Here is a 205,633-nt window from a genome sequence, read left to right on the forward strand (position 1 = left end):
GGGGCAGAGAGAGAGAGAAACATCGATGTGAGAGAAACGTTGATTATTTGCCTCCTATATACACCCCAACCAGGGAACGAACCCGCAAACTGGGTTCCTGACCAGGAATCGAACCCATCACCTTCCAGTGCACTGGCCGATGCTCCAACCAGCTGAGCCACACTGGCCAGGGCTCTGCTCTTATTTTTATTATTTTCTTTCTTCTACTTATTTTTTATATAATTTGTTATTTTTTAAGCTTCTTAAAGTAGGAGCTTAGATCACCAATTTTACACTTTTCCTTTTTTCTAATATAAGCACTTTCTAATAAAGCATTAAAAGCACAGTGTTTTTGCTGTATCCCACAATTTTATGTGGGTTTTTTTTTCATTTTCATTCCCTTTAAAATAGTCTAATCTCTCTGTGATTTATTCTTTGACCAGGGTTTTTTTTTTGGTTTTTTTTTCAAATAGTTTGGAATTTATTAGTCATCAGGGAAATGCAAATTAAAATTATTATGAGATAACATTTCACACTTACTGGAATGGCTAAAATAAAAGATATTGACAACAATAAGTGATAGCAAGGAAGTACAGCAATTGGAACTCTCATACATTGCAGGTGAGAGTGTAAAATACTATACCCTTTTGAAAAACTGTTTGGTAATTTCTTATAAAATTAAACATATATCTACCATATGACCCAGCAATTCTACTCTTAGGTATTGAAAACATGTCCACAAAATGACTTGTACACAAATGTTCATAACAGCCTTACTCATATATAGTCCCAAAGTGGAGACAACCAAATTCCATCCACAGAAGAATGGGATAACAAATGATGATATATTCATACAATGGAATTCTACAACAAAAAAAAGGATGATCTATTGATACACTCAACAACAGGTATGAGTCTCAAATGATTATGTCAAGCAAAAGAAGAAAGACACAAAAAAAATATGAGCTGTATAAGTCCACTTATATGAAGTCCAGAAACAGACAAAACTAATCTTTGGTGTTTGAATTGGTTGCTGTTATTGGAGAGATCATTTGTCCAGAGAGAGATTGAGGAAACACACACACACACAATTGTCAAAACTCATGGAATTAACATTAAATATCTGTACATTTTATTTGTAAGTTGTATGTATGTAATAAAATAATATAAAAATTTTAAGAGTATGCAGAATTTTTAGGTCTTATTTAGTAGATTTCTCCTTGGGGTGATTTTTCCTCACACTCACCCTGCATGGATCTTACAGCCCTCAGTTTACCTCCCATTATCCTACTGAAATTGTGAGTACACTGCATATTCTTGGAGTTTGATCTCCCCTGTTGGTAGTTTACCCAACACTGTAAGCATTATAGTGGTTAAAGGCTTTCTCTTGGCAAAGATGTCCCCAGAGCTGACAGCTGTGATTAAATGCTAGAGGACACTCTTCTCAATGGCATATGATTGCTATGGGTTGAGTAAATAGTAGAGCCCAAGCAATTTGGAAACTCTGATGGTAGATCTCAGCAGTTCTATAGGAGAGTTTATTGTATCTTATTAAAAATGACTGAGTAAAGAGTATTAGGTAAACTAGGAACTGATTTTCTAGCTGTATCAGTATGATCCCTTTTTGTGATATTTTCTAAAGTATAGTGTTAAAACATAAAACTGTCCCCAAACATTCCAGTCTCTTTAAGATAGTACTACCACTAGAGGTTATTATTAGAGACCAATCTATTTCCTTAGAAACCCAGTTTTATGAGTTTGAAGTAGCTCTTTTTTTTTTCATGATAAAAAAAATCAGAACAGTGGTTTAGCAAAGAAATTATAGTATTCAACTTATATTCTTTTTGTTCAGTCACTCTCTCTTGCTATATACAATTTGGGGTGTGTTCTGCCTATCATCATTTATTCTATTGTTGAGATCTGGTCCAATATCCACTCTCTACTTCATAGGAATTGCTAAATAAAGAAATGACACTAACTTTGCCACCTGACTCCTACAACACCTCGTTATGTTTGTTGGCAGCCTGATTTTATCCTAAAAGTCATCTTTGAGGAAGTTTTTCTTACCAGTCACCCCAGACTAGGTTAGGTGCCTTTCGATTAGAGTCCTGCCATCAGAGATTAATCACACATTATCATAATGGTTAGACAACTGTCTCATTCAATAGATGGTCAATTTCTGGAGAGCAGAGATATTGCCTCTTTTGTTCCTCTTTTTAATCACCAATGTCTGGCATATCAAAAATATTTGTTGAATTAATTAATAAATGACTGGCTGAATGAGCAGCTCAAGAAACCTTTATACTCACAAGTTATTGGATAAAATAACCGTTCCCTTAAAAAACAAACAAGCAAAACCACTCGGACGTATGTCCAGATTTTATGTCATAGAACTATAGTTTAACCCAGTGTGAAGGGGTTCAAAATCTAATAGGAAAGAGAAACACTCTTTACTGTGTCCTTGGGGAAGATATATTTGTGCAAAGCGAGACTTCCTCCTGGTGAAATAATTGAAAATGAGGAGATGTTTGTGCACACCTGTGCTTCTTCCCTTACTGAAGTCAGCAGTGCTGAGAGGTAATGTAATTAGTGACATTGTGGTTTAGAACTGGGGCTTTGCAATCAGTGGGTTTGAGCCCTATTCTGCTATTTATAGTGTGAAGTTTGCTTAAGACACTTGGCCTCTTTTTTTTTTTTTTTTTAAATATATTCTTATTGATCTTTTACAGAGAGGAAGGGAGAGAAATAGAGAGTTAGAAACATCGATGAGAGAGAAACATCAACCAGCTGCCTCCTGCACAGCTCCCACTGGGGATGTGCCCGCAACCCAAGTACATGCCCTTGACCGGAATCGAACCCGGGACCCCTCAGTCCGCAGGCCGACGCTCCATCCACTGAGCCAAACCGGCTTTGGCCACTTGGCCTTTTAAAACTCAGTTTTTCTCATCAGTAAAACAGGGATGACATTAGCATCTTCATATGATTGTGAGATTAAATAACAAAAGGTATGTAGAAAGTTCCTGGACTGAAGAAAGTACTCATCAAATATTGGCTATGATGATGATGGTGATATTTTTTCTTTACAAAAGCAGTATTTTAAAAGACTGGTCCCAGCCAACATTTACCTTTGAAAGATGTCTACAACATCAGTCCCTATGAAACTGGGATTGGTGTTCCTTTCCAGATTCTCAGAGCCCTCAACCACTGACTGCTCTTTCCTGTGGATCTTGTGGCTGGGATGAGAATGCCTTAGCAAAGGGGCAGATCACTTCCCGCAGGCTCAGCCCGCACACCATGTGGCAGAAATCTTGGGGGCTTTCCTGGAAAACAAACAGCCTGGCCATTCAATCTAAAGATAGCCCCCCAACCTCCTTCTGTATCCTGGAGAAGAGGTGGGTAGACAAGGAACACTTGAGTGGAAGACTATGCATGTACAAGTTGGTCACCAAATCTGCTATTATTATTTGGTATTACTCAAAGGGAAAGTTTAAACAATTTTAAAATGTGACTCTGTTAACTTTTAAGCCTGCTGCTTAAATAAAGGATTTACCTATCTGTAAAAGTGGCTAACATAGCAAAGGATGTGGACAAGTCATGTATTTATCGTGTGTGGAGCGGTGGTGGAGGGAATTTGTAAAGACAAGAACAGAAAAGGACTTCTGAGTCCCAGAGGAGTAGGGGAGGAGCCTTGGAGAAAAGGACAGGGGTGTTGCCCTGGAGGGGGAGAGGCAGGGTCTAAGGTCAATGAGGCAGATGAGGTGGCAAAGCAATGTAGACAGCAGAGTAAAGTCCCTATTTCTGAGGAGTTGATGGTTCTTACAGTTTATAGCTTAAAATGGCCCAGCCTTTTCACTACTGGGAAAGAGATAAGTACTGAGAATTTAAAATCCAATGGCTTCAGCAGCAAACACGATGTATAGTATAACACTATTTGTGTTTTCAATAGTGTATAGAGACTACACAATATAAATTATATATGTGGTATGTGCATAGAATAACATTGTATTTGGTGTCTGAGAAAGGATTATGAAGGACTTTTGTGTTCTAAACCATACATTCCTGAAATGTTGAATGTTCTATGCTGAGCATGTATTATCTATAATAATAATAGTATAATATGCTAATTAGACCAGACGTCCTTCCGGATAACCCTCCAGATGAAGCCGGGGCTACCAGGGAAGCCTGGGTCCCAGGTGCCTGCAGTTGGAGAGAAGCCCAGGTCCTGGGTGCTGGAGGGAAGCCTGGGTCCTGGGTGCCAGAGGGAAGCCGGTGCCGGCAGCAGGGGGAAGGAAGGCCTACTCTTGCACAAATTTTGTGCATTGGACCTCTAGTCCTATCTAATAATAGAGAAACATGGTAATTAACCATAACTTCGCTACCCTTCCCATTGGCTAATCAGCAAGATATGCAAATTAACTGCCAACCAAGATGGCGGCCGGCAGCCAGGCAGCTGAAGCGAACATGAGGCTTGCTTGCTCCAGTGACGGAGGAAGCCAAGGTTCCCCGCCTGCCACAGCCCAGCTCTGAGCTCCAGATGCAACAATGTTGCAATTATAGAAGCTAAACAAACCCAGAAACCTGCTTTCAGCCAGCCACAGCCTCAGAGCTGGAGCCGGCTCTCAGCTCCAGTGACAGCTATAGAAGGTAAATAAATCCCAGAATTAAAAAAAAAAAAAGAGGCTGGGAGCTTCAGTCGCCCACCAGCCTGAAAACGGCCCTCAGCTCCTCACCCAGGCTGGCCAGGCACCCCAGTGGGGACCCCCACCCTGAAGGGGGTGTGACCAGCTGCAAACAGCCATCAGCCCGTCATCCAGGCTGGCCAGGCACCCAAGCAGGAACCCCACCCTGATCCGAATCACTCTTCAGGGCAAACCAGCCGGCCCCTACCCATGCACCAGGCCTCTATCCTATGTAGTAAAAGGGTAATATGCAAACTGACCCTAACAGCAGAAAGACTGGGAATGACTGGTCACTATGACACACACTGACCACCAGGGGGCAGATGCTCAATGCAGGAGCTGCCCTCTGGTGGTCAGTTGCCCTCACAGCGGGGAGCTCTGCTCAGCCATAAGCCAGGCTGATGGCTGCAAGTACAGCGGTAGTGGTGGGAGCCTCTCCTGCCTCCTCAGCAGCGCTAAGGATGTCCGACTGCAGCTTAGGCCTGCTCCCTGCTGGCAAGTGGGCATCCCCCGAGGGCTGCCGGGCTGCCAGAGGGATGTCTGATTGCCAGCTTAGGCCCAATCCCCCAGGGAGCAGGCCTAAGCCAGCAAGTGGTCATCCCCTGAGGGGTCCCAGACTGCAAGAGGGCACAGGCTGGGCTGAGGGACCCCCTACCCCCGAGTGCACAAATTTTTGTGCATCGGGCCTCTAGTCCTATATAATAAAAGGGTAATATGCAAATTACCAGCTAACAACCTGGAATGACTGGTTGCTATGATGCACACTGACCACCAGGGGGCAGACACTCAACGCAGGAGCTGCCCTCTAGTGGTCAATGTACTACCATAGGGTGAGTTCTGCTCAGCCACAAGCCAGGCTGACAGCTGCGAGTGCAGCAGAGGTGGTAGGAGCCTCTTCCACCTCCTCAGCAGCACTAAGGACGTTTGACTGGGAGTGGGCTGAAGCCGCAGTAGGACATCCCCCAAGTGCTCCTGGGCTGCCAGAGGGATGTCTGACTGCCAGCTTAGGCCTGATCCCCTGGGGAGCGGGCCTAAGTTGGCAAGTGGACATCCCCTGAAGTGTTCCGGACTGTGAGAGGGCACAGGCAGGGCTGAGGGACTCCCCTCCCCTCCAGAGTGCACAAATTTTCATACACCAGACCTCTAGTTTTATATAAAGAAAAATAAGCCTGGCCCGAGTGATTCAGTGGTTAAACATTGACCCATGAACCAGGAGGTCAGGGTTCGATTCCCAGTCAGGGCATATGACAAGGTTTCGGCTCAATTCCTAGTAGGAGGCATGCAGGAGGCAGCCAGTCAATGATTCTCTCTCATCATTGATGTTTCTCTTCCTCTCCCTTTTTTCTCTCTGAAATCAATAAAAATACTTTTTAAATAAATTAAATTTTTAAAATCAGGTAACATGTAATGATAGCAAAAAAATTGAACACAGGCTAACTATTCATCAATTGGGAAAGGATAGAGAGTACTATAATTCATACTACAAAATACTATGCCGTCATGAAAAGATTGGGTTTCATCCATATGTACCACTGTAGAAGAACTATCACAATATTATGAGGTTTTTAAAAAAGCAACTGTAGCACTGACTGGTGTAGCTCAACTGGTTGAGTGTCGCTCTGTGCACCAAAATGTTGCTGATTCGATTCCCTGTCAGGGCACATGCCCAGGTTACAGGTTTGGTCCCAGGTGCCGGCAACCCAATAAATGTTTCTCTCCCCCTCCCTCCTTTCCACTATCTCTAAAAAAATCAATGGAAAAAATATCCTTGGGTGAGGATTAACAACAACAACAACAAAAGGCAACTGTACACCTGAAACTAATATAACATGGTATGTCAACTATAATTAAAAAATAAAAAATATGTCCTGGCCAGGTAGCTCAGTTGGTTAGAGTATTGTCTCCTGTCAGGGCACATACAAGAATCAACCAATGAATGCATAAATAAGTGGAACAACAAATTGATGTTTCTCTCTTTCTCACACACACACAAATCAATTTTTAAAACTAAAAAAATAAAAACAAAAATATTCTTAAGAAAGCAACTGCAGCCCTAGCTGGTTTGGCTCAGTGGATAGAGTGTTGGCCTGCTGACTGAAGGGTCCCGGGTTTGATTTGAGTCAAGGGTACGTGCCCAGGTTGTGGGCTTGATCCCCAGTAGAGGGCATGCAGGAGGCAGCCAATCAATAATTTTCTTTCATCATTGATGTTTCTCTCCCTCTCTGAAATCAATAAAAATATTTTTTTTTAAAAAAGAGAGCAACTGCAGTGAAATGTGGTTGATATTTTATTTTTGTGGATTAAGAAAGTCTCAGTAAATTATTATATATAAATTACATATTATATATTATATATTATATAATCACATATATCCATGAAGCTGTACATTTATGATTTGCACAATTTATTCTAAGTTATACCTCAATAAAAGTTTTTTTTAATCTTCATGAAATTCCAGTTACACGTGTCTGTGTGTATGTATGTTAGAATGTGCATAGAAACATCTAGACCAGTGATGGCGAACCTATGACACACGTGTCAGAAGTGACACGCGAACTCATTTTTTTGGGTGATTTTTCTTTGTTAAATGGCATTTAAATATATAAAATAAATATCAAAAATATAAGCCTTTGTTTTACTTTGGTTGCAAATATCAAAAAATTTCTATATGTGACACGGCACCAGAATTAAGTTAGGGTTTTTCAAAATGCTGACACGCCGAGCTCAAAAGGTTCGCCATCACTGATCTAGACAGAGAAGACCAAATTTTTAACCAGTTACTTCCTTATCCTGGGGAAAGTGAGGGAAGGTTCTTTCACATTTTGCTTTGCATATTCCTACAGTATTTACATCCTATATAATAAAAGCGTAATATGCTAAGTGTCCCACCAGTTGACAGCTTGACCAGTCACTATGACCGCTCACTGACCACCAGAAGGCAGACACTCCGACCAGTAGGTTAGCTTGCTGCTGGGGTCCAGCCGATGGGGACTGGGCGAGAGGGCCAGACGCTCCCTGGAGCCCTCCCAGGTCTCTCCCCGGCAGGCTGGCCCCCATCCGCCAGATCAGGACTAGGCGAGTCAGCCCCGATCGCTGGCCAGTCTGAGCTTCTAGTTTTAAAATATAAACATGATTTGCTTTTGTTGTTAAAAATAACAGCAAAAGGAAATAGAAATTATATTCTTTGTCTTCTGTGGGGTTCCCTAAACCACTCCATTAATTTTAAGGGCATTCCACTGTCTCCCCTCCCTCTCCATGGGTAAAGAGGATGAAGACAACATTCTAAACGCTTCAGGCAAATTGTGTCCAGGCCAGATCAAGATTTTGCTGATTTCTCTCTAATTTATATTAAGGAAATTGAACTTTTGATTGAAGTCGATCTTGTTTAAGGGAGAAAGCAGACGAATCTTAAAGCTATGGTCTTATGACTTTGTAACATTAAAATTAGGATTTGGTGGCGAAGTTCCGCGTGAACGGCATCACTTTTTAAAAATATATATTTTATTGATTTTTTACAGAGAGGAAGGGAGAGGGATAGAGAGTTAGAAACATCGATCAGCTGCCTCCTGCACACCTCCCACTGGGGATGTGCCTGCAACCAAGGTACATGCCCTAGACCGGAATCGAACCTTTCAGTCTTTCTAAACATCTATTTTTCCGGTGCCCTAGAAGCCTTCCTGGGGAAATGTTCTTGTTTCAATAAAAGTGAGCCTATGGAAACAGGCATGGAGACCTGAGAGGCGGGGATGGCTTTGAGAAGCGTCAGTCGCAAGTGATAAAGCAGACTCTACTGCCCGGTCCTTCCCTACAGCTTGGGCTGGGTCCAGTCTGGTGTCGACGCTTGGGCAGCTGCTGCCCTCCTGCAGGCTAAGGCTAGGGACCAATAGGAAGCGCATCCTTCCTCTGCAGCCAGCCCTACGTGCAATCCAGGATCCACACAGATTTAGAGGGATGGCTGGGCCCAAACGCAGCAGAATGACCAAATTGATGAACACAAAATAGGGCCACGAAAGGGGGACATTCTAAGAGCGACTGGGGGCCTACCTGCCAAGCTTTCTTTCAGAATAATGTTGTGACTGATGTAGGATAACCCAGATCCATCATTAGGGCATGGAGGAAGGGGTGCCTCACTACCCTTACCTCCCCATGAAATAAAAATGTTTAAAATACTTTTACTCTGATTATAAGTGTTTGTTGTAAATGAGTCTAACAGTATAGAAACCTATAGAGCTGAAAATTCAAGCTCCCTTCCCTAATTCTAAATTCCCAGGAATAACCACCATTACAAATGATGTGTATCCCTCCAAACTTTTTAATGTAAATATTGTATATATAAGTATATATATGGCATGACATAGTGGTTAAGAATACAGGCTGACTTTGACAACCAACACTTAATCTGAACATCAGTTTTCTCAAATATAAAATGAGGATAATAAGTAATAATTGCTATTTTAATTTTTTACATATGTGGACTCTTACTACGTAGATGGTTCTATGAATGTACTGTTTTAAGCTTATTTTAAAACATTTATAGATTCATAGGAAGGAGCAAGAATTATACAGAAAATGTCAGTGTGCCCTTCATCTAGTTTCCCCTCCCGGTTGCATCACATAATTATAGTACAATATCATAACCAGGAAATACTGCTGGTACAATGTGTGTATATAGTTTCATGTCATTTTATTACATGTGCAGGTTCCTGTAATCACCACCAAAATCAAGACTCAGAACTATTCCATTACCACAGTGATTTCCTTCATAATACTTCTTTATAGTCACAACTACCACCCCAGCATTTCTACCAGTTGGCAATTACTTATCTATTTTTCACCTCTATAATTTTGTCATATAATAGAATCATATATATGTTATATAAGTAGAATCATACAGTATGTGACTTTTAAAAAAATCCTCACCTGAGGATATGTTTATTGATTAAAGAGAGAGAGAGAGAGAGACATCAATGTGAGAGAGAAACATTGATGGGTTGCCCTCCTATAAGTGCCCCAATTGGGGACCAAGTCTGAAACCTAGGTATGTGCCCTGACTGAAATCAAACCCACGACTTTTCGGTGTATGGACGATGCTCCAACCAACTGAGCTATACCAGCCGGGGTCAGTATGTGACATTTTGAGAATGGCTTTTCTCATTCTCTTTAATGCCCTTGAAATTAATCCAAGTTGTGTGCATCAATATTTGTTCCTTGCTGTGTAGTATTCCATTTGGTAATGTACTTTTAAAAATGTTTTAAATTGTGGTAAAATGTACATGACAAAAATTTGTTATTTCAAACATTTTTAAGTGGAAAGTTCAGTGCCTTTAAGTACATTCACATTGTTGTACAACTATTACCACCATCCATCCAAATAAATTTTTAAAATATATTTTTATTGATTTCAGAGAGGAAGGGAGAGAGAGGTAGAAACATCAATGATGAGAGAATCGTTGATCAGCTGCCTCCTGCACGCCCTGCAACCTGAGCATGTACCCTGACTGGGAACCTCCTGGTTCATAGGTTGACGCTCACCAGCCGGGCTTCACCCAGATCTTTATACGTCTCCTGCTTAAACCCTTCACAACTGTTCTGGGAGTAAGATACTATTACAGACTGGAGAAAGAAGGCTGAGGGTCTTTAACTACTCACGTGACAGGGTAACAAAAGGGTGCAGGGGAGGGGGAGCCTGAGACTCTGAAAGCAGTGCTCACTACCTCCAGGCTGGCTTCACTTCCAATCCTGTCCATCTGTCCCAGTGCCGGTACTTCAGCTCCCCTTAACCCAGTGGTTCTCAACCTTCTGGCCCTTTAAATACAGTTCCTCATGTTGTGACCCAACCATAAAATTATTTTTGTTGCTACTTCATAACTGTAATGTTGCTACTGTTATGAATCGTCATGTAAATATCTGATATGCAGGATGGTGTTAGGCGATCCCTGTGAAAGGGTCGTTCGACTGCCAAAGGGGTCGCGACCCACAGGTTGAGAACCGCTGCCCTAACCTCTGTATCAGATTTTTCCAGGATCTTCTCTCATCTCTAGACCACCCACTGGGATTTTCAATACCCCCTCATCAATCATTGTCCCTCCAATTATTCAAGACCCTCCTGGAATCACAAAGTATTAGCTCCCCAATCCCTCCCAGTCCAGCCCTGCTCTCCATCCTTTCTGGGTCTAGCCAATCCCCTTAAAGATCAAATGTCACCAGTGAGGGAAGAAGCTCTGTGGAAATCTCCTCCATCCCTAGGTCAGCTGCTGGCCCTGGCCAAAATGTGGGTCTTGGGGAAGGTTGGGAGGTGGTCAGGCAAAGTTTCAATCCTCTTTTGTCAAATTCCTCCTTCCCAGGGTAGCCAAGTTTGGCTCCAATCCAGGCAGCTCACCAGCAGGGTTGAGGGTGGGGAAAAGCTTAGCTTATTCAGAATTCTTACTCCACCACCTGCTAGCTCTTGTGCTTTGGAGAAATCACTTACCAACTTTGTGTCTCATTGTCCTCATCCAGAAATTGGAAATAAAGATAATATTTACTTTTGTTACTGCCGTAACTAGCTAGTTATTAGTGACTAGAGGCCCGATGATGCATGAAATTCATGCATGAGTAGGCCTTCCTTCCCTCGGCTGCTGGCACTGGCTTCCCTCAGGCACCCGGGACCCAGGCTTCCCTCGCAGAGGGAGGCCCTGCCCACCCACCCCAGCCCACCGGCCAGTGGCCTGGGCCTCCCTCTTTGGGGTGATTATGGAGCCCCCCCATTGATCATCCCACCGGCCGGTGGCCTGGGCCTCCCTCCACGGGGCGATCATGGGAGTATAGCTGGCCCCCAACCAATAACATTGCACCTGCCTTGTCTGGCCTGGCACTAATAGGTGTCATAGCATGATCCCGGATGGTCGTTCCGCTGTTCGGCTGTTCAGTCGATTTGCATATTACGTTTTTATTATATAGGATAGGAAAGGGGCAAAGGGAGGCCAGACATTATAAGCATGGTCATCTGGGGAGCTTCACAGGAAGCTGCAACTTCACATTTCCCAGGGAATCACCAGTCCATACTCTGCAAATCACTGGGGGAAGGGATCAGGCTAAGGGGGAAATGGGTGCATGCACAGTGAAGTCCGGGTGACATAGGGAAGGTGCTTACCTGTCAGTCTAACCTTGGAAAAAGATATTGGCTAGAGGGGGTGAAGCTACTGCAAGAGTGCAAAATCCTGAAGGGTTAATTGATTAAACTCTTAGTTATAACCCCAGACAAAAGAGTTCTCTCTCTCGTGATCTTGCTTGTTTGCTCTTGCACTCCTCTTTCTCACTTGCTCCATGACCTGCACTCACCTCCATAGCCATGTGGCCTTAGCAGCCATGGCCATGCAGACCCACACGCAATGGACTGCAGCTAGGAACACAAGCCAACCTATCCAGATGCTGGACTGAACTGCGGTTTAATATGGAGTGGAGACCCTGGGCAGTGGCTTTAATTCTTGCCCTGCTGCAGACACAGCTGGACTTTTTCCAAGGTGGGACTGGAGGGAAATGGGACCTTGGAAGGGAACCCCTTTAATGTTATATCATCAATAAAGCTTCCCGCCATACCCCATCCTCCCTTGTGGCCTCAGGGAATTATTGTCCCCGTGGTACCCCAAGAACTCCACTTCCATCAGTAAAAGGTGGGGATACAGAGGGCACCCACAGATAAAACTTTGGTGAAAATTAAGTTATGTAGTGCCTGGAAATCATTTAGTGCAATGCTTAAAATTAAATGCTGAGAAAGAGCAAAGTGGTTTAGGGCATCAGGTTAGCACCATTGGCCCCCATGGAGACACTCCAGTTGTCCCCACTCCCAAGAGCGAGGTTTGCCTCCTTTGGAAGGCCCTGGAGGATGGGGAACTGGGGACTCATGCAGGGAAGCTGGAGTGGAGGAGGGGGTAAATGGTTATTTTCATGGAGACCTGTGCATGGCTCTCTTTCCTCCTGGTCTGTACACAGGTTCTCCTTGCTTAGACCTCCTCCACTTCTTTCAGATTGAGTTGAAAGGTCACCTCTCTCCTGCTCTCCCCAAGTCCTGGGCTTACTTCTGAAACAGCCCTTCATGAGTGGAGCTTTACCTGTCTACTTCTTTGTTCCCCCAATCAGAATGTATGCTCCTATAGTAAGGCGACTGGCACAGAGAAGGGGCTCAATAAATCCTTCTTGAATACGGAATGAAAGACTATCTGGGCATACTACAAGCTCAAAGCAACTTTAGGGCCTGGCATGGTGGCATGAGAGAGAAGAACAGCCCAGAATAAGTCAGTCTTGAAGATGGAGGAGAGGGAGTAACTGGGGGCAGGGGAGGCTCTTCCAGTTACCCTCAAGCTACCATCCACAGGGGCCTGGTTTAGGGGCATAGGACTTCCTAAGAATGCTCAGGAGAACCTGTGCTTATATATCAGCTTTCTCCTCTGGCCTCAAAGACCTGCCTATCCCTGCTCCTCTGTTGGGGGTTTTGAGTCTCTCCATGCCATCCAGGGCAACAGGGGAAGCCATCTTTGTACTCTAGCAGCACCTTGTCACTCTGTTTTTGACCCATCAGAGAAATCCCAAACGCAATCCAGACAAACGTCTTATTACAACCTCAAGGAATGAAAGCCAGAAAACCAGGCTCAGACTGCAGTCCTGCCCATAGGGAAGGCACCAAGGGAAACCAGCCAGCAGGTGCGCTCTGGAGCCAATAGGGACCTCTGCCATGTCCTGCGTCTTCTCTGGGTATAGAGTCAAGGAATTCTGCCCTCTGCCCTCAAGAATGTCTCCATCTGGTTGTGGGTTGTGGGAAGGACTTGAATTGGGTCTGAATTACCGTAGCAACAATAATAACAGCTATGATTCTTATTGAATTCTTACCAGGTGCCAAACACTGTTCTAAGCATTTGGCATGCAGCCTCTCTCACACCTCAAACAATCCCTTTGCAGATTGGGAAACTGAGGCCCAGGGAGATTGACCCTGTCCATACAGTTGAAGGGGTGGGTATAAAGCAGAGTGGTTGAGAGGAGGGCTCTAGGAAGTGATGCACATTCAGTTTGGGGCAGACGGTGCTGTAGCTCTTTGGTTGGAAGGAAAGGCATGTGCTAGAGGCATCACCATTGATGGGTAAGTCCTATTTGCCAGGCTAAGGTGCATGTACTTGCTCCTCTAGGCTCCACACCAATTGCTCCTGTCCCCTGTGTCTCTATCTTAGGTGGTCAAATGCTATGATTTGACCTAAGGAACTGAAGGTGGGAATCCTGGTCCCCTACAGTCTGGCTGTGGCACCTTAGGCAGGTTCCTACTCTCTGTGTATCTCAGTCCGATCTCAGAAAGAAGCCTCATTTGGGCTCTTTCGACCGAGCCCATGGTTCTTTATTCATAGCTCCAGAGCACAATTAATCTCAGATGCAGAAACGGTTTTTAATTAACTTGAGTCTTTTCCCTAAATAGTCCCCTTCCTCACCTCACAGGTACCCCTAGGACACAGGATGGGCACCGAGGAAGGAGACAGGAGAGAGAGCAGAGGCTCTTCTGTCTATGTACCTCTAAGTGGATGAAGTGTCTAGCCCCCTCCTGCAGTTCCAATTGGTCCCCCTGGTTAGACCTCAGGCTCAGAGAGACAGCATCTCTTCTTCCTTCTCTTCTTTACAGTCTGTATTCATCCATTAATTTATTCACTCATTCATTCATTCATTCATTCATTCATTGAATGTACCTAGCTTTGTACTAGGCCCAGGGATACAACCATGAACCAAATGGACAGATAGGAGGTGAAGCTGCCTTTGTCTAAGTCCAATTGGCCACCAGGTGTCACCAGTGCCAGTCACAAGGCCTCTCCAAGGTCTGAGGAAAGATGAGCTAGAATGGGGAAGTGTGGATGGGTGAACCAGAAGCAAGTTCCTCAAATGGAAAAAACAAAACACTCACCTCCTTGCCCTTCCCCCACCAAAAATATACCCTCATGACTTCCTGAACAGCCCAGCTTGCCTGGGGCCTTGGCAGCTCACAACCTTTGTCCAGTCTGGAATTCTCTTTGCAGCCTGTCCCTCACAGAGAGCTGCCAGGCTTCTCGGAAACCCCGTTGATGACTACAGCTCATCTCTTCACAAGCAGCCTGTATTATTATAAGATTCTTCTTATCTTAGGAACCAAAATTTGGCACTCACGCTGACTTGCCCTAGTTCTTCTGCCTCCTGTGGTCACAGAGAGGAAGACTCTTCTGCCCCAGACAGCCCTTCAGACACTTGAAGAGATTACTCAAGTCCCCTGAGATTCTTTGTTTATTCATCATTCATGACTATATACAGAGCATTTACTGTATATTAGGCCGTGAGTCCACAGCAGAGAACAAGCAAGGTTGCTTCCTGTCCTCCCATTGCTTTTAGTCTGTCCATGAAATCAACAAGCAAACCAGCAGTAACAATAAAGTGTGCACGAGGCCAAATAGGAGCGATCTGAGCTGACAGGGAGCGGGAGGCAAGGCCCTCAGCCTGGGGCCTGCGAAGACTCCCTGGGGAGATCTCCCTGTGGTCGGCAAAGAGCGAGCAACTTCAATGCTGTTCAAATATCAATGTTTTTAAAGAAAAACGGGAGAGTTTTGCTGGTACCCTGAGCTTAGTTTGCTCACTGGGGAAATGCAGTATCACGGGGACAAGTGGAGTGTTTGGGGGGCAGGAAGAGCCATTCAGATAGTGAGGAAGCGCATGGAGTATCAGGAGACCCAATCGGGCCCAGTCTTGCTGGAATGTACTAGTCCAACTGAGGAAGGAGTAGTGAGGCAAGGAGCCCAAAAAGGAGGAGGAGGTACCTTCAGGTCCTTCAGCAGCTTCTGGACACCAGGGTCCAATGCCCAGATTAGATCTGATATGAGGTCTGGGGAACCACGAGGTCATCTACCTTAATGCAGACACTGCATTCCCATGAACACAACCTAGGAAGGCAGCAGCCTTTTGATGGTGACTTACACATTTGGTTCTCTAGAGCCCTTAAGGATGCTTCTCTCAAACTGCTAAGAGGCCAATGTGTCCCCGTCTAAGGATCACACAGCTGAGTGAATGAAACTCAGACGGAACTGTATTCCCATTGTTCTCTTGCTCCTTCTCTTTTTTCTCAGTTTGAATTACCCAAATAATATGCATTGATTTTAATAAAAATGTACACATACAATAAACAAAGTAAAATTCTAAAATTAGCTTGTATGATTGTATTTGTTGCTGTGCAACAACGACCCCAAAACTTAGTAGCTTCAAACAACAAGCATTTATTCTCTCATAGTTTCTCAGATTCAGGAATTTTGGAGCGGCTGAACTGGGTTTCTCATGAGGTTGCAATCAGGGTGTCAGCCAGAGATGCGATCGCCTGATTGACGGGCACTGGGGTTTCGTTCCCAAAGTGTCTGATTTTCACACCTGGCAAAATGTTCCTGATTGCCTTGTAGCTCACCACTTGGTGAGCTGCTTGAGTGTCTATGACATGGCAGCTGACTGTCCCCAGAGCAAGTGATCCAAGAAAGAGAATAAGAAAGAAGCCACAAAGCCTTCTATGATCTAATTAGTCCTACGCTCTTGAAGGAAGGAGTATCAAAGAATTTGTGGATATCTTTTTAAACCTCCAGAGATCCTAAACCCCTGCCAAAATAATCATTATGACTATTTTGTTGTATTAACAATCAGAATTTTTCTCATGCAAATATACGTCTACTTTAAAAAATAAAAACGGGCCGAAACCGGTTTAGCTCAGTGGATAGAGCGTCGGCCTGTGGACTGAAAGGTCCCAGGTTCGATTCCGGTCAAGGGCATGTACCTGGGTTGCGGGCACATCCCCAGTGGGAGATGTGCAGGAGGCGGCTGATTGATGTTTCTCTCTCATCGATGTTTCTAACTCTCTATCTCTCTCCTTTCCTCTCTGTAAAAAATCAATAAAATATATTAAAAAACAAAAACAAAAAAAAAACGGTATCACATAATACACATACTGTGGTTTATTACTATTTTACTTAATGTTTGAATAGGTGATAATGTGCACAATATAAAACTTGAAAGGTACAGAAGCACCAAAAAAATGCAGTTTAAAAGTGAGTCTTCTGCCTGGTTGGTGTGGCTCAGTGGATTGAGCATCATCTCATGGACCAAGAGGTCCTGGGTCCTATTCCCCATCAGGGCACATAACCGGTTGTAGGCTCGATCCCCAGTAGGGGGCATGCAGGAGGCAGCCAATCAATGATTCTCATCATTGATGTTTCTATTTCTATCTCCCTTCCACTCTATCTAAAAATTAAAAATTAAATAAAAATTTTTTAAGTGAGTCTCCCTCTCTTACTTCCTTCAGTAACTCAGTTCACTGCCTTCACCATATTACAAACATGCATATCCATCCTTTTGTTTCAACACTCACTGTTCTGCAACTTGCTCTTTTCGCTCACTATATCTCTCTCAGATATTTCCATATCAGCATATAAAAAGCTGTCTCATTTATAAAGAGATGCAGCCTGGCCAGTGTGGTTCAGTGGTTGAGTGTTGACCTATGAACCAAGAGGTCCCTGGTGATTCCCTGTCATGGCACTTGCCCAGGTTGCGGGCTCGATCCAGTGGAGGATGTTTGCAGGGAGGGGCAGCTGATCGATGTTTCTCTCTCATTGGTGTTTCTACCTCTCTATCTTTCTCCCTTCCTCTCTCTCTAACATCAATAAAACATATTTTAAAAATCTATATTATAAAAGGCCCGTAGCTGTAACGCCATAACGCTGTAATGACCAACAACCTGATGGGGAACCGGGTGGGTGGCAGCGGTGGCCGGAGTGAAGCAGCCCGGGTCCCGGGTACCTGGTGGCGGCAACCAGAGCAAAGCAGCCCCAGTTCCAGGTGCCAGAGGGAAGCCGGTGCCAGCAGCTGAGGGAAGGAAGGCCTACTCTTGCACGAATCTTCTTGTATCAGGCCTCTACTAAATAAATAAAGAGCTGCAGAGTATTTCCTTGAATAGAAGTACCAGAGTTTATTTAATATGTACTATTTTGTAACTATTATTGTGACTTAAAAATCTAATCTAATAAAATAGAAACATGCAAATTGACCATACCTTCACTACGCCCCAAGCCACGTCCACCTGTCAATCAGAGCGACTATATGCAAATTAACCCAACCAAGATGGCGACCAGCAGCCACGGAGCTGGAGCAAGCAGGAGGCTTGGTTGCCCCAGCGATGGAGGAAGCCAAGCTTCCTGCCTGCCCTGGCCGGCTCTGGCCTCCACTGAAGGCAACAAAGTTTCAATTATAGAAGATAAATAAACCCCAGATACCTGCTTCCAGCCAGCCTCCACTGGGAGCTTGGGTGGCTGGGACCGTGGCCAGCCTGCAAACAGCCATCAGCCCCTCGCCCAGGCTTGCCAGGTACCCCAGTGGGGACCCCCACCCTGAAGGGTCTGTGGCCAGCCTGAAAACGGCCCTCAGCCCCTCACCCAAGCTAACCAGGCACCCCAGTGGGGACCCCCACACTGAAGGGGTTGTGGCCAGCCTGCAAACAGCCATCAGCCCCTCACCCAGACTGGCCAGGCACCCCAGCGGGACTCCCACCCTGATCCAGGACACTCTCAGGGCAAACCAGCCAGCCCCCACCCATGCACCAGGCCTCTATCCTATATAATAAAAGGGTAATATGCAAATTGACCCTAACAGCAGAAAGACTGGGAATGACTGGTCACTATGACACACACTGACCGCCAGGGGACAGGTGCTCCCACAAGGGGAGCTCTGCTCAGTCACAAGCCAGGCTGACGGCTGCCAGTACAGCGGTGGTGGTGGGAGCCTCTCCTGCCTCCTCAGCAGCACTAAGGATGTCCGACTGCAGCTTAGGCCTGCTCCCTGCTGGCAAGTGGGCATCCCCCAAAGGCTCCCAGGCTGCCAGAGGGATGGCTGACTGCCAGCTTAGGCCCAATCCCCCGGGGAGTGGGCCTAAACCAGCACCTGTTTATCCCCCGAGGGGTCCCAGACTGCAAAAGGGCACAGGCTGGGCTGAGGTACGCCCCCCCTCGAGTGCACAAATTTTTGTGCACCGGGCTTCTAGTCCTATATAATAAAAGTGTAGTATGCAAATGTTCTCTCAATCCAGAGTTCATTTGGGAGTTTGAACAGGGGGCGGGCCAGCTGGGGGAAAGGAGGGAGTATCCAGTGGGCAGCTGCTAGGGACCCTACCAGTGCATGAATTTCATGCACTGGGCCTCTAGTATACTATAAATGTCTTTATTTGTCAGTGAATTTAGTTACATTATCATTTTTGAGGTTGCTCACCACGTACTGTCATTTTGTCATAATCCTATCTAATAAAAGACTAATATGCAAATAGACCAAGCAGCAGAACAACCAGGGGCATGAATGGAACATGGCAGGCGTTGGGCGTGGCGAGATGGTGGAGAAGATAAGTGGGGGCGCTGGGTGCTGTCATCGGGGTGAGCCTCTGGTGGTTACCGAAAATTCTTTTTTTTTTTTTTTAATATATCTTATTGATTTTTTACAGAGAGGAACAGAGAGGGATAGAGAGTTAGAAACATCGATGAGAGAGAAACATCGATCAGCTGCCTCCTGCACACCCCCCACTGGGGATATGCCCGAAACCAAGGTACATGCCCTTGACCAGAATCGAACCTGGGACCCTGAGTCTGCAGTCCGACACTCTATACACTGAGCCAAACCGGTTAGGGCTACTGAGAATTCTTTGCTCCCACACACCACAGTCCCACCCAGAGCTCGCACTGCTGCCCCAATCACCCCACACCATCAGCAGGTGCGAGCAGGGCCAGGGCTGTCAGTGCATAGGAGTGGTGGCAGCGGAAGCAGGGCTGCCACCAGAGAGGGGACCGGGGGCTGCAGCGGGAGGGGTCGGGCAGGGGTGTGGAGGATGGGCCAGAACCACCCCTGTGAGGCCCACCACAGCCTCACAGGCCACAGTTCCTTCCAAGGTGCACGAATTCGTGGACTGGGCCCCTAGTAATATGATAAGAAGACAGACACATCACATAGTGTATGATTCCATTTATATGAATGTCCAGAATAGGCATATCTATAGAAAAAGAAAGTAGATTGGTGGTTGCTTGGGGGTGGGGTGAGGAAGGGTGGTTAAGATGTGATGGCTACAGAGTTTCTTTTGAGGGTAATGAAAATGTTCTAAAGTTGATAGTGGTGATAGTGCACAACTGTGTAAATTTACTAAAAACCAATTAATTGTGCATTTTAAATAAGTGAGTTGTATGGTATGTGATTTATATCTCAATAAAGCTATTACCCAAAACAAACAAAAAACAACTGTAGATCTCTCCACCCTGCTGAATATCTCTTTCCAGGAGTAGGTGGGTTTATAATTTACTCCCTGAAGATATAGTAGCTAAGCCAGATGTGCTTCTTCACCCCCAGCCGTGCATCATGAAGACCCTTTTCTCTATCACATCTACTAAGTTATCATCCTGTCCAGGAAAGACCAGGACACACTAGTTGACTCCATGATGGTGCAATGAAATTATCACAAGGAGGTGGCTAGGGTCAGACTCAGAGCCACCGATGGATGAGACATCAAATATCTGAGTCTGCTGCAAAGGTGACTGAAGCCCATGGTAGAGGTCAAAGTGACAGGGGCTAGCAAATCCAGGAGTGATTGTTAAAGGTGATGATGATGATGGGTGTGGTGGTGGTGATTAGCGTTAGCAGTTACTGAGCATTTACAAGAAGTCAGGTCTATAGTGACATAATTTCTTTCCATCCTCATGACAATCTTCTGAGATAAAAGTTATTACCATTCCTATTTGAGGTATGGGGAAACTGAGGCTCAAAGAAGCTAAATAACTGGATCGTAGGTAAACCATGCTAGAAGAGACAGAGGCCATATTGGATCTTAGGTGAACCATGGTCAATGATATTAAAATCCCCCCAATGTCCCTTGTCCTAGCAGATTTCAGGGACCTTTGCACATTAATTTCAGGAACCTTTAAACATGAAAGAGGTTGTGTAGGCAAAAGGGTGGCTCCTTGGAGGCCACAGCCTCCCTACCTCACACACAATCTGTCCCAGGCCCAGCATCTGCCGAACAAGCGCTTAGAGGTTCAGTCCTCTCCCAGGCACACTGAGGATGAGGATGGAAGCTGTGATTGGGCCAGATACAGAAATGAGAGTTGACCCAGACCAGCACTTCCAGGTGTCTGGAGGGAAGAACCAACTACCATGCAGTGCTACTCAGCAGCATGTGAGCAGGGCAGCATGGGACTTGGGCCTAACTTCCCTCTGTGGCCCTTAGCTTCCTCCTCAGCTGTCTGCGTGTTGAGGACAATTCCATGCATGCAACTGTCTTGATGCTCTCCAGGATCTGAGGCACTGGTCACAGAGTGGGGCTCTGACCCACCCTCGGGACCCCTTCTTACACCACGGAACCTGTCATGGCTTGAATTGTGTCCCTTAAAAAGATATGTTCACATCCTAACACCCAGCACCTTTGAATGTGACCTTATTTGGAAATAGTGTTCTTGCAGATGTAATCGGGTTGAGATGAAGTCATTAAGGTAGGCCCTAATCCAGTATGACTGATATGCTGATAAGAAGAAACACCACGTGAAGACAGAGTTGGAGAACATCCTGTGGTGGAGGCAGAGACTGAAGTACTGTGTCTGCAAACCAAGGAACTCCTGGGGCTACCAGAAGCTGGAAGAGGCAAGGAGAGAGCCTCACATAGAGGCTTCCAAGGAAGCATGCCCCTGCCAACACCTGGATTTCAGACTTCTGGCCTCCAGAACTATGAGAGAATAAATTTCTATTGCTTAAAGCCACCACATTTGTGGTACTTTGTTACAGTAGCCCTATGAAAATCATACGGGCCCCCAACATGCAGCCATACCACCCATTTCTCTGTTCCTCCACAGGCCAAGTTCCTTCTCACAACCTCAGGGCCTTTATATGTGCTGCTCTTCCACAGTGTTCTACACCAATGTCTTCCCCACCTCCCCTCACTGCTCCTTCTGAAGCATAGTGACAACCTGGCCTATAAAATAAAGGAACTTCCTCTAGGACAGCGGTTCTCAACCTGTGGGTCACAACCCCTTTGGGGGTCAAACGACCCTTTCACAGGGGTCGCCTAAGACCATCGGAAAACACATATATAATTACATATTGTTTTTGTGATTAATCACTATGCTTTAATTATGTTCAATTTGTAACGATGAAAATACATCCTGCATATCAGATATTTACACTACGATTCACAACAGTAGCAAAATTACAGTTATGAAGTAGCAGCGAAAATAATTTTATGGTTGGGGGTCACCACACCATGAGGAACTGTATTAAAGGGCCGCAGCATTAGGAAGGTTGAGAACCACTGCTCTAGGAGAAAGGAAAGAACAGGTTTTGAAGAAAAAGCAGGTTTCAGAGGAAATGACAACCAGTGTGGAGCAGCAGAGTTGGCAGCAGTGGTGCCACCCAGGGGAGTTGGTGCTAGACAGCAGAGCAGGATCCTGGAGGCCTGAGGCTGCTTGACACAGCTGGACCTCGGGGCGCGCGCCTGCAGGACTCTGCTCAGGCCTGCTCTTGGGCAAGGTCAACTTCCTTTGGTTTTGAAACAGCTGACACCTTGTCCATGTTAGTGGGCCCCTTTGTGAGCCAATTGTAGGGGAGGGACTATGTAGGGAATTACCTCCATTCTTAGGAAATGATGAAACTCTCTTTTCAAAACCAAGAGAGTTTTCGGGAAGTTTCGTTGCTCCTGGGAGGCCACAGGCATCTATGAATGTGTTGTGTCCTCATGAGTCTGGCTGTGATGTGGGGGAGGGTCAAGGCAAGGACCCTCTGACCTGGGCAGAAATGAATTGCTGCTGCTCTGTGGGTGGCACCCCAATCCCACTCTCCGGACCTGCCCATCCTCAAGTCAACTCAGCTCATCAGGTTGCCAGGAAGTGGCCAGAGACATCCCTACTCCATGTAAGCATGAAACAGGATCCTGGCACTTTCCGCTTTTCCCAGGAAATCAAGGCACAGAGCAAGGCGCCTTTTAGAGCAACCCACCTGACTTCCAGTCCCCCCACCCCCTCATTTACTGTCTGTGGGGCCTGGGAAACGTTAATTCACCTCACTAAGCCTCAGATTACCCATCTATAAAATGGGAATGGTATTATACGTATCTGACAGGGTGACTGACTGGATTAAGTGAATTCTAGTAAATATACATAACACTTGCCATAATATATTATTATTATCTATGAGGCTGCCTTTTTTTTTTGGGTGGAACCACCATATTCTTTCTGAGAAGTCTCAGGCATGCTACTTCCTGTGAAGAGCCCAAACCCTACACTCCCCTGCTGGCTTTCTGCTCCTACCAAGCCCTTTACTCTGAAAGGCTGTTATTACAGGAAACAACTGTTCGTTTCCGCCCCCCCTCCCTCCCTCCTCCATATCACCGTCTTCAGAAAAAGAGGATCTCATCCAGAAATCAGAATATAAGCGATCTGGCAGGGAGCATGGTGTAGTCAGTGTGTGCTGTCTCAGCCTGGGTGTGTGGAGTCCTGTGTAAGTATTGGTAGAGTTTGTTTAATTGTGGGGGCTTGAGGAGAATCTGGTGTTCAGGTTGTGGTTCAGGGGAGTGTGAGAGAATTTCTGAACACCCTTGACTTTGGGGTAGCAAACTGCAGGAATGGGAGCCTTCACAAGCTTCCCGAATCACACAATGCCAGGACTGGGTGTGACTCATTAGGGCCTTTCGGGGAGGGCTCTTCCCTCCTCCCCGGGGCGGGAAATACCCTCCTCTCCACTGTAACTTTGAGCTATAGTCTGAGATGTCAGGGTTGGAGTGTTGTAGAGAAAGCTTCAGATTGCTTTTAACTTTCCATTTTCAGGCTGACCGGAGAGGCTGCTCCTAGTCATTGGGAGCTATTGCGCTGAGCCTTCTCTTCCTGTGTCTCCCAGAAACAACCTGTGTCTGGCGGTAGAAGGTAGGATCAGGAGCAGCCCAGCCAAAGCTCCAAGGCTGAGGCCCCTGGGGATCTTTTCTGGCTAATATCCTTCCCGGGGAGAGGAAAGCCCGGATCCTCAAGGGTCCCGAGGTGGGTGGCACCTCATAGGTCTGGGTCTGGGAGAGTTGCTGCCTTCTTTCTTCTCTGCCCCACAGTCTCCCTGGGGTTGGATGGGATGTGTATGTATAAATCCATGCACTTTTCCACCTGTTCTGTTTTCAATAAATCCCTCCTGGACTGGAAATCTGGGATGTTGTATGCCCAGCCTGTCCCCCAGAGGTGTCTCCAAAAGCAGCCCCTGGGTATGGCTGGGCACGGGGGTGGGGAGAGGGGTGGGGAGGAGAGAGCTGGGGGAAGTTGCCCAGCCAGGGCCTCCATCCTGGAACAACAGGAGAGTGAGAGGAGCATGGCCATGGATTTCTTGGTACCTACAGATGCCCCACTCCAGCTTGCACCCATCCATCCCTCGGCCCAGGAGTCACAAGGCCAAGATAGCAGCCGCTGTCCTGCTGATTGCCTGTCTGGTAGCCTTTTGGGTCTTGGAGGAGTCGCCAAAACACATTCTCCAGTGTCTGTTGCTCCACCTGGCCTCCCTGCAGCTGGGACTGTTGTTCAAGCGAGTCTGCAGTCTGGTCGAGGAGCTATGCCACGTCCATTCCAGGTGACTCCATGCAGCACCCATGGTGATCGGGCACACAACATGTCTCACTCCCTTGACCCCCATCCCTGCCCCTCCTTGAATCTCTCTAGCTGAGCTGTCATCTGCAGGTACCAGGGAAGCTACTGGAGGGCTGTGAGGGCCTGTCTGGGAAGCCCCATCTGCTGTGGGGTCCTGGTGCTGCTGTCCTGCTATTTCTATGACCCTCTTTCAAACGAAGCTGGCTTGCCCTTCATTTGGATACTTCCCTTCCTGGGCCTCTCAGAGGCACTGAGCATCATCCTGGACCTCCAGGTATGACACAGTGGGAAGTGGAGGGCATGGTCAAGTGGAGGCTGTGGCTAGTGTGACCTGCTCTGAGCTCAGTACTAGGAGTGGGACTAGTTTAGAGGATGGTTCTTGGAGTTGAACTTATGTCCTGGAACAGCGGGGTCAGCAATGGCAGAAAAGGGAGAAAGCAGCAGCAGGCTGAGAAATCTCCTTGGAAGAGGAGGGTTCTAGTTGTCCTTCATGGAGGTCTCCCCTGCCCCACCCTTCTGTCCACAGGGCCTGGCCCCAGCTGAGATCTCCACAGTCTGTGAACAAAGGAACTTCAACGTGGCCCATGGGCTGGCATGGTCATTTTATATCGGGTACCTGCGGCTGGTCCTACCAGGTGGGCCATCCTCTATGTCCCATTTCTCGATCTACAAGACACACAAACAATAAGACACATCGTTTCCACAACTCGGTATATTTTTCAAAGTACTTTCAGGTCTAACAAATCGTTTGATTCCCAAAAACAATCCTCTAGGCATGAAGACTATTGTTATGCCTGGTTTAGAGGAAGAAATATTAAGTGACGTGTCCAAGTTTCCTCTGAATTCTTTCAGTAACTATTTACTGCTGTGCGCCTTTCATGTGCATTTTCTTTTTTAATTCACAACCTATGAGGAAGGGATAATTGTCTTCCTGCTTAAAAGATAAGAAAATTGTGGTTCTGAGAGATAAAGTGACTTATCCCAAGTCGCACAGTTTAGTGAGAGGAGACGGGATTTGAATCCAGGTCTGTCCAGGGCTTGACCTTTTGACACTACTGTGAATCTATATGTTATGTCTCATTCTTCTGACTGGCCAGCCAAGGCTAGAGTCCTCCCATATCTTGTTGCTGCCTTCCCTTGACACCAGGGCTTCTGCTAGGAAATGGCTCATGCTAGAGGCCCGACTCAGTGCAGCTGCGGGTGCTGACAATGTCACCTTTCAGGCCTCTGCCTGCCTCTCAAAGGCCTGAGAGCTGTGGTGGGAAGGAGTGGGGCTGACAGAAATCTGGATAAGGAACAAGTGAAGGGAGAAAGCAGTGGTGGGAGTAGATGGAGGGGAGGGAAGGGTCCTTGGATATGCTGTCCCTCCTGGCCAGTACTAGGGGACTGGGCCCTCGGTTCTTTTGCATGTACACATTGAGGGTGACCAATGATGCAGTGGGAGACAAGGTCAGTGGGAATGACTTCTTGGGCCTCTCTACCTCAGGGCTTCCGGCCCGGATCCAGAGTTACAATCAGTCCCACAACAATATCCTAAGAGGTGCAGCAAGCCATCGGCTATACATCCTCTTCCCATTGGACTGTGGGGTGCCTGATGACCTGAGTGTGGTTGACCCCAACATTCGCCTCCTGGATGAGCTGCCCCCGCAACTCATTGACTGTGCTGGCATCAAGGCCCGGGTTTACAAAAACAGCATCTATGAGCTTCTGGAGAACGGGAAGCTGGTGAGTGTGCAGGAAGGTGAGTCCTGCTGGAGAGGATCAGACCTAGTGCACCAGAACTCTGGGCTCTGGCCAACCACGGGTAAAAATTTACTGCCCTCCTCTGAGCCTCAGTTTCCCCAGTGAGTCCCAGGGCTGGACAAGATTCGACGCTGAATGAGGATAATAAGTAACATTTACTGAACACTTATGCATGCCAGATGCTATTCTAGATGCTTATCTAACCACCTCAATGAATCCTCACCACCACCCTATGGGGTAGGGACTGTTACAACCCCTATTCTACAGATGACGAAACTGACTCAGAGAACCAGGAAGAAAGTGGACAATTTCAACTTGAGTATACGATGCTTTTTTTAAAAAAAAAAACACCTATTTTTGTTGTTGTTGTTAATCCTCAACCGAGGATATTTTCCATTGATTTTTTAAAGAGAGTGAAAGGAAAGGGGAGAGTCAGACAGGCAACATCGATTGGTTGTCTCCCTAATGCCCCAACCAGGGCCAGGGATCGAGCCTACAACTGAGGTACATGCCCTTGGCTGGAATCGAACCTACGGCCTCTCAGTGCTCGGAGCAATGCTCTATCCACTGAGCCAAACCGACTAGGGCACCATGCTTTTGACCATAAAGCTGCCCTAGATGAAGGTTGTGAGAAGATCTGATGGATTTCACACGGGTGGGTGGGGAGACCCAGACCACGGTTGAACCCCAGAGCCTAGCCTTCAGACTTGATTTCAAACTGGAGCAGTTGACAGCCTAGCTTGGTGGGCCTTGCCCTGGGATCCTAAGAGGAGGATCATAAAGGGTAAATTTAGCTCAGCCCTGGCCCTGATCTTAGGGGTGGGATGCCAGAGGCAAAAGACAACCAGATAGCATAACCCCATTAGGGCGGCACCTGCCAGGACTCCATCTATACAAACTGAGGGAGTGGGGTCCTTGCAGTGGTACTGGGGTCCAGAGTCTGTCTGCCCTGGTTTAGTTTGGTCTTCCTCTCATTTTCTCCAGGTGGGCACCTGCGTTCTGGAGTATGCCACCCCCTTGAAGACCCTGTTTGCCATGTCACAGGATAGCCGAGCTGGCTTCAGTCGGCAAGATCGGCTTGAGCAGGCTAAACTCTTCTGCCGGACACTTGAGGACATCCTGGCAGATGCCCCTGAGTGTCAGAACAACTGTCGCTTCATTGTCTACCAGGGTAAGGGATTGACAGTCTGGAGGACAGGAGGAGTCAGGGGGCCCAGGAGTCTTCCAGGGGGGCAGAAGGAGATATGAAAGCGTCATGTCCTGGGCCTTCCCGAGTGGTCAGGGCATTCAAGTCCTGCCCCTTCCTCCCATGAGAGGGGTCCACCTCCCCAGGTTGGGACACTTGGTTGCTCTGAAGTCTTTGGCTATGGGTCTTGGGTGGAGCACGAAGAGGCGGGCTATAGGGTCTCCTCACTTCATCTGTCAAAGGAAGCAAAATATCCTAGGCCCCAGGCCAGGAATTAAGAGACTGACAGGGGCTGAAACCTCAGCTCTGCCACTCCTTTGCTGTATGATCTTGGGCAGGTCTCTGCCCTTCTCTAAGCACCATCTCTAAAAGCAAGAGGGTGGAATTTCACCATCTCTAAAGCCATTTCTAGCTCTAGGATTCCACGAAGCTTTCCCCACAATGGCTAGGGTGGGCAGGGGGCATAGAGAGGTGGGTTGAAGGATCTGCCCAGCAAATCCCCTGGGGTGTGTTGGAGTGGGAAAGTGTGAGTTTCTCACTCCACTCCCCACCACCTTCTCCACCCCCATTCCAGAACCGGAAGAGGAAAGCAGCTTCTCCCTGTCACAGGAGATTCTCAGGCACCTGCAGCAGGAGGAAAAGGAGGAGGTTACTGTGGGTAGTGTGGGGACTTCGGTGGTGCCTGACTCTTCCACACTGAACCAAGAGCCTCAGCTCCTCATCAGTGAAATGGATAAGCCTCTCCCACTCCGCACGGATATCTTCTGAGGGCCACGGTCACCTTGCCTGATCCCCCAGAGATCATCCCCAAGACGCTGGACTGAGGGCTTTCTTTAGGAATAGATGCCCAGCAAAGCTGTTTCTTCCCACAGGGGGGGGCTCTCAAAGAAGTCACGGGGGCTTGACATCTCAAGATGAGTCCTATGACCTCGGGCAAGTTGTTTTACATGAGCCTCAGTGTCCTCATCTATGAAATGGGATCATAATAATTGCCCTACCTACCTCACAGGGTTGTTGTGAGGACAATGACTGCATAGATGTTTTTTGTAAACTCTAATTGCCAGGTAAACTTAAGGAATGTGCCAGGTGTCTTCCATTGGACCCTCTGGACCTACTTCTTCACCCTTCTCTGCTTCCTTTTGCCCTGGGATAGCATCAACAGGCTCCCTTGCCTCTAGGCTTCTGTTTGTTTGGTCAATGGGAGAATGGAGGAAAGGAGGTGAATGAGGTTAAAGTATTTATTTCCCTAGCACTCCCCTGCGGCGTCAAGGTCACTGTGAACTCACCGTATCTCTTGACCAAACCAGCTCAGGAACCCTGTCCCTGTCCAGGTCCCATGAACTGCTTCCTCTCCTTGTCCCTTCAGGCCTACCAGCGGTAGGTTTGGGGGGTAGGGAGGGGCCAGGGGCTGCCTGAGGGAGCACACAGATACCATGAGCTGTGCGCTGGGCAAGGGGTTGCTCAAAGAAGTAGGGGCCACTGAATAAACATCCCCTGATGAGAGAGCCTGCATGAGGGATAAAGTGGGAAGAGGATATGTGTGAGGCGGGGGGACATTCTATGGGGGACCTTGGACAACACAGCTAGTCACCTGCCACACCTTTTAGAACTGAGCCACTGCAACAACATCGTGGTGGCAAAAGTGCCCCCACCTGGGAGGGGAGATGGCCCATTTCTACCAGTTCCATTCATTCCACCCAGAAATTGTTTCTTCCTCCCTCCTACCTTTGTTTTTGTTGCAACTGTTCAATATGCATATCTGAGGACAGCATGCTGTGGAGAAAGGCTCCACACATAGACACACATTTGCCAGAAGAAACTGACCGTCTCTAAGGATGGCAGAGCCAAAAGAGTGAGGAGAAACAGTCCCTTCCTCTCCCCAGCTGTCCCAGCCACTCTGTCCTCAAGGCCTGAAGATCTTCCAACATCACATCTATACCTAGAAACCAGACCAGAATCAAAGGCCTCCCCAATATGACTTTCCCCACCCTCCAGCCCCCAGCATGGTGCAGACTGCCTCAGGTTCAAATCCGGACCCACCACTCAGTACATGTGTCCACCTGGATGTCTTAATATTCCCAACTGTAAAATGGGAGTAACAATGGCTCTCTTCTCAAGGTTGTTATGAGGAGTGAATGGTATATCTGCAGGCCCATGGAGGAAGCCAGTGCCAAGCACGTAGCTGGCCTTCAAGAAGGAGTAGCTACTCACATTATAACTGCCTCTCATCATCCCAAAGGTGGCAAGCCAGTCCTCTGCACACATAATCTCCACCTCTGGTCCTCTATCTTCTGTTCTTTCCCAGCCTTACTGACTGTGCTGGGGTCTCACTGTGGGCAATCCCAGAGTTGACTTGTTCCCCAGGGTAAAGCACCCAGAGGTTCCTCCATAAATGTCTGTCTGCCCCTTCCTGACTGCACATAAATGAAGCTCAGAGGTGCCAGAGAAAGAGGTACCTTTCCAGGGAGCCCCTGGGAGGCTCAGTTCTGCCTTCTTGGCCTCTTGCATCTTTCCAACCTCCATGTCTCTCTCCCTGTAAGCCTTCTCCTCACTCATTTCTTACTCTATAAAAGCTCCATGAAGCTCCCTTTCCTATCCTGTTTTCCTACCAGCTGCACTTGGGAAATTTCCTGGGGTAAATTCTAGGCTAGTTTCAGTAGGCCCATGCACACAGAAAGTAGGAGGTAATGAGAACTCCCAAATTTTCCCCATTGCATCATGGGAAGGCAAGACAGAGTCTTGCCCCAAGATAGTGGAGGGCATTCAAAAACAATTTGGGGAGCTATAATTGGTGCTTGGGGCTTTATAAGGGCCTTGAAAGTTGTTAACAAGTCCTGGGCCCTGACAGCCAACGGGATGTCCCTCGATCAGTGAAGGGCAACAGCTTTTCCTTCCTTTCCCCAAGTCCCAGAGAAGGCAGAGCCCTGGGTTCCTTGCCTTGTACTCCTGGGCTGGCCCTCACAGGACCTGGGGGCTGGAGCAGCAGAGCCTCTGCAGGAGCCTCTTCCATCCCTGCACAGGGATGGGGTGGGTGGTGGAATCTTCCAAGCCAGACTTACCTTGACACCCAAAGGAGAGGAGATTAGGGGTGGGAGAAGGGGAGGGACTTGGAGAAGGAGGTTCAGGGGTCTGGTGGTCCCTGAAGAAGATGGAGTAGCTTTGTAAGGGCAGCCTTGGGCATTTGGAATGCTCATAGCACCACGTGTCTGGGCAGGGCCCTCAAGCTTCTTTATTTCCCCATCAAGGCTTTCTCTGTATTCTGCCCCGAGGGCAGCTCCAGCTTAGTCCATGCGTGCACTTCCAAAGATCTGACACCCAGGCCCCAGTTTGCCTTTGCCCTAATTCTCTGTCCAGTTTCTCGTTCTGAGCCAGGTCTGGCCTACTTTCCAAAGTCTTCCTCCTACAGATATGTGACTTCGTCGATGCTGAGCCTAGGCCCATCTGGCACAAGGCAGGAGCCAGAGACAGGAGGGCCCTGCTGGGTGTCTCCATGAATGTCCTGGGAGCCCAGCACTCGCCAGTGGATGAGGTAGATGCCACCCTCTGGCTTTGGGGCTGGTGGCTCTGTGGGGAGAGTGGCACGGCCCTGGTGTAGACTTGGCCCACAGTGGACTGCCACCACGATACAGACTGCCAGCAGGACAAAGACAGCGATGATCACAGTGAGCAGAGGCAGCCCATCCTCTCGAGGCGGTTCCCGGGCCCCACTCAGCACCTCTGGAAGCTGCCTCTGCGTCTCCTGCCCCGCTGAGCCGTTCACAGCTGGAGAAAGCCAGGGATAAGGGTCAGCCTAGGAGGGGAGGGCAGAGAGAGAAGGTGACATGGGCATGTACACACAGGAAAAGACCAAAATAATGAGAGACAGGCAACCAAAGGGAACTGAAAGAGAAAGACGGAGAACCTCAGGGGGAGAGAAAGAGGAATAGACACAAAGAAAGAGATAAAGACATGGAGAGACAGAAACATAGAGATAAATACACATAGCAACAGAGAGAATAAACGAAGAAGAGGACAGACAGAGGGGAACATGGGGAGAAAGAAAGATACAAGAAAAAAAGAAAAAGAGCTAAAAAGAAAGCAGTGAAGAGAGATACAGAGAGACAGAGACAGAGACAAAGTTGTTCAGAAAGGGACAAACAGGGGCCTCATTACAGTCTGGCATATAGAGTTTGGTCCTGCAAGTCCCTCTCACTGCCCCCTCTTCCCAGATCTCCTAATTCCTAAATAGGGCCTGCGTCCTGGCCAGGAATCTTAGCACACTATGGGCTGCTGTCCCACATTGTGGGCAATGGGCAGTGGTCAACAGCTTCTTAAAGTCCAGGGAAAAGGGAGTCATCGTGTTCAGCATCTTAGGTGCCCATTATGCACCAAGAGGGCAGAGGTGGGGTGGGGGTAAGGGAAAGAGGAAGAGGAGACAGGAACCCCAGAAACTTGGCAAGGGGGATACCTCATCCATAATATCCCCCCAGGTCTCAGGATAAAATTCCAGGGCCTGGAAGGGAGGCAGTGCCCAGAGTGGATTCCTGGACAGATTGAGGAGATGCCATGCCAGCCTCTACCTCTTTCAGGGTCCCAGAGTTCTTCCACCTAAAGTTGGAGGTCATGACCCCTACCTCTCTCTGTCTCCCCCCTGCTAAGTGTAGGGTTATGGGGGGCGGGGGGTCAGAAAGATAGCAAACCTCCAAACTCTAAACCCCAGAGCTGGTAAGGTCATCACAGGCTCAAAAAACTTTTTCTCCCTCGCCTCATTGTCCCCAGCTGGACCATCAGAAGCAGACCCTTGGGGGTGGAGCCCCTCCCTTAACTCTGAGCCCTCAGCCTGGCTTTTCCTATGGGTAGACATTTGGGATCCAGGACAAACACACTTCCTTTAGTCTCTCAGTCACACTGTCTACCCCAACACGTGTCCCTTTAAGAATGTGGAAAGTCTAGTACCCCACCCCTCCCTGAGAGTCTGAGGTTCTCTGGGGCCCAGGCCACAGAGCTCCCAGGCAGGGGGTGGGGAAGTAGCTCCGGATGTGCAGGGGAAAAGGAAGCACAGGCTGGTGAAAAGCAAGGGGCCCCTGCTGGGAGTCAGGCCAGCCTGGCAGGACGGGGTGAGGGGAGAGTATACCTGGTGCATTGTCCCGCGGTGGGCGGTGGGCTCAAGACTCCCTCAAGACTGGTGGCCAGCTGGGCAAAGGAGAGCCTGCCACCCCAGCTGGGCCCCTACCCGGACCTGCCACGTCCTATGGGACTCACAGGCACACACCCTCTGCACACACACCGTCAGCGCTCTCTTCTGTGCTTTCACTTCCTTGAACATAGAAACAAACCCTGATGCCAGCTTTTAGCTCTGATAGTACCTTGATTTTACTCCTTGGACCTCCTTTCATGCCCCCCGACAGCTTCAGGAGCCTGGGTCTGCCTGCCCACACCTCCTCCACCCGACCCCAGACACTTAGCCATTGTCCCTACCCAGCCGCCTGCCACCCAAAAGGACATACTGATTTCCCCACCCCAACCGATTATCCTTTGATTGATTTTTTAACGCAATATCTCAAAGGTACTGGAAATCGTAGACTATAATATACTGAATCTCTCTGGCCCAACTACCAGCTCTGTCCATCTCAATAGTTTGTCACATTTATTTCAAATCTTTTAAAGAACTAAAATGCTACAAATAAAATAGGAGCCCCACTCCCCGATCTCTCCCCTCCTGCTCCCCCTAGGGGTAACTATCTTGTTGAATTTGATGTTTATCAGTCCCTTGCAAGGCATTCTTTTCTCTTTGGGTTTTTTTTTCTTTTTTAGTTTTTACAAATATGAATCCTGAATGCCTCTGTATTTGTTAGGATGCAACTTCATTTGAGACTGTGTGTGCTTTACTGTGTCTAAGTCACAAAAAGTGCTCACTGGTCTCTCCTCTGTCTGGAGACAGTTTATAAAGGAGAATCTTTTTGTCCCAACTAACTCCATGGGATCAGCTGTCCCTCATTCTGTCCCTTGTTGTGCATGTATCACCCTCCATTCCAATGCGGAGACCAAGAGACCTCCAGCAACTTCCCTCACCCAGTGGCTTGATCCTGATTCCTTGGCGCTCAGCCAAGCTCTCTACGCTCTGACATTCAGGAACTCCACTCAGACCTCCAAACTCACTTGAGCCCAGGTCACTGGGCTGCTGACCTCACCTGCAAAGTGAGTGCGACCAGTAGCAGGCTGGTCTCGAAGTCAACTAGGAGGCTGGTCCCGTCCAATGTGCTCAAAGGCTGTGGGCATTCTCTACCTCCCACCTTGACCACTGAGACATCAGCCAGAGGGAATCTGGCTCCTGTCACAGTCCGGAGCTTCAGCCACTGCCTTTTGCCTCCTGCCTACTTAAGACACATGTCCCATTGATCTCACAGGCACCACCACTGGGGCCTCTAGTCCTCAAATCTAAAAAGCCATTTTTTGGTCCTTCTAATCATTTAAAATGGCTAATTTTTCCTTCCCCACCCTCATCAGTCCTGGATTTATCTCCTAAAGGGCTTGAGAAAGGATTAGAGGGTGGCACTTCAGGGACCAGATTATTATTATTATTACTAGAGGCTCAGTGCACAAAATTCGTACACAGGTAGGGTCCCTAGGCCTGGCCAGTGATCAGGGCCGATCTGCAGGGCAACTGGCAGGGCGATCAGGAGGCCCCCGCTGGCACCCGTCTTGACTGGCCTGGCGCCACCCACGCGCCGACCCTGCCCGCCGCCAATGCGCTGCCGCCACTGCCTATTGGGGCCTGTGGGCTGGGGGCAGCTCCTGCATTGAGCATCTGTCCCCTGGTGGTCAGTGCACGTCATAGCGACTGGTCCTTCCACCGTTCGGTCAATTTGCATATTAGGCTTTTATTATATAGGATTATTTTAAATCCTCACCCAAGGATATGTTTTCATTGGTTTTCGAGAGAGAGGAAGAGAAACAGCAATCAGCTGTCTCTCTTATGCACCCTGAACAGGGATCGAACTGGTAACCTGGATATGTGCCCTGAACTGGAATCCAACCTCCAACTTTTTGGTGTACAGGATGATGCTCCAACCAAGTCATACCAGCCAGGGCAAGGACCAGATTATTGTCCCAGCCTTCTCTCACTTTCCCATTTCCATGCTCACTCTTGTGAGCTGCCCTTCCCCGATTCCTATCATCTAAATATTAACCATCTTTTGTTGTTGTTGTTTATTCTCACTTGAGAATATTTTTTTCCACTGAAAACAGAGTAGAAAGGAGGGAGTCACACACACACACACACACACACATCCCGCATGTACCCTGACCCCAACTGGGGCTGGGGATGGAACCTGCAACCTAGGTGTTTGCCCTTGACCTGGAATCGAATCTGTGACCCTTCGGTATATGTGCTGACGTTCTAACCACTTAGCAATACTGGCCAGGATAATATTAACCATCCCTTATGGATTAAGGGTTTGAACATAGAAACAAACCCTGATGCCAGCTTTTAGCTCTGATAGTACCTTGATTTTACTCCTTGGACCTCCTTTCATGCCCCCCGACAGCTTCAGGAGCCTGGGTCTGCCTGCCCACACCTCCTCCACCCGACCCCAGACACTTAGCCATTGTCCCTACCCAGCCGCCTGCCACCCAAAAGGACATACTGATTTCCCCACCCCAACCAACTATCCTTTGATTGATTTTTTAACGCAGTATCTCAAAGGTACTGGAAATCGTAGACTATAATATACTAAATCTCTCTGGCCCAACTACCAGCTCTGTCCAAAGGTACTGGAAATCGTAGACTATAATATACTAAATCTCTCTGGCCCAACTACCAGCTCTGTCCATCTCAATAGTGTCCAAGATGCTTTTGAGAGATCTTAGTTCAAGTGTCATCTCCTCCAGGAATGTATTCTTCAGCCCACTATACTGAGGTCGATTTCTCTTTTCCTTAAAAGTATGTTTCTTACCTTGCTCCTGACGTTTGTCTCACTTTGTCTTATCCTACAAGTATGTATGTGGGGGGGGGGGGGGTGAGGGGGGGCGCTCATTTTTCTTCCTAGCTTGTGAACCCCCATCAAGGCATTCCTGTCTGTGTCCCAGAATCTATCACATTAACTGGTACTACACACAGGTGCTGGATAAGTTTGCTGAATAGAACCAGAATGTGGATGAACTCCCACCCCTGTCCTGTCCTTAGCACTAGCGGCTTATAAGAAGCACCCTTCACCTGTGGAAAGGTACTTTTGAGCCACAACAAGTTCCCTGTCTCACTCCCTCTTTCTCTTCTTGGAGTTTTGCTGTCATGGAGCCTCTTAAATGGGTTCAAGGGGCTAAAATAATTAAGAATCTGCTGTTGTTGTTTTTGTTTTTGTTTTTTGTTGTTTTTTTTTTACAGAGAGGAAGGGAGAGGTATAGAGAATCAGAAATATTGATGAGAGGGAAACATAGATCAGCTGCCTCCTGCACACCTCCCATTGGGAATGTGCCTGCAACCAAGGTACATGCCCCTGACCAGAATTGAACCCGGGACCCTTCAGTCCACAGGCCGACGGTCTATCCACTGAGCCAAACCAGTCAGGGCTGCTGTTGTTTTACAGAGAAGAAAAGTCCTGGCTTTCAAGGTGTGAGTCCTGGGAACAAAGATGAAAAGACTCTGGGGTCCTCTCACCATCATCCCTCCAGGCTGGTTCCCTGTCTCAGTTCTGCACGCTGGGGCCACATCTCTTTTCCAACTCCCCAGGGGAGGTAGAAGTGGCCCTGTCAACCTAAGTAAGGCAAAGAACAGCCCTTCTTCCCTCACTCTGTCCACACTGAAAGCAACCAGGGTTAGGATTCTGCCAAGGAAGCTGAAGGAGAAGGGCTTGTGGAACATTCTGAGCAGGCCAATGGGAGGTTGCCATGATAGGGAGCCATTGAGAGCTGGCTGACTTCCAGGCCTCATCTTAAGCTCTGGGTCACTGGAGTAAGCCAGGAGCAAAGGCTGCCCATTTCAGCCACACCCTACTTCCAGCCTTCTTATTACAAGCTATATACCTGTAAGCGGTGTGGGATTTGTGGGGTAATAAAATTGTTTGCGGGGAAGGTTACACAAGTCTCTGAATATACTAAAAGCCACTAAAGTGTACACCTTTAATGGATAAAGTATACAGTATGTGTCTCAGTCTGTTCAAGCTGCTTTACTAAAATACGCTGAGCTGGGTGCTCTATACGCAACAGAAGATTTTTCTCACAGTTCTGGCGGCTGGGAAGTCCAAGATCAAGATGCCAACAGATTTGGACTCTGATGAGAGCCTACTTCCTGGTTCACAGATAGTGCCTTCTTGCTGTGTCCTCATAGCACACAGAACAGCAAGATAGGTCTTTGGGGCCTTTTAAAAAAAATCCTCACCGGAGGATATGTTTTTATTGCTTTTGAGAGAGGAAGGGGAGGGGGGGGGGGAGAGAGAGACATCAACGTGAGAGAGAAACTTCAATCAGTTGCCTCCTGTATATGCCCAGATCGGGGATTGAACCCACAACCTAGGTAAGTACCCTAAGAATTGAACCTGCAACCTTTTGGTGTATGGGATAATACTCCAACCAACTGAGCCACCTGGCCAGAGTCCCATTTGTACTTCTTAATCCCTTCACCTTTTCCACTCAGACTCCCAACCACCCCCTCCCATCTGGCAACCATCAGTTTGTTCTCTGTATCTATGATAGATGGCAGTCACAGAGGACTCCTTGGAGAGATAGCTGATTACAGGGGTGGGGCTGGTAAAGCATGAGATGAACCTGGAACATCTCATTGTGTCAGAATGTAAAGAAGTGTTCAGAGAATGATGGAGATATGGTAAAAGGATATAGAAGCCAGCCTGAAGGGGTTCCCAATGACTAAAATGGGGGTAACTTGAGCATCAAAATAATAAATGATTGTAATATGTAATATTCACATAGTTTCAGAGTATCTCCCTACAAAATACTTATTATTTACAAAGGGGAAAAGAGTAACTTTGAAGTGGAAAAAACGGACTATAGTGGCTGAATGGTGGTCTCCAAAAAGATATGTTGATATCTTAATCCTGAGAACCTGTGACTGCTACCTTACTTGGAAAAAGAGCCTTTGCAGATGCAAATAAGTTAAGAATCTTGGAATGAGGAGGTCACCCTGAATTATCTAGATGGCCACTAGATTCAACGACAAGTGTCCTTGGAAGAGACACACAGAGGAGAAGGTGATGTGAAGACAGAGATTAAAGTGATGCAGCTACAAACCAAGGAATGTCAAGGAACGCCCAACAGCCACCCGAAGCTGGAGGAGGCAAGGAACGGCTTCTTCCCGAGAGTCGTCAGGAGTGTAGTTCTGCCAATGCCTTAATTTTGACTTCTGCCTCCAGAATTGTGAAAGAGTACGTTTCTGTTGTTTTAAAGTCACCAGTTTATGGTAATTTGTATGCAGCCACAGGAAACTGAGACACTAGCAGACACCACCTTAAGCAAGTGACCAAGTGGACATCCTCAGTAATGGAACAAATCAAAACCATGCAGCAGTTGATAGAATGCAAAGAGAGGAACACAGCATTGCTTCTGTGACATTCACATCAAAGATGCACGACCATCTAATCATAAGGAAATGTCTGACAAACCCAAATGAGGGAGGCTCTACAAAATTACTGGATTGTAACCTGTAAAAATTTCAAGCTCGCCGAGCTATGGGTATCTCTCGGGACAACTGGCACAAGCGCCGCAAGACGGGGGGCAAGAGGAAGCCCTACCACAAGAAGCGAAAATATGAGCTGGGACGCCCTGCTGCCAACACTAAGGTTGGACCCCGCCGCATACACACAGCCCGAGTGCGCGGAGGCAACAAGAAGAGCCGAGCCTGGAGGCTGGACGTGGGCAACTTCTCCTGGGGCTCAGAGTGTTGTATGCGCAAAACAAGGATTATTGATGTTGTTTACAATGCATCCAACAACGAACTGGTCCGCACCAAGACCCTAGTAAAGAACTGCCTTTTGCTCGTTGACAGCACACCATACCAACAATGGTACGAGTCCCTCTACGCACTGCCCCTGGGCCGCAAGAAGGGGGCCAAGCGGATTCCTGAAAAGGAAGAGATTTTGAACAAAAAACGATCAAAGAAAATTCAGAAGAAATATGATGAGAGGAAAAAAAATGCCCAAATCAGCAGTCTTCTCGAGGAGCAGTTCCAGCAGGGCAAGCTGCTTGCGTGCATTGCTTCAAGACCAGGCCAGTGTGGCCGAGCAGAGGGCTATGTGCTCAAGGGCAAGGAGCTGGAGTTCTATCTGAGGAAAATCAAGGCCTAGAAAGGCAAATAAATCCTCCTCCCTCCTATCTTAGCTCGTGTAATAAAGGTGTTTATTCTAGAAAAAAAAAATTCAAGCTCATGAAAGTCAAGAAAAGACTGAATAAATGTTCCAGATTGAAGGAGACAAAGGAGATATGCAATGAGTAATTCCAGGCAGGACTCTTTTGTTATAAAGGACTTTCTTGGGCCCTGGGCGGTGTGGCTCAGTTGGTTGGAGCAGTGCCCTGTCCACAGAAAGATCTCGACTTTGATCCCTGGTTGGAATGCATATGGGATGCAACCGATCCCAATCGATGTTTCTCTCTCACCTCTATCTTTCTCTTTCTCTCTCACCCTCTTCCTTTCTTACTCTCGAAAATCAATAAAAACATATCCTCAGGTGAGGATTAAAAACTAATAAAAATAAAGGCCATTCTTGAGACAATTGTCAAAATTGAATGGAATCTGAGGACTAGGTGGTATTAATATATTAATATTAATTTCCTAATGTTGATGGCTGTATTGCGAATATATAAGAGACTGTCCTTGTTTGTAGGAAATACACACTACAAACACTTCAGGGGTGATGAGTCATTCTGTTGGCAATTTACTCTCAAATGATTTAAGGAAAAAAGTTCTGTGTAATGTACTTTCTGTACATTTGTGATTGCTTCAACATAAAATATTTATTAAAAAAGAAGGGACAGCCCTAACCGGTTTGGCTCAGTGGATAGAGCGTCAGCCTGCGGATTGAAAGGTCCCAGGTTCGATTCTGGCCAAGAGCATGTACCTTGGTTGCGGGCACATCCCCAGTAGGAGGTGTGCAAGAGGCAGCTGATCGATGTTTCTCTCTCATCGATGTTTCTAACTCTCTATCCCTCTCTCTTCCTCTCTGTAAAAAATCAATAAAATATATATGTTAAAAAAAATAAGGGACAAAAGGACAGATTCATAAAATGATTATGTCCTGGCTGGTGTTGCTTAGTGGTTAGAGCATTGGCCCATGCACCGAAGGGTCTCGGGTCCTATTCGTCAAGGGCATGTACCTAGATTGCAGTTTTGATCCCCAGCCTGATCGGGGTGCACGTGGTAGGCAACCATTAGATGGTGTCTCTCTCACATTGATATTTCTCTCTCTCTTTCTCCCCTCTCTTCCCCTCCCTCCCTTCCACTCTCTCTAAAAAATAAAAAAATAAAAAATAAAAATCAATGAAAAAAACATCCTCAGGTGAGGGTTAACCAAAGTAAATAAGTAAATCAATAAAATGATATATATGCTTATTATCACAGGCTGGAAGGAAATCCACAACAATGATAATTATATTAAAGATATAATTATATTAAATGTGTAACATTTCTCTGCTCTAAATCTTTTGAGTTTAGTTTAATAAATATGTGCTGAGACCTACTATATGTCAGGCATTGTGCCAGGTCCCAGGGATACTGGGGAAAGTGACAATGTGTCCACAGAGGAGAGGACTGTGGGATGTGTGCTGGCTGGATGCTAAGGACAAGGATGCTGCTGGAGCACAGGGAAGGCCTGAGGGAGGGGTGCTTGGAATGTGGTTCTCTTGTTTTTCTATTAAGAATAACAATAATGAAAGATATTGGGAGTCCCATCTGCATTGGTAGCCCTGAGGAGGGAGAAGAATGTACAGCATTCAGAGTCTAGAGAGCATGGGCGGCTGGTGGGCTGAGTTTTAGAGCTCAGTCATGGTCTGAAACAGTATGGGGAGGAACTGGAGTTACATTCCAGGAAAACCACGGGGTGGTGTGTGGAGGGACCTGATGGACCCCTTGGAGGAGAAGAGGGGGGCTGGGGCCAGGGAGGGGCAGGTTGCCATCATTGGTCTCTGAGTACAGGCCCTGGAGGGGGACACAGTGGCCCTGGAGGGGAACACAGTGGCCCTAGCCCAGCCCGTGTAGAGTCCTGGAGCCCAGGGCGCAATCCAGTCGTTGATGTTTCAGCCTCACATCCTTGTCTGGGCTGTCAGGCAGAGCAGGGCCCTGGAGTTAGTCCCAATCTGTTTCCTTCTATTCTTTGACAGGAAGCTCCTGGAGAGCCAGCCCCCAGCCCCTCCCCCTCCCAGCACTCCCTCTCTCTTCTCCACTATGGACAGAGCCTCCACGGAGCAGCTGCCTGCCCACCACAGACCCAGCTGACATGGGGACTGCTGGAGCAACGCAGCTGTGCTGGGTGATCCTGAGCTTCCTCCTACTCCGAGGTAAGAGGCACTTGCCACTCTGGCAGCATTCCCCTCCAGGGACTGGCAGTCCTGGGCGCACCCCTCCCTCCTTCAGGACACACACCACATACGCAGCTCTCCATCCAGGGCTGTGCCCAGGGGAAATTCCAGAGCCTTTTATGAAAGAGATCAGTTGGATTGGGAGGGAGTCATTACCAGGCGAGGGTAAAATGGCACATGGTTAAACCTTTTTGTGGGAAAATTTCCAGGGTGAACCGGGGCTCCCATGAAGGCTGGCCTCCTTAAATGTGGGATGTGCCTGGCTGTCTTGGTGTAAGATTGAGGTCTGAAAGCTCTTTCTGGGATGTTCTAGCACAAAGCTGTCTGCACCTTGGGCTTTACCGTGATCTTTTTTTTTCTCTTCCATATGGGGAGGAACAACCTGGGAATTCCAAATACTGACTCTAAGCTCACACACAGCACGAGGGATTCAAGTTAGATACAACGAACTGTGTGCCAAAGAGGATGTACTCAACACCCTCAGCCAGGGGTCTAGATGAGATGGTCTTCAGAGGAGAAAACCTGAAAACTCCTCTTAGACAGGGCTCTGCCAGCTGACGAGTGGGGAAACAGCTCATAAGGGGTCCCCTAATTAGGGAGCAGTTGCTGGGAACCATGAGAAATCCAGGAGATTCTGACTCACAGGGCAGCAACTTCCCCTCGGTCATTCCTTCCCCACCCCCACCTCATGGTCCATGAGTCCTCTGTGGAAGATTCATGAACCTGGGCTCAAAGCAGCCGAAAGAGAACGCACGCAAGAGTGCTCGGATGGGAGAGGAAGGATGGCTTTCTTGGTGGGGGGTGGAAGGCCTGAGTGCCAGGAGACTGCCTCGTGGAGAGATCAGGCATTTCTTTACAAGTCCATGGGTTGGAAGTAAAACTCTGATTACTCCACCCGCACCCTCCTTCCCAGAGGATAGAGTCACGCATTTGATCTGGGGCTGGGGGACGAGGCTGTTGTCCAAACTGCAGAAATGGCAGAGAAGATTAAAAGGTGCGACTCATAGGGTGGCATTTTCATAGGCCTAGCCTCCTCTCAGCTTCCCTACCCACTGCCCTGTCCTGGACGAGTGCCCGAGCTAGGAATGCCCTGTGTACACTCTACATAAGCCATGCTCACCGCTTGAGTTTCCCAACCTCTTATCTAGTATCTCAGAGCACTTACTGTCTCCTTCATTTTGGTGGGCTGAGGAACCCTTTTGGGGATAAGCAGGCCCACAAAGGGACTTGACTGTGGATACTCAAATCAGGGCAGGGCAGACTTGAGACTTGGAGGATTTGAGAGAATGGGGCAAAATTAAAAACGTCTAGCATTTATTGAGCATGGACTCTCTGTCTGGCGGGCACTATGGTAAGTACTTTATATGCATCTTCTTATCCGCACAACCACTTGTGAAGTACTAAAATCACTTGCAATTTAACGAAGAGAAAACTAAAGCCCAGGCCAGTAAGTGACAGAGTCAGGACTTAGACTCAAGCCTGTCAAACTCCAAAGTCTGTGATTTCAACTACTAAGGTATGCTGCTGAGAAAAACAGGATGGTGGGGGTGGAGGGGGTGGAGGAGGAGGAGAGAGAGGCAGGTAGCAATTAGGGAGAGGAAACCGGAAAATAAGAAATCCCAGTGGCCAGTGGCCTTTGGTTGTCTGCGTGTCCAGTGGTCAGAGGCACCCTGACCCATAAAAACAGATGCTCCCTTAATCCCTCCTCTACTCACAGAGGAATCTCCTGGTGACAAAAAGTTCCAGTAGGGGAAGGGGGCAGGTGACAAAGAGCAGGCTACCGAGAATTGGAGCTTGTGACTTTGGAACTCATTCCAAGACACTAGTTTTGTCTTTAGATAAATGTGGGAAGGCAGGCACTGTGCCTTCCCACTGAAAACCAAAGTTAAAACCATATAGAGCTTAGACGGGACCTTAGATACCCCTCAGCAAGGACATCTAAGGTACCTTCTGATGGGTGTTTGCAGAACATGCCTTGGATCGAAAGGGTCACTCCCCAGCTGGGAAAAGTTCTCTCTAGCCTGGGGCACCTACAAGTTTTAACTCCCCTCTTGATCCCCCCACCCAATGAGGGGATGAAGTGTCAGAGATGGTGACCTGGAAAAACAGCCTCGGCAGGGCCTAGGGTTTGGGAGAGGGTGGGCTTGGAAACAATTAATTCCACACTATCCAAGTGATAGCCCCATGGAGGAAGGCAGTGGCCAAGGAAAACAAACAGACCAACAGGCTGCCACTGGCTGGGCGCGCCCCTGGCCCTCAGCTGCTTCTGTTCACCCAGGCCCCAGCTTGGTACTTCCCTGATTATGGGGGCTGAGGGAGCAGAGGGCCAGGCCAGCAGCTGCAGTCCCAGCCTGAGTGGAGGAACGGGAACCCAGCTGGGCGGCTCCACTTCCCCACGTTTTCCTTTCACATTGTTCACAGGTTTCAAGAATGATTTCATTGTGGAAAATGAGCAAACACAACCTGACCTTTGAGGTCCCACAGACACAGGGGACACATATATGGGCGCACGCACACACACGCACACACACACACCTGCATAGAGGTTGACAGGCATACACATGTACTTACAAAACAATCTAGAGAGAGCTTCTTACTGGGGCATCCTAGTAACCTCCTCCCTGGGTTTGGACAACAACAACCATTATTGAGAAGCCTCTACCTGTGAGAGTTAAGTTGACCACTCATTCTAGAGCTTCCCTGCCTCCTTTGTAGGCCCCTACCTCTGGCTGGAGGAGGGCACAGAGATAGCCCAGATAACAACCCCAATCCCTACTCCATCTTACTCATCACATCTTTCCATCCCCTTCCCTTGGGCAGGACTAGTATGACACTATTTGCAGGGTAGAATGGATGGCACAGTGGTAGTGTGATGTCAGCATTAGTCTGGAGACCTGGAGTCTTTGTCTAGACTTGGCAGGTGTCTGGCCCGCTGTCCTTGGACATATCACTATTTTAAAATAACCTTCCCCTAACGTTGTATCAGGCTGCTATAAAACCCATGTGGGATTGAAGAGACAGGAAAGGACTCTGGGACACTGAATCATGAGGTGGTGGTGATGGTGCTATTCATTCATGATCTCAGAGGAAGCCAGCCCCGCAGTAAGCTGGAGCCACATCCTTTAGTCCTCTGTCAGCATGGGAGGCTTGAAAGCCAAAAGGCCTTGGTTTTTCGGGGGGCTCTGTGCTGGGTGGGAGACTCACAAAGCTAGTCTATGTTTTTTGCTTTCTCTTGCAGGCCACAACTCCCAGCCCACGACAATGCAGCCCTCTAGCCCTCAGGGTAAGAGCAAACACACAGGGACTCCTCTAGCAATTAGGTCTGAGAGCTTAGTAAGGCTGGGGAGAGCTCTAGGCACTGTTTTACACAGATCGTAGGTGATTAGGGGTGGGGCCAGAGCTCTCAGGACATCCAAAGCTGAGCTCATCTAGGGACTTTTTTCAGCGTGGCCCAGTCTAACCTGTTTTGAAAAAGAGAGATAAATGGTTGCAGGTGAGGGATGGGGTAAGAAGAAAGACTAGAAAACACCAGCTATAGGGAAGAAGAGAGGGAGTCAGAGCAGTAAGAGGCAATAGACCCTCAGCCTCAGATGATCTGTTTCAGGAGCCATCAGTCTAAGTCTGACTATACAGCCAACACAGGTCAGTGAGTGTGGTTGCTGAGGGGCCAATCCCTGGCCCCTGCCCAGCCCTTTGCCCATCCCTTCAGACTTGCTTGCAGCCCAAGAGTTCTCATATGGGTTAGAAGTGGTTGTCATCAAACCTGCCCCACCTTCAACTCCCCACATGCCTCAGTCCTTGCTGGGGACAGCCCTTCCTCAGAGCCCAAAAGGCCAAGCCCTCTGTCCAGTACCAGTACCCCAGGTACTCTGCCACTGAGACTACAAATTCCATCAAGGGAGGGCCCAATGAGGAAGCAGACACAGTTTCGGCTCTAAAGGAGAATACAGTGGAGAAACAGACAAGTAAACAAGATCTTACATTGACAATTACAGACAGGATAGAAGGATTGTGATGGGCATAAGATGAAGGTGCTATTGGAATCCAGATAAATGTCAGCCACTTCCGACTTGGAGGCCAGGGAAGACATCCCAGAGTGCTTCTAAAGCTAAGGCCAGAGAAGGAGTTGACCAAATGAAGATTTGGGGTGAAGGAGGGTAGGGTGTATTCCAGGCAGAGGAAACTGTACAGGTGAAGACCCAGAGGTGAAAAGGAGGATGGCTCCTTCTGGAAGTGAAAGCAGTAATGAAAATAACCATTTTGGACTAAAGAGCCTTCCCTGTATACATGCTGGTGGAAGCCATAAAGGCCCACAAATGCTTCCTAATCCACAGCTGCTTCAGAGAAAGCCTCACGGGTCCCCACAGCACCCAGTAAACCTGTGATGCCAAGGTCAAGCACCATGGATGGTCACTCCCCATCCCAGCCACAGGAGCACACATCAGGATTTGGTAAGTATCAAGTTGGGTTCCTTCTTCTCTTCTTGAGGGGGCCCAGGTCCTGCCCCACAGTAAGGGGGTCTCAGGATCCACATCAGTGGCACCCTGGTCTGGAGAGAACGAGAGAGGTTTGATGGAGAGAAGAGACAAGGGCTTGGACCTGGTCACAATGAAGGTAGAAAGAGTCGACTCAGGATTGATAAAGGCATAGACAAGGAAAGGAAGGGTTAGGAGAACCCAAAATAATGGAAAGGAAGGCAGAAAAGGTTGGGAAAGAGTTACATGTTTCTCAAGGCAGGTTGGTCTTCACCCAGCAGCAGGGGAGAAGAGCTGGGCGGGGTGGTTACACTCCACCTTGGCCTGCTGTTCACGGCACAGGCACAAGGGTCCCAAGCAGCAGCAGTAGCAGCGGTGGCAGCAGAAGCAGAGGTATGTCCTGTTTGTGCTCACAACAAAGAACACCCTGACCCTTTCTCTCATCCTACCCCGTGGCTCTGGGATGTTTTTATACTCCCAGTCATTTTTAGGAGGGGGGTGAGGACAAAGAAATGGAACAGCAATCAGACCTGTAGTACAATGAGCTTCAGAGGGGATGAGGTGAATGACCATACCACTTTTTAAGAGGGCCAGAAACACATGCCCTTTAACTGGCAGGCTGGCTTGTTGGATCAGTGCCTGGAGACAAACATCCGGTGCCCTTCTTTCCTCCCTCTTCAACTCTTGGCAAAACACAGATGGCTCAACCTTGCCTAGTCCGTCTCCCTATGTCTGCAGCATACATCCCTTTCCTCTGGGCTCCAAGGGGATGGTGGGAAGAGCATAATGAGGGAAGCATCCTGAACTTTCTGGAGTCCTTTGGAACTAGTAATACAAACAACCAGCAATCTAGTCATGTGATCCAACAGCACCCACTTCTGATTTCCATCCTCATGGGACCTGATCAGAGGGGCAGAGAGGAAGTCTTTTCTGTAGGGCTTGAGCTCTCTCTGCAGTCCTCTACCTGGAGAAAGTGGGCGGGGGGGGGGTGGGGGGGGGTGGGAGGGCGGTGAATCGGGGGATGGGGAGCTAGCTCTCTCTGGTAGGCTGAGTAAGTCCTTTCACTGAAGCACCCATCACCATTCCATTTTAGACACCTCTCAAAATGTCACTTCCAAATTGGCCACCACGAGCCCGAGGACAAGAGAAGACCCCACCATTCTGCCCAGCCCTATGTCAGAGCAAGTGCTCACTGTGGCTGCATTTGGTGAGAGGAAGGAGAAGGTGGGATGTGGCAGGGGACCCCACCTTTGAACTGACTTGGACTCTGGTCAGGAAACACAAGTTCAAATCTCACCCATTTGTGCTAGAGCGGTGGTTCTCAATCTACCTGATGCCACGACCCTTTAATACAGTTCCTCATGTTGTGGTGACCCCCAACCATAAAATTATTTTTGTTGCTATTTCATAACTGTAATTTTGCTACTGTTATGAATCATAATGTAAATATCTGATATGCAGGATGTATTTTCATTGTTACAAATTGAACATAATTAAAGCATAGTGATTAATCACAAAAACAATATGTAATTATATATGTGTTTTCCGATGGTCTTAGGCGACCCCTGTGAAAGGGTCGTTCGACCCCCAAAGGGGTCGCGACCCACAGGTTGAGAACCGCTGTGCTAGAGGGTTTGGCTGACAAGTCTTTGGTGGGAAAGAGCCTCCACTGACTCTAGTCAGCTCTTCTGGGTTCTGCTGGGTTTCATATTCTTCTGGGAAGATGGGGGAAGGAAGGGCTGTGGAACCCACTCTGGCCAGGGCCGCAAGCTGAGAGTTCATTCATTCGCAGAGAAGGGGAATTCAAAATTCACTTTGCTCTGGACCCTGTCTACAGAGCACTTAGCTAGGAAGAGAATTTGAACTCATGTTGTCCCCTCCTCTCCCTCCTCTTCACCCCATCCTTTCCCTGTCCAGGTGTTATCAGCTTCATTGTCATCCTGGTGGTTGTGGTGATCATCCTGGTCAGTGTGGTCAGTCTAAGGTTTAAGTGTCAGAAGAACAAGGAATCTGAAGGTACATGCCTGAACCTTGGGGGCCCTCCTTTGCCCCTCTTTGCTGAGGGACCCAGAGCTAGATTCTGGGACTGACACTCAGCCTAGAGTTGAGGGAAGGAATGGGAACATCAGCACCATTAGATGAAATGGGAGGGTCCACTTAGGTGAACTTTGAGGGGCAGGTTGGGCTTCTGAGTAATAACATGTGACCCCCAATCTGTGCCTTTGGATTTTTACAGATCCCCAGAAACCTGGGAGTTCAGGGCTATCTGAAAGGTAAGACTGTCAGAGGTGTAAGTAGAAATTATCTATCTGACCTCTCAGTCTTCCCTCCAAGAGGGAACCAAAGCTTCCTGCTTTCTATACGCACACACACACACACACACACACAATCCTGACAGCCTCCACTGAGACCAGACTAGGGGCAGGCAGGACAAGAGCAGACTTGAAAGGAAGCAATCAGGTGACAGGAGATGGACTGGAACCCTTCAGCCCAGGGCTACGCACCTTTTACCCCTTCATGAAAAGTGTAGGAATTCAGATTCTAATATACCCCTTAAATAAGGAGATACTTATTTAAGGAACTGTTTATTGAATACCTTGTGTGTGCCACGCCCTTTGGTAGATATTTGTTAATATTATCTCAAATTCTTAGAGCAACTCTTCAAGGCTAATACATTTAAAAATTGAGACTTAAGAGAGGTCGTAACTTGGTCAAGATCACACAAGCAGTAGGTAGTAAAACAAAGATTTAAATACAAGTCTTTGGGGCTTCAAAACACACTCTCATTTCATTATGATCCACCCCCAAAACAAAGGTCTAAGTTGTAACAGCCCCTGTACAGTTTCTTAACCCCCCACATCGCCCTCCCACTCCTATCCATAACCCATGCTCTCCTCCTACTCCTAGCTGCTCCGCAGCCAATGGAGAGAAAGACAGCATCACCCTCATCTCCATGAAGAATATAAACATGAATAACAGCAAAGGATGCCGCTCAGCAGAGAAGGTACGTTTTTCCCGGTTCCCTCCTCCCGTCTCCCTCCTCCTCCTTCCTGAAGGCTCTTGTGCTTTAACCAGAAAGGAGATACTTTCAAAGACTCAGGCTCTTCTCTTCTCTTTCCTATTATATTACTGCTCCCAAGAAGTTCACCCTTTCTTTATTAAGTATTTATTTTGTAGGTTCTTTAAAAGCAACCGTGGGTCCTTATGAGTACGAGGATGATGAAGCTGCCCTGTGCCTGTAAGAAGGAAGGTGACGCCCTAACCGGTTTGGCTCTGTGAACAGAGCGTCAGCCTGCAGACTGAAAGGTCCCAAGTTTGATTCTGGTCAAGGGCATGTACCTTGGTTGCGGGCACATCCCCAGTAGGAGGTGTGCAGGAGGCAGCTGATTGATGTTTTTCTCTCATTGATGTTTCTAACTCTCTATCCTTCCCCCTTCCTCTCTGTAAAAAGTCAATAAAATATATTTTAAAAAAGAAAAAAATGAAGGAAGGTGATATTATCAGTAGAGGCAATAAGCCACATATAAATTATTTTATTGTTTCACATCTACTCGCAGCTCTAAAGGATACTAACATTCCTCCATTTCTGGGAGCAAGCTACCAATATGAGAGACACTTCCCCAGGTGGACCGCCACTCCAGAAACACGGACTGACTAACTAGGAAACTCCAGTGGTGAGAACTAAAAAGTGACTGACTAATCCACCTTCTCAAAGTCATAGGAAGGAGAAGTGTGTAGAGCAAAAGCAAGAAAAATGACAAAGTGGATCGGTCCTTTCTACTTGGCATTAAAATTATTTTCTGGCCTGCAGTCTCATTTCTTTTAAGGTCTATGCCCCCATGCACATTCTTAACAGGACATTCTAGCAGCTCTGGGGTCTCCTTTTCTAGGTAAAGCGTGTATGCCAGTTTCTGCCCCTGTGGGGAGTTCTCTGAGAGATTCGGGAGGGAGAGAACTTTTGTCAGGTGTGCCTCAGCCCATTTAGTTTATTAAGTAGGATGAAGTGACTGACTATTCCTGACTATTCTAACTGCTCTAAAAGAGGGAGAGAAAAGGAGCTATAAACAGTGGCCAGTTGTCACCAGTAAGAAATACTAAATCTGGAGGTGAGAACATGGGAGGCACAATGCATTCTAACTAGGAAACTCCAGTGGTGAGAGCTAAATACTATAAGGGCAAATGTCCTCTGCATGCCCCAGGGTAGACATGCCTCACTGTGGTTCTAGCTGTGGGGATAACACTGGGAAGGTGTGAAGCAAAGACAGGTAGCAGAAAAGGGGGAGTACCACTGCTGAGATCCCACACTTCAGGATCATGACTTTAAATATGTTTTTATTGATTTGAGAGAGAGAGAGAGAAACATTGATGCGTGTGAGAGAGAGAGACGGCGATCGATTGCCTCCTGTACGCACCCCACCTGGGAATCGAACCTGCAACCTGGGCATGTGCCCTGACCAGGAATCGAACCAATGACCTTTCGGTGCATGGAACGATGCTCAATCAACTGACCTACAGCAGCGAGGGCAGGTCTATGACTTTATAAAGCAAAAAGCAAATACCCACCCACTTTTCCCCATACAGCTTTATCTTTGTGTCCTAAAAATAAAAGATCTTAAATAAGGTAAAGTCATTTAAAGAGAAGGAGGAAAAGAAGGCAGTTATCTGTTTTCTTGGTAATCTGTGTTTGAAAATAAATCTTGGGGAGAGTCAATGGAAGAGCCATCTGTGTATGTTTACACGCAGTGTTTAACTTTATAAGCATCTGCTAGTTGGCAGCTTAGAACACAGGGAGAACACAGATTACCCATGCTGAAGCCATGATACGCTATTTTCTGCTGGATTTAGACTCTGAAAGGTGATATGAAAGAGAAAGCCTAGAACAACAAGTGTTACTTTCTCTGTCTCATTGAAACAATTTCTGAGCCTATTTTCTTTTCAAGTGAGGTGGCTGGACTACTTGCCTTTCCTGACTTTTCTGGTTCTTATATTCTAACGTCCTATACACTCTCAATGTAGGAAAAAATTAATCTTTTGAGTGGATATTGCTCCGGGTGGGAGCCAGAGACAAGTCTTAGGTGACTCTGGACAAGTCTTTTACATTCTCTGTGCTTAGATTTCCCTGTGTACTCATGTATATAAAGGGAAGAATGACCCCTACCTGGACCTGTCTACCTCGTGGGCTACTTAGTAGGTAAAATGGAACGGTAAATGGAAGTAAAAGTACGAGTTGACAATTGTAGCAGAAAAGGTGGAGTACCACTGCTGAGATCCCACACTTCAGGATCACGGCACTTGTTCCCTGACTACTGAAGTGTTGGTTGCTAAGGGCTCCTAGCTGGTTGATGACTGGTTCATGGGAGTGGGTGTGGGGATGAAGACCTGGACCTCTTGCCTCCATTTCTCCCTCTGCCCCAACCCTGCCTCCCTTACACCTCATAGATGTTCCCAGAAGCACTCACCAATAAGCCATCAGTATGCAAATCTCAGTGTCTCAGTCTATTTCCTGGAGTACCCAATCTACGACAGCATTACTACAGCATTACTAAAAAATAATTCAGCCCGGCCAGCGCGGTTTAGTGGTTGAGTATCAACCTATGAACCAGGAGGTCACGGTTCAATTCAAGGTCAGAGCACATGCCTTGGTTGCAGGCTCGATCCCCAGTGTGGAGTGTGGAGGCAGCCAATCAATGATTCTTTCTCATCATTGATGTTTCTATCTCTCTCTCCCTCTCCTTTCCTCTCTCTGAAAGCAATAAAAATATATTTTAAAAAATAAAAAATAATTCAGATATATTTTATTTGAGCCACACTGCTAAAAGCACACGACTTCTTAGCCAGTTCCAGTACAAAAATCCATCATTGGGATAGAACTCTCCAGATGACATAACAATGTCTACGAGTACTGGATTCTGTTTCAGTTGTTTTCTGACTGTCATGGGCTGCTTATCGTACTAGAGCGATTATGTCAAGGACATGGGCTTCACTCAGTTGATGTCTCCATTATAAGATCACAATGTCCCCCTGACTCTGGACAATATCCTGCAAATACGAGCTGTTAATCATAAGCTATTTCTATGTCGGGGATAAAGGGTGAACTGGTATTAATGAGATTGAAAGGCTTTTACCCAAAACTGACCCTATAGTACCATTAATCATGCTGATATTCCCATTGCTCAATAACTACTGTTTCCTTTTGGAAGGGGTTGAGGATGAATTCACTTAATGCTGAATTCTGCTTGCTAGCAAACTATATGAGAGGGGTTTCTGCTGGAGGATCCTACTATTTATGCAAAAACAAGACCCCACCTCTGACAGGCAATCCATGAGCAGCCTTCTGCAGCTCCTGAAGCTTCCCTGAGACCGTATCTCTTCCTTAACGTCTAGACAACAGGATGGTGGCCATTTATAAGACCGTTTCCTCCCTATTCTAACACAGGACTACATGGTCTGAAAGCAGGAACAGGTGATGGGGGTAGGGTGGTTGCTGTAAAGTGTCTTTCTTTCCCTTCTCCCCACATCCTCTGGGAGGGCAACCAGCAAACTAGCTCAGATGCGCAGACCCAGTCAGACAGAGGGATCATTTACTCAGGATCTTTCCTCCAGGCCTAGATGGGGCAGCATCTCAATCCTATAGGGCACACGGCAAACCTCACCATCGCCCGCAAAAATTCACTACAGTTCAAAAAGCATTTCTAAAAGTAAGTAGAGAAAACAGATAGAAATCTGAGGCTGGCTCTGGGTAAAATAACTTAGTGTACAAAAAAATCACAGCAGACTGCACCCCCACCCCACCCCCCTTGGCCTAGTTCCTGTGCACCATTTTCCAAAGCCAAGCTAGTACTACTTAATTCTATTTGAATCTGCTGGAAAACATTGTGTGCCTCTGCTCAGCAGTATCTCGCTGGATTTGTGGATGTCCTTTCTCACCACTTTGAACTTCTTTCTATACCTACCTTCTTATCTTTGCGAGCTGCCTTAGAGGCCCCAATTTCCCTTCCCTTATATCCTTCCCAGTTGCTCTCTCACTCTTCCTGCTGTTACTCTCTCCTGACAACACCATCCTGAACCCTTTGAACCCCACAGCTTCCTCTTACCAAACACAGAGATTGAATTTGACAGTGGGAATTATTTTGTTGAGTGGTTGGTGTGCGTAAACAAAACCTGGCACAGAAGTGTTCTAAATGTTGGGGTTTGGAGTTCTAAGTTAGTCTTGGTGATAGAGTCAGAAAAATCCATCCAGAAGTGTTAGCTGAGGTGTAAATGAGCTGAAGGGTACATTTGCATGGCAATATCTGAGAAGGTTGCAAGACTGAAACTTTTTTCTTTTCTTTCTTTTAAAAAAACGGATCTAGAGTAAATGAGTCATCTAGAAAGGAAGGGGGAACTGAGGTTTCAGAGAATGATGGGAAAGGCTGTAGAGATACCAACCATTTCCAAGAGGCTCCAGTTTCCCAAATCTTGCCCAGCATTTTGTTTTTGTTTCTTAATTCTCACCAGATGATATTTTTCCCCATTGATTTTTAGAGAGAAATGGAAGGGGGGGGGGGAGGAGGAAGAAAGAGAGGGAGGGAGAGAGAGAGAGAGAGAGAGAGAGAGAAAAAAACATCAATGTGAGAAAGACACATCAGTTGGTTACCTCCCCCACACGCTCCGATTAGGGCCAGGGATCTAACCTGCAACCCAGGTACATACCCTTGACTGGGAATCAAACCCAAGACCCTTCAGTGTGCAGGCAGATGCTCTAACCACTGAGGACACCAGCCAAGGCTTGTCCAACGTTTTTGAACCTGGACTCTACTCCTAAGTAGCCCCATAATTCATAGCATGGCTTTTCAATCCAATCACCCCCTACAGTGCTCTAGCACTCCCACTCTCAACCAGATAACTCCAACTTCATGCTACTATGACATCTCTGAGTACCCCTAGATCTTAGCCCTGTGCCCCTGGACTCCAAGACACGCCCCATCTTTCCCTGTCCATCTTCTGCAGCAGTTCTCAACCTGTGGGTCGCGACCCCTTTGGTGGTCGAACGACCCTTTCACAGGGGTCGCCTAAGACCATCCTGCATATCAGATATTTACATTACGATTCATAACAGTAGCAACATTACAGTTATGAAGTAGCAACAAAAATAATTTTATGGTTGGGTCACAACATGAGGAACTGTATTTAAAGGGCCAGAAGGTTGAGAAATCTGTCTAGTTTCCCAAAACTACATAATGGATGTCCCTGATCAGGTCCCTCGTCTACAGAGCACAAGTGGCTTCTTCAGAACCCAGCCTTCTGTGAGTGTGCTGATGCTTACGTATCCCAGGGCATGGCTAGAGGGAAGGGATGGAACTATATACTATTGAAGGCTTGTTCCTTTCAGTTTGTGTCTAGGGCTGTCACCTCCCCAACTGTCTAAGTAGATACTGGTTGACACCATAATTGACATAACTGATTTGGTCCTCCTGGTTAAGATCTCAGTGAATTCCAGGTAATTTTTTGTTTGGGGATGACCATGATAATTTTTCACTTTCACACACCTGATCTCTGGCCATTCCAACTCACCTGCAGGCATACGTCAGTAGGGACACTGTACCATCTACCTATGAAGAACTGGTTTTATTCTTTGCTAAAAGACTCCATGCAAACCTGAGTGAGGGAAAGCAGGAATATTTCTTTATTTTCTTTTTGCTAATCTTCTAGAGCCTGGTCTTTCAGATAAAAGGGAATGAGCCAAGGAAACTACTGGGGTGAAGGAGAGAAGAAAAGCCTCAGAAGGGTTTTGGAGTAGGAGGGGATGAAGGATAAGGAACAGCAAAGGCCGACTCCAATAAATACCTGCCCTTTTCTTTCTTTCTCTACTCCTGACCTCTAGTGGTTCCTCTAATGACCTTGTGCCTGAAGAGCTGGGGGATGAGGGACATACCCAGACTGCTCTCTAACCATATAAATCTACCTCGCCCTAACCGGTTTGGCTCAGTGGATAGAGCGTTGACCTGCGGACTGAAGGGTCCCAGGTTCGATTCCAGTCAAGGGCGTGTACCTGTGTTGTGGGCACATCCCCAGTGGAGGTTGTGTAGGAGGCAACTGATTGATGTTTCTCTCTCATCGATGTTTCTAACTCTCTATCCCTCTCCCTTCCTCTCTGTAAAAAATCAATAAAATATATTTTAAAAAAGTAAATAAATCTACCTCACTCTTCTACTTTTTGTGGCTCTTAAGTTCCCAGGGTTGGGTTCAGAATCCCCAAACCTGTCTCTGAATCTCCAACAGGCATTAGTGTATATTTGTTTCTTTAAATTTTTATTTCTTGATCTCAGAGAGAGAGAAAGGGAAAAGGATAGAGAGTTAGAAACATCGATAAGAGAGAAACATCGATCAGCTGCCTCCTGCACACCTCCCACTGGGGATGTGCCCGCAACCAAGGTACATGCCCTTGACTGGAATCGAACCTGGGACCCTTGAGTTCACAGGCTGCTGCTCTATCCACTGAGCCAAACCGGTTAGGGCTGTTTCTTTAAATTTTTATTTATTGATCTCAGAGAGAGAGAAAGGGAGGGAGGGAGGGAAAGAGAGAAGCCAGCCATTCCCATTTATGCATCCATTGTTTTGATTCTTTTATGCGCCCTGACCTGGGATGGAACCCGCAACCTTGGCATATCCCGACGATGCTCTAATCAACTGAGCTATCCGACCAGGGGGCATTAGTGTATATTTTAAAATGACATCCTGAGGAGAAAAATAGTCATACTGTCACGCTCTAGCCCATAGTTTGCAAAGCCTTTCCAGGCAGGATCTCTCACGCCTCCTTGAATGTCCTCAGTTTTAGGCAGAGCCAAAGCCACTACCCCCACTCCGCAGGCGAGGAAAAGCTGGGCCCACAGTGGCCATGGTTTCCTGCTGTGAGCCACTAGCCGCGCAGCAGTCAACTAGCAGCAAGCCACCCCACAGGCCTCGCTTTCACAAAGTAAGAACCCCTTACTCCTTAGCATCGCCGACTGTCCCTCCTCCGGAGCCTGCCGGAAGTTGTAGTCCCATGTCCCGCAGCTTCAATGGGTTGGACTACAACGACCAGCATGCCCTGCGCTTCTTGCCCCGCCCCCATCTTTTTCAGCCTCAGGCGCCGGGGAGGTTCGGTTGACCTGCTGACTGGGAACCAGAAATGGCAGCTACACTGGGCAGCGGGGAGCGCTGGACGGAAGGTACCAGGCCCTGGTTTTAGGGTGGGACAGGGCAGGTTGGGCAGAGATCAGGGATGGGGACCTTGAAGGTGCCCGAGGGCTGAGATTCTGGGCCTCAGGTGAGGAATGGAGGCCTATGAGAACATGTTGAGCCTGAGTAGGGTTCCGGATGAGGTGGTGGACCGCCCAGGGTAGGATCCAGAAACCAGGAGCGCTGGCTCAGGCAGAGGAACCCACCGGCAGCCCAGAGTCATCCGTGACGACTTGTTGCCTCCAGCCCCCAGCCCCGCCCCGCCAGGGCCCCGCCCAGGCTCCGCGGCAGTCAGACCGCCTGCACCTGGGTGTCCGGAGGGCCAGCAGGCTGTGCGGTCTCCCGCAGCTTTCTTTCCCGGCCCTTATCCTCGCTACCAAACTGCGCTGCTGGATCCTTGGTCTCAGTTTGCTCTTGTCTCTGCAGCCCGCATCAAGGCCGACAGGCCGGTCTTTTCTATCCTACAGTCAGGCGAAGAGTATTGATCCAATACCTATTTTGAATCCTGCATTATGCTTGCTGATCCCGCAGCAGGGGCTTGACAGAAGTGGGCCCCTGAGATCACAGAACTCTTTAGTTCACTAAGGGAGTACGACAGGTAAACAGCCAATTACAAAACAGGGCCAGTTAAGTCCTGGGCTGTACACAGCAAGGTCTCGTTTTGGGAAGCACATTGACAAGGAACCCAACATGGCCTGGGTGTCAGAGGAGGCCTTAGGGAGATAGTGTTACATATGATGACATAACGAATGGTTGGAGTTAGTCAGGCTGACCTAGTGGAAGAATGGTGCAGGCAGAAGGAACAGAGAAAAGAGAAAGCACTGCTGATCTGAAAGGAGTTTGGTGTGGCTAGAACATAGACCGGTAACGAGCATGTGGTGAGAGGTGAGGCTAGAGAGGCACCTGAGCCCATGTTAAGAAATTTGGCCAAGGAGCAGTGCACAGTCACTAGGGGATGTTAAGCAGGAGAAGAATGTTTTAAAAACCTTTCCCATATCCTCCAGATGGGACATGAGTACTTGCCTTCTTTGACTGGATTACTATGGTCCTCTTTACATTCTGCAGGTGTTAGGGTTCATTGAACTCTCTCCCTTTATAATGTTTTTATGGTCAGGAATAGATCTTACCTGTACATCTCCGTGATCTATTTAACCAGTGTCTTAAACATCAGTTTAAAAGAATTGAACTCATCTCTATTTAAAATCTTAGTGGTGGGAGGAATTGCAACAAAAACTGTTACTTTATGAGCAACGTCACTTCTGACCATGGACCACAGAGAACAAGGCTTCCCACAGCATTGCACTAAAGGCAAGGTATTGGGCACACAACTCTTGAGCACCTTTTCTGGTTTTGAGTCAAAATTATTTGCTGACTGACCACTGTAGCTATGGTGGACATTATTATGCTTTATGTTTCTGGCATTATAAGTTTTTCATGTTTGCCTCCATATTTCCTGTATTGCTTTCTCAAGGAAGATGTTTGTTCGTTTTTGTATGGATGCTTAAAAGTCAGCATGATGCCTGGCCCTCATCTGCTCATATCTACCAGCAGCCTCCCAGATGGCTAAGGGAGGTAGCAAAGTTGATTTGCAGGTCAGACTGAGACCTAATGGAGGGGCTGTTGCTTTGCAGCTTACATTGATGCAGTTAGAAGAAACAAATACCCAGAAGACAGACCTCCTGAAAGTCATGATCCCTGTGGTTGCTGTAACTGCATGAAGGCGGAAAAGGAAAAGAAGTCTGAGAATGAGTGGAATCAGACCTGGCAGGGTGAGGGGAGTGCCACTTATACTGAGGACCAGCTGCTTGGGGTACAAAGGTGAGCCTGTGATGGGATTAATTGAGTGACTTTATGTAGAATGCCTGGCACAATGTGCTATATACTATTAGTATTGACTGCTATTGTTATTGTTTATTATTATTACTAGAGGCCCAATGCACGAAATTCGTGCAAGAGTAGGCCTTCCTTCCCCCGGCTGCCAGCACCGGCTTCCCTCTGGCACCTGGGACCTGGGCTTCCCTTGCAGCCCTGGCTTCATCCAGAAGGTCATCCAGAAGGACGTCTGGTCTAATTAGCATATTATGCTTTTTTTATTATAGATTATTATTATTATTATTATTATTGAAGCATAATAGCTTCTTCACCTCAGGGGCAGAACTAGGTGGAAATGGAGTAGTGAGGTATAATCTGAGGTATCTTTCCTGCTTCTATAAAAGAGGCAGGAAAAATCAACTAGATATAACAGACATCTATATAACATTCTACCCCAAAACAGCAAAATACACTTTCTTCTCAAATATATTTGGAACATTCTCCAGGATAGATCATATGTTAAGTCATAAAACAAGCCTCAATAAATTTAAAATGATTAAAATCATACAGTGGCCTGCTCGGCCAGTGTGGCTCAGAGATTGAGCTTCAACCTATGAACCAGGAGGTTACAGTTCGACTCACGGTCAGGGCACATGCCTGGGTTGTGGGCTCGATCTCCAGTAGGGGGCCTGCAAAAGGCAGGCGATTGATGATTCTCTCTCATCATTGATGTTTCTTCTCTCTCTTCCTCTCCTTTCTCTGAAATAAATAAATAAATATTTTTTAAAAATAAAAACTTTTTTTAAAAAATCATACAGTGGCCCAGGCTAGGTGGCTCAGTTGGTTGGAGTGTCATCCCATACACCAAAAGGTTGCAGATTCAATCCCAACCAGGGCACATACCTAGGTTCTATCCTTTGGGTGAGGATAAACAAAAAAATCATACAGTGTATGTTCTCTGAAATCAACAACAGAAGGAAATTTGCAAATATTAAAATTAAACAACATATTCCTAAATAACAAAGGTTACAGAAGAAATCACAAGGAAAATCAGAAAATTCTCTGAGACGAATAAAAGTGAAAATACAGTATAGTGAAACATAATGGATGTAGCTAAAGCAATACTTAGAAGGAAATTTATATCTGTAAATATATATTTAAATCTCAAATGACTACCCTAATCTTCTACCTTAACAAACTAACAAACAAAAAAAGAAGAGCAAACTAAATCCAAGAAAGAAGACTGAAGGAAATAATAGAGTGAAAATAAATGAAATAGAAGATGGAAAGGCAATAAAGGCAACAAAACCAAAAGTTGTTTGTTTGTTTTTTAAATATCAACAGAATTAACAAACTTTTATGTACACCAGCGATTTTCATCTTTTTCATTTCATGACACACAAACTAATTACTAAAATTCTGTGGCACACCAAAAAATATATATTTTGATCTAACAAAGAATAGGTATAATTTTGATTCATTAACACCGGATGGCTATTGTTGGTTGTTGTCATTTTTTTATTTGACAATCTAAGGCAGGGGTGGTAAACATCCAGCCCTTGGGCTGTATAAGGCCCACAAAATCATTTGGTCTGGCCCTGCCGAGGCAACCACAGAGGGACTTGAAATTCAGTAAATCTAGGAGCTTTTTTCATAGCAACATAAATTTATGTTAAGTGAATGATTTTATAAATATACAAATGGCCCTTGGCAGAAAAAAAGTTTCCCACCCCTGATCTAAAGAAAAAGAGGTCAGTACCCCTGGCTAGTGGGTATTGCATGTTTTAAAAATTCTTGTGGCACACCAGTCGGAAATCTCTGATCTAGACAAACCAAGAAAAAAAAAAGAGAGAATATTTAAATAACTAAAATCAAGAATGAAAGTGGGTACATCACACTAATCTTACAAAAATAATGATTATAAGAAAGTACTATGAATAATTGTATGCCAACCAATTAGACAACCTAGATGAAATGGACAAATTCCTAGGCAGATACAAACTACTGAAACTGTTTCAGAAGAAACAGAAAATCATATAGACCTATAAGAAAGAGATTGAGTTAATAGTCACACAACTTAACACTAAGAAAATGCCAGCCAGGATGGCTTCACTGGTAAAATCTACTGAACAATAATTAACTAATCCTTCACAAACTATTACAAAAAAATACATGAGAAGGGGACACTTTCCAACCCACTCTATGAGACCAGTATTACCCTGTAACCAAAACCAGACAAAGACATCACAAGAAATTTAAACTATCAACTAATGTCTTCATGGATATAGATTTCAGAAACATATAAAAATATAAAAAGGATTGTAGACTTGGCCAAGTTGTATTTATCCCAGGAATACAAGGTTGTTTAACATATGAAAATCAATTAATGTAATACACCATATTAATAGAATAAAGGACAAAAGCCACACGATCATTTCAATAGGTGCAGAAAAAGCATTTGACAAAATTTAATACTCTTTCATAATAACAACACTCAACATGGTAGGAATAGAAGGACACTTCCTCAACCTACAAATAATCCACAGCTACCATCTACAAGTAATCCACAGCTAACATCATACTTAATGATGAACAATTGGATGCTTTCCAAGATCAGAAACAAGACAAGTATGTTCACTCTAGCCACTTCTATTCAACACTGTGCGAGAGCTCCAAGCCAGGGAAGTTAATCAATAAAAAGAAACAGAAGCCATCTAGATTGGAAAGAAGTAAAACTGAATTCACAGGTGATATGATCTAGTATAGAAAATCCTAAGGAAAACACACACACACACACACGCTATTAGAACAAATAGGGGGGGTTGGGGGGGGGGGTAATGGGATGAGGACACATATGTAATACCTTAATCAATAAAGAAATTTTTTTTAAAAAGAACAGCCCTAACCGGTTTGGCTCAGTGGATAGAGCGTCGGCCTGCAGACTGAAGGGTCCCAGGTTCGGTTCCGGTCAAGGGCATGTATCTTGGTTGCAGGCACATCCCCAGTAGGGAGTGTGCAGGAGGCAGCTGATGGGTGTTTCTCTCTCATCGATGTTTCTAACTCTTTATCCCTCTCCCTTCCTCTCTGTAAAAAAATCAATAAAATATTTTTTTAAATCAATAAAATATATATATATATTTTAAAAAGAACAAATAAATGAGTTCATCAGAGTTGCAAAATGTAAGATCAGCATACAGAAATCTTTGTTTTTCTAAACAATAGCAATGAACAATCCAAAAATGGGGATGGGGCGGGGGGGGGGGGGGGGGGGGCATGACAAACAATGCCCAAAAAGCCAGTTTCATTTATAACACTATCAAAAAAGAATAAAATGCTTAGGCATAAATTTAGCAAGAGAAGAGTAAACTTTTATATTGAAAACTATAAAACTTTATTATAAGAAATTAAAGATCTAAATAATGGGAAGATAACGTGTTCATGGATTAGAAGGCTTATTATTGGTAATTTGTAATATTCCCCAAATTGATCAACAGATTTAATACATCCCTATCAAATTCCTAGTTGCTCTTGTTGCAGAAATTGACAAGCTGTTCCTAAAATTCATATGGAAATGAATAGCCAAAATAGTTTTGAAAAAGAAGAACAATGTTGGAGGACTCATATTTCCTAATTTTAAAACATACTACATGCCGAAACCAGTTTGGCTCAGTGGATACAGCGTCGGCCTGTGGACTGAGGGGTCCCGGGTTCGATTCCGGTCAGGGGCATGTGCCTGGGTTGCGGGCACATCCCCAGTAGGAGATGTGCAGGAGGCAGCTGATCGATGTTTCTCTCTCATCGATGTTTCTAACTCTCTATCTCTCTTTCTTCCTCTCTGTAAAAAATCAATAAAATATATTTAGAAAAAAAACATACTACAAAGCTACAGTAATGAAGACAATGTGGACTAGTATAAGATAGACATGTAGATTAATGAAATATAATTGTGAGTCCAGAAATAAACCTTTATTTATATTATGGGCAATTGATTTTTGACAAGAGTGCCAAGACAATTTAATGGGGTAACAAATTGTCTTTAACAGATGTTGTTTGGACAACTGGATAGCTACATACAAAAGAATGAACTTAGACCCCTCCTCACACAAATACAAAAATTAATTCAAAGACCGAATATAAAACCTAAATGTAAGAGTGAAAACGATGGCCCAGCTGACATGGCTCAGTGGTTGAGTATTGACCTATGAGCCAGGAGGTCAGGGTTCGATTCCTGGTCAGGGCACATGCCTGAGTTGTGGACTCGATCCTCAGTGGAGGGCATGCAGGAGTCAGTCATTCAATGATTCTCTCTCATCATTGATGTTTCTATCTCTTCCTCTCCCTCTCTGAAATCAATAAAAATATATATTTTTAAAAAGAGTGAAAACTATAAAACTCTTAGAAAAAAACATAAATGCAAGTCTTTGTAACATTGGATTAGGCAATGATTTCTTGATAGCCACCCAAAACACAAGCAACAAAAGAAAAAATAGATTAATTGGATAGTATCAAAATTTAAAACTTTTGTACTTTTTTTTTTTTTTTTTTTTTTTTTTTTAAATATATTTTATTGACTTTTTACAGAGAGGAAGGGAGAGAGACAGAGAGCCAGAAACATCGATGAGAGAGAAACATCGATCAGCCGCCCCCTGCACATCTCCCACTGGGGATGTGCCCGCAACCCAGGCACATGCCCTTGACCGGAATCGAACCTGGGACCCTTCAGTCCGCAGGCCGACGCTCCATCCACTGAGCCAAACCGGTCTCGGCAAAACTTTTGTACTTTAAAAGATACTATCAAGAAAGTGAAAAGTCAACCCACAGTACAGGAGAAAATATTTTCAAATTATATATCTGATAAAGGACTTGTATCCATATAAAATACTCTTTTTTTTAGAAAGAGAGAGAAAGAAGGATAGATAGAAACATCTATGAGAAGCACTGATCAGCTGTCTCCTCACGCTCCCTATAGCCAGCATCCTGGGCATAGGACGTGCCCTGACGGGGAATCAAACTGATGAACTCTTGGTTCATGGGTCAATGCTCAACCACTGGGCAACACCAGCCAGGCCCATATAAAGTACTCTGACAATTCAAAAACAAAAAGACAATTCAATTGAAAAATGGGCAAAGGATCTGAATAGGCATTCCTCCAAAGAAGACAAACAAATAGCCAATAAGCACATGAAAAATTGCTCAACATCATTAGTCATTAGGGAGATGCAAATCAAAGTCACAATGAGATATCATACTATCTCATATCCACTAGGCTGGCTATAATAAAAAAGATGTGTTACTTACTATGAGCTCTTCAACAAGGCTTTGGGTCTCTGCCTGCCTAACTGAATTGTGTAGTAGCAAAAGACTGGAGACATTCTAAATGCCCATCAGTAGCCCATCAGTAGGGGATGTACTAGTATATACATCAATAATGTGCAGCTTTTTTAAAAGAATGAGGTAGATATATAATACTAGCCAATATTTATGTAAGGGCAGATGCTATCAAGCACTTTGATGAATATTTCATTTAATCATAACAACTCTGTGAAAATAGTAATCATTATTAGCCCATCTCAGAAGACAACACTAAGGCACAGAGGTTAATTACACAGTAAGATCAGATCCCAGCCAAAGCATTTTGATTCCAGAGTTCATGCTCTAGTCCAGCAGGTCTCAAAGTGTGGTTTAGGAATCCCAAGACCCTTTTGAGGGGTCTGCAAGTGTAAAATTATTTTCATAATACAAACATTATTTGCCTTTTTTCATTCTTATTCTCTCAGGATTGTACAGTGAAGTTTTTGAGAGGCTACCTATATGTAATTATATCATCACTTTATGTTTAAAAAAATTTTTTTTTGTTAATCCTCACCCGAGGATATTTCTTTCACTGATTTTCAGAGAGAGTGGAAGGGAGGGGAAGAGACAGAGAGAGAAACATTGATGTGAGAGACACATCGAGTGGTTACTTCTTGCACATACCCCAACTGCAGCTGGGGATAGAGCCTGTAACTGAGGTACACGCGTGCCCTGGACTGGAATCGAACCCATGACCCTTCAGTCCACAGGTTGGTACTCTAACCACTGAGAAAAACTGGCCAGGGCTGTGTTTTAAATTTGTTTTGTTTTCATTTCTAGTAAGGTAAATATTGATAGATATAACTCACATGAACAAAAGTTCTTTGGGGGTCTTTAATAATTTTAAAGAGTATAAAAAATTTTCTGAGATCAGAATGTGCAGAACTGACACTCTAGTCTAAACTATTATTCTATACTTCCCATCTCTGTTTGTTATGGATCAATCTCTAAGAGAAATTGTTAGTTTATAAAAGCAAGATTAATTTAGAGAGGTGATTATAATTATCTAAAAGCTGCCATTTAAGTAAGAAAAAATAGAAAGGTATCTATACATATAATCACTCTGTATATAGGACTCAAAGGAAACTTATTAACAGTGGTTGTCCTTAGGGTGGGTTACTGGGTGACGGAATGGGGAAGCAGGAAATTTTTTCACTGTATATAATTTAGTACTGCTGGGTATGTTTCTTCTACCATGTGTCTATATTAACTTTTAAAAACAAAGTTTAAAAAGATAGCCATAAGGAGAAAAAGAGAGAGACAGAGAGAGAGATAGAGAGAGAGAGAAAAATGCACACAAATTAGGGTGGTTAGGTGTTTCTTCTAGTGTTACTGTCCTGTGGTTCAACTCTCAGGACCCTAGCCTGCACCTTGATAGTAAGATTTAGCACAGTTGTTCTATTCACTTGCAGGAATATAGAAAGAATAAAATATTACATGTTAAAATACTTTGAAAGGCATTGAGTTCTCAGTGGGAGGACATTGTTAATGATTATGAATGTTTCATTAATGTGTTCAGAAATTTTCTTTTAAGTTTGTTTTGGGGCTCACCAGTTGGAGGGAGGATGAGTGTACTATTTTGCAGTTACTTGTAAAAAAAAGGCCTTTGTAGACATATATGTTTCTGATGTGTGTTTTTAGAATCAAGAAATGCAGAAATTACTATGAAATTCTGGGAGTTTCTCGAGATGCCAGTGATGAAGAGCTTAAGAAAGCTTACCGAAAACTTGCCCTGAAATTTCACCCTGACAAGAACTGTGCTCCGGGAGCAACAGATGCTTTCAAAGGTCTGGTCCTGAACTAGGGCTTACTTCTGCTCTTCTTGTGATGTTCTCTCATAACAAGTTGTTTTCAGACTCCCCTGTAATTCTTTTATAAAGCCACAGCAGAGTTTTTTTCCCCCTGCCACACCTCTTAAATAGTGATTATCAGAATAGCTTCCTCTTGTCTTCATTCACTTCACCTTAATTTCTTTTGAAAAAAATATTTGGTTTATTTGTAATACTTTTTGGAACTGTATATCCATTGATTCCACAAATATTTATTGAATATCTGTGTGCCAGATGTCATGGTGAATAAAACAAACATGATTCCTCTTGTGGAACTTATAAGCTAAGTAGGGCCTAGACCAGCCGTGGGCAAACTACAACCCGCGGGCCGGATCCGGCCCATTTGAAATGAATAAAACTAAAAAAAAAAAAAAGACCGTACCCTTTTATGTAATGATGTTTACTTTGAATTTATATTAGTTCACACAAACACTCCATCCATGCTTTTGTTCTGGCCCTCTGGTCCAGTTTAAGAACCCACTGTGGCCCTTGAGTCAAAAAGTTTGCCCACCCCTGGCCTAGACAGCATTCCTAAACTTCTCTGGCCATGGAGCTCTTTGTTCATGAAACCTGTTATTAACATGTTCATATGAAAAATCTGTGTAAACTTTTTTCCATTGATTTCCATGATACTTTAAGAGACATTCTTAAAAATATTTTTGACCCAGTACATAAATAAAAATTTTACTTAACAGCTTCACCGCCAGTGAAGTCATTGACTCAGGCAAGGATTATCAATGGATGTTAAAACCAATGGGTGATAGGTGGTTGTTGAATAGGATATTCACACAATGTCAAAGTATTACCCCACAGAATACTTACTGATTATAAAAGGGGGAAATTCCTTTATAATGGAGATATCTAGCTGTCACCACTTTAACCAAATAATCCAACTTATCACTAGCACTGGAACAACCTAACATTATGTAGTATAGCACCTATGTGGTATTCTTGTTTGACCTGAATTTAATATTGAGAAAATAATCAAAATATGAGACATTCTACAAAGAACACTGAGCTACTCTTCAAAAAATTCAATATAATGAAAAGCAAGTAATTTGGAGAGAATGTTCTGGATTAAAAGAAACTAAAGAGATGTAAAACCAAATGCAATACATAAACCTTGCATGGACTTATTGGGTAATAATGTTACTTTCTTAGCTGTGATAATGGTATTGTTATCATGTAGGAGAATGTTTTTCTTTTTAGGAGACATATGTTGAAATATTAGGGGTAAAGTGTTATAATGCAGCCTACTTCCCATGGCTCAGCAAAAGAAATGTATATGTAACTAGAGGCCCGGTGCACGAAATTCGTGCACTAGGGGCAGGTCCCTCAACCAGGCCTATGCCCTCTTGCAGTCCAGAAGCCCTTGGGGGATGTCCAAATGATGGCTAAGCCCATGGTCGGACATCCTTAGCGCTGCCATGGAGGCGGGAGAGGTTCCCGCCACCGCCGCTGCACTCGCCAGCAGTGAGCCTGGCTTCTGGCTTCTGGCTGAGCGGTGCCCCCCCGCCACCCCCACCCCCCCGCCATGGGAGCGCACTGACCACCAGGGGGCAGCTCCTGCGTTGAGCATCTGCCCCCTGGTGGTCAGTGCACGTCATAGCAACCAGTCATTCCTCCATCCAGTTGATTTGCATATTAGCCTCTTATTATATAGGATATGTATGTATGTATGTATGTATGTATGTATAGAGAGTTAAGGAAAGCAATGTGGCAAAATTGATGAATTAAGGTAAAGGGTATACATGTGTTTATTGTACTCTTTTTCAACTTATTTATAGATTTGAAATTTTTCAAAAGAAAAATTTAAAAATTAGAGAAATTTTTTTAAAGTCACCATTTGCCGCAGATTATGTGCCATTGTGAATCTAGTTCTCCCCACAGTTTCTACAAGGAAACAAATAGGTAACCCACCTTCTCTTTACACCTTCATGTAAGGTATCTCATAGACTAATGCCATTTCTTTGATAAACCTGCCATATTTCAAGGAATGTGAATGTTTAAGCAACTTTACTTAGGTTTTTTTTCTATGTAGCTGTTTTATTGCTGTAAATATTTAATAATTACTTAGGTAGAAGAATCATAAAGAAATGCTCTTTCTGACTGTGTTTTGATAGAGTTGACTGACTCACGGGTAGGGGTGGGGATGTTTTAAAAGATTTTTCTGCTCTAGCCGGTTTGGCTCAGTGAATAGAGTGTCAGCTTGTAGACCAAAGGGTCCAGGTTTGATTCTGGTCAAGGACACGTACCTTGGTTGCTGACTTCTCCCCAGCCTGGGCCCTGGTGGGGCTCATGCAGGAGGCAACCAACGAATGTGTCTCTCTTACATCGATGTTTCTCTGTCTTTCCCTCTCCTTCCACTCTCCCTAAAAATCAATGGAAAAATATCCTCGGTTGAGGATTAACAAAAACAAACAAACAAAAAGATTTTTCTGGGGGCATTCTTTAATTAGAGGTATGGATTATATGTTTATATTAAATGAAATTGGACAAATAGGGAGGAGAGGTGATGATAAGCATATGTAATCTATTCAGTCTTTGATCTTTCACTAATTTCTAAAGGCCATTTTGTAAAGGAAGCTGAATAAGATTGTGATGAGTAAGGATTTTGCTTTTAGCCAAACAATAATTTTACTGGTTATTTCATTCAGGAGATTGTTTCTATACTTCAAGTAGAACACCACTACTTATGTATGAACTATTTCCAGTAATAAACTATAGCTCTCAATGAAATAAGAACATTTTTGATGAATGAAAACAGTAGTTCTTAGTTCATCTTGAGTGCAGTGTTGTTTTCAAAATGGATCATGGAAAATTTCAAGGGCAAGCACTTTGGTGAACTTTCTAGGCCCAACCACTTCCCTTCCAGTGGTCGGCAAACTCATTAGTCAACAGAGCCAAATATCAACAGTACTTCTTCAAAATAGACTCGCCCAGGCCGAAAACCAACTTCTGCGCATGGGCCACGAAGTTTCAATCGCACTGTACGTGCGCGGCCGAGTGGTATTTTGTAGAAGAGCCACACTCAAGGAGCCAAAGAGCCCCATGTGGCTCGCGAGACGCAATTTGCCGACCACGGTCTTAGGCCCCTGTGAAGTTATCCAGCACCAATCAACTCTGGGCTTTTCATTGCAGCTACTGTGATCACCCTCAGCTACAGCAAAGACTATGTACTCAGGTACTTTTTGTTTTGGTTGCAGCAATAGGAAATGCCTTTGCAGTTCTTAGCAATCCGGACAAGAGACTCCGCTATGATGAATATGGAGATGAACAAGTGACTTTCACTGCCCCTCGAGCCAGATCTTATCATTATTACAGGGACTTTGAAGCTGACATCACTCCAGAAGAGTTATTCAATGTCTTCTTTGGAGGACAATTTCCTACAGGTCAGTATCCCAAAATTATCCTGAAAAAATTTATATATCAGCAAGCTCCTGTTTGAGGATCTGAATGGAGGGACAAGATATGATGAAAACAGCAGGAATTTGGAATCAGGTGAACTGGGATTTGAGTCAAGTCTCTAGCCTCCAACTGTCCATGAGTTTGACCAAATCACTTAGTCTCTCTTATCCTGTTTCATCACCTGAAAAATGGAGTTAGTAATACCTACCTCACAGGGCTGCTGTGAGGATTAGATATTTTTAAGTGCTTTCTAAATAAGTAACAATATACCATTTGTTCTTATTATTATTGCAAAATAGCAGCTATATAAAGATAAAAGTTAGAAAAGCATCCCCAGAGAGTTGGCAATTGGTTTAAGTAAATGCCCAGGAAGTAAGATGAATTTTATGAGTTGCTATTAAAGATTCTGATATTGGGCAAGGAAGCAAGCATAAGCATGTCAGACAAGACCCATGGCCCAGATGCTCTTTCTTTACTCCCCTTTTGGAGTTCTCTCACTCACTGGTTATAAAGGACTATTTAAATAAAGGCAGGAGAGCTAAGCACATTCCATCTCCAGCTGGTTCACTTGGCTTACCTACTGTCTTATTTTTCTACTGGGTAAAATGGGACAATACTCTAACCACAGAGAACCTAATTGGGAAGAAGGACCTTGGAAAAGGCAAGGAAGAAGTGTTTGCCATATCCCATACTAAGGGTTTTTCTTTCTTTTCCAGGAAATATTCATATGTTTTCAAACGTGACAGATGATACCCACTATTACCGCCGGCGGCACCGACATGAGAGGGTGCAGAAACGGAAGGAGGAGGAAGAGGATAAACCTCAGGTACGTGGGGAGGACAGGAGAACTGCTGCTCATAACACTTGTACTAAGCGGCCGTTATAGTATCTAATCGGGTGTTAGAAGTTTAACCTGAGAATATGTTACTGAAATGTGCTTTAGAAAAGCAAAGCCAATGGTAAGAAAAGCTGGGTAATTGACTCAAAGAGGCCAGAATAGTAACTCTCTTACCTACCCGTTCTTTGGTGGCTGGCCCAGGCAACTATTTCCCTTGTGGGGTACTTCAGTCAAGGTTTTCTTGAATGCAGAAGGTACAAATTATCAATTTAAGGTAAGGGATCTAGGGGGGTCTCATGAAGTTCAAGGGCAAGAAGTGCAGCTCTGTCTCATGATAGATGGAAACCAGGCACTGGGGTGCTGTCAGGCACCCACACAACTGTGCTCTCCGTGACTAGTTGGGGCCATATTATCTCCAGTTTTCCCATCTCTTTTCATCTGCTTTGTTCTCTGTGATCAGCCTGGTTTGTCCTACTTCCCTTTGCAAATGGCCAATCCCCAGTGCCTAAGAGTGACTACCTGGCAGTCACTGGTGATAGATCTCAACCCCAAATTCCTATGGGGTGGGGAATGTGATTATCCTTGCTAGGTTAGATGTCCCCCAGTCTGTTCAGCTGTGACCGGCAACAAAGTTATATAATACTAACACGACCCCATGAGAGTAACCGTCAGGGCAGACTCACCCAGAAGTGTCTGCTTCATTTGTCTTAGAAAAGGGGAATACAGGAGAATTACTGGGTGTCAATCAGGTTGTGGGTGGGTCTCCTTCAAACTTCTCAGCAGAAAGAACAGAGGTGTTTGGTACTTCTCTGCAAAGGATAGCCTTCCCAAAAAAGCCTTGGGCTTTGGGCAGTGCATTGGTAATTTGTATTTTCTTTGGGAAAAGAACCTTATTTTCTATAAGTTTTATATAGATGAAGAACACTTACACCAAATATATTTTCTTTTTCAGACTACGTATTCTGCATTTATTCAGTTACTTCCAGTTCTTGTGATTGTGATTATATCTGTTATTACTCAGCTGCTAGCTACTAATCCCCCATACAGTCTATTCTACAAATCGTAAGTCAAATATTTATGAACCTTAACAACAATCTGAAGGGTAAAAGACTTGAAGGTTTTTCCTGTATGTTACTAACATTTCATTTCACCTTTTGTTGTAAAAACACAGATTTTGAATTTAAAGGAACAGTTGGATAGTAATAGTGCAAAGATTCTCAAAAATACTGTAGGCAGTTTCCTGTGTGCTCAGGACATGGATTGTTTTGTTGTACAGCGACATCATCTGGTCAGTTGCAGGACAGCAACAACTGGCTTCTGAAGGACTAATAAAATAACTCCAAGTTCAGATTAAATCGTTATCACACCATGTTAGAAAGGGCCTACTGAGCTTGTGATAGGATTGCTGGACTCCCCCACCCGCTCCCCACCTGGATCTAGGAACATAGTAACTGAGATCCAGTGATTTTAAATTTAAGAAATTGCAAAAATAGAACATTTATTCATAAGGCTACATAGTCAACCATAGTATCACATTCTTTTGCTGAAAATGTAGAAAATCATTGTAATTTTGTATTTCATGCAGATTATGAGCTCTCATAGGAATATTTTAATTTCTTCCATTATTTCAATTAATTCAATTTTCAAAGTTAGTCCCCAGAGCATAATCAGCATCAACTGGCAACATGTTAGAAATGCATACTCTTGCCCTAGCCTGTTTGGCTCAGTGGATAGAGCATCGGCCTGCAAACTGAAAGGTCCCAGGTTCGATTCCAGTCAAGGGCACATGCCCAGGTTGTGGGCTCAATCCCCAGTGGGGGACTTGCAGGAGGCAGCCGATCCATGATTATCTCTCATCATGGATGTTTCTGTCTCTCTCTCCCTCTTCCTTCCTCTCTGAAATCAATAAAAATATATTTTAAAAAAAACATAAATGTATTAGGAATGTATACTCTTAAGTTTCATTCCATATCTATGGAATCAGAAACTCTGAGGATGAGAACCTCAGTGTTGTTTCTTTTAATCCTCACCCAAGGATATTTGGATATTTTTTCTATTGATTTCTAGAGGGTAGAAAGGAGGGAGGAGGAGGGAAGAGAGAGAGAGAGAGAGAGAGATCAATGTGAGAGAGACACATAGATTAGTTGCCTCCTGCACGAGCCCCTACTGGGGCTGGGGAATCTGCAATTGAGGTACATGCCCTTGACCAGAAATCAGACTTGCAACCCTTCAGTCCACATGCTGATATTCTAACCACTAAGCAAAACTGGCCAGAGCAATAACCTGAGTTTCAACAAGCCTTCCAGATTATCCTGGTCCATATGAAGGTTCAAGAATCGTTACTTTTAAAAATTAATCATGATAAATTAGTCATTACTTATTATTATAGTTTAGCAGACAAAAACCTTACAAAATGCAGTCCATGAGGCAATAGACAACAGGAAGAGGTTTTTTTTTTAATATATTTTTTTATTCTCAGCTGATGACATTTTTTTACTGACTTGAGAGAGAGAGAAACATTGATGTGAGGGAGAAACATTGATCAGTTGCCTCCTGTACACACCCTGACCCAGGATCAAACCTGCAACCTAGGTATTTGCCCTGACCAGAAATCTAAGTGGTAACCTTTTGGTGTATGGGATGACACTCCAACCAACTGAGCTGCCCAGCCAGGGCAATGGGAAGAGTCTTTGTTGATGATCACTATAGACTGAAAACTATCATTTTAAGTCAATATCTTCATTTTACAAAGAAGAAATCTGAGACTCAGAGATAAGTCATTACTATTAGATTACACTGGCCTGATTCCCTCCATTTCCTGACTTGCCATGTTTTTCCATACGCTATTGCTACCTCCTTTCTTGTCAGGTAGTGGGGCAGTCAGAAACCTGCTAACAGCTCCCCAAAGGGAAGTGAGAGAAGTCATGACCTGAGCTCTTAGACATTTGGCAAGATCCTTAAGTAGAGAGAACAAAGGAGAAGGCTGGGGAAAAGTCAACTATAACTCATTTGAGATAGAATTTGTCCAGTTTGAATAAAGTCAACTTGCATTTTGCACATTGCTGTCACATAGTTTTCATTGGAATTTGAGTTCCCTTCTATACTTCTTTATGGTTAGAATTTAGTTAACCCAGACCTGTCAATGTTTCTAAGCACCAAATACCATTGGATATCTTAGACCACAGAGAGTTAGCCCAGAAGCATCATTAAAATTTTTTTCTTAGTTTTTTGCAGTTCTCAATTAGCAGCTATGTGTGTACATTTTATTTTGTCCTAAAGATTGATGCTAGGTGGGTGTAATCTATCTGGTTATTTATAAACTAGAGGTCCAGTGCACAAATTCATGCACCAGTGGGGTCCCTCAGCCTAGCCTACAGGATTGGGCCAAAACTGGCTCTCCGACATTCCCCGAGGGGTCCCGGAATGTGAGAAGGCACAGGCCAGGCCGAGGGAACCCCACCGGTGCATGATCAGAGCTGGAGAAGGATGCGGGAGGGCTCCAGGGCATGTCCGGCCTGTCTTGCTCAGACCCCAGCAGCAAGCTAACCTACCGGTAGGAGTGTCTACCCCAGTTGGTCAACCAGTCGACTGTCTGCCCCTTGGTGGTCAGTGCACATCATAGCGAGCGGTTGAGTGGCCTCAGCATATCATTAGCATATTATGCTTTGATTGATTGAATGGATGACTGGACACTTAGCATATTAGGCTTTTATTATATAGGATAGTGTACTGTAACAATCAGTTTATTCAACCAACATTTACCAATAGCCTACTCTGTGCCAGGTACCATGCTAGGTCCTACACAATATCCAAATTGTTTTTTAAGCATTAGCATTCTACTTTTAGCATAGAACGCAATATAAGAGAGGTGGCTTCTTTAAGAGAATAAAGTAACTATGCTGAGGTGAATCCACAGTGTGAACATGCTCATAGAGTAGCAATAATGACAACATTACAGTTACTACTTTGCTAGGGAAGTTACAAATGTTAGGTGCATTAGACAATGACACCTACGTCTGCCCTATGAAGAGGTAATTGTGACCATGATATCTGTGAGGCCAGTGATGAGCAATATTGCCAAATATAACAAGTTTACCTGAGCCTCTCTCTCTCCATATTTCAGGACCATGGGCTATACCATTTCTAGAGAAACCCAGAACCTGCAGGTGCCTTACTTTGTGGATAAAAACTTTGACAAGGTCTACAGGGGAGCATCTCTGCGTGAACTGGAGAAGACAATAGAGAAGGATTACATTGATTACATCCAGACGAGTTGTTGGAAGGAGAAACAACAAAGTAAGATACTCTAAAAGGGGCTCTAGCTGGTGCTTCCAACTTAAGGCCTCCCCAGCTTCCTGGTCCCTCCTCTCCTTGTTTGGGTCACACATTCTTATACCGTATGAATAGAAAGAGGACAGGGGCCCATTCAGGATACTATAAAAAAAGGGACACATGTAGCCAGGACTTGGAAATCTTAGTTGCCTTTTTGTTTTTCTGTCTCTGAGTCTCTATCTCTCTCTGCCCACCTGCCTATTCTCCTCTCTCTGCCAACTGCCCTCTTTTGCTTCCTCAAGCTCTCCTCCTTCATAACCTTATCTTGCCATGGTCAGTCTTTCAACTTCTCTAGCCCCCACCCCACCCCCCCGTCATTGGCCCCTTTCTACATCACAAGCTTCCTCTGGAAGTTCTCTTTGCTACCTAGTTTGGTCCAATTTCCTAATTCCACATTCCCTAGAGGGAAATCTGTCTGATCCAGCCTAACTTTATTTTTCTTTCTAAAGAATAGTTTATTGATTTTTCGAGAGAGAAAAGAAGGGAGAGGGAGAGGGAGGGAGAGAGAGAGAAACATCTATGTGAGAATGCAACATCCATCGGCTGTCTCCTGCACGCCCCCTACCAGAGATAGAGCCCACAACCCAGGCATGTGCCCTTGAACCCGAAACCTCCTGGTGCCTGGGACAATGCCCAACAACTTCGGCCAGGTCCAGCCTACTTTTTGAGCCAAACCAAAGGTTTGCAGGCTGTTGGTATTGAGTCACATGCCCCCTCCCTTCCCCTCCTGTCAGCTTAGGCTACAGAGAACAAAAGGGGCCTCCCTGGGTGTGCCCCTTCACTATGGGTGAGTCTGAGAAGGCCTTCTACTCTGTTTCCCTCTCTGAAGACAGTTTGGGTAACAGTGTCTGCCGCTTGGCTTTCAATTCCAGTGAGTATTAATGGGGAGTGCTGGTAGCAAGAGTAGCTCTGTCTCTCGGCCAGCATGTTCACTTTTCATCCCACTTGAATTCCACATACACACAAACTCACACACACATGCACATGTACACATATACCATTAGTAACTATTTATTATAAAACTTGGCTTTGGTTAATTTTTTAAAAGCAAGCTCTAACTCACTTTTTAAAAACTTATACTGGGTATTATTAAACATCTAAAAGTGTCTGATAAAATTAGCTCTTCAGTCATAGTGCTGCTAAGCCCTTGCTGACCCATCATGCATCCCAGCCCCACCCCCAAGTTAATCTCTCCTTCCTGTGTGTTCTTAAAGCACTCTGCTCATCCTATTAGCAGAGTACTGCTCTCATAGTGTTAGTGTTCCGTAGGTACAGGTCAGTCTCCGTGCTGGACTATGGGCTCTCTGAGGACAAGAACCATGTCTTACTAATTTTGTGTCTCAGGCACCTGGCCCTTGTTTCAGAACAGGTGCTCAACAAGTGTCTTTTGAAGAGAAGATTCTCAGAACTGGAAAACAAAGAAAATGCTGAGGCTTAGGAATCACAGAACAGGGTTAGTGTCCTAACCCTAGCCCTTAGAGACCTTGTCTCTGCCCCCTACAAGCAACTGAACTCTCAGGTACATTAGGAGCATGGTAGGCAGTGGCTCTGGGGTGCAAGGGGGAAGTAAGCAGGAGGAGGAAGTTGTTTTTTTATTGAAAAGTCTGAGGGTTCAGAAAGTACCCGACCTCATGTTAAACTAGGTTTTGAAAAAATAAATAAACTAAGTTTTGCAAGTTTTTAAAAATCAGAAAAGAAATTGGAGCAAGATAAAGGCCTTAGACCAGCGGTTCTCAACCTGTGGGTCGCGACCCCTTTGGGGGTCGAACGACCCTTTCACAGGGGTCACCTAAATACATCCTGCATATCAGATATTTACATTACGATTCATAACAGTAGCAAAATTACAGTTATGAAGTAGCAACGAAAATAATGTTATGGTTGGGGGTCACCACAACATGAGGAACTGTATTAAAGGGTCGCGGCATTAGGAAGGTTGAGAACCACTGCCTTAGACTAAAAGGCCATATATTTGTGGAACCAAATCACGGAAAGGCCATAGTGTGTGTCCTGAAAGTTCCCCATTGTTTTGGGCCCTGGGAGGGTTTGGAATTTGTTGCTTTCTACAAGAACTAGATGCAAATCTGCATTTCACATTGTTCAGACACACACCTACCCACACACATACCCCAACGGAAACTATGCAAAGAGCTTATAATAAGGATTGCACCTATAATAAGGTGGCCTCTAGGTTTTTGTCCTCATCCCCATGAGGCCTAGTTTCGGGGCTTTTGCAGTCTCCAGATATAAATAAAAATCCAGTGAGTAAACATGATGCATGTACCCACAAGTTCTAAATGGGGTTATCAGCACACATCCCTTAAAAATCTATTTCTGGTATTTAAGGATGGTGATGGTTGTCCGTAGCCTCCACACAACCCAAGTGCCATTTGAGAACCAGCAGCATCTGCCCTCCGGTTCCAGCAGCAAGTGCAGCCAACAAGGTTAAATTTAGCACTTGGAGGTTGTAAAAATAAACCCACTTGAGAACCAAGTTCACTCTTGGCAAAATACTGAGTGGAAACTGTTTTTAGCAAAGTTAGCCATTATCTTTTTAAATCTTTTGTTCATGTCTTTTCTCTGCTCTCCCTGAGAATGCTTAATCTGAATGAACTTCTGAGCAATCCTTTAATATGAATACAATTGCTGTTTTCTCCTTCACAGCTGCATCTAGATAATAAACCTGATGCCAGGGGAAGTGGCCATGCCACTGGCCTGGGATGGACAAAAGTGATAGGCAGGAACTGCCTGAACTGATCTGAGATCCTCTCCAGGCCCTGGAGAGGGTAGTAGAGTGGGAAGAAGCTTAGGAATGGGGGTAAATGAACTTCTTCCTAGAGAGTGTCTATGGATAATAGAAGATGACATGGGCATAACACTTACCATGGTGGTGGAGCCCAGGCCTTGCTTGGCCTTGCTAGACTGGATGCAGCACTGTCTCGTGGGGCCTGCTCATAAGTGTGGCTGGGATCTTCCAACTGTCAAGATTCTGATCTGAGCTTTTGGGCAGAGTACTCCTGGGAGAGGTTCTGGGACTTGCTTCTCTTGGCAATTTGTCTGAGTCAGTTTACCTTGAAGACTCAAAGCTCTGTCCATCAATTACACTGGCATTGAGGGCAAGGGAAATATTTTGCAAAGAATAAAAGATGTTCTCTTAATCCTGCCCCTCCCAAAGATTTTTTTTTCTCTTAGAAGTTATTGAATATTAACAGAACTTGTAAAAAGTAACATATTATTTGAGTTGACCTTTTGCTCATTGAAGGGCAAAGGATTCACTGACAGTTTGGAGAGAAGTTTCTCTAAGCATGGTGGTAGAGGTGTGGGACATGGTTCCTTAAAACACTGACTTGTGCAAGGTCATTGCTCTGGAGCAGGGGTCTCAAGCTCTAGAGCAGTGATGGCGAACCTATGACACGCGTGTCAGAGGTGACACGCGAACTCATTTTTTTGGTTGATTTTTCTTTGTTAAATGGCATTTAAGTATATAAAATAAATATCAAAAATATAAGTCTTTGTTTTACTATGGTTGCAAATATCAAAAAATTTCTATATGTGACACGGCACCAGAGTTAAGTTAGGGTTTTTCAAAATGCTGACACGCCGAGCTCAAAAGGTTCGCCATCACTGCTCTAGAAGCATTGAAACCCAGTTTCAATGCACTTTACAAGAAGTAATGTGGCTTTTTGAGAAAGGCATTCATATATGTGCAGTTATCTTTCACCAGCTTGCTACCGTGGTCTTCAATGTAGAAAATAGTAAGAATCACTAGCCTTCATGTTTTCTGGAGTGAGATTTCAGGAATGAGGCATTTAGATAAGCTTGGTAAGCAAAAAATCTAAGGAAATAAAAAAAATGAAAGGATGAGAAGAAGAAAAAAACACCCTACGAAAATCATTTAAAGGAAGAGCACAGCCACAGAATCTGTTCCGTACACTGATGTAACTGTGATTCCAGAGAACCAAAGGGAAAGACTGACTTTATAGAGGCCTCCTAAACAGCTTTCCCACGTGCCAAAGGAGCCAGAGAAATGGAGTTAATGCTGCACTCTGGGCAGGACCTAAGAGCAGAGGGCTTTCACTTGGGTGCAGCACATGATCCTCCATGAAGCCCCATCACCTGCAACGATGACGGTGCCAAGGCAAGCTCTGGCCAGCAGGCACTGCAGGCACTCGCACAAGGGAAGAGAGCACATTGTTCTGAAGCCTAGGAGACCCGCTGTTTGCCAAGCAACTGCTGGGCTAGGGCCCAGACTCTGAGCCCTCATTGTAGAGGAAGGGTTTTCATGCATATCCACCCCTCACCCTGGAGTCCTGCACTTAATCTGCACTCTGGGCCTTACTTGGTGTAAATAGAATCATTGTGAGCAGAAATGCCAGACAGTGTTTTGTGTTGATAGAAGCTTATTCAGAAACCAATGCCCATTGTTCCCCCTGTCTAAGTATTAATTCCTGTGTCCCAGGCAGCTCGCTGATTAATGACAGGTGCCTCTGGTTCCACCAAGAAAAACAAAACCTGTCGGCAAGATGATTAAGAATGGATAGCACATCTCCAAATGATTAAAATAGCATTTTCACAAGTACAGTCATTGAAACATTGAGTAGCTGCCTACTGTTGGAGGCTTTCAGAAGCCACACAGCCCATCCAAGCGTGCCATCCTGTTAATACACGTCTCTGGAGGTGCTTGTCAGGCCTTCCCTCCTAATATTGTCTCTGAAACTTTACAAAAGAATAAAAAGTAGAGGCAGCCAACCATGTTGAGTTGGGGAAGACAGCAGAGATTATATTCTGGTTAAAAATAGAATGACCTTCTCCCACCATTAAGAGAAAATGAAATTCCTTTAGTCAAGGAGACAAAGGTCACCGGATCCAGATGATTTCACTTTTAAAAGGGCCCAGCTGCCTCTGGCCTTTGAATCAGGGGCTCCACATGTGGTGAGGGAATGAAGAAATCCGCCAGCAACCTGGCCTTCTATAGAAGGCTTACCCACCAGAAGTAGGCTGCCTCAGTTAGTGTGTATGAATTATGATCCAGCAATGCAAGGGAAAGAATGAAGCAGCTGTCTTTGTTTCAGATGACAGGAACAGGCGATTGGACTCCATTCTCTCCCAACTGCCATCTGAATACCATTTGTAGGAAGACCGTGAAACAGAGTCTCCTCTTACTGCACACGTACAGGCTTCCCAACTCTGGTGCCAAATGTCCTATTGATAAGAACTAAGTCTGGTGCTTTTATAACGGAGCACAGATACTGTAGCACTCCAGGAGCACAGGTGTCCTTTAACCCTTAGCACCTGGTGTAGTATAGTTGCCTGGTACTCTGTTTCTTGAATAAATGCCTGTTTCTTAAATATACAGTGGGGCCTTGACTTACGAGTTTAATTTGTTCCGTGATGGAGCTCGTAACTCAAATTACTCGTATGTCAAATCAATTGTGAACGAGTGAGTCACGTGATGCTGGGCTGATGTTGTGGCATTCACTGTGACGTTCGCTGTGCCAACTAGCGGTGGGGTATCTGAAGCTGGCTCGTAACCCGAATTTTAGCTCGCAACTCAAAGCAAAAAATCAGCCGAGAGACGGCTCATATCTCGAAAAACTCATTAGTCGGGGCACTCGTAAGTCAAGGCCCCACTGTAATTGAAAGAGAAAGTATTAAATAAAGTAAAAGAGCTTTGATTCCAGAAATACTGAAATGAAGCAAAGGACCTCAAGTCCTTTGATGAATTGGTTTCTCTTTTATCTTTCAGAGTCCGAGCTGACCAATTTGGCAGGATTATACAGAGATGAACGACTGAAAGAGAAAGCAGAGTCGCTGAAACTTGAAAACTGTGAAAAACTTTCCAAACTCATTGGCCTACGCCGAGGTGGCTGAGAGGATGATAGTCCTACGCAGGGTCGGGGTTTTGCTACTTGTTACTATTTATGTTCCTAATTCCATTTTATAATACAAAACTAGGAAATGATGAACATTTTACAATTTGCTAACTTTATTTGGTGGGCTGAGTTGAAGGCGCTTGAGCATGGAGCCAGACTTGTCATCACAGTATCCCTTCCTGGGGATTGCTCCAGGGGCCAGGAACAGCTCATCTAAGTTGAATTAATGACAAAGTGTTGGATTCAGCCCCCCTGCTCCACACCTGCCCTGCCTCTAGGAATGCAGGTCAGGGCATCCCAGAGCAGATTCATGTTTTCTTCTTTTTTCCCTTCTTCGCTAACCACTCATTCCTAGGCAGAGCCAAAGCAGCTTAATATTAGTTGTTTGCAAAGTGCACCAAGAATTAGATCTCTCCCTTCATGAGAGTCTCCCCCAGGATTCAGCCTTTGGAACATACTCCTTCTCCTATTTCCACTTTCTAAGGGAATGTGGAGAAATGTAAACTATTGTAGTCAATAGTTTCCTATTTGCCCAATCTCTATTCAGAGTTACTAGCAAAATGCCTGATCTGAGTTTTTTACTTCCTTAATTGTCTCTCTTGCAGAGGGACCAGAAATTAAAAGCTATTGAGTGAAACAGCTCAATGGAAGCAGGGGCCAGGGATGAAGGTAAAATGTAACCTTAGTCTCAGCTTCTCACTGAAAGTTCCCTAGTCCATCATAGAACCCAGAGAATGTTCTTTTTGCCATTTCCCCTTGTAGCATCACAGGAACTGAGTCCCTACACCCCAGAGGTGTAGTGATCAGACTAAGAGGAAGCACTGCCAGCTAGCTGGGCTATTTGCTCAAGCCTAGAGATAGAGGGGAGAGACCTTTCCATGGCTCTGGGGATCTGGTGTTGGCTCCAGCGGTCACTTTGTCTAATCCTATAGTTTGTGATATGAGAGGCTTTTTCATGTAGTCACCATTGACTGAGTGCCTGGGATGAAGCAAGGGCTCTCAATGCATTTTCCTACTTTAGCCTCCTCACAGCTCTGTGAAGTGGACATGTTATCCCTGTTTTTATGACAGAATATTGACCCGGAGAGGATGAAAGGTTAACCTGAGTCACATAAGTGGTAATGGCAGAGCTAGACGGAGGTCTGATTATCAAGTAGAAAGTGTGAGATCATCCCCATTTCTCAGGTCATTCTAGCTAGCCAGATTGGTAAAGCTGAATCTTTCCCAAAGATGCCCCTGCCCCCTCCCCTCTGACCCCGTATCCTTTCTGTGGCAGCCCATCCTCCATTCAGGACACCTTTCCCCCTGGTCTTTGGGAACCAAGACTCCATACCAACTTTGTATACAAAACAAAAGGTCCCTCAGAGGCAGGCAGCCCTTTCCACAGGTGACAAGGAAGGAGTAAGTTGCTTCCTGGGCTTGTAGTTCCAGACTTCCTGCTGAGCCAAGCTACCTGAGCTGCCTAGATTATTGGGAATCTGAACCTGGAAGAATCAGTAAGTGACTGTGGTCTACACTCATATTTTCTCCAGGATGGAAGAAAAATTCCTGTTGGAAGGAGATTCTGCATGAAAACTGATTTCCAGAGTGGAGTTTCTCCTTTCAGATGCTCGGTCATGATTCAGACAGATGTGTCTGGCACGGTTCAACATGTGGACATTCCACGGGGTCAGGAGATGCCTCCAGAGGTAAAGAGTGGGGCTTTAGTGGCTGGTAGAGGACAACTGCTCAGCTGTGGGGAGGAGGAGCAGCTCCAGATATAGCCAGATTTTGCTGCCCAACTATGTCTATCCTCCTGGATTTGGGAGGCTTTCTTGTCTCCCTCTGAGTGACAGAGGGGATTTACACAGTAAAATGTGCCTGTGAGCCAAACAGGCTTATAGAACATTTTCCTGTGCACACCAAAATCAACGCTCTCCTCTCAGCCCCAACCCCTGCTAGAAAATGGGCCATAAATTAAACTGACTTGACAGGTTAGAAGAACCTACTGTAGATGCCCCTGAAGAGTGTGGCCACACGTTTTATAGATTTCATGGCAGACATTAGTTATCTGTGATGATACTAAATAGGGGCAATACTAACTCCAATAAATGTCAGACCTATTGTCTGTCTTTATAGAACTGATGGTACTATTTAATTTATTACCTAGTAAACCACAACACTCACATCTGGTTTTCCTCAAGAGAATATTTGCATTTGGTTGAAGGATAGTTTATCTATTTGGTACAGTCCAGAATATTGGTAAACTAAAATTTCCTGGGTTATACTTTAGGTGGATTGTCTACATGGTGGTAATCATAAGGATTTTCCTCTAGCCTACATCCTTTGGAAGGTTTCCTAGTCATATATAAGCTCTTTAGGTAAGGTTTATTCTTGCTGTCAGAACTGGTGTGCAGCGCTAGACCGTGTCTATGAGCATTAGAACAGCTTGAAGATGTGTAATGGGAGAAGGGCTAAGAAATAAGGCTTGAGGCTCAAGCAAAAATGGAAACTCTCATCATTAGGATGATAGTGCCCTTTGCACTGCATGATCAGCAGTGAGGAGGGGAGCATGAAAATCCTCACACCAAAGGACACTACAGCTTGAAGGAATCCATGACCCCTGATTAGCAACCCTGGGGTTCATCTGCTCAAACCAGAAAATGTCTGAACGTCCTTATCAGCTCCAGGCCTCACAGATTGGAAGAAGTGACCAGTAACAAATGCAATTGCTATGCTTTCTGTTGGAAACTATTAAAAATTACACTGAACTCCAAACCCCACTGGAACATGAGATCCAGCAGCCTGGCCAAGCTATGTGTTATTCTCATTTCATCCTCACACTCAGGACAGGCTTTGTGAGGAGGCACTATTGGGTTTCTAGAAGCTTTCTGTTACAACTGGCCACACATGCAAGTAGTCTCTGCATGCATGATCCTCACAGGAGCTAGCACTTAATCAGTACTTCTTTTGGATTCATTTAAGGTGTAAGCTTAGTATCCTAATACACTTGTTTTTGGAAAGGGCCAAGTTATTGTACATCTTAATTTTTGAGCCTGCGTTGTTGATACCTCGTGCAATGACCACCAAGTAACTATATACCCATGTGTTAGATATTAATTACATCATTTGCATCCCATTCAGTATTTGGAATTAAAGATGTGAATGTTCTGTGACCAGAGCCAGGTTTGATACAGATGGAATCAGCTCCGGTGGAGTCCTGAGAAATCTGGTCACCTGATCTACTGCATCTGAATTAATTGTATTTTAACACAGAAAGAAATTAAATGATTTTATATATAAAAAGGGCTTTGTTTTTCCTTTGTTGTTTTTTAAATTTTTAAATATATTTTTTATTAATTTCAGAGAGAAAGGGAAAGGAAGAGAGAGATAGAAACATCAATGATGAGAGAGAATCATTGATTGGTTGCCTCCTGAACGTCCCCTACTGGGGATCGAGCCTGCAACCCGGGCATATGCCCTTGACCGGAATCGAACCTGGGACCCTTCAGTCCACAAGCTGATGCTCTATCCACTGAGCCAAACTGGCTAGGGCGAGGGAGATCTTTTCAAAGCATAAATTATGTCACCCTCTTGTTTAAAATATTTCAGTAGTTTTCTTTTGCCCCCAGAATAAAAATTACCAAAGTCCTTAGCATGGCCTAATGCTTAATAAGATTCTACCAAGTTTCTGACCTCTATCCCTGCTTGCCCTATACATCTTTTTCTTTTTCTGCCATATGAGCCTTTTAATTATACCACTCTGCCAACCCCTTTGGCTCTAGGAACTTTGTGTATTCTGTTCCCTCTTTCTGGAACCCTTTCCCACTCCCCTGATTCTCCCCTCTTTGCTAAGTGCCACCTGGTTATCTTACTAGGTTTCAGCTCAAAAATCACTTCCTCACAGAAGCTTTCCCTGTACCCCAGATTGGGCTAAATCTTTAAAAATATTCTCATTCCTCTCTTTCTCAGCACCTGTCATAACTCTGGTGCTATTTATTTGAATAATGACTTACTTTGAGATTTGAGTGTTTATTATTGTCCGTCTCCCCACTAGACTAAGTTTCAGTCTAATTTTATCTCAGCTGAACCCTGACCAGAATGACACACCATCTGTTAGGACTTCCTCTGAAAGTGCAGCCCAAGTTAAAACTCCTCCCATCAAAAGGTGGGATGTGTCCCCTCTCCTTGAAGCTGGACTCTGTGGCTTATTTACCAATAGAATGCAGCAGAAAGGACACAATGCCGCTTTGGGAGGGAGGGGGGGGGCAGGACTTAAGAAACTGGCATCTTCCATTTCCTGCCACTTTGGATACTTTCTCTTGAACCCAGTCAACATGCTAGGAGAAAGCCCAAGCAGCCAATGGAGAGGAACAAGACCCCCTGCCTCAGATGAGCTCCCAACTGACAGCACCAATTTGCCAATTATGTGAGGGAGCCGTGAATCATGGTGGTGGAACTTCTAGCCTCCCTCTTTCTCCCAACAGCTGATACTACATGGAGCAGAGATGAGCTTTCACTATTGAACTCTGCCCAAATTGACAATTCCTGAGCAAAATAAATTTTTTAAGGTATAAATGTGGGGGGGGGGGGGGGGCGGTGTTATACAGCAATAGATAACCAGGAAATCAACCAGGATGACAACACTATGCAGAAAGCCACCTTCCTGGGGCAGGATCACAAAGCTGTTTGTAGTGTCATGTCATCCTGAGCCCCACTGAGCCCTGGTTGGCCAGGAGCTCATAGTGTTTGGTGATATAGAGAGTGGGAGACTGTGGCAGTCCCCAGCCAAGTTGACCATCCTGCAGTCTATGCTGGTGTGCAGGGTGCAGACCTGGATCCAGTGTTGTCTCTTGCTCAGAGAACTGGCTGCTGGAGCCTACTGTGCTCCAGGATTTTGGCCTAAGTGTACAAGGCAATCTGTTCCAGCTGGTTGAGGTAAATGGTGAGTGGCAAGAGATATCAAGCAGCACCTCATGAAAAACCCTACAGAAGGGACACAGTTCAAAGGCAAGATTCAGGGATCCCTGCCCCAGAGGAATGTGCAGCTTTGTTCAGGGTGATTCAGGTGAACATTCACATTTGATAAAGTTACAAGAAGGCTCTGTGCTGAGGCACACAACCTATATACAGCATCCTCTAGGTCAGTGGTTCTCAACCTTCTGGCCCTTTAAATACAGTTCCTCATGTTGTGACCCAACCATAAAATTATTTTCATTGCTACTTCATAACTGTAATGTTGCTACTGTTATGAATCGTAATGTAAATATCTGATATGCAGGATGGTCTTAGGCAACCCCTGTGAAAGGGTCGCGACCCACAGGTTGAAAACCGCTTCTCTAGGCCCACACTGTTCAATACAGTAGCTACCAGCCATATAAGGCTATTTAAATGTAAATTTCACTAATTAATTTTTTTTTATTTAAAAAGTAATTCCTCAGACACATTAGCCATATTTCAAGGGTTGAATAGCCCACATGTGGCCTGCGGCTGCAGTACTGGACAGTGCAGATGAACATTTCCATCATAGAAGTCCTATTGAACTGTACTGCTCTGGGCCCTTTTCAGATTGGCCCACAGAAATAGCCTTGCCCTCAAGGATATGAGAACAGACATGAAAAAGAAGGAAAGGATCCTTTCCCCAGCTGCCAGTAAGGTGCTTGGTTCTTGTGAGGAAGGTAAGGCCGCCTTGCGGTGAGGCCCTCACTTCATCAGGGCGACTAGCACCGCTCTGGCAGCGCTTGCCCAGCACTCATCCTCACCATGGCCTCTGTCTCGGAGCTTGCCTGCATCTACTCGGCCCTGATCCTGCAGGACGATGAAGTGACGGTGACGGAGGATAAGATCAATGCCCTCATTAAAGCAGCTGGTGTAAATGTTGAGCCCTTCTGGCCAGGCTTATTTGCAAAGGCTCTGGCCAATGTCAACATTGGGAGTCTCATCTGCAATGTAGGGGCTGGGGGACCTGCCCCTGCAGCTAGTGTTGCACCAGCAGGAGGTCCTGCCCCCTCCACTGCTGCTGCCCCAGCTGAGGAGAAGAAAGTGGAAGCAAAGAAAGAAGAATCTGAGGAGTCTGATGATGACATGGGCTTTGGTCTTTTTGACTAAACTGGCTCTTTTGTAACAGACAATAAAAGCTGGCCTCTGTTAAAAAGAAAAAGAAAAGAAAAAGAAGGAAAGGTAAAACAGGGTATCACACCCTGGCCGGGTAGCTCAGTTGGTTAGAGCATCCTTCCAATACACAAAGGTTGGGGGTTTGATTCCCAGTCAGGGAACATACAAGAGTCAACCAATGGCCCTGGCCGGTTTGGCTCAGTGGATGGAGTGTCGGCCTGCAGACTAAGGGGTCCCAGGTTCGATTCCAGTCAGGGGCATGTACCTTGGTTGTGGGCGCATCCCCAGTGGGGAGTGTGCAGGAGACAGCTGATCGATGTTTCTCTCTCATCGATGTTTCTGGCTCTCTATCCCTTCTCCCTTCCTCTCTGTGAAAAATCAATAAAATATATTTTTTTTAAAAAGAGTCAACCAATGAATGCATAAACAAGTGGAACAACAAATTGATGTTTCTCTCTCTCTCTTCCTCTCTCCAATCAATCAATAATTTTATTTTTATAAAGGGCTATCACTGGGAGACCCATAGGAATGACAAGTTTATCAGGCCACAATAGCTGAAAAAGAGGCCCCTAGGTAGTTTTGGGGAGCAACCAGAGTGGCTTACCTAACTTTCAGCTTCCCTTCTTGGACACTGATAACATTTCTTGCAAACTCCTTTTTTGTTGTGAACCCTCACCGAAGAATAATTTTTCCATTGAGTTTTAGAAAGAGTGGAAAGTAAAAAGGGGCAGGGAGAGAGAGAGGAACATCAATGTGGCAGAGACAGACCAATCGGTTGCCTCCTGCATGGCCCCCACCAGGCTGGGGATCCCGAAACCCTTCAGTGGGAGGGTCGATGCTCCCACCACTAAGCAACAGCAGCCAGGCCTGCAAACTCCTTGATATAGTCATTCATGCTTCCACAACTTTAGTATCTATTATGTTCAACAAACATGAATTCTGGAATCAAACTGCCCACATGAAAACCTTATACTGAGGCTTAGCAGCTTGGGTGACCTTGGGCAAGTTATTCACTCTCAGGGAACCTGCATTTCCTCATCTGTAAAGTGTGGAAATTAGAACCTACTTCCCAAGGTTATTGTGACGATCATGTGAAATAACACTAATATGGCATAACTGTGCCACGAAATAGTGACTACTCGATGAACATTAGCTCTGATATTCCCCAAGCTTAATCTTACTGGATTTCAAAAAAAAGGGGGCGGGGGTTGGTGAAGATGTGTCATTACCTTGTCCTTCCCCACCCCTGTTTTAAACTTTTTAAAAAAATATATTTTCTTGCTATCCTACAGAGAGGAAGGGAGAGGGATAGAGAGTTAGAAGCATCGATGAGAGAGAAACATCCAATCAGCTGCCTCCTGCACACCCGCTACTGGGGATGTGCCCCCAACCAAAGTACATGCCCTTGACTGGAATCGAACCTGGGACCCTTCGGTCCTCAGGCCGAACCGGTTAGGGCCCTACCCGTTTTAGAAGTCTCCTTCAGGCTCACTTCAGTTCTAACCTCCTCGGCCTCTTCAGTGCCCTCAGCAGCCCTGGATGTGGTCGCACTTGGCTCCAAGCATGACTGCTCAGACTTGCACCCTCTATAGTCTGGACGTGGTACCAGACTATGCGGACTTACCTTGGGTGTGTTTCCACCATGACGCTGGCTCACGTACACAGTTCTTTGCTCTTGTATCTTCTTCCCTCCTCCCTACATTCTGTTTGCCCTGGGGAAATGCAGTAACGGCTCCCATTAAAAGTTGACTCGCTGCAGATGGGTCACAGAGGCCCCCTTCCTACAGGTGAGACCACTCCCCTTTTCTATTCTTGAGCCCCACCTTCATTGCTTAGGTTCAGGCCCCCTAAATAGTGACTATGCTGTAGGAGAAAGAGAGATCAGAGGAGGCTGGAGTCTCACACTCTCCGGTAAATTTCGAGATTAGGGTGGGAGAAGAGGCGCGTGAAGCTAAAGATGCAGGTGTTGCCTTACTGGGCTCTTGCTTCGCGGTCTTGCAGTTTAACAGGCCCTGGGAGAAGGCTGAGGGCGGGTGTTGCCTGTTCACTGGCTAATAAAGGAATAGAAGCCTGCTCCTCAAGATTGCATGAGAAACACAAGATAAAATAGATGTGCAAATCCATAAACTTACATTCCTAAGTGTTGCTAAATTCCCCGGCGGCTCCTTTAAGAGGCGGGTCCCCTCCCTGGTAACAAAGGAAGTCCCCGCCCCCAGTAGCCGGGGTGCTCTGTGGCGTCGCACCCTCATTGGTGGGCGACGTGGTGTGCCACCCAGCGGCAGCCATTTCCAACGAGCTGGCGGGGGCAAAGGATGGCGACGCCCGAAGGGTGGGCGCAGGGGGGGTCGGGGTCGGTGTGTCTCGCCTTCGACCAACTGCGGGACGTGATTGAGTCTCAGGAGGAACTGATCCATCAGCTGAGGAACGTGGTACGCAGCCAGGAGAGCAGGGGGAGCGGCGGACCGGATGTCTAAATGGTGGGGTCGGGGCCAGACCGCGTCCGGAGCCGGGGCGTGCCCAGAGCACATTGCCAATGGCGTCATCAGAAGGAGGCGGGACCCCAAAGTGGCTGCTGGGGGTGGAGCCAAAGGGGGCAGGGTCTCATGGATATTTCACAAGGGAATTCTAATCAAAATCAAAATTGTTCTCTACTCTCTTTGCCTGGTTGCATAGGACCTGGTAGACAGATCCCTCTCTATTCACTGAGCCTCAGTTTCCCCATTTCTAGTTCTTTTGTGTTGAGGCAAAGAAATTGTAATATTCTTTCCACTAGGGACATCCCCTCCCCAGCGTCTAATTTAGTGCCAGTCTGCGTGCAGTAAGCACAGATGTGGCCCTTGCACATGATAACGTAAGGGCTTCCGACTCCTTTATGTCTCTCTGCTTTTGCTTTCTCAATCAAACCACAGTTTATGGGCTCAAAGCATTGGAGCCGCAGGTGATCTGGACAGGCATGGTAAAATCTTGGCTAGGTGGAGTTCATGGCTTTTCTCTTTTCATTTTCTACCTTGATGGGAAGGCCAGGAGATAGGAGATACCTCCCTCTCAGAAATAAGATGACTTCTCATCTTTTTCTCATTCCAATGGCAGTGTGCAGCCCTAGGCATTGAATTCCCTTCAGTTCCCGGAATCCTCCATTCCTGGCCTTTTTCTCAGCACTTTTTCATCCCTACATAGTGGTCAGAGCTCAGGTCTGTTCTGATGTCCTCTTCTCTAGAAGCAGTTCTACCCTTTCCCAGGCCGGGTCAGGGACCTCCTCTGGACGCCACTTGGTGCTTCTCCATCACAGCACACACTGTGTTACACGTGCTGGCCATGGGCTATCTCTCCTATGAGACTGGTTGCTCCTTGAGGACAGGGCCTAGAGATGAGCCTCAGCGACTTGTGGGACTGAATTCTCCTTCCCCAGGGCCCTCGTCTCATCCTAGATGCCCTGGGCATCATCCCATTATCCACCCTTGCTCCTGGTCCCTGAGCCCCAGTCCCTCCCTGAGCCAGGCTCTATTGCAGATGGTTCTCCAGGACGAAAATTTTGTCAGTAAAGAAGAGTTCCAGGCAGTGGAGAAGCAGTTGGTGGTAAGTAATGGCCTCTGCAGGTTCCTAATCTTGCCCTATTTCCCAGAATCCCTGTGGTTGAGCAGTCACTGAGTATTGGACTCTGAGAGCCTTCAGCCCCAATAATGAGGACAGACTCTTCCTGTACTCTGGCTTCTGTGTGGCCCTCTGAGTAAAGGGGCTGGTTAAGGGAGCTTAGGAGACCCAAGGTCGCTTGGGTAATAAGGTCACTGGTGTTGCCCCGGCAGGAAGAGAAAGCTGCTCATGCCAAGACCAAGGTCCTCCTGGCCAAGGAAGAGGAGAAGCTGCAGTTTGCCCTTGGAGAGATAGAGGTGCTGTCGAAACAGCTGGAGAAAGAGAAGCTGGCCTTTGAAAAGGCGTGAGTGGGCCTCGGTAGGGGTGTAAGGTTAGGGGTCCCCTTAGCCTGTCAGCCTTCCCACCCTTTCTTATCTCCGCCACCCAGGCTCTCCACTGTCAAGAGCAGAGCCCTGCAGGAGTCCAGCAAGAAGGACCAGCTCATCACCAAGTGCAATGGTAGGCGGGAGGCCCGTGTTCCTTCCCAAGTTAACATACACGGGCTCTTCCCTAACTGCCCAATGCCAGTATCCAGGGCAGGGTTTCACCCCAACTTCTGTCCCCGACTGAGGATACAGGCAAACCCAAGCGGGCCACACCTTCGCAAATGCCTCCAGGGACCAGGCAGGCCACGGAAATGAGGGAAGCAGTTGGTGTACAATATCCTTCATGGCCATAAAGGAACGGGCTCGCTCCCATTTTTTTGAAGCATACAACTTTCTTAGTCCACCTTTTGTTTTCCACTTTTGATGGATATTAGAAATAATGTACTCTACTCATAACTCTGATACAGGTGCAATGGTATCATGGAACAACAGGGCACGCACAGTCCTATTTGAGAGCTGACCCTTAGTCTCAGGTTTGGGATGAGTGGGGACTGTGGTAATGTGGAGAGCCATGCTCTCTCCCAAGGGCTTAGCTCCTCTGCTGTGGGAATGGGGTCCAGTACTGTCAGAGCTTTAAAAAAAGAAACCAGGTTTTAATGGAAGTTTTTAGCGTTGTCAACTGATTTAGAAGCTTTAAAAATATGGTATGGGCCAAGTAAAGTATGCCTGTAGGCCATTAGTTTTCAGCTCTGCTTCATGCAGATGCATGCAGCTTCTTGGCTCAGTTGGGGCTGTGAGTTGCAGGGCACTTTCAGTCAACTACCCAATGTCCCTAGACCTCAGGAACCACTTTCATTTTCCCAGGATGCTAAACTCCCCTTACTTAGCTTAAGAAGTGGATGTGAATTCCATACATCTGCTTCATTCACTGCAGTAGATTTTGAGTAGGCTAGAGCCCAGACCTCAAGCCTAAAAGAGGTTCGGGGTCTCTCCTGATGGGCCCCACCTGGAGCCCTGGGCACCCTCTATCCTCCAATCCAGCCTTCTCTCTCCCCTGGTGCGTATTCTCACTGGGAAGTTGCCAGCAGACTACCATCTTGATCTGGCTGGGGAGGCTGACAGGCCTCATGGTTGTTTGATCAAGAGCTCCCCTTAGGGCCTCTTGGGGCCCAACAGGCAGTCACTGCCTTCACACCCAAGACACTGGTCCCTAGTCCTTTCCCTCTCTCTGACCCCTCCCCACCCCCACTTCCCTAAAAAGGAACCTAGGGTTCTTTCCCGGTGATGTTAGGAAAAAACATCCTTCCTTTAGGGCATTTCCTAGAGCGCAGCCAAGGCTACAGGGCTCTGCGCCTGGAAGGTGTGTGTGAGTCAGGCTGATGGAGCCTGGCTGCCTCCCCTAGAATGTCCTGCATCTCTCCAGTGGGCACAAGCCTTCACCTGAGCAAAACAGGTGACCTGGCCTTCTCCTCGCCTGTACCTCCCCGCTGCCACCTCCCTTGTGTGGTTTCAATTTGATTGTACTTACATAGTTCTGAATCTTTTCAAAGGGCTTTTCTAACTATTCTCTCATTGGGTGCTACTTATTTTAAAAGATTCACACAAATTTCTGATACTTTTTCTCAAGAGAACTTCACAAGCAATGAGTCTGGATTAGCTGGCTGCCCTGGGGAAGGAGTTATGATAGTCCTGTTCCTATGATTCCGTGAGCTCATGTTTTCCTTCTTTGTTTACCTGTGTCTCCTCTTTTTCTGCCAGACCGTCTCTTCTGAAACCGTAAATGCTTTAGCATGTCTGCATTTTCAGAGTTTGTGCTCTAGTTCATCTTTGTCCAACCTTTAAAGGCAGTGGGATTTTCTTCCTGTGAGGATCAGATTTCCCAGGGCTTCCTGAGGGACAGTTATGTATATGAAGCACCCCCTGAATCCTACAGCCTCATTGGATTCTGACCCAAGTCACAAAAATCATCCTGGCATCTAATGAGCACTTAAGTAGTGGGTAAGCTTTTCCACCACTAATCTCCCTGGGTCCTTCCCACCCCATATAGGCTGTCTCTGTCCCCATATTATATAGATGAGGACATGGTTCTGAAAAGGAGACATCTTGCCCAAAGGGGTAATACTGTCTCACCAATATTAACATCATTGAAACGTCACCTTATTCTGTCCTCTGGTCAGTTCCTGAGTCTTAACACTCCTTTCAGGAGCTGCTGCCTTGAGGGCAGGGACCCTGCACGGGAGTAGGCATCTGGCTGGCCCTCAGTGGGTCTGGTGGGATTGAGATGACTGAACTAGGTGATGTTTCCATGTCCTAAATCCTCAGGGGACATCCTGTTCATTCATTCCACAAATTTATTGTGCACCTACTATGTGCCAGGTATTGTTTTAGGCCTTAGGGTTAAAACAGTGAATAAAACAAAAATCCTTGTCCTTACATCCTAGAAGGGGAGAAAGTAAATGAGTAAAATAAACGGTATGTTAGGTATAAATGCTAAAGAGAAAAATAAAGCTTTTCCCTGCTTTATTTTAATAGGAAGTATTAGGAAGGGTTGTAATTTTAGACTAGGAGAGGTCTCACCAAAGAGGTGCTATCTGCAAAGATCTGCAGGAGTTGAGGCCAGGAGCTGTTCATCCTCCTGCCTGTGGGCAGGGCTACCACCTCTCTCCAAGGGCCTTTGCCTGCCTTCATATGAGTCACCTGGTCCAGAATAGAGTTGTGAAGTCACTGACACATTCATCAGACATTGTGTCCCCACCACCCCATCAAGACTCCATAATAAACTCATTCTTACTAAGGTATTGGCAGCTACTCATGGAGAGCCTGTGGGTGGAGGGAACCAAGTTCTGAAAAGACCTGTGAGGGAATGAATGCCTTATCTCAGGAAGGAGCCCATGGGATGGAACCACCTGCTCCCTGCCTCTCTCCCCCCACAGAAATTGAGTCTCACATTATAAAGCAAGAAGATATACTTAATGGCAAAGAGAATGAGATTAAGGAATTGCAGCAAGTTATCAGCCAACAGAAACAGATCTTCAGGTGAGGGGTCATGGACAGGTTGGGGGTTGTTGATGGAAGTGGAGATCCAGACCTCTGGTCCCTATCTTGGGCTGTCCCCAGCCCACGCCCAGCCTAGCCGGCTCCTTGCAGGAATCACATGTCTGACTTCCGGATCCAGAAGCAGCAGGAGAACTACATGGCCCAGGTGCTATCCCAGAAGCATAAGAAAGTCTCGGGGGCGTGTCAGGCCCGGAGCCACCAGCGTCCCAGGGAAAAATAAAATAATCATTACTTTTCTGTTATCTGGTGGTAATCTGACCTCTGATTTCTCTGTTGTGGGCATTCCCATCCTGACCTTTTCTATCCCTCTCAGGCCTCACCAGTGGCCTGACTCCAGGGAAGGGGCAGGATAAGAGGAAGAAGGCACTTTCCTTCCCTCCTCCCTGCCTGTCATGGACCTTGGTGACCTAAGTGAGAATAAGTTACCAGAGACTGGGTGGGGAACAGGCCTTGGAACACCACCTACCAGGGGGTCCATGGAGTTATGGGGTTGCAGCCTAGGGAAAGACTACTTTGTTATCTAGTGAACACTGTCCTTTCTTACTCTGTGTTTAACTCCTGCCTATATAAACAGCCATGTGTGTGTGAGAAAGAGAGGCAGAGAAAGCCCTGACAGGAGACTTCAAAGACAGTGGGTTCCAGGACCACGATAAACTTAGGAAATCAGTTTCCATGACAAAACAAAAATGTTATGCTGCAAATTACATGTGCACCTTCTTATACACTTCCCCCAAACAGAAGCTCATCGGTCTTCACAAATGGAAGGGAAAAGGATAATGCCATTTTTTAAAAATAAAGCTTGAACTCTTTTATTGTTTTAGCCCTCACCCAAGGATATGTTTTTTTTCATTGATTTTTTTGTAGAGAGAGAGGAAGGGAGACAGAAAGGGAGGTAGAGAGAGAGGAAGGGAGATAGAGAGGAAAGGAGGTAGAGAGAGAGAAACATCAATGTGAGAGAGAAACTGATCAATTGCCTCCCATATCCGGACCAAAGGGATCGAACCCCAACCTAGGTATGTGCCCTGACTGGGAATCAAACCTGTAACCTTTTGGTGTATGGAACAATGCTCCAACTAACTGAGCCACCCAGCCAGGGCTGCCATGTCTATTTTTAAGGTGGGGAAACAGTCTGTGAAGGGGCTGTGACTTGCTGAAGCTGCATATTAGGGCCGGATGTGATGGACAGGCTTCATACTCTCAGAAGCCATCACTAATGGCCAGGTGATCATGGACACACACCCAGGCAGGGGACCCACCCAGGAGAGGCTGAGTCAGATTCATCAAGTCAGGAGGGGCCAGTGCTCTTGCTCCAAGACCAACTGGGGACCTGAACCATAGCAGTACCTTGCAGTCAGAATAGAGCAAATGGTGCCCATTGTCACTGTCCCACAATGACAGGTGGTGGCTGCTTCCCCACCAGTGCCTGTCCTCAGGGCAATACGGAGGTGGTGGGGGCTGAAATGAGTACTTGGAGGAGCATAGGGCTAGTCCTGCCTCAGGGACTTTAGAGAAGGGACCACAGCTACCCAAAAGGTTCCTGAGAGCCCACATCCGCATCCAGAGCTTGGTTGCTAAGGCAGCCTGTACAAGAGCTGTCCACTCCAGGCAATGGATCCAGCCAGGGACAGCACCTTCCTGAGGCTCCAGCACAACTTTGGGAGTGGGGGAGCCCTCCAAGCGATGCTCCTCTATTAAAGGCTGTGGAGTGCCAGGTCAGGGAAAGTGGGTGCACTCTTCGGAGCTCCAGCTGGGATGGGATGTCAAGACCTGGGAGGAGGGTGCCATTCCGTGATGGGAAGGCTCTGAGTGGAAAATGAAATTGCTGGCAACACCTGAGTCGCCTGACCCGAAGGTCTGGTCCCCTGGTGCTCACAGCGGTCCGCATGCCATCGATAGTGCTTCACCTACGGCAGGTCCCCACTCAGCCTCATTGTCCTCACCTGTGACGCACGGAGTTGGGCCTCGCTCCCGGCTCCACTTTGGACACCTGTCAGCCAAAACCTGGAGCGCCCCCCGAGGCGCGGGGCCTGGGAGAGTAAGGCCCAGGGCCCAGGTCTCTCCTGCTGGCGACACCGCTGGCCCGGGAGTGGACGCGGCCGCTTTAAGGCGCGGTGACCCCCGGCCTCCGCGGGCGGGGCGGGGACAGTGTGGGCGTCCGCGGCACCGGCGCAGGCGAATGCGAGGGAGGTAGAGCTCGGCGTCCGGCCCCACCATGCTGATCGCGCTCGCCCCGCCAGCCCTGCCCGGGCTCGCAGGTCAACTACCCTCGGCCCCCGCGCGGCGCCAGGACTCCTCCGGTTCGTCAGGCTCCTACTACACGGCTCCCGGTTCCCCAGAGCCCCCGGACGTTGGGCCGGACGCGGAGGGCCGGGCAAATTGGCCCCGGGTGGCCCCTGCGCTGGGGGCGGGGGCGCAGCTTCGCCTGTCCATCAGCGCCCAGAATAGCCGCCAGCAGCTCCAGCCCGGCTCGGGTTTCCCGCGAGGCCCGGGCGCAGGCCCGCGGCCGCCCCAGCCCCAGCCCCAGCCCCAGCTGCGCATGCTGCCGTCGGGGGAGATGGAAGTCATCTTCGGCGCCGGGGCCCTGTTCAGCCCCTCTGACTCGGCGGACAGAGAGGTGCAGCAGCTCACGGCGCGGGCTTTCCACAGCCTCTCTCCGCCCGCGTCCCCCACCCCCGCCGCACCGCAGCCCCAGCCCCCCGACGGTGGCTCCCGCTGGGCCACCTACCTGGAGCTGCGGCCCCGCGGGCCGAGTCCTGCCACCCCAGCGCAGTTCGAATGCGTGGAGGTGGCGCTGGAGGAGCGTGCCCTGCCCGCCAGGTCCCGGACGGTGCCCAAGCGTCAGATCGAGCTGCGCCCCCGGCCCCGGAGTCCTCCGCGGGAGGGGGAGGCAGGCGCACCGCGCCCGCGCCCGCTCCTGCGCACCGGCTCCCTGGACGAGTCGCTGGGCCGCCTGCAGGCCGCCGCGGGTCTCGTGCAGACGGCTCTGGCCAGGAAACTGAGCCCCGCGGCCCCTGCCCCCAGCGGCGCCACCTTCAGGCCCGCGGAGCGGCCACAGCCTGAGACCCGGACACCGGTTCGCAGTACCCGAGGGGTCCAGGAGGACGGCAGGTCTCGCCCGCCCCGCGTGCACTATAGTTCAGCCCCTGCCCGGGCCCCACGGCCCTGGCCCAGCCTCCGCGAACGCGCGATTCGTCGCGACAAGCCCGCGCCCGGGACTGAGCCACTGGGTCCGGTCAGTTCAAGCATCTTCCTGCAGTCAGGGGAGAAGACCCAAGAAGCGCACAACCAGGAACTCAAAGCTAGGTTCCCAGGAGACGCTCCGGATCGAACCGTTCTGAGGCCTTTCGAGTCCAGGGAGCCTTGCGAAGTCCCGAGTAAGGCTGTGAGGCCAAGGAGCCCATCCCCGCCGAGGCCGGCTCCCAATGGATCCCTGCAGACTTCTCTCGGCCCACCCCCCCGGAACCTGTCCCCGCGGAGTCCGGCTGCTCCGAGGGTGAGTAGTCCCTCCTCCCCGAAGGAATCCTCCGCGTGGGAAAATCAGGATCCCACCGTCGAGGAAACCGTCAGCAGGAGGAGCCCTTCCCCAGCGACCCTTTCTCAGTGGAACCCGGGTGCTGCCAAGGCAAGAAGCCCATCCCCTGAAGCTCCTTCGCCGTGGGAGGTTCAGCACCCCACAATCGGAGCTACCATCGAGGGGAATAGGAGCCCGTCCCCGCCGGCCGTGTCTTCATGGGAGGCTCCAGATCGTCCTACTGGGCCGTGGAGTCCATCGCCCCAAGAGAGGTGGGGTCCCCAAATGCAGGGTTCCTGGATAGTCTATCCGCAGGAAGCTCTGAATGGCGCAGTCCAGGGGGAGCCGGCGCCGCCTACACCACCCGCACCCCGGACTCCAGAGCTAACAGAGGCGCAGAGTCCCTCCGCACCGGACGTGCCGGATCTTGCCTTCCGAGAGAGTCAACTGTGGCCAGAGGTGGCTGCACCCGCACTGCCCCTCAGTCGCCTCATGGGCACCATGGATTCGGATGCGCCCCCGGAAGCCTTGGGCTCTGGAGAAGCTGCCTTGGGCCCTGGACCAGCGGCCTCCGGACGCCCGCGCGTGGCTATTCCGCGGCCCCGTGACATGCGCAAGATGGTGAAGACCACGTACGCGCCGAGCTTCCCAGCGGGAACCCCCGGCTCAGGGCTGCCTGCGCCTCCTGCGGATCATGCGGATCCCCGCCCCGAGAAGGGTGGTGCATCCAAGACGCAAGAGCTCCAGGCGCTGGGGACCCCCGCCCCGGCTCACTACACTTCCGTTTATCTCAAGGACTTTCTGCCTGTCGTGTCGCACCCCTACGAGCCTCCAGAGCCACCCGCCAACACAAACCCCCGGGACGCTTCGCAGCCCAACGGGGTCCTGCGGCGGAGGGCAGAGAACAGCACGGCAAAACCCTTTGCGCGCACTGAGATCCGCTTGCCTGGTGCCTTGGCCTTGGGCCACGGACTGATGGAAACCCGGGGAGTCCTGGTGCGCGGTTCTGGAGGAGAGAACCGAGTTATGGAGGCCCAGCGCCTTGTCTCCGACAGCGAGGGTCCGATCAGCCCGTTAGGTGGAGCTCTCTCCTTACCCCAGCGGTCGTCCGTAGGGCCGGCAGGGGCCCACCCAGCCGGCCCATCTCGCCCCAGCTCCCCTCAGGCGCATCCTAGCTCGAGCCCCGGGAGAGCACCCAAATTGGAGACTCCCCCTTCTGTCCCCGAGCCTGCCACTGCGGTCCAGTCGCCCCACCCGCGGGAGCCCCAGGCATTGGCGGGCAGAATGGCCCCGCCCCAGCCCCGCGCAGCATCGGCGCCTCCGATGGACCGGTCCCTGGAAGGCCCCTCCCAAGGGGCACGCAGGCCACCCGGGGCCGCGAACACGGGGAAGGTCCTGGTGGACCCCGAGAGCGGCCGCTACTACTTTGTGGAGGCGCCGCGGCAGCCTCGGCTACGGCTGCTCTTTGACCCCGAGAGCGGGCAGTACGTGGAGGTGTTTTTGCCGCCCTCGCCCCCGGGGCCACCCCGACGCATCTACACCCCGCTGGCCCTGAGTCCCGGCCTTTACCCGCCCGCTTATGGGCCTATCCCCGGCCTTTCACTGCCGCCGTCCCCAGGCCCGCCCGCCTACAGCGGCGCCCAGCTACCCTGGGCTTCCGAGGCGGGGCCCCTGGAGAGGATGTACTACCTGCCAGTGAGTGGGACCCCCAGCCCCGCACCTCCTCTGCTCCTCTGTGCTCCTCCCACCAGCGTGGGTCCCGCCCAGCCTGGCAAGAGCTCCTTGTTCCCTGTGTGAGGCCCCAGGGCCTGATCCCCATGGTGTTGGGGCCTGCCGATGGCTTTCAAGGTTCAGGCATCCAGTCCCCTATCCTTCTTTTCTTCTGTCACCTTTTTTACCATCTCATCGAGTCCTGAGACCGGAAGTTATCTTCAGAGAATGTATCTGGGACCCCGGGGGCTGATGGAACTGGATCTCAGGAAGTGACTGCCTGCCTTCTACAATATTGTATACCCCTTTCCCAAGCATTCCCATGAGTGTGGTGTGTTTGTGTGTGTATGTGTGTGTAAAAGTGAGGCGTCTCAGGATTTGTCCCCAGGAACTGACCTGAAGGGTTGTTGGGGTTCCCTAGGAGCAGCAGGGGACCGGGCTGCCCCCAGAAGTAGTTGCTGTCTGCCCCTCCCTGAAAGGTGGGCCCAGGTGAGGTGGAGCAGGCTAGTGAGCACCAGCGGGCTGGAGGGAGAAGGACTCTGGCTGTCAAGTCTGCTATTCTTTGGAAGAGATCTAAGCCTTGGCCTGGGAGGCTGTAGCTAGTGCAGCCAGGCCAGGCTGTATCTGAGAAAGGGAGCTGTGGGGACAAGCAGGTAAGGTGGAGCAGGGAAGTAATATAGGAGGGGCTGTGGAGAGTCAGCCTGGGATATGGGGGTTAGTGGAGGCAGGTGGGGAAGTGACTGTAGTCCCTGGCTAGGAGCTCCACCCTTTATTCTCCTCTCAACGCTCGCCTCTGACTTGGCTTCTCTAAGCCCTCAGAGCTAAGCTGGCTCTTCCTGGGGCCAGGAATGGGGGCTTCAGTCATTCCCATCCTGGGTAGGGAGCAGATGGAGCGAGTCATCAGGAAGGACTTACAAGCAAGGAGAATGGTTGAGCTATTGTCCCAGAGGAGCCTCTTGACCCCTCTGGGTGGGTAGAGGGTTGGTCAGGGCTGGCAGTAGAAAGGGTGCCCCTGTATGGGGCAGGCCAGAGAAACTCGGACCCCTCAGCTGGTTTTACTCCCCCAGTAACAGATGTGGCAGCCATGCCCAGAGAGCTGCTGGCTATGCAGGCCGGTCACAGCACCGTAAGGGACAGGGCCAGAGCATGTGTCCCAATTGCCCTAAGATTCAGAGCCTCTGGGGAGGGCAGAGGAAGATGCATGGAGTGAGTGGGAGGTGCTTTGTATGGGTTCTGTGTAAAGTTCTAAGCTTGAAGTGCCTGGGCCTTGCTGGACAAGTATGTGATGTGATGAGTTTGGGGAAGAAGAGTGGCCATTAGAAGCAGTGTTAGGGATGGAAATGGATGCCTTAAGTTCCATGCCCCTGGGGGGCCTGGGTCCTTTGGAGTCCCTACCCCCCTGCCTTGAACTAGAAGTTGACTGGGAGAACTATGAGCCAGAAAAACCTGGACATCTTTTTATAGTTGGAGATGCTGTTTCCAATAACATGGAGGGCCCTGGGCTCGTCACCTCATCCTGGTGAGCAATAAATCACTGACCCAATGAGCTGTGATGGCTAGAACAACTGGTGTAAGGTGTCTGATTTCCTGCTGTGGCCCTTTAACACCCCCACAATGCCCTTTCATGCCCAGGTACAGCCTGGGTCTAGTGAACCATAGGGCTCAGGGAAGAAGACCATGAGTGTCTTTCATACACAGTGGTGTCCCTACCTCAGTGAATTTGCCTCCCAGGAAGGGACCCTTAGGCTGGCATCATTCCTCCTGGTGGCTGAGTGGCCAATGGGCTTTGGGGTCAATCAGGCCTGGGTTCCAATTTCAGCATGGCCCCTCTAGGTATGTGGCCTTGGATTTGTCACTTCTCTCTGAGCCTTTGTGTCCTTGGGGGTAGACTAAAGATGACAGTAACCAACTACTTCCTCCCCCAAGGTATTCAGCACAGTACCTGCCCTGTGGCCAGATTCCAGGCTTGGGAGGTATTAGCCCCTATGTGTCCTTGCCCAGGCCCAGCCACTCTCCTTGCCTCATTGTTCTCTACCTGTGAAATGGAGCTAAGTTGGCGGGAGCTGGGGTCCCACCAGAGGAGATGCACATGTGGTGTCTCCTGGGGGAAGGGAGAAAATGGGAGGGGTGAGGTGTCAGTTCCCCATTGGTCTGGTCAGGCGTTCTGGGGAGGTCCCCACTGCACACATAAGTACATTTACATCCCAACCACAGCTCATGCTCACTGAGCCGGCTCCAGAAACCATGAGGCTGTCACTGCCACTGCTCCTGCTGCTACTGGGGGCTTGGGCTATCCCAGGGGGCCTTGGGAATAGGGCTTCGCTCACAGCCACTGCCCCACAGCTGGACGATGAGGAGAAGTATTCAGCTCATATGCCTGCTCACCTTCGCTGCGATGCCTGCAGGGCGGTGGCCTACCAGGTGAGTCCCTTCCCCCAGCAGTTCCCCTGGCCAGTCCTCCTCAAGTCAGAACCCCCCATCTACCTCAGATTCCACCGCTGGCCTTTGATCCATCTCCAAACCCCTACCCCCAGGCATCCAGCTAGACTCAGCCTTCTATGATATTGCCATCTTCACCTCCAGGCCTCAGTTTACTCATCTGTCTGCCCAACAGAGACCGGATGATCTGGGACACCCCACAGTATCTTGAGACTCCAGGGAGTCACCAGTTTGTCGTCTCAGACTCCTCCCTTTCCAGGCCCATCCTCAGGCCTGGACTCCTTCCTAAAATATGACGGCAGAGCACTGGTGTATGTGTGCATGTGCTGAGTGTATGAATATATGAGTATGTGTGTGTCTGAGTTCACACACAGACTTGTCAAGTGCGCCTGAGTACCTATGAGTACTCATGTCGTTGAGGAGTGGACTATGGTTTTGTTTTGTTTTTTTTTCTTTCCGTGTGTTTGTGGTTTAAAATAGCATTTGTTGATGGGCAGGTGTGCCCTTGGGGAGAGACCCCTGTGCCTAAGCCTAACGTTCCACCTCAGCATTTCCCACCCACCCACTCGGTCCCAGGAAAGTGATCCTGCCTCAGCTGACCAGGTCCCAGCATTTGGGACCTGGGGGAAGAGCCTGAGGCCTGCCTCACAGGTGCTTCCTGCTCAAAAACCTCCCTTGGCCACCTCATTCTCCCCGAAAGGCCCAGGTTTCTATCCTCCCCTCCCCCACACTGAGCAGTCCCTAAGCCCTGACTCTCAACCCCTCCTTGTTCCAGATGTGGCAACATCTGGCAAAGGCAGAGGCCAAGCTTCACACCCCTGGGGGGCGCCAGGAGCTGAGTGAGTCGGTATATACAGACGTCCTGGAACAGAGCTGCTCCCAGACCTGGCAGGAGTGAGTTGAAAATCCGGTCCCTACCTTCCTCCTCCCGGGGCAGGGCTTGATGGGTGGAGGTCCCCACTCTCCCACTCATACCACACACATTCTCCACCAGGGCTCTGGTTCAAGGTAGGGGGCTGGTTGGGACCAAGTGTGAGCTCTAGAGCTAGGAGCAAGTAGAAGGGTAGGTGGCCAAGGGACAAGTTCATGGTCCAGGAGCTTCCCCTCTCTGGTCCTCTGTTTTCCATCGGGGAGGATCAGAATCTGGGCACTGAACTCAGCAAAGGCCCAGTGTGCCCAGTTTCATGTGGAGACTGGCCAGGCTCTCACTAATGCTTGTCCTCACTGCCTCCAGCTACGGGGTCAGAGAAGTGAACCAGGTGAAACATCTCATGGGCCCAGGACTTAGCCATGGGCCAGAGCCAAGCGTCAGCGTGATGATCACGGGGGGCCCCTGGCCTACCAGGTAGGACGGGAGGGTGGGGGTGAGATGGAATCCTTGGAACCTTAGTCTGCCCCCCGTGGGCCGGCAGAGTTTGAAGCTCCAGTTGGACTCCCCTAGGCTCTCCACAACATGTTTGCACTACCTGGGGGAGTTTGGAGAAGACCAGATCTATGAAGCCCATCAACAAGGCCAAGGGGCTCTGAAGGCATTGCTGTGTGGAGGCCCCCGTGGAGTCTGCTCAGAGGAGGCACCAGTCACAAGGGCAGAGCTCTAGTCCAGCTCCTGCTTCCCCTTTGTGGTCAGCCCCTGAAGATAGAGGGAGCTTCTTCTGGATCTGTCCCCCTCCTTTCTGCAAGGCTGCTGAAGACAAGGAGAACTTGCTCACCTAGGCTGCCACTCTCTCTCCTCCTCCAGCTTTGGGGCCCTGGGGCCTGGGCGAGGGGCCAAGGCCTTCCCCTCTGGACTCAAATAAAACTCAGTGACCTCAATTCCTTCTCTCTGCAAAATGTGCTTGTGGGGCTGGGAGGACAGATATTGGTGTTTCTGCTGATGTTGCTCCTAGAGAGGGCCAAATACACATCCCTGCAAATTTCCCAGAAGTAAGTGAGATCTGTCCTGGTTAGAAATGTCAGTGAGCAGTCAAAGACATACAGATCCAGTTATGTGAATGGGAAACCCCAGATCCATCATGAGAAAGAAGAAAAACCATGGGAAACTCCATAAGCAGGCCACTTTGTGGACACGCCTCCTGCAGTCACTGGGTGCTATCAGCTGTTGGTGCCCCTCCCAGAACAGCAGTCTCACTGGGTCTACACCCAGCAGCTGCTCACTTTCTAGTCTCTGTCTCTGACCCCAGCTGGCATGGTTGGGCCCTAGGTGCCTGCCTTGGACAGGGTGGGGCAGGGTTCCTGGAATGGGCTGGTTTTAGCATCTTGGCTCTAAGTCCTGCTCTACCTGGAAGTTCTTCTGTCCTGGGCTTTTCCCTTTAGCAAAAGGAGAAAGGGCCCCACCTGGGGCCTACCTGGGTCAGTTTCCTTTGTGAGTGTCTCTCTGAGCCTTCAAACCCCTGGGAGGTGAACAGAACAGACTCTAATCCCCAGATGACAGATGTAGACACCAAGGCTTAGACAACAAAAGAGGCTCAGGACAAGCCCCAGGCTGAAAAGTGGCAGGACTTCGAGGTGATTCAGATTTGGGGGGTGGGGAAAGGTCATTGCTGGAGGAATAGGGGTACCCCAAGCATGCCCTGACCAGCTTTCCTGAGCTACACTGCAGCCCAGCCCCCTATATTCCTTCACCTGTTCCTGATCTGCCTGAGCCACCCCCCTGTGTGGTGCTCCTGCCAAAAGAAACCTGTAAGGCACCAGGAAAGGACCCAGGGCACAAGGAACTGCCGAGCTGTATCGGGTGTGGAGTTGGGAGCCTGTGACGTCACCCAGGCTTTATGTGGAGTCTGCATCTGAATCTGGGTGTTGTGAGTCCTTTGTGTGATTATATCTGAGACCCTGTGCAACCCAAGGCTTTGTCTCTGTGTGATTGAACTGAGTGTCTAGGGGACTGGAGAAGGCAGGGCCCCCTGGGGAGCACTGGGGAGGAGGGGGTGGGAAGGAAAGTGCTGAGGAGCAGCTCTAAAGCTTCAAACTGGTCAGACGACTTTGGGAACCTGGGAGCAGAAAGCCAAGAAGGGAGAGGAGAGAACAGGCAGACAGAGGAGCAGGCTGGAGGCTGGACAGGCGGACGGATTCAGGGCTGTGGCATGAAGCTACTTCCCAGCTGGAGAGCGGTGCTGCCTGTGGGCGCTCGGGGCCGGGTCTGGCCATGGGCACAACAACCCAGAAGTAGGTGGGCCCTGGGGGGCTGGGCCTGGGGCAGCAGTGTGGGGGGCAGAACCTCAGCCCCTCGGACCCTCCAAGCCCCTCTCAACCAGCTCCAGGCCCCATGGCCAGCCTGGGCTGGACCTTCCAGGAGGCAAAGACAGGCTGGGCCTAGGGCTGGCTTCGGGGGCTGTGTGACATGCAGTCACACAGGGCCTGGCACTTGGAAAGGCTCCAGGCTGTGTTTAATGTTCTGCTGTTACTGTCTTGAAAATTCATAATACTTTTGGGACAGGGGCCCTGCATTTTCGTTTTGGATTGGGTCCTGGCTGGGAGGGGAAGGGACTCCTTTGACACAGGGGACAGCAAGGCCAGGCCAGCCTTGGTAGCTCCTCCAGAGGTTCATCTGTTGTGTGCCGCAGGGACCATGAGGTGAGTGGCAGTGGTGGGGAGGGTGGTGCCTTATTACATTTAATGTATAATTTACAGCATAAATGCGGGAGTTCAGGCCCGCCTGAATTTTAGGAATGGTTTTCTAAAATCTTGCTACCTTGTCAGATCACATCTCCTAATCAGCTGTAAAGGAGGTTAATACTGCCCAGCACCTGGGGTTAAACACAACAATACAGAGATATTGCCTGGCACACAGCCATTCCTCAATGAGAGTGGTTATGATGGTGATAATGATTAACTTGTTATTAATATTCAGATGGTGACATAACAAGTGCCCATTTGTACTCTTTTTCCTGTCACTCAAACAGAGATTGCTAAACTTCCAAGACTGTCTATGCCTCACTGCCCACTCTGGCCCTTTCTTGGAAAACAAAACGAGGTCCCGTGTTCAGGCTCAGGTGCGGGCAGCAGGTGAATGTGGCAGAGCTTGGGCGGCCTTTACCATTCTACTATGGCCAGAGTTAATACATTACCTCCACCCGGGACCTGCTTTCGCAATCTCGATAGGAGTTGGGGATCTGGTTACAGATTTACTTCGAACAATGTCTGATATGTGGAGTAAAGTCCTCCTTGGCCTTTCTATAGCCATCTCCTCTTCTCTTCAGGAACTGCTCACACCTGTGACCCAGAGATGAGGGCCCAGGAGGACCCCGAGGGCCAGACACAGGTGCTGGGGGATGAGTGGGAGCTGGGTAGGGGCAGGATGGGGTGGGGGCTGGAGGAACTGCACACAGGCTTCTCCCTGGGAGGGCAGAGACAAAGGTTCTTATAAACTTGATCAAGAGTGACTGTCCTAGGCTGAGCCTGGCTATTGGGGGATGGGGTGGGGGTGGCAGTGGGGGAGAAGGAGACTTCAGCTTAGGGAGTTGCTGACTCCAGCTTGAGTGCCAGCAGGGACACAGCCTAAACAACCCGCCGCCCCCCCCCCAGCCCCCCGCCACAGTGCAACCCCAAGGACCTCCAAAGGACAGAGGTGGACCAGATTGGGCCCAAATGGGCCTGTCCACAGACTCCAGCCCTCTTGGTCCCCTTTCCTGTGTCCCCCCAGGCCGTCTGACTTAGGGGCCCATTCCCTTGGCTGGAATGCCTGAGTCCTGAGGGCTCCAGGAGCCAGCACAGTGGACTCATCCTGCACAAAGCAATGTGAGGCGGGAGCCAGGTAGAGTCAGGCCAAGGGACAGCTGGGTGTATGAACCGAGAGGGAAGTGAGAAACCCAGGTTCAGACCCCATTCTGAGGAGCTGACAGGCCACTCAGGTACCTGATTGATTCTGGGGCAGAATCGACTTTCCAGTGTCCACCTCTCCATCCTGAGTTACTGTTCTCTGCTGCCCCCAGCATGAGGACCTGGGCATAGCAGGGCCCTCCACGAAGGACCCCCCGGTGTCCCTGCCCACAGAGCCCAAGTTCGACATGCTGTACAAGATCGAAGATGTGCCGCCCTGGTATCTGTGCATCCTGCTGGGCTTCCAGGTGGGCTTCCCCACAACAGCCTCCCTATTGCACACTCCCCAGCCCCTCCCGCAACAGCCTCCCCATTGCACACTCCCCAGCCCCTCCCTGGCCACCAAGGTTATCTTTGGCAACAGGAAGAGAAACCTAAGGTCACCAACAGTGACTGTACCAAGCAGGGGTGGGGAAGAGGATTACGGGGTCCAAGAGAGGATTAATCCCCTGGGAGCAAGTATCAGTGACAGGGAGGAGGGCCCACTCCACAGAAGATGCAGGAATAATTTGGGGACAGATAAGTAATCCCCAGCCAGGTGAGCAGTAGCCCTCCGGGAATTCCCCGTGAGAATGTCAATCCTGGGTGGGTATGTTGCCTAGGGCAGCATGGCTTCAGGCCCACTGAGGCAGCATGAGAACTACTAGGGGGCCCTGTTCCATGTGAGTTCTGTGGGTCTCATGCACTCCCCCACCCCCCAGCATTACCTGACATGCTTCAGTGGCACCATCGCTGTGCCCTTCCTCCTGGCTGAGGCGCTGTGTGTGGGCCGTGACCAGCACATGGTCAGCCAGCTCATTGGCACCATCTTCACCTGCGTGGGCATCACCACCCTCATCCAGACCACGCTGGGCATCCGGTGAGCTGCCCCACCTCCACCCCCACCCCCACACAGACACACACACACAGACACACACACAATGTAGCAGCAGCAGCTGGAGCAGGTGGTCTCTCTCAGAGGACTCATGGGACAAAAAAAGCTGCTCTCTGCCCCAACCTGCTGCTTCTTCTCCCAGGCCAGCCTTAGTGCCAGGCAGCTGGAGTCCTATCCTGGCACCTGGCACCCCTCAAGGACTAAGAGTCTGTGGATATAAGGGAATGTACCTTAGCTGGGCAAGAATTGGGCCTGGAGCCCACTCACCTAGCTGATTAACCCCTACTCATTAAGTCCTACTCGGGGACCACCCGCTTCCCTGCCTCCTGGCCTCTTCAATAGTCTACCTTCCTGGGGGCCCCTACCCCCTTGTGCACAACCCCAGGTGGCCAAAGCGTGGCGGTGTGGTAGGAGTAGGGAGGAAGGTTGTCAGTGCAGCATGCATGCAAGAAATAAGCTGTCCACTTCTCTGCATTGGCCCCTCACGGTGCAGGAAACATGTTGAGAAGGAAAGGGGCAGGTGTGGGCAGGGGCTCCATTTGTTTTCTTTCTTGGGCCCCCCAAATGTTATAGAGTCCTGCCTGGGCCTCAAGGACTTCCCTCTGCTCTGCCCCTGCCCTGTCCCTATGTCCCTGTCCCTTTGTGTGATCCTTTCTGCCTCTCCCTCTCTGTGCCCCTCTTTCCCCATCTCCCCTGTCTGTGTCCCTGTCCCCCCCACACCCCACCCTGCTCTGTGCCTCCCCTTCCAGGCTGCCGCTGTTCCAGGCTAGCGCCTTTGCATTTCTGATCCCAGCTAAAGCCATCCTGGCCCTGGAGAGATGGAAATGTCCCCCAGAAGGTGGGCACACTTCTGGGGTGTGCTGGGGGGGGGGGGGGGGAGAGGGACAGAAGCCTGGAGGTCCAGACACTAGGATGCATTTATTGGCAGCAGCATCTTCTCTCCCTATGTCTCTGTTCCCTGTTCATATGTGTGTGTATCTCTGTCTCTGCCCCCAGAGGAGATCTATGGCAACTGGAGTCTGCCCCTGAACACTTCTCATATCTGGCACCCACGGATGAGAGAGGTGGGTTCCCACGTGGAGTAGAAGGGCAAAAGACAGGATTGAGGAGGGGACTAAGGAGGGGACTAAGGAGGGGGCTAGATGGGAGTAAGGGCCACAGGTGAACTGGGAGATGCAAGGTAGGTTAGTCCAGAGGCTTTTTTTATTTTATTTTTTATTTTTTAATGTAGAGGTCATGGCTTTTACATAGTGACTTATAATTGACCTTCACTCTTCCAGGTCCAGGGTGCAATCATGGTATCCAGCATAGTGGAAGTGGTGATTGGGCTGATGGGACTGCCTGGGGCCCTGCTCAGCTACATTGGGCCTCTCACGGTCACCCCCACTGTCTCCCTTATTGGCCTCTCTGTTTTCCAAGCTGCTGGTGACCGAGCTGGCTCCCACTGGGGAATCTCAGCTTGGTGAGTGGCACCAGGATCGGTCCTTGCCCAGCCCCAGCCCCCTCACCCCTACATTTCCTTCCCCCTCAGTCCCGCCTTTTGCCCCCAGCCTGACCTACCAGCCATCTCTTCTTTGTGCCTCTGCCCTCAGCTCCATTCTCCTGATTGTCCTCTTCTCCCAGTACCTGCGCAACCTCACATTCCTGCTGCCTGTCTACCGCTGGGGCAAGGGCCTCAGTCTCTTCCGCATCCAGATCTTCAAGATGTTTCCTGTGAGGAACTGACAGACAGTTGGGTCTGGGACTAGGGCAGGGGCTGAACTTGTGTCTAGGGCCAAGGTGGGGGACAAGGGCCAGAAAAGCAGGGGAACTTGAGCCAAAGCAGAGACGAGATCCCAGCCAGGGACTGGAGCAGGTGTTGGGGCTGGGATCTAGAGCTGGGGCTGGAGCTGGGGCTAGGGGTAAGGCTGAGGTAAAGGCTGGTTAGCTTGGAACAAGACCTCCAGGGTCCTCAGTGTGCCCCTCTCCGCTCCCCCCTTCAGATTGTGCTGGCCATCATGACCGTGTGGCTGCTCTGCTACATCCTGACCCTGACAGATGTGCTGCCCACAGACCCTACAGCCTATGGCTTCCAGGCACGAACGGACGCCCGAGGGGACATCATGGCTATTGCACCCTGGATCCGAATTCCCTACCCCTGTGAGCAACCCCACCTGGGCCCCTCTGCCTCTAACTCTGATCCCAGTACAGCTGATGATAAAATTAGCATTCGCTGCACATATATAGTGTGCCAGGCAGAGTGCTGTTTAATTCAGACAAAGCCTCACTCCAGAGCTTCGTGATTCTGAGTGGTCCCAAATGAGCTCCCACAACTGTACAACTTCCACCCCAGCTTGAGATCCCTTTAGCCACCGCCCCCCCCAAACTGCCTAGTCTACCTCCTAACCTACACAGGAGCACTGTATCCATCCTCTTGTCTCCCCTCAACCCAGGTCAGTGGGGCCTGCCCACAGTGACTGCAGCTGCTGTCCTAGGAATGTTCAGTGCCACGTTGGCGGGTATCATTGAATCCATCGGAGATTACTATGCTTGTGCCCGCCTGGCTGGTGCTCCACCCCCTCCAGTACATGCTATCAACAGGTATGCCCATCTGCCCTCCCCAATATGATTCCCTCTGAGGCCACTCAGGAAGCAAATGTGGGGACAGAGTTGAGTCGCAAAAGATGTGGACTTGAGCAAGTCACTAATACTCTCCAGACCTCATTTTCCTTACCTATGAAATGGGGATGGATGCTCTCATCTCTCACCCTGAATGTTGTGAGCAGTTGAGGAGGTAATGAAGTCCAAGGGAAGCTAGTCATCGACAACCTTCCAGGTGCCTAGCCCTCAGTGTGTGTTCTTTTGTGCAATCCACCAGTGACTGTGAGGCAGGAGGAAATTGAAACCCAGAATCGCCAAAGGGAGTAAATGCCAAGGCACTGCATTAGTGCTCAGACCTGGGCTCCTGGCTCCCAGACCTCCCTTTGCCCTGGAGTGAAGAATATAATACAGATAGGTGCAGCTTTCGCAGAAGGCAGCACCCAGCCAGGGTAATGGGCAGAGCCTGGACCAAATCCTCCCAGCTCATGTTTCTTACAGGGGCATCTTCACCGAAGGCATCTGCTGCATCATCGCAGGGCTGTTGGGCACCGGCAATGGGTCCACCTCGTCCAGCCCCAACATTGGGGTCCTGGGGATTACCAAGGTGCCTCACCGAACCAGAAGAGCACAGAGCCCCACCCCGCCTCCATTTGCCGCAGACCCCGCCCCAAGCTGGTCCACACTTTGGCCTACCCCCACCCCGTCTTTAAGAGGCCCCCTCCCACGCCTCTTCCCCCGCCCTCCATTGCGCTGCATCAAGTCCCTGCCCATTTGAGCCTCCCTCTTATCACAGGCTCCGCCCCCCTCATCCCACCCCGCCCCAGAACTCACCCCCTCCCACCTATCCTCTTGGATATAGCCCCACCCCCTGGCTCCCTGGCAGGTGGGCAGCAGGCGCGTGGTGCAGTATGGTGCGGGCATCATGCTGGTCCTGGGCACTATTGGCAAATTCACAGCCCTCTTCGCTTCGCTCCCTGACCCCATCCTGGGGGGCATGTTCTGCACCCTCTTCGGTGAGTGCTGCACGCGGATCCTGGTGACAGCGCGGGTCGCTGAATGGTGGAGCCCACCCAGCCCGCGCCAGGCCTCTCCAGCGGTTCTCCTGTGCACTCAGGCATGATAACCGCTGTGGGGCTGTCCAACCTGCAGTTCGTGGACATGAACTCCTCCCGCAACCTCTTCGTGCTCGGATTTTCCATGTTCTTTGGACTCACACTGCCAAATTACCTGGAGTCCAACCCCGGCGCCATCAATACAGGTGCCCCCACCTGTCTGAATGTCACTGCGGGTAGGGTAGGTGTGGTGGGCCTGACTTTCAAAGGCTCCATGCCGCTAGAGTAACAACTGCGCAATTCTGGATGTTAATTAGCAGTCGAGAAGCTAATTAGTAGGTGTCCTTTACTAAGACACTTTCTGTGGACAGGTATTGAGCTTCACATGTGCTCATTTCATTTTCACAGCAGCTCCATGAGATAGATACTATCATTTCCACATCAGATGAGGAAAGTGAGGCTTAAAGGATTTGTCCCATGACAAGTAGGAACTAACTTGCAAAACTGGGATATGAGTCCAGGGGTGGGAGAGGCAGAGGTGCAGACAGGCTTGCAAGTAGGGGTTTGTAGCATCCCACCATCCAGCTCCATACCTGCTCAAGGAAGTCAGCAGGCTGCGCAAGTGGAGGGCAATCCCTGAGGTCTGTTCTCCAGGGCGGTCATGACACCTACGGGCCTATTCCACAGGTATTCCTGAAGTGGACCAGATTCTGACTGTGCTACTGACCACGGAGATGTTCGTGGGTGGGTGCCTTGCTTTCCTACTGGACAACACAGTGCCAGGTAGGCGTCAGCTCTGGGAGGGAAATAGAATGAGGCTGGGCTCATCTGCACTTCAACAGATGGCCCCTGAACCAGAGCTGTGGCTGGGTCCAATGCGATGTAGGTAGGGAGAAGCAGGGAACAGATGGGCTGATGGAGTGCCCACTGGCTGGCGGGAGAAACTGGCCAGCCAGGTACTGGCATGCCTCATAGGTTCTGAAGAGAGTGGGACTAGGAGTCACTCCAGGGCCTTTGTGTTTTCCTCTCCATTTTGTGTTAGCCACTGGGGTGAGGGGCGCCTTCGCTTTATTAGGACAGATACAAATGCAGCTTTCGTTTTTTGGCAAAACCCAATGCAAGTAGCCTGCAACAGTGGCTAATAGGAAGAGTCCTAACTTTCTTTGCTATTATTAGAGCTTTTTGGAGGGATTGTGGAGGATACTTTGTGAGTGTTCCCGAGAATACTCCTAGACCAAATTTATGTGCCCAGTAAATATATAAAAAATAAATGTCACCAGGTGTCCTAATTAGTAACAAACATTGTTAACATTTACCAAACATCTCCTAAGCATCTCATCCTCAACATCTATCCTGTGAGGCAGACTATCAAGTGACTCACTGAAGGTCACTTTTGCGGATTTGTAACTTTGCAAATCTGGGATTTTAACCAAGTCCATCTGATGCAGGCTGTGGCCTGTGTATCAGTCATTGCACCACATGACCTCGGCTGGAAGGTTTCAGGGGAACTGGAAGATCAGGGAAAGCTCCAGGGAGAAAGGGTAAAGACTGCATCAGTCCAGGGAGATGAGGGATGGGAACAGCAGGATGGTCCTCTATCCCCCCGCATTTGCCAATTTAAACATGGCAGCAGACCCCACTTGCTTCCCTCTCTCTGAAGATACAAGTCAGAGGCTGGCTATGCACAGCTGGTGGGTTGGAGTGTGGGCAGGCAAGGGACAGGGCTCCCTGGCACTTTTAGACAGCATCAGATGGTGAGGGAGCTCTTGGTAACAGCTACCCATTGGATGGATGGGTGGTAAGTGATCATGGTACCCACCTCTCCTCATGTAGAGGAAGCTGGGCTGGAGACTGGAGCAGCCCATCCTGTGAACCTGAAACAGGAAATTTGCAGTCTCAAGGCCTAGGGAATCTGGGGAGTTGGAGGGCATCAGGTGGACAGCTATAAACTGAGCTTCTCTGTAACCTGGGTGGCTGGATTAAGCTAACCAGATGTTAAGTCTTACATCCCATCCTTCAATCCAACTGCCCATCAGCAACCATCCTTGCTAGATTATATATTATACCACATAATCTTCAACAGTCTTTAAATATACACTGATGAAGAATCTGAAGCTCAGATTAGTGAAATCACTTGCCTAAGGTAGTACAACCTGGATTCCAGCCCAGGTCTGGCTAGCTCAGAACTCAAGTCCTTACCATGGAATCAGTTTTCTTTTGTGGGATGAGAACACTTTGCTGATATACCACTTTGCATTTGCTCTTTCTCTTTACCTAGCCACAACCCAACCTTAGAGGGGAAGCCAATTTAGTCCAAATGGTAGAGGAACTTACCAGTTTGGCTCTGGGTTAGACACTAAAGGAGATGTGCCCCCCCCCCCCCCCCCCCCGCCCCCAAAAGTGTTTGTCTGTTTTGAGGAGCTCCTAGCACAAGACAGGAAGTAAAACTGAGTTTAAAGCAGTAAGATCAATAAGCCCGGGCTGGAGTCATCTGGAGCAGTGGTCGCCAAGCCGTGGTCCGTGAGGTCCGAAAGGTTGGTTTCCTGCTGTCTAGAATAGAAGGGACTTGGAAAAGCAGAGAGCACTACAGCTAGGGAGGGATATGAAAGGTAGGTGAGGGAACTCTGGGCTACCTGTTGTGTGTCCTAGCAGCGATGGGGAGGAGGTGCCATCAGCCAACAGAGTCCTGTGCCACACCATCTCTTCCCCTTCCACTCTGCCTACCTGTGCTCTTTGTGCAGTCAGGCCCGGCTCAAACAGTACCTCCTCCAAGCAGTCTTCCTTGAGGACCCCAGCCCCCCCTTAGTGCCCTCTCCCCTGAGTCTAGGACACATTTCATTTGCATTACTCATGGGGGCCTCAAGCTGGGTTGCCAGCATATGGAAATCTCACTCTCATCATAGACTTACACTGTGCCAGTCTTCATCAACCAGCCCTCTTGTGAAAACCTGAGATCTCATGCACCACTCCCCACTTTGTAGGGCAAATCCCCCTACTTGTAAAAAATCCCCGCCACCACTACTGAAAATTTTACTTACCTTGACTTTCTGAGGTTGTATTATAAAAACAAGAGTTTATTTTCCAAATATAAAATCATATTAACACTGATTATAGTGTTTCAATATACACCAACCTGCCCCCACAGCAGAGTCTGGGCACTTTATGGTATCCAACAGCCCAGCACACACTAGCCCCATATTCAAGATGTAGGATGACAACTATTTAACCTTTCTGCCAGATTCTTCATCATAAAATTTTGTGCAATAGTGCCTTTACACCTCCTTCAGATATATTTTGAAGAAATAAGATAATGAAATTAAGGCACTTAGCACAGAACCTGGCACATTACAGGTACACAATAAACACTAATTATAACCATATTCTTTAGGGTTCCCTAGAGCTCTGGCCAAGTTAGCAGCTGAAAAAACGAATTCAACCATTTTTAGAACCAGAAGATATTTGAGAGTCAAGACACTCAATTCCAGAAGTCTGCTTCAGAACTAGATGGGAAGGGCAGGAGCTGATGGTGACTGCTTTGATATGTGACCCCACTGTGCTTTTCCAGGAAGCCCAGAGGAAAGAGGCCTGGTGCAGTGGAAGGCTGGGGCCCACGCCAACAGTGAGATGTCTACCAGTCTCAAGAGCTATGACTTCCCCTTTGGGATGAACATGATAAAAAGGATTGCCTTTCTGAAATACATTCCTATCTGCCCAGTCTTCAAAGGATTTTCTTCAAGGTCAAAAGATCAGCGTCCAGTTCCAGAAGATATTTCAGAAAATAGAGAAATTGGGCCTGTGTGCACCAAGGTCTGAAAAATTACTCCCAGGAAAGGTAGGATGTGTTAGTCTATGGCTTTTGTGTGAGGATTGAAAAATCACATTCTTATATACTTTAACCAAAGGAAAATCAAACTACTTGGTTTCTGTTTTTGTGACCTATTTGAGTGTCTTCAAGGGGAAAGTAAACTGGGTTAAAAAGTCAATATATGGATTTTGAATAGAATTCCTTAGCCATTTTATAAGTGAGAGTGGAACTTCCCAACTGGTGGGACACTAAGAGATCACAGTATGCTGAAATACTGATCTCCTCAGCCTTCTGGGTATCTGGGCAGAATCTGGATCAACTGATATAAACTCCAGCCACTGGCAGCCAGCCTCACCTCTGCACTTCCATATACTGAATAAATAACACTTTATGACACGGAAAATGTTGAGAAATACTGACATAGCACAAGAACCAGAAAAATTCTCTCATATGCCTTGTTTCAGTAATGGTCAAAAAATAAAAACAGGATGACTTTCGTTACCCTAAAACTGTACCATATAGGCCCTGGGGTAATAATCTGTCCCAAGGATTTCAAAATGAAGTAGCAATGCTTTGAAACTTTCCATCTCTACCTATCCCAAATGCAGGTGCCTGGCTCTCTAATTAAACATCAGAGTAGTTTTAATGTGCATGTTCCTTAAGAAAAGTTCCAACAAAATGAGTAATAATCCCTTAAATAGAACTTTCTATGTGCCAGAAATTGTCTTAAGTGCTCGGTGTATATTAACTAATCACACAATTCTAAGACAAATATTGTTATTGCTACCATTTTAAAGCAGTGGAAACTAAGTCACAGAAAGGTTAAGTGACTTGCTGGATTCACAGGAAATCTGGCTAGTCTTTGCTCTTAATCATTAGGTTATAATGCCTAAGTTTATAATCTCCAAGTTTATTGCATTCCAGTAATTTGGCAGTATGTGGAAATATGTCTGAGCTGAGAGAGAAAAAAGGATCTGTAAGCCTCATGATTTGGCAGCCTTCAGTGCCACTTGTGGTACTGAGCTTAGAAAACAGAGGAGACTGGTTACATCATGGCCCCAAAAAGAACGAGAACTAAGCAGGATCATCTGCTTCAGTTTCTTAAAAAAACCTATCTGTTTATTAATTTGTTACATTAGCTATTAAAAACCATTGGGGCACAGTTGCTCACACCCAAGGATCCCCAGGGAGAATGTGAACCAGAACTGATTAGATGGCCCTCTTAATCTTGAGCTCAACAAAAAAGCACAGAGGACATTATTAACAACTGAGTAGGGCTATGAGGCAGAATTGTATGTGAAACCAAAAAATGGTTAGTTGGTTGACAACCTATCCCAAATTAAGATTAGCCACAAACATCTACATATATAAAAGCCTAAGCGACCGTTATGACCGGTCGCTATAACCCGCACTGACCACCAGGAGACAGATGCTGCCCCCAGCAGGCCCCAATCGCCTGATTGTGGCCAGGCCTCTGGACTGGGATGGGGAAACTGGGGGTGGGTGGCAGCAGATGTGGCCCCTTTCCCAGGGGGGCTGAAGGCCAGCTCCTTCCTTGGGGCTGGTGGCCAACCTCCCAGACCCCTCCCCCCATCCCTCCCCTGGCTGGTAGGCCCCAATTGGCCCACCGCCAACCCACCCACCCACCCACCCACCCACCGTGGCGGTGGTTTGCCGCCCCCCCCCCCCCGCCAGCGGGCCCCAATCAACTGATCAGGGCTGGGAACTGGGGGTGGGTGGTGGCAGATGCAGGTGCCGAGGGAAGGAGGTGGCGGGAAACCTGATCGGCCCTGATCGCCAGTCAGGCCTAGGGACCCCACCAGTGCACAAATTTCATGCACCGGGCCTCTAGTATTATATAAATAAGCTTGTGAGGGGAAAAGGGGGAAGGTCCCAATGAATTAAAATAGCAAACCAGTCCAATTAGATCAGCAATGATTTGTGAAGGGAAGAAGCCAATGAAGGTTATAGTAGAGTAAGATTACCACTATACTGGTCAGCCTAAGTTTCTTAACATGGATATCCTATAATTGCCCTAACATTATAGCCTGAGGGGATCAACGTGTGTTACAGTAGGGGCTGTGTGATCTATTTTGCCATTGTATTTTAGATAGATACTTATACACTAGATGCCTGGTGCATAAATTTGGGCACAGGTGGGGTCCCTCGGGGTGGCCTGCAGGGATTGGGCCCCAGCTCGCGACCCCAGCCTCATAGCCCTGCAGCCCTGCCTGGCACCCTGCCTTGGCCTGGTGCCACCCCCTCACCTGTTCCACCATCCCGCCTGCGGGTCAATCGATTGGGTCTGGGCCTCCCACCCCCCACTGCTGCCAATGGTCACCGTGTTTGGGGCGATCGGGCCCCTGCTCGCACCTGCCTCGGCCTGGCGCTGCCTACCACCATCCTGCCACAGTTCCACTCTTGTCGGGGCCCATCGGGGCCAGCAGCACCGCCACTGCCACTCGCTGCCAGCACCATGTCACTGACGCCTGCCATGTTCTGCGCCGCCCCCTGGTGGTCAGCGCATGTCATAGGGAGCGGTCAAGCTCCCGGTTGAGGGTACAATTTGCACATTAGGCTTTTATTATATAGGATATTTGGCACAATGGGATCTAACAAGTCTGTTCTCTCAGCAACTCTTGCCAGCAGGGTTGTCCTGAGGGACTGAGCCCACATTAAAGTGCAACTCACCACTGGAGAGTCTGCATTCAGCACCAATAAACACAACCATCAGCTCAGTTCTACTATTATTTATTTTTTTAAATATTTTTGAAAAAATATAATTTTTTTACAATATTTTCAACTTAAACACTATTCACACTGAACACGTATGGCAGCTTAACCTACCCAAATATGAAGTTTAAGAAGCCAAAACTGTTCTAGCTTTGTTAAAAGAAAAGTTGTGCTGCAGACTACTGTAGTGATGGTTAACAAAGCAAGGAAAAGCACCACTCAAATCACGTTACAATTTCTTTGTTCAATTAGATTATGGGTTGGTCAAATGTTAGACTTCATAAAGGCATAGCTACAATAAGAATTGTAGAAGATGCAATTCTCAAATCACATACTCTCTCAGATGTATTTCTTACATGATAACATACCATAAAAGCCAAGACTAGTTCTAATCTGATCACTACCTTGTAACATCAGTGACCAAAGACAGATGTGTCTACAATGGATTATTTCAAATTAACAAGCCTTCCTCAGAAGATGGGCGTAAATTTCAGTCTAACTGAGAAATCTGCTTAACTAGAACTTAATTTAAATTTACTGATTTAAAAAAAGTTTAGAATTATTATCGAGTGCTAGTTAAACCTAAGGGACCAGTTTAGCCTCAAAAAAGACAATTCACTAAGATTTAAAGGTCATTTAATTTGGAGCTTTGTCACAACTTGACTGGTGCTTCCTCCTTGCTGTCTTCACATCCAGCCATGGGGCCAATTCTATTTTTCAGTAAATGTTTGACAGCTTTTTACTTAATAACAGTCTCAGCACTTTTATTAAGCATGCAAGACTAACAAAACTTTGGCAATGCATAAGTGTAACACAGTGACAAGAGAGAGCTTTTACAATTAAGTCTTCTAATACTGCCTTCACAGTGTGGAAATTGTGCTACATCCACCAAAAGAGGGCCCCGTCTACTCAAATATTTTAGTACTTCACCCCAGGAACAAACTCCTTTGCATTTGGATTCAGATTGCTCTTGACCTGGAAAATAAGTACATAAAAAAGCAAGTTCATTAACAGATAGCTTCAGATACTCAGAAGCATTCAACCTAGATCCACATGCAAAAACATCTTTAAAAAAACCCCAAGACAAAAGCAAGAACTCAGATTGATAAACTTAACCCAAAAATATCTTTGGCTAGGAGGGCAGGAATCAGATGTAAGCTATATTTATTATATCAAATTTATCAACTTTCTAAAGAGCAAGCAGGAATTGAAATTAATTTTGCTTAAGTGTAAACAGAAACCTGCATAAACTAAAAAAGTGTAGAACAAGGAATTTTGTTCCTTTACCTGCAATATTTGACTTCCTTTGAGCAGTTTCATAATATGCAAAAATATTAAACAAGTATTAAAATTATGATTAAGCCCTAACCAGTTTGGCTCAGTGGATAGAGCATCAACCTATGGACTCAAAGGTCTCCCAGGTTCGATTCCGGTCAAGAGCATGTACCTTGGTTGCAGGCACATACCCAGTAGGGAGTGTGCAGGAGGCAGCTGATCGATGTTTCTCTCTTATCGATGTTTCTAACTCTCTATCCCTCTCCCTTCCTCTCTGTATATATTTAAAAAAATAATAAAAAAATAAAATAAAATGATTAAAGTGACTGGGAAGTGTTTATAGATTAATTTCATTTTAAGGTCTTCATTAAAAATGTGGAGTTATCTTTCAACAATTGTTGTATTCTAATTCCCACAGGAAGCATGGTATTTAATAGGAAAAGAAAACTACCTGGGGAGTCAGAAGACCTAAGCTGGAACCCCAGCTCTGGCCCTAACTTCCTATGTAAGCCTGGCAAAGTCACTCTCCCTGGGACTTCATTTTTCCATCAGTGAGGGAAAGAACAGGCCAAAGTTTCCAAGAACCTTAGAGACTTGTACCAGCATTATCCTATATTTCTAAATCTTTACTTTCCTAAGCAGATATGTCAGCAGATAGGGAATAGCTGGACATTTTCCTCTACCACATCTTGGAATGCAAGTTGAAAAAGATAAAAAAGAAACCAGGATGGTTTCCAGGGACTGAAATGTAGGCATTCTGGAAGGCTTTTAGACTAATTCTGAGCCCCCTATGTTGTTTACTTCAAGACCAAAGCACATTAAACATGTTGGAGCAATAATTTAATCTTGGTTTCATAATTTATACATATACACAACCATTTCCTTGCACAGGACATATTCTTTCTTCTCTCAAAGGAAATATATATAAAAGTGTGAGGTTAAAAAAATAATAAAATAAATAAAAGCAGTGTTCTTGCTCGGGAGATGTGGCTCAGTGGTTGAGCGTTGATAAATGAACCAGGAGGTCACAGTTCGATTCCTGGTCAGGGCACATGCCTGGGTTGTGGGCTTAATACCCAGTAGGGGATGTACAGGAGACAACCGATCAATGATTCTCTCTCATCACTGATGTTTCTATCTTTTTCTCCCTCCTCTCCCTTCTTCTCTGAAATCAATAAAAATATATATTAAAAAAAAAAAGCAGTGTTCTTAAATGTGTAATCTTTTGGCAGCAACAAAAGAATAAGAAGAAATTACGTAATCTTAAGCATATTGAGATGAACAAACCAGTTTCTACACAATAAATTTCTACTGGTTCTAGTTTAAAGTTATACATTATATCCAACAAAGGGCTAGCTAGACTCATCACAGCAACCAGGATTATTTGTGGACTAAGGTAGCCACAAGTAAGCATAATCCAACAGACTACTCAGATCACACATCTGCTCATTTGGGTCATTTACGGCAACAAAGGCTATACCACAATTTAAATTTCAGTGTTCTCTAGCCCTGGCTGGGTTGCTCAGTTGGTTAGAGTATCATCCCTATACTCCAAAGTTGTGAGTTCAATCCCCCATTAGAGCACATATAAGAATCAACCAATGAATGCATAAGTGGAACAACAAATCGATGTTTCTCCCCCCTCCCCTTCCCCTCTGTCTAAAAAATAAATAAAATTAACTAAAAAACAAATAATTCTAAAAAATTTTTTTTTCAATGTTCTCTATACAGCCCTTCAGAAGGATGGTTTACCAATGCCTGATAAGGTAGGCTGGCAGTATCCTCTGGGAGTGCTTTTTAAAAAATAAACATGCCTAGATGATTGATTCTACTGTTCTGAAAGGTAGCTGAGGAACTTTTTTGTATTTAATGCTTCACAGGTAATTATGCTGCACAGCCAGGTTATAGAAAATCACTACACAGTGAACAGAAGACAATAGCAACAAATATTTCAGAGTTTAGGGGTAAATTTCAGAGACCTTGTAAAAGCAAATATATTATCAATATGAAGAGAAAGGTTAACATTCTGACTTTAAATTATTTTTAAATTATTTTTCATTTTAGTGAAGGACTGACTCATTAGGTTCAATTCTAGAACCAATGCCTAGTTATGACAATTCCCTAAAAATACATTTTAATATAACATCAACAATGAGACACTGAAAATAATTAAAGATGCAAATAGGTTTCTTTTCTACTAAGAGCTTATAGGTGTCCTTATTAAATCACAGTTCCAAAAGGAGTTCGGGTTAACTCAGTGAAAATCCTGGAGTTCCTGAATTCAGGAAGAAGAAAAATCTCCAAAATGTTACCTTTCAGATGAAAATTTGCAAATTTCACCAAATGTTTAAGACAAAAATTAAAGAGCCAGCCAAATCTCTCCATCAAGCTACTTTTGAATAGGTAGGTCACATGGACATACTGTACTTCTTTTGGATTAATGTTTTCTAAGACATTTACATATCCTAGGGCAACAGTTATCAAAGCTAAAAGCAGTGGCAAGAAGTCTGTTAGTAGTCTCAGACTAATTCCAGAGTGCTGCCAGAAGTCACTCCATGTCATAAGTGAGACTGGGAGGCCTCTGCTTCCATAGTAAAAAGCAGTACAATTTCAGAAGGAGAAGAGATGTAGAACTCTTCTTAAACAGATGATTGCTGGCTTTTCCACTTATGGGAAAGGTTTTAAAAAGATGAAAAATAACTTTTTACCACAAGATCTTCCAGAGAAGAGCCATCACCGATAACAAGGTCATTAAATTGGTCTTGTATTTGGTCCATAGTTTGTGGAAGATCTCGAGCTGGAATAAACCACTCATGTTCTTCTTCCTCTTCCAGCATTTCTTGGAAACAGCGTTCAATAAATTCTTCTTCCCATAACTCCTCTTCTATCTGGATTTATAATAAATAAAGGACAGTTTACAGCATACTTGGTAAGACATCACTAGAAACAGCTTGAAATATCTTAAACTATTTAAAAGCACAATGTTGTACTTCCTCTTCTGCACTAAGGGGAAAAAATGTTTACCATTAACACCTAGGAAGATCTGTTTGGGGTTTTGCTATGTCTTTACTTGTCATAGCAGAATATACTTTTTTCCATTGAAGGTAGAGGGGAAGAAGTAACAAATAAAGGAGTGCTGACACTAAGGAATGCATGTCAGAATTACCTATGACAGTTTAAAACTATATAAACCCTAAACCTACCCAAAATAACTGAAAAAAATCTTTAGAGGATAGGCTCAGGGCATGAGTAACTTAAACAACGCCCCCTCCCACAACTGATTCTCACTGAAATAAGACTACATTGTTTAACTCTTGATTATCCACCAATGGATATGGCAAAATCAAGCTCGCTACTTATTACCCAAACCATAATCTGGGAAGAAGTGACAAAAGATGGAAATAGAAGTAAAAAATGTGGAAATAAAAGATAGTATTTATTAATGTAGGAGAGTTTTCTAAAGAAAACAGTAGTGTCAGATTTTCAGGTTGATTAGATTGAGAACCTCATGTGAAAAACACAATAGTTCTGCACCCTAGTACCTGTGCCCGTCTGCTCCTGAATCCCATTCTCTTGACTTTCACTGCAGTAGAGCAATATGATTGGTGTAGCATAGTGGTTTCCAAACCTAATTGCTCACTGGAATCATCTGAGAGCTTTTAAAAAACAAGTTTCCCAGGCTACACCCTAGTCCATCTGAATCAGAATCTCTGGGGTGGAACCCTGAAAAAAGCTAGCTAACCTGGTGGTAATCATCATCCAGATAAAATAGGAGTGGTGGCACATAAGTCCATATATCTCATAAATAAGGGACCAGATTGAAAAACAAACACATTTAAGGAACAAATACAGCTACATTATTTGAAGGTTGTCATGGAGTACAAAAAAGAACATGCTTGTACATAAAACTAACTTGTCTGTTGAATTCTTCTTCATTTTCCATCCACATGTATTCTGCAAATGGATTGTCATCTTCATGAGAATGACCGTTAATAATCACATCTTCATTGATGATGCTTGGGCTAGTACTGCTGCGACTTGGATCTTTCATGGTTGGCGTTAGTTGTCGTTTTTAACCTTAAAAGAACAATACAATTAGTTTAGTCAGTCATTTTTTTCTTGGTGAGCATTTATTATCACCAGCCATCATGGTTAAGTGTTAGATGCACATGATATATATGCATGTTTATTGATTTTAGAGAGAGAAAGGGAGAGAGGAGAGAAACATCGATTGGTTGCCTCCCATACCTGCCCCAACTGGGAATCAAACCAGAAACCTTCTTGGTATACAGGAGCATGCTTCAACTGAGTCATTGGGTCAGGGCAGATGCACACGATATATTAACACACATAATCAAGCAATAAAAAATTTAATTTTTTTCCACAAATGATTTTAATGTTTATGAAATAGTTGAGAACAACCCAGATTCATCTAATGTAACCATCAGTGAAGGTAATCAATTGCTTAAATGCAATCCCCAAAACCATTCAATTTTAAAAAATATTTTAAATATTTTTTACTTCTATTTCCCTTGCTTTATAAAACAAGCATAATCTGCCCTAACCAGTTTGGCTCAGTGGATAGAGCGTCGGCCTGCAGACTGAAGGGTCCCAGGTTCGATTCCGGTCAAGGGCATGTACTTTGGCCGAGACCGGTTTGGCTCAGTGAATAGAGCGTCGGCCTGCGGACTGAAGGGTCCCGGGTTCGATTCCGGTCAAGGGCACGTACCTGGGTTGCGGGCACATCCCCAGTGGGAGATGTGCAGGAGGCAGCTGGTCGATGTTTCTCTCTCATCGATGTTTCTAACTCTCTATCTCTCTCCCTTCCTCTCTGTAAAAAATCAATAAAATATATTTAAAAAAAAAAAAAAAAAAAAAAAAAGGCATGTACTTTGGTTGCTGCCACATTCCCAGCAGGGAGTGTGCAGGAGGCAGCTGAATCGATGTTTCTCTCTCATCGATGTTTCTAACTCTCTATCCCTCTCCCTTCCTCTCTGTAAAAATAAATAAAATATATTTAAAAAAACAAACAACAAAAAAAACACAAGCATAATTTGGAAGACTTAAATCATCAAATGACTTTATAAAAAACAAATACTTTAAAAAATGATATTAAAAAGCCCAAAGATTTGCCCTTAACCACTTTGGCTCAATGGATAGAGCGTCGGCCTGCAGACTGAAGGGTCCCGGGTTCGATTCTGGTCAAGGGCATGTACCTTGGTTGCGGGCACATCCCCAGTGGGAGGTGTGTAAGAGGCAGCTGATCAATGTTTCTCTCTCATTGATGTTTCTAACTCTCTATCCCTCTCTCTTCCTCTCTGTAAAAAATCAATAAAATATATATTTTTAAAAAAGCCCAGAGATTTAAAGTAAAAACTAAGAAATTTTTAATAACCTTAGTTCCTCAGTCCTAAGATATAGTGTTGGATCTCTTGGACTTTGTAACCCACTCTACAGTTGACAGTTAAACCTTGAACAATATGAATTTGAACTGTATGGGTTCAAACTTATACACAAATTTTCCCCCCAATTTACTGCAGTTCAATTGGCCAGCACAGTTCAAAGCCTGTGAACTGTTGTTCAAGACTGTGAAGTTGGGAATCTGCATATGTGGAGGTCCAACTATAATTATACACAGATTTTGACTGTGGAAGGTCGGTGCCTCTAACCCCTGTATAGATCAAAGGTCACTATATTTGCTTTATCTATGGGTTCAGATCTGGATTTCCCCATTATACAATGAGTTTCAGGCATCCAACCTCTTTGTGCAACCACCACCTCTATATCATCTCATCTCTTTTTATGTGAGTAAAAGTATATCTAATGCATATCTAGTTGATTTTTTCTACTCAATACAGGCATACCTCCTTTTATTAAGCTCCACAGATGATGTGATTTTTATAAATTTAAGGCAAACCCCCAACTAGCAAAAGGATTACCAATGGCTCTTAACGCAAGACTCACTTTTATGGTGGTCTAGAATCGAACCTTCAATATCTCCGAGGTATGCCTGTAGGTGATAACTTGATCTAACCTAATTGATACATTGCAGGCTATAAGTTCAACCATGAAACTTTAGATTCTACAATATTCTACCAATTCATTAAGTCTGAAACTGCTAAATATGGGTTTATATTAAACAAGAGTTACTTATACATACATTCAAACAGTGGTGTGATTTGTACCAAAGGAAAGAAACATATCTAACATGAGTATAGAGTTAAAAAAAACAAAAACCAACACCTCGTCAGGCCTATTTACTCCAAAGTTATCAAAATCAGGTAAAACACTAAGTAAATCTATTAGAAAAGTTTTTTCCCTCAGGTTTGTTGCCTGACCCTTTAAACTCATTTGCTGAGGGTAGGGGGTCCTATCCTGATACGCATATATTTTCTCTAATACTGAATACTAATAAAAACAGTACTGATGTTTTTCATTAAGAGGTTCTAAAACTGCCGAAACCGGTTTGGCTCAGTGGATAGAGCGTCGGCCTGCGGACTGAAGGGTCCCGGGTTCAATTCCGGTCAAGGGCATGTACCTGGGTTGCGGGCACATCCCCAGTGGGAGATGTGCGGGAGGCAGCTGATCGATGTTTCTAACTCTCTATCTCTCTCCCTTCCTCTCTGTAAAAAATCAATAAAATATATTTAAAAAAAAAAAAAAAAGAGGTTCTAAAACTAAAAATTAGTGAGTTCTTGTGTGTGTGTGTGTGTGTGTATATATATATACACACACACATACACACATATATGAAAAGAAGCAGAGACAGACTGAGATTTATGTGCTAGGGTGTGGGTAAAAAGAAAACATGATTATGGTTAGGAAATTGAGGCACTGTGAAAGCAGACAAGACAGAACACAAACAATGAGTGTCTTTGATATTTTTATTTATCATTAATCTTGAATTAAATAAACCTTTATTATTAAAACAAGTTTTTTAAAAATCTTTATTGTTCAGATTACATTTGTTCCTCTTTTTCCCGCCCCCCCCCCATAACTCCCCTCCTCCCAGTTCCCGCCCCACCCTCCGCCCTCACTCCTCACCCACTGTCCTCATCCATAGGTGCATGATTTTTGTCCAGTCTCTTCCCGCATCTCCCATTCCCCTTTCCCCCCCAAGAATAGTCAGTCCATTCCCTTTCTATGTCCCTGATTCATTATAATCACCAGTTCATTCTGTACATCAGATTATTTATTCACTTGATTCTTAGATTCACTTGTTGATAGATGCATGTTTGTTGTTCACAATTTGTATCTTTACCTTTTTCTTCTTCCTCTTCTTAAAGGATACCTTTCAGCATTTCATATAATACTGGTTTAGTGGTGATGAACTCCTTTAGCTTTTCCTTATCTGTGACGCTCTTTATCTGACCTTCAATTCTGAATGATAGCTTTGCTGGATAAAGTAATCTTGGTTGTAGGTTCTTGGTATTCATCACTTTGAATATTTCTTGCCATTCCCTTCTGGCCTGCAAAGTTTCTGTTGAGAAATCAGCTGACAGTCGTATGGGTATTCCCTTGTAGGGAATTGAGTCTCTTTCTCTTGCTGCTTTTAAGATTCTCTGTCTTTTGCTCTTGGCATTTTAATTATGATGTGTCTTGGTGTGGTCCTCTTTGGATTCCTTTTGTTTGGGGTTCTCTGCGCTTCTTGGACCTGTAAGTTCATTTCTTTCACCAGGTGGGGGAAGTTTTCTGCCATTATTTCTTCAAATAGGTTTTCAATATCTTGCTGTCTCTCATCTTCTGGCACCCCAATAATTCTGACATTAGTGCGCTTGAAGCTGTCCTAGAGGCTCCTTACACTATCTTCGTATTTTCGGATTCTTTTTTCATTTTGCTTTTCCAGTTGGGTGTTTTTTGCTTCTTCGAATTTCAAATCTTTGGCTTGATTCTTGCACTCCTCTGGTCTGCTATTGGGTATAATATTCTTTATTTCAGTCTGTGTATGCTTAATTTCTAGTTTCTTTATCGTAGCATCGAGGGTCTCATTAGTTTTTGTGAGGCTCTCCACAAGTTTATTGCAAGCCCTCAAAATTGCGTTTTTTAGCTCCATATCCTCCATTTCTGTCATGTTTTTTTGTCTCCGCATTTTTTCTGCTTTCTTGGTGTACCCCCTTGTGGTTTTTGTGCGCAGTCTTGTTCTAGTTAAGCCTTGATTTTTTTAGTTAATACTGAGGGATTTGACCACCAGGCTTACTGGCTGTGAGAATCAGCTGTGTGGAAAACTTCTGTCCTCTGGGGAGGTGCTAATCTAGCCTTTGCCTGAGGTGATCCGGCAAATGGCTCTGCGCAGGGCTTGGGCGGGGCGGGATCAACAGGGCAGGTGGAGGGAGCAGTATGGCTGCTCTCAGTCCCTTCCCAGAGGCTCTGCTTCTCAGAACCCCGGCAGCCACTGCAAACCTTGGAGAGAAAGCTGCCCTCAGATTCCAACTGATGCCGGACAATCCCGCTTCTCCCGTCTGAGTCTGAGTCCCTAGAGACTCGCCCGGATCTGGAGCCCAAAGTCTGAGACTCACTCCCGACCTAAAACGACAACCGCGCCCTCAGCCACCAGCCCGCTTTGCGCGCGCACCTCGGTACCTTTGTATTTTCCACACTGCGCCTCCTCTGAGCCTCGGTTTGCTGTTCTCTTTCCTTCTAGTTGAAGAGTCTCTCCTCAGCCAGCTTTCCTGTGGTTCTGGGTGATGTCTGTTCCGTCTTTTAGTTGTATTTTTGAAGTGGTTGTTTGCGGCAGCAGTCTCCGGTGTTTACCTATGCCGCCATCTTCTTGACATTTATTAAAACAAGTTTTGACTAAAAAGGAATCAGTTCCTCTAAAGAAAATTACTCTTTTTTTTTTTTTTTTTGGTTAATCCTCACCTGAGATTTGTTCCACTAATGAGAAAGAGAGAGAGAGAGAGAGAGAGAGAGAAAGCTATTAATGACATACATTCATCGGCTGCCTCCTGTGTGGGCCCCAACCAGGGCCGGGGATTGAACCTGCAACCCAGGCACATGCCCTTGACCAGGTCTCAAACCCTCAACCTTCTGGTGTGTGGGTTGACACTCTAACCACTGATCCACACAGGCCAGGGCAAATTATTGTCAAGTTACCGAACATTTATGTGCTCATCTTTTTTTTTTTTTAAATATATTTTATTGATTTTTCACAGAGAGGAAGGGAGAGGGATAGAGAGTTGGAAACTTTAATGAGAGAGAAACATTGATCAGCTGCCTCCTGCACACCTCCTACTGGGGATGTGCCCACAACCAACGTACATGCCCTTAGTCGGAATCGAACCTGGGACCCCTCAGTCCACAGGCTCTATCCACTGACCCAAACCAGCCAGGGCTATGTGCTCATCTTTACAGAAATTAAATTTTAGGTTCACCTCAAATATTATGAAAAGCAGAGGCCATCAGCCGGTGTGGCTGTTGTTGGGTATTGACCCATAAACCAGGAGGTCATGGTTCAATTCCTTATCATGGCACATGCCTGGGTTGTTGGCTTGATCCCTAGTAGGGGGTGTGCAAGAGGCAGCCAATCGATGATTCTCTCTCTCCTTCTCCCTTCCTCTCTCTGAAACCTATAAAAACATATACAATATGCTTTCAGGTGACTAAAGTAGGTCTACATACAAATGCAAAAGAAATTTTTAACATTTTAAAATTTTAATTTTTTATTAATCCTCATCTGAGGATATTTTTCCATTGGTTTTTAGGGAGAGAGGGAAAGACAGAGAGAAACATCGATGTGTGAGAAACACATCGATTGGTTGCCTCCTGCCCTGGACCAGGCCCAGGAAGGTGCCTGCAACCAGGTACATGCCCTTGAGCAGAATTGAATCCGGGACCCTTTGGTCTGCAGGCCAACGCTCTATCCACTGAGCCAAATCGGCTAGGGACAAAAAAATTTTTTTAAGAAAAGTGTTTTCCATACATTTTATTTAGCACAAGTTTGCATAACACAATGAAAAATCTGTCTCAGCAAACTTTATAGTCTGGGAATCCCAAAGAACTTGGACGGCTTTCTCCTTGTTTAATGCCAACCAGTAACAAATAAAATATAAAAATCCTTGGCAAAAAGGGCCCAATCTCTGCATTCAACAAGGCCCTACCTCCACTTTTTGCCTGTTAGCATGTCATCAAACAACCTATAGATTTGATATAGATTACAATGAAAGAGTCTATGAAATCTAAATAAATGAAATTACTTTGTCATGCAATATTTGGCAAACAAATCATAATTGAAGCAAAAAGAATGAACTTGGAGCCTGGGCACTAATCTTATACCTTAGACAGCTAAGGGAAGGAACAACTGGTGACCAATTTCTGGCTACAGCCAGTCAAGTGAAAGCCAGAGGGGTAAAGATCATTTACTTTCAGAAAGTCAACAGACTTATAATTATTTAACCCAAGGTATTCTAATATAAGGTGATATATTGGGTTTTTAATTTTCTTCTGTGACCTATTCTTGACACTACTTGAACCACACTTTTTATAGTGCTTCCTTTTTATGTTTACTATTTTAAAAAATTGAATATATAGTTCAAGCACTATAAGGTTTATGATTTTAAAGTGTAAAATTGTAAAGTACTGGCATATGTTCAACAAATAAAGCCGAATGTAGTAGTAGCCAATGCTGTCTAGGTCAAGAAATAACAGTTGGGACAAAAAAAAAAAAAAAATAGACAAAGTGAAAAGCCTGGGAGGAGACACTGGTGAAGATGCTTTAGGAAAAGAACTGAGAAGACCCTACAATCTCACCTCTGGATGACCTTCAGGTTTTGCACATTAAGTGAGTTGCTAAGAGTTGTAAACTGCCCGAGTGTTGAAGGTGGCCTCAACATACACAAAAGCCCATCTGCAAAGACTAGAAGCCCAGCGTGCGAAATCGTGCAGCCCCGCCCACCCATGCAGGTCATTAAGGCATTAGAGCCACAGGCCTTTTATAATATAGACCAGAGGCCTGGTGCATGACATTCGTGCACTGGGGGGGGGGGGGTGTGGGGGTCCCTCAGCCCAACCTGCACCCTCTCCAATCTGGGAGCCCTCAGGGGAGACCTCTCCAATCCAGGAGTTTCTGTCTGTCTTTGCAATCATATGAGCGAATTGTCTGAGACCCCAACTCAGTTTGGTTTGTTGCTCACAGAATAATAGAGGTGTTTTTTTTCTTTCTTTGCTTCATTGGTGGAGATTTCCTGGAAGTTTTAGGATATCCTCCCTTTAACGTTTCCTAGACACTCTGATTTTACTTATGTCTCTCACCTTTGCTTTCCCTCCATCCCCCACCGCAATAGTAACTTGCTCCAGGCTCACTTTGCTCTAGTGTCTAGGAGATCCGTCTGCCACCAGAACTATAATTCCCAGCATTCCTGGTGCTCCCCGCACTCTGGGCTTCCGCTTCGGTCCTGGGGCTGCCACCAGAACTACTATTCCCAGAATTCCTGGTGCTCCCCGTGCTCTTGGTTTTCCCTTCCTGCTCTGTCTCCATCCCATGGCCTCCCACTCTGCCAAGTCCTCCAAGCTACCAGCTCTCCCTCTCTGCTCTCCATCTGGTGGCTTGGGGAGCCAACTTCCCCAAGCCATTCCACTCTCTGCCAGCTCTCCCACTCTACTCTCTGCCTGGCGCCTGCGTATGCAAATTAACCCGCCATCTTTGTTGGTTAATTTGCATATTCCTGATTGGCTCGTGAGCATAGCAGAGGTATGGTCAATTTACATGTTTCTCTTTTATTATATAGGATAGCCAAAAATTAAATACAGCCTAAAGGGACCAAGCTGATAAATGGATAAATACAATGTGGTATGTCCATACAATAGAATATTACTCAACATTAAAAGAAATGGAATACTTCCACGGACAGACAATAGTGCGAGTGAAGACCTGGGGTCGGGGGGAGTGTGGGTGTGGGCTAGAAGGGGTCAATGGAGTAAAAATGGGGACATTTGTAATACTTTCAACAATAAAGGTAAATTTAAAAAAATTAAATACTTGATACTTTATATCAGGAACAATGAAAACAGTATGGTAAGTGAAAGAAGTTAGTCACAAAGGAGTACACATTACATGACAGCTAAGTGATACATGGTTTCTTTTGAAGGTAATGAGAATGTTTTATACTTGATTGTGGTGATGAATGCACAACTGTGAATATACTAAAAAAACCCACTCTTCTAGGCACACTTTATTTATTTTTAAAAGTATATTTTTTATTGACGTTTTAATAGAGAGGAAAGGAGTGTTAGAAACATCGATGAGAGAGAAATATCGGTCAGCTGCCTCCTGCACACCCCCCCACTGGGGATGTGTCTGCAACTGAGGTACATGCCCTTGACCAGAATAGAACCTGGGACCCTTTAGTCCACAGGCCGACACTCTATCCACTGAGCCAAACCGGTTAGGGCTCTACTGCACACTTTAAATGGGTAAATTGCATGGTATGTGAATTATAGTTCAATAACGAGCTTTTAAGCAAATAACTAAAGCCCTGGCCAGTGTTCTCAATGGTTAGAGTGTCGTCCCATGCACCAAAGGGTTGCAGGTTCAATTCCTGGTCAGGGCACATACCCAGGTTGCAGGTTCGATCCCCAATTTGTGCACATGCATGAGGCAACCAATCGATGTTTCTCTCTCACCTCTCTCTCTTTCTCTCTCATCTCTGAAAAACATCCTCTGACCATCAGGGGGTAGATGCTCCGACTGGTAGGTTAGCTTGTTGCTGGGATCCAGCCGATCGGGACTGGGTAAGATGGGCCGGACATGCCCTGAAGCCCTTCTGCGGTCCCTCCCCAGCCCCAATCGTGCATCAGTGGGGTCCCTTGGCCTGGCCTGTGCCCTTTTGCAATCCGGGACCCCTCGGGGGATGTCTGAGGGCCAGTTTTGGCCCAATCCCCACAGGCCTGGCCAAGGGACCCCACCAGTGCATGAATCGATGCACCGGGCCTCTAGTTTAATTTATAATGAGCTCAGATTTGGAAGAATATTTTATTTTTCTTTCTTAATTTCCAAGCAGCTAAAGTTCTTTTGGTTATCTTTTGATGCCCTAATTTCTAGTTTTATTGTTATAAAACATAGCCAGAAAAGCCTTTACTTTTTGGGCCTACAGGGAAAAATGTTTGATTTCAATTTCTAAGGTACAAAAATGATGTATATATATTTGGTTGATCTTTTTTACTTTATCTGCTAAATTCTGAAAGTGACTTAAATCAAGTCCTCTACTATAAGTTAGATTATTTGACCCAAATAATATCTTATAGGGAATTAAGTTTTGATAATTGACGTTTGAAGTTTTTCATCATAATTTCATATCTGATTTTCTTTTTACATTCTATTCCTGTAGTGCTTGTTTTCCTATTTTAAATGGATTTTTTTAAAATACTTTATTTTCTTTGACTTACAAACTACTGAGGAATCAGTGTTGTTTTCTTTTTCCAGTTTGAGATACAATTGACATCAACACTGTGTAAGTTTAAGGTATACAGCATAATATGACTTACATCTATTGTCCAATTAAATACTTAAATACTTTCCCATCAATTAAAAAAATATCCTATACACCCCCCCTATCCAATTCAGACATTCAGAATGCTTTTCTTCTTCAGTTTACCTAACCCAGTCCTTGCTCCCAGTCAAGGCAAGACCTTCAGAATGATTTTATTTATCAACTCCCCCCACCCATACCTCATTCTCCTGAGTTTTATGGAAATAATTTAGCACTGTTAGCTTCACACTACTAGGTTTTCCCTTATAGTATCTTTTCAGAGAATTTTAAAATCGAAACTTATAATTCACATTATCATCTATTTATGTTTACTAGATTTACTGCTCATCATTTACTGTACTTTCAACCTACAAACTTGTACCTTCAGCTGTTTTTACCCTTCCTGAAATGCCTCTTACATATAATGCTTTCCAGCCATGTCCATCTTTTTTTGTTTATTTGTTAATCCTCACCAAAGGATGTTTTGATGTTAGAAAGAGAGGAAAGGAAGGGGTGGGAGGGAGAGAGAAACATCGATGAGTTGCCTCCTATACACACCCCGACCGGGGATTGAACCCACACCTTTTTGGTGTATGGGACAATGCTCCAAACCCACTGAGCCACCAGGCTAGGCCCAGCAATGTCCATTCTTTTATATTCTCTACAAAAATTTAAAATATGGAAGTCTTTTAAGTTTTAGAAACTCCACCCCACCCCCATTTCACCCTGTAAAAATTCAAATAAAGTTTTTTTTCATTAATATGACTCCAAAGACACTACCTTATTCTGTTGGACTACTCTGAACTACTGTGATTTCTTAACCTTACTTGCATATAAATATTTATGTACATTTTAGCATACTAACTTGTCTCTTCATCAGTTAGTGAGAGAGGCTCAATGGTTGAGTGTCGACCCATGAACCAGATGGTCAGGGCACATGCCCAGGTTGCAGGTTCAATCCCCAGCTGGATTGTGTGTGGAAGGTAACTGATCGATGTTTCTCTCTCACATTGATGCTTCTCTCTCCCTCCCTCTCTCTAAAATCATTAAAAAAATGAAATAAGAAGCAGAGGCAATTCAAACTTCTAAACTACACCATCCAATGTGGTAACCACTGGCGACATGTGACTATTTAAATTTAAATGAATTACAATTCAATACAATTAAAATTTAGTTCTTCAGTTGCACGGGCCATATTTCAAGCACTTAATAGACATGGTTGCTTAGTAGCTATCTCACTAGGAAGCACTACTCTAAACAGTGAGAAAATTAAGAGGAAAAAAAGACTGAATTACTGGAATTGAACCTTAGACTATATCAAATGCAAACTATTAAGTCACCTTAATAGTAAAATAGTAAAAAGGGTGGTCCAGATCACAAAGGCAATAACTTGGGACTTTAATCCTGGACTGGGTTCAAATCCTAGATATGCCACTAAGCACCCACAGGATCCTGGATATGTCACTAAAATCACAGGCAGCACAGTATAATGGTTAAGAGCACATAATCTCTGGACTACTTGGATTTTCAATTCCGGCTCTTACTAGCTGTGGAACACTGGGCAAGTTACATCACATGTCTCATTTGTTATCTTTAGTAGGTAGTACTTACCTCTTAGAGACAGCAAAGATTAAATACTTCTAAAAGCCTTAGAATAACACTTGGCATTTCTAAATGCTGTAGAAGTATGTACCTAATAAAATAAAAATAACCTTTCAAGCTTCTATACTCAATTTCAAAATGGGCAAGATAAAGCTTGCTCTGCTTATTTCAAGGTTATGATTATAAATGTGAAAAATTTGTAAATTACAAGAACATGTAAAAGCACAAAAAGAAACAGTGGCCTTGTTTTCCATCTTCTTTCATTTTCCACAATATTCAGACTTTTTATAAATGTTTATATTTTTTATTAAAACTGGAGCATCAGCCCTAACTGGTTTGGCTCAGTGGATAGAGCGTTGGCCTGCAGACTGAAGGGTCCCAGGTTCGATTCCAGTCAAGGGCATGTACCTTGCTTGAGGGCACATCCCCAGTAGGGGGTGTGCAGGAGGCATCTGGTAGATGTTTCTCATCGATGTTTCTAACTCTCTATCCCCCTCCCTTCCTTTCTGTAAAAAAATCAATAAAATATATTTAAACAAAAAAACTGGAGCATCACTGACTCTAGACTAGAGTATAAAGTCATAAAGATGTAAATCTGAAGATGCAGAGTACTTATTAGGGAAAAAAATCTACTCTAAACTTATTCTGTCCCAAATAGAGTAGAGATTACATACCTCAATTCGAACTCTTAAGGAACAATATGCAACATACTATAATAAAAATTGCCAAGCTTCCAGGCCTTTTAACCATTACATTGAGCCTCCATCGTCTAATTCCCATCTGAGAAACATAAATCCGCTATAATTTTTGTAGTTACCTATTTTCATTTGTCATAGACACATATTTGTGGGGAAAGTTCAACTTCACAGTTAACAAGTAGCATAAAAGAGGATATCCCAGTAACTTGTGGGATATACTCTTTTATAAACTGGAAACAGAAGCACAAACAATAAACACTGGAAATATAATTTAAAATCCTTATAAAGGCCCTTTTCTTTTTTTTTTTTTTTTTTTTTAAATAATGATCAGCGTAAATGGGCTGGCGCCAGACAGACCTGGGTTCAAGTCTCGACTTCGCCTTTTACTAGGGGTGTGTCTGAGTCCGTGGCACGTTCCTGCTTTCTCTGATCTTTGATTTCTCTCAGTAGAAACAGGGTCTTCGGATCTGCCTCAGAGGGTGCTTGTAAGAATTAGATGAGAGGGTCCATGTGGGACCCAGCATGGGGCCGGCGCACTGAGTGCTCAGTGAGTCTATGACAAGCTATTCTAGTACTAACCCCTGCCTCTCTGAGCCCGGACTCACGGAGAGCTTTCCTGACCCTGAAGTAACCAGCGAACCTCCAGAGAGCGAGGGGCTGCTACGTGCCTGTGTCCTCAGAGCAGCATCGCTCAGTCCCTGTTGGGGGGCTGTGAGTGGCCCGCCCATCGGTTCCCAAATCCAACACCCCCCCAACTCCACACAGGGATGATGTCCCCTGTGGAAGGGTCAGCACATCTAACATCTGAGAGGAGGTGGCTCGCTCTGGTCACGTGGCCTGACCTGCGGCCCTCACTGAAGGTTATCAGGTGCCCTGTTGGACCTTCTCTTGGACCCTCCTAGGACTATGGTCCCCTTAGGAGAAACCGCAGTTAAACAGGCCTTATGGCAACTAAGTTCAATCAACCGTATTGAAGACGACGCGGGTTCTCCCTGCCGTTAGTACTGGGGGCCAATGTGGACCGTCTCCTCATCACGCCCGGCATTGAGTGTACAAAATGGAGAGCAGAACACCATGCACCTGTGCCCAGGGCCAGGGAGGGCTGCAAACCCATAGGGAATAGCAAAGACCCTCCCGGTGCCAGCCCCGAGGCATAGAGGTCCGATACTTCTGCCCCGATCCTCCTCTGGGACTGAAGTCTCATTCCCACAATGCCCGGAGCGCTGCCTCTGCTGGCTTGCAGTTGACTCCCTACCCAAGAATTGCATTTGGCCAAAGAAGGCTGCCCTGCCCAAGATTATGACCGCCCCCGCCCCTGAGGGGATCTTGCATCCCATCATTAGCTAGTGTATAGGGTACAAAGGCCCAACCCTCTTGAAAAGGCCCTTTTCTTAATTGGAGACCTAACCTTGCAGGGTACGAAAATTCAAAGGCTATTTAATAAGAATGCAAACACACACCTGATCAAATGCTCAAATGCAATTTATGAAAAATCATGCCACAAAAGTACAGAACAAGACTAGCCAGCACAAGCAAAATGGGAACTGTCCTTTGTCAAAATAAGTGCCAAAAGCTGTCAGCTGTCACTTTCTCCCATAGCAAATTAGATGCCAAATTCCTTCCAGAAATTGTGGCTTCTGTGAGATGATGCGGCGGCAAAAGTAGGGAAAACAAGACAACGAAAGGAAGCAGAAAAGGCCTCTTTTAGGCATCACTAGAAAAGACTACTGCTGGCTGCTTCAACAAATGTTTTGAAAAACTTCATCATAAGCCATATATTTTTGTTGATGGTGGGGAGTAGCACAAAGTAGCAGAGAGAAATTAAAAGTAAAGTGACCAGAATCAAAGCATAAATTGGACAGGCCCTTAAAGTTCATGTGGCTGGCTCAAAACCCTCCTGGGGACTAGGGATTCCAGTAACAAAGGCTCTCCTATCTGGAGCATGGGATGCAATGTAACTAGAAATTAGGAGTATCGTTAAGCGAAGAAACGGGAGAAAGGGAATCAGAGGTACAGGCCGGTGGTCCGTTGCAGAAAGCTCCCCTAGGACACTCGCCTGCCCGCCGTCCCTCCCTCCGCCCCTTTCTCTACCCTCTCCCAGCTTCGGGAACGCGCACGCGCGGCGAGTAGGGGCTGCGCGTGGTGACGCGCAGGCGTAAACTAGGGGAGAAACAATGAGCTTTGTTGCCAGGCGGCCGTGGGGGTGCAGGGGAAAAGAGTACCGGAGGGGTGTGTGCGCGAAGGGACTGGAAAGGGGGGAGGAGGGAGCGAGAAAGTGCCATCCCAGCAACCCTCGCGCGCCACCGAGGACCCGGATAAAGTGCTGCGAGATCCAAATCATAAATAATAATGACAATGAGAAAAAAAGCGACCGCCATTTCTTAGAGAAAAAAGAGAGTAAGTCAATTCAAGCTCATCTCTCATACTCGGCTGAACGCAGCAAAAAATTAAGAAGCTACAAGGCTAAGTGGCCAACACCCGAGGGACCCTCTAAGCCCCTCAGCCGTCGTAGAGGGACTGTCCTTCGACCGCCAGGGCCGTTGCACCCTTCTCGCCGCTCCACCCGAGGGAATCCCTCACCCAGTGCACGGCAGCGGGGACGGCAGCCAACGAATCCGGTCGGCCTCCGCGGATCTCCACAGGCAGCGCCGCTCCCCCGCTCGACGCGCGCTTCGCCCGTCGCCTCCTTTCTCCAGTCCAAACAAACACCCAGCCCGGAAGTGACTTAACTTCCGCCGCGGTGGGCCCCGCCCCCTCGTTCTGTCAGCGCTGCCCTCTGTGGCCACTAGAGAGCGCGCGATAGAACGCGCAACCTCAAAGGTCTCATCTCCCAGGCGGCACAAATGTGCATGCGCAACGGCCTTTCCGACGTGCCCTGGCGGCCGCGGGGTATACTGGGATACTCGAGTGGAGCTCCCAGCCCCCTCATTGACCATACACCCTCCCCTATTTCAAGAATGATAGGATGCAGTGACTAGGGAAGTTAGGGATTGAAGAAATCCTTGAAAAGACACAGGAACTTAGATTCACCTTCCTGCAGACCTTTTTATCATATAAAATACAGGGGTGGCAAGTTTACAGTTGTGAGTTCATGTAAGTTTATTATACTAGAGGCCCGGTGCACAAAATGCGTGCACTAGTTGGGGGGGGAGGGTTTCTCAGCCCCCGCCTGTGCCCTCTCACAGTCTGGGAGCCCTTGGGGGATGTCCAGTCCGCTCCTAAGCCATCAGTTGGACATCCTTAGTGCTGCCACTGAGGCGGGAGAGGCTCCTGCCACCGCCCCTGCACTCACCAGCCATAAACCTGGCTTCTGTCTAAGCAGTGCTTCGCCTGTGGGAGTGCACTGACCACCAAGAGGCAGCTCCTGCATTGAGCATCTGCCCCCTGGTGGTCAGTGCATGTCATAGCAACTGGTCATTCCACTGTTTGGTTGATTTGCATATTAGCCTTTTATTTTACATTATTTCTTATTAACCTGCTTTTATACCCTTGTATGTAGATATTCTGACTGAAACACTCCACATACAGGTTTGACGTTAAGTATACATTCATATCTATGTTAATAAAAAAACTAAAAACCTATCAATAGGGAATTAAAATATTTTGAACAGAGTAAGTTATTAGAAAGATGTATACTCATTGATGTGGAATAATAATTTTCCCCCAAAGCAGGCTGCAAAACAGCATTTATAATTTCCTTAAAGTATAGGCATGTGAGTATAAGTGAAAATATATGATAAAATAGCAATATCTATATACTAGAGGCCCAGTCGGTGCATGAAATTCATGAATGGGTAGGGTTCCTAGGCTTGGCCAGTGATCAGGGCTGATCAGGGCCTTCTGGCTGCCAGTTGCCAGCCAGGTCCTTCCTTTGTTCCGCGCTGCCCCTTGGTGGTCAGCGCACATCATAGCGAGAGGTCGAACTCCTGGTCGGTAGAACTCTGGAGGGGACAATTTGCATATTAGCCTTTTATTATATAGGATAGGATAGGTGGTCAGATTTTGAAGGATTTACTGTCTCCTGTATATTTTTTTATTGTCTGAATTTCTATGAAAGCTTGAATTGAACTTATAAACAAGAGAAAAATCACACCTGAAATGAAGTCTAACAAATTTCTATAGTTTGGTAATAGCCTTGTCCCTGTGCTCACTTGTATCATGTATAGAATATGTACACCGCAGCATTACTGAGTCTTGAGTAAGAGCCAAGCACTGTGCAGGGAAGCAATGGTCCACTGTTCTGAATGTTGACAATTCCGGTGAGGAGATAAAAATATAATTACCATATGACCCAGCAATTCCACTACTGGTATATATTCACAACTAGAAGGAGGGTCTTGAAGAGGTATTTGTACATACATGTTCACAGCAGCACTGACAGTACTTCAAACAAGGAAACAAACCAAGTGCCCATCAATGGATGAATAAGCAAAATGTAGTATATACATTCAATGGAGTATTATTTAGCCTTTAAGAAGGAAACTCTGCAGTATAGTACATCACATTAAGTGAAATGACACAAGACACTTTGCACTTATATAAGGTAGTAAAAATCATAGACAACTTGCAATGATGGTTGGGAAGAGCTGGAATTGCTGTCACTATTTAATGGGTATAGTATTAAAAGATGAAGTTATGGGGATAGGTGATTGTACAGTACAATCGTATCACCACTTAAAAATGGTTAAGACAAATTTTGTGTGTATAAAAGAACCCCAAACAAAAAACTTGTCTGACTTAAGGTTTTCGCAGAAGGGTGATGTGTGCCTACATGTGTGGAGTACTGGAGGGCAGAGGCAATTCCTCTTCTCCAGCTTAAGTCAAGCCCTTCCCTGCTCCTGGTTTTGGGAAGCTTGGCTGCTTCTTAAAATGATATGGGTCTGCCCTAGCCAGTTTGGCTCAGTGGATAGCATCGACCTGCAGTCTGAAGAGGCCCGGGTTCGATTCCAGTCAGGGGAACATGCCCGGTGTGTGCTTTTGATCCCGTGTGGGGCATGTGGGAGGTAGCTGATTGGTGACTCACTCTCATCATTGATATTTCTCTCTCCCTTTCTGAAACCAATATATACACACACCAATAATCATCTAAACTGCAATCCCTTTCCCACAGGCTCAGGACACTACAAAATAAATTAGAATGCAGATTTTCCAGACTTCTATTTTTTTGTGAGAAAAGCAGATTCTGGGAAACAGCCCCCAAGATTTTAAAATATTACAGATGTCCTACTATCAGAGTGGGAATGTTGACTTTTGTGTACTACACCCAACAGATTGCCCTTTTACCTTTTCATATTCCCTATTGTACACTTGGCTTTTAGAGCTCTTCAATGCTGTGATAATTATAAAACTTCCTAAAAACTCTTAACTTCAAGAAAAGGTCTAAAACTTTTAGGTCCTTTAAGTCTTTTAAAAATTAATCATACTTCCTGAGTCTTCACATCCAGAATTTTTCCTATATAATCTCAAGTAATTTAGTACCTATATCTTCATTTACCTAATTAGTACTTTTTTAAAAAGAAAGGTAATCTGCATATTTAATTGGGCAGGAGGGGAAAGCCACGCAGATTTTCAGGGAGAATTTGGTGTTGATAATGGTGTGAAGTAGTTTTAGGGAGTAACCATTGGAAAGCAGAAATGTGGAGAATATTACTTCTAAAATTCACACTGCAATGAGAATATTCCTCAAGAGAGCTTTTTAAGTACCCATAATTACCACACTATTCTTTGAGAGTAACTTTCTAGAGACTGGGACACATGGGACCCAGTAACAAGGTTGTATGTACGAAGCATTTTGAGCTGTTTGATAGAGTAAATGCTAGCCTAGCCGATTTGGCTTGGTGTATAGAGTGTCGGCCTGAGGACCAGAGAGTCCCAGGTTCAATTCCAGTCAAGGGCATGTACCTTGGTTGCAGGCTCCTCCCTGGCCTGGGCCCTGGTCGGGTCTCATGCAGGAGGCAACCAATTGATCTCTCTCTCGCATCTATGTTTCTCTATCTTTCCCTCTCCCACTCTAAAAATTAATGAAAAAATACCCTCAGATGAAGATTAACAAAAAAAAAAAGAGAATAAATGCTAATTTCTTTTGCCTGTTACTCAAAAAGGTTTGATCTAAGGTGGGAGATCCTCAAATATCAACCCCAAAGCCCTGGCCCTAGTTTCCTTCCCCACATAAAAACCCAACTCACGCCCTAACTGGTTTGGCTCAGTGGGTAGAGCGTCAGCCTGCGGACTGAAGGGTCCCAGGTTCGATTCTGGTCAAGAGCATGTACCTTGGTTGCGGGCACATCCCCAGTGGGAGGTGTGCAAGAGGCAGCTGATCAATGTTTCTCTCTCATCAATGTTTCTAACTCTCTATCCCTCTCCCTCTCTGTAAAAAATCAATAAAATTAATTAAAAAAACAACTCAGCCGGTGCCTGACACTTCTCCTTGAGCTTTCTTCCATGTACCTGGAGGTGAGAAACCCATTGAAAAAGGTAGTTCCCGGCCAGGCCAGCCTTGAATGTTACCGGCCCATTAGAGCTCAGAGCAGTGAGGAACAGTTCCAGAATGCTGATGGATGAAGCCCAACTCTCATCAAGTGTAACCTCAAGCCATTTGCTTCATCGCAGGAGACAAAAGTAATTAAGCTCTAACCAGTATCAATCACAGCAAGTTAATTGTACCCGATAGAGAGAGGTAGTTACTTCCATCTTACTGTTCACTCAAAACTAACAAAGTAGGTCTTAAGAAGCTTTTCATTAACTTCTACATTGTGATGGAGTGGTAAGGCAGCCCTACTGGTGTGGTTCAGTGACAGCCTCAACCCATGAACCAGGGCACATGCCTATGTTGTTGACTTGATTCCCAGTAGGGGGCATGCAGGAGGCGGCCGATTGATGATTCTCTCAAGTATGTTTCTACTCCATTCCTCCCTTTGAAATTAATTAAAGAAAACCAACAAAAAAAACTCTGGCCCAGCAAAATAGTGAATTCCCAAGACTTCATGTTTCTGCTCCTTCCTTGAAATGTCTGACTGAATGAATTAGGTCCCCAGAAGATGACCATTTTTTAAATATTCTGAGCAAAAAAATAAAGGATAGACTTGTTTCTAAAATGGGGTGGCCTTCACCGAATTTTAAAGAAATGCTTTCCTGCCCAACTGAGGCTCAGTGGTTGAGCATCGACCTATGAACCAGGAAGTCACATCTCGATTCCCGGTTGGGGCACATGCCCAGGTTGCAGATTCCAACACAAGTGTGGGGCATGCAGGAGGCAGGCTATTGACTATGATCCTCTCTCATCATTGATGCTTCTCTCTCTCTCTGAAATCAATAAAAATATTTTAAAGAAGAAAAAGAAATGCTTGCCCAGGCCCCCAAACGAAGATTATTTTTGTTTCCTTTAATTTTCAATTCGGAACAATAGCAAAACCAGTTCTTTTAAGTTATAGTATCTACACCAGACATCTCACTGAAAATGCCTATCAGAAAACACTTCTTGCCCTGACTGGTGTGGCTCAATTGGTTGAGTGTCGTTCCATGCACCAAAAGGTCCCCTTTTCGATTCCCAGTGAGGGCACATACACAGGTTGCAGGTTCGATCCCCAGGAGGGTACATATGGGAGGCAATGATCAATGTTTCTCCCTCTAAAAAATCAATAAAAGCATTTTAAAAAAAACCCAAAACACTTCAGCTATAGGTAAAGCAATTTCCTCAAAAGTGTGACCTCTATACTTGACATCACCATCATCCATAACTTGTTAAAAATGCAAATTGAGACCCAACTGAAACCTAACACATCAGAAATTCTAGGAGCAGGACTCAGCAATGTTTCAGCAGTCCCCAGGTAATTTTGATGCACTACTATAGAGAACCACTAGTACAGTATAAAGAAAAAGAATCTCAGCCTTACCCGACATTCACAGGATAGGAACCAGAGCCAAAGGGGCATGCACATTCCACTCAATCCTTGAGTTTTCAGCTATATTCAATGGAGATTAATAAGGGAATGTACAGAAATGCTCTGCACTCTACTATAAATTTTCTTAAACAGCCTACAGACTACAAACATTTTTATTAACTTAATTTTTAAAAAACCATCCTGCAGCATTCCTGCAGATTTCTACTACACACCAAGAACCTATTTTACTTTTTAAAGACATCAAAAATCAACGATGGACAAAGCCAGAATAAAATTTGTGTATTCTTTCCACTTTTACAACCTTAATAACACCTGCCATAATAATTAATAGGTGTTCCTAAGAGTTTCCCTCAAAAGAACTGACTTAAGGTTAAACTAAACGCTAAAATTGAGGTGGGAAAAACGTTCTTAAACTTTACAGCAAGTTTGAGTAGAAACATTGCTAAATAAAGATTTGCATAATCTGAGAAATAGCTGTTACAGGTTTATTTAAAACCATCAGTTAATGAGATGTTCTGCTTTCTAAATTCTATGAAAACACTAAATATTTTTTTCTACAACTTGGTACACTGACAAAGTAGGACCTCTGGGAAAAAAGCTATTATTGACAGAAAACAATTAGGAATGCTGTTGTACACATAAAGCTTTATGTCGTTGCTGTTAGGTAAAAGTCAGAATTAAACAAAATTGGGTAATTAGTAAAGGCCAAAATTAAACTGCACAAGTAAACTGGCAAGGATTTTTTTGTGCATGTTACATTAAAAAATTATCATCTGACCTTCAAAGAAAGACCATAAAATTGTATCCAACTATTTGATATATCATTTGATACACCTGGACCTAAGTGTTTCAAAAAGAATTCGTAAGTTATTTATTTTTTAAATTAAAAAATAAAATTGAGAACAGATAATCCTGAAAGCCAAGAATCCTAACATATTTTAAGAGGCTGCTACAACTAATTCTTGCTATTACATGTTATTTCCAATTTGACTATTAAATAAGCATGGCTAAACATCAGTGTTTGCTACTTCGTCTTTTAGCATTTTAAACTCCCAAGGTTTTAAAAACCCATGAACAGCCCCGTTTCTTGGTTATGTAACAGGAACAAGAAATCCACCAGCACCAAAACTTTAAAATTCAGATCTTTAGTAGCACTCTTTAGAATACTTTAGATTTAAAATGTAGTAATTTGTTAAAACATGCAAAAAAGTGTAACAGCAAATAAAAACCACAACTGACAAATTATATTGGTTAACATTTCAAACATGTATAACCAATGAACATGACCTAGGTTTTTATTGGTATTTCACCTCAGAAACTTGAATCCACAGATATAAGCAGTATATAACCAGAAAGTTACAAGTAAACACAGATAATACATGCAAATTTCTGTTCACAAAGATCACATGTGCAGGTATATGGATTAGAAGCGTGCGTTTAGATTATGGCCAAACTGTTTTTAAATGCAGAAATGTAAAATTACATTTTGAAAATATGAAAAGATGGTCTACACACTTCAAAAATCAAATGTTGCTTATACCAGATGTATGACAGCTACAGGATTCAAGTGACAAGCAATAAGGTCTATAGAAATTAATACTGGTCAAAGAGAATGAGAATATTTTTACATTTCACTGAAAATACATTGACTACTAGAATACGAAATCTAGCAGAAACTTAGGGGAAAAATTACAAAATCTAATGCCAGTTACTTAATATTTCTTATTACCTAAACAACAGCATAACATTAAAAGAAAACTGCACCTGTATTTTAATTGCTAACTTCAGTTAATGAAGTTACCAAAAAATGAAATGCAATCAAAAAAAGCTTCACACGCCAAATGAAAAGTCTGCAAGGCTCAGATTAAAAGGTGGAATGTTTCAGATGAAAAGTAATAAAAATACAACTGGTTTTGTTCTTTATTGAATGGAATCGAAAGTTTTGACATTTCTTTGAAGCTTAGAACTACTAAATTTCATTTCTTTGAATAGTTCTACGTATCATTTTTTTAGTGGTGCAAGTTGTCTCAAGTAGCTTACGAAGTCAGTCTCTACAAAGTACTTGTCTGTTACCATTCTGATAAAACAAAAATTCTTCATTAATTTAACCGTATGTGTTTTTGCTATAACACTTAACACAAGAACAGACATCTATTATTTTTCCACTAAAACAAAAGAGTACAATAGTTTTCTTCTAACTATCAGTATTGTATTTAAAAAAGGTTAACATTAAAAACGAAGAACTATTATTTTCCTTGAAATCGTTAAGCTTCTTGCACATCTTAAGTTTCTTTCTTCTGCCTGCGTTCTTCTGCCAATTTATTCAGAAATTTCTGAAAAGTAAAAAAATTTAAAGGTGTTGAGTTACTTAAGAGAAACACAAATTAATTAACTCCAAAATAAAACAGTCTAACCAGATTTGGGGATTTGAGTATAATTTAACCTATAATCTTATCACTATTTTAAAAGATTCAGTTATTCCTATTAGTGTACAAAACTAAAATGGTCCAGGGCACTACAATAAGGCATGGGAAAATAATGGTGAAATGTGAAAAACAATCACTTCAATGTGCAATTAACACTAATTTATGAAGATGAGAAAATCTCAAGACCACAGTTACATAGAAATGCTACCACTCCAAGAACACTGATTAGTTAAAATGACATGAATTTATTTAATGCCCCCTTCCAGTAAACCAAGTGGGCAGCCTTTTCTTAAAGGGCCAGCAGTGAATTTTGTAGGTCTGTGAACCATTTGGTCTTTATTTCAACTATTCAATTCTGCCATTACAACTATGTAAGTAGCCATAAACAATACTTAAATGAATCATTGTGGCTGTGTCCCTAGAAAACTTTATTTATAAAAAGAAGGTGGTTGGGCTGCAAGTGTAGCTTGCTGACACCTGTATTAGATGTGTAACCTCTAGAGCTCCTGGACTCCAAAGATCTGTTAAGACGTTAATAAAAGTAATAAAATAAAATAAAGTAAGAATAAATCTACTGTAAAACATCCAAAGTTTCTTTACTTTTGGCTGAAATTTATCAACTGTGTAGTTATTGTAAATTGATGAAGATTAGAAGCCATTATAACCTTAAAAAGAAGAAAAATTACCACCTTGGAAAGTATCAAGTAATTTATCCTTAGCAAGATATTATATTACATAATATTTTTAAAAGTATTCTTTATTCTCACTTTTAAAATTTATTAATTTGAGAGAGAGAGAGGGAGGACAAAGGGAGAGAGAAACATCAATTTGTTGTCTCACTTATTTATACATTCATTGGCTGATTCTTGTATGTACCCTAACTGGGGATCAAACTTGCAATCGTGATGTATGGGGATGATGCTCTAACCAATTGAGCACCTGGCCAGGGCTACATAATAATTCTTAAAGTTGACAAAATTCATTTAAAATAGGAATTAAGAGAACCACCTCCTACAGACTTTCTAGAAAATTAGAATAGCTGGAAAATATTAGAAAGCATGGTATTCTTTATAAAGTGTCAAGCACCCAGAGACCACTTTTATATTTATATATCTCTAGGTAATACATATAGTTTCTGCCATCAAACAGCTTAATTGGATGAAATATATAAAATTATTCCTACTGTTGAAAATAACCACCATTCTTTTTTCATATCCATAAGATACTCACAGCAAAGAACACATTTAAAACATGTGATACTGCAAAGAACTAGATTTCCTAAATTCAATGTTATCCTAGTAAATGCATAGAACATGTTGGATGACTAACTACTCTTGTAGTTTTGTGTTACAGAACAATTACCTACAATTATGAGTGCTTAACTCCTCTACTTTTAGGGTTTTCCCCTGTTATCCATCTCATTATTCCATCCTTAAAGAAGCCACTAACTAAAATACCCACTTTAAGAGATCAACCGAAGGACTTGTATTAAGCATAACCAATGGACGCAAGACACTAGGAGTGGGGGGTGAAGGCATGTGCTGGGAAATAGGGGAGGCTAGGGGGAGGTCAATGGGGAAAAAAAGGAGACATATGTACTACTATTTGTAATACTTTAAACAATAAAATAGAATTTTAAAAAATCTAAATAGAAATTTGGATTATTTTTTGCTCTATTCATTTACCCCTTTAACTTTATATCCTGTTAATCATAAAACTTACTGAAGAGTGTCATTATTAGTAAATAATAAAGTCAATGTAAAAATCATTAAGTATGACAGGACATAGTACTTTATGAAGCGAAAAAGGCTTTATGTCACTTGGTCTTCAGGCTCCCAGTATTTTCCAAATTAGACAAATTACAGTTCAATATCCATTTGAGAATACTTAAAAATAAATTTAATTTTATTACAAAATTTTTAACATGGTTAGAAATTATTAAATTATTATTTAATTAGAAGATACTATAGAAAGTGGCAGAATAGATGTTTCTAGAATTAAACTGCTTATGGCCCATCAATAAAAAAAGAAAAATGTTATACATGCTTTACTTTCCATAAGCTTACACTATTTGTTTTCACAAAAGAACTGTCCTCTTTCAGATTTAGCCTTACCTTTAATTTCTGATAATGAGGAAGGCTGCTGCAATGAGTATTCTTTGCAACTTCTTCATTTGTATAAAAGAGTGAACACAGCTTACAGTAAAACCCTGTTTTAGGTATCACATAGTCTATACCTAGAACACAAACATATATTCTTACAAATTCAGTAAACTGAGTAATTTAGTGTTCTCAAATGTTATTTTTGTGTGAGAAGTCCAAATGGCCTAAGCTAAAACAAAACCCAACAACAAAAAATGACATTAGTTAATAGTTGTATTTAATTGATGTTCAAGGTCCCACCTAATTATACTCTTAAAAAAGGCAGAAACATAACAGGTAAACAAAACAAAAAGCCAGTGAAATTCTTAGAAAGCTTTGAGAAAAGAATACATTTCTGTAATGATAACAAAAGATAATACAAAATCAGGAGACTTGGGTAAGAAAAAAAAGAATGTATAATTAAGATTAACGAATTGTTCTATACAGAAATAAATAAAATGCTATCAGAGCTTATGTAAGACCAATTTTAAAATCTTATATATGAGTTTGGGAAGGGTGAGAGGGGAAGAACAAAACCTTAAATCTCACCAACAGGAACATTGGGTTGATAGGGTCCAATTCTATACTCATCTGGGATTGTATAGTCCTCCTTGTTTTCATCACTTTGGCCATCTGCATTCTCACTTGTATCTTTGTTGGGATCATCAGCATTCTCAGCAGATTCAGCACCTGGTTCCGTATTTTCCTCATTTTTAATTCCATTTTCCAACGCTGCTTCATTTTCTTGATCAAGTTCCTCGATCTTGTCCACCTTAATTTCAACCAAACCATCATCATTTTTGTCACCAGATTTAAATGCCATGCCCGATTTACGAAGTTTCTGAAGTTCCGAATCTTCCTCATCACCAACCTCATCTAGAGTGACAAAACCTTCCATATTCCCTGGGAAACGACGCTGTTAAGAAAGACAAATTTACTCTGCAACAATTATCCTGCAGCATCCCTTCCATTTGCTTTACTTAAAGGGAAAGGGACAGCGTCTTTGTCTTTATTCATTCTCTCAAAATACTGACTTTCCCCCCCTAAAAATCACTGATTTTAAAAAAACTTAGCTTGTTTTAAAACTAAATAATTGAAGGCTTGCCTTGTGCAGAGAGCAAAAAATAAATGATATGAGGCTAGTCATATTCTAAGCGTTTGGAGACTTTTATATTTCTAGAGCATCTATCTTCTATACATATAATCTATATATATGAAAGGCTAATATGCAAAGTGTCCCCTTGGGAGTTCAATTGCTTGCTATGACATGCGCTGACCACCAGGGGGCGGCGCAGAACAGAGGGAGGCCCCAATCAGCCCTGATCGCTGGCCAGGCCTAGGGACCCTACCTGTGCATGAATTTGGTGCACTGGGCCTCTAGTATATCAAGTAACTGATTAGTTATAAATAACTTAATGATGTCCTCTGGAAAAAAGTATCTTGCGACACAACTGTTTTTTAGAGAATACCCAATCCAAAACAGTGTAGCAGTTAAAAAAATTTTTTTTTAAAAAATCAAGCTCTGGAGTATGATGGCCTAGGCTTAAATTTTGGCTTGACCACTTATAAGTAGTATGGCCACTGACAATTAATGAACTTCTCCATGCCTCAATTTCCTCATTCATGAGATAGGGATAATGATAATGAAGACATCTGTTGCATATGGTTACTGTGAGGGTTAAGCTAATTAACACATATAAAGAGCTTACAAAAATGTATAGCATGCAATAAATGTTTAATAATCACAAGCTCTTTAAGAGTCTGGAGGTAAAAATTTCTAATAGTTGGCCCTACCCAGTTTGGCTCAGTGGATAGGGTCCCAGGTTTGATTCTGCTCAAGGGCAAGTGCAGGAGACAACCAATCAATGTGTTTCTCTCACACTGATGTTTCTGTCTTTCCCTCTCCCTAAAAATCAATGGAAAAATATCCTCAGGTGAGGATTAACAACACAAAAATTTCTAATAGTTGAATGTTGTTGAGAAAGAAACCATAGAATAGGATTACAAAAATCTCATTTTAAATAACTATAGGCCCAGTGCACAAAATTCCTGCACTGGGGGTAGGGGTTGGGGTGGGGGCATCCCTCAGCCTGGCCTGCGCCCTCTTGCAGTCAAGGAGCTCTCTGACAGCTTAGGTCCGCTCCCCGCCACCACTGATGTGCTTGCCAGTCATCAGCCCGCTCAGGGCTTCTGGCTGAGCGGTGCTCCTCCTGTGGGAGTGCGCTGACACTACTAGTGCGCGTCACAGCAACCGGCAGTTCTGCCATTCAGTCGATTTGCATATTAGCCTTTTATTAGATAAAAAGGGTTTATGTGTTGATTTTTAGGAAAAAGAAGAGAGGGAGGGAGGGAGGGCAAGGAGAGAAACATTGATTTGTTGTCCCACTCATGTATGCATTCATTGGTTGAGTCTTGTATGTGCCCTGACTGGTGATTGAACCTGCAACCTTGGCCTCAGGACCACACTACAACCTAGGTACCTGGCCAGGGTTCAAGAACCATTTAATATAAGTGGCTTCAAAGACATTTTAATGCTCCAATCCTTAGTATACATGGGTCTTTGCTTTATTTATTGTTCCCTGTATCATGTACCTATTTTTATATTCATCTTATATGCTATCTGTAACATCTATTCTAAGAAAAATATTTTAAAAGTTACTGAAATATCTGATCAAGTGTACATTTCTCATATAGGAAGAATTTTTAAGTTCAACAATTTTTTAATGAGTGGAAATGTTTTAATCATCTTTTGGTCAGTTAATTTATTGCAAAATCATACTCATCTTTTAAAAAACAAGCTGAACTATACAGCTGCCTCAAAGTACTTACAATGTAGAAGTATATATAGTTTTAAGTATTTTCCCTTCATTACTAAGAAGTCCTTTTTTTGCACTGTCATTTTTGGGCAACTTTAAGAGGTCCTATTTAATCCAATTATTGCAGAGTTTAGACTTAAATGCTTGTATTATAGTTCACACCTGATTTTTTTCTAATATAAGTGATTGAGTCTCTTTAATCGGCTAAGGTAAATAATTTGAAACATTTATCTGATCTAGTTTTCTATTAAAACAGATCAATACAATCTTCCTTTACCTTTTTAAGCTTCTTCTTTGCAGCTGAAGCACTCGCATTTCCATCTTTTTTCACAGCTTTGTCTGAAGGTTCCTTTTTCCCATCAGAAGTCACATCACCTAAATTAGCAAGATCTGTCTCATCTCCCACTGAACTGCCACTTTCTAGCAGTGCTGCCGCTTCTTCTTCATCTACCAGTAGCTCATCTTCAGATTCTAGAAGCATGCTGGGTTCTTGTTCTGTCTGGTCATCTTTTGTATCTTTTTCACCATCTTCACCTGACTTTTCTTCTTGTTCTTTACCTTCAGTTGTACCTTCAGTCTTCTGGGAACCCTCAGTTTTGGATTTCTTATCGCTTGGAGATTCTTTGCCATCTGGAGAATAAGATCTTTTTCTGAAATCAAAGAGATATACATCAATTAATTCTGAGGTGGAAAACAATAGTTTAATATACCATTATTTACACATACAAACAAAATGAAATTACCGGGATTTATCTTTTTTCAGCAAGTCAATGCCTCTGTTAGGAATCTAAAAAGACAAAATTTTGCATTAAATTAATATATTAAAATATTCACTTGCAGAATACATAATTATCCAGTTAATTAATAACTGATGACCATCCTTCATATAATCAACTAAGCTTATTCAATCCCTATAAACATACCTAAGAATTTAAGGTAACTTTAGTCAGCAGTTTTTTACAATCAACATTTCAATCAATCAGTGGATAATAAACATTTTGGTAGCAGAACTTTGTTCAAAGAATCCAGGTGCTTTTACAGAACACCAGATAGAAAACTTCTGCTACTAAGGAAGACCAGAAACAAAAAGAGGAGGTTGCTTTCTTTCAATTACTAAACCCAATATAAGTAAGACAAATCAAGTACTACATACCCTTAGTACCAATTTTTTGTATTTTTCAGACAGGTCAACTTTCACACATCTTCCCTGAAACCAAAGGGCCTTTTTCAAACAGTGGTCAACCATTGCCATAGCATCTTCTCTGGTCTCCATCTCAATAAAGGCCTTAAAAAGTTAGAAAGAAGATTATTTCTTAGAGAACTGTATATAATATGGTGCTTACTATTCTTTCTATCCACTTATTAGGTAGGACCAAATATAAAACTACCTATATACAGGCTTCCTGAAAAAAAGTAATTAAAATAATAAGCTTAGTAGATATTAATCAAATTCTGTAAGAAAAGAAAAAATTATAATTAAAAAAATCTGAAAGGACATAAACCAGAACGCTGTTAAAGAAAAGAACGATTAACCCAGCCGTTGTGGCTCAGTTGGTTGAGCTCTCTGTACCCAGGAGGTAGCTGGGTTCAATTCCTGGTCAGGACACATGCCCAGGTTGCAGGCTCAATCCCCAGTAGGAGATATGCAGGAGGTAGCCGATCTCTCTCCCTCTCTCTGAAACAACAGTATCCCAGTTGAAATAACAAGAGAAAAAAAAAAGGGAGAATAAATACCTACACATAGGAAGATTTTTGGAAGCAAACCCTGGAAACAAATAGTGTTACTAGCCTGAGCAAAAGAGAGCTTTACTTTCCACTTTTACTCAACGCTTTACCTTATGCACCTACTTCAATGTGGAAGAAAATATTGTGTGGCTAAAAAAATTAATCTATGAGGAGATAAAGAAAATTACTTCCTCGTGCTTTTTTTTTTTTACCTTAAAATGAGAATACATAGACACACAAATAAATCTTATGTATATTACCTGACTTTTCATCCTCATCAGTATATAATTCTTTATTTTCCCATAAGGCTCAGCAAGCTTAAGGACAGCACTGTCAGAATAGCCAGAATGAGGTAAGTTGCTGAGATGTATCACACGTCCAAGCTCCTGCTTCTGATCAAACTTCTGGTCTGGTTTCCCTTCTGGTTTCTTTAATTTAGTAAATTGGAAAAAAGGGCATGTCAAATGTTGGTAGGTACACTATAATTATTAGTTAATATTATCCTAGTCATTAGCAACAATTTAAAGTAGCTAAAGTTAATTAAAATGATATATTAAATGAATGGCAATATAAATCTGAAAAAAAGACATTTACCTTTATTCTTTTATACTTCTGGGATAAATGGACTCTCACTGGCTTGCCAAATACTAATGCTGGTGTGGTTGTGTAATAATCCACTGCAGCCTGAGCATCTTCTGTGGTTGCCATTTCAATAAATGCCTGCAATTATAAAGATAAAAAACAAAACTATTTCAAACATTGTTCAAAGTCTTTCCAGACATATTTAATCATTAAATAAAAAATACTTTCAAGAATCTAAAAGCAGAAAAACCAACATTGCTAGCATGCTGTTTTTTTAAACAATGTCCCAGATTTTATCTTCATGGCACTGAACTATCACTTATGCCTACTGGACTTGAAATAATGATTTGGCATGATTTTGGTAAAAGTTTTAAATGACTTTCCAAAGATTTATCCATTTACAGCCCTTATAGTAATTTAATAATGACAATTTACTGCTCAAGAACATAAATTTATAAGCTCATTAATTATCTATTAATACTAGAATTTAGTATTAGAACAGGTCCTTGAATAATGTTTCATTACAACATTGATGAGATACCATAAGAACTTGTCTTGCTTATTATAGCCTATGGTAAAAAATGGTTTTGTTATATGTTCTTTTATTTAAAGAACACATTGATATTCATTAAGACTTAAATATTAACATACTTCAACTATTGGCTTTTCATCTACTTCATTCCATATTGATGATTTAAGATTACATTGAGCCCTAGCTGGTTTGGCTCAGTGGATAGAGTATTGGCCTGTGGACTGAAGGGTCCTGGGTTTGATTCTGATCAAGGGCACATGCCCAGGTTGTGGGCTCAATCCCTGGTAGGGGGTGTGCAGGAGGCAGCCGATCAATGATTTTCTCTCATCACTGATGTTTCTACCTCTCTTGCCCTCCTCTCCCTTCTTCTCTGAAATCAATAAAAATATTTTAAAGAAAAAAGAAAGATTATATTGAATTATTTCTCTAATACAAAACCATGCAATAATCTCTTTAGGAAATATATTAGTGATGAATAAATACTATACATATTTTAAACTCATACCTCATTAATTTTATTTAAGATCAGATGATTTGAAATGACTCCAAATGGTTCCACCAGCTGTAATAATTGATATCTCAAGTTTTTTCCTCGCTGGAAATCCATGATGTGAACAACTCGGCTAGTTTCCTATTCATTGGGAAAGAGAATCAAGTCAATAAATCTCTTTAAAAGCAATATGAAACAAGTTATGCACACTAATTTTATAGTCTAATGTTAACCAGAACAGATTAAGTATCCTATATAATAAAAGCCTAATATGCAAATAGACCGGTCGCTATGAAGCGTACTGACTACTGGGGGCAGACACTTAATGCAGAAGCTGCCCCCAGCCCGCAGGCTAGCCAAGGTGGGTGCCAGCAGGACCCCCCCCCCCGCCCCCTGATTGTCCTGCAGCGGGAGGTGACTGGCGGCGGGGCTGGCGAAAGCCCCCCAATGGCCCTGATCGCCGGCCAGGCCTAGGGACCCTACCCATGCACATGTTTCATGCATTGGGCCTCTAGTTTAAAGTATCAACTCATGTAACAGTGATGGCGAACCTATGACACGCGTACTCATATTTTTGGTTGATTTTTCTTTGTTAAATGGCATTTAAATATATAAAATAAATGCCAAAAATATAAGTCTTTGTTTTACTATGGTTGCAAATATCAAAAAATTTCTATATGTGACACGGCACCAGAGTTAAATTAGGGTTTTTCAAAATGCTGACACGCCGAGCTCAAAAGGTTCGCCATCACTGTCATGTAACATTCTAGAGACTTTAAAAACTATACAGGAAATCACATGTCAGTGGGGAAGGGTAGATCTTAGTTTCAGAAAACAGTCTCTGCACTGATTTTTAAATTGAATACTATAAACATTACTGGATAGGAAAGTTCTTAAGACCCTGATTCAAGATGAGACCTCTCAACTATAGGCATATTTAAGATTAACTCTGATCAAAGTAATAGAAAAGCCTGATGGCTTTCAAACTATAACAGTCTTTCAATAGAAAGGACTATGACACAAATTCAATTAGCATATCATTCATAAAACAGTAATTATAGTAAAAGCAAGAGTTGAGTTACTGACCACTCTGCCTTTCTGCATGTGTCTTGGTCCTTGCAGGTTCCCATTTCCAGCACCTTTATGTGAAAAAAAGTACTTTTTTATTCTTGTAATAAATATACTTGCTATAATAGGCTATTTCAATTGAAAAATGAACAACTTTCAAACACTAAAAAGATATTACAAATATGAGCACCGTGTCTTTTCATGCAATGTTATTTTTTAATAACAGTTTAATGAGTCTTCTTTTGCCCATAATCAGTTTATTTTTATGGCAAAACTTCTTAGGGAATAACACAAATTTTATAATCACCCAGATTTCCTCTTGGTCCAACTGCTGGCCCCCCAAGATGAAACGAGGGAGGTGGAGGCCCCAAAATTCCTGGCGCTGGGTTTGTAGATTGTTGCAACATGAAGGGATCACCCCTAGTAATGTGAAGACATAAATATAACAAGCATGATAAAGATGTCCACCAGAAAGAATTAAAATTCATTATTAAAACCACCCCCATATAACAATGATTCTAATCTTTGGGGGCATTTATGTGTGAAGCAATGAAGAAAATTCTTAATAGTAATGCAATAAAAATTACTATATAAAATAGTTTCTGAAAATTCACCCACAGTACTGGAATTGAACCTAGGACCCTTTAGTCCACAGGCCCACGCTCTAGCCACTGAGCCAAACCAGCTAGGGTGGTAAAAACTTTTTATTAACACGAGAGACACAAAAGACACCAGAAAAATTAAAAGAAATGATAAATTGGATTTCATTAAAATGATAAACTTTTTAATCAACGTTAAAATTATAAAAAATAAAATTCACCCACAGTGACTTTGCCCTCACATTCAATAAAAAATATTCACAAAATATTTTGAAAAGTTCAACCTGAATTCCTTACATTGATCTCCTTTACAAACAATAGCTTAAAATTTTTAACTTACATTGTGTGTCCTGTATCATTGTCAGGGTTCCATTCTGGGTAGCTTTAAAAAGACCAGAAAATTAACTTTAAAATAAAACTGTCCTTTTCACAAAATAGCCTTGTTTGGCCTTTAAAATAGAGGTTACTTATTAGTAAAGTTATAGGAAAGTCTAAGTCTTAAAAAATATTTACAGTTTAAAACATGTCATACATTGATATTTCCCAAAGAAAAACTTCAAAACTACAAATTAATCCAAAGGAATGAAAATAAATTTGTTTTGTACTGCATGAAAATGTAGGTAATTAATGTTGATTTTTTTCCCCTGTATTTGCTAAGTCTTAAATAGAATCAATACTGTATGAGGAATTAGAAATATGGCTATATAAGTAAATGAGGACCAACCACACAGGTTTTGCTTTTCCTATATAAGTACCAAGAACACACTAGAAAGGACAGCCCCAACAGAGGTAGGCATATGTGAAAATTGCAACACCAGTGAACAATGGGTATTATGTGTGCTGCTTAGGCAGGAAGATTCTCCATGAAATCAATTTTATTCTAGTTTAAACTCAGAAACAAATGTATGCCAAAACCAAAAAATACATCCTGAAAGTTTTTGCTTAACAACTAATTTGTAACTTCTATGAACTTTTCCTTTCTTTGTATATTCAGTATTTTTAGAGCATGTATTATTGTTACTGAAATACCCTACGTATCAAAAAGCTATGTTAAGTCTATTAAAAATCCTCTCAATTTGTATAAAAAGACCAATGTTTATTTACACTAGAATATTAACAAAAGTATCACTATCACTGCATCTAATATTCCATATAAGACCCCAGATCTAAACATTGCCTATGCAGTAATAACAACGTGGATATTACAAGTAAATGACCAACTCCCCCAAACCAATCAATGGTTGTTTCCAATTCACGAATAAGGATGCTTTAAAGGTATTTCAAACTCCTACATTTCAAGCAGCAGCTGGCATCGACGACTGTGACTTGCTCCATTGATATGTTGACTCCACTCCTGCAGCAAAGTAAATTCGTAGAATTAACAAATATAAAGCTAAAATATTTTCACTTGAACCATTCAAACTCTGGGATGTTAATTTATATGCAGTATCATAGGCTGTAAAAACACCTGCACATTCACTAATCACACTGAATTTAAAATCTTTTCTCTGAATCCCTGTATCTTGATCCTGCCCTCAAATACGACATGCACACTCTTGGAAAAACTGGATAACTTGGTTAACATATTAATAGGCCTGACAGGGAAAAGATATAGAGTTAATAATAAAGATCAAGAAAAGTAACTGACCTTGCTTTAGATTAGCTAGACATAATTTCTGCTGTAGAACAAAACTAAATTATTCATGTCAAATATTAGAATTGCTTTTTTATAGTACTCTAAATATGACAAAATATCCACGCTTATATCTACTTTCCTAGAAAGTATGTTTTAAATGCGAACAATTAGCTAAACATGAAAGCTTTAATTTCATCTAGCCTTTGAGATATGACCCAAGTATACTACAAACATAAAGCTAAGATGATTCAACAGAAATGGCTTTTCTAGAACATATTCCCCAATTTACCCCAAATCTAAGTTCCCATTATATTTCCCAAAAATAAAGAAGCAAATTTCAATGCCAGCTCCCAACTTTTAAAGGAGGGAAACGCTGCATTTGGTCAATATTTGCTCCTTTGTATTTATTTCAAATTTAAAGGGATTAACTTTTCTATTTTATGCAAATAAATGTTCGTTTCTTTAGTTAAAAAAAGTAAGTAAATGATTAATGTTTTAAGTAATATAAGAGAGTTGTTAGGAAAAGTAGGCTCTGCTGCCACACTGCCTGGTTCTATTTCCAAGGTGTCACTTGCTAGATGTGAATCTCTGGTACAAAACAATTCATTGTGATGCAATATTCTCGTATGGTTTTATAAAAAGTAAATTAAATAAAGATAAACTGCTTATTGCCAGGCACATAGAAAGTGCTCAGAAAGTGAAATATTATTACATTTCTAATGAATGCTATCTTGTTTTACAATTCCTGCTGTATGAGTATTATTGTTTCACAAAATGAGGCAACAACTTTTATAACATCCACACTACCTAATGCAATATTTGGAATATAAAACATGGTCAGGCAATGTTTTAAAAAAGGCTCTCACGAGCTGAATTAAAACAAAGAACCAAATTTACAAGAGATAACTTTTTGAAAAGCTTTAGAATTGTTTTTATAGACAGGATCCTAAATTTAAAAAACTGATTTATCTTACAAGTTTACAAACATTCTAATAGAATTAACTAAAATCCCATGAGAGAACCAAGATGAAATACATCCAAACAGAATGGCATTTCTCAGAACTTGAAGAGCTATCTCTCAAATCCAGATCGTCTTTTGAATAATGGCTATCAATAAGGAATTCAAAGAGATCTCTCCAGCTGGCTCTACAACTAGATTATTTGGGATATAAAAGGGTTTTACAGGCAAAGCAACAGACCATTGACTTGTTGGAGGCCACTTTTAAAATGGCTGTAAGCAAGAGACACCATAGGTAAAGTTGATAAAAAACAGAAGAGGGTTCAACAAATAATTTAGAATTTTCGGAACGAAAAATATCCTCAGATTTTATTTATAAAATATCCTTGAAAAGTAGTGTGTTGGGAGAGGAGTTAAGTTACCCTATTAAGGCATGCTTCTAATTCATTGGAGAGGGAAAGGGTATCTAGTTGAACAGAAATTATTTATATCCAACACTCCATGCCCTTTAAAAGGTTCAAACTTACGCTAAAGTGTGGCTGATCTTTCAAGGGACTCAAGTACTAGAAGGAAGGCCAAGAGGAAAGAATCAGTTACAAACCTCCCCAAACCCACACATTACTAATCTGCACTACCACACTTGATCTTTTACTGTTTGGTTTAAAGTGAGGACTAAAAGTCAAAGGGTTTTTTAAAAACTTATAAATCCTTGGATTCTCCATAGAGGTTAACTCTCATATCAGATTAAAAAAGAATAAGGAATCTCTTTTTGAATTCAGAAGTTCTGTAGGAAAACCAAGTTATATAAGAAAGGATAATTTGGAGAAGCACTTTTGGAATGGCAGAATAAAGACTAACATAAGGGCTTCTAGAATAATACTAAAAGGAAAAATATGAACTCAAGTGACAAGACAGTGAAAGGCCAGTTTTCTTTAAGTAAAAGGAATTTGAGGTTGTATAGAAAAGCAACTTGATGCTCTACAATGACCTTGAAAGAAAGAAAAGCAATACCATCACTGAAAGTCACTTAAATATAAATGATGACAAATTGGATGAGGTTTTTTCACCTAAAAGTTTCTTATTTCATACTAAAAAGTTTTGATCATGTATGTTACTTAACGTTACCATTAAGTGAAAAGAACAGATTTTCCAAGTTATGCAGCAATACCAGAGAGCAGGATTAAATATTTTTAAAAATGTCATCTACTTTCACCCCAGGAATTTTCTCTGAAGTAATTGTTTCTACATCAGCTATCAAAAGAGTAAGAACCACTGCTAAATGTAAAAATTTAATTATTTTTTTCAATTATGCAGGTATCCAGAAAACATCAGCTATGTTAAGGAAATTCTACATTGAGAATTCAGGTGGTTACACTTCTTAAAATTGGTCCAAATTACAAATATACATTTTGTAAATCAAGCAATCAAAGGACCTCTAAACTAGTTCTTAATATTCCCAATACTGTCAGAAAACCAAAACTAGGTAGGGCCTAAGCATTTTTACAGGTTAAAAGTACCTCTTATACTAGAGTTAGGGTATCTTACTCTTGAACCTAAAGTTTCACCAAATATTTTTAAACTCTTCTTTTGTTTGTTTAGACCCCATTTACTATTATTTACTAATATCACTGTTTAGGAACTAGAGGTAGCAAAATTTGGAGAAAAAATAATTCTATATATAAAACAAACTTTTCTCTGATTCAGGTCCTCCTGTGGTTTCCTTTTGTGTTCCTTTACTCAATTGATTTTCTATGTGCAAGCAACAAGGTCAAATTACTGCTCAGTCAAAAGGAGACTTCTAACAACAGGTTTTGATTTATTACTCCAGTAACAAAGATGTTAAGTCCCTTAAAATCACTTTCATTTGAGATACGTAACTAGTGATTTTCCTTGAATTTAGAGGTCCTACCTGAAAACATCGGTCAATACTGCCATTACTGCAAAAAGGCAAGGAGTAATGCAAACATTTTGTGTCATCAAAGTTTAATGGACTTTATTATTAAGTAAACTCCCATCAGACCTAGAACTTGAAGTTCAATACTGAACAAAAACTACATCCTATAATATATTCTTGGTATTAGCTAAAAAAATTGAAAAAGGACATTAGTCAAATCACCTATCATATGAATTTCCATGAGTTTGAAATTCTGTATCTTAAATGAAAATTGACCTATAATTTTAAATTTAGCATTTAATGTTAATCTATTTTGGTATAGATAAATATTGAGGTCCAAACACTAGATTATAATCTATGATTTAGTTAATTCAAAATCAATACTCACTAAAAAATGCATTTAAAAGGAATTGTGATGCATAGAAAATGACCTTTCCAAATGTTACTGTAAATAAAATACCCTATGTAACGGTAACCATCAATTTCATGGCAACATATCCCAGTTAAATAGAAATGAACTATACACCACATCAGGAAAAACGGATGGTCATGTTGACTTTAAGTCAACTGCACTGTATATTGAAAAAATAATAATCAGAGAACAAGTAAAATCTAAACATTGAAAGAGAAAAGGACAACATATTTAAAAGAGCATTTTGTAAAAGTTCCCATTTTGCCAGATGTGATAATTAAAGCAAAGGAGAATCGAGATAAATAAATATATTTTTTTGTTCAAATGACTATACCAGAAGTCTAAGCCTAAGTCAGAAAAAGAATATGTTTATGAGGAGCACAGAGCAGGATACTGCAGTAATTGATTTTTCCAAGTCTCTAAAGGGATAGATGCAATATGGGATAATAAAAAGTGAGTTTTGAAGTATGTTTAAGAAAGTTGTGGAAAAGGAGAAAAAAAATGATGAAAAATTTCAGTTATAGTATGAGAGTTTGTGTTAAAGGGAAATTAAAAAAGGAAGAATGAACTAATCTAAAATATAAAACATACTGAAACAAACACCAGGGCTCTACATTAACTCTTTCCCTATAGCCACAGATAAGGAAAAAAAGAGAATCTTTCAAGAATCCATCTTTACTACATACAAATCAGCAATCAAGACAGATGGAGAGCTAAAATCTAGCATCCTGAATGGCAGAGCATATTGACTGCAAAAAAAAAAAAAATACTTAAAACAATTCAACAAAGCAGACAAAAAACTGCTTAAATATGAATAAGAAGATTATACTGATGCCAAAAACCAACAAGATAATCCCAGTGGATGACAGTTTTGTGGCCAGAAGTAATCTCGGCAGATTGTATTAATGTAAAGCCCTGGTTTAAAATGCTCAAAAACCAATTACCTTCCAAATAAAGTGTTCTCAAAAGTACAAAAATTCTTGATCAACTCAGTGTCACCAGACTACAGAATTAGAGTAAAAGATATAGGTAAATACAGAATAGACACTACAATGTACAAGAAATTAGAAGCATCTGTTGTATTAACTCACCTTATTAGAATGAACTGGCAAATCACATATAGAGCACAGATGGGGATAACCCTTCGGTAAGAGTCCATGGAAGTCTTCAATATTGCTACTTGGAGGAGCGCCCCTCTTTTTCTCAAAGAGAGATCTCTCTTGTAAGGGGCCAGGACCACGTCCCATTCTCTCATACTCACTGTCAAATTTATGATAGTTATGCGAGGTCTCACCAAAAAAAGAATCATCCCTACACCTTTCTCCATCTCTTAATCTGTCATCTTCATAATCCATTCTGTCATAATAACCAGATTCTTGAGAACGACTTCCATGGTCATAATCAAGCACTGGGTTGAGACTAGGCCCACGATCATCAAAACTATCTCTTCTAAAGTGCCTTTTTTCTTCCCAATCATCCCTAGGTACTCTGTATGGTGGCTCCCGTGTAGCAGATCTGCCATCTCTACCATAACTCAATGTAGGGCCTTCTTCAGTTCTCCTCCTTTTAAGTTGTAGAAGGATTTGGGGCAAATTCTCAGGAGTTATCTTGTCCTCTGGATAACGACTCAGTTCATCTAAGTCTCTAGCAGACAGACCAAAGCTGGCCAAAATGTTACTGGCCTGGTCTGCATCTCCACGGTGTTGAGAAGACAAAGGGAGTGGACCTCTACTTCCAATGTTAAATATAGACTGCAAATTATGGGAAGAAGTACTAGCAGAAGACAGTGCACTATGAGCTCCTTGTTGATTCAATGAAGAACTCATTCCAAGATTCATTAAACTAGCAAGGCGTGCAGTACCCTGGTTCATCCTTCCAAGAGATGCTGGCATAGTTAAAGACTGGGTAGCAGCAGCAAGAAGGCCTATTCCTGCTGCAGACAGGTCACGCCCATGACCCTGCGTGTCCCTACCGAGAGATGACTGCTGGAATGACTTGGACATTGTAGAACTATCTCTTGGCTAGTTTATAGATTAAAAAAAAAAATTTTTTTTTAAAAAGATGGCCAAAAAGAAAGCTCAAACTAGAAAACTAGATTAACCGTGCTTCAAAAAATGGTAACGCCAAGAAAAAGGATCAATAAGGACTGTAGAATCTTCTTCAAGCTGAGAACCAGCAGACAACTCTGTAGAAAAATAAGCAATTTTAGTCATAAATCCCTTTAAGTAGATGCCGTTTTTTAAAGAAAAAAAACTTATGCATCATGTTGATAAAAAAAAAACATTTAAGATGTCAAACTTACAAGGAATTTATTATATATCTTAAAACAGATTCCAGATGTATGCAGAGCCTGCATATAGATATTTAAAAAGTAATCTTTCATGCTAAAGTTTAACTATTAAAGGGACTTTCATACTAAATTTAAAAACATTTCAATTGAAGGGGTAGATAGATGTCTGAGCACATCAAAATTTCAGTAAAAATATAGATGGGTCTCTTCTTTCAGAAGAATAAAAATACACCCTATAATATGATGCTTAAGTTCCAGGAGAAGACTAAAAACAAACAAAAATCAATGTCAACAAGTCAAAGATGAATCAGTTGTATTCTGCTTTAGAAAATGAGACCTATTATAACTACCAGAAAGAACCAAGTAAAATCACAAGTAAATGAAGTTAGGTGTCAAGTACCTAGTATAAGATATAAGACCAAACACAATAGCTGAGACCTTTATGTAGCAAACTCAATTGGAGGTGAAGACAGATGTGAAGAAAATTAAGTGGCTTCCTACAGTTCAAGGATTTCTGCACAAATATGAGCCGTATGACTAACTGCCTTCTTACTGTCCACCCTATGTCAGGCAGTATTTATTTCATTTCTAATCTTATGAGGTAAGAATTAAGTGTGGTCGGTACAGAAATAAGAGACCTCCCAAGAAAAAACCCCAAATACAGGAAGTGTAGGTGATTCAAAGAAGTGAAACTCTCCAAGTTTAGCATGCACCAACACTCATTTAATGCTCAGGGCTTCAGCACCTCTAGAGTTCAAAACAGGTAAAACTGAAAACAAGATCATGCTTGCATAGGCTTCTGGAAACTTTCCATAAGAATAGTCATAATCACCTGGAAAATTTAAATTCTGAATATGATCACCCAAGATGTATTTCTGGATGAAATTATTTTCATTTTCTTTCTTAAATCGTTTTTACCTCAGAAACAGGTATGTAAGAATTTGCAAAGCATTTATGTATGATTCTCATAAAATATTAAATGATGTACATAACAAATGTCCTTGATGAAACAATATTTTATAATCGCAACTACATACAGATGTTTTAAATTGTTTGCTATAGAATCCTATTTGGAGGCTCTGTTAAGTTTTTATATGTTTGATGATCCATACACCTAAGCACTGATAGTGCAGCAATACATAAAACTTTATTACAGTAAAAACCAGGCAATATTTAATAGTTACAAGTCTATTATGGAACCAATCCCACTAATAATAGAATAATGCAAGGAAACACTGAACAAATACAGTGGTAGATGAAGTATTAAAAAAAAAGGTTACAGGCAGAACTACATTTTACAAAAAGATGTAAAAAAGTTAAAAGGACACAGAAAAATCTATCAGAGGTGACTGGAATTACAAGATGTTTTTGTACACCAAGAAAGATGAATTTGAGAAAAGACACCAAAGAAACTAGTTCTGGATGAGATCTGTTATATAAACTACTAAAGCTTTAAGATGAGATTAATAAAAATAAAGACAAGTGGACTTCTTTTAAGTTTCTTTGATATGTCTTAAAAATGCCGTCCAGAAAGGCAGTTGAAATACTGTGTAAAAACATTGATAGGGACCCTCTAAATTTTCATGTATACTTTATTGAAAAAAAACTTAGAGGGTTTTTCAAAATCAGTATTTTAAAGTACCAAGGTTATTATTAATTGCAGTTTTTGCTCTTTGTGTTATAGGCAAAACTTTGTGTTACCGAAAAGCTAGTTTTTAAAAAGAACTATTCTTTTCCCTCAGAGAAATTATACAATAGTATTATGATCATGTGTAAAATTTTTAAATTCATCATATTTTAAGAAAATGATTGTTGGATTAGAGACCTCAAAAACTTTCCTTTGTAAGGTTCAATGAAAACAATGGCTCTGCAAAAAGAAAGGTTATGAGAAGGTAAAAGATAACCTTAAGACAAAACAGAAAATGGATGTCAGAAAAAGGGTAAGACAAACAATGTAAATCCCATGACAACTTATGATTTCATTAAGAATAACCTTAAAGTTTGTAATTTTATTAGACCAAAGAAATTGTAAGAAATCAGGCATGACTATTTAAAGAGATTTTATGAAAATAATTCTTTTAATATCTGTAGTCAATGGTAAACATAAGACAAGCCATTTAAAGGCTCATTTAAACAAGACTGGCCTAAGCTGATCAATGATTCTCTCATCATTGACGTTTCTATCTCTCTCTCCCGTCCTCTCTGAAATCAATACCCCTCTCCCCCAAAAAACAAGACCTGCCTATTCAAGTTGGCACAGATATTCACTAAATTATTAAAGACTTTAAAAAGATTAGCTTATTTTACTGTAGGTTTCCCCCTCATAATTATAAAGTTATTTTTTCATAGCATATTATGAGATTATTATTGAGTTTGAAAATAGTTCCTTGAAAAGAATTCTAACATGTAATGTCAAAATCTAATTTACCCATTTAAGATCTTTATATAATAAATTCTAAATGCCCATCAGGGCAGAACCTTTCACTTGCCAAAAAGAAAGTACCTCCACCCCCAAATCAGGAAAACATAAGAAAAGGGGGCTAACATCATCCACAATTAGGCTTCACAAATATCGTTTACTACAATCTGATACTCAAATTTTTAACAGGCTTAAAACTCATTTTTATAGACAATTCTATTAAATAATTAACCTAGAACTTAAAGCTAGTTTATGACCTAATTGTAAATACTAAATATGTTAGCTACATATTCAACATCTTAACAAATATAATCTGGATGTATGGTTAAGAATTAAGTTTCCATGAATAATATTCAAACCTCCCCACTCTATAAATAGCTATCTGATATTCTTTACTGGATTTATTTTCATCTCCAATTAAAAGTGGAATACTAAAATATTTCAGAAAACAAAGCTTAACACACTCAGAAAGTTCTTTTTTTTTTTTGATATATTTTTTAAAAATATATTTTATTGATTTTTTACAGAGAGGAAGGGAGAGAGATAGAGAGTTAGAAACATCGATGAGAGAGAAACATCGATCAGCTGCCTTCTGCACATCTCCTACTGGGGATGTGCCCGCAACCCAGGTACATGCCCCTGACCGGAATCGAACCTGGGACCTTTCAGTCCGCAGGCCGACGCTCCATCCACTGAGCCAAACCGGTTTCGGCCTCAGAAAGTTCTTGAAGCAAATGGTTGTTCCATATTTAGATACTCTCCTATGTAACATAAAGATTACATTAGTTCCGTTATTCATTCCTTCAAAGGACTATTTATTCAGCAGGATTACTAAAATAAGCATAAACAAACTTTAGTTCTTTAAAAGATATTATAGCCCGACTGGTATGGCTCAATGGTTGACCCTTGGCTCATGAACCAGAAGGCTAGGATTCAATTCCTACTCAGGGCACATGGGCTTAGTCCCCAGTGGGGGGCATGTAAGAGGCAGCTGATGGATGTTTCTATCAATCTCTCTCCCTTCCTCTCTCTAAAATTAGTAAAAATATTTTTTTAAAAAAAGGAAAAAAAAATATAGAAGAAAATATTCAGCTTCTTAATTCAAAATTTAAAAATGCTATGTTTTAAAGGTATCTACTACTATATGGATCTTTAGCTATGTTCTTAAATGTGTGAATTACTTCATTACAACAAATTTTCAGAACCACAAAACTTGTAGAGATAACTCAGGAAAAGATGCCTTCATACTGACATTATTTTAAGCCTTCACCTCACATAAAAACTTTTAAGTAATAGTCAGAAACTATTTTCTTAGAGTATTTTCCTTTTTGGAATTAAAAACACAAAGGGTGTAAGAAATTTTCAGATTTTCCAAATGTTCTATCAAAGTCAAACATCTTTGTGATTTGTTAACTTATTCTTGTGAAAATATGCCAAATGTTTAAAGTAGCAACTAACAATACCAATACAGTAAAAATGCCCTAACCATGTTACCAAAGATGGCAGGGACAGCTCATTATTAGTAATTTCAAAGCAGCATCACTTGGGCCCTGGCTGGTGGCTCAGTTGGTTGGAGTGTTGTCCTATACACCAAAAGCTTGTGGGTATGAGCCCAGGTTAGAGTGTGTGTAGGAGGCAACCTTCCATGTTTTTTGCTCTCGCTCTCTCTAAAAATCAATAAACATCCTCTGGTGAGGATTAAAAAGAGAAAGAAGCCAGAACCGGTTTGGCTCGGTGGATAGAGCGTCGGTCTGCGGACTGAAGGGTCCCGGGTTCGATTCTGGTCGAGGGCATGTACCTGGGTTGCGGGCACATCCCCAGTGGGAGGTGTGCAGGAGGCAGCTGGTCGATGTTTCTCTCTCATCGATGTTTCTAGCTCTCTATCCCTCTCCCTTCCTCTCTGTAAAAAATGAATAAAAAATATATTTAAAAAAAAAAAGAGAAAGAAAAAAAAAGCATCATTTGAAAAGGTAGCTGCTTAATTTTGCGACACACACACATACACACACACACACACACACACACACACGGCATCCATTCCTGTGGTCAGAACTTTTACTAATTTCCAATTGAAGTACAAGGCTAGGTCCTGGCCGGGTAGCTCAGTTGGTTAGAGCATCATCCCAATACTCCAAGACTGTGGGCTTGATCCCATGTCAGGACACATACAAGAAGCAACCAATGAATGTGTAAATGGGTGGAATAACACATCGATGTTTCTCTTTCTCAAATCAATTTTTAAAAAATGTGTAGATTCCTGGAATCCATGAGAGAACTATTGAATTTACTGGAAATGGTGCCTGGAACTTTGCATAAAGTACAGGGTTAGGTTAATTATTCCATATTTAAAGCTTTCTCACTTAATTTTATAATGGTGTTTTACACCAGAGGTTGCCAACCAGTGGTCTGTGAGGTCCGAAAGGTTGGCGACCGATGTTTTTAAACAGTTTATCAACATAGTTTCCATTTTAAAGGGCTGTGGGCTAAGTCCCCAGTAGAGGACATGCAGGAGGCAGCCGATTGATGATTCTCTTATTCTTCTCTCTCTTCCTCTCTGAAATCAACAAGAATATACTTAATAAACAAATAACTAACTTAAATAGTAAACCCCTTAGGAAATAAAACCTCAGCTCTAATAATTTCAGCTTTGTATAAAGCAATGCATCTAATATGTGCCTCATTACAATAGGAAAGATGAAACATAAAATGCAGTGCCAGAAAGGCTCACAAATATTTTTAAGGGCTTTAAGACTATTGTCCTTAATCCATTTTACAGACCTGGGTTCAACATCTAGCCCACTTCTTGAGTCTTAGGCTAACGATAAAAGTGGTGCAAAGTTCTTTCAGCTGCTAAAATAGAAAATGTGTTAATCAGTAGAAGGGATTCCTATTTAGACTTGAAATATTTTTCTTCTTCCTAGCTTTAAAAATTTCTCCCAGTGACTTTCAATTAGACATTAAATATTTTCAGATTAGAGCAAGAAAGGAAAGTGATTAATAATCCCATATCACAGGATAGAAAGTTATCCTATTTACCGAACAATTTTGACTCTTGATTTGATCTGATACTAACTTGGCTTACTCTTTTCTCTAATAAATAGCAAAATTAGTGGTTTTCATCCAAGCACCATTCTGCAACCTTACAATTTTCCTCTATATTCACTTTATGTTCTACTTTCTTTGCTTCCACAAACACATGCACAACTCTTTGATTTGGTATATAATGCAGTATAGATTTTTGGTGCCCCAAATGCCTTGATCTAAATCCTGATTCTATTACAAAATAGCAGTGTGACTTTGGGCACATTACTTGTTTCCAAATTCTGTAAAATGGGAATAAAAATACCTATTTCATAAGACCTTTAAGATTTCATACATTAACCTACACAAAACACCTAGAATGGTGTCTGACACATACTAAGCACACACAGTAATCTATGTAATCTGATCCTCAAAACCAAGGAGAAAACAAACTTTAGAGATAAAAGGACTGACCAAGATATATGAATAAAGAACTTACAAATCTTTCACTTGTACTGTACCTATTTAAAAAAGATTTTAATAGATTTTTAGGGAAAGGGAGAAACATCGATGTGAGAGTGAAACACTGGCTGCCTGCTGCATGCCCCTGGGGATTCAGTCTGAAAACTGGGACACGTGCCCTGATGGGAATTGACCCCACTACCCTTCCGTACATGGGACCATGCCCAACCGAGCCACACGACCAGAACACACTTGTGTTGTACCTTTATGTCCCATCCATTTCTATCAAAGCCAGAATTCATATTTGAACTTTGTTACTGAACTGAGGTAAGCTTAAAAGACCAGATTTAAAGACTGGTAGTAACCTAGACAAATAAAATTGAAGAACAGAAGTGAATTACAGTGAAAGGAGACAAATTAAACCTCTACCTTCTTTCTCTACTGCCAATCTACCTCTAAATTACCTTTTCCTCCTCCAGAACAAAGTCCTTACCTCTCTATTTCCTCTGCCATAACCTTATTGGAGATCAGTCCTCCTGCCTTTCGGCTGGACTCCTTGCATCCATGCATGTTCAACTTCCAATATAAATTTCCTAAAACATCACTCATTATCTTACACTCCACTGTTTAAAAACATACTACACCTTACTACTTACACATGAAGTCCACATTATGGTTTTCAATGACTTTCATATATTGGTTGCATCCTAAACCCACTTTCTACCATTTGCCAACACCTCATGTGAAAGGTCGTTTTATGAGCAATTATAGAGGCTACTCTTGTGCAAATTACTAGCTGGAATGTGTCTCTCCTCTTATTTAATATACTGGTATGGCCCAGCACCTTCACTTCCTATAAATGCATTTTTATACAAACAAGTGTATACAAATATTCAAGATTAGAAACAGAACATTAACATGATCTCAGATACCTTTTACATACCAATTTGCAATGCTTCCCTCCTTCCCTCTTATAATCCCTTGTCTTACCACTTTATATCTTAGAAAATGTTACTTTTACATTAACTTCTTTTACAAATGGACTTACCTGCTTTTAGAAACTGATTTCAACATGAATTAAATCTACATTTCGCTACAATATACTGTTACAGTACATATATGTACTTATCTATTCTGCAACTGATGAACATTTAAGGTTGTTTCTAATTTCTTGCCTCAGCAAGAATGCTATGAAAATTTCTTGGTGCCTCATAATGTTTGTGTGAAACTGCCTCCTCCATGGTGCCTTTCCAGAATACCAGAGCCTGTACAAGGATACAGTTAAGCATTAAAATTGTTCTCACGTTTCACACCTCACAGCAAGAATATTTTAAGTACAAATGTTTGTATTTATTTGATATTGCTGTTCCTTTCCCAACCACTGCCTGCTCAAACGCTCAACTTTAAAATTTCACATTTGGTATAGGGTCTTCTCCTGTGAGTTAATATACCAAAGGAAGATGTTTAATCCCCACAAAGGGGGAGGCATACAAATCACCTTGAAAAATCACAAAGTTCTTCATTAGCAAACTATGATACTGCAAATCAAAGAGCCTATTTCAAACCCTATTATCAACTGATTTCTTTCCATACCTGCTGCATTTATTGCTTGCCCACTATGACATCTACCATAGATGGTCTTTATTTTCCTCTATGCTCTTCTTTTCCAGCAGTATATCCAATAGCAATGTCTGGGAAGAACGACACCCAGCCCCCATCCTGGGCACCCTTCTTTGTTTTTCTACTAATTAAATTCTGCTATATGATATGTAAAAAAAAAAAAAAAGGAAACAGAGAGAGAGATGTATCAAAAATCACAGGTTAATTGGGACTCTAGATCAAGAGTGTCAGACATAAGCCCTTTAAAAAACGTCCCAGGAAAAAAGCATGTATTTTATATAAATTAGGCTTTAAACTTTAGAGTAGCTTTTAAAAAAATTTTATTGACCCTGTGAAAAGGCCCACTACATAGCTAAAAATTAAAAGAGCAAAGCTACTGTCTACAACCCTTCCACCCCAGGCTGAAAGAACTTAGTATTGTCTACCCAAAGCCAGTCAAGTATACTCAGAACACGTCACAAGTGTAGGACACAAAGCAATTCTGACTAAATGAGGCATATAAAAATGAAGTACTTTTATTTTACTTATTTATTTTTAAAAATTGATTTTAGATAGGGAGGAAGGGAGAAAGTGAGAGAGATGGATCCACTGCCACTCCCGTAGGTGCCCTGATGGCAATGGAACCCACGACCTCCTGACACACAGGATGACACTCCAACCGAGCAAGAAGGGCCAGGGCCAAAACAAAGTACTTTTTAACTAAAAGAACATCTAATAAACCATTATCCAATTCTTTGGTTGCTCATAACATAATTAATGGCTACAGTTCATATTGTAAACTAGTTAGCATTAGTCCCAATAATAGCAAACTTAATATTTTAAAATGAGAATGTCTTTAGATTCCAATGTTTGTCTACACATGATAACCAGAGTATCTTACACAACAAACACTATTACTTTTTGTCACTTGTGAAAACTACACCTCAGACTAAGGAAGGCGTCTCACTTCTGGGAATTACCCTAAAAATTACATGAGGATCCTAAAAAACAAAATACCACAAAATTCTGGTCTTTTAAGCAGTTCTAACTAACATTTACAAAAAATGTTTTCTTTCACCCCTCATTACAAAAGTAAATATAATTTCTTCTGGATATTTCAGAAAAACATAAGGAAATGCAAATCACCCATAACACCTATCCAGAGCTAATATTCTGGAAATACTTCTATTTTTTGTTTCACACATTCCTTTAAACAACAACGAAATATTAAATTTGGCACCAGTAGAATTTTATTACATTTTCTTTCTTTCCAATTAAAACTATATTCCATTATCATTTCCACATCATTACTCTCTTAAACAGTTTTAAATAGCTGTACAGACTTCCATTTGATGGCCACACTATAATTAGCAGATCTCCAAATGTTCAATCTCTGGGATTTTTAATATGCTTAATAACTGCGATTAACATTCATGTACATAAATCTATTACCTCCCTTGGGCTTTAATCTATAAAATTAGCGATCAGAACATTTTATTTCTAAAATTATGTAATACATTTCCTTTGCATTCCTCAGTTGTTCAAATTTGTTTATCATAAACTGATTTGTAGTATTATTTAGCGTTTACACTTCGCTAAAAGCATTAGTAAAATTAGTGTTTTAATACTCCTTTAACATACGAAATTCAAATTAAGGGTGGTTAAATCCTACCGAATTAGTTCAAAATGTTAGGTAAAAGCAAAACCACTTACACATAGCTGATAAGGGAGATATGTAAAGATAATTAAGAGAAAAATTCCTCTCTGGGTAAAGTATACGCTAATGTTATAAATATATGTTAAATGCAAAGGAAATTTAAAAAAATTAATGCACTTCAACACAAACATCTTCTGGCTAAAGATCAATTTTCCAAATGTTACATAACCAGCTAGAAAAATCTTCATGTAGTACTTCAATTATGTTTAATTTCGGGTTTGAAAAAAACCGTTTTTAGTTATGTGGAAAGGCACACCATAGAGCTTTTTTGCATCAAAAATCTGCCTTCCCCGCCTTTTTGATGACTAAAACAATACTTATGTTGAAAAAATTATGTCAATAGACTGCATAGATGACTAACCATTGAGTTTTTAAAAGGAAATTTTATTCTGAACATTTAATCCTCATGTTATTTTTGCCGGAGAGTACAACTGTTTGAATTAACCTGGGAGAAAACCATGTCTATTTAAAAATATTAAACCAAGCTCTGTTCAACAAGCAAAACGCAGCATCAATACAAAATCTCATGACTACGACCTGGGAAATCAACGACTCCCACATTCCTTACTCCAGCGCGCTTGATAAAGACTAGAAATTTCGGAATCGCCGTAACCGTTCTAGAAATATTTAGCTGGAAAACTGTAACTCATCCAATAGGAATATTCCACAGAACAGTATAAACACCTAGAAAACATTCCTCCACGGTAAATGGGGAAAATCCCCGTAGAGCGAGCATCGCACAGCGCTAGCAGCAATGAAAAGAACAGCGATGCGACTACATCACGGTACTCCAAACCCTTTGTCTGGAAACCGGAAGGTCCCACACCACACGATCCTCTCCAGGGAACCTAGACTGATAATATTTTAATAAAAGGAAAAGGAATGTGAGGCGAGCCTCTAAACCAGAACAAATCTCCTGCCTCGCAGTGTACTGCCGATGGCTTTATCCACGACGCAAAGCAAAAAACAAGCGTTAACGTTTCATTTTTCGGCCATTTTTAAGCGCCTGGGGGTGGGGACGAATTGTTTCCGAGGTCCGGCTAAAATAGCGCGCGCATGTGTGTGGGCGGGGGACAGAGGAATCTCAGGGGGCGCTACGAAGTGATGGGCGAGGAGCAGAGCGAAGGCCGTGACACCAAGAAAGCGACGCTGCTCAAACCGCCAAGCCTTTCAATCTGCGAAATCCTCCATTTTAGTGCACACTTCCAGGCACAAGAGAAAAAAAAATAAAGCAAACATGTGGAATTGGCGCCATCCAAGGGCTTCCCTCGCTTAACTGTCCTCCCCAAACGGCAGGCCCCCTATGGACAGTCGGTCCCTCAGGCCTCTAGTGCTCCTCCCTTCTCAGCGCTGCAGCTCGCGTGTAACGGGCTCGTCGTCCCGCCCCCGCCCACAGAGAGCCCAAGGCGCGGGAAGCTCGGACGATTGGCTGTCCTCCGCGCCCCCCGACTCTCTCACCGCACCCCGGACCCATGGCTGGCTGCGTATGTCCTTCCGGGACCGCTCACCTCAGCCGCCCGAGGAGGCTGGCTGCGCCGCCACTGCGCTCCTAACATGGCGGCCGCCGTTGAGGCGGCTCACGTACGCAGCGCGGAGGGAGGTAGAGCGGGCGAGCGGGAGCGAGCAAGTAAGGCGCGCCGCCGGCTCCCCGCAGCCCCTGTCGCAGTCGCTGCCTCCTCCAGGCGGACGCAGAGAACCCCCGGCCACCCCACCCCGATTCTTACCCGCTTCACGCCTACCTTGAGGAAAGGGAGAGGGAAAAGGAGAGGTACCTCTCTCCTAGCGAGCGGGACGCGGAGGCTCCCACAATCCTCCGCAGCAACGGCGCTGGTAAGAGGTGGCAGCAGCAGCAGCCGCCAAAGAGCTCACTCTCGCGAGAGCTTGCCCCCACCCACCTCGGGCCTCCATTCGGCACGCGCCAGGATCCGCCCCCTCCCTGGTGCGCGCACTGCACTCCCGCGCTCAGCGGCAGAGGTGGTTCTCTAATCCAGGAGCCCGCCTGTGGCGGGAGGTAAGGAAGCAGCTACAGTTTACGGGTTCGAGTCCTATTTTCTCCCCCCCCCCCCAAAAAAAACCCCTTTTCCAAACTCCTAAATTGCATGGTGTAAAATTTAAATAGGGTATGTGTTAGAAGCGAGGCTTGGGAGTCCTAGGCTTAGATCCGATTTCTATCCTCTCAGGCAAATCTGATTATTTGCGGAGGAATGGTAGGAAGCACTAGGAAGGAGGAACCTATGTCATTCTGCTTGGTTTTTAATCTCAGGAATTCTGTGGAGGGCCATTGAGAGGTAAGACAGCAAACCCATCCCACCGAAAAGACCGCCACCGCCATTTGGTGAATTTGGCTAAATGTAAAACACTTTGTTCTCTGTTAGTACGTGTTAAAAACAAAACAAAAACACACCAAGGCGCAATAGGGGATAAGGAGGAGCGGGCATGTGTAATGCTTTCAACAATAAAGAATTATTTTTAAAAAAAGAAACATCAATGATTAAAAAAAAAAAGCGCACACAAAAAACCTGAGGCGGATTTTGATAAATTGCATAGATCAGGCTGGAGGAAATGGCCATTTATTTCCCTGGGGTTTTAAATGCAAATGAAGAGGGACAGGCGTCTTCTGAAGTAAATCAGCGAATATAAGTCCTGATTAATAGCACTCAAAATTTTTAAACCTTAAGTATGCCGAGTCAGATTCGCATCTTTGAAAAATTATCCTAGGTCCAATGTGAAGACTGTAGAGGGGCATAAATGGAGAAGACTAGAGACAAGTAGAAAACGAGATAATTTAGTAAAAAAGCAGCCAGTCCTGTTAATTTGATTGGATATGGAAGATGAGGGAGAGACATGTCATGGGTGAATGACAACTCTAGGGTTAGCAGTGCTATTAAGGGGCACTGGAAGATGATTCAGCTGGGGAAACAATAAGCACGTGGAAACTGGCATCAATTTTTAAAGTCAGGATTGGTATTTACAGTTCTTGGGCTGACGGAAATGGGTGTGTGTTTGTGGCAAATTCAACTTGATATAAATGAAGCAATGGGAGTTGGAGGACTTAGGATCAATCCTTGGAAAACTAATCACTGGGAGTTGAATGGCAAAGGAGAAAGAGTTGGGGTTGGGGTAGAGAGGAAGCAAAAAAAAAAAATTGGCAAAAGAGAGGAGGCACAGAAATTGTGCTGCCTTGACAACCAAAATACCTTTTATTTGATTTTAAAGAGAAAAAAACAAACACATCTATCCATTGCTCCACCCATTCATGCACCCATTGGTTGATTCCTGCAGGTGCCCTGACCAGAATCCACCTGCACACCAACAAACTGAACTACCTGTTCAAATTTCAAATGATGGACTAGGAAACAAAAGTATGGAGAAAATGACTTACTAACACTCTCAGGAGTGGGCGCCCATTGTACATGAACACAGCCCATTTATTTAGTCCCTCCTCCAGTTCCTCATTGGCCAAGTACTATTTGGTCACCTATTTCCTAATAAGTCTCCTACGTCTTGCTGTCTCCCATTGGGCTATTTAAAAAAAAAAAAATTGGCGGGGGCCTATTCTAGGGGAATCTTCCTAGGACAGATGCTATCAGTCACGTGCACAGCTCTCACACCCTCTTCCCAAAGCCCACATCTTGTTTGCTCTGGGGAAATTCAGTAACCACTTGGCCACATGCTGTTTCTTTTCTATGATGATGAATCATAGAGGCATGCGTCCTACACCGAGTATATGGGAAGCAGGAAGATTAAAACTACCCAAAGCAGGAAGATTGGCTATGTTTCTTGTTTCACTATGGGAAATTTTGAGCACAATTATGTTGATAGGAAGGGTATCTTAGGTACAGATTGGTTTAAAAAACAGAAGAGGGATAATTCATAATGGATGCTCATGTAAGAATGGGATTGGAAGGAGACATGCCTTTACTATAACAGGAAATATGATGAGGATAGTGCTGAGTTTTCACTAGGGAATTGTTAGGGTTTGGCTGGTGATATGGGCTGTGAAAAAATTTCTTAACTAAAATAAGAGATGCAGCTGTAACCGGTTTGGCGCAGTGGATAGAGCATCGGCCTGCGGACCGAAAGGTCCCAGGTTCGATTCCGGTCAAGGGCATGTACCTTGGTTGTGGACACATCCCCAGTAGGAGGTGTGCAGGAGGCAGCTGATCAATGTTTCTCTCTTAATGTTTCTTTCTCATCAATGTTTCTAACTCTCTATCTCTCTCCCTTCCTCTGTAAAAAAAAAAAAAAAATATATATATATATATATAAAATAAGAGATGCAGAGAGGAAGTTTATTTTACTTTCCAACGGAGGAAAAAGGCCAAGTATTACTAGTCATTACAGGACAGGAAAGATAGGGTGGCTTCTGTTTTTAAAGAGCAAGCAATTGAAGTTGCTAAGTGACAAGGGAGGCAGATTTGTGTTGAAATTGAGCAGATACCAGGTTGTCTTGAAAAGTTACTTTGTTTGCTTTTCATGAGACAGTCCAACAGATGTCCCAGGGAGACATAGTATCAATATTTCTCCCAAGCCTATAAAACATGCTGGAGCAAAAGTTATGAAGAGGTCAAAAGAGGCTTGTTTGAAGAGGAGGTGGGAAAGGGAAATTTATATTAACTAGAGACACCTTGGTGTGAATTATCCTTGAGTTGTGAAAACAGCAGGGAGGAGGGGGATGCAAGAATGTAGCCTTGCCCTAGCCCAGTGGTTGGCAAACTGCGGCTCTCGAGCCACATGCGGCACTTTGGCCCCTTGAGTGTGGCTCTTTCACAAAATACCGACTTCTGCACATGGGCCACGAAGCTTCAATCGCACTGTACGTGCACGCCCGCCCGTGGTATTTTGTGGAAGAGCCACACTCAAGGGGCCAAAGAGCTGCCTGTGGCTCGAGAGCCGCGGTTTGCCAAAGATGGCCCTAGCCGGTTTGGCTCAGTGGGTAAGAGCATTGTCCTATGGACTGAAGGATCCCAGGTTCAACTCTGGTCAAGGGCATGTACCTTGGTTGCAGGCACATCCCCAGTGGGGGGGTGTGCAAGAGGCAGCTGATCAATGTTTCTCATCCATGTTTCTAGCTCTCTGTCCCTTCTCCCTTCCTCTCTGTAAAAAAAATCAATAAAATATTTTTTTTTTTAAAAAGAGTGTACCCTTGAAAGTTGCTTATCTTTAAATATATATTTTTAATTGATTTCAGAGGGAGGGAAACATAGAACATCAATGAGAATCAGAGATTAGTTGCTTCCTGCACCCTGGGGATCAAGCCCACAACCTGGGTATATGCCCTGACTGGGAATCAAACTGTGACCTCCTGGTTCATAGGTCAATGCTCAACCACTGAGTAACGCTGGGCAAGTGTGGGAAACCGCCTATTGTCTTCACTAGCAGAGAGGTGTAGACAGAGAACCCTGAAGGCTGGTGACCTTTGAAGCCCTAGCAAAGGTCAGAGCTGTGCACCACCTCTGTTAATCCAGATAATGGTAGCTGAAGCAACCTCCCCACCTTTAGGCATGTAAATCCTTATTGATAAGAATAGTCTGTGTGTCACTGGAACCTCCCTGCCTAAGGGCTATACTATGGGTCAATCCCAAACCAAATAAAAGGTTGGTGCGGCCAGAGCACCAGTGGAAGTCTTTCCTCTTGAGTTGGACTTACCCGCCTGGTCCCCCAATATTTCCAAATTATCTCTTGTCTCTTCTTTTATTTGTGTGCCGCTCCTCTTCCAGATCCTGAACCCTGAACCACGCAGGACGTGGAGGGAAACATTTACAACAGGCAAGAATAGAGGAGCGGTTTGAATCAGAGGAACCAACAATCTTAGGGCTTAATTACCAGGTGCTTCTAAATTGTGGAAGGCCACAGCAAAGAAGAGAGGCCTTATTTTTTTTTCCTTACAAGAATTATAGTCAGGTGACTAAAATTTTCTGTGATTAAATTACCTGTTGAGAGGTCTAGAGTTGTACCTGGGGAAATTTTAAGTAACCCCTGTAGAGCAGAACTACAATCCCACATCTCCATGATTTCCTACAGGTTTTGAAAAGGCATTTCGAGCTCCTCTGAATAAACGATGTTTAAGCCCACACTACAAAGCTTTGGAATGAAATTTTTTTTTTTTAAATATATTTTTATTGATTTTTCACAGAGAGGAAGGGAGAGAGATAGAGAGTTAGAAACATCGATGCGAGAGAAACATCGATCAGCTGCCTCTTGCACATCCCCCACCGGGGATGTGCCCGCAACCCAGGTACATGCCCTTGACCGGAATCGAACCTGGGACCTCTCAGTCCGCAGGCTGACGCTCTATCCACTGAGCCAAACCGGTTTCGGCGAGCTTTGGAATGAAATTTTGGGGCTCCTAATTCTCCAGAGAATTTTGGGTCTTCCACTCAAAACCAGATGCTTTTTACTGAAAATCTGATTCCAATTTATCTTGGTTAAGACTTCCCTTTATGTTGTCCACAGTTATTTGATGGCACAAGCTCTGCTCCTCCAGAGACAGAAACATGCATTTACTCATGCTTTTGTGTAAGGTTGTAATGCCATCTGGTGATTCAAAGAAGAAAAGTCAAACTTTTTCAGTTGAGTAATTATTTATTGAGGATCTGCTTAGTGCAGTGGTTCTCAACCTTCTGGCCCTTTAAATACACTTCCTCATGTTGCGACCCAACTATAAAATTATTTTCATTGCTACTTCATAACTGTAATGTTGCTACTGTTACGACGACTGCCAAAGGGGTCGCGACCCACAGGTTAAGAACCGCTGGCTTAGTGGCTCATTAACAAATATACCTTGGAAGCCAAATATAAGATTTCTCATGTTTGTGTTACTAGAGATTGGATGTGCTGTGCATCAAGGATGGTAATGATGGTACAAAGCAAGAATGCCTACTGAGACTTTGAAAGGACTAAACGAAAAGTTTGGTAAAGCTATTCTAGCTAATAAAAGTGATATGCAAATTAACCCTCACTCCATCACAAAGATGGTGGCGGCCACATAACTGGAGCAGCAGGAGGCTCGGGTTGCCCCCGACAATGGAGGAAGCCAAGCTTCCCTCTTGCCCTGCTGGCCCTGAGCTCAGCTCAAGGCTACAAAGTTTCAATTATAGAAGATAAATAAACCCCAGATACCTGCTTCTAACCTGCATGGCCTCTGCTCAAGGAAGCACTGGGAACATGTGTTTCCAGGAAGCTTCTAGTCCAGCCGTGGGCAAACTACAGCCCGCGGGCCGGATCCGGCCCGTTTGAAATGAATAAAACTAAAAAAAAAAAAAAAAGACCGTACCCTTTTATGTAATGATGTTTACTTTGAATTTATATTAGTTCACACAAACACTCCATCCATGCTTTTGTTCCAGCCCTCCGGTCCAATTTAAGAACCCATTGTGGCCCTCGAGTCAAAAAGTTTGCCCACCCCTGTTCTAGTTGGACGAAGGCTACAAAGTTTCAATTATACAAGTTAAATAAATCCCAGATACCTGCTTCAAGCTTTTGGGCGTGGCTAGCCTGAAAACAGCCCTCAGCCCCTCACCCAGGCTGGCCAGGCACCCCAGTAGGGACTTCCACCCTGAAGGGGGTGTGGCCAGCCTGAAAACAGCCCTCAGCCCCTCACCCAGGCTGGCCAGGCACTCCAGTGGGGACTCCGACCCTGATCCAGGACACCCTTCAAGGCAAACCATCCAGCCCCCACCCATGCACCAGGCCTCTATCCTATATAATAAAAGGGTAATATGCAAATTGGCCCTAACAGCAGAACGACTGGGAATGACTGGTCACTATGACACACACTGACCACCAGGGGGCAGATCCTCAATGCAGGAGATGCCCCCTGGTGGTCAGTGCACTCCCACAAACCAGGCTGATGGCTGCCAGCATAGCGGTGGTGGGGTGGTGGCAGGAGCCTCTCCCGCCTCCTCAGCAGTGCTAAGGATGTCCGACTGCAGCTTAGGCCTGCTCCCCACTGGCAAGGGACATCCCCCGAGGGCTCCTGGGCTGCCAGAGGGATGGCTGACTGCCAGCTTAGGCCCATTCCCCCCAGGGAGCAGGCCTGAGCCAGCAGGTGGACATCCCCCAAGGGATCCCAGACTGCGAGAGGGCACAGGCCTGGCTGAGGGACCCCTCCCCCCAAGTGCACAAATTTTTGTGCACTGGGCCTCTAGTTTTATATAAGCCTTTACATTTTTAAAAATTGATTTTAGAGAGAGGAAGAAACATTGATGTGGTTCCACTTATTTATGCATTCATTTGGTTGATTCTTGGACGTGCCCTGACCAGAGGTTTAACTGCAACTTTGACATATCTGGAAGACGCTCTAATCAACTCAGCTGCCTGGCAAGGGTCTATTATCTGAGCCTTTAACATAATAATCATTTCAAGATCAAGTGTAAATAGCAGAATAGAGTATGGATTCAAGTTCATAATGAAGACTGGCTGCAGTTTTGAGCACAGGAGGCATTGAGGACATATATTTTGACAACACACAATCAGTAGCTGAGAATGCATTGTGAATTATAATTTTGAGGGTTAAGTGCCATTATTCCGGTTTTACATAAGAGATTAAGGTCATGAAGCTAAATAGTGACAAAGCCCAGATTTGAACCCAGTTCTACGTATATAAATCTAAACCCAGCTTTTGAGCATATGTACTGCCTTCAGCAGAGCTGTGGTCTCGGAATCATCTGAAAGTCCACCATCTAATTATTTTAAATCAGATTTAATACCCTGGAACCAGGTCACTTCTATACTTTGGGTTATTTAAAAACAGAAAACTCTTAACCAGTGGTTCTTTTAGCAGTGGCATGGTGGTGGTGAAGGAGCTCAAAAAGAAATTTTTGAATAGGTAATACATATAATTCAAAGAACACAAGTAAAGTTTTTCCCAATCTCTATATCCCTTTATTAAGGCAGCCTCTATCAACCATTTCTTGTGTACTCTAAGGATTTTCTATAAAAACAAACACTTTGATGTGTGTGCACATAACATGAATTAAAAATAGACACAAGCCGGGCTGGGGTGGCTTAGTGCTGGAGCATTAATCTATGAACCAGGAGGTTCCATTTACCATTCAGAGCAGATGCCTGAGTTGTGGGCTCAAACCCGTGTGGGGCGTGTAGGACGCAGCCAATTTGATGACATCATTGTTTCTCTCTCCCTTCCTCCCTGAAATCAATAAAAATATATTTAAGAGAAAATGGCCACAAATTCCACTCTTCTCATGGAATAATAGAATCAATTTTCCCTTTCCCTGAATCTGTAAGATCCCCATAACTGGCTTTGACCAACAGATCACAGAAGTGACAACCCATTTGGAACCCAGTTGCCATGTCATGAGAATCTCAACCAATATGAAAAGGCCCCACATCAAAAGAACCAAGGCACTTCAGTATACAGCTCCAGCTGAACTTCCAGGTGCCAGCCAAGGCCAACTGCCAAGCAAACTGAAACCTCCAGATGGCTGTATCCCTACCCAAGCCCATGTGGAACACAACCACCCAATAAACCCACATGATTTTTTTAAAAAAAAATATTTTATTGATTTTTTACAGAGAGGAAGGGAGAGGGAGTTAGAAACTTCTTGGGGATGTGCCCGAAACCAAGGTACATGCCCTTGACCAGAATCGAACCTGGGACCTTTCAGTCCACAGGCCAAAGCTCTATCCACTGAGCCAAACCGGTTAGGGCAAACCCACATGATTTAAAAAATACCTATTTTTATTGACTTTTAGAGACAAAGGAGAGGGAGAAACATCGATTGTCTTCCTCTAGCACACACACTCCTGCACCTTTCTGTGCATGGGACAAGCCCAAACAAGCCACACCAGCCAAGGCTCAGCTCATAGAATACTTGTTTGTACTAGCACATTTTAAGGTGGTTCTGTTGCAGTGATACACTAAACAAAACTTAAAGGTCATACATTGTTCTTGCTTTACTTCTTTGGTTATATTTCAGTAAGGCTTCCGAGTATTCCATTATATGGATGGTCACAAAATTTAACCAATATCCTTTCAATTGACAATTTAGGTATTTTCTAATTTTCTGCTATTCAAAGCATTAACAGAAAAAAATTAATGTACTTATTACTCAAAACATGTAAAACTATGTGTGGTTCAAAATAAACCCTGTTTTCTGGAGCTATTGCATTGTTCATAGCCATAAGCTGCATTCCCTTTTGCAATTTTACTATCTAAATATAGCTAGTGGTTAGCTAGAACATTTTTGCCATTGCAAATTTTTATTATATAGTGCTGTTCTAGAGCAGGGAGCAGGCAAAATTTCTGAAGAGGAACAAATGAAATTTTAGGCTTGTGGGCCATATGGTCTGTCAGAAAAAGCAGCCACAGATAATTGGTCAATAAATGAGTGATTGTGTTAACATTAAAATTGGAATATATAATTTTTACGTCACAAAATATTTTGATTACACTGGAATTGCTTAGAGTTTTAAGTTTAAAAACTAGATTGCCCTCATTGATTATGCCAATTTACTCAACAAATGAGTGCCTGTTGCCCCATTCCTTTGATAACCGCTATCCAGAGCTGTCTGAAAAATCTGATTGCTTTAACTGAGGTTAATCATCCTCCAACTGTTTATTTTGTCCATTTATCTATTGGGTTGTTGAGCTTTCAGTTTATAGAAACTGGATTAAAGAATAATTAATCTTTGGCAAACACCTACCCGCAAACCTATTCTTGTATGGTGCTTTTCCACACACAATCTTTAAAATCTAGTCACATCTGTCCCTTTTATGTATTCATTCTGCTTTTCTTAGAAGGCAAGCTAATACACAATTGTAAGAAAAAAAACTGCTTATTTTTCTTACAACTTGTTTCAGGATCTATTCTGGACTTCTCTGTTCCATTCATTGATATTCATGTGTCAGTACCACCTCACTTTATTCTTGCAGTTTTCACATGGGGTAGGGCTACTTTTCCTTTGACTCATTTCCACAATATTATTTTGGAATAATGCTTGTTAGAATCAACTTGACTAGTTCCAAAAATACTCGTTACTTTTATTCAGTTTTTAAATATCTTAGTTTTCTCTAGGAGAATTATGCTGAGACTTCTTGGACATGGTATAGCTTACCATTTAAGATCTCATTTATAGGAATCTTGACTCTTAGCAACTTTAGCAAACACCATGTTAGCATTATAGGGAGATCATGTAATTTTTGAGATTAATTGCAAATATCCTCAATGTATTCTTAAATCTAGAAATGGCTTGTGTTATATTACATAATGGTTTGTTTGTAATGTGTACCTATTAAAGTTTTTTATCCCTTTATCTGGCAGGTATATATGTGAAACTAAAAAGGGAACCCAACTTCACTCATATCCTCTTAAATACTAATAAAAGTTCTTAAGGAACAGGAAGTGATAAGCCCTACCATAGGTAAGAATAGGGATGGGGATGTGTGACCCATTCAGACTCCCCAGAGGGACATTTTTAAAAACCTGAGACTCATGGGTATGTGGCTCATGGATGGTATGTATGAGAAAAAGAATAAAGTAGATGGGGACTCCTTTTAAAGGCTAAAGGGTATGTCTGTGTAAGTTCTGTGTATGTTAAGAGCAAAAGGAATTGTCCTCAAAGCTGCAGCAAGAGTGGCTAAGATGCTAATGGCCTGAAAAAAAGTATTTGGCATCTGTAATAGGTGTAAAGACACTAGAGGACAGACATTTCAGTAGACACTGAAAGATGCTAGTCTGAATGAGTTGATGACAACAAAGACAAGTAGATATTTATGAGAGTTAGTTGTAAAGACTTGGGAGCACTATACATGAAAGCCCTAAACTAACTGCCATCTTTGGGGAGAATCACTGAACACCACATTAGTTCCTGGATCCACTAACTGTGTTACTTTGTGGGGCTGTTGAGAAGATTAAGAGATGTGCAGAATGAGTTTATTAGCAGTTCTGGAACAGTCAATGTACAGCAAATGTTGTCAACATGCTATGTTGCCACATATCCTGAAGAATATTTACATTAAAAATCCTAAAATGACAAAACCATAGTTTCAAAGATTATTCATTTTTATAGAGCCCCAGAGTGAACATGTTAAAATTATCCATTTAAATCTGGTTCTAAGTTTTATCTTGGCATCTCCTATAGTTATAACTTATACACAAAGATGTTTCACAAATTTTCTTAACTATGAAGACATTTGCAGGTTATCCCCCCCCCAAAAAACACACAAAAGCCCACATATTTTAGTTAATGGATGTATCAAATTTGAACAAATCCTCTGCAAACCCATTATTTTCATTAAGTACTTTTTGAAGCTAAATTTAGTTTCAAATATTTGTACACTATATTCTATCTTTTAATGTCCACTAGCAAATGATTTGGAAATCTGACACCTTTGTTTTCATGATTTTTGTTTCAAAAAACTTTTAAAGAAAACTAGCAATCTCATTACTTTTACTTGGGTATTATTGAAAAACAGGATATTCTTATGGCCTTACTCTAGGGTACATTATAACACATAAATATTAATATTACCAGCTGAGGCTCTTTAGTTAGCTGTCAGTAGAACTGAGGCTGCTTAGTTACATGGGAGTGAGATAAACCAAGACTAAAAGAAACCAGTGTGACCAGAAGGAAATCTGAAGGTGGTAGATGAGGTGAGAAACTTATGGGCTAGATCTGACAGGCCATGTTAAGGTAAGTAGGGACAGTGTCTGGTTGATCACTTATCCCCACTATCTAGCATAGGATTCAGTTGATAAAAGCCACAAAAGGGTTAAGAGTTAAATGACCAATCTTCTGACAAGATGATTAATTATTATAGGTTATTGTCTCTTCCTCAATCGCCCTCATGTAGCTATTATACAAAGATGAGGGGGTTTAGGGATCTGAGAAATTTAATATGAAGAGTCCCGTGAAGAAACAGATTATGATTGGGTGGTACAGGGGCAAGAAATGGAAGCCCAGTGTAGAAAAGTATAGAATGCCATGTGAGTAGTAGTATAAGCTGGGACAGAACTTTTCTATTCTGTCCTTTCCTTCTTCTGTTCATTGCCTCCCGTCCAACCCATCACTGCCTGGGACGGCCAGCATATTACAACATTTGTTAATCCCTTTGAGCTCTTCTCTAGAGAATCACAACTGAAGACAAAAAGTTCTATCTGCCACACTGGTAAAGCCATGATTCTAACTCAAGAAGCTCTGTTTCTTGAGGGCATCTCCATTCTCCTTTAACTCATTAGGATACTAAGGCCTGGGCTTGGCTCCTCCCTTTGACCAGCAGCTGATAAAAAAATTCCCATCCTCTACTGTGAGCTCGTAGGGTAAAAACTATCAGTCACTTGGGGTCAACAGCATCTACTATAAAAGGCAATATGCTCACTGTTCCAGATGAAAGAGAATAATCAAAGACAATGGGACAAAATGCACTGAATAGTAAAAAATAAAATGATATAGAATATAGGAAGCAATGAACTATGGATCCTGGTATACATATATATTAGTAAACAAATATATTTCATAGTTCTACCATGAGCACCCAGATCTTAGTTCCTTAATACTATTAAATAATAAAGGAACTAGGGCCCATTAAATAAATGGTTCACTCTGGGATTGAGATAGGAACTATATAAGATGAGCCTGGAGCATTTTATAGTGCCATAAAATGAGAAGTCCTTAAAAAAATAACAATAACCCCACAATGATGGGGCATATTGATGGGACACAGGAGTGAACTGAAAGAGCTCCCAATGGTCAAAGCTGGAACAACTGAAGAAAAAAAAATATTATTGGATTATTTCCCCAAGTATACAGTAAATATCTATAAGTCCATAGCGATATAAATAAGTTGAATAAATGGAGGAGAAAAAGACCAGTTTATTTCTGAAAAATTCCAAGGAGAGCAAAACTTCCCTCTCCTTAAGTATAGGCTGCACATGGTGACTTTCATGGCAGAGTGCAGTACTGGATAGAGAGGAGGAATTTTACAATGGACAAAACTGGCAAATAAGACCCAAGCCAGGTGATCAAGGCTAAGATCAACAGTAATAAATCACCCCATGGCCAGTGTGGCTTGGTTGGTGAAGTGTCGTCCAATGCACCAAGAGGTCTCCGATTCAATTCCTAGTCAGGGCACATGCCTGAGTTGCAGGCTCAAGGCAGCCCATTGAGCTTCTCTCTCTTTCTCTCTCTCTCAAAAATCAATAGAAACATACTAAAATAATTTTTCTAAATAGTAATAAATCATGCTGATATTATGTATTCTTGATTATGTGACGAGAATGGCACTTTACCTCTGTGGTCTTCCTCAAAATCACTTAACCCCAACCTAATAATGAGAAAACCTCAATCCTAACTGAAGGACTTTCTATAAAATACCTGACTCAAAACTCAGGGTCATCAAAAAACAAGGAAAGTCTAAGAAGCTGTCACAGCAAAGAGGTACCTACAGAGACATGATGACTAATTGTATCTTCAATGGGATCCTGGAACAGAAAAAGGACATTAGATGAAAACTAAGGAAATCAGAATAAAGTATGGACTTTAGTTAATACTGTATCCATTAGTCCATTGTGACAAATGTACTATACTATTGTAAAACAGTAAACATTAGGGGAAACTGGATGAGGGGTAGATGGGAATTCTTCATACTATTGTCACAACTTTTCTGCAAGGTCCATTTTACCACCTCCTCCTCAGGTAATAAAGCAGTATAGAACATTCTCACACCCCAAAGGCCCTTTACTAGAGAATTGGGAGGGGCAAAGTAAGAGGGGCCCCTTTAAACCAGGCCTTAAGATATTCAATGGACAAATATATGACCCACCAAGTTGGTTCATTAAAATAGCAATAAAGAGAAAGATATTTTTAAGCAGACAGTCTAAGTATTATAACTGATTAAGTCAGTGAAATTGTTTCCCAAGAGAATATTGACAGGCCCATTAACTGGAAGCTATTTTTAAAGCCCCAATTAAGCAGCAAGATTAATAGGAGTCACTGTCACTTTTTAAAGTTCTTAATTAATTGCTCTTATAAGGTTTTCTCCTTTGTGTAAATGCCCAGGCATTGAGCCTCCTTTTAGTGTCCCTTTGGAGCCTGTAGAATGTATTCCTCTGAAATTTTGTTTTCCTGATTAAAATTTGAGGCGCAATCAGAAATGTCAATGCAAAAGTCCATTGACAGTTCTTTCAACCCTGAAAGGAAAATAAATTATTGACAAGCCGCAGGATAGCATTCAATGCTTGGGGCCTCCTAGTCATCCTGCTTTAGTTTTTCCTTTTAATCTATATATGTAAAAGCCTAAGCCTTTCGATTGTCCAACTGGTAGCCATGACATGCACTGACCACCAGGGGGCAGATGCTCAATGCAGGAGCTGTCAAGCTGCGGTATGTAACCTGAGAACCATGCTCTCCCAATCTGGGACCCCCTCAGGAGATGTCAGAGAGCCAGTTTCAGCCTGATCCCCGCAGGCCAGGCCGAGGGACCCACCAATGCACAAATCCGTACACCAGGCCTCTAGTATGATATATTAAACTTGAAACTTGAGCAAGGCAACAAAGAGGGGCACTTGTTTTTACTAACTGCTACCTATGGCAGGAGGTGGCAGCTTGAATACTTACAGACCAGTAAACCTGCCAGTCCAATTTCAGTTTCCACTGCAGCATGGGAAAAAAGATGATAGGGAAAGAGAAGGAATGAATAAAAAGCTACTTTGAAATGTTTTACTTCATCTTAGGCTCACCAGGAAATAAAGAAAATCAAGTCAACAAGGAGTAATGGGTGACAAACTTCACTTATCAAGCAGGAAATACCATAAAATTATCTTAATGTGCATGATTAAGTCATTGAAACCTCTTAGGTATTAAATACAAGCACAAGAACCAAGTAAATTATCCCTTTTCAAGAACCAACACAGGGGCCTCTTTTTGCACCTGGGTAGCGTTACCATGGTCAGGACAATCTGGATGCTCAGAGGAATTGAGATCCCATATTTTAAACCCTGGCTATTCATGATATATATTTCTCCTTTCCATAGAAGCCATTTCTTTCTTTTTTTTGGTTGATCTTCACTAGAGGACATTTTCCCCCATTAATTTCAGAGAGCGTGTAAGGGAGGGGGAACGGAAGAGAGGACAAAGAGAAACATTGATGTGAGAGAGCCACATCAATTGGTTGCCTCCCCTGAGCCCCAACCGGGGCAGGGAATCTGCAATCCAGGTATGTGCCCTTGACCGGAATCAAACCCGAGACCCTTCTTAACCAAGAACCATGCCGGCCAGGGATCTTTTTTTAAAAAATATATTTTATTGATTTTTCACAAAGAGGAAGGGAGAGGGATAGAGAGTTAGAAACATCAATGAGAGATAAGAATCGATCAGCTGCCTCCTGCACACCCCCCACTGGGGATGTGCCTGCAACCAACGTACATGCCCCTGACAGGAATCAAACCTGGGACCCTTCAGTCCGCAGGCCTACGCTCCATCCAGTGAGCCAAACCAGCTAGGGTGGGATCTTCTTTTTTAAATCCTCACCTGAGGACATGCTTAGAGATTGGGGGGTGAGGGTGGGGGTGGAGGAGAGGACTATTAATCGGTTGCTTTCCTTATGTGCCTTCTCCCCGCCACAACCCAGTTATGTACCTGATCAGGAATTGAGCCAGCAAACTTTCGGTCCATGGCATGATGCTCCAACTAAGCCACTCCGGCCAGGCGAAGCCATTTCTATTTCACTATGAAGGACTGAGGCTGTGATCAGGCGCTGCTGGAATTCAAGACTGTGTTCTTAGGACTATTGAAGTCACCTTAGTCCTCTAAAAGATGAAGGCTGTATGGTAAAGGTTTGCTATAACGCAAAAGTATTAACAATATGGAATTTTTCATACATTGGTATTAACCCTGACCCTGTCAAGTCTCAAGGCCTGAATTTCATTCTCTAGAACAGGGGTTAGTAAACTGTAACTTGCAGGCCAATTCTAGCCTACCATCTGTTTAAATGTTTTTATTGGTTTTTAGAGAGGGAGAGAAATATCCACCAGTTGCTTCCCATATGTACCCTGACAGGGGGATCAAATCAGCAACCTGGGTATATGCCCTGACCAGGAATCGAACCAATGACCAATTGAGCCACACTGGTCAGGGCCTGCCATCTGTTTTTGAAAGACCCTGAGCTTAAAATGGCTGGGGGCAAATTTTTTGTCGCAACACTACAATTGTTACGAAATTCTCATGTCAGCGCCCGTAAAGTTTTATTGGAACATAGTAATGCTCACTTATTACTATGTTGTCTATGGCTGCTTTTACACAACTGCAGAGGTGAGTAGTTACAACAGAGATTATGTAGTGTGCAAGCCTAAAATATTATCCTGCCCTTTACAGGAAGTTTGCCAACCCTCCTCTAGAACATTGCATAATAAAACTTTTTGCATTGGTGGAATTATTCTGAACTGTTCACTGGTAGTCACTAGATACTGACATGGAAAAACTGAATTTACTTAATCTTTTGTCAATTTAAATAGCCATATGTATTGCATAGCAGAACTCTAGAAAATGAGTTTAGTTTTCTACCTGAAAAGAAAACCTCACTTCTATGTTTTTCCTCTGCTCTCACACTACCACCATTGTCAACACTTCTGACACCAGCTTGGTTTTCCCAAACCAAGCAAATCTGGGTCACCAGCTGGGTTTCCTACCATTTAACTCAGTTCTGACACTATCTACACCTAGAAACCATCAGATATCACAGGTTAAGGGCACATTCCCCAAGACTGTGCCGTACCCCTCCCACCTCCAAATTATAAGTCCAGTTATTATAGTGCTTCTGACTAATAGGTGTTTCTGGTGACCATCCCCCATTAGAAGAATTTCCTATCACCTGGGAAATTCCATGGGCTTTAGGAGCTCTGGTCAGGAACCAACATTTTAAAAAGCTGAATATTAAACACAAGATGCTCTTAGTGCTCTTATCACTTAGGAAATTACAAGTGTTTTAAGAGCTCTGGGGCAGGAACCAGGGGCAGAGACCAATATATATACATATACATACACAAACACACACACACACACATATATATATAAATATAATTTCATACCACCCATCTGAGCTGAAGCAAGTTAATTAGGACCTACACGACAAAAGGATTACATACACATTTGAGGTTCCGATGGAGACAGGTTTCTCTGGTGAAGGCACCTAGAATTCAGAGAAAAGGAATGACAGGCTGTCCTCAACAGGGGTCCTTTTCTAACAGAAAAAAATTGTTTGGCCCCACTGGCGTGTCTCAGTGGTTGAGCAGCGAGCTATGAACCAAGAGGTCAGGGTTCAATTCCTGGTCAGGGCACACGCCTGGGTTGCGGGCTCGATCCCCAGTATGGGGCATGCAGGAGGCAGCCCATTAATGATTCTGTCTCATCATTGATGTTTCTATCTCTCCCTTCCTCTCTGAAATCAGTAAAAATATATTTTTAAAAAATTGTTCGCACCCAGACTAGGACTAACTCCACAGGAGGAGTTATTCCACTCTCAGAGGTGCAAAACACTGCCCAAAGGTACTCGGCCACAACACCAAAACAGTGCTTGGAGCCAGACCTCATTAAAGGCAGCGCTTGCTCTTCCAACAGTGTAACACCATCCAAGGCATCGCACTAGCCTGGATAGCTGACAACCGCTGGATAATTCCTGAAACAGCTTTTTTATTTGTTTCAGATACCCTGGCACCCCAGGCAGAAGACATGGATACAAGTATCCCCATGAATTAAATGTTGACTACAAAACAGAGGCCTGGAAGCACTGACTGAAGACCATGCTGCCAAATCCTTTAAATGAATAGGAAACAAGAATCCCTTTGCCATGCCTTCAGTCATTTTATCCAACATTCAGAGAGTTTCTGCCATGTGCCAGGCACTGAGCTTGGGTTCTTGCAGTGAACAAGGTAAGATACAGTATCCTTTCCCTTATGGAATGTACAATCTCCCTATAAATTCCTCAGATGGAATGATACAGATAATCTCAAAGATGCTACATGCCTTCAGACCACAACTATCAAAATCCTACTGAGGCTGAATTTGTTGGGGACACATATAGGTGCCTTTGCCTCCCAATGTTTTCTGATGGACACCGACTAACAAAAGGCCTGACACATAGGCAATATTGGGACGAATAGGGACGTTTACCTGAAATTCCATACACAGACTGTCCACCTGCCACTAATTTCCTCTATTCAGGAGGGCCAAGGATGCCCAACTTTCAAGTCATCCTAAAAAGAAAAAAATTCCACTGTTCAACATCCCAGATTAAAACAGCAGCTCTTAAGGCTACACTTCTGTAGATGTAAATAGAATGCCACCTGCTATTTATAATTTACTATATTTTTTTATATTCACAGGAATTATTTTACTTCCCATTATTTGCCTTTTTCTTGCCCATGTTACCATTAAAACTAACCATTCCTCAAACCCTCTAAATATCACTAGTTTTAAGACCCCATATATAAAAGGCATATTCACATCGAACATCTGAAGTATTCAAAAAAAAAAAAAAAAAGCATTCAGCTAAGGGAATCCTCTTAAGGGGAAGCCAATTGATAGAACAAAACTAGCTTTGATAAATAACTCCCCCATCTCCCCAACATTCTCACCAGTTCCTCTTATGGAAACTAGGAAGTCACTTTTCACAGAAGCAGCAACTAAGTCAGCTCTAATGGATAATCCCCTGCATCACCCTGAGTGAAAAGTGTTTGCCTAGAAGGGAGAATGATCTCCTCAGAAAATTAGCATTCCAAAACAAAATCATTACCAAGGGGGCTCAAGATTTACTATTCCAAAAAGGCACCAACTCTGTTCACCCCTGAAATAAGAAACCACAAATATCTGGTCAGCCTAAACCAGTAATTATTAAGGTTGTAGCTAGGCCAAGTGTCTAGAGCCCCTTAATCAATTGCTATTTTTATATTTTATTAATGAAGTAGAGAAGAATGCCCATAATTTTAAAGCAAATTCACATAAACATTTTCCTATAAGGCATTCTCATACAAAGTACAGCTATGAAATCCCTCCACAAAGGGATCATCCTGACTAGCTCTGTATGGTGGGGGAGTGGGAGCCATGACATTTTATTTCAGAGTAATTAGCAAAAATCCCATGTACTTCCTGCCTGTATAAGGCCCCCTGAGTACTTGGTAGCCTGACTTTTTCTCTCTACTTATACATCCCTTCATGGCTTGATTACTTTTTCTGTTTCCAATGTGTGATTCAAGTGACCTCATACTACCAAACCTGTTGCACCAGAACCACTTAGAAAGGTCTGGATTTTTAGGTTTCTCCCTGCAAAGTCATGCTCTTACAGATTGGATAAGCACATATGCTGGCATCTTGGTATAGTTAACAACCGAGTTGGCATGAACCAGGCCCAGAATGCCAACCAGCTATGGGCTGCTGTTCTTCCAGCAGTGTAACACTTGCCTAGGTATAAGCCAACCTAGGCAGCTGCCTACAGCTGGGGCCAAAGGTAGGTGAATGGAGTTGTACTCACCTGACGCTGCATCTGTCCAAAGTCCACAACTGCAATCAAAGCACTCCAGGTTAGTCAGCCAATAGTTAGTGAACACTTGTGTGGGGTTCAAGACCCCAGGCCCCCAAGCCCCGTAACTATGTGAGGCCTGAGCTACAGAAACAATAACAGGCAATAGAACAATTTTCCCTTGGTTAACGTTATTTTCACATGTTATTGTTACTTACGTCCCTCAGCAGTTCAACAGGATCAAATCAATGGTCTGGTCAATAAGTATCAGGAAGCTTAACAGCCAATAAACAGCTGGCAAGTAACTTAAAAGTCTCTACCTCAGTCTCCTGATTTGTAAAATAGGAATGTTATTAATAGTACTCTGTATGCAAGGTGGATGGGAGACTTAAATGGAATATAAATTATGCTCATAGAATACTATTTGGTATAGAACAGGCACTCAATAAACACTTGCTGTTATCAGGAGTTACATTACAGTCAAGGAGATGATGGATACGAGTAGAAGGGAAAAGTTACCCTGGGAGGGGAAATTGGAAGGCTAGCTAAAACTAAGTTGAGGAGGGCCTTGGTTGTTGGGTTTCTTTAAGAACTATAAAAGCAGTACTTCAGAAAAGTAATTGGTCTCAGTACTGGATGTGAAAGGAACTTGAGACAGATTGACATTCCTGCCAAAGATCCTCGACTATTGGTTGAAAACAACCAAGATGTTTGCAAGAATGCTAATAAACATTCCCACCCAACTCACCCTTATAATTTACCTTCATTTCAGGTTAGTGTATCTAAGACCATACCTTTTCCCAGCCATCTCTAATTTCATTCCTAACCGCCTCTAAATGATTTAGAGCAAAAAGTAACTACAGGGGGCTTACTGTCTAGGTCAAAAAACTAATCCCTTTCAGGGCCTTGGGTTGAAGGAACTGCCGGAACTCCACCGGCCACGTGTTCCTCACCACCTTACCCAAGCCCCTGGCCCTCGTGCCAGGGGAGCTAGGCTCTCCACGACCAGCTCTATGTGACTCTCCAGGGACAAGAGGGATGGTAGGAAACAAGGGGCGACCCGAGGGCTACGAACTCCCAGAGTCTTTTCAAGATGCCCTCCAAATCCGGGGTCAGGAGGAAACGAACCCCAGTTTCGCCCGGTGCCTTGAAAGAAGCCTCCCCACCGCTGCCTCTTGTCCCGGCAGGTAAACCTCCAAGGCCTCCCCCGACTTGGTCCTTACTCACCGCGTGCCCGGAGCTCGGAGCTCGGAGCTCGGCCGGGACACTCCAGCCCCCGCAGGGGCCGCGGAGGAAAGGGAAGCCGGGAGCCGAGGAGAGCCCCGCCCCGGGGAGGTTCCGGGGCGGGGCCCCAGTGGGCGAGGCCTGAAGTCCCGCCCAGGAAAGACCGAATTGGAAAAATGCGAATGCCGAGGCATAGATGAGCATACTCCTTATTGGACTTAGACCCCAGAAGAGAAAGGGTAGGAATTCTAACAAGGGCTGCTTTTATTTGACTCTCATCCCCTTTGTTACTTATGGGTTGAAGGGGCGCTGGGTTTGGAGTTGCCAAGGAGAAAACCTGGTGTGTCCTGGTGCAGCCGTGTGTCCTGCCTACCCACGCTGAGCGCCCCCGGGACGCCGGTTCTTACACGTATGGCGCCTTTCCTTTCCTGCAGGCTCAACCTACGCTTTTCCCATCTCCCACGCAGATCCTCTTTCTGCCGTTCTCCAGCAGCGCTCTCACTCGGCTAATGGCTCGCCCACCCACAAAGGTCACCTTGGTTTTCAGAATCTCTCCAGGAGGTTTTCGGGTAGATTATGCTTGTTACTCACTCCTACAGCCTAACCCTGCGGGACTACATCCTGGTGCCTGCAGTGGGATCCTTAGCCGAGCTGCAGCAGCTAAAGAGCACTGGCTTTCCCTGCCAGACTTGCACCGTGGCACACTCAGCCAGAGAGGCCAGATTGCTCACCAAATGTACCAGCATTTCCTTTGAACGTTAAAACTTCCTTCCGCATCTAGCTGAAGTCAGTATGATTCTATCCTGCTGCACAGCTGGTGAAGCTGGAGCCCAGAGGGGCAAGGGCTCAGCAGCAGTAATTCCTAAATCCATCCCCCAAATTCTGGAGCCCCTTTCTCGCTGTCCCGCCCCCTCCAGCGCCCCTCCATCTCCTATTCTACAGGCTCTGCTGATCTATCTCGGTGCCAGGTGAGCCACTGCCCTTGGCATCTACCAACATGTTTTATTATCTTTTCTCAGCTTTTTCATAATGAAAAATATGTGCTTCCTGTGCACACAAACCTCTGCTGAGAAAGCCCAGAGCCCTAAATTGATTTTACAAGAGACCCTAGGCCAGAAGGCCAGAGAGCCACTAGAGAAGTGGCAAGCACAGATCCTCTCCAGTTTTGATGGGAGTTGGACACAGGCTGTGGTTGGAAAAAGGCTTACATAAATACAGTAATTAAAAAAGTCACATGAGCTGTGCTGGCTTGGTAGGCAGGAGCTCTGCTTTGCAGTTAAATAGGAATGTGGCTGAAGACTGCTGCCATAATCAATGCCAGCATCCGGCTGTCACAGTGTGTTCATAAAGGAGGGTTATGAGAGCTATAAAACTGGGCAGATTGGGTGGGTAATTGTCCTTCGGAGCTCTGCTAAAGGAGAAATTACGTTGGCATCTCATATATTTTGCTTTCATTCCTTCCAAACACACAAAATGGAGAAGGCAGAGCTATCCTGAGGATTCATGAAAAGGAAAGATGAGGTTTATGTGTATGCATGCATGTGTGCTTTAAAGAGACAGGAACTAATTGAGGCTAGGGAGAAACTAAGGCCTCAGTTAGAAGGACCAATGACCTGGTGACAACTAGATTCACAGATTAGTCCAGGTAGAAGGCAGGATTGTGTTGAGGGAAGGCCAGCCATTATGAGTAAGGCTGAGCTGTAGGCCATGTTCTCATGTTATATTAAAAAGATGGATACCTTTTTTTAGGAATAGGCCATGCAGTGTCCTTAGTGGAAAACCTAGATTATGGTTTTTTCATTTCCTAGTTTTAAAAAAAAGATTTTTCTTACTCAACCATATATATATATATATATATATATATATATATATATATTTAATTGATTTCAGAGAGGAAGGGAGAGGGAGAGAGAGATAGAAACATCAGTGATGAGAGAATCACTGATTGGCTGCCTCCTGCATGCCCCCTACAGGGGATCGAGCCAGCAACACAAGTATGTGCCCTTGACCAGAATTGAACCCGGGACCTTTCAGTCCACAGGCTGACGTTCTTGCCACTGAGCCAAACTGGCTAGGGCTCTTATTCAAACTTCTTAACCTCCATCCTTTTAATTCTGAATTCATTTTGGTGAGTTGATTTATATGGTCTTTTACCTATAACATCAACTACTTTTTTGCTTGTTTCTTATTCTTGAAGACAAGATTGTTACAAATAATAACAAAAAAGAAAAGAAAAAATTCCAGAAAAAAGTGCAACCAGATAAAAGGCAAAGGATTAGGGTAGGCCCTTAGTTCTGAGTTTGACTTCATAATGGAAAGGTTGGCCCCAAGGGACACTAGGTCCCCAACCTGCTTTCCTACTTTTCACTTTCTCCTCCATTTTATCCTCTTCTTGCTTCCTTCCTTGATGCCTTTTGTTCTTTAAAAAAAAATAAAAATAAAAAAAAAAAAATATATATATATATATATATATATATATTTCAGAGAGGAAGGGAGAGGAAGAGAGAGATATAAACATCAATGATGAGAGAGAATCATTGATTGGCTGCCTCCTCCATGCCCCAAACTGGAGATTGAGCCTGCAACCCAGGCATGTGCCCTGACTGGGAATTGAATTGTGACCTCCTGGTTGTGACCTCCTATGAAGGTTGATGCTCAACCACTGAGCCACACCAGCTGGGCCCTTTTGTTCTTAAGACTGTCCTTTTCCTCTCCTTCCTGAACAGGAACCACCAGTAGAGAAATATTTAATAATTATTCAGTCACACTAAATCAACAATTTTTAAGTAATCATTTGTGTGGGTATCACAAACAGATGTAAAGGGGTAGATTGTGCATTCCCCATACTTTCCCTCCCTCACGATTGACTCCCTCATAATTATTTGGTTCAACATTTATAGTGTACCTACTGTGTAAAAGGTATATAAACCTGAAAGAGCCAGAGTCTCTTCATTCCCTCCAATGGTTGAAATTAAATTATTAATATAATGCCCTCCATATAAACAAGTACAGCTCTTTACAAGATAGGCAATGTGGTACAAAGAATAGTTGCAGGGCATCCTGGGATTCTAAACTCCCTCTGTAACATTTAGGGAAACATCATGGTGACATCAGCTAGAGCAAAACCAATTCCCAGCCTTCTTGATGTTGAGCAAGTTCCAAGACTTGGCTTCCTCCTCACATGTCTCCAATCACCCCTTCATTTGGTTTCTAGACTCAGTTAGTCTATTTCTATACCCCTCATTTTCTCACCATCCCCAGCTCCACAATGTCCAAATTGGCCCTCTATTACTGAAACCATTTGCTGGAAATTCATTAGCTGAACACATGGGAAATTACAGAGGAGATTTCACTTGTCACTTAGGCTCAAATATAGAAAGTAATTTTAAAAGGACACTGGCGAGAGGCTATATTTATCTTGCTTGTTTGTGCTGAGTTGTATCTTACTGTCTTTCATTCTCTTTCTGGCTACCTCACTTCTTCCTTGCTTGTTTTTAAAATAAATATTCACCTTTTAACCTTTGTCTCGGGTTCTCTTATCTTGCTTTATAGAACTTGAGACACTAGGCACTAGGAGGGATACAGTAATGAATAAGACAGACATGGTCCTTACCATGATGGAGATTACAGTCTGAGGAGGCAGGTGAACATCAGGTAGAGTGAATTCAGATTTGATCACAGGAAAGCCTTAACAGAGTTAATTGCACCTTTCTGATGCTAATTTACCCTGCAGTAAATGGTCATGAAAAAATAGCCAGAATCTTAGCATGTTTGTGGGGTTAGGTAATAAACGAAATATATTCCAAGAATGCAAGGAAACTAAGACCCAGATTTCTGTGTGATATATACAAGTCTCCTGCGTAGGAAGAACATGGATTTGGGAGTCAGATGTGGATTTGATTCTAACTTCATCACTTACGTATTAGCTGTTTGACTTTAGGCAGGTAACCTGAGGGGGAATGGAAACCTGACCCCCTGGTTCATGGGCCAGTGCTCAACCACGGAGCCACACCAGCCAGACCAGAATCTTTTTTTCTAAAAGTAGCTATTTGGACTGAGCTTAGGCAGGCATATCTTGAATTCAAGAATAAACCTGCCAACCTCTTCATGTCCCATTTAGCCTAGGGAATCTTTATGAGAGGAATTGCTAAATTCTTTTTCTTTCCAAGCCAGGCATGCTCTGGGGAGATGAATGCTGCCAAGAAAGCTCATTGCTCACAAGAAAAGGAAAAATGGCAGCTGCCATTTCAGGCACTTAATAAGTACACTAAATTGAGAAGCTGCTGATTTGCTTTACCTGGTTCCTCCTTCCGGATAAAGAAGAAATCTTTTCAATCAGAGGTTCTTTGAAGATGAGATGGAAGGCTGAGCTTCAACTGCAGAAAGTGGCAGAGGCAGCATTCAAAGGAATAAGCCAGCTCAGCTAGCTCAGCGGTCAGCACCAGGATTCCTGGATTCCCAACCTCCTCTCCACCCCTAGGAAATTTCAGGTTGCCTTTGTTCTGCAGAGTTCTTTTCAAAGGGGATGAGTTTAGTTGTCCTTTATTCCTTCACCATCCTCTTCCTTTCTTTTTTAAGAAAAATTTTTTAAAATATATTTTTCATTGATTTTTAAAATAATAATCTCACTTTACAGATGAGTAAAACTGAGGCTCAGAGAGGTTACATGCCTGACTTATAGTAACATAGCTAGCCAGCAAGCAAACAAAGCCAGGTCTTCTCATTATAACTCTAGTCTCTCTGCACTGCCTTGCTCTGCATTTAAATATAATATGTATGTGACATCATAATATGGCATGTGATATACGATATGGGATATAAAAAACATACATACTATATTTGGTGAATTATGACATTCATTTTTCTCACTCAGTAAATATGTATTACACATCTATTATGGGCTTATCATTATTGCAGGTGCTGGGGATAGGGCAGTGACAAAAATAGACAAAAACACAAATTATTGCCTTCATGGAGCTTATTACATTCTAGTGGGGGATAGAGACATAAGATAATTATGTAAACTGTATTTTATTATGTATGTTATCATAAGGGCTAAGAATAAAAATAAAGTAGAGAAAAGGATAGGCAGATGTGGCAGTTGCAGTTTAAGGGTGCAGGAGGATCAAGGAAAGCTACACTGAAAAGGCTACATGTGAATAAAGACCTGAAGGAGATAAGGGAGTGATCATGTAGAGGGGTAGCTGGGAGGGGGCAGCAGCAGAGAGAAATGCATATTCAAAAGTCCTGAGGCAAGAGTGAGCCTAGGGTGAGGCTAAGCTGGGGAGAGAATGGGATGGTAAAAGATGAGGTTAAAGAGACTGAGAGGTTGGGATCCAGATGCCAGATCTCATAAGGAAATGAAGTGATATAATGCAGATGATATGCCATGATGTAATAATACCATGACAGTTTATTATGTTTTTCCATAACAAATTACCCCCAAACTTTAAACATTTATCTCACCCAGTTCCTGAGAGTCAGAAACTGGGAGCAGCTCAGCTGAGCTGACTCAGGGTCACTCAAGAGGTTGCAGTCAGGCTGTCTGCTAGGGCTTCAGCCATGTGAAGGCTTGCCTGAGGCCCTGCCTCCCAGCTCATTCATGTGGCTGTTGACAGAGGCCCTCACTTCCTTACCACATGAGCCTCTCCAAAGGAGTTTCATGACATGGCAACTGCCTTTCCCCAGAGCAAGTGATGTGTGTGTGTGTGTGTGTGTGTGTGTGTGAGAGAGAGAGAAAGAGAGAGAGAGAGAGAGAGAGAGAGAAGAAAGCCAGTGTCTTTTATAATCTAATCTTGGAAGTTACATACCATTACATCTGTCATATTCTATTGGTCACACAGATAAACCCTTGTACTATGTGGGAGGGGACCCTTTTTGTGAACGAGAAGCATCCTGCCTAGTCTAAAAAAAATGATGACAGGAACAGAGCATTTGTTCTGTCTCTGAGACCCACTACTGGTTCTGTCCAGAGATGAAGACATGGCTCTCCTGAGACCTAAGCAGGCCTCTTGCTCAAGTCCGGCAAGGCTCCCCCTTGGTTTTGCAACCAGAGTCAGCCAATTTCCTAAGTTGAGCAGCAGATGGCATCACAGCCTCAGGAGCAAGCAGCTGAGGCTGCTGGCAAGAGCAGCAGCCCTATTAGCAACTGAGGCTTGTGCTAGGCATCAGGGAGCTCCTGGGTGGTGGGAGCCTCCCCCGCTCCCAGCTCAGGGAAGTTTCTGTGTTGTGCTTGCAGATTGGGTATCTCAGAGAGCAGAGCCTGGAGCCCCAGTTAGGAAACAGATGACAAACACAGGGTCTTTTCTATGGTCTTTTCTGAGAAAGATGAAAATCAGAGATTGCTGTACCCAGAGCAACTGTTTTTTCATCACTGCCTGTCCTTTACTCACAAGGGTCTGATGGAGTATATCCTGGTTTGGAGGCTGGCAGGTCCCCTGCAGAAGCTTCCTGGGGTGACTAGATGGCACCAGAGACAATTTTTGGCATCAGAGGGCTCTGAAAACCATCTAGGGAATCCTCTCTTGTTTTTCTTTTCCCCTCCAGTGACCCAGAAGAGGAGCTATACCCAGAGCCGTCTCTCAGCAACGCAGGCAGGGTTCAGTCCTGCAGACCTTCTATTTGTGCCTCAGTCTCCTTCCCTGTTCTTGTATTTCTGACTCCTGCTCTCTGTTCTACCTTTTCTCTCTCCTTCCTTTTTCCTCTGTCATCTCTGTCCATTTATGTCTTTCCCTCTGTGGATCTCTCTTTCTCTGCCCCAGAGAAAAGAAGAAAGCTAGTTACCACACTGCCTTGGCTGTAGCACCATTGCCTATCTTTAGGGACTCGGACCCTTCCCACTAGGCCTGCCTTCCCACCCTTATTCCCTTCCTTCCTGCTGCTGCTGCTTGATGGTTAGTCCCAAGGAGACCTGGACAAAGGGAGGAGGTCTAGAGGTCACTGACAAAATATACTGGAGTCGGTGCTCCTTGCTTTGTAGCTATGGAAAGGAAAGCCTGCAGGGGCTTCTCGGTATGAATTAGATTCACTGAAGCTCTGGCTCACTACGCACCCATCTTTGCCCCTAGAATGTGAGCTTGAAGGCAGGATTCTTTCTACCTCATTCACTGCTGCATTTACAGTCTCTAGTACTCAATAAATATTTGTGTGTTTTTATTTTTGTTTATTGATTTTAGAGAGAAACAGAGGAAGAGAGAGAAAAGAAAGAGGGAGAGAGAAACACTGATTTGTTGTTCCACTTATTTATGCATTAATTGGTTGCTTCTTGTATGTGCCCTGACCGGAGATGGAATTAGCAACCTTGACATATAGTGGGACGACTCTCTAACCATCAGAACTACCTGGCCAGGGCCTTAATAAATATTTGTTAAAAATAATGAGAGGACGGATGGAAGGATGAATGCTGAGCTCTGCATTAGGCACTGGAGTACAAACATTAGCATCCCAATCCATAAGGAGAGAGGGACACTCAGAAAAGCAATCATCTATCATCCAACATAGTGACTATGAGGATGGTAGTTGTAGAAGCTGCAGTGGGTGCCTGAGTCTGCACTGTGAAGACAGGGAAGGCTTTGTTCACTCACTACTTTAACAATTATTCATGGAGAACCCACCAGTACTAGACTCTGGGTTATAGTGGGAAATAAGGTAGGCTTCCAGTTGGGTGTGGGAGTAAATAAAAAGGTAGTTAGTAACAAAGAGGATAAATGCTGTCCTGGGGAAATAATAGACAGTGGACTTAGAAAGCAGAGGCAGCTCGCCCAGTATGGGGGATTCTGGAAGGTACAGTGGTGAGGTGAGTTTAGGCTGAGATCTGCCTGAAAGGTTAGTAGGAGTCAGCTGGGGAAAAAGGCAGGAAAGAGAGTTCCAGGCTAAGGGAACATCATGTAAGGTCAAGAGAGAATGGCACGTTTCAAGGAATTGAGTAACAATTGAGCAAGAGGAGTGGGTGGGAGTGGGGTAGAAGAACTGCCAAAGCCAGGTTAAAAAATTATGCCTTTACCTTGAGGGCTTGGGAAACCACTGACAAATTTTTAAAAATATATATATATATTTTATTGATTTTTTTACAGAGAGGAAGGGAGAGAGATAGAGAGCCAGAAACATCGATGAGAGAAAAACATCGATCAGCTGCCTCCTGCACATCTCCCGCTGGGGATGTGCCCGCAACCCAGGTACATGCCCCTGACGGGAATCGAACCTGGGACCCTTCAGTTTGCAGGCCCACGCTCTATCCACTGAGCCAAATCGGTTTCGGCACCATTGACAGATTTTAAGAAGGGAAATGATAAGATCAAATTTGCATTTTATTTTATTTATATTTAAAATGTTTTTATTGATTTTTAGAGAGAAAGGGAGAACGAGATAGAAACATCAATGAGAGCAAAACAGATTGGCTGCCTCCTGCACATGCCCTACTAGGGATCAATCCCACAACCAGGCATGTGTCCTGATTGGGAATCAACCTGGTGATCCTTTGGTGCAGGGGACCATACCCAACCAACTGAGCCACACTGGCCAGGCACGTTTGCATCTGAGAAAAATTACTCTGGGTACAGTGTAGGAAATGGATGGTGTAGGGCCAGAGTGGCATTCTAGAGACCAGTGAGGGAGTAGTTCAGGCAAGAAATGGTGGCCTGAATGATAATATCGGTGGGGCTAGAGGTCATGTTTGAGTCAAGACTGAGGATAATTAGTTTTCCTGTTGAAAACTTGGGGAAGAGAGGATGCTGGCATTCCAGAGAGAGAAAATGCATACCCAAAGATTTCAAGAACTTGGCATGTTCTGGGAAGCATATGTAGTTATGTATTTTTAGCTTGTAGAGAGGGCAGAGGGGTAGTCGTGGGAGATGAAGTAGGGAGGAGCTAACCTTTGCTGATGAGCCTTCTAATCCCAGGGTGAGACCAGACCTCTTTTGTTAGAGTTGGGAGGACAGGGGAAATCATCCTCTACAGACACCTGAATTATCTGGAAGGTTTCCAGAGGGTTCTGGTCCATCCAGGCATTTTCTGATCAAATACATAACCTGAAAGACAAAGGCAAATAGTATCCAAGGAAGTGAAGGTGGATGTGGGAACTGGAGGAAGCAAGTGGACCAAGCGAGGGAGTGGGGAGATGGGAAGAGGCTACCTGCTAAGCACAGAGAGGTGAGCAAGGCTGGGTGAGATAGGTCCCATCAGAACCTGGAAATTCCTCCTCCAGAATTGTCCAGTCTCTTCACTCACTCTTCTTTGTTCTGTCTCCAGACCTCAAAGGCCTCCTACAGATATCTAATTTTTTTTCTCCAAAAGAGAAAACAACTAGTGTAATGTTTAAGAAAATGGGCTCTGCTTCTTTCTTGATTTGTGACTTAGAGCAAATCACTTACTGGAGTTATTTTCCTCACCTGTGAAATGGGGACAGTAATAATGTCTACTTCATAAGTGCTGAAAGGTTGAAATGAGGTAATGTGAACAGAAAGTTTACCTAGTGAAGGCTCTCAATAAATCTTTGGTGTTATCAAGATTTTGCTATGAGCCAAATGGGATGGTGGGGTTGAGGGTGGGGTAAGGTGAGGGGAGAGAGAGAGAGGGAGAGAGGGAGGGAGAGAGAGAGAGAGAGAGAGAGAGAGAGAGAGAGAGAGAGAGAGAGAATGAGAGAGAATGAGAGAGAAAGGGATGTAAATGAGGAAGGCTGAGTGGAAGGGGAGTGAGTTCCAACCTATGCAGAATTCTCCAATGGCTTCCATGGCCTATGGGGCAAAATCTTTCACAAAGTCTGGTTCCTGCCCCTGTTCTGCTTCATCTGCCACTGCTCCCAACCTCACTTTACAGACTAAACATGACACTACCGTCTGTGATTTCAAGAGCATGCAGGTTCTTCACACCTTACATGAGCTGCTCTTGTGGAGACAAAAATGGACCCTCAAACCTGCCTTCATATCAAATATCAGGAAGCTTCCAGAGACATGGAGCAGATGTTGGGAAGAGGCTCAGGGTACTCACATTGTGAGGGGGATAGGGGACAAAAGGGGAGAGAGCAGAGAAAGGTAGCATGGCTCAAATAAATGGCATTTGACATAGCACAGTAGCTCCTCAATTAAAATCGTTTCGTCATAACATTGATGAGATGCCATAGGAACTTAACTCTTGTTTATATCAATTACCCTATGGTAAAATTGGTTTCATTATGCATCATTTTGCCAGAAGTCACAGAACCTATCAGCAGGTCAATGGACATGCTTGTTTGGATAGTGAGGCTAAGACTGAAGGAGAGGCAGAAAAGGGGAAATGTTTAGGGGAGTCCCAGCATCTAGCTGGCCTTTTACACCCTCCCTTGTTTTCTTTCTCCTTCCCTTAGGGCTCAAGTTCCCTGGAAGGGAAATGCAAGCCTGGCAGTATTGCGTAGAGACTTATTTGTTCCTTTCAGGAGCTAAGGCCCCATGATACAAAGGTCCCATTACTATGCAACATGGTGTGGAAAGTGACTTATAAAGACTTGTGCTGGAGGGTTGTGGGAGCCTACAGGTGCATGTAGCTAACCTGGTCTGCTATGCCACAGGGGCTGCTGTGAGGATTATAGGGTTAATACATGGAAGCACTTAACGCAGTGCCTGGCAGAGAGAGCTCTCATCACTGTTATCCTAGCGTGGGCAGGGCCTGTTTCTCCGAGGAAGTTTGGTTACCTTCATTGGATTGTGCTCTCTTAGAAGAAAAGGGCTATTATCTATCTTGTTTTCTGTTATATAGACAATACCATATCATACTGCCTGACATAAAATCACTACACATTTGTTGGTTAGATGGACTAATAAATTCCCATTTTCCCAATAAAGAAACCAAGGCTGAGAGTTTAGGGGATTAAAACTATCTAGCTAAGTTAGTGGCAGAGCAGGAACTGATATCGAAGCCTCCTAATCAGAAAGATGCAGGCCAGAGATTATTATTTTTTTTTTCTTAATTGACTTCAGAGAGGGAGGAAGAGGAAGAGAGAGAGAAAAACATCAATGATGAGAGAGAATCATTGATTGGTTGCCTCCTGCACACCCCCCACTGGGCACCAAGCCCACAGCTTGAGCATGTGCTTTGACCAGGAATCAAACCGTGACCTCCTGATTCATAGGTCAACACTCAACCACTGAGCCACACAGGGATTCTTAGAGCTCAGTCCCAATGCCCCTGGAGCCCATCTGTTCTCTGATACAGGTGGATGGAGTGGTGGGATGTGGTGAGAAGAGGTCCAGACAGGCCTTTGATAACACCTTAAGTGGATTCAAAAGGAGCCCTGTGCCTGTGACTCTCCTTACTCTCCCAGCTTCTCCTGACCAGCTACGAAGGTGAGAGCCTGGCACTCACTCAAATGACCTCTGAATCTTTCTCACCCCACTATTATGGGCTGCCCCCCAACAGTCAGCTATACCTGGTTCGGAATCATTCCATCCCTTTCACCACTGAATTCTTGACTGCTGAGAAAGCCAGCCTTCCTTCCTTCCTTCCTTCCTTCCTTCCTTCCTTCCTTCCTTCCTTCCTTCCCTCCCTCCCTCCCTCCCTCCCTCCCTCCTTCCTTCCTTCCTTCCTTCCTTCCTTCCTCCCTTCCTTTTTTCCTTCTTTCCTTCTTCTTTCCCTAAAGCTCTCCTTTTCTTCCTGTCTCTTCCCCTGTAATTAGTTCCTCTCTTTCTAGATTGCAGATCTTGCTGCTTCCTCTTCCCCTTCTTTTCTTCCTTTCCTATCTCCCTTCATAAGCCTTGCTCTTTCCTCCTAAATTGAAGGGCAGTAATGTAGTAAAATAAATTGCTGTCTGTCAACAGAATACATTTCTACTGTATTCATTCCCATGCAGAGAAGATTTATCCGGGTCCCTCACCCTGCACTATTATGTAAATGTGGTAATCCAGTGAAAATATGATCTCTGAGGAGTCTGAGGATAAAGTCACCATAAAAACTATCAGTTTCACACTGGGGTTTGGGTTTGGTTAACTCACTCACTGCCTTGTCTGCCTCCTATTTTTCTCCCTCTTGGGGAAAACTGGACAGGTGGTGACAGCTTATGAAAGATGCTTTCTGCCCCCTTAGGTCCTCAGAGGTCAGCTGGAGGATCAAATGGTTGTAAAGTGCCCGAGGAATTATAAAGTGCTACATAATTTAAGGATGTTATTATTTCTATTTCATGTGGGTCATCTCTGTGCCTCTTCGGTGTGACAGATGTCTACTCTGTCTGCAAGCCTGGGCTAACCCCACACTTGGGCATCTGGACTCCTTCTGCCAGCTTGTAACTATAACGAATGCTCTTTCCCCCTCTTTCTAGGTTGCTTCTGGGCACCTCCTCCAGGAAAGAGCCTGTAGGTCTGGGCTGTGCCTGCTTCCCTTGGGCTTAGGCTGTTTCAACCTAGCTGCTCCTGGAGACTGGAGTTAAGAGACTGGAGGAGGCAATGGAAAGGCAAGAAGAGTCTTGGGGAGGTGGGTGTCTCTTACGTAGAAATTGCAAGAGTCAGAGCTGAAAGTAGGGGAGGTGGCGGGGGTGGGGGGAGGAGGGAAGAAGATAGGATGTCTCTAAACTGCCAGAATCTGGATGGGACTACAGCTCTAGGGTCCTGGCACTTTCTGCCACCCCCAGTCTTGGGGATGAGTCAGTAGAGGGAGGAATGATGGAGGTGTCATGCTCCGCCTACAGAAATCAGGCTGTTCCCCAAAAGAGGGCTGGTGGGAGGGAGAAAGAGATGCAGAGGCTTAGGGGCTGAGAAGAGCTAGGAACAAGGGGAGACAGGAGGCACTCCTAAGGCTCTGCTCACCTATTGAGAGACCAGGGAGGCAGGCCCTATCTCCTACCTCTTGTGCCAGCATCACTGGCCATCCTGGCCAAGAGTAAAATCCACAGCTGCTCTTGACTTCTGCCTCTGTCTGTGCTGGGTTGGCTCTATCCAGTTTTCTCCACAAGGGAGTGCTTCACATGATTTTGATCACACACAGTGGGGGAGGGGACAAGGGTCCACTAGTCCCAGTTCACCTGGCCAACTCTTAAAGCCTCCCTCTGCCCCTGAGCAACTTTTCTGTGATTCTATTCCCTCCCTCCCTCCCTCCCTCCCTCCCTCCCTCCCTCCCTCCCTCCTCTCTCTCTCTCTCTCTCTCTCTCTTTTAAAAAATGCCCAATCCCTCAGCCTTCTCCCTCCTCAAAGTCAGGGACTTCTTTCTCTGTCCTTGGAGCTCAACCAAAAGTTAGGCATTCATGTATGGATGTGGCTTTGGCCCACAAACACTGTTTCTTCTTCCATTCTCTAGTTACTCCTGTTCCTTGACTCGTGAGCACCAACTATGTGCCAGGTGTCTTTACAAGATAATTTATTTAATCCTCATGATGACCTAATGCACATTTTTGCAGATGAGAAAATGAGCTCGCTCAGTGAGGTTAAGTAACTTGTCCAAAATCACAGTCAAGGGGTGCTAGAACTGACATTTGCCAGCAAAGCCCTCAGACATTGTTTTAAGAGTAATATTACTCTTTTTGTTGTTGTTGTTGTTAATCCTCACCTGAGGATATTTTTTCATTGATTTTTAGAGAGAGTAGAAGGGAGGGGGGGATACAGAAAGAGAGAAACATTGATGTGAGAGAGGCAGATCAGTTAGTTGCCTCCCACAGGAGCCCTGATCAGGGCCGAGGATCTAGCCTGCAACTGAGGTATGTACCCTGGAATCGAACTTGGGACCCTTCAGTCCGTGAGCCAACTCACTATCTGATGAGCCAAACTGGCTAGGGCTAGAATTATATTATTCTTTTAAAATACAATAATCAGACTTTTTGGTTGTAACAATTACATGCAGAATTTTTAGTAAATTTTTGAGTTGCCCATTGCTTATATATATATAATCTTTATTGAAATACTAGAGGCCTGGTGCACAAATTCGTGCACGGGTGGGGTCCCTTGGGGTGGCCTGTGGGGATTGGGCCGAAACCCACAGTCCAATGCCGCCTGCTGCTTCTGCCTGCCACTCCTGCTCATCCAGGCCCTGCTCTGCCTGCTGGGAGCTTGCGCCCAGTCAGTCCCGATCGGGAAATGTTTGCACTGCTGCAGTTGTGCTCGCCAGCCATGAGCTCTGCATCTGGCGCCCACCCAAGGAGGGGTGGGGTGGGGGGTCCCAGGACGCAATAGGCCCTCCGGGTGGGCGGTGGGATGACCTTGCCGGCCGGGGACCCGGATCCATCCTGTTGATGTTTGAGCCAGTTGTCGGGAGCCACCTGGCAGCCACTTTTATATCCTTTCTTCCTTGAAGAGTGTCTAGAGAGAGGAAGCCGCTGTGGTGCTTGAGGCTGACTTCCAGGAAGCCAGTGGTGCTGTCAGGATCGTGCTGGTGGCGCCAGTCTGTTGGTGCCTGGCCAGTTCTCCGGAGAATGTACCTGCAGGACTACTGAGGGAGTGAGTGGCTGCTGCCCAGCTGGTGGGCTGCCAGGACAGGTGGGTCAGCTGAGCGGCACTCCTGCTGTGGGAGTGCACTGACCATCAGGGGCAGCTCCTGCATTGAGCGTCTGCCTCCTGGTGGTCAGTGTGCATCATAGCGAGTGGTCAGCCAATTGTTCGGTCATTTGGTAGCTTGGTCACTTAGGCTTTTATATATCTAGGTAATGTACATACTATACAATGAATTTAAAATGCATAATTCATTGTTTTTTAGTGTATTTCAGAGTTGTGCAACCATCACCACAATCAGTCCTAGTACATTTTTATCAACCCAGAAAGAACCCCATACCCTTTTGGAGTCAGTTCC

At 44.3% G+C, this 205,633-nt stretch overlaps 10 protein-coding genes, 1 long non-coding RNA gene, 1 other non-coding gene and 2 pseudogenes across 33 annotated transcripts; 9 read left to right on the forward strand and 5 right to left on the reverse strand.

The window, feature by feature from the left end:
- The first annotated feature begins 23,076 nt into the window (after positions 1–23,076).
- STING1 (stimulator of interferon response cGAMP interactor 1) lies at positions 23,077–28,306 on the forward strand. Its single transcript, XM_070414881.1, has 8 exons — positions 23,077–23,180; positions 23,507–23,602; positions 24,058–24,284; positions 24,392–24,575; positions 24,828–24,936; positions 25,788–26,026; positions 27,029–27,215; positions 27,805–28,306. Exons 3-8 carry the CDS (start codon positions 24,058–24,060, stop codon positions 27,996–27,998), a joined length of 1,140 nt encoding a protein of 379 aa, XP_070270982.1. The 5' UTR covers positions 23,077–23,180; positions 23,507–23,602; the 3' UTR covers positions 27,999–28,306.
- A 1,964-nt stretch (positions 28,307–30,270) lies between these two features.
- SMIM33 (small integral membrane protein 33) lies at positions 30,271–32,569 on the reverse strand. Its single transcript, XM_070414887.1, has 2 exons — positions 32,344–32,569; positions 30,271–31,020 (listed from the first exon to the last, which is right to left on the reverse strand). The coding sequence occupies exons 1-2, from the start codon at positions 32,350–32,352 to the stop codon at positions 30,631–30,633; spliced, it is 399 nt and encodes a 132-aa protein (XP_070270988.1). The 5' UTR covers positions 32,353–32,569; the 3' UTR covers positions 30,271–30,630.
- A 5,316-nt stretch (positions 32,570–37,885) lies between these two features.
- LOC139011647 (small ribosomal subunit protein eS8 pseudogene) lies at positions 37,886–38,503 on the forward strand (annotated as a pseudogene).
- A 2,089-nt stretch (positions 38,504–40,592) lies between these two features.
- On the forward strand, positions 40,593–49,015 carry ECSCR (endothelial cell surface expressed chemotaxis and apoptosis regulator). Its single transcript, XM_070417138.1, has 8 exons — positions 40,593–40,709; positions 43,969–44,013; positions 45,065–45,181; positions 46,299–46,412; positions 47,123–47,221; positions 47,442–47,478; positions 48,113–48,209; positions 48,383–49,015. Exons 1-8 carry the CDS (start codon positions 40,649–40,651, stop codon positions 48,389–48,391), a joined length of 579 nt encoding a protein of 192 aa, XP_070273239.1. The 5' UTR covers positions 40,593–40,648; the 3' UTR covers positions 48,392–49,015.
- A 6,291-nt stretch (positions 49,016–55,306) lies between these two features.
- On the forward strand, positions 55,307–82,134 carry DNAJC18 (DnaJ heat shock protein family (Hsp40) member C18). 6 transcript variants are annotated; one of them, XR_011471515.1, is made up of 10 exons: positions 55,307–55,395; positions 57,037–57,223; positions 64,211–64,356; positions 67,605–67,790; positions 68,523–68,632; positions 69,597–69,706; positions 72,768–72,940; positions 78,723–78,869; positions 79,455–79,518; positions 80,382–82,134. XR_011471515.1 is itself a non-coding variant. In XM_070414884.1 (9 exons), the coding sequence occupies exons 1-8, from the start codon at positions 55,356–55,358 to the stop codon at positions 78,845–78,847; spliced, it is 1,077 nt and encodes a 358-aa protein (XP_070270985.1). In that variant the 5' UTR covers positions 55,307–55,355; the 3' UTR covers positions 78,848–78,869; positions 79,455–82,134. The 6 variants fall into 6 exon arrangements, 3 of the variants coding, with proteins under 3 accessions (XP_070270985.1, XP_070270986.1, XP_070270983.1); XR_011471516.1 differs by having other exon boundaries at positions 78,723–80,537; positions 81,973–82,134; XR_011471514.1 differs by having other exon boundaries at positions 78,723–79,518.
- On the reverse strand, positions 57,892–94,023 carry LOC139010437 (uncharacterized). Its single transcript, XR_011471517.1, has 3 exons — positions 93,896–94,023; positions 86,567–86,654; positions 57,892–57,976 (listed from the first exon to the last, which is right to left on the reverse strand). It is a non-coding gene; the product is annotated as an uncharacterized lncRNA (long non-coding RNA).
- Positions 84,592–84,986, forward strand: LOC139011649 (large ribosomal subunit protein P1 pseudogene; annotated as a pseudogene).
- On the forward strand, positions 87,230–92,191 carry SPATA24 (spermatogenesis associated 24). Of its 2 annotated transcripts, none has more exons than XM_070417140.1 (6): positions 87,230–87,371; positions 88,453–88,518; positions 88,746–88,876; positions 88,961–89,031; positions 91,832–91,934; positions 92,046–92,191. In XM_070417140.1, the coding sequence occupies exons 1-6, from the start codon at positions 87,255–87,257 to the stop codon at positions 92,173–92,175; spliced, it is 618 nt and encodes a 205-aa protein (XP_070273241.1). In that variant the 5' UTR covers positions 87,230–87,254; the 3' UTR covers positions 92,176–92,191. The 2 variants fall into 2 exon arrangements, with proteins under 2 accessions (XP_070273241.1, XP_070273242.1); XM_070417141.1 differs by having other exon boundaries at positions 92,016–92,138.
- Positions 94,024–94,166: 143 nt separating the features above from the next.
- On the forward strand, positions 94,167–98,741 carry PROB1 (proline rich basic protein 1). The gene has a single exon (XM_070414864.1). The coding sequence runs from the start codon at positions 94,168–94,170 to the stop codon at positions 97,261–97,263; it is 3,096 nt and encodes a 1,031-aa protein (XP_070270965.1). The 5' UTR covers position 94,167; the 3' UTR covers positions 97,264–98,741.
- A 636-nt stretch (positions 98,742–99,377) lies between these two features.
- Positions 99,378–101,427, forward strand: MZB1 (marginal zone B and B1 cell specific protein). The gene is made up of 4 exons (XM_070414886.1): positions 99,378–99,597; positions 100,391–100,509; positions 100,850–100,960; positions 101,057–101,427. Exons 1-4 carry the CDS (start codon positions 99,394–99,396, stop codon positions 101,211–101,213), a joined length of 591 nt encoding a protein of 196 aa, XP_070270987.1. The 5' UTR covers positions 99,378–99,393; the 3' UTR covers positions 101,214–101,427.
- A 1,166-nt stretch (positions 101,428–102,593) lies between these two features.
- On the forward strand, positions 102,594–112,919 carry SLC23A1 (solute carrier family 23 member 1). 2 transcript variants are annotated; one of them, XM_070414860.1, is made up of 15 exons: positions 102,594–102,777; positions 103,812–103,873; positions 104,544–104,678; positions 105,132–105,289; positions 106,054–106,142; positions 106,301–106,368; positions 106,585–106,766; positions 106,897–107,017; positions 107,287–107,443; positions 107,737–107,884; positions 108,383–108,488; positions 108,768–108,897; positions 108,999–109,142; positions 109,624–109,719; positions 112,502–112,919. In XM_070414860.1, exons 1-15 carry the CDS (start codon positions 102,696–102,698, stop codon positions 112,747–112,749), a joined length of 1,926 nt encoding a protein of 641 aa, XP_070270961.1. In that variant the 5' UTR covers positions 102,594–102,695; the 3' UTR covers positions 112,750–112,919. The 2 variants fall into 2 exon arrangements, with proteins under 2 accessions (XP_070270961.1, XP_070270962.1); XM_070414861.1 differs by lacking the exons at positions 106,585–106,766; positions 106,897–107,017.
- A 2,557-nt stretch (positions 112,920–115,476) lies between these two features.
- PAIP2 (poly(A) binding protein interacting protein 2) lies at positions 115,477–135,232 on the reverse strand. The gene is made up of 4 exons (XM_070414862.1): positions 135,093–135,232; positions 120,663–120,826; positions 119,458–119,637; positions 115,477–116,449 (listed from the first exon to the last, which is right to left on the reverse strand). Exons 2-4 carry the CDS (start codon positions 120,798–120,800, stop codon positions 116,393–116,395), a joined length of 375 nt encoding a protein of 124 aa, XP_070270963.1. The 5' UTR covers positions 120,801–120,826; positions 135,093–135,232; the 3' UTR covers positions 115,477–116,392.
- Positions 135,233–140,549: 5,317 nt separating this feature from the next.
- On the reverse strand, positions 140,550–190,967 carry MATR3 (matrin 3). 15 transcript variants are annotated; one of them, XM_070414874.1, is made up of 19 exons: positions 190,901–190,967; positions 189,686–189,714; positions 188,329–188,411; positions 187,305–187,348; positions 185,800–185,983; positions 158,784–159,877; positions 154,085–154,146; positions 153,133–153,174; positions 152,501–152,613; positions 152,212–152,264; positions 151,141–151,266; positions 150,116–150,241; positions 149,782–149,949; positions 148,950–149,081; positions 148,540–148,583; positions 148,074–148,446; positions 145,530–145,752; positions 144,954–145,075; positions 140,550–142,746 (listed from the first exon to the last, which is right to left on the reverse strand). In XM_070414874.1, exons 6-19 carry the CDS (start codon positions 159,693–159,695, stop codon positions 142,696–142,698), a joined length of 2,547 nt encoding a protein of 848 aa, XP_070270975.1. In that variant the 5' UTR covers positions 159,696–159,877; positions 185,800–185,983; positions 187,305–187,348; positions 188,329–188,411; positions 189,686–189,714; positions 190,901–190,967; the 3' UTR covers positions 140,550–142,695. The 15 variants fall into 15 exon arrangements, with proteins under 15 accessions (XP_070270975.1, XP_070270969.1, XP_070270968.1 ...); XM_070414868.1 differs by having other exon boundaries at positions 145,530–145,896; positions 185,800–185,917; positions 190,901–190,964; XM_070414867.1 differs by having other exon boundaries at positions 145,530–145,896; positions 185,800–185,920; positions 190,901–190,964.
- On the reverse strand, positions 187,628–187,828 carry LOC139011876 (small nucleolar RNA SNORA74). The gene has a single exon (XR_011471692.1). It is a non-coding gene; the product is annotated as a small nucleolar RNA SNORA74 (small nucleolar RNA).
- Positions 190,968–205,633: the final 14,666 nt, after the last annotated feature.

The sequence above is a fragment of the Myotis yumanensis genome, unplaced genomic scaffold, assembly GCF_028538775.1.
Source record: "Myotis yumanensis isolate MYYU_CA2020_CCGP unplaced genomic scaffold, mMyoYum1.0.hap1 SCAF_5, whole genome shotgun sequence".
Lineage (NCBI taxonomy): Eukaryota > Metazoa > Chordata > Mammalia > Chiroptera > Vespertilionidae > Myotis > Myotis yumanensis.

What these genes read in the sequence shown, in the direction of transcription:
- PROB1 (XM_070414864.1), top strand. Translation starts at nt 94,168, where the DNA reads ATGCTGATCGCGCTCGCCCCGCCAGCCCTGCCCGGGCTCGCAGGTCAA.
- SPATA24 (XM_070417140.1), top strand. Translation starts at nt 87,255, where the DNA reads ATGGCGACGCCCGAAGGGTGGGCGCAGGGGGGGTCGGGGTCGGTGTGT. An exon ending in TCCATCAGCTGAGGAACGTG is followed by an intron (nt 87,372 to 88,452) that starts GTACGCAGCCAG and finishes GCTCTATTGCAG; the next exon opens with ATGGTTCTCCAGGACGAAAA. An exon ending in CAACAGAAACAGATCTTCAG is followed by an intron (nt 91,935 to 92,045) that starts GTGAGGGGTCAT and finishes GGCTCCTTGCAG; the next exon opens with GAATCACATGTCTGACTTCC.
- ECSCR (XM_070417138.1), top strand. Translation starts at nt 40,649, where the DNA reads ATGGGGACTGCTGGAGCAACGCAGCTGTGCTGGGTGATCCTGAGCTTC. An exon ending in GCAGCCCTCTAGCCCTCAGG is followed by an intron (nt 44,014 to 45,064) that starts GTAAGAGCAAAC and finishes CCTAATCCACAG; the next exon opens with CTGCTTCAGAGAAAGCCTCA. An exon ending in GCTCACTGTGGCTGCATTTG is followed by an intron (nt 46,413 to 47,122) that starts GTGAGAGGAAGG and finishes TTCCCTGTCCAG; the next exon opens with GTGTTATCAGCTTCATTGTC.
- PAIP2 (XM_070414862.1), bottom strand. Translation starts at nt 120,800, where the DNA reads ATGAAAGATCCAAGTCGCAGCAGTACTAGCCCAAGCATCATCAATGAA. An exon ending in AAGAAGAATTCAACAGACAA is followed by an intron (nt 119,638 to 120,662) that starts GTTAGTTTTATG and finishes TTATAAATCCAG; the next exon opens with ATAGAAGAGGAGTTATGGGA. An exon ending in CTTCTCTGGAAGATCTTGTG is followed by an intron (nt 116,450 to 119,457) that starts GTAAAAAGTTAT and finishes CTTATTTTCCAG; the next exon opens with GTCAAGAGCAATCTGAATCC.
- MATR3 (XM_070414869.1), bottom strand. Translation starts at nt 159,695, where the DNA reads ATGTCCAAGTCATTCCAGCAGTCATCTCTCGGTAGGGACACGCAGGGT. An exon ending in TGCCAGTTCATTCTAATAAG is followed by an intron (nt 154,147 to 158,783) that starts GTGAGTTAATAC and finishes ACTTTGCTGCAG; the next exon opens with GAGTGGAGTCAACATATCAA. An exon ending in TCAACCCAATGTTCCTGTTG is followed by an intron (nt 145,076 to 145,529) that starts GTGAGATTTAAG and finishes TTTGTGTTCTAG; the next exon opens with GTATAGACTATGTGATACCT.
- DNAJC18 (XM_070414882.1), top strand. Translation starts at nt 55,356, where the DNA reads ATGGCAGCTACACTGGGCAGCGGGGAGCGCTGGACGGAAG. An exon ending in CGGGGAGCGCTGGACGGAAG is followed by an intron (nt 55,396 to 57,036) that starts GTACCAGGCCCT and finishes GTTGCTTTGCAG; the next exon opens with CTTACATTGATGCAGTTAGA. An exon ending in TACAGTCTATTCTACAAATC is followed by an intron (nt 69,707 to 72,767) that starts GTAAGTCAAATA and finishes TCCATATTTCAG; the next exon opens with GACCATGGGCTATACCATTT.
- MZB1 (XM_070414886.1), top strand. Translation starts at nt 99,394, where the DNA reads ATGCTCACTGAGCCGGCTCCAGAAACCATGAGGCTGTCACTGCCACTG. An exon ending in TGCTCCCAGACCTGGCAGGA is followed by an intron (nt 100,510 to 100,849) that starts GTGAGTTGAAAA and finishes CACTGCCTCCAG; the next exon opens with CTACGGGGTCAGAGAAGTGA. An exon ending in GGGGGCCCCTGGCCTACCAG is followed by an intron (nt 100,961 to 101,056) that starts GTAGGACGGGAG and finishes GGACTCCCCTAG; the next exon opens with GCTCTCCACAACATGTTTGC.
- STING1 (XM_070414881.1), top strand. Translation starts at nt 24,058, where the DNA reads ATGCCCCACTCCAGCTTGCACCCATCCATCCCTCGGCCCAGGAGTCAC. An exon ending in CTATGCCACGTCCATTCCAG is followed by an intron (nt 24,285 to 24,391) that starts GTGACTCCATGC and finishes TGTCATCTGCAG; the next exon opens with GTACCAGGGAAGCTACTGGA. An exon ending in GCATCATCCTGGACCTCCAG is followed by an intron (nt 24,576 to 24,827) that starts GTATGACACAGT and finishes TTCTGTCCACAG; the next exon opens with GGCCTGGCCCCAGCTGAGAT.
- SLC23A1 (XM_070414860.1), top strand. Translation starts at nt 102,696, where the DNA reads ATGAAGCTACTTCCCAGCTGGAGAGCGGTGCTGCCTGTGGGCGCTCGG. An exon ending in ACCCCGAGGGCCAGACACAG is followed by an intron (nt 103,874 to 104,543) that starts GTGCTGGGGGAT and finishes TGCTGCCCCCAG; the next exon opens with CATGAGGACCTGGGCATAGC. An exon ending in GATCCGAATTCCCTACCCCT is followed by an intron (nt 107,444 to 107,736) that starts GTGAGCAACCCC and finishes CCCTCAACCCAG; the next exon opens with GTCAGTGGGGCCTGCCCACA.